Source organism: Coloeus monedula (assembly GCF_965178545.1).
Source record: "Coloeus monedula genome assembly, chromosome: 4".
Taxonomy (NCBI): domain Eukaryota; kingdom Metazoa; phylum Chordata; class Aves; order Passeriformes; family Corvidae; genus Coloeus; species Coloeus monedula.
The window spans coordinates 13,895,246-14,143,340 of record NC_138784.1 but is presented as its reverse complement, the minus strand read 5'-3'; the positions used below and the strand labels follow the sequence as shown (position 1 = coordinate 14,143,340).

At 40.6% G+C, this 248,095-nt stretch overlaps 4 protein-coding genes across 4 annotated transcripts; 1 reads left to right on the top strand and 3 right to left on the bottom strand.

Annotated features, from left to right (window-relative positions):
• Positions 1-10,623: 10,623 nt before the first annotated feature.
• Positions 10,624-13,266, bottom strand: MCAT (malonyl-CoA-acyl carrier protein transacylase). The gene is made up of 4 exons (XM_082280606.1): positions 12,631-13,266; positions 12,443-12,530; positions 11,960-12,177; positions 10,624-11,691 (listed from the first exon to the last, which is right to left on the bottom strand). The coding sequence occupies exons 1-4, from the start codon at positions 13,072-13,074 to the stop codon at positions 11,269-11,271; spliced, it is 1,173 nt and encodes a 390-aa protein (XP_082136732.1). The 5' UTR covers positions 13,075-13,266; the 3' UTR covers positions 10,624-11,268.
• Positions 13,267-13,366: 100 nt separating this feature from the next.
• Positions 13,367-22,426, top strand: TSPO (translocator protein). The gene is made up of 4 exons (XM_082279698.1): positions 13,367-13,407; positions 19,318-19,515; positions 21,212-21,350; positions 22,209-22,426. The coding sequence occupies exons 2-4, from the start codon at positions 19,331-19,333 to the stop codon at positions 22,383-22,385; spliced, it is 501 nt and encodes a 166-aa protein (XP_082135824.1). The 5' UTR covers positions 13,367-13,407; positions 19,318-19,330; the 3' UTR covers positions 22,386-22,426.
• A 1,937-nt stretch (positions 22,427-24,363) lies between these two features.
• On the bottom strand, positions 24,364-48,381 carry TTLL12 (tubulin tyrosine ligase like 12). Its single transcript, XM_082279697.1, has 14 exons — positions 48,249-48,381; positions 41,896-42,071; positions 39,741-39,939; positions 37,865-38,024; positions 37,141-37,274; positions 34,527-34,603; positions 29,994-30,110; positions 29,674-29,868; positions 27,998-28,109; positions 27,067-27,218; positions 26,911-26,992; positions 26,414-26,482; positions 24,755-24,893; positions 24,364-24,532 (listed from the first exon to the last, which is right to left on the bottom strand). Exons 1-14 carry the CDS (start codon positions 48,366-48,368, stop codon positions 24,381-24,383), a joined length of 1,884 nt encoding a protein of 627 aa, XP_082135823.1. The 5' UTR covers positions 48,369-48,381; the 3' UTR covers positions 24,364-24,380.
• An 11,973-nt stretch (positions 48,382-60,354) lies between these two features.
• SCUBE1 (signal peptide, CUB domain and EGF like domain containing 1) lies at positions 60,355-246,681 on the bottom strand (the record flags this gene model as incomplete). The annotated part of the gene is made up of 23 exons (XM_082279696.1): positions 60,355-60,507; positions 61,559-61,638; positions 62,108-62,260; positions 63,676-63,873; positions 65,264-65,425; positions 66,267-66,429; positions 69,726-69,892; positions 71,251-71,454; positions 72,448-72,606; positions 74,186-74,302; positions 74,991-75,083; positions 76,124-76,243; positions 79,630-79,752; positions 81,757-81,873; positions 101,332-101,454; positions 121,623-121,739; positions 137,223-137,312; positions 140,158-140,274; positions 148,344-148,469; positions 195,918-196,052; positions 215,461-215,589; positions 243,709-243,831; positions 246,594-246,681. The coding sequence occupies 23 exons, from the start codon at positions 246,679-246,681 to the stop codon at positions 60,355-60,357; spliced, it is 3,057 nt and encodes a 1,018-aa protein (XP_082135822.1).
• Between the last annotated feature and the right edge of the window lie 1,414 nt (positions 246,682-248,095).

The window sequence follows — 248,095 nt, the reverse complement described above, 5'->3', positions numbered from 1 at the left end:
ATTTGGATCTAGGCCCCTTTTCATCAGAACATTAAGTATGTATTTGACTTGAAATACATTATTTATTCTGCTGAAGGCATTTCACCATTGAAACGAAGCTTTAAGCATGCTCAGTCAAAGCTTTACAGGGAAGCTTGAGCTTTTTTGATCTGATTGCGTGGTTGGAAACGATCTCTATTGCTGACATGGGGTCCTGCCAGTGCCTCCTCAGAGGTGTTGTGAGGTGATTACTTACTCTCTGAATCACAAGCAATTACTCACAAACACGTACAACCTTTTTGGTTTCTGTAAACCAAAATCAACTTGCCTTTTCTTCCTGTATAAATGAGAGAAAGAAGGGGAGAGTGAGATGGGTGGTAGAAGATTAACACATCCTGCTGTGGAGAACCAGAAGGGCCTGTGGAGTGTGATATACGCTCCTCTTGAGCAGCTCTGCACAGATCCAAACCTGAGGAACAGAACAGGTCCATATTAATGTAGCTTTTGTGTGCATTTCTATATGACACCTATACACCCAGATTTTTAAACTGATGACAGAAATCCGTAAATGGCCTCAAGACATTCTCAAAAAGGTAATTGCTAAGCTTTGGTTTGGAACTAAATTAGACTCATCCTGTACACCTTCAAGACAGTGGCCCTCCCAGACTGCCTTTGCCTCAATACTGCCCATCCTGTAAAACACATTTTAACACCCCTCCTTGCTGGATGGGCCTTGCATTGAGACAGCTTGGTGGGCAAAGCCAACACACGAGGCTGCAGCTGAGCTGTGGAGAGCATGACCAAACAACTCTCTTTTAGCCTGTGGGAGGAAGGCATTATCATGGTAACAGGTGTGAGGTAGCATATGTTGCACTTTGGGCTTTTGTTGTGGTGTTGTATAGTTTGTTTACATGTCTGAGTCCTGTACTGCCTTGACTTATTATAGGTCTTTTTCAGGACACAGTTTTCATCTCACACAGATATAGACATTTCCGTTGTATGGCCCTGTGAATGTGAAACCAGCATCGACTCTAGAAATGAAGAAAAAAAGAAGAGAAAAAGAAAATACCTTTTTTTTAGTATTTTTTTCCTTCACTATGTCGTCGTGAAAGCTAAAATTAGTAATACATGTGCAGGAGACAGCTGACCTTTTATGCTTGGTCTTACTGCATTTTATCCACTATAGTACTTGTTTTACTAATAACTTTTAACAACTTTCTAAGCTGTGAAGAAACACAATTAATACATTTCCATTGGTACCCACAGGCTACAGGAGTACACCACTACATCCCTAGAGCTTTACTTTGTACATGTGAGCCAGACAGTTGGGTTGTTAAGCCTCCAAAAATCCAGCACTGCATGCTTTGACTGTTTCTCTATGCAGCCTACTGAGATTAACTGCATCCAGAGAACTGACACCTTAAATGTCCAAGGGAGTACTTCAGCATCCCTGGGATCCTCCAAACCTTGCTCTGCCATTCCCAGTTTCTCATTCATGGATCTACAGCACGCCTTGGAGCTCATGTCCAAGCTCTGGTGCGGTTCTCAAGCCAGGAGCTGCCCTGGGTCACCCAGTCCAGACTGCAGTAGTGTCACACTGGACCTTACACCAAAAAGGGACAGGGGTGCACTTGTTGGAATGTGATCAGCCCTTGGTCACCCACTGGTCTAGATGTTGCCCTGGGAAATGGAAGATCCATTCAAGTATCTGCTCCTGTGAACATGGATTGATTTAATGTGATACAGCTTCACTCCGGTGTGTGTATGAAGCCTTGGCACGTGATTCAGAGCTACAAAGTCCTTGGGGTGACTGGGTGTCTGGAAATCAGGTATGGTGCTGGAATGCACAAAGTTCCTCTATGGACATCATCCTTTTTTTCCCCTGATTTTTTTTTTTTGGATGGAAGAGAGACACACAGAAATACATAAAGGAAGAATTTAAAACAGGACAGGGCATCTTCTGAAGCAAATATAGCACCTAAAACTACTGTCTCTTTTTAAAAAGAAAATTATCTGAATTAAAAGAGCCTTTTAACTCACCTGTAAAATATGTTCAGATAAGTGCTCCTGTGGAAGGAAGGCTGCAGTCTTTCCCCTTGGAAAGAGGGTTGGGTCACACAACTCCCCTCATAGTTGGTGCAATAAAATTCAGAAGACCTGATTTCAGCTTCTTTTTGTCACTGCTAAACTACACAGCTCTTCAGAATTCTGGATGTATTTAAAATACTAGACTCTAAACATCTTTGTAAGTGAATCAGAAATGCTACAAATAGAAGGACAAAAGCCAGAAGATAAAACTACAAACTGTGTAACATGTAATATCTGCCAGCTGACACAAGTCTGTAACGTGCTTTTCCCCAACCACATTAAACACCACTAAGAGGATCCTACACTTCTGTAAACCAAGTATATTTTCATTTATTTAGTGTCACATTTTTGTGAGTTTGCTTATGCAGTAATGTATACACATTAGTTATGAATAATTTTGATTTGCAGAAAATGTAAACTTCATCTAAATATTGAAAGAAGATCACAAAGGCCTGAACCTCATCCCAAGTGTAAAATTTTAAGTTGTTACAAGACCGCAGCAATGTGGCAAACCAAATTTGTACAAAGCAGCATTATGACATTACCTTTTGCTTGGTTTAGTTTAATTTCTGAGAATATTTTATTTTAGTTTTTTTCATTTGACCTGCTCAGAGTGTGTTTAAAATGAGAAAGAAATCCAGCCACCAGAACTCCCCTTTGTTGCTGTCCAGGATCACTCCATCAACAAAATGGATCAGTTTTTAATGATGGAGTCAGGAAGCAAAGAAACCACAAAAAACCTGGCCAAAACCAATGCCAGATAAAACCAGAGCATCTCCAGAAGGTTGTAATGAAGTTCCTCATCAGGCAGAGCCTTCCACCGCAGCAAATGTCCAAGGGCATGTGTAGTTTGGAATAATCCCCGTCCACAGCTCTGATGTTGTTTCCCTTGATAAACCAAATAAAACAATCCTAATGACTACAAAAACATCAGCTCTGCTTTCCAAACACTGCTCTCTGTGTTTTCCAAATGCTTGCAATATTAGACACAAGCCTCGTGTGCTGAAACTGGTTAAATTTTGCCATTGATTTTGTGGTACTGGTTGTGAATAACTTTCCCATTGTACAAGTAGACAGCTCTACTGATGTTACTGGTTCTTACTGTCTGCTCTTCCATATGGAAAGCTACTAATGGGTTTAAATTTTTCTTATATTCTATTTCTATGGTGAGTTGCTTGTAATTTCTATGGTGGTAGCCTCCAGCTGAAGAAGGTGTGTAAACTTGGACCTGAATTAAAGACAGGAAAACCTGTTCAGGTTTGCTTTAGGTATTTGCTACCTGGGGATCTCCATGGGTTAGAGTGATTTAATGCCAGGCAGGTTGTTGCAAACAATGTAGGAAAACATCTTGTAATAAGTGAAACTACTGAGAAACTATACTTGTCTACACTAGTTATATTTATCGAGATTTTCCAATTTCTGGGTTGTTTTGAGCCAATAAAAAGTAGCAGCCATCTGAATGCTGCATGTTTGGATTGCTGGACATCTGCTGGGTCACTGAAACTTTCCTTTGACTACTCTCAAAATAGGTATCTTAGAAACACTTGTGTTCTGACTGGAGAAGTAAAAAGAGTAACTTAAGAGCAGTTCAAACAATTTCCATCTAAACTGAAAAGACATAACATGAAGCCCTGAGGTTGTCTTTGATGCCTTGTTGCAGAGCAAGATGTCTCAAATCAGGAGAACTCCCAGGCACTTTGTCTTCTCCAGCTACCCCAGTGGAGCACCAGAAGAGGAAACCTACAGTAACCTCCAAACAATTCCGGACACCACAGAGCAAATGGAGTTTGATATCAGGTATCACACTACATTAATACTCCTTCTGTCCTCCCCAAGTACAAAGTGCCACACTTCCAGAAAACTGCTAAGCCACATAATCATAGTGCATACTACTGGAAATGGAATAGATGCAAGTGTGGATAACCTGTAGTGCTTAACACTGACTGTGCAAGATTATGCTGCATTAAATGTCTGAGTTTTTATCTTGCACAGGGACACAGATGTGGCTCTTCATTAGAGACCCACCTGTTACAGCAAGCAGCTGAAGAAGCCATTTTTACATAATTCTCCAGGCGCCACTTACAGCAAACTAGTAGTGCTGCCTTGGGTTTTTCTTAATCCCATATATACATATTTTCCAGTACAAGAGTCAGGGGTTGCCTTTCTCCCCCATCTGTGAAAATTCCTTTCTGTGGTTTTTCTGGTGTTTTTTGTTGGTGGACTGACCAAACCAAGCCCAAGGGCTTTTTTCAGCAGACTCTAGAATTAAGCTCTTAAGCCCACTTACTATTCAGCAGACCTCGTAAACAGATCTCAGCAGAAATGCAAATTAAAGTAAAAACATATATTATTTGTCTACCAGAACAAAAACATGTGTCTAAGAGAAACTAAATCTACTTGGAAATTTTCATCAGGAAAGCATAACCAGTTTTTAGCATCAACATGTGCCACAGATGTTATTCAAGTTTCTGTATGTCCCAGGACCTCCCTAAAGAGCCTTAAGGTTTTGGTTAGTTTGTGCCCGGGCACCACCCAGTAGCTGGAGACCCACACTGCATAGTGGAACTCATTGGAGTAAATCTGTTGGATGAAAAAGCCAACGTTTTTGTAAAATGAAATTATTTGAAAGGTTTGAAGTGAAGGCTGTTTTCATATTTTGATTTGGGGGGGGGGGGGGGAGTGAGGGGGACAACCAAAAAACCCAAACCAGAATCCTGTTGTCTTGTATAAAGAAATGAAACACCTAAAAAAAATCAACACGTTTTTTCAAAAGTGCCAAATATACAGCTTTTTATGAAAACATCAAAACACATCATGTATGGGCATTAAATGCTTAATCAATAAACCCATAAATAATAGGAAACAAACCCCCTGTAACATTTCACTTTCACATGCCCAGTTTATCCCAGCTGTTGGGAGAGTAACAGTACCTGACATTTGCAGAGTGCTTTAAAGAATTGCTGTTGCAGGGTTCTCCTCTAACATGCACATCCTGACTGCCTTGCAGCTCAGCTACTCAGGTTGGCCGTCAGCTGGCCCTGATCGGGGATGAATTTAACAGGAGGTACCACAGGACATTAGAAGAAACACTGCTTCACCTGGCACAAGTGTAAGTTACCTTATTGGCACATCCTTTTCAAAATCATGTTAGATAAACAAGAATGTTTCTGTACACAAAATAAAAAAATTTATTGCTACTACTGCTGCCTCATAGAGAACCTAGAAAAGCAAAGCAGCTTGTTTTACAAAGAAAAACTTTGTAATAATGTAAATTGTAAATTGTTTCCAGACTACAGCCATTTAAAGTCAAAAGACTTTAATAGTGTCTTGCTATTTCAAATTCTTCAAAGGCACAGTAGCTTTAGACACACTTTAAGCACAACTGAGTGATGAGAGACCTGCAGCCCAGTGTGGGATTAACATGTTACTGCATGTGCAATAACCTGCCCATGCACATACAAGAAAACATGGCTGGACTAGTTTGAACTGCCGTGATCTGCTGTGAGCTGAAGGGTTGTCCTGCATAGTTATTAACTGACATGCAGCAGTGTCCTAACCTGAGATACTCAGCTGTGTCTGAACCCCCAGGTACTCTACCTTATTTTCTCCTTGCTTCTGGGAGGGGATGGTCGCTCACTGCAGACCTACCAGAGAATGCAGTTCAATTACAGCTGTGTAACATAACATATAAATATATCTGTATATAACATACATACATACACCTCAGCAGAGCCATAATCACACTCTAGAGAGAGCCTTTGGCATTGCTGTGTCAGTCCAGTATTGCTGTGTCGGTCCAGTGTTGCTGTCCTGATTCATCAGAGAGAAACATCTCTCACTGGGTTATCCTCTTCTAAGTTTGAAACAACCACAAAGATAGTCACTTAATCACTTAATTCTGAAACTAAATTATCTTTTGATTTCAAAGGTCTTCTTCCTAAATATTTAGAGAAACATACATGTACACATACACTTTCAGGAAGGAATATACTAGAGGTTTTTGTTTGGGTTTTGGTTTGGTTGGTTTTTGTTTCCTAAACATGGGTATTTTATTTGCCACTTTTTATAATAAATTAAATAAATAAATATCCTCGTGCTTTCTTTGTTTTGTTTTGTTTAAATCATCAGGGTTGCTATCAGTGTTTTCCAGACATGGAATGTTATTAAAAGTGTTATAAGAAGCTGTGGAAATGTTTTGAGCAGTAACTGGACAAAATGGATCACTGGCTATGGAGGCTGGGTATGCTCTCTCCCTTTTCTCTCACCTTTTTGTTGGCAAGTAGGCAACAGGAACACCTGGCTCCTTTGTAATGTCAGTGAGTGAAGCACATAATGTGGCTTCAGGCTGGGGTTTATCCCTTAGTTTGTTGGTGCCCCCTCAGTGCCCTGGCTTTTTCTCTTTAGGCTGAAATTTCTCATTTAAAGACAGAGGATGCTGCCCAAATCCCACACAACTCATGGGGCTCCTTTCAGAGGGGAGGCATCTGCCACTCTCAGATGCTGGAAGGGTCTCCTTGGGGAGATAAGCAGAGCTGCTGCCAGTAGTATTTACCCAGAGAAGAGAGGAGGATTCTTTAGTGGCTGGAGCCACCAGCAAAGCTGACCCCCTCTGCATTTCTGCAGCAGAACTGGACCGTGCCCTCAAGCCCACGCTGACCTCCCCCACAGGCACTCTTTTAGTTTCCTTGCACCATCTTTTTGCTTCTTGTTATTTCTAATTACCATCCCCTTTCTTCCCACAGACTTGCAGGCTTCCTTTCAGGTGCCTCTGCCAGAAGCTGGTGCCTGCAGCCTTGCTTCTTGCTGCCTTTTGGTGGGCCATGAATTACAGACTATCGAATTAACACACAGAATTACAACAGGAGGTCATTGCTGGACACTGACCAACATCATTAACACCCCAGTGGTGGCAGCTGGTTTGTTTTTCAAATTTACACTGATAAAAATCTCTTTAATATTTAAAACCTAGGCTAGTGCTGGGTCACTGCTGTTTCATATCTTTTTTAAAGAAAAAACTTGTAAAGAGGTTGTTGCTGGATAACTGCCTGACTTGCTGGTTTTGAAATGTGACTCCAGGCGATTAGAAAGTCTGTCTTTTTTGTGTTTATTTTATGCAACATAAAGTGTCTATTTCCTGTAAATGAGTTTGTTAAAGAGATTCTGGATATGAGGAAAACTGAAGGCATGCTGGCCATCCTTTAAATTTTAACACTGTAAAAGCAATAGTAAAGATTAAAACCATGATACTTTTTAAAAATTAAATTGTTGCTTCAAACCTTTTGCAGTGTTGTCTGCTTTATTTTCCAAGACTCTGCTATCACACATTAATGGCAGTGTCTTCTGCCCCTTTTCAGAGTAAAACTATGAGCTGCCCAGAACAAAACCCCAAGAATCTGATGGATTCTGAGAAGGAATTTTCTCAGAGGATGCATGTCTTTTTGCAGGGCATGTGCTTGGGGGGAATAGAAGCCTGAGGGGAACATGAGCACAACTTACAGGATGGAGATGGTCGAGGTGTCACCCTCCTGCACTCCATGGGTAGCCATGAGGGTGTTTTCTCTCTCAACAACATCTCCCCTTTGTGCCTGGTTATTCTATTTTCTGGGTGTATCTTCTCTTCTCTTTGCTATTGAAGCTAGTTTTCAGGATCCAACTATAGATGCTCTCAGTGAGAGAAAATGAAAGTGTATCGCTGTGGTTTGGATTTTCCCCTCAGCACAGGAGATGCCGCCTTCTTGCCTAGACAAGCAACTCCTACCCTTAGCATATTTTTGAAACATGAAAATACAATATTCAACACATTTGTGATCTAAGCACTCAGCAGAGAAGTTGGAAGTTCAAGTCCAAGTCCCTGCTTTAAATCAGACAAGGTATTTAAACCCCTCTTGTGTTTAGTGAAGACAAATGCCAAATCAAGCCAGATTTAAGCATGTTGAGGAACATGCTTTCTCTCTTTATTGAATGGTGCCATTATGATCCTAACTGCCCATCTCCAAAAATGTTTCTGGGAAAAAGACAAATGAAGCTCCACTAGACTATTTCATTTGACCATTTCATGCAAAGGACTTTGAAATACCTTTGAATGACTTAAAATGCAGAGCAAAAGGAAAGCATGCAAAGAAGGAATTGTAAAGGGTGATGGCTCCAGCATACCCCAGAAATTCAAGCAGCAGCACATATTCCAGTGTCACATTTTTCCAAAATGCTCTCAAACTGATGTGCCCTTCAGCAGCAGGTAGGGAAGTTTTTTCTAGAAAAGCACAGTTAGCACACCTGGAACTGTAGTCACACACAGGCCAGAAGTTGGCCCACACAGCCAAAAAACCAGACCAAAGTTCTATCAGTGAATTGAGTGCTCCATTTAGCTCCATAATAGCAGTGTGATAGAAAAATATGTTAGTCACTGTTTAGTAAAGGGTAAAATTTAACATCAGGAGGGTCTAATAAACAAACTATGCATGTGTAATGAAAGTACCAGCTATGCAAAAATTGACTCTTTCCAGTTGAATCAGTTTAACACTACCAAGTAGTTATTTCTAGGTAAATAATCTTTATGCACAGGGGAGCAATGATGAACAGGAGATTCTTTACCTATTTCATCCAAGAGCTGTGTGGGGTGACTCTGCTTTTCCCCACTCTTGTAATCCATAGTGTAAGGCTTTCAATCACAAGAGGGGGGAATTTCATCATCCAGCATGTATGGAACAAAACAGTCTCAAGGAATATAAAATTCAATCCCAGCAAAGAAACAAGTGAAACACAAAGCAAACAGCATCCAAAGCCACACCAATCAGCACTAACTGGAGTACCAGGCAGCAGTCAGTGCCAGGCTCCTCTTTCACCTGTGGAGCACAGTTAGTTAATCCTTTAGTCACAGCCCCAAAGTGTGACTCAGGAGACCCAAAGTTAATTCTGGTTTTTTTTCACTGCACACTTCCTCATATGTGACAGCATTTACGACACTTGATTTTCTTCCACATCCTGTTTCTGCTTGTTCGTAGGTGAAGGAGCCACGCTGGCTTCTCACATCTCAAACAGTTTCCAGAAGCAGAGGGGATAGATGAGCAAACACATTAAAGAAACGCTCTGAGATCCAGGATTCCTAATTACCTGGGCACCCTCTGCCCAGCCACAGGCAATGTTACAATGCACGCGAGGTGAGGTTGTGCTGCTGGGCACCACACAAAATCAAGCCCTGAACACTTTCTATGCAGAGGTACAAAGACCTCCATCACACTTCTGCTCCTAGAAATTGCAACATCAGCACAAGAGCGTGATACCCTCTGGCTTCTGGTTTTGGAGACACGAAGTTCACTGGGAGCAGCCTCAGCTCAACCACCGCACAGAAGAAAAGCAAACACCTGACAGTGGTGACGGGTCCTTCTTCCCACTAATTAAACAAGACCCACAAGATTGGAATGCTCTTAGGATACAGATTCCCCTTCAGCATTGTGCAGCTGACAAAAGTGCAAAGGTAATCTAATGGTTTGCAAGTGAGATTTCTAGCACGATTTTCCCAAAAAGCTTTAATTCCGAGCAAAGTGTACAACCAAGTGAAATGAGGGGGGGAGAAAAAAGGAAAAAAAATATAGCAAGAACACTACAAACAGAAAACATGTCTCCAACATTTCCTTAGAAAGGTTAAATAATTAAAAAGGAAGTCCAGAAATTTTAAAGCACTAAAATTTGTGCCACCAACATACCACACTCAGTTTCTACTATCATAACAGCTGGTTTGAAAGTCACCAACGTTGCATTTGGTCTTACAAGATGTAGGCAGAGACTTCTAACACAGCACAGTCCAGTGTTTAATGATATGAATGGGATCTAGTTGCAATATTCTAACCAATAATTCTAACTGAAGACTTTGGTGTGCTTTTCTGAATAATTAACACCTTTCCTGTAACATAGGAACCTTCACTGAAATAATTTTCTTTACAGTTATTCCAACCCTTAATCATCTGCCTGTGGCAGTCCAATGGTGAAGCTGACAAACTCTTCAGTATTTTACTAATTGTTAATGTTTACACACGCTAAAAGTGGAATTTGTACTGTAAGGGGAGGCACAGCTGCCAGCTGCAGTCCACAAAAGAACTGTTTAATAATACAGTCCACTTAGCAATGATAATCAAGGCCAGTGTTTTTAATTCACTCTCCCTTTCATAAATGTGAAATTACAGAATGATTGGTACCGTAACTGGAAGTTCTCCTGCATTTCATAATACATTATTGAAGGTGCTGTCAGTCATTTAACTAATATATCCTACAATTTTTCTATATATCTGTTAAATACAGCATTAAAATACCAAAATAAAAAATATAAACTGAGAAATGGGAAGTTCTTACCCGGAGGGTTTGGGACAACCTGCTGCTCTCCAGCTCATCATTTCCTGCTGCCAGGAAATGCACATAATATTTTTGTTAAGCTTTTTTCTCCAGTGAACATTTCTTGTGTAATTTAGCACAACCAGTGTGGCACTGGACAACTGGAGGGAAGGTTACTTCCATCCACACGTGGACACAGCCAATAATGATGCACCCCCAAAGCATGAAAAATAGCAAGAAAAGCTTCATAGTTTATTGAAAGTTTAACCTTAAGAAAATAATTTTTCTAGTAACATCATCTGCCTCACTCAGCTGCTACCTGGCAACGTGGACACAAAATAAGAGAACTTTACATAGATGAACACCCCACAAGTCAGTTGAGTTAGAAAATGGGAACATCAACAGGCTGAAAGCTGTCCCAACAAAGGGCTCCTCTAAATGCGCCCTCAAGCCCAGAGCAGAGCCCTCCACAACTTGGAGCCAACAACCCCACCATTCCTGCAGAAGATCCCTGCACCGGACAGCCAAGGCTACCAACTGGAACCTGAATCCACACCCAAAAAACTCCCCCAAAAAACAATCAACCAACAAAACCAAACAAACCCCAAGAGGGAAAGTTGCTTGCAGGATTGAGGCCAAACAATGCTACTTGGCCTGTCTGTTGACAGCTTTGCAGTCCCAACACAGATGGAAGAGCCAAACTTTGTTCTCCCCTTTCCACACCTGAGGAACTCAAAGGAAAATGTTCATTGCAATTATGCACATAGTGCTCTTTACATCAGGAGAGGCCATGAATGTTTAAGACTTCCTCTTTCGGGAGCACAAAGCTTTAGATCAGAAAAAAACAAGTTGTGTGGTTTTTCCTCAAAAGGTTATTTAAATCTCCGCTTCTTCCTCGTCTTCAAGAGCATCTACGTTTTTATATTGTTTCCAGGCCTTTAAATTACATTGTTTGAGAATGGCTCCTAGTTGATTCCCAGGCCCCACTTCATACGTGTAAGGAAATTCTGTTCCTTGCTTTCTTTCGTACACTGAGTGCATGGTCTGCTCCCAGAGAACAGGTGACACCACCTGCTTCACTAACAGCTTCTGAATGTGCTTTGAGTGCATGTACTTTTTGCCATCAACATTGGAATACACACAGAGCAGTGGTTTCTGAATCTCAATCGATTTTAGGACTTCAGCCAGTGGCTCTACTGCTGGTTCCATAAGTCTGGTATGAAAAGCCCCACTGACTGGAAGCATTTTTGCACGTTTAAAGTAATATTTTCGGGCATTCTCCTGCAAAAACTCCAAAGCCTATAAAAGAGAGAGAGAAGTGAGTCTTGCACAGCAAAGGTTTTCTCAGTCACCCCACAAGAATCACCTCATCGGACTTACTGTGATAAAGGGATTCCTTTCCCTACCCAGCAACTGAGCACATGCTGGGAAAAAAGCCCCACAGAGCAAATACTTTTGTTTGAACAAACTAAGGCCGTACGTAACACCCACACAGAGTGCAAAGTAAAAGTTCTAAAAAAGTGAAATGCTCAGTTCAACGGAAGGAATAGTTATTCTGAAGCAATACCTGTAAGTGTCCTGCAATGACTCTGCTGTCTGGAAACAAATAGTTTGAAACTGTGCACACGGGGTTCTCTATACCCAGCGATTCACAGTATTTACGGGCTTCCAGGCAGGCAAATTTGTAATTTGCCTCTCGCCGACCGACAACCGAGAGCATTCCACTGGGGACAGCTTCCGACGCCTTTTGCATGGCTTCGGCGCGCACTTTCACCGCGTACAGCGCTACGGAGAGAAACAGAGATGCTGCGTAAATGTGAGCGCGGGCACCTGCGCGCAAGAAAGGGCAGTTGTTCACTCTCGTGAAACGTCAATGCTTTTAATGCCGTATTACACATGTTAAAGCCAAGAGTGGAAGTAAAAAGTAAATTTTGTCTTCTAATTAAAAATTAAAGCGGGAAGGACACAGTGATAACAGGCAATGCTTTGGAAACAGCATGGGCCCGGGCTGGGAGATCCTAGCAGCGAGCTCCGCACGTCCCCCCGGCACCTTCGGCAAAGCCCAGGGCTCCAGCGAAGACCAGCGCCGCGAACTCCCCCACGCTGTAGCCGGCGGCCGCCACGCAGCGCTCCACCACCTGCGGGGACACAGAGCCGAGCGGCGCCTCAGCCGCACCGCGGGGCAGGCCCGAGGCGCCGCCGCCCCGACCCCCACCCGGCCCCGCCGCGGCCCCTCACTTCAGGCTGCAGGTGGTTGAGCTTCTCCACGGCGGCCAGGGAGGCGACGAACACGGCGGGCTGGCAGTGCTGGGTGCGGTCCAGCGCGTCCCGCGGCCCCTCCAGGCAGAGGGAGAGCAGGTCGTAGCCCAGCACCTTCTCGGCCAGGCGGTACATGTCCCGCACGCCGGGGTACCGCTGCAGCCCGCGGCACATCCCCACGAACTGGCTGCCCTGCCCGGGGAAGAGCAGCACCGTGCCCTCCCGGGGGCATCGCCGCTCCCGCCTCGCCCCCGCCGCGTCCGGCTCCTCGGCCTCCACCGAAGTCTGCAGGAGGTCGCTCAGGGTCGCCGCCCGGTCCCCAGCGCCGGGGCGGGAGCTGCCCCACCGCCGCGCAGCGCCGCGGAGGCCGCCGCGCCCGCTGCAGCCACCAAGCCGCCATGGCGCCGCGGCCCAGCCGCCCATGGCCGCCGCCCGGGAACGGGCGTTGCCACGGGAACGGGGCGGCCCCCGCCGGCAGCCGCTGCCGGGCCGGGCGCCGGCAGAGGGGACGGGAAGGGAGGGAGGGAGGGAGGGAGGGAACGAGAGAGGTCGGTCGGGCCGCCCCGGCGCTCGCCGCCCTCAGCCCCGCGCGCCGCCCTGGGCCCGGCCCGCACCAGGCGCCTCCGCCCGCCCAGCGCCGAGAGCCCGCCCCGGGGCGGGGGAGCCCGCGCGGTCCCGGGGGCGGCGCTTCGCTCCCCCGGCAGAGCAGGCGCTACCGGCGGCAGCAGCAGCGCGGGAGAGGAGGAGGAGGAGGAGGTAACGCTGGCGCTGCCCGCGGCACGGCTCGGGATGGGACGGGAAGGGGAGCCCGAGGGGCGGCGCAGCCCCGCAGCGGGGCCCGGCTACCTCGCCGGAGGGGCCGCCTGACCCCGCCCCAGCCCCCGCGCGGGTCCCGGCCCTTCCGCAGCGCTGCCGCCGCCGGGACCCCGCCGCGCCCCGGGCGCCCTCGGCTCCCCCGCGGGTTGGCGGAGCGCGTTGAGGGGGGCGATCCCGCTCCCTGCTGCCGGCGACAGGCCCGTGCTGGCCAGCCGGATCCCCCGGGCGGGACGGGACCTGCGGCGCTGGATGGAGGCGGGCGGGGCGGCTCACGGGCGGAGAGGACTTGGGCAAACACTCACGGCTTTTCCGTACAGGCGTTTAGCATGGAAAGTGCTTTTTTAAAAAAAAAAAAAAAAAAGGAACCAAGCTAGGCAGTTTATTCTTAATTTTCGTCCGGCACACGAGTTTTTCAGTGGTTCACAGCTGTGCGCGCACAGCAGAAAGGCAGACCCCTTCCTCTGCTCTCACGGGGACCGGCGGCTCTGCCGCGCACACGGGGCACATTCGCTCTCCCCACTCGGGAGAAGTTTTCACGCTGCTGTTTTACTAAAGGTATCTTCCTTCAGTGTCGCTGAGGAACATTTTTTCATTCAGGGTGAAAGAAAGGGCTTTGGTTTTAATTCTGAGTTTTCGAGTGATGCTGATAAAGCAGCCCAAAATGCACTGTGATATAATTTGAGCGTTCAACGGTGAGATTATTTTTTACGAAGTGAAAGTTGCCGTGCCGGAGTTGCAATTGTGTAACGAGTTTGCACTAAGTAAGGTTATGAAACAGTATCAAGCATTGAGTCAGAGCAGCTCAGTAAAAGACACCGTGTAAGTACAACTCGGGAGAAGGAAAATGTGTCACAACAGCAAGAAATTACGTTGACTTTTTATTTGGGCCAATTCGAAAGGATCACGGTGAGCAGGTTTTTCCTCAGTTTTCTATTTTCTGTGTTATTTTGTAAGATGATTTCTTCCATTTTTATCAGCCTCCAGGTAAAATACCTGGAAAAGCCAGTGACCTTCTCAAATTAGCTGAAATATATGGGCAGTAACATAGGAGATATATGACAGCCCATGACTGCCTCTACCTGTAACATAAGTGTCAACGAGAAGAGACTGAGCAGTAAATGGCAAATTATCCTAGCCAAGATCTTGCTCCACTATGCATTTCAGTTCCCTTCATGTGAATAAATCAGATTTATTTGCACAACTTGTGCTCTGCCACTTCGAAAGAAGTGTAACCTGGGCAGTGAGATTTTTTGTTTCCATCTGTACACCTTGCATTAAAGTCTTCAATAAATACCATAGTTTTATTTTTAATTCTAAACATATATTATAAACATATGTTATACACTTATTATTTATTTATATTCTATAACATTTATTGTTTGAAGTGTCTCTATTACTTGAGATTAGATAGCAAAGATAAGCCTGCCTTTTTTTTTGTGGTAGCCGAATTCTTTGTCAGAGACTGTGACATAAATTTGATTTTAGTGTTGCAGCTTCCCAGGAATTAAAACCACAACATACATAAATAGTTTACCAATATAAATTATGTTATCTTTAATTTTTCAGACAGCTGTCTTGGGAAGAAGCCTTTTTCCTGGGCAAAATTTGCATGCTGCCCCTCAGACCTGGGCAGAGCCTTATCTGCCCTCAAAAAAATGTATGGTAGAGGATGAGAGGGAGAGTATGTGTCTTGGGGTCCATGGTATGGTCCCAGCTTTGTCAGTCCATCTCCAAACAGTGGGCACTGGGAACACCAGGGCTTTGAGGGTGATTTAGCCCTGCTGGGAGATTTTCCTTTGTGTTTTTAATGCGATTTTTAAGCCCCATGTGATTGGATAGCCAGCCCCAAGCTGCACAAGAATGGAACTAGTCAGAAGTTATCAGCACAGGGGTATAAAAAAATGGGATGAAAGCAATTCTCCTACCTTTCTTCTCCTTCCTGCTGACAGAGTGCCCCAAGGAGGGAAAGGCATCTGTCTTTCAGAGACCTTCTCAAGGCAAAGAAGTGTTTTAGTTCATTTTTCATCAGGCTGAAGCAACCCAGCTGCTCTGTCATGATATATCTAATCCCACCTACAGAGCATCCCATCCCTTTCTTTGGGTGCACAGTGGTTGTTCCAGAAAGAGGACACAGAATGTTTGTTTGTTTTTTCTTCATGTTATGCCACCATAGAAAAACAACAGAGAGAAGCCCATTAGGCAGCAAGTTTAACTACTGGGGTTTTTTCCCCCCTTTATTTCTCCTTTTACTTTATGTAGCTGGAACCAACTTTGGGTACGTTTTGAATACCTAGAAAAATTATTCTAATATATATGTCAAAGCAAAGTGGCCTAGTGCAGCCCTCACTGCACTGCTGAAACTGCCTGAAGTCACACTAGGGCTAAGCAGAAAAGGGGCAGCATGATGAAGAATATGTTGCAGGGCAGAAATAAGAAGTGGAAAAGAAGTAAACAAGTTATGTGTGTGTGAGAAGAAAATATTTCCAGCCTTGGTGGTCCTTAGAGGCAGATATCTGCTGGGTACGCTGCAAATATCATCCACAGACATCCAGCATTCTTCAGTATGAAAATGAGGGTGCAAGAACATTGTGCAACTCGCCCTGGAGCTGGGATGTCATTGGGAAAGTAGTTATTATTTCTAGGTTGAGTAATACTGCTGCAGCCAGTGGGGCTGTGTTAGCAAGTCTGTGGTAAGTTCTCACCGATTCATTTCAGATCATCAGCTACACACTGAAAGGAAGGCAGGGCTGATGAACCTCTGTGGTTACATTACTTTTAGAAAATGTACAAGGTGTTCTGTAAACATTGCACAGCTCTTGTAGTGCACAGGTAAGCAAAGACTGCAGCACTGGCCACTGCATAGACTCTCCAGTGCATCCTTGCCTTTTACTCATTCTCTTGCTAAACACCTACATCAGGTAACCAGAGACAGACACACGTGGCTTCTTCCATAATCAGCTAATGCTGTTTTCTGAGTTACCTATGCTTTTAATGGAAAATTGATACTAGTATTTAATTTCTTGGGAATAGAAACACAGGAACTCCCACTGCTGATGGACAGCTGTGGTCTTGCTGCCAGCACATCTTGCTGCATGGTTTTGTTCCTCTTTCTCCTTGCAAGACAGAGTGTTTTGCCATGCTTGGGAAATCCTGAGAGATGCTATTGGAAAACACAGCACATAATTAATTAGTAGTAACAGTAGTTAGAAGACTGGGACACCAACATTCAATTCCAGCCAGTATGTTCAATCTCGTCATTTCCATTTCCTCCCCTTTGCTGTGCCTGACTGGCTTCACTTCTCTCATTTCTTTGCTTTGTGCCTTCCCTGTTTCTATTTGCCTGCCTGGTTTTCTTTCTCTGAAGAATTATTTCAGTATTCTTCCTCCAACATACATGGGTACATCATTTATTCACTAATGACTGCAGCAGAGCAGTATTGTTTCAATTTTATAGTATTTAGCACTTTCAGCTTACAGAACACTTTCAGACTTTCTTCCCTGGGGGGAAGCTGACAGAACCCCTGACAAAGTCCAGCTGCTGACTGCTGCAATGAAACTACCCTTATATTGTTAACATCCAAATAAAGGATTAAGCCCTTTGGGTTCTTGCTTACCACTTTTGAAAAATACTATTTGGCAGCCACGCTGGAGTTGCACATATAACAGCACATGTGGAGAGCTAATCCTGGCCTCTCTGTAGGCAAAGCAAAAGCGTTAAAAATTAGTGAGATCTTATTAACTTTAAATTTCTAACTTAACCTTTGGGAATTACTCATCTGAAGGCAGCCAAAGAGAATCATTGTACTCGGAGCTCTTGTTCCCATCACACCTTGTTGCTCCTGCACATGGCAATTGCTTCACATCCCGGTAAAAGCAGAGCCTTTCATGCTGTCAGTGGGGATGACAAGTAGTGCACACAGCAGCTGACAGCCTTCTTCCTGGAAATAACAGCACAGATCTAAGTGCAGGTGAACAGGGGAACTCCTCTGCTCCATTTAAGATGCTTCCTTGTGAGTAGAATCCCCTAGGCAGGAAGTATGGCAGCAATGAGCCCAGCAGACGTTTTCCTCCCTCCCTTGTCCATCCTCCACCCAAGACCTAACTGATCCTATCACAGCAGAGTACCACATTGTTCTCTCTTTTCTCCTCCCCAGCCTCAGTTCTGAATTCTTCCCTGATTAATTTTTTTTCACCCATTCAGTCTTGTTCTGGTTTTGACCTTGACTTGTGTCTCTTTGATGGCTGTCTGCTGCCTTTTTTGTGTGTATTTCTGTTCATTGCTGACTTCCCCCCAAGCCCAAAGCCCAGGCCTACCTGCCCTTTCTTGTTTACCCCTATCAACCTTTCTCATCCTGAGTGCCTTACCAGTCCATCCGTGCTCAGTTCGCCTTCAAAACTCTGCTCTGCTTCTATCACCAGGATTTCTCTCAATCCCATGCAAACTGCATTGTGGTCCCAGTCACTGAAATCTCACATTAAACCTGTGTGGCTGAATGGGCAGAGCCCTGAGTGCAGGGACAAAAACCATAATGTAAGAGCTCCCTTGCTGCTCGAGCTCACCCTGATCTCCAAACAGAAATTCACTGGGTCAGATCTGTGACAATGAAATGTCATCTGTGCCATTTCCTATTGGTTTAAGCACATCTGTCACAAGTAGGATTTCCTCTTCCCCACTCCCTGCCTCCTCATCCCAGCAGTCATGATTATAGCAATAGAAGCTTTGAAATCCAGGGAAAGACAACAGGCAAGACAATATCAATATGGCACTTTTCTCTGACAAGCCTCTGAAATGCTCATTGATCTAAAACTTTCTTTTCTCCACTGGGCCTTCTGTAGTTGCTCTTTCCCCACTGCTGCAATCATTCTTAACATAATCTCTCTCCTGCGTAACAGATGAACAGGAATTGGGTGTATTTGCCTACTATATATTTGAAAAAAACATCTTTCAGTTCTGCCCTTTTTTTTATTGTAGCTCTAATGTTTACATTTTAGTAAACTAAGCACAGCTCTTCTGTAGCATTTGGCTTTTGGCCAGAAAATCTGCAATGAAGCTTTTTCCTCCTTCCTTGCTTGCTGGTTTGCCTGCTGCCTGTACCCTAACTAAAGCAGCATGGCCTAGCAGCAAGGCTAGTTACTAAGGGCTAATTACTTAGCCCTACTTGTGTAGGCAAATTTAATGGGCTTGGCAGATACAATTGCTGCAAGTGATTGAATGCTTCATGAAGGAGCCAAAGGTGTCCTCCCCATGCATCCAGATCGCTTTCCCTGTTGAGCAAAACATCGTTTAAGTACTTACTTCCCATTGTCCTCCCTGGTGTTTGTTTTCCATGTCGGCTTCTCAAGTGTCTGCTGCTGATTCTCATCCCTCTGACTCCCACTGAGCATCCTGCAGACAACACATCCCATTATTTTGCCTGAGCACAGGAAAGCACATGCTCTTTTCTTCCTTGGCTCTGCCATTTCATTGAGGGCTTTTTGGTGAATACAGAAATACACACTTCTTACTGCATTTATTTATTTTCCAAGTGCAGTTGATATACTACCAAACTGCTTTATTCCTCTGGCATACTTATGGGTGAGGATATTTCTGTAGGTAAAATTCAGTATTCTTAGTGCTGAGAGGGAAGTTAAAGGCCCCACTTCCCACTGGCTTCCCCATTCCCCAGGGACAGAGTCCTTTACAGGCGTATTGGTACAAGATCCTTTAATTTCAGCTGCAGTGTCTCTCAGTGACAAGATGAGGCTGTGGATCAGATCTGACATGCATATTTTTAAAATCTGTTAAAAATGGCAACTTTTGCAGTTGCTTTTTAAAATGTCTCTGCCAATCAATGTTTGGTTTTGTTTCAGGTTCACTGTCTCAATGGAAGTACCAGCCTGGGCCCCAGCAGTAGGTTTTACACTCCTGCCCCATGCAGGAGGACTTTTAGGAAGCAGTATAACCAAAAGAGAAATCCCAACATGGTATGAAACTCTACAGAAGCCATCCTGGTGTCCACCTAACTGGGTGTTTGCTCCTGTTTGGGGAACTCTGTATACAACTATGGGGTATGTTTTTCACATTGTATTAAGGCACTTATCTGATCTCAAAGTTGCTTTTTGTATAATGCTAGACTAGAGAACTATGACTGTACTCCTGTGGCTGTATGTTTGTAAGAAACTGTGTCAAGCTGCCTGTTTATCAGGTAAAAACATGTTTTGGGAGTTGTGTGTGGGTTTGATAGGACATTTTGTATGCGGTATCCACATCAAAAGCAGGAGCTTGAAAAGCCATTAATTTGCTTTCCTCATTCATTCTGAGGGGAAGACCTGCCAAGCTGGAAATAGTGGAGCAAGGCAGCATTGGGATTTCTTCTAAGTATGTCCTATAGTAGTTTTAGGAAAATTTTAAAAGGGGGGGGGGGGGCGGGGAAATTAGGAAAGAACTGTTGTAACAGAGCTCAATAACGCAATGGATGAAACTGAATGCTAGATTGGCACGCCCACATTCTCTCATTTTGGTTTCATTTTCTTTCCAGAAAAGCTTTGCAATTTTTATAGCCTCATGTCCTGTCCCTCTCCACCAGTATTCTCTTTCCTTTCTCCTCATACAGACTGCACTTTTTAACTTATTTAAGTGAAATACTTGTGTATTTCAAGAGTTAGCATTTGAATGAGATCATTACTGGCCTGTGAATACAAACATGCCTTTTATCAAGGCGAAAAGAGCTGGGTGGCTTTTCCAGCTTCCTTTAAGTTGATTGCACAATCTGTAACCCTGTGTCTGGATTCCTCATCACAAATTTGGGTAGCAGGTTAAATACCTTTAAAAAGTCCAAATTGTGACAGCTTATCAGTTATTTTGGTAACAGCAGAATCAGTTTATCTGAACCTGGATGGTCTTGGTTGTGTATTACACATCCAGCCCAGTGAAAAGATCATACTTAGTACCAGCCTTTTCTTCTCTAATCCGTCATGCACACATTCCTTGAATGACCAAGACATTTCATTCCTCCAGAATCTCTTGAATATATGGAAAGCAACAAATAAATCAAAGCAAGATTTAATAAGCTTACCTTCCTTTCTTGACACTTAGCTTCCTAGACTTGTACATCACAGTCTTGGTCTGAAGTTGAAGTGAGATGTATGAACAAGTGCAAGTCCACACTGTGCTTTAGAAATCACTTAGGAAACTGAAGTTTCTAATGCTTACCCTGCCCCAACTTTCGTTTTCATTATTCTCTGCAATTAAACTGCCAAAATAGCAAAGCTGCATTGTTCAGTCCCTGTGAAAGTAATGAAAGTGACTAAAGGGTTCTTCCTGTTCCCCATACTCAACTGTGCTTTGGGATCCCACTCAATGCCATTCATTTCATCCACTTAAAAACTGGGGTTTATTTTTTTTTTAAATCTTTAAAGCACCATGTCCCAGTACCAAAACAAAGTTTCTTCACTATTTGTATCTCTTAGACTTGTTTCCATTTCAACATGGCATTCTCTTTTAAGACTGAAATGCTGTAGGTTATCTGCTTCTATGCACTTGGAAGTGAGAACTCTGGCATGACTGGGAATTTTTCTCTCTCCATGTTGTTATCCAGAGCAGCTGATCAAGCCTGCGCTGTCAGTTACTCTGCCAAGTTGTGCCTGGATATCTAGATTTTCCAAATTAATCTAGACCCTAGCACTGAAGTTATTTCATTTGATCAAGAATGTGTGGTAGCTTTAAGCAGTGTAGTGAATGACACTTCACCTTTGCTTTCTGCAGATATGGCTCCTACCTGGTGTGGAAGGAACTGGGGGGCTTCAACGAAAAGTCAGTGGTTCCTCTGGGTCTGTATGCAGGAAACCTGGCATTAAACTGGGCATGGACTCCAATATTTTTTGGAGCTCACAAAATGGGATGGGTAAGTGGAAAACTAAGTTTCTGAACCAAAGGCTGCTACATTTACAAGTTATTAGCGTGAAAGGTTTGTGTCATAATCTTTTCTCCCTGAAAATGGGTCTGAATACAGAATATGGCTTGCAGAAATTTTCTAGAATTCTCTTTAATGCATGCCAGCAGCCACCTGAGAGAACTTACAGATCTAGACCATCCTTAAATGGATAGATTTCAAACAGCTCTTTTCTGCCAGCTTTTGGTAAGAGCATTGTGTGACCAGAAAACGTAAAGATTTATGCTTTACTGCAATTCCTAGATCTCTCTGGCAAACAGCAGTGATAAGCAGCTTATTGTAACATTATTCAGGTGATCAACACCCTGTTTAGAAAAGACTAATTTTCTGCAGTTCTCTGAAGAGAAACTGCTTGTCTCAAAATGAAGAATTGGTAATAAAAAAATTAAAATATTTGCCTGGTTCTCTAGCTGCACATGCAATGCTGTAAGAAAGACTGCAGTCCATCACAGATTCATTCACACCTGATCTCTTCAGGCAGCATGAACAAACTGGATAAATCTGCTTGCTCCAAGTCACACTGGGAAGTGTCTCACTGCCCACTAAAGAGGGTATGGGTGAGAGAGACTTCATTCTCCCTCTCTGCTCCCAGCTGTAATGCCCTTTCTTGTACTTGCATTGTTTTATGACTTGAAGTGGTTTGTAACTCAGCTGAAGTCTATAATCTTTTTCTGCTGGCTGGTTTTCTGAGAAGGATTGAACTCCTAGATGGATAGAACAGGTGCCAGAGCTAGGTGGAAAGTGACACACAGAACTGTGGAGTCAAGGACATGCAACAAGTAAAAACACTAACCACCTTCTGTGTTTCAGGGGTTGGTGACTCTCCTGCTTACAACTGGTACAGCAACAGCTACAGCTGCTTCCTGGTATAACATCAACAAAACAGCAGCATATTTGATGGTTCCTTATTTAGCTTGGTTAAGCTTGGCTTCTGCACTCAATTATCGGATCTGGAAGGACAATCGCAACAAGAAAAAACCTGAATAAGCTGTTTTCAGCCAAAACCACTTTTTTCCCACAATAATTTTTTATATAAAGTTATGGCCTTATTTTATTTTTAGCTGAACTACTTCTACCGTTAATTTTCTAATTACAAGGTGCAAAACAAATAGACCTTTATTAGGCAAGCCACAAAGGGGTGTATGCCTAACTGGGTTTTATAGTAAACTAAAAGAAAGTCTTGATTGCAAAGTGATTAAGTGCCATATTACAGCACTGTATGTTACACAACAGCAGCATTTTAACTGTTACCAGAAGAAAGCAGGAACTCAAACTTCCTTATGTTCAGAGGAAGAAATCCAGCCACACACTAACACAGTTTCCAGAAAGGTGTTCCTGACAGTGACAGGTGTGATTGTAGCCTGAATCTTTGATGTTTACCACTAGGCACAGTGCTTTTGTGCTATGATATGTCCCACTACATCCACCAGATATTTGTCTTCTGGTCATTGTACTCTGGAAACGTTTTAAGACAAGCTCTTTTTAACAGTTTGTGCCTTCCCACTTTGAAGGACTGTACACACGTTCAGCTAAATGCATTAAACTACATGTAAACTTTCTAACCTTGTTCCTTGCTGGTATCATTATTAATTTGTTTTGAGCAGAAAAACACTGAAGGCAGCAGGATGCTACAGCCTCAAGGACAGCCCCTTCATCTCTTCTCCTCACCTTTGCAATGGCCAAGACAAACCAGGAAATTCAGAGCACCTGTAAAGAAACTGTGAGAACCCAGTCACAACATCTCTAATCGAATTTACATAAGCAGTCCCAAGCTGTTTGGGTTCCCCTGAGCAGGAGGCCAGCACAGTGTGAGCATCACTTCTGGCTGTGCAATCCTGCTCTCCCTTCTGCCCCACCTGCACAGACTGGATTTTCCTTAGATTATTTCTCCAGCCTATGCTCCAGTCAGTGGATCAAAGCAGGTTTCTGCAGACCAGCCTGATACAGCCTCAAATATTCCTCTATATTCCTGATAATGAGGGATAACGTGCTGCATGTTTGCAAAGTTTGACGCAAGGTTTAGAACACTTACACAATTTTTAAACTGTACTTTCCTCTCAAGCATATCCTAATTTCTGCAAACTAGCTTAAATAATTACTACCTATAGAATATACGACAGCAGAATTTTTTGCAACTTGCACAGAAAATTGTTAAATTTCAGCCAAGTGACCCTGATTTGACGAAAGATTAGGCATGATTTGTTTCAAATGGACACCCCACTGCCAAATACTTCTCTCTTAGGCCCTAAACTTTGAAGTCCAAAGGCTGTTTGGGCTTCTAGAAGAGTTTTCAAAATCCCTTTCATTCCTTCAGGCTTCTGCATTCCTGTGCTGCTCTAAACATTGCCTCCTGCTCACTTCCTCAAAAATCTGGTTTCTTTAAGGGACAGGCTAAGGATGACAGCCAGCAGTACAAGGTTCCTAAATGCTGTGGGGTTTGTTTCTCTCTTTTTAAATAAGAAAAATAGGACGATCCATAAAATATTTAGTCTCATTAACCCCACAGTTCATTGCACTAAAATACCCTATTACTATTATAATATTATTTCCCACCCACCAGAACTTTTAGATCTTTGTATAGGAGAGGTAGGTAAGAAAGGGACATACAAACCCCCAACACAATTTGGTAAATTATAGTTTTAATGTTGACACAAGGAACTTGTGCAATGTTTCCCAGCAAGCAAGCAATCAATCAGGCTACCTGAAAAACAAGTCCTTCTTGGAGGTCTCCAATATTCAATAAACAAGACACTTTGTCAACACACACCATGATTTACAGAAAGAACAAAGCAAGACAAGGACAATGCAGACAAAGGGATTATCAATACAGTATATGGTATATGCATATTCTTCTGATACAATTTTTTCCCCCTGGTGATCAGTATAGGAAAACAGTTGCCTCAGCAGCTCATAGAACTGAAATTTAAATCCTGCTGTTAAGCATATCTGAGAAGGAAATTGATAGAATCATGTCTCCTGTGGTTAGACAATGCGTGTCACATGGCAGTTGTCTGTTTCATCCAGAAACAGGGTGCTGAAGACATCATTGAAAAAGGTGGGGTGGTATTGGCAGGCTCTGTCGCAGTCAGGATTAAAGTTCACCTCCAAGATCTGAGGCTGCATAATTCTTTTTCCTGTCAAGGCAAACACAAACATTGCTGCTTAATACAAGCTCTACAGAGACCCCAAATCACTACTTGTCTTTAATCCAGAATTTATAGAAAATGACTGGGAAAAGCACAGAGCACACAGCTCACAATGCTTGAAAAACAATATGAGTTAAAAGAGAAAGAATAAATTTCTGAAAAGGTCCACAAACATAAACAATTCAACATTCAAATAAAGGAGCTTCTCACCATCTCTGCTGGTGTCCCACTTAAGCATCAAGTCAATGGCATATATTGCTCTTGATGATGGATAATCGCAGATGCCGAGAGGGGCAGGTTTAGATGAAGCAACTTGGAACAATTCAGCAAATGCCTTAAAAATACTTGCCTAATAACAGGAAAAAGGTCTCTGAATGAGAAGTGAGGTTCCATAAAAGCAACAAACACGTTTCTAATCACTTCAATCATACAGTGTTTTAAAGGGGTTTGTATCAATTGCACTACACAACAGATGAAAATCTGCACAGTATTGGCTTCCAAATGTGCGTTTAAACCTAATGCCAACACAGAGAAAGGACTCAGCACCTGGCAATATCCATGGGCTTTCCTGGGGAGCCAATCAATATTATGGAAATCCTGAAAATAGTGCATTTAACATTTGAATTTACCCCCTTCTCAGGCATTATGCAAAATACTCCACTCGTGTAGAGGAGGGGAAAAAGAAAACCCAGGAGAGTTCTGTGAAGACGAGCAGTACAACTGTGAAGTTCTGGCTTTTTTTTCCTGCCTATTCAGTTGTATTTTAGCTTCGTTTAGTTCTGTAATGAAAAATCTTCTACCCATTTATAGCCCTAAGAAAGGTGGGGGGGACATGGAGATTTTAAGAATGTACTATATAGGTATTTTGAAAAACAGACAGATATCCAATCTGAAAGTGAAATAAACCAGGAAGAACACACAGGTGTAAATTTTAGCAAGGAGTTTATACTGCAGTGAACCATTTCCTCTGCAAATGAAAAGATGGTGTAAAACTTCCTATTTTCTGAACACACAAAGTACTACTTTGGGTAACCTACAGGATGTATTTTGACATCTCTCTTTTCAGCCCTTGTAGTCTCTTCCAGACTATTTTAAACCCTGTCATATTCTGAGTATCATTAATTGGATACAAGGCTCTAGTTAAAACCAATGTGAATTAATTCAAGGAAATCAAGTCATAGTTGGATAATTATGCACTTTTGAATAAATATGCACATATAAAGGCTCAACTATCATTCACTCTGTTTCTTTCAGCTCCTAATTAATATGAAAGAATGAAAGAATTCAGTTTTGTGCATGTTTCTGAACCAGCTCTTCACATTCAGCTTTTTCTTTCAAGCACGAATCACAGGGGAAAAATTAACATCAATGAGAAGGCTCTCATCTGCCTTCCTGCACGTTTTATGAAGCTGTAGTATTTGTAGCTTCCTTTTTACAGACAAAAGATGCCCTGGTATCAGAAAACTATCTGTGTGCTTGTGAAAAGTCCCTGTGCAAGGCGCAGGGACAGGCCTCTGGCAAGGCTGCTAACACAGAGAAGCTGGGGCAGCAACAGGAAACTCTGCACTTGAGAGTGGTCAGGACTGGCTGTATTGCTAAGTCCAACATAGAGAATTATCATAGAGTAATCATGAAATAAAATTCTCAAATTATAAAATACAGTTCTCTCACAACCAAGTATTTGAGGGCAAATTACACAAAGTTCTGAAGTAAAGGTTAACATACGATCTCCTTTGTGAAACTGATACACATGAAATATGTCTTCTGAGAAAAAAAATCCTAACAACACAACACTTTTGGAAAAGCTGGGTAAAAAAAAACCAAACAGATCAGGAACATTTACATGACAAAGACAAATTGCTGACTTACTTGTACCGTTGTCCAAGGATATTCAGGATATTGTTTTTCAAACAGAGGAATAAAGTCTTCACAGTGCACCTAAAACAGTTTAGTAACATCAAAGGCTGTCTTGGTTGGGAATGACAAGAGAATGGGACATCAAATGTATTTGCCATTCATACAAATACAAGTAAAGAACGAGGGAATTAAGAGCTCCTGAATACCTTTCTTGTTCCAGGATTTCTTGTTATAAAGCATCACCCTAAGGCTTTGACAATGACAAGCTGTCGTTGTTTGTAATTCTTTTATTGTCTCTATCAATGTGGGTCCTATTCAGAATGTAGGTTTGTATTACCTTAGATAATCACAGATGACTGGGGGAAGGAGTCTAGAAAAATATTTGCTTAGGACTTCAGGTACTTTGAACACCCTGTTTAAGTGGATGTGAAATAGGTTATTTGCTAATAGCCACCAGAAGATTTTCTACCAACAGAAAGGCAAGGGAGTGTTTTGGGCTGTTTGCCTACCTGTTTTAATGTCACACCAGGAGCATAATTCATGACAGTGAAATGCTTCTCGTAGTCATCCAAGTCATCGAGTGAAAACGCCCTAAGGAACAGAGCAGCTCCTCAGTTTCCAAGGTATCCCACGGTACCCCGTGCACGCGGAGGGGAGGGGAGCACCTGTTGGAGAAGCGCAGCCAGAAGACGTCGTAGCTGTAGAGCTGCAGGGGCCTGGCGCGGCGCAGCAGCACCACGTAGCGCACGTCGAACTTCACCAGCCCCACGTCCTCGCGCTCAAACAGCACCGGCTCCTCGATGTATTTGCACACCACCTGCAGCAGAGCACAGGAAACACAGCCCATGTGAAATGCAAGTGTCACTGCACCTCGAGGACTTCGGGGACGCCTGCCTGCACTTCAGCTTTTCCTCACAAACGTGCACAAATACACCATGTGACTTTCTGTCGCACTCTCACAACAGGGTGTGGAATCAAGGAGGTCAGTATGTTCTCATTTGCAAAAATCACAGATTTCTAACTCTGGTGACCTTGTTGTTTTGGAACAATTGTGAAGCAATTCTCTGTGCATTTCTGCACCCCAGAAAACACCTGCAGTCCACACACCACCCAGAAATGGTGCTGAAGCGAGCTCCAGTGCTCACACACTGAGGTTCAGGTAGATGTTGCAGGCTCTCTGTAAAAAGCTCCTGATTCATCTCTTCTTGCCAAAGGTGGTACTTTGTGCTACTGAGCAGAGCAAAAACAATCAATCAGGGCACAAAAGCAGTAATGTTCCCAAATTGATGACCAATGCTAACTATAGCCAATGTGTTTGTCTGCCAGCCTGGGGATTGACTTTACAGCAGCACCAAGCTGGAGTATCCCTTATTGTCAGAGCAAGTTTTATTTTTTAAATAAGACAACATCACGCTGACTTCACTGCAACAACTGGAGTTGACCAATTTGAAACTGAATCTATTCTGAACTGTATGCTTATGGACAATGTGTGAATTTTGAAGAAAATGAATTTCCTTTGTATTTTCAGACCTCCTTCCACGAAGCAGTTTTTTCAGCTCTGCTCTTTAAATCCTGTTCAAAGCCATCCTCTCTCACCTTTGGGCTGCTTTCCCTGTGCCTGATGATACTGTTCAGGTTGTTGGTGATGTGGGTATCCAGGCTTCTGGCCAGGTTCCATGGTTTGCAGATCCAGTGATTGTCTTCTCCTCTGGTAGAGAAAGAGAGACAGCAACACCTATAAGTATCCACCTCGTTCATCTGGCTGAAGATCCACTTGACTGGATTCATGTCTTCTCCTGAAAAAATACTTTATAAAGCTGTGGGCTACACTGCAAGAATTAAGACTTTTGCTGACAGCTGGGAGCATAAGTCTTAGGCATAAGGCAGAGAAAAGGCAATGATACCTTTCACAGATTTTTTTTTTTTTTTTTCCAGTTAGGGCCTAGCATGATTTCACTGTTTATCTCCTTCTGCATCTGACACCACCAAAAGGGGAAAAACAACCCATCAACAGGACAGCATCACCACGAACATGCACAGGTCACGGTGTGGAATCCTTCTGCCAGGAGCCTGAGAACATTCCGGCAGGGCATTGTGCAACTTCTCAAGTCGGTTCCCTACTGACACCTCCAAATCATTCACATTAAATGACACCATAACTCATCTCTTTGGGAAGAAACCACACAGTGTCTCAACACTTCACATTACAGGAAAATGAAAGCACACCACCATTGTCTTGCTTTCTAGCACTCAGACACCTCCAGGGGCAAAATTCTTTGAGATATCCTTGAGAAAAAACAGCAATATGCCGGTCTTTCCATCTGTCTTTCCAAGTCAGGACAGGATGATGCTTGATGTTTGATGTCCTTTCCTCAACCTATTAAAGCATCATAAAGTGAGCTGAAGATAGCAGTTAACGTTTGTTTAGTTAGTTTGAAAATTCCTATCTCCTCCTTCCCCCATTCCCTACACAGACACTGCATTCACTGTCAAACCTAGATATTAAAAAGGAATTAAGCCACCCCACACTAGGGATACACGGCAGGTGTGCTCTCTCCTGGTCAATGCCAGTCCGTAACAGATTATGTACAGCAAATAATGGCCAATGAAACCCCGGGCAGGTATCACCATAATAAGCAAGTGTCACCAAAGCAGCAACCTTTCAACCAGAATACTCCATGCCAGACAGGTTATTCAGCAGTAGCTAATGCTCTCTTTCTCCGTTACAAAAACAAAAATCGTACTTTCCATCCACTTCAAGGCAGCTGCAGCAGCAGAAAGTGTGGATTTAAAACCCTAAAGCTCCTTGACTGCTTCAGTCTAACACTAAAACTAAATCTTACTTTTGTAACCTTACAGAACCCAAGTACTTTAAACATTTTCCACTCTGGCTTAAGTGCAAGAACAACAGCTACTGTGCCCTGGAAAAAAAAAAAAATCCCACACTTGTTGCAAACACATTTTGAGACTTTGTATATTCATTAAACACAAGAGGCAAGATCCTGACTAGGCAACGAGCAAAGGACTTCAACTCTGTATTCAAATCACAGCAAAGTTTCTGGGTTTCAAACCGCATTGCTTAAATAGTCTTACCTAAAAAAAAATACCTAAAAAGCTCCCACTTTTCAGGTAAAATTCACTTGAATATAAATGCAGCAAGAGCTAACTCATGGTGATGCAACAGCTGCCAAGACCAAAACGTGGGCTCCTGGTCTTGGAGGAAAGTGGGATCAAGACAGGACAACACCTAAGGAAGAGGAAACACAAGTCACCTTCTGTCACGTTGCTGGAAGTAGCTGATGAACTGAGGCAATTCTGTCTGGAGGTTAAAAGTCCGAGGCAACCATCTGGGCCCATCTGGTCCTCCAGCTCGTCTAGCAATGGATGCCAGGCAGTCTTTGACAGTCAGGAGGTTCTCACATGGGAACTGATTCACCATTACCTCAGGCCTCTCCTCACTCAGCTTCCTACAAAGCAAACAAGTGCTTGGTGAAGGGGGAAGGTTGTGGAGACCTTTGGGAACACAGTTTTTATAGCAAAAAAATGTTAAAAAGTATTATTAGGGGAACAATGAATCCTATAATTAATTAACCTATAATCTTTGAAGTGTGAGAAGTTGTAGAGGATGTCTGCTTCTCCCTCGTTGTCTGTGAATACAAAACGGGGATGTGTCAGGTTGTTGAGGACTTGCTGAATGTCTGTGAAAACCCTAGAAGAAAGAAGCACATTAAGAGAACTGTCAGTTTAGTTTCTGAAACTGATCAACTCATGCTTGAATAGAAAAAAAAGTTTTAAGTTTGACTCTCTACAAAAATTATGCTTTTCCTATATACACTCTGTGACAATCTCTTCTTGATACACAGAAACAACTTCAATTGAAGTGGGATAGATTAAAAAATTGTATTTTGAGACAGAAATCTTACAGGTAGTTTAGCTTCACAAATATAACAGTTCATGATGACTAAATCCCTGACACAGAAGCACTAACATGAATCCACTGAATAGTCCAGAAATGAGAGCGACCTTGTGAATACCTTCACTCCTGAAAGAGCTCTAAAAATCAACCTGCTGTCACCCACGTGAAAGAAAGTCACAGGAAATCTTGTCAGTTTCATTCACTAGCTTCAGAAGATTATTTTTGTTTGTTCAGAACTTCAAATAACCCAAACATATAAAGTAGCTATATTACGTATATGCTGGAAATACACATGGCTTTGAGGTTTGATACAAATTCCCTCTCACTCCCATTTAAAATCACACAAAACCCCAACCCAAACCTGACAGACATTTCAGAATGTAACCAAGAATAAAGCAAGTTGTTGCATATCTTAAGAAATTTCCCTCTCAAATAAAACCAGTAACTTGGATGCTAAAATAAGCAGATATAAATAATGGTTATTTTGATGACTTTACAGCTTAAAGTGAGGCCACTTAATTCAGAATTCAGCATGTTGATTCAAAAAGTGAGACTGTTTTTTTATATCAGTCTCATGGTAAGGGAACATTTAAACAGAATAAGCAACCACTAATTTTTTCCATGAGAAACTACTGTATTCTTCCTCCTCTCCAGATCTATTCTTACCAGGTGTGGAACTTTCCTCTCCTCCTCCACTATTAACCAACTGGAAGATATATACTCCCCTGAGAGACACTTATCTAAAAAGATGAGCTGCAGAAATAGCCCAGTCACAGGGGGAAATAAATTCTTTAAAAAGCAAAGTATGTAAGGTGCTTTGCATAGCTCCATGTGTGAGATATTACAATAGTTATACTATTTATGCTGAAGCCTGTAACTGAGGGAGAGGACTTCACTGTGGATGAAGGGAATTAGCCTGTTGAAAGAAGCCACCAATCCTTCCTCATTGTTGCAACAGAACAAAGTTAGTATTTCCACAGAGTCCCACTAGCATTTCTTCCTGCAATTTGTGGCTTCTTGACTTCTCCTTGTAAGTCTGCACACTAGGAGAAAGTGTAATACCAAATCTGATGTACTGGATCTATTGCAGGTTCTGCCAAACCCACAAGCTCCCCTAATATACACTGGTTTGGAGCAATTGTCTGTCCTTGCTGAAGCAAAAGGAAATCAAAGGGGTGACCTGAAGATAAAAGGCCAATTATATAATGCTGTAATGAAGTCCTGAAGCATCCAAAATCTCCGCACAAATATGCACAGAAGAACACACGCAGCACAAGAACTACTAAAATTTAAGATGCTCAGAAAAGCTCTAACTGGTTCCTTACAAAAACACCCTGCAAGTCACCATTCTACAAAGACCCAGTGCCAGAGCACTCAGGATTATGTATTTGAAGACTTGTTCAAAGTGCAGCACAAAAGAAATAGGGGAGCTCAATCCATCTTTGTTAAGTGCAGGAACATCACTGTAATAAGATGAGGGAGGTTAAGATTAGAAGGAAAATAAGTCCATTTCATTTGTTCTAAAGTTTTAAGTTTCTCCACCCATTCTGTACACTATTCTCTTACCATAAAGTCTTGGGACAGTCAAAAGCTCTGGAAAGCAGATTATTTCAGTTTGAGAATGCAAATCTCCTAGAAACACTATGCAACATTAATGTATTTCACTGCCAACATCTATCACTGAGTTTAGTGGTCAGAGTCCCTCAGGTACTTCAGCCTATCCAGTATTAAGGCACACATTTGAAACAATCAGATCTCTGCACTGAAGAACACAGACTAAAAGGGCAGGCACCTGACAGCCACTGAGGAATTCCTTTGCTGTTATCTAAGGAGCACATAGGATCTTCTATGGCATTTTCCTTGGGTTTAGTTAAGTATGTTGGTACACATTTCTGTGTCTACTCTGGTAACACACACAAAAAGATACAGACAGGTCAGAAATGCACCAAGTCCCATTCTGGCTTTGGCAGATGGCAGAGCACCTACACTGCAATCCTGTAGTACCAGCCAAGCTATTTTGGACCTTTCATTCAGTATCAGGGACACACTGAACTAATGAAGCCAGCTAACCATACTTTCCAAATGATGGGGTTTTTCCCCTTGTCTCACAGAAGTCCTGGTAGGGATGCTATAAAGTCTGGGATTACAGATGATATTTGGTAAAATTATGCAAGTAAGGTAAATATGTTTAGATGTTACTTCATTTGCTCAAAGTATTTAAAGCTAAGAAGCAGTTATGAGAATCAACTCCCACAGCACAGAGCTGGCAAGACCAACCAAAACAAAGAGTTGTCTCCTAACAACAGCTCTTTGGACATTTTAAAAAAATAACTGATGTAGCTGAAGAGAAACATGAAAGAGAGATCAAAAGAAACAGAGGTGATCAAGCCCAACACAAACTGGAAAGACTTTGCCTAATAAATCTGTCTTTGAAGCATTTAGTTCTTTGATTCACCTTTTTTTTCCATTCAGCAATCAGCACAGCTGGATAGAACAATCTCCCTGGGGCAGCAGTTACTGTGCTACAAGACCTAATTGAACCTATAATTTTGCAGTATCAAACTACTTGTACTCAGTCCCCTGCTTTTCAGAATTCAGGTTAAACATTTATTTCATCTTCCATTCTCAGTCTTAGCTCTGCTTTGATACAAGCTGACTAAGAATTTGTTCCAGGTTCTAAACTTTGCAACCTCATGCCTTGAATTTCTTCTGAATCCCCTAAAACAGCAGCAATTCACAAAGCAGAGCACACACATTATTAACAGGCTTCACACATCTACTCAGCTCCATATGTTCCCATCTGTCCGCCCATGGTGACAGCCCTGAAACCTTCAAAGCTTTAAAAGAGGCCAAGAGCACTGGAAGGCTGCAGCTCCCAGTCAGTCATCTGGACTCTGAGATGCTGCTCTACTCATGGAGGAACTTTAGTAGACAAAATTCAGAGCATGAGAAGGATCCTACAGCCTTCTGCCCAGATATGAAAAGGATAATGGAAAAGAGAGGAAAACTCTTAGGAGTACATCGACTGGGCATGGATTAAATTCCTTAGAAGAAGAGCAGGAAGAATTTGATGTGTTTCCCCCTCCCTCCTTCCTTGCCTAATGTGAATGCCATTCACTTGAAATACAAGATACAAAGTAAAGAGGTAAGCAGTGAAAAATGTATCAACATTTCCCAACATCCTCAATATTTCTTTCTGCCTCTATGAGAATGCATCTGCCTTTGACTCCTGTATCTGAGTACACCAGATGAAAAAAAGCAGTTTTTGCTTTTCCTCACAGTCATGTAACCAGAGATTTCAGCTACAAAAGGAATCTTGGCTATCACTGGGCAAGTTAACAAATGCCTCTACACAAAAATGACTTTGATTTCCAGTAGTCCTTCTCACGTAAAGTTGATCTAGGGAATAACAAATCAACACAAGAAGCTGGTGTGTGAGTACATCTACCAAATACGTTTTAGTGCAACTTTACCCCTTAAGCAAAATGTTTCAGGCAAGAACTGTGATCCCAGTGTCAAACACCCCAGAGTGCAACTCACAGCACATGCTAAGCGATGGTTTGTTTTTCTGGAATAAAATCAGTAACAAGGCAGCCTGGCCATGCAGCACTACTGCTTTTGCTCACAAAAATCCCTTATCTTTGCAATGTTCTTCCAGCTTTCTTCTGAAATGGTTTCACAGCATACGGTCCACTTTTGTAGCAAACACATATCCAATTTAAAACATCCCAGGTTTTTATAAGATTCCTGTTTGGTAATGCCATCTGAAGAAGGGGAATAGTCTGTTATATTCACACAGCACTGAGCAGCACAGGTACCCCTGTGGACATACATGCTATAATGCAGAAGACAAGTCTTTAGTCTATCTTATAAACCTTAGCAATACTTAGTGAAAACAACACGGTGTAACTTAGCGTTAAAATATTACGCAACTTTTCTTTCACCCAGAAGGTGCCACTTATTTAAAAAAAAAAACCAATAAACCAAACTAAATTTATTCTTTAGAAATTCTGTAAGTGACAATTCATTCACTCTGAAGAATAAATCCAACAGGAGCAACTAGTAAGTCAGAATCTTAAGCAAATGGCTTCATATAAACACACCTTTACCTTCCCTCTTGTTCAAAGCTGGAAAAGGCTGTTCAGCCTGACCACACTGCAATACTGCACATAATCCTGGTAAGAAAACATTTGGTTTGTCAATACGTACTTGAAAACTTTTTCTTTGGCATAAACTGGAGGATTTATGACTAGAGGAAGTTTTTCCTTGTTTTCGGCTAAAATTGCCTGGAAAACAGAAAACCACAAGAAGTTAATTCCAGGCAGAATGAAAGAATCCATTGCATGTCTTATTGGTCTGTTCTCTTTGGAACAAGTGAATTTCAGTGAGTACATTTTGACAATTCTATTATGTTGTGTGATATGCTGTTCAGAAAAAAAAAATATCAGTACAAGAGCAAAGGCTGAAGGAAATCCTATCAGTAAAAAGGAATGAGAAATAAGGCTTCAAGACCAGTGCAGATCAACACTGTTGAAGGACCCTGAGAAATTCTTGTCTCCTAAACATAAAAAAAAAATCTCAAATCACAGCCAGCCATATACAATAGAAGACAAAGTTGCTGTATTTCCAACAAAATGGAAGACTGACCATTTAGTTGTGATGCTTCGTTACAGATGACTAAAAAAATTATAGGAGGTTGGAAGCCAATTCTGCTCCTGTGAAAATGGGCAAAATGTTTTTTGCAGTCTTCAGCAGTAACCATGACTGCAAAGTCTCTCTCCATCCTGTACAGCCCCCCTGTGACTGGTAGAAGGAAATACACTTTTGGATCATTGCTGATGCCCTGCCAAAGGAAGCAGCTCACAGATATTCTGGGATAGAAGAAGAGCATCTTGAGAAACAAAAGCAGCTGCTGCTGTGCAACAGCTCTTTGAATTCCAGCTGCTCCAGACTGCCATAAGTTGCAGTGGTGAATTGTCTGTCCAGTCACAGAGGCACCTCTTTAAGGCTGGTAGAGGTAATAAAATCCTACATGAGTGGAAAGAGAAGCAAAACCACAATGGTAATCGAAGATCTTAGACATCACCTTCTAAAACAGATTGGGCAGGACAAATACAAAATAACTCCTGTAGTCACCTAAGAATAGGAGAGCCTGTACTTTTAAGGTGAGAAATTACAATTCTCAGAACAGTATCAAAGGATGCATTATTGTTTTTTGCAGATCAAACCCAGGGAGCTCCATCCCAGACATTTCATCAGAAGCTGCTTCCCCTGACACTTGTTTCTGCAATCATTGCCCCATCATCAGCTACAGTACCATTTAAGTTACAGCCTTTGTGGTCTGTGTTGGAAACCAGAATTAGGTAAAAGAACAAAAAACAGGTATCAGAAAGTTAAGCCACCATGTTGCTGTAACAACTCTCTTGTTATTTTACATATAATGAGAACTGCCAGCAACACGGTATCTCTTTCTAGCTGTGTCACCTGTGGTGTTTAGGGATGTGCCATGCCCCGAGCTATTCTTCACTGGTCTGTCACCAGTTGAGACTTTCATCTACTGATAGATATTCTAGAGTAAAAGAAAGTTCTGTTGGCTGGTTCTAGCATCAGTAGGGCTCTCATCTCTTCTCAACAGCTCAGTGGCAGAGACAGTTTAAAAAAAAGGTTACTTTGAAAAGATGTTTTTAAGGTAGAGTGGTAAAGGAGGATACTGGACCCATTTGCCACACACAGTTCATTAACTTGACCTGATAATACCAAAACAGAATTAAAACATGGGCAAAAAAGTTGCCTTATCTGAGACCAAGGCACTTTTGCCAAGAGAATACATGTAAGAGAAACTGTGGGTGCATTGCTATTCCTCATTTGTTAATGCAAAGTACAGCTCTTCCAAAAATGCAAAATCCCAACCAAGCAATCTGACTTAGGTTACAGGACAGCCTAGCTATTATGAGTGTATACCTTTATTTAGCAGAAGCAGGTTAACTTCATTTCTGACTAGATATTGTTAATAACAAGCTGGATAGAGCATTTTCTGCTTCTCATCCATCATAAAGAAACAGACTGGGATATAGATTCATCTTTAGAAGCTGTACTGTGAATACTATTAGTAGCCAGTACATCTTCCTCATAGGTATCAGTTTCCTCATTCTTCTAAGAAGTGAATCTTGTGCAGACATTGTTCATGAAAAGGAGATTCCAAATATTAATTTCACATCCTTAAAATATTCCAAACCTTTATTAGAAAGGAAACAAACTGAACGAGTACTTTTTAAGTGCCATCAAATTAAAAATGTCTCTGCTCCAATATTTAAAGGTTCTAAACCACAACACAGCCTAGTATCCAGTCTGAAAAATGTAACTTTTCCTAAAATAGTAAACCAAATCTTTCTGTAACTCAAGACTGAACAGCAATGCTACAATAACAAATCCAATCAATAAGCCTATTAGACCATGTATCAAGTATCCAACTGGATGATGGATGCCTCATATGAAGTACCCTGTAGTGTGCTTATAAAAAATGCTGTGCAATACAGCAATAAAATATTAGAACTCATTTATGTTGCTCCAGTATTTAAACACTTAGATATCACATATAAGTGTAGCACATTTCTTGTCTCACTGTGCTTTGATTTGTTTTTTTTAATTTAATGGCTGTCCTCTGAATCAATCTTTAAGTTTAAAAAGAAGCAAAATCAGAATTCTTGCAATGCTTTTTTAGACATGGAGCCCCTCCTTTAACTAAAAACCCAAACTATGCTAAACCATGACATGTCTCTTCTTAATGGAGATAAGATATGGAATTAACTTGTTAAAATCATACCTGGTAATGCTCATCTGGTGGCTCTGGAGTAAAACAGCTGACATCCACCACTTCAGTAGGCACCCACGGTAACAAAACACACTTCCTGATCAGGCGATCCGTTTCCCCGTGAGCATAATCACGAGTGACTTCATCTGCAGCAAAACCAGGAGAACCTTTAGGAACTGCCTTTCATCTCCCACTGCAAATCTTCAAATGACAGCTGTACAGTCAATACCAGCACAACTTTTGTTATTTAAATGAAAAACTAAGAGATAATTAAAGAACTGTGATAAAAAGAGTATTATTTAGGATGCTTATCGTCTCCACATGACATAGGCATAGGGTGGCCCCTGATTAAGATTACAGGAATAAATCATTGGCCTGGTGTTTCCCAACTTTCAGAGCCTGATGATTTGACTCAAAGCTATAAACACCGACTTTAAGGGATTTTTTTTAAACCCTTCAGATGACTGAATTGGCAGTTTCACTAAGGCAGTGATGCAAGATTTAGGTTCTCTATCAATAAAACAACAGCAACATTTTTGGACTGATAAAAGGTCTCTATGTCAAAATATGAAAATACCAGACAGAGAGAACATTATATTTGACAGTGTTACAAGAACACAGCCATTTGGTCTTGAAACATTTGTTCTACTGTGAAATGCTCAGTGATTTCTAAGAATTGGCCTGTTTTCTATTGCAAGCATTTAAGAAAACCCCAGCTCCTCAGACACACACTTACCACCAGTTTCAAGGTCTCTCAAAGGCCAGAGAACCGTGTAAGCAATTTGTTGAGGCATATAGAACAGAGGTGCTGTTGCAAAACTCGGTTGGTCTGAATGCTGAATGCGTGATCCAAATTCGTCCATGATGTACCAGACAGGAACCTTTTCCTCTGCAGTCTGCAGGATTAAACAGAGGGAGACATCTCGCACACGCTGACTGCAGGAAAAGCTCTGTGAGACAGAGGCAGTGGCAGCGCCCCTACCCCACTTCTCAGATTCCTGCTCTAGCCAGGACTGTGGGCAGGTGCTCCACACAGAGTAATGCTCTCAGCCCTGAGGCTAAGCCAGCACTCAGGCACTGCTGGGAAGGAATACCTGCTCCCACCTTGACTGCACACTCCCATCCTCTTTCTCATGCTACTGCTGTTGCCACCAGACCCACTTTCCCTGAACCAAAGTAGCCACTTAAGAGAGCTAAACCACCAGAAGGCTGCTTGGTAGGATTAGTTTTCCTTCAGTTTTTATCAGAATCAATTAGCTAAAAAGTGTTTGAAGTTTAAGAGTGAAGGAGAGCAAAACTGCTGCCTGCAGCTGGCTGCGAGTGCAGAGGCTGCATTATCAAAGTGCCCCTTCCTGCAACACTTGCCATGAAGAAGTCCTGAATGAGATAATAAACTTTGAATTGCTTGGTAGCACTACTGTGGTCTTTCCACAGAGGTAGGAATAGAGCAGAGAGACTAGACTTAAGATATTCAAGCAGCACAATCTCAGAAAAGGGAACAGAAGACAAGTTTAACTACAGCTTGAATTAACTGTCTTCTGGAAAATCACATTTCAAGTGGTACCACAGATAATTCCATTTGACTCACAAGCTATTCATGACAAATTGAGAAACAAAGAGATAGGATAGAAAATACTCAGAGATACTGTTCAGATCTCCCTTTTATTTAAGGAAAAAGTATGAACCTGCTTCTCAGGGATTTTTCTGACCTGATTCTACTGAGTTAAGTCTGAGCTTAATTGATAAAGATGACCAGTCCAGAGAACAACCTCAAGATCCTGAGCTAATAGGTGCAATCTGATCATGCTCTCACTGCTCAGGGTTAGCCCTCCCCATTCTGCATAGGGCTGAGGCCAAAGAATTCACCTTTCTCCTCTTTAATTCAAAAACCTCAAAAAAAGCATTGGAGCTCCACTGCAAACCCTACAATAGGATTTTCAGCTGAACCCTGAGGGTTGTATTCTCTCAGAAATGTCCTGTGCGCACTTGAAGGTGTTTGAAGGCTCAAGACACACTGGGTACAGTGCTGAAGGACTACAGAGGGCAGGGTGACCAAACCTGGTGTGCTCTTACCCATACACCCATAAAGTAGCAGCCCTTGCAGTAAGTTATGCCTAGGAACACTCAGGCTCCATCCTGAAGCCAGCTGGTTCTCACCTGAGGGTAAGGGAACATGTACACAGTCCAAAGAAATTAGTACAGGGAATTACTTGGCAGTGTAGATACACCCCTGGTCTGTAAAGCACTCTGCACACGTGAGGAAAACTGCAAGCACTGCTGAAACACTTTCATGCAAAACATCTGATTCTATGAAAGGTTCTTTCCTTCACTATGAAAAAATTTGAGTAGGAAAAAGCCCAACATAACATACAAACAGACCTCCCACTTATAGCCCCTTTCTTTTGCAGCAGACTCTTCTCTCTCTAAAAAATAACCTCTAAAATTTCTCATCAGAAAGGTGGTAGCAAGCTGCTGTGTGTTTTATCTCTACACTGCATTTGCTCTCCTTCCCAAATAGGAGTTTACTCTGAAATGCCTGTAAGGATCTTTGTTAAGATCCATGTCCTGGAACGTCTTCACCCCAAAATTTCTAGCATCCTGTAGAGACTTACCCCTTGAGAGAGCTGGTAGGTCTGGTTGTATTTCCACATTTCCTGCAGCACCTGCTCGATGCTGCCCTCGTCTGGGACCTCTCCGTGGAAGGCGATGCCCATGAGGTTGGCCATCCTGTGCAGCAGGCCGGGCACACGGCGCAGCTGCTGCCGGGCGTGCTCCACGCGGTACGTCCAGGCGTGGTCGATGAGGAACACGCTGCAGGAGAGTTTGGGCGCTGTTACACCCCGGGATTCTCATGCACACACAGCCACATGCTCGGAATAAAGGCTGCATTTCCCTGTAGATGGTGTGATAGCTAATCTGCTCTTAGTCACAAAGTCACTCCCAGAGCACACACCGTGACATTGCAGGGTAGGAGCAACTTTCCAGCAGCAATTTACACTTTGGTTTTGTTCTAGAAAGCTTATGGTGCATTAGTGAGCATTTCCATGGAAATGAGGAGCAAATGAAGAACACTCAGTTCGTGAGCTTATTCCCTTAAAAAGCCACAAACACAAATGTCTTCCCTTTTAATCACTATTAACTCTAGGCATCAACCTGGTATTTTCACTGAAGCAGGGAAACAACACATTATTTTGAAAAATTATTTGAGGACCTTGTTAGCCACGAGGTCTGTCACATCTACTGTCATCTGTAAAGCCAGGTGGACAAGTCAGATCATCAGAAGCCTGTATATGCTATTAAAAGAAAATGAGCAAAAACTTTTGATTGTTTCAATTTGGTTTGGGTTTTTTTTTTTGGGTGGGGTGTGTCACCAAGTTATTTTTAGAAAAAAATGCATTGTTTAAAAAAATTACAATCTAACCCAAAATAAAACTATACATATGTGGCACCGCTTCCCTTGACAAGTTTAACCCTTGTTTAGGCTGCATGACTTTTAGAAAAACCCACAGTTTTTCAAACAGAAGGGTTCTCCATATTTTGGTTATATCATCTGACTGAAACAATACAGAGAAAAATCTGAATTCTACTTGCTAGCAAAAACCCCAAACCACACAAAAATCCTTCCACAACACCCATATTTCAGAAAGCTAAAAACATGTCAGCTGTCACGTAGGGCAAGTATGGCTGAACAATTATTGTATCCCAGATTCCACACACACACGAAACCTCATTTAGTTTTAAAATTAAAGGCTCCAGAGAATGGTAAGGTCAAGCTCTTTGAAAACGTTAGCAAACAGGTGCGTTGGTGTTCTGCTCCTACATTCACACACCTAAACGCTGCAAGGAAGCCCAGGATTATCACAGGAGCTGGTTTTGAACTTGGTAATTTAAGTCCTCACATTTAGAAAGGTGATGACTTAGGGTAAAGCAGGGATGTAAAGGCAGATACTTGTGACTCTTTGCTGGTTTTACACACCGAGCCTCATCTAAATTTTTAGATTTTGCATGTTTACCTAAGATCTAGAAAGTATGAAAGGTCTCACAGTTTTATAGAACTGAGCAGAATTGCATTTAGATCTCCAGCAGAGATGACTTCATCTCAATGCTTTTTATTAAATACTCTGTTCTATGTTTGAAACCAGTAAGAATGCAAAAAGCACTGCTATAATATAAAGTTGTTTCTTACACAACTTTATTCTAGTTTTATAGATGCATCTTAGCCTTATACTAATGACAGATAACCTGATTTGAAGCAACAGAACAGTAATTTGATACATTCAATTATACATGCAGGCACATGACCACCCTCTTGAACTACACTTTAGCCGACTGAAGGGAATGTACTAGCCCACAGAATATTACTGTGAGTACCTTCTTGGCATGAGATTTGTGGATATCACAAGTATTCCTTCAGTGTTTTTTTCCACAGGCACAGAGTCTTGCAGATACAAAGGTTTGTTTTATTTCTGCAGAAATAATTTCAAGGTTGCCTTTTCCCTATTTTCTCCCTGAGTTTACTAAAAGCAATTTCTAAGTATCTTCCAGCACGATTTAAAAAGGAACGACATTAAGATACTTGCTCTTCCAGTACCCTCTGCAAGGTGTGCTTCACAGCACACATCTCTCCTCAAACATGCAGCTACGTCTTAGAGTTGGAAAAGAGGATTTCTGAATAGGATCAAACAAGTCTCAAAGCAAACTGTCACTATCATTTTAGGGTTTCACACTACTCAAAGACTGAACACTGTTTTCAAAATCACAACTCACCTATCGGGATTAGAAGCTTGAAGCCCATTCTCATTTGTTACGATAACTTTGAAACAAGGTCCATTTCCAGGATTTGGTTTCTTTTTAAATTGTTCTTCCATTTCTTCATCAACTTCTTCCTCCTCATCCACCTCTTCTACTTGCATTATTCCAAAGTAGTCACCAGCATCAAATACCTGAGATGGAAAATGCACCAAATATCATGCAATTGGTTAAGACAGAGCCCTGATATGCATGATGCAACACCTGTAGATATTTTTTTCCCTGCAATCTGATAAAAATTGGCATTTTTAACTTAAGAGATGAATGAACAACACTGTTTATTCTTTCACATTTTAACAGAGCTGTTTGTTTGGGAAATTTCTTTAGTTAATATTGGCAGGAAGCTTTGTTGGTTTCTCTGGCACCAACAGGTCTACTAATGATTGTTTATTAGTTTAATGCCTCATTAAGAATTTTAGAGGGTGAAAACAGAATACCTTTGCTCAATCTTTGCTAAAATCAGTAATTTAAGACCTGCAAAACCAGGTGTTACCCAGGCTCCAGAATCAACTAAAGTACATTAAGGTCCCTGAAGAAAAAGAGCTTTTTCCAGTTGAGTTCTGAATCAGTTAAGAAATCTCAGCCTGTTTCCCTCTCTCTTCTTTCCCTATAAAAGAAACCATCAGTGCTCACTCACTTCCAGATAAATTGGGAGATTCCTTATAGTGTTACATATAAAGTTAAGTTTTATACACTTATCTCTACTAAGGCGCTGAAAGGGGTTTGTTTACATTCTTGCCTACTCTGGATGCAACAACTTCATCTAGAACATACAGAAATTAGGGCAGGCACCACACAAGACTCCCTTGCTAAACAGTGGGCTTGCATATCTTGCAGAACCAAGACCCTGCTGACAACTTTCATCACTCCAAAATGAACATATGCTTTTGGGAAGACAAAAATATGTAAAGCCTCAAAAGACTGTTGAAATTCTTTCAGAGAGAATTATTTTTTTGCTAGAGTCACTTACACACCACCTAACAAACCAGGCACGGGCCAACAAATCCTTTGCTTCAATCTAATATGACTAAAAAGTAGCAGGGAGGGAGAAAGGTCTAAAGTGTGAGCTCTGGAGTTACTGGTTCAACACTCCAAACCCAGTTACACACAGCCTGCAACGCCAGATTACTAAAAATCATTACTTCTATATATTGACAACTTATTAGTTGTAAAATCCCAGCAGCAGCAACAAGCTTTTATTCGTTCAGGTGAGTGTTTCTTCAGGAGAACTATTTTTGCTAAGCCTCAACAGGAGGGTAAGGAAATCAACTCCTCATTTATGAAGAAAGGTCACCTAGAAAAAGCAGACAACTGCTCAAAGAGGGAAGAAGTCAGCAGAGAAACAACCGCTACTTCTCATCTTAAACCACAGTTCATAGAGCAGATCCGAGTGGAGCAGTATCTGAAATTCCCTTCTGAGGAACAGGGGATGGTATTTTCCTCTGGGATGGTGAAAGGCAAGGTGAGATGAAAAAAAAGTCATAGAATGTCTTGGGTTAGAAGGGACCTTAAAAGATCATCCTGGTTCCATCCCTGCCATGGGCAGGGATGCCTTCCCGATGCTAACAATAGCTAACAGCTATTAGCTGTTAGTAGCAAATAGCTTCTTAGCTAACAGCTTGTCAGCTAAATGCTAAGAAGATGCTAACAGTATGTTGGCTAATACACACATAAGCATTTTTTTAGGGTAAAGAAAATTACTTTGCAAACAAACTGACCAGAGATTAAAAAAACATCCATTTAAAAAAACACCCAGAAACTTAGTTTTTTTCACTTCAGCAGGTATCAAAATAGCAGTTCGAATTTATTTCTAGTTTTACAGTTGCTAGTAAGCAGCATCACAGCCTCTTGCTGTTCTAATAGTAGCCTCCAATGCTTCAAGTTTCTGCACAGTTGCCTTGAAAATTTGTAGTCACTGAAATTCATGTAGCTGCAGGCAGGTTCCAGCAAAAAGAAGAGCTCTTCCCTGTGCTCACCAATAATTTTTGTCAGGTTGACTCCCAGCTGGGTGAGCTCCCTGGTCTGGTTCAGGGCACAAGTGCTAATCCCAGCCCACGGCAGCCAGCAAAAGCAGCGTGCCAGGAAACACGTTCCACTCTTCCCTGAAGAGACACTTCACTGCTCCTGCTGCTGGATCAAGGGCCATCCTCAACAACCTCATTAGCCAGCAGAAGAAACGGCAGCCAAGTGACTGGCAGTCATTAGAAAATGAAAAGTGTAACTGTGACTCAGGGGAGCCACTTGACATGTGCTGCAGCGTGGCACTGCGTGTGTTTTCCTACACTATCTTTTGTCTTAAGGAGTTTATCAGAGACGGATACGAGGTGAGCCAGCGGCTGACTCAGATTCAGCCTTCACTCACGACAGGCTCCACCTCTTTACCAAACACCCACAATGAATATCAAGTTCTTCCACAACAGTAAGGGGAAGCTGCTGGGTTTATATTTTATTAAACATCATCCCAAGACTTCAAAAAATGAAGGGATTCCAAATGCCCCAAGTCAAAGTTTTGATCTCTCCCTCCAACAAATCATCAGATGCATGAGACTGTAGCAGCTGCATTTAGCAAAACAACTCTACTTTTAATACCTTTACAGAATTATGCTTAATGAAAAATTTCTCCTAGAGAAATTTATAACCTTGTAAAAGTGAATTATATGCATCCCTCACCCAAAGCAAATCACACTTCTCGCACAGCAGCTCAAGACCACCTTAATCGGTGGCTTTTTGTGAGCAGTTCAGTAGTGCACTGATGGGTTTGGCTGAAGCACCTCGCTGTCAGTGTGGATACACAGATAGTTCTGTGTCTCCTCCTCTCTTCCTCCCTCCCTTTGAGCCAGGCTGTCACACTGAACCTATTAACACAGAAGCTCCATTAAGGGAATCTTAAGTAAGCTCCTTAAGGAAAAACCAGCTGGATAAGATCACACCCCAATTTGAAACGTAATCTTTGGCTTGAAGCAGAACAGGGAGACCTCACATTAAGTATTCCACCAGGGCAGCTAATAACCTCTAGAAGATAACAAAATACCAACACATTCCAGTGGCACAACTGCTTGCAAGTAAAACATGTTTGGACAAAATCCCTCCCTCTTCACGTTCAGTGCAGTTCCAACCTTACCAACCCCAAGGAGAACTTGATACCAAAGCAGGCACATGTCATGACAATTACCACAGGCATCTCCAGCAAATTCTTTCAAGGCACACTGCAAACTGCCTTGAAGGCCACAGGTAACCTCTGAGCAACAGGCTGCCCTCCCCTACTCTGGAAAATAAAGTCTAGGAATATTTTCACGCTGCATTGCTTCTAGTAATAAATTAAGAGCCTCCATTTCTAACTGGGATGAAACTCTAAGCAGTCTTTTGCCAGCAACATCTCAGGGCTACAAAAATCTTCCTGCAATACACAGAAGCCTGCAAAATAACTTAATGTATGGCTGGAATAGAAGAAAAAATACTATTAATAAAATTAGATACAGGCACCATATTTTCCAGGCTTATAAACATACTATACATAGTTTAGCCAACAGCATAAGAAACAACCACTACACTAGAAACAGAATTTTTAGCGCTTGTAGTGAATGATTACACATGCATGTATTTTATTTTTCAAGTTTCTGCCAGAAACACAAAAAAAAAATTCCTCCCAACAGATGCTGAATGCTAAATGCAAAATGAATAAATAAAGGCAGGTTTACCAGTCTAGCAGTTATAGCATGTTTTGAATGAGCAATCCAATTACATAATGCTCTCAGAAGGAAACCTGCTCCAGCAGAACCCAAGGTAAATAAAAAAACAAAAACCCAAACCCTCCACTTCTCACAGGCTTTATTGTACTCAGTGGAGGGAGGGTGCATTCACTCTGTGTGTTGAAACACGTGTGAGAGTGTTGGAAAACAGCTGCTCGGGCTGGGTTCTAGAGGTATTGATGCAAGAGATATTTTTATCTGTACTATGGATGCAAATTTTTCAAGTTCTATGCTAGAAAGTTTTAATCTCTGCAGCAGGTTAGGACAAATGAAAAATTCCTTCCATGTCACTCATGAAACAAGGAAACTCATCCTATGCTCCATGTTGCACTGGTTTTTTGCCCCTTCAGTTATTCTTTATTACGTAGATTCCCAAAACGTTTTCAGCCCTTCCCCTCGCCTCCTTTTCTTTCTTTACTGCTGCTCCTCCAGCCATTCTGCATGGTCCCGTTCTAAGTACTAAGCCTGTAGCTCTGTCTCTACCTCCTCAGGAGGTCATCCCAGTCCACAGCACTCCTCACAGTAACTTCTCCTGGACATCCCAATCTTCTCAACATCCTTTTGCCCTCCTTCTCGACAAAACCCAGAAGCTGCAGCAGTAGACACAAGCACTCTCAGCAGCTTACTTTATCTTCCAAAGCTCACTGAAATAATTAAAGTCTCTTTTTCCACACACACTGGAACACTTAGTACAGAAGAGCCTGCTCAGCAACCACTGCAAGTAAAATGAAGCAGCAGGAGCAGCCTGCTGCCTTAGGGAACGTGCTTTCTTCCTTCTGCCTTTCGTCATCCCAGCCTCTGCAAAAACATCAGCACCACGGGTCTCTTCTCACTCTATTGTTTTACCTTCTAAATGTTACACCCTCCCAGCAAAGCTGGTAACAAGCAAGGATTTCAGCCACAGGTCACAAATCTCAAGCCTGCAATAGGTCACAGCACAGATTCAGTTTGCTACCTCCAGCTTCGTACTGGCACGTGGAAACACACACCTCTCAACTTTGCGTTTCCTTAGCAGTTTTATACAGCCTTCTGCTCCGTCCTCTTCTCCTACCTAAGCAGAGCAGCAGGTCACTTGCACGAATACTTACTGAGGGGAGTGTAATTCCACATGAAGTTTGTGACTGGGCATATGCTGGAAATAATGTAGATTTATCTTCTCTGTAATAAACATGTATTCCTGCTATTAACAGTACCAGACAACAGATTGAAAGCACCAGGAACACATGCAGACCCTTCCTGACTATAAACACTCACATCATGACTTGCAATGCTTTTCTCCTGTCCCTACTTTGAAGCTGAGATGGGGAAAAGTAGCATTCAGGTAATTAGAAATTACTTGACCTGTACATGGGCGTAGAACTGCAGCCCCCCTCTCCTTCCCTACCATCCTATACTACCTGTTCAAACTTCTCATCCCATCTCACCCATTTCTCCACTGCTTATCTTGCCCTCCAGCAAACCACCACTAACTAGTTGCCTTCTCCCCCTATCAGATCTCTTTCTCTCCCTAGGACTAGAAGTTCACCTCATTCATATTTTCTTCTCCAGGCCGACTCCTCCAGACTCCCTCAAGCACTCTCAACTCTCCAGACAAATGGTTTCGGGTTGCGTCTCTTTCCTGCCTCAGTTCCTTGTTCCTTTACTCCCACAAATCAAAGACAGCTTTCCTCATCACTAAGGCTGGGCTGCAGATGTGCAAACTGAAAAGAAAATTTTTAAATACAACCCGTGTCTTTACAATCTGTTTAAAATCATTCCTTTTCTTGACTTTGTTTCTCTTCCCTTTCTCATCACAAAGCTCCAGGAAGCAATGGTTGCTACACAGGTGAAAAGGGATACTCCATCCTGGAGTGTGCCTGTGCCTCCACTCTCCCTTTAGTTCAGGGCCAGGGCTCAGCTTCACCTGAAAAAAACTGCCCAAGCCAGGTAACTCATGAACAAATGAGATGAGCTGACTGAGCTAGGCACAGTTAAAAATGACAGACCTGTGTGGAAGTGAACTGGGAAAAAAACCCTAAAAATCAGGCAAAAGCCAACGCAAACCATAATGGAACATATGGCAACATCCCAAGTCTAATACTACTACTGTTGCTGGTTTTTCTTAATTCTCTTTCGAATAAAAAGCAAAGGGTTGAGGACGTTGTCCTGCATTTGGCTGGGACATAGTTAATTTTTTTCTCAGTAGCTGGTAGAGTGCTGTGGTTTTTTAGGTTCATCACGTCTCTCCAGTACTGCATCTCTCGTTACCGGCATCTCCAAACGCTTTCAAACTTTACGCCGACAACAATAAGACGAAATCAGATATGCACAATACACCTGACGCCTTTTACAGCCCCGAGCTGCAGTTTCGGTAACACAACCCACACCGTGCCTTTCCCACTGTTCCCTGCTAGGCAACAGACTCTCTTCTTCACCCAGGCGTGGAGGGGCTGCCCTCAGCACCACTCTCCACGACCACGTCCCACGGCCTCCGCTCTCCCCCGGCTCGGGGCTGCCCTCCGGGGCTGCTCCCTCAGCGCCGCTCTCCCCGTTCCGGGGCCGCCCCCAGCGCCGCTCACCCACCTCTCCGCGCAGTTTGCGGCTCAGGCTTTCCCAGTAGCGCGACGGGACCCGCGATGCGCGGAGCGCGGCCCCGTGCAGGGCCACGAAGGCCGCCAGAGCCTCCTCACCCTCTCCCGCCATGGCCGGGCCGGAACGCGCCGGGCGGGGCGGCCCCGCCGGGGGCGGGCGGGGAGGCGGGAGCGGCGCTCGGGGCGTGCCAAGCACGGGGTGGGTTCGGCCCTGGAACCGGGGGTCGAGGGCGCCGGGAGGGCAGGGCCGGTTCCAGACGCCGCGGAGGAAAAGGGGCCTGAGGAGGCTTCAGTCTGGTGAGGAGATGCGGGTTCTGCTTCTCCTTTGTTCTTCTCGTGCCCTTGAGCTTTAATAAAATGACAGCGTTCGTTGTGCAGTGCTGGCCACAGTATTTTTTTCTTTTTTATTTATTTTCCCGGCGTTTTAGGGACTTTTCTGGAAGGCCCCAGCCATGGCCCCTGACGCGCGGTGTGAGGCATGGCAGGTGCTGACTGCGGGCCACAGCAGTGGGAATTGCTCTCTGAGTTGTGATGCTCAGGGAAGACATACAGTGTCAGTCATTTATTAAATTAAAGCTTTTTTATTTTGAACATTTACAAGGGAATTTTAACATGTAGGCCTGTCTTAAATATCTGTCAGTACAAGAGGGAGGTGTGTTTTTTGCAAGCACGTGTAGCAGAGTGCTGGCTTCCCAGACCCTTCCTTGGATTAGTTTAGAAGAGATTTCTAAGAAAATCTCTTCATTCTAAGATTCTGTGGGGAACAGCCTAAGCCAGTTTAACCCGAGGCTTTTTAAACATTTCTGGTAGCTTTGGTCTTGCCTCAGGTACGGTTATAAAGCTCCAAGAGCAAAGCCAGGTGTCTGACACTGCTCAGAGCACAGGTCAGGGCTTTGCTGTGCCCACATGGCTCCCTCTGTGGATTACCTGTGCCAGAAACTGTGGAAACTCCTTTTCCTGCCAGCCTATCCTCAAATCAAGGATTCAACTTCAATGCTGCTTGGGCTGGCAGCACAGCACTGTGCTGGGAAGGGTGCTCTACAGCCCTGGAAATAGTCAAGTTCAAGAAATAGGATTTTAGGATCTAGTAGCTGGTCAAGAAAGCCTCACATTCACAGACTACAGTCAGTGGAGAATGTGCCATGTTGAAGAAATACCTCTTTGCTCTCTGCCCTTTCTAGTTGCTGGACTGGTGTCCTCTGTAACTACCCAAGAGTAGCAACAATCCCTTTCTCCACGTAATCACAGAATTATTCAGGAAAAAGGCCTATATATGAAAGGGCTGCAGTAGGTTGGCCGGACAGAGAGGAAGTAGAAAGAGAGAAAAAATGGTGCCTACGTGCTGTAACTATACATCACCAGTTAGCATCTGAGGATCTAACTCAAATCTCCAGGTTGGCTATCTGAATAGTAAATGCAGGCAAATTTTCCTGTGAGACTGTGTCTGCCTCACCATGTGCTGTGTTCCCACATTTCCTCAGCATAAAGGCTCCACTAGGATGTCTCTAAGGAGACCTCTCTGATTAAACAGCAGAAGATCAAAAAATAGTTGGATTTCCAGTGTTCCTTGACTGCGTTCCCACCCTGCTACCCTGAGTTTGAGCACATTTTTTGCTAATACTGTGGTTTAGGGAAAGAGGATGGCTGTGGTGTTGATCTTGCCCTAGTATTGTAAAATGTGGAGATTTGACCACATACTAGTCCTCCTGGGGACCTTACTTACTGAGAAGGCCACCCTTCCCTCATTTCTGTCTTTGTCATATTACGTAGTTAACTCAAATATTTTACTTACCTTAAAAAAAAATCCATCTTTTTTCCTTAAACAGACCAGGGAGGAAAAGTGTGGGGTGTTTTCCTGTCTTTGTTCAGTAGAGCGACAGTGATCATGTGTTGTCCATAGGCAAGGGGAATGTGATCCTGTTGGAACATGAGATTTACATAATTCTTTTTCTCACCAAGTGTAGGCAGGTGCTTTCTCACTGCTTGTTTGCACTTCCACCTCACTTTGGATGGGAGTTCTGGCTGCTGGCCAGCTGGCTGTGGTTCCAGGCTGTTTGTGTGAGTTTCCAGGTCTGGGGGCTGCTGCTGATAAACTCCAGGTAATAGACACAGTGAGAATCACTGAAGTTAAGCCTGTACGTAGGCTCTTCCCTGACTTTGTCCAGCACTTACTTAAATGTGGTCTTACTCAGCTGCTGTGCTTGGCAGCTTGTTTTACTTTTTTTGCTGGTTTTCCACAACAGGAGTAATTCCTGGAGCAGGGAGCAGGGGCCAACACTCACCATTCTACCACTGCTTCGAGCAACACGAGGCTTTTAGGAGCAGTCCTTCCTACTCTGATGTAGATCACCTGTGATGCCAGAGCCATAGCCCAGGGATACTACTGCCAGCCTCTCACGAAAGCAGGTGTTTGTGGATAATCTTTGTAAAGGAAAGTCACCACAGTATTTTATTCTGATTGTTTCCTGAGGAAGAGTGGCTGATTTACGGTGCCTGAACAGTGCAGCCCTTAACTCAATGTGCTTGTTAAATTTAATAGGTTACTTTACATAGGCATACACAGAGTATGCAAAAAGGTCTCAGCAAGGCTGAGCTTACTAGCACCACCCCAGTCTAAAATAAGAGGACTTAGCCTGCTGGCACTGTCCATAGGAAGCCAACCCATGGAGCCCTCGAGCCTCTCAGTCACAGCAGGCCCCATGACTTATCCACCACCACCACCACATTTGGTTCCCACCCTGCAGCAGTCTGTAGCAGAAATTTATCATGAGTTAGCAGATGTGAAGTAGCATTTGCCCCCAACAAACACAACTAGAATTTTTCAAAGTTTTGCAAGTCTGGCAGTTTGTGGTTTTATTCCAAATATTTATGGCTATCTCATCCAAATAGATCTGACGTGCATTCCTCACTTCACATTCCTGTTGTTTTAACATGAGAACTTTCCTCTTTGCCAACATGGCATGGAAACCTCATGTAGAGAGGTAAGGATATAAGGGGCAGAAAACTTAACATCATAGTGAAAAGGAGGTGAAGGCACATATTTTTGGTGCATTTGACAATAAACCCTCTAATATGTTATAAAAGAAACCATTTGCTTTCAAGTCAACAGCTTTCTCAAGGGTAAAACTAGAACTTCACAGCCTGGAAAGCTGTGATAGGGGCTCAGATGAGAGGAACATCCTTTGGTGTAAATATTTTATCATAGCTGTATATGTGAGTTTAAAACCTCAGAGAGGTTTGTAAGAAGGCTGTTTTAAGAAGGCAAAATGTATTCTTCTGCATCAAAATAGCAGTTATTGTGTATAGATATTGCCTGCTTGCTTTGTGGACAGGTACCATTTTGGGGAAGGTTTTGGAACACCCACCTGTCAGCTGGAGTCTGTACAAGGTCTCTCCTATACCCTGGCTACCATGTGACAGTGGGGCTGTACTGTCCTGCTGTGTGCCTGGATGGACACCCGAGTGAGGAGGGAAACCCATGTTTTGATCTTGGAATGGGCACCCATGTGAGCGTGGAGTTTGGAAAGAGCCCTGGAGAACACCCTGCAGGTGGGATGAGTGATCTTAGGAGGCTGGACTCAGCCTCCTCTCTAAAAGTCTGGCAAGAGATCAGTGTGTTAAGGATAATGAACCAAACAAATTGTCTGGCACAAGCAATAATCTGACTGTGTGTTTTCCCCAAGAGACACATTTACTGCACCCACATTATGCGCTGACATAACTCACACTGACAAGCGCAGGTGTTTTACTTTCAAAGATTCTCTCTCACTGCTCATGCAGTACTGGGGTGGAGGGAGGCTGCCCTCATTCTGGGGGTACAACATGAAAAAACATCTTGCCAGGCAGCTCCAAGGATCTTTTGTCCATGTAGGCAATTCAGCATGCTGCCCTCAGTCCTGAGGCATCCTGCTGCACCTCCACAGCCACTGCTGCAGTTTTTCACCAGCTGCTTGGGTGCCTTCAGAAAGGCAGATCCCTGCTCTTCCCCTTCCCTTTCCCATGTCTTTAGAGGCACATAGCATGCTGTCTAGTATATTACTTTTATAACAGTTGGAGCATTACTTAGGAATACTGTTCTACACACACAATACAAGTGAGCTGGAGGTGCTGTTATTCTACATTTGAAGAAGTGGAGTGTAGCATATCTCATGCTGTGCTGACTGCCCATTTAGATGTTATATTTAAGAGGCAAAAATAGCCAGTTGTGGTGGTTGTAGAGGACAGGCCCTTTCTGTGACACCAGGAGTCAGCTGATGTTGATTCCTGGACAAAGAGAAGAATAAATAATCTATGCCCAGCCTGCCTTCACTTACCTGCTGGGTTGTGCCAGAGTGCTGTTCCTCAGGCCATTATGTTTTGTATACTTGTTGGGAAGTTATGGAAAGATTGGAACTGAGAATGGACCCCTCTGCAATTGTCACCAGGCAATGTCTGTTTCAGTAAACGAGAATCTTGTACTCAAATGAAGACTGTCACGACTGCTGGAACTTAAGTGGCTGTTATCAAATAGCCTTTTCTACCCTGTTGTAGAAGGCAATCAGTTTGACAAGCAGGGGTTTACTCTCATGAAGCTGTGCTGGCTATGACTGATGCCTGTGTTGTCCTCCAGGTGTTTTTCAATACCTCCTGGAATAACCTTTTCCATGATTTTACCAGGCACTGAAGTGACACTGACAGGCCTGGAGTCTCTGGAGTCCTCCTTCCTTGCCTGTCTTGAAAATCAAGACAATGTTTGCCAGCTTCCAGTCAGCTGGGACCTCTCCGGATTCTCATTCCAGATTCTGTCCTTGTGCACAGATACTTCCTTACCAGTAGTCAACTTGATTTCCAATGACTCTTAGGAACTTAGAGGTTCAGCTTCTCTGTCTCTGATAGGAGCTGACTTTTCTTGCTACTCATTTAAAGCTCTGAAGCCATAAGGACAGCTGATTGCCCTTTCATACGGCACGTCTGCAGTGCCATCAAAGTGATGTTGTGTCTTCTTGGAATGCAGTGAGGACAGCTGCCCAGATTACCTGAGTGAATTACTGCCAGCTGAAAAAGGCAGTAATTGATATTTTGCAGCCGGTTTCCTGATGGCTTTCAAACCTGCCAGAGACACCGAGAGTCATCAGTCATACTGACAGGATATATACAACTAACAATGTATATAAAATCAGCGAAGCTGATACTGTCACATTGTAAATGCTTTCTCTTAACAAGCTGAGCTGCTCATGTGAGGATGGCAGCAGAATGGCACATGCCATGCTGGCACATGGGAGCTTCCTTCCTCTTTCTTTGAGGCTGCTTCTCAGTAGAGGAGTGTGACAAAGGGAAGCTGCATGAGCTATATGTGGTAGCACCAGTTACCAGTTTAACAAGTAGTTAAAGGTCCTGGAGGGATATTGGTGATGTGGTCCTTCACTGTGGCCAGGATTTCTTCTTTGAAAAACTCTTCTTGAAGCCTGTCTGGAGGGAACTTATGTCAGTGTCCCAAAAACTCAAGTGGTTTGATGAGAAAGAAAAAGCTCTCTGTTGCTTAAGGATGAAAATTAGACCAAAATATGTAAATGCTATCAAAAAAAAGAAGTTCTCTTCTGATTCTTGTCCACACTTGTGCAAGAAGCCTTGTCCATATACACAAATAAATGGCAGGCAGGGGCATCCGTTCCATTTTATGTTTATTATGAAAGTGATTTTAACAAAAGTTTTATTACATGCTTCGTTTTTAACTTTGACATAGCAATCAAAGCTGTTAATATACAGAGGCAAAAGGAAATGTATTTTCTTATAAGGTACATTTACAACAACATTTTCTACTATAAATCTGACAGAATTGTTAAAATATTGGTAAAGCTTAGCACTGTATTTTATTTTCTAAGTATCAAATTTTGTACAGTTATTCACTACCCTTGCTCTAAACTATTATCGTACACTTCATATGGAAATAGCTGTTTGTACACAATTTACATTGGTAATAAAGCTTAGAAGTCCCAGCAGCATCTACAACAGTTCCGTTTAAAATCTCACTCCTGCGCAGTGGTTACGTGGAGCAAATTGATGCAGAAACCAGTATTACACTCCGTGTGCTTCCCCCTGAAATCCAGCCTGCCAGAAACTCCTGCTTAAACTGGTGCTGGTATGATCATCATGAGCTTTTTTGCAGGTGGAAGTACCACTGGGCTCAGTGGTTTTGCCTAAAAAGGCTCTGTAATCTGATCCAATGTGAGGTTTTATCAATTCCACTGCTCCCTATGAGCATAGAGATCCCACAGCTTTCCTTATCTTTCCACTATCCATGGGTGGAATCTGTTAAATTCCCTTTTATTTCTGAGTTTTGTGTTGTTTCTTATCCTAACAATGGAAGAAGTACGAGCACTAACTTTAAAATACATATTCTTTGTATGTTATGAAAATGGGAAGCACTTGAGAATGACACTTGATAGTAAATTCTGTTTAAATTAGCACGTTAAATTGCCCTACAAAATGCTTCCTGTGATGCCAGTGAGACTGAAGAAATAACAGGATCTGTATTTATTGGAATGATAAATCTGGCAACTGCTCACATCCACCCCAGTCTCCTAAAGTATCTTTATAATCAACATGTTGAGTACCTGCTGCTCTCAATGCAAATTAATGGCCTTTCTAAGTTATAAAACATAGAAAACAATATTTACAAAATAATTTTAATTAAAAAAGTAACAAAAACAAACTCTAAAAAAGATATTTTCACAATAATTAAAATAAAGTTTAATTAATCAAAGCCACTTTTTTTCTAGATATTGAGAAAATTGAATTGCAATTGTTTGTATATCTTTAAACTTGTTATCTCCGCTCTCTGAATACAGATGGTTTAAATTATTACATCTAAAGGTACTTCTGTACATTTTACTCTTGTATATTACATATTAATTTTATAGATTAAAAGCTTTATGATGCAAGAATAAATAAATGAAATAACAAACTGGAATTGTATATATTCAGATCCTTAGATAACAGTTGACATTGTTTCTTTCCCAGTCTGCTTCTATTCAGATGAGAGATAAAACACGAGACTTGTCTCTGAATCCAAGTCTCTTGCTGAGGAGTAAGTTCATAGTACCTTACAGAAATTTCCCTTCTTCCATAAAATCTTATGGAAGACAAAAGTATTCCTTTTCCCAAGTGCTTACAACAGTCTCTCATTCTAGAAAACTATTTCATTAAAGTCCCAACGTACTGAGATTCTATAAGAACTCCTTCAGTTACTCCCATTCCTGTCAATCAGTGGTTTTCAACTATGAAAAAATGCAACTCCTTGAACTCATGACAGATATAAGGAACTGTGTGTGTCGCTCATTCCCATCATTAAAAAATCATCCAGGCCCCTCAGGTGACTGAGAAATTTGCCACTGGGTCCAGTTGTTGAAGATTTTACTCCAGCTAAGTTTTAAAGAGCATTCAAAGGTATTTAGAGTCCAGACATGGGAGCTGTCATAGAGCAGGTGGGTTTTGCTGTCAAACACTTGTCAGCAGACCCTGTATAAGAACCACAGCACTACTTTTGCTCCTGAAGTTCCTAACCTGCTATCTGCAATATTAAAACTGGGTTGTTTATAGGTAAGACTGATCTGAGAAATTTGAATCTGTTGGGCAGGCTTATAAAAAGGCACAGGGTGGGGTTTGACTGTCCTTTTGGAATGCTGAACACATGTAAAGGATGTTTCTCACTTGTGTGGCAGCATCCTTGCATTCTGCTCACAGACAGGACTTCAGGTGAGCTGTGCTCTTTAAAACATGCTGACAACTCAGAATAGGGATCCTCTGAAAACTCTCTGACCAATCCTGTATTTATTTAAGCTAGTCTAAAACTAAACTAAAGTAAACCTGGCTTACAAAGTAAGCTAGTTTTAAGTAAGCTTATTTACTTTTAAGTGTGCTTACTCTAGAATGAAGCTGCTGTGTAGGAAGGATTAGTCTAAATCTTAAGTAGCCATAACTTTATTCTATGGGGGAGGCACAAGGAGGAAATAAATGTCTTTTGAAATGTTGGTCTTTAGGTAAAAATCTAGTGTATGATGGAAGAAGGAAGACAGGGCAAGAAAATGGGCTGAAAGAAAGACTTCAGGACTTTTAAATCCATCAGTGGGCTAAATCTCCAGGCAGAATAAATCTTGTCATTGAAGGGAAGATGCAGTGTGGCAGAAGAGGTGGCAATGTACTGAACACAGAAAACCACTGCTCCCTGTACTCAAATGATACACAGAGGCACCTTGTCCTCAGTGCTTTCAAGGCACAACTCAGGGCTTGATGAGCAACTTGTGATTGCTGCAGTGTCCTGGACTGCAGCAGGTGTGCAGGCAGTGATTTGGTGCCCTGTGAGAATGTTTAGGGATGATTCACTACCACCTCACTAAAAATAAGTGCAGTATTTAAAGTAGAAGGAGAGGCTTAAAATGGTAAGTGCTGCAGGTGCAGCTTTTAAGCATACAGGCATTTGCAAATTGAAAATAAAGAGCTTTGTTTGTGCCACGGAATTGGGCAATCACGCATGGGCACTTCTTCAGTCTACCTGTAGTAACACATAAATGTGTTGTTGCAGCTGTCCTGCAGACAATGTGTAATTTCATAAGAACAGATACAAGGCTGTATTTATTGACATGTTCAAATGCAGTATTTCATATTCAGGGTAAAAGCTACAATGTTATATTCTCCCATGTTCCCAAAGCTGGTTTGCCTAACGGCAGTTGTATTTCTTCTTGTGTGGTTTTTGGTTGCCCAATGTGTCTAGGTCTTCTCTGTAGAAGAAGACATTCTTTGTTGTTGTGCTGTTATTGTGTAGTAGCAACAGGTTCTCTGACTAGGCATCCTATACTAACAGATGAAGAGCTGAACTCACCCCCTCTTTGGTGACTGCCAGTTTCTGTAACTATAAATCTAGTATGAAAGTCAAAGCATTTGTAACTTCTAGAGCTGATATAAAAATTCTGTGCTGTTCTACGAATCAACTGAAACCAGTTCAGACTGCCCTATATACCACTTGCCATTACTTATTTCATTAGAAATTTGCACATCCAAGAGCATTTCTGTGCAGAGTGGCAGGCGTTCAAGCCCGACTCATTTTCTAAATGTATCAAATATGAACACCCCGTATGTTCACAAGCATTTAAGTGTCAACTTCTGAGGGTCAAATTATTCTCTTTCTTTCCATGTTTTCAGCAACACAAAGCCTGTGTTCGCCACAGGAGTCCACAAGTGCCTTGTCCTGGCTGTGGAGTCCCTGCCCTGACGTGGCTCTGGGGAATATGAGCCTCATTCTCAGGTCTGTCAGCATGAACTGGACAAATTCTGGTTTTGTGTAGTGTGGTTTTAAGTCAGGGCAAGTGGTACCAGAGCCAAATGCAACTGCTCTCACATGTATTCACCTCTCACAGCTCTGCCAAGGTCCCACTGCCAGTGCCCAGAACTGGGACATGTCCCTCTTACGGTTTCTCTCGGGCACTGGATTTCCCATGGAGCTAAGAACCTGGAAAATGTTACAGTGCTGCCAGTGGTTTCTGGGCTCTGGCATCAGTGTCATACAATGGTATTACATCCAAACATGTTGGTTGTTAAACAAATATTTTAGCAAGGATTGTGCTAAACTCAGTGCACAGTACCAGGTTCCGAAGTTTGCTCACTCAAGTTTGAAGTCTAAAGATTACTGTAAATCATTTGCCAAGTGAGGAAGTTATTTTTCTCCATATTTTTCATCCCTTTTCCTTCATATCTTTCAGTAGAATGGCTGCAATCCTGACTCATTCTAATGGATCTGAATAAAACTCTGAATAACCTATCAGACTTTGAACTACTGTTTGGCTGAAGTAGTTTTGTAGCTATATACTTCTACAGAATTGAGTACCTGAAAGGATTTTTGCTTTTTAAAATTTTGTTTTTTTGGTACAAATGACTACTGTTAAAGAAAAAACTAAAGAATTTTTTTTTTCCATTCCAGGCACACAATGAATCTAGGACTGATGAGATGTTCTTTGTCCACCTTTAGTGACCCTTGGTGAATAATAAATAAAAGTAGTTTGAACATCCTCAAGAAAAAGTTAGGTTTAACAGCCTTTAACAAAGGACTTTTATGGAGAAGTGACATTTTTTAACAAGGGTTAATGTATATATTAAAAAGAAAGCTCACCAAAGATCTGAGGTCCATGAGTGGAAGAAAAAGAATTGTTAGACTATAAGTTCAGGCTGTTCAGGCATAGAAAGAAAAAGTTATATTCTTCAACACTAAAGGAAAAAAGGCAAGCAAAATTACAAGATGGTTAAGTAGAAAAATTCAACAGAATTAATTCAACAGAATACTTAAGGTATATTCTCATAGAAATGGAATATTCAACCACTTGTAGTCAACAGAAAACAACTGTGTAAATTTAGGCAGTACTTGCTCAAGGACAAAAAAAGAAGTGTCAGAAGATAACCACAACCACCCCTAATATATGTGTTTGAGAACATCCAAGGATGTGTTAAACTATAGGGTAGACAGGCAAAAAAAATGCAGCAAAGCAAAACTGTGTGTTAATCTTTTCCTGAAAGGATGCTGCCAGGAGAGTTCATTTCTCCATGTAGTAAACTTGTAGAATCAAAAGGGAAAATGATACACAAGAGGAAAGGACTGAAAAGGAAAGAGGCTGAAATACTAATACAAAGAAAAGGCTCCTCTCTCATTTGAATTAGCTTCTGTGCCAGGAAGCAGCAGGAAACCCAGGATTTATTGTCACGGCGAAGCCACTGTTGCTCTGTGAGCAGGGCCTGAGCACAAGGCTAAAGCTCTCCTACAGTCCCTGTGCTTGACGGGCCCTGTGGCTACAAACCTGGAATAAAACGCAGAGCTGGTTCTCTGGAAAAACAGAACCTGCCCTCCAACTCTTCTGCAAAACTGTGTCCTGTTCACCCCTGAGCCCCTGGCAGTCTGGGGTGTAACTCTGTTGGTCTGCATGGGGGGGGTTCCCAAGGAAGAGGCAATAGCTGACCCTTTATTGGGCAGCAACTGCATCTTCACTGATGCTATTTCTCCTGGAATAATACATATTGAAAGAGATTGTCCCAGAGTAAACCATTATCCGGTATTATAAAACCTCAAAAGGCTTCAGTTGGGTGTTAATAGAGGTGACAAGCACTTGGAGAAGTCATTTAATTGTCTACACAAAGTTACATATAGATATGAGTAAATAGGGTGTGTGGGAGTAAAGATTTAAGCATGAATAATATTTACAGTAACTAGAGATAACATTACTAATGTACCCACAAATAGAAGTATATATTTATATATTTATATATTGTACTTAATTAGATGCTCTCTTAATGGAAAGAAAAACAAGACTACTAGTGTTGTTGTTCATTTCTCACATATCCTACTGTAAATGTCTTTAAAGGGACCAACTGATGTGTGGAAATCCAGAGCTAAATCAGTTTCAATTAAGTAATTGATGGTGACAAACCTCTGAAGAAGTTTAGAAGAGGACAGATAAAAACATTAGGACATTGGGGCATGGGACTCAATCTCATGTAATTAATAAAACAAAATTATACAGTTTTTTTCTTCTTTTTTTTCCTTTTTGATTTCTACTTGGACAGAGGTTCCACCAAGCCACAAATGAGAAATAACAAAATTTAGATTGTTTTGTTTCCTTCTAAAGATTCAAATATAAACTTCAAGTGCAATTCAAAATCCAAGTATTATTTATACTACATACTTCTTTCTATAACAGAACTTATCTGCAGGTAGTTTAATCATATTTGAATAGATTCCTCCTTTCTTTGACAAAAGTTATTGTTGATGAAAAATAAAAAGCTAGAAAGAATATTTTTACATAGTGAAATTTCAGATGGAAAGTGAGGATACGCCAGTGCAGGCCCAAATCTGGATCTACAACTAGATGCACTCAGGGATACACAATATTTTTTTTGTAGTAAGAATCCCATTCAGAACATTGACTTTTAACAATTATAAAACATTATAGGTGTTCTTCAGTAACAATTGAGAACAAAGACTGCAAGAAAGAGCCTTCAAATTAGCAAATGTTTCTACTATGGAGGAAAGCCGATATTTGACAGGAATGCAAAGTAACCAAAAATTGAATACTGCTAGACTATTTGTATGGTCGTAGAAACCTGGAAACTTTTGATCGCAGTAGCTTTATAAATGATCTTGGAAACATTTCTTTTGACTCTTGTGCTGTGTACTTGAAGTAGTTTTGTGGGTGTGCCAGTACATCAAAGAGAGCTTTAATCAGTTTCTTGTCCTACAGAAGACAACACAGATACGTTAGATAAAAGCAGGATTTGGATTTAGTGTCGGCACAGGTGTCAAAATTGAGTAACAATCAGGTCTGTGAGTCTGGGCAAAGCAGTGTAAGGAAACTGCTCCATGGTGCTGTGGAGTCTTAAGAGGGATGAGTCTACCTGCTGTGCTGATGTTTTTGCAGTGCTCCTGGCAGGTCCTGCCCTAGGAGGGCAGCACTGAATTAACCACAGACTGCAGATGTCAGGCATTAGAACTGCAAACTGCCTCTGACTGTCCTTCCAGACTGTTCCATGCTGCTGTCCAGGCCTTCCCTCCATGGGTGGGAGACAAGGCTGGTCCTCAGTGATGCTGAGCTTCCTGAGGACCTTCCCCTGTACCTTGGGAAAGCCTTGATTCAGAGCCTCAGCTGAGCCTGTGCCTGGCACTGTGCACTGCAGCTGGGACCTGAGCAACCCAAAAGCTGGAGTGAGAGAGCAGCGCTGGGCAGGGATGGCCAAGGGAGCCGGCTCTTCCTCAGCTCCTGTCCTTCCAAGCCCTTCATTTATACGGCTCAATTTTCCCCTCTGAACAGCCTTTTTTCACTTTAATTAGTTAGTTGTTACAGGTGTTGCTTGTACCTTTGGAAAGCCATTTCTCATTGAGGCAAGATAGTGATTTAGGTAAACAGATTTTTTAACGCACAGCAAACTTAATGAGTCATTTAAACATTTAAATGTCAGACTGAGGCTGAAGAGGGCTCTTCAAATAAAACATTCTTCATTCTTGGCTGACTAATTTTTCTAACATACAATCTTATTAATCATATTAGCAAACATTTCATTTAGTTCCTGATTCCACAAAGGACATAAGCATGTGCTCAGCCCAACTGAGCTACTTGATTTTGAGCTGCTTCAAATACCAGCATCATCCTCAGAAGACAGAGAATTGAATTTGGGGTCACCCTTGAGCTTTAAATATAATGACTCTATCAAGGTAACAAGAACTATTTTAGGAAAATGTGTAGGAGAAGGAATTCTTGGTTGGCCTCAAAGAAAGCAGAAATATCTTACCTTGAGAATTTCTTGATGGTTTTCTGACGCATATAATCGGCCGTCTCGAACAATGTCTTCTATGAGTTGTTGGTAATCCTCTGAAAAATAAAGGTCAGTTGAGTGACTGTGACATCTGTTGGGAGGGCAGTAGTCAGACATGAGCTAGACCTCCTCTTGAAGACAGAGGTGAGAAATTTTGTATCCAGTTATTCAGTGTCTCTCAGGCTGCTGAATTCTAATTTAATAACCTTAAAATTCTCTATTTCTTTACAACAGTGATTTTGAATTATCCCTATAAATAGTAACATCCTCAAAAAAAACCTACTCCCTCCAGATAATAATGCTGTATTATCTCCACTCTAGAGATGAAGAAACTGGGATACAAAATCATTTTTCAAGCATTATATATATGTATGTTATTTCAAAGTCTTTGCAACTAAAATTAAATGAGTCACATAAAGTTTTTCCTCATTCTTCTGTCCCTGTAAGCAGTGTAAGACATATTCTAAAGGAAAATTTTCTGTAATTCAGATATAACACAAAGATGAAAAACAATTCCATTCTCACCATCGTAGGTCACATAGGGGACCTGAAATCCTTTGCCACTGTTTCCTTCATTTGACTTGAACTGAATCCAGAGTTTCCTCGATCTTGAGGTAAATGCAATAGGTCTCTCATATGTCTGACATGTTTCATATGTAGTAATTGAAGTAGGAGAAGCTGGAAATAAAGTTAAATGATGTTCTTTATAAAATAACTTTCTGCACCCTTCCTCATCTAGAGGTCAGAAATGTCAAATTGACAAGACGCTTCTCAGCTGCCATATTCCCGAGAGCAGAAGTTTTTTGGGATAGAATGGATGTTGTCCTTATTTGCCTATAAAGAGGTTTTTCCATAAAGGTAATGGGAGTCCCCCAGCAAGAAGCTTAAGCAGATGGTGAGGTATCATTTTTGACATTTATAAAATTATTATCAATATTACTTATTGTATCCCAGAGTTCCCATATGCTTGTCCCACATAGGTAAGAACAGGTGAGCTGCATGCCAGGCAGACATGATAACCAGCCCCTGACATGCCCAGTTTGGGGAGTTCATCTGATAGCAATAAACCACTTATAAATAAAAACACAGTAAAACCAGAATGTAATGTCTGGTGTAGTAGTTCTGACCAAAAGACTGACAGAGTCAGTGACCCACGGAACAGTGAACCTGCGTGTGAGGAGGTGACTGGTGACAGCCAACACATCTTCACGAAGGGCAAATCATGCCTGAAGTGTAGCTTTACCCTGATGTGACTGGCTTTGGTCACTGTTGGAACCACAGTTTGGGGTTAGAAGGACAACTGATGTGTTTTGTTATAGTAAGCGCTTTCCTTTTAAAAATCTCATCTGGACAGGTATAATTTCCTTCCGTCTATAGTGACCAGGTGTCTTCCTTCTGATATACAGAAATGTCAACACAGGCCCTCAGGGATAAAAAGTTGTGAAAATTGTTTTAGCAAATAAAAGACACCATTTTTGTGAGTAAATACACTGTTTTGAACAAAACTCCATACAAACAATTGCCTTTCAGGTTTGGTGCTTGTTGGAGATTTAGCAACAAATCACCAGAAGGATGCCCACATCCTCCATGCAAAAGAATGCATCTCATTGGGATCTTAACTTCAGAAGTTGTTGAATTAACTTCACAATCAAAGACACAATGCACCCCCTCCATTCCATAGAAAAGCAGGATAACTTTGGATTTCTTGAGGGTGTCATTTGTACCAACCCACTGCCCAGATTTAGCAATAACTGTAGCATATATATATATTTACAAAGGGTGAGAGCACAATTTGTACAGATTACAGAGATAGTTCTCCAAATATAATTCAGCATTGTTGACTTCGAGAGCGGCAGTGATTTATCCCTTGTGGTAACTGGGCCACTTAATTGCTTTGTGATTCAGACAATAAACTTGAATAATTAATATCACTCTGCTAACTGTTATTGGCAGTGCTCTGTTTTAACTTGCTGTGCCACTTCATTCAAGAAACCTTTCAGAAACACTGGCTGCCCTGAAGACAGTCATCCCTTCAATATGAACTATTCACTCCATCAGTTTGCAGAAAATATAACCCATGTATGGCAACTTACCACTTTTTCTCATTACTAAAACATCACCACATTCATCTTCAATCGGGAGAAATATCTCAGGTACTACGATGAGTATTCTTCTCTTTGGGGGTGGGTTTATATTCCAAATGCATTCCACATTAGCTGGGTAGTCTCCAGGATAGTTGGGCGATTCAATGTAGCCAGTGTAGTCCCCCAGTTCTCCTCCACAGTGCTGGTCTGGGGAGAAACATAAATTAGCATTTGTGTTAGTTGATTAGTTAATCTGAGGTGTTTTCCTAGATCTGTCACCAGCAAGTCTAAACTCGTGCTTGTGGCTTTAGAAATGCACGCATTGTCCTGCTGTAAAGGAGTATTTGATCCACAAGGTTGCTCCAACGGATTGCAAAACCTTAATCTCCAGTGCAGGAACTGATTCAAAGCTTCATCCAGGCTGCTTTAACATTAGATTGAGAAACACAGGTAAATAAACATGATCTGATTGTGGTTACCATGGATACCATGCTGACATGCAGAACATATTCTGCTTTAACTTACTTGGCTTTTAACTGGGTTTGTGCTGGTCCCAATAGCCAGCCTTACTTGATTACAGATCTGCACTGCTTCATCTTAGATTAAACCAGTTAATAAAGAATCTCCACTGAGGGATCAGGTTTTCTTTCTGAGTTTTCAAAACTCCTACTGAATTTGGCACAAGTTACTTAAGCTTGATCTCTCCAGGCCTACTCATCCACATAAAATTAGATACGTGTTTAAATATTTTGCTTAATCCAACCCTCAAATACCATGCAAAGTCAGAAACTGGCTTGAAAACTGAGAGGATCTAAGACAGCAAAGTAACAAGGGTGGTTTTATTTTACAGGAAAATCATCAAACTTCTTCAAATTCCATACAAACATATAATTTACTCAAATGACATTAGAAATTATGAAGGGCTTAAAAGACATGGCACATAATCAGAATAAAAATTTACAGTAGATCTGCACATCAATAGTTAGTTAGATGACATTGCTTAATTATTATAGAAACATTCTCTTAAATTAGCATGGTAGAGGATGAAAAAATTTCTTGCCTAAAATAATCAGTCATTCACAAAAGATCAAATAACACTGCACTGAAATCCTTGGGGATATTTAAAATGGTAATTAAGATAGGAGACTGAGTACTGCAAAAAAGCCTCCAAGAAGATCTCACTGTCATAAGCGATTTCCTGGCAAATGCAGCATGCATGACCGTATCTTCTAATATTTTATAATTATTCTAAAATGGCAGTTACTCTGATAGAAGATATTTTGGTCTACAGAGACACAGAGAAATACTAATCACTGTTACACAAGCTACAGGATCTGGGAAATGAAAGGCTCTGTAGTTTTAAGTTGTAGCTGGCACTCTGTGAAATCATATTAAAGCTAAAACACTCATATGCATCAAGTGGTACTTTCCCAACTCTTTTTCCTCCTTGTTTTCCCAACTTTTACTATTCTCTCTGGCAGCAGATATGTGCTAACTAGGAAATACAAAACTGAAGTCCAGCCTGACAGATGGAGCCTTGGAGCTGCAGTTCAGACCGAAAGACACGCTCTGTGTCACTGATATAAATGTAACTTACTTTTGCAATGTGTGACATTGGTGGAGCCATCGAAATCTGTGCTGGTGTTGCCAGGGCAGGTGATGCAGTAGTTTTGACCAAACTCAGGCTGGTATGTTCCCACAGGGCACCGGATACATCTGTGTGTTGTGGAGTTGTAGTAGTGTCCAGGAGAACAGTGAACTGCAAGGTATGAGGTGTATTATTTTCAAAAAGTAGCAACCTCCAGTGCTGAGAGAACTTTCCTCTGCCATGGACATACCTGGTCTGCAACATCAGGCCATAAAGGGCAGAAAAGACACCAGCTTCCTGTATGTCCCAGTATTTCCAGCTGAAACCCCATGACTAGAGCTGAACCCTTATGACTTAGAAATGTGTGATACACATCTCTCACTGCATTTAATATATTTGTAATAAAAGGAAGTGGATGTAAATCCACCTCAACAAGAAAAATTACTTTCACAGTTGCAGGAGAGAAGTTTCCATTAGTGTATGTTTGCCAGGACCAGCATGTCAGTCCAGTAACTAAACCAAAATGCATTTGGGCAGATTCCTTTTTCAGCATTGGCACTGGAAGTTGATATTATGGAATACAGAATGTGTTGTACGCTTACAGTTTCTGCCTAGCCCATGAGTAATCAATCTGTAACTTCATACAACTTCTGCAGTGTTTAGTATTTTTGACACAGTAAATAAAAATATACAGGACAGGAAAGCTAAAGCATTGTCTAATCCAAGTTTGTGTTATTTACTGCCACACAGTGGGGCTGATTCCCTTACCAGCTGCAGTGCTGACCCCATACCTGCCTGTGGTAAATTCCAGAGAAAACCATAAATCCTTTTCAGTCTGCACAACCTTGGGAGACCATTCCCAGTTTACAGATTTCTTGACCATTTCATTTAATCACATGCCCATACAGTGACAATGTTTGTTTTGGAGCCTTCAAGAGCCCCTTGGCACTAATGATAATAAACCAAAGGCCCAGAAGTAAGAAGATGAATTGTGGAAAGATTTTGAATTCACCTTTGGTTTCACAGTCTTGAAAGGAAACAGCACCTTCGTATTTGGTCACAAGCCCACCGCCACAGGGAAAGCAGAGGGTCCTTCCTGGTTCAGGCTGATATGTACCAAGAGGACAGACTGTACAAGGTTTAAAACCATCTGAAGAGTAGTGCCCAGGAGAACACTGCCCTAGAAATTGAAAATTATAAACTGTATTAGTGTGTTGACTTTTCTGGATGGAGTATAAAACCCAGTAGTAGTTAGCAAGGCTTTCTTTCACTTGAACATGTGACATCAAGACAGCTGCAGACCAATTTCTAGTCTTACCTGCAAATTTTGTATTGTTCCTGTATCTTCTTCCTAAAACTACCACCAGTAAATAGAACCAGTTTCATAATATGCTTTTTGGCAACTATGTTTCTGTCTGGATAATTTTTAAATTTGTTTTGGTTTTTTTTAGAAATGGGTCTATTAAGATTTCATTAGAATACTTTGTACTTACACCAAGGCTTTCATCTCAATATTTCAAAGCACTTTTATAGGAAAAAATGAAACTGCACCATGCCTATGAAGCAAATTTTTGCATCTCCATTTTAGAGATATGGACAGTGGATCATGGGGTTTACAAGATGGGATGGTACCAGTCCAGCACCTTCTCTGTGAGAATACCTAACACTAGCAACTTTCCACGTAGTTGTGAAAAGTAGTGCTTGTCAGATGCCCCTCTGCCAGGAAGTGGTGATTTGTGTAAAGCAAATTGTTTTGTCAATGAATCTACTGACAGAAGTTTCCAAACTCATTCTCCAGGCAGTTTCTGATAGGCATTTGTTTGGCTTGGTTCTCACTAGCTTGAGTACTTTACTCTGTGACAACCTGAGAAGCAGGATGTCAGGTTTTTCAGGATTATGGCATGAATATGTATCTTCACACCACTCCAGACGGGGACACCAGCGCTGTGAGATGCTACATATTCCCTGAGGCTGCCTAATCCCAGGACTTTGTAATTTAGCTTCCCTAAGATCTGCACAGCAGACAGAAACAACTGGCTGGAAAACAAGAAAGTTTTGACGGCTCTAGGTATTGTTGGAGTCTCGTAAGAGCCCTGATACTTGTTGGGAAATGCTTGGGGCATTCAGTATCTTGGATGCTTGGCATGAACAAGGAACTTTGGTACTTAGGATGAACTAGAGCCCCTGAGTGAAGGCAAAGTTCAGGTTTTGTCCCCCCAAAAGCCAAACTCCTGTGGATACCTGTGGGGCCAGGATCTCCAGGATTTACTTGTTCTTCCATCCCAGCTGGCTGGAATATGACTGTACAAACTGGCTGTTGTGACATAGACCTCAGAGAAATATTATGATGTTACTAATTTGAAGACAATTCTACTCTTGTTTTTAGTAGCAAAACTGGTGTACCTGGCCTGGTCCAATCAGTTACTGGAACCCAGACCAGAACAGGTTTGCTGGCGGGACTTGTGGCCCTCTGGGGGACCCATGCTGGAGCAGGCTGTGCCTGAAGGACTGACCCTGTGGAAAAGTGACTAATCTGGAGAACTCTTGCTCATGAGATGGAGTCAAATTGAAGAAGTTAATGAAGTCTCCTGTTGGAGGGACCCCACGCTGAAGCAGCAGCAGGAACATCAGTGTGATGAAATGACCAGAACCTCCATTTCCATCTCCCTGTGCTGCTGGGGGGGAGGAGGTAGAGCTGGGAAGGAGAGAGGAGTGTGGAAGAGGTGTTTTTAAGAGATATTTTATTTCTCTTTATCCTGCTCTGATTTTGATTAGTAATGAATTCACTGAATTTTCCCAATTCGAGTCTGTTTGATGTTTGGTGAGTGGTCTCTCCCTGCCCTTAAGTCATGAACCTTTGTTATCCTGTCTCTCCCCTCTCCAGCTGAGGAGGGCAGTGATAGATCAGCTTTGGTGGGTGCCAGGCATCCAGGCAGGGGCAACTCCCCCAGCACGGAGTTCACTTGCAGCTACAAGTGATTTCTGCACAACAGGCACTTAAAACCTCTGACATACTTGTGGAATGTACATACCTCACCTTTAGCAGTGAGGATTTCAGTAAAAGTTAACTGATTACTGCACAAGCATTTCTGCTCTGGAAGATAGGATGCAAAAATACTATTGATTACTGGCAGTGAGTACATTTCTAACAAAGTCTGGCTATCAAAAATACACTGTTTCATCACATGTGCTGACACAAATTTTGATAAAATCTTTGACAGGGAAATTTATGAAGTCCAAAGCATATTCTCTCTTGCCACTTTCAGAGGAAAAGGGGAGAGCTGAGCAGAAAAACACTGTTGTGATCTGACAGTAAATATTGGGAGATAAATCCATCCAGCAAAAATAATCAGAAGGGTTTCTTTTTGTTGTTGTACAGAACAGTAATTCCAATTTAAACCTTGAAACAAAAGTCTTTTTCCTCTAGTTGCTATGCTGCTTTTGTCAGTATGCTATAGTCAATCTTTATAAACTCAGACTGTATTTTGATAAGCTATTCTTGTGTTTTGGATAAATACAAATCAGCATAGCAAAGATGCACAGGTGTTTCAAATTTTTCCTCTGATAGTTCCTTCATACAGCAAATCAGCAAAATTTATCATATGTTTGGACTGGAGACACTACAGTTATTTTTTATTCAGCAGATGGGAAAAAGTAGCAGTTTCTCAAGTGACATTTGCCACGTGTTCACTTTAGATATCCTTGAAGAAAGCATTAATGTAAATTGCATGGATGAGTTGTCAAGTTAGAACTTGTGTAGCAGTTAGGACAGATTTATTTAAAAGTCAGATAATGTATCTGTTACAAAGTAGATTTTGATAGTCTGTAATGAAATGAGGTAAAGAAAATAATTATCAGGTTTTTTGTCTTAAAACTTATACTGATCAAATTACAGTAGAAGCACCAGGTATTATCATCATTATAATTTAGTTTATAAATCATGAAGTTGAATCAGAGATGCTACATCACTTGCCAAAAGCTACAGTGCATTCAAGCAGCACTGAAAGTTGCAGTCATTAGTTCTGAGTCTGGCTTACAGATCCTTGCAGCATAACTATCTCAAGTTTATAATTGCTGCTAATGAGAGCAGGTAAGCTGCATCTCATGCAAAACATTAAATCAGTGGGTTCATTATTAGACTCACCAATACCAGTCCAAAGTAATTTCTTTGGCTCACAATATACTGATGAATCCTTACAAGTCAAGGTACTTCCATACCTGACTTGAAGCACAAAGTGCTCTGCTTGGCTTGCTCATTTCCATACCACAACTCACATTGCTGTAGCAGATCCCATCTTCTTGTCAGCAGTGTGAGTGCACGGCCCAAGCCCAACCCTCCATTTCTCGTAAGGGCACAGAGGTTTCTTCTGTTACTTTTACAAGACAGAAGTGTGGCAGGCTCTCTCCTCTCGCAGCCTCCCTGCCTCACAGGGTGTGTGGCAACACCTAAAGCTTTTATAACCACGTTCAACTTGCCTCCACATTCCGACACGTTCCGGGCGCCCGCTACTCCCTGGCCATCGTTACTGGGGCACGGCTCACAGGTGAGCTGACCTTCTGTGTCCTGGTACGTTCCTGGCGAGCACGGAACGCACTGATTGTGTTCTCCGCTATAAAAGGTGCCCGTGCTGCAGGTAACTGAGGAAAGAGAAGGGGAGGCTACGTGAGGATGTTCATTTTGATCACATTATTTGTCCTAATAGCAAACATTTAGAGAAGATGGATGTCTTTGGCCCCAGGATTATGATGGCACATGCTTTGCACATGTTAGTCCAGGATCCTCACCTGGTGTAAACCACATCTCCACTGTGGTCTAGGTCAATTTCTGTCAGGGTGAGGTCCTACTTCTATTGTTCAAACTATTAAATGGCTTTGTAATGCATTCAGCTGTTTCTCACACGTGTGTTACTGGGTGCAGTCTTAAAACAGTATCTTGCAGTTCATTAAAGCAGTGCTGCACAAAGTGTGGGAAATGTGAGCTTTTAGTTTATACCAGGTGCAGTTACAAGCTGGGTTTATGGCACATGACTAGAAAAAGTCTGTCTCCTGAGATCAGTTCTAGAGATTTCTCCATGGGCAATGTATTCCCTGTAATAATTTGTGTCTCTTGCAACTCAGATACCCCAACTGTACAGCATCTTAAATACAGATATGAATACACGAGCTTTTCTTGCTACAACAGGGCATGTAACTGCATTACACATTTTTCTCTGCTGGATAGGGGTGGCTAAAATGCCTGAGTTTCTAAAAACTAATAGCAACAGTCTTTCAAATACAGTTTATAAACCACTGTTCCCATATGATGACAACTACCTCTGAACCACTCATTGGAAGCACCTATCACATCTGACTTCTTTTGGCTTGTAAATCACTTGGTGTCTAAAAAGCTGAAGAAATAGATATGATGATTTTTGAATAAGTGATTAGAAAGCTTGCAGTGCTGCGAACTGCCACTAATAAGATTGCACAAGCACACTGTCCCCAGCAAAGCACATAGAGTGCCTATGTGAAAAGGCTTAAAGAAATTAAGTATTTTACATAAAACAGATTGCTATAATTTTTTTTAACTGGACCTCTTGAGCATTAAATAGAACATATCCATGGATCACACATTATTTGGTGGTGAGGTGAGTGAGAGTGGTGGTGTAAAAGTAAATATATAGCAACGAGGTAAACATCATATTATTATTTTACAGAATTGTAATTTTATTTTGATAAGATGGGAACTGACTGCCAACATTGTCTTGTGGCAGGTTTTGATACCTACCACCTGACAGCATGGGAATGTATCCATATTTATGCTTTTGATTTCCTACAACCATCTAATGAATTCCCCTCAGAGTCTTATGAACCATCTATGGTCCATGCATATATACTGAGTATTAAATTCTCAATCATTATCTCAGAGATTTCCTCCCTGGTTCACCACGGAAAAGGTAATTTTGGACTGCTTGTTTTGGGGGATATGACTGAATATTCGAGCTGTTTGGACTTACCACATTTTCCATCCTGCAGTACTTGCCCTGTACTGCACGCTTCATGCCCTTCAGTAGCTTTAGCTGGCTTCTGAGCCACTTCATATTCTGTCCCAGAAAACTGAATGTAAAATTGCTGTTTATTAATAGATTTCCTCAATGTTTTGATTGCAGTTTGCAGCTTCTGCTCCATCCTTTTCCGAACACAGTCAATGTTACAGGTGTCTAGATGGGAAATGATAACAAAACTAGAAGCAATTGAGATTCATGTTTAAAAGAGGTGCTTAACAAAAAGCTTAGCCTGCGTTGCACTGTGACACCTCTGTTTGCTTCACTGTCTTATCCACATAAACTGAAGCAGCAGCTCACTGTATTCAAGATCAGGCCTTTCAAAGGGACAGGACAGTATCCTGAGGTCCACGGAACAGTTCCATGGCCTACAAGTGCATGCTGAGTACTGCAGAAAGCGAAAATCCCAATGTGTTCTCCTTCCAGATGTGTTCAGTCTGCCACCATTGATGTTCCTGAATTTTCACTGCCCATGCTTTTCTCAGTTGATTAGGAGCTCCTGCCACTTCCCTGACCTAAACACCTTCGTGTCAGTGACAAAAAGAAAGGTGCTTTCATGCACAACTACTGTTTGAATCACTTGGCTAATGAGGCGCCCCTCAAGGTTAAGAAATCTGCCTTTGAGGACTGACATCTTTATAGGATTCAGTCCACATTTTCTTTGGCTGGAATTTATAAGATAATATTCCATCTCATTAAGAACTTAAATCAATTAGTTTTATTCCTGAAGTTTGGTAAGAAAACATGAATTTATCAACTGTGTGATTCACAGACTAAATATTCAGCAACTTACATTTTGGAGGATATTTTTACCATCGTTTTTGCAGAACTTCTACCTAATCTTTATGTTCCCTGTACATCAATTAGCACTTCTGCTGTTTAAAGAAATCAGACTGAATTAAAGCACATGACTTAACTCAAGGCCTTGAAGGAATTTTGACGCAGGTTTAATCTTTGTTCCTTTGGCATAATTTCATCCCTGGTTCTTTTCAATTAAATCTCTGAAACTTTGAGTTTGGAAAGGTCATTGAGTGAGGCTTGTGCTAAAAGGTGTTCATGGCAGCTGGATGAAACAGCATCAAAGAGATTTTAACAACACACTGAGGAAGTAAATTCTGATTTCTCTCTGTACAACAATCTTTCACAAACCTGAGACTTCTTCGGACTTCATCTCCACTTCAAACTCTGCTGTGATATGGGACACTTCTTTTGATGGTGACTTGCGGCCTCTGCGTTTTTTCTTGGAGGAATCGCACTTGAGATTCACAAAGGTCACCTGACAGTTGTCTGTACAGGAGAACTGACCTCCTTTGCATGAGAGAAGCAACACAGAAAAGAAATCAAGTAGCAAAGTAGCAAGTCACAGGCTAACAAGTGATATCTCACTGGGTTATCATGAATGCAGTGACAGGCTTCGTAGTGTTTCCTGTGTGTTGTGAGACACCTCCTTCTCTGGGCAGTGCTGGGTTTGCTCCTTTTGCCAGGGAATGCAGAAGGCATAAGCACAGTCTGGTGATGCTCAGCTGCGCAGTGCTACCTCCAATGCCTAAAAACTGCCCAGCCCTTTTCTGCATAAGGATTAGAAAGCTCTTTACAGAAATCATTTTAAATCAGCAAATACTATAAACAGACATTTGATGATGGCTAGAGAGTCAATTTCATAAATCTATGAGAATGTCAGGCCTGGGCCTCTAGAAACTATCAGCAGGTATTCCATCCCTTTCAGAAGTGACAATCATCAGATAGCAAAGGCTTTTAAAGGCTTTGATTGTGAGGTTATGAAAATGTATTGGAAGGTTTTATCTGAGCAGGAATCATAGTTTGCCACAGGTGATTGACCTTCCAGGTCAGGGAGCAATTTGTAGCACTCAAGCCACCAGAAGGATTTAATTCTGAGGGTGTGGTTGTATGGTATAATCTTACTGTTAGAGGTTCAGATGACATAAACACAAAGCAAAGCAAGCAAAGGACAAGGAAATGCATCCAAGGGATTGTATGGACCAAAAAATTAAATTTAGCTTCTATGACTTTAAAAATGAATCTGATAATCACATCTTATTCACAGGGGCAAGCATCTTAATGATAAAGACCTAAGTCAACACTTGCAAAATTAGAGGCATAAATGTGTAGATTGCAGGGTAAAGATGAAATATGAGTCTAAATTTTTAAACCATTCACTCTTTTTAAAAGCAGCTATTTTTACTTTTCTGTGGTCTGGGCTCATATAAGACTTCTCACTCACTAGTGAAAGTGGTGGTAAGACAAATTCACAACAGAGAATGGATCACCAGTAGATGTTTGGTGTTTTAAGCAGCAATATAGCTTTTTTAACACCACATTTTTGTTAATTACATCTACATCTTACAAATATTTTTTCTAACATCATTACTACTCACTCTTTCATAACAAAAGATCTGAGGCTGCGTAACATCAGATTTTTGTAATAACCTTCCCTCTTAAGAGTTTCTTTGGTGCCACAATAGGTTACTAATCCAGCATAAACCAAACAAATAACAGCTTTTGTTTTCTTTTAGAAACCACATTTGGGAAAACCAAACCAAACCAAACCAAACCAGCCCTGTTTCACATAACTTTGCATTAGTCATAGCTTTTTGTCTCAGGGTATTTCTGCCATTATCAAGGCCAGAAAAAGGACCAGCTTAATTCCCAACTCATGTACTTTTGAACAAAGATTTTTCAAAGCAACTGGTGAGATTTTCAGCACCCAAGATCCAACCCAAGGCACTGTTCAGCCAGAGTGGGAACCTTGGCCTGAACTTAAATTCCAACTGATTTTTTTCCGGTCTGCAGTGTGAAAACAAAGCATGCAAATGAACAAGGAAAAAAAAAAAGAAGTGTTGTTTACATGCTGGAAGAAACCACCTACCTGAAACAGCCTGCTTCCCAGAATCTTTTGTTTTTTCTTTGCTGCGAGGCCGTAAATGGCATTTTGCATCTTTGATTTTAAAACGAGCTTTCTGCTTGATTGGAGGGGCCAGGGAATCTGTTGATGTAAAGTAAAAAAATCTACCACTGGGACAGAAATGAAATGAGATTTGAAACTTATTTTTAAAAACAGACTCAAGAGCTTTCTTGTGACATAGAAAAGAGGCAGCCCAAGAATTACACAGCTTGTGCAAGGGGGTTCATTGCCACAAGTACATTTTTTTCATGTGAGTACCTACCCTTGAGCCCACACAGATCAGTGAATGTGCTAGTACCACGCTTGCTCTGCACATCTTGTCGGATTTGGGGTGAATTTGTCTTTTACTATGTTTAGCCTTATTCTTAAGAAGAGAATTCCTGACAAGGACATCGTGTTTTCTACCAGAACTTAAGAGACATATCAAGAGAATAGGGTAGGGAAACTCCAAGGGGGCTGACCCAAGGGTGGGTTACTGGGGTAACTGATTTCCTACTGGATGTCCCAGCCAGATATACTAATTAATTAACCCTAGAGAATTACAGAACTCCTGTACCACACGTGCACGATGCCGTACTTTGCACACCTGAAAGCTTTCATTAAAGAGCTGCTTTTCTATCTTAACACTTTAACTCTGTTGCAAGGTTTTTCCTTTTGTTTTTGGGCAACACCTTAACCCTTGCCTTACCTAACGAACGAGCCTGATGTCCTGCAATCCCTGGAGGTCCATGCCCTCCCTCCCCGGGCCCAGCAGCAGGGCAGCACCCACCTGAGCAGCTGGGCAGGGTGGCGTTGCGCCTGGGCTGCGCCTTGCCGTGCTGCGCGGGGACGCCGCAGCTCAGCGTGTAGCTGTTCTCCGAGTCTGGGGGACAGAACACAGTCAGCACACGGGCAACAGCCTCACAAAGCACCTGCCTGAGGCTTCAACTTCTTAATGCTGCTAAACAAGGAGACATTGTAAGTGCTGAACTTGGGTTTTAAATGGCTGAAATACTTCGCCAGATGCTTGAACACTTCACAGTGTTGGCTGCAAGAGTTGTTTCTTCCGGCACTGAAATGATAATTTTGTAAGTGATTTGGCACAAGGTTAGCTGTGCACATTTTGTGATTGTCCATGGTGAAGTCCTTCTGCTTTGATCACCCCTATAATTTAAAAAATAAACCATGTACTTTCATAATAATTTTAGCTTCAGGTTCTGACAGAATTTCTTGGCGGAAACAAAAATGGCATACTTAGAACCAGAACAGTGTCTACATATTGCAGAGATAAAACTGTGTCCTAGAAATGCACAGTTCCATAATCTCTGCTAAACTGAAAGTAAAGTCTGAATAGCTTGACTGCATATAGGGCCAAGACTAAACATGAAAAGCAGACACTCAAAAATAATCCTGTGCCAGAACATCTATGAAAAAGCAGCAGCAATCCCCCCCTCCTTCCCTGCAAAACTGTGAAGATGAAAACTACCAGTAGCAAATGGTAAAAAAAAAAGGAGAGAAGGGAACAAAATGCCCAAATTTTTATAAATACTACTCAGCTGGACTGAGAGACACATCTACCTTAACCAGGATGGTGCAGAAAAATGTTGTTATATATTGAATTGCTGTGACAAAAGGGAGGGCAAAAATGAACAGCTGATTTCAGTGAATTCCTGTTACTTTTTAATACAAACTTTTTGTTAGAATTTTCCCACCTTCGCAACTGACACCTCAAATTAGGCAATGAAGGACCAAAGTTCTCATGTGTAGTTGACAATCCGCTCTTCTTGATTTAATTTATAGTGATGTTTTGCTCATTTACTGTTGTCCATATCAAAAAATGAATGCAAAAGTCATGAACACATTAACAGAGAAAAATCATCAAGTCACACCCTAGACGTAAGAGGACAAATACTTTGTACAAACCTGGAACAAAAAGAGTATTGGATGGGCACGACAGGAAGCAGCTCTCTATGCCTCCTGTCTTACTGCACACTAGCTGAGCCTTGGGAGCTGGTTTGGCATTTGGGAGACATTTCACCATCTCTGAGGAGAAAAAAAAGAAAGAAATGTAAAACAATCGGATGCTGCCCAACCCAGAACCTTGTGTGCACACTTGGATACAATGGTGAGAAAAGGCAGGAAGGGGCAAAAACCATAATGGCAGATACATGTATTTCTGAAATAATCACGTGTTAAGGGAGAGCGTCTGGATTTGGATGTTGAGCTTGTACTTGAAAATGAAACTCCTTCACATTTTTACACCTAAATTCTAGACCAGTCTTTCCCTCCTATCCTCTACTTCAGGATCTGGATAGGCAGGTGACTCTATGAGCACGATTCTGTGTGCACATCTCGATCTCAGAAGCAACAGGTAACACTAATGCCCTGAGATTTCCTTTCCCCCTTTTGGAGGCAGAGCTCTCTGTTTTAACAGACCAACTACACACTGTGCACAGTGATTTGTTTGTTCAGATGACCACTAAAATGGTATTTTTTAATTCTCTAACTCTCACAGACTTTTAAGCTTCAGCTCTATGCTCTAGCTTCTGGAGCCAGGAACCTTCTGAGCCAGGCAGAAGTGAGGCAGGAGATGCTGGGATGGAGATGGATGGTCCTGCTGGTCCTTTCAGACACTGCTGAAATGCCCCAAACAATGCTAGAAGGAACCCTGTGACACACAAAGAGATCACAGAGCCATTTCACATCAGTGTCCACAGCATGAGGCACAGTGCAGCTCATATGAAGGAGAAATCCAGCTTCTCATCTTCACTTCATGGCAGGATGAAGACAGAGAACCCTGCAGGTCTCACAAGTGACTCTTTGTACTTGGATAAGGGAGTGCTTGTGTTTTAGCAGAAAGCACATGAAGTTGCTGTTAATTGTTGGAGCAGTCTCTGTGCTTCATCCTGAGATGATGGTATGACACTGATAATCATAAACCTGCATTTATTTTAATTTGCCATCCTTTTGGATTGAAATATTACTGAAGTACATCTTTTCCCTCACAAATGACAAGGTTCATTCCTGGCTACTGTTGGCACATGCCATCACTTCCTACAGAGAGGAGGCCTCACTGCTTCCCTCCTTTCCCCAGAGGTTCCCCTCTGCACTGACTTCCTACCAAGTGCAGCTGGGCACCTCTTCAAGCAGCTATTTCTGCAGCAGCTGCTTAAATCTCAGCCAAGTGGCTGAAGGGCAGTTCTTGCTTCAGCCCCACAGAAATGCTGTTTCAGGTACATGATTTTTCTCCAAATGTTTCTTGCCACTGTTTTCTTCCAACTGTTTCTTCCAAACCTGCTCACCTTACAAAACAGGTTTGGCTGACATTTGTTTTTCTCACTGCTGACTGTGGTACTGCAAATGTCATTTTTCCTACCTGTCAGCTCACTAGCAGACCACACCGAGGTAGGGGGTGCTTCTGACACCAGAGCTGTAGCAGCTAGACTGGTTTGGGTCTACCAGGGCTTGGGAAAAGCCTGGTAAAACCAGCATGAAACCAAGCAGTTCCAGTGCAGTAGCTGGAATGAGTGTTGCCTGTCTTGGCTTGAGTGCAGAGGAAGAGTCCCAGCAGCCTCCAGCTGGTTTGTATTCCTGGCCTTGCTGGTCATTAAATATAAATATATACAAGTCCCATAAACATGCCTGATGTTCACATCTCAAATATGGGAATAATCATCCTCACTTATCTCCCTCCTAAGTCTTCTATGTTGCTCTAGTGATGTCTTTAAAGGAACTATTTCCTTGGACTGAGGAGGCAACAAAACACAAAGTTCCACTGCTCAGTAAGAGAGGGTTTTGTTACTGCAAATGTCTCCAAATCACCTGGCATTCAGGATCACTAGATACAATTCCTCTGCTTTTTATTGGGCTTTTGTAACAATTTAGAATATAGTTTCCTCTCAAAAATGTTGGTAATAAAGGCAGGTGATCAGCAGGGAGATGACACTCATTTTAAGCCTCACTGAAGTCATCAAATACTAGAGTGTGCATCAACAGACAAGAGCATTCTACTTCCATCTTCCAGCTGAGCATTTTAAATAATGAGGAGAAATTTACAACCAGGAAAACATTTTCAATACAGCCTCTTACCATGGGAGCAGCATTCTTAGTACGTTGAGAGGAAATATTGCACAAGTAGTCTAACTTTATACCAGACCTCCAAAAATTTTAGTCCCAGCTGTTAACTTACAAAATCCTTTCCAGAGGAATAACTGGTATATGGCAAGGGAGACCCAGTGGATAACTACAAATAACAGTGAGCTATTTCTTACTGTCACGATGCTTAGTTCTCTACATAGCAGGGAAGGTAATGTACAGACAGGTAAGCAGGAAAGTGAAGCACTTAATTGTGGTTAGGAAGAACATAATGGCAAAGGCTGGAATTCAGCTTGAGGCTCTCACCCCCCACCCCGCCTTGGTTATAAAGTACTTTCCATACTGCTGTATCCATGTAAAAAATGCCACAATTGTGTGATCACATGAGGCCAGTGCAGTGCTCTCTACTCCAGATTAAGAAGTGCTTTCTCTCTGTATGTGAAGAGATTCCCTGAAAGCAGATTCCCCTTTTTCTTGCTCCCAGTTAGGTATTAGGCATCATCCCCTAATAACAGGAATACAAATGTGCCTATGAGAAGTTATTTGTGGTTAAAAATTTGGCCATAAAATGCCCAGGTATGCCATTCTCATTAAAAATGAAAAACCAGAATTAAAATCTCACAGAAAATACTTTGGCTGTAGCCATGACCAAGATTTTCTGTGCTTCAAATAAGACTCCAGAAAAGAAGTAATCTATTTAAAGGATACAGAAATTCAGGTCTGCCACAAAGTGGCACTAGCAGCAAGTGCCAGAAGTTTCCTGGTCTCAGGATTTGTGCTCATTTGATTAATACTTTTGACTCAGCTAGTATCAGTACTTTATATGAGGCAGGATACCTTTAGAGATAATTTGAAAAATTGGGGCATGGTTCTGTGAATACCCCAATTATACCATGAATACCATGTCTTACCTGTAAACAGTTAAATATTTTGAATATTCTAAATAGTGTTAGAGGTAAACAAAGTAACAGGTGACATTACAGAGATAGGAAAAGGGCAAATTAAGGAGTAATAGTATAAAATATATAAGTAGAAAAGTATAAAATACATAAGATAATAACAATAGTTAGATTTCTGTGAATGGTCTCATAAGCTTAAAAAAAGCATTCCACACAAATAAAATCCAACATACTGCTCCTTCACTAATTGACCTGCAGTTGTATCCTAGCCCAAGGAGCTCCACAGGATCAGGTGCTACCTGAGTTTATAAAATTAATTTGGGGGTCTAGATTGTGAAAACGAAGCCTCTCTCAAGCAAAACCATGGGCTTTTCCACCCTCCTGGAGAACAGGAACCTCACCACAGTCACTTCTGAGTCTCACTTCCACACTTACCAACACAGTCCTTTTTATTCCAGTGCAGTTTCTTTCCAGGTGGGCAGACACACTCGTAGCTTCCCATGGTATTAAGGCATCCAAAGTCACAGCTACCATTGCTGATGCTGCATTCATCAATATCTGAAAACATTTTTAAAGTTGTGAAGAGTCTTAACCATGTGTACACACATGTACCATGCATTAAGATATGATTTGCATAAGGAAATCTATTTCTACTGTACCTTTTACATCTGAGTCTAAATAAAAATGTATAAAGACAGACAGTGCCAAACAACTTCAGTGCATATTGCATGTATTTGTCCTTAACCTGTCCAGCTCCTACTCTCCCATGGATTTATGCATCTGGTACAGTTTACTTGCCAGGACTAGTTCCACTGAAATTCTTGGAAGTACTCACAAGATACAAAACTTGCTCAAAAGTCTCTGCTGCATCTAGACAATAATGCATTATATAGAAAAATGTCAAAGGCATAAACCTCTGTGAGATTATAGCACTTCTGCAAAACAAGCAGATAAATTTACACAGTGATTCCCAGAGTTTTCTTTTAGAAATTCAGGTGAAGGAGGAAATGATGCATTTGACAGAAACTTAGCAGATGAAGTGTAGTTTAGGCTTCTACTCCTCGAATAAAATTAAAAGGTAAAGCTTGCAAGAAGGCAAAGAAACTATCCTATATGTTATCAGTGATATTGCACAGAAAATCTTTCAACTTTCGGGACATTAGAAAAGTATTTAGCCAGTATGATGTGTATCCTTTTCAGTCCATGCACTCATCATTCATGTACTTATGCCAACAAGGGCAATCTCTCATCTCCTCTCTTCCCACCACTAGGAGGACGTTTGTTTATTTAATGAGCTGAAATGACACCAAATCAACAGGAGATACACAGATTTGCTAATGCTCTGGCTCACTGGTAGACCTCAAGATTAAGCATGCAAGGACTCAAACTAATGACAGGCCTAAGTGGCAAAACTTGAGGCCTGGACAAGTCTGGATTCAGAGTTGTGATGTTGTATCTGCTCATAATGGAAAAAAGGAGGTTTGGATCTAGCTATGTTTTTGGTCAAAGTTCAGCACTGAGTATTTCCAGTTAGAGTTTTGGTCCTTCTTCAGTCTTATTGAAAAGACTGAAGCTGAACTGAGGCTTAAGGTTATTTAAAGACTGAGGCAGAACCCCAAACTTTGAGGCTTTCCCTAAATTAGTACATTAGGTCATTAAGGAATTAACAGTGAAACTAAGGATCAGTCTGTCCACACCTCACATAACACAGATCCCAAAAACTTTCGGACTTTGAATTTGCTTTCACAGCTGCTCTCAAGTGGAGTCTGATCCCAAATTGCTTCCTTAGATGGACTCCTATTTCTCTTCCTGCCTGCGTCTACTCTTACCATGAATTCATGTGATACTTCTCTATAAAAGAGAGACCAGCATACACCTCCTACACCTTTCTCCCAAAAAAGAAGCCATGCAGAGATACCATTAGCAGTGCCTCATGTTGACATTACAAAATCAGGTGAGCTCAGCCCTCAGAAGTGAGGGGCCAGCATCTGTTTCTGCTACATCAGTTCAACCTCTAATTTGGTCATTGGGGTAATATTGCACTTCAAAAATATCCCTCCCCTAGATAATGAAACATTACAGCACCAATTCTTTCCAGTCATACCAAAAAGGTTGAAAGTAACTCCCCAGAAGATGGGAGGAAGATCCACTACAGCCTTCTGTTATGCATTTCACAGGTAGTTTATGTCACAGACTGTTAAGGACAAATGCCAAAAGAGCCTGAATACATAAACTTTTCAAAATGGACATCCTTCCCCTATTCTCTTTGTTGCCCATCGTATGAAGCCTCCTAACAGTTCTGAGTAACCTCACTCCTGTGGAAGTACTGATCAAAAAATGGTGGGACATTGGTTTTCATTGGTGCTTTTCTCTTGGGAATGCTTCAGCAAATTTGAGATGCTGAAATTTTAGTCACATCCAGCTCATGATATTTTAAGTTTATTTTAACGTTACATCTTTATCATCTTGAGTTATAAAACCTTAATCTAAAAGAATGTGTGGCTCTGTACAGAGTTCACAAAGCAAACAAACACACATGTAAGCAAAACTCAGTTTCCAAACCTCCACAGTGCGTCAGTCCGTACAAGGTGTAGCCTTTGTGGCAGAGACACTCAAAGCTTCCAGGGTAGTTGATACAGGTGTGGTCACAGGTCCTTTCAAAGGAACACTCATCTATATCTGAATTCACAGAAAAAGCATTAGGAAATTAGACTTAGGTTACAGTGAATGATTGAATTTTCTCATTGGGTTGCAATGTCTTGTTACTGACAAAGTATCATTTACCATCCCAGGTAAAATCTGAATAAAATGTTGTTCTCATTCCTCTAGTGCCTTGTAAAGAAAATACTTACAGGTACATGCAGAAGGACAAGAAGAGGTAATTTGCTAAAACCCCACGAAGATTGTACTATGTATGTTCCCCATTAGATGGCAACCTTTAACTTCTGATCATACTGACCCATCAGGCCTGGGAGAGTATGGAGCTTTTGGGGACGGTAGTGGCACAAAGGAAAAAAGGTTTGGGTTGAATCAAGCAAGTCCCTCTTTCACTGACCAACATGCTGACATCTGCCCACCAGCACAGGGAGTTGCTCCCAGATTTCTCCTCTGCCTTACAAGACTGTACAGAGTTGGAGAGGCTAAGCAAAACACTGCTGGAGAATAAGCCAGCATCAGGAATGGACAGGCTGCATCTAACACAGAAAATATTAGTCCAAAGTCCACATTCTATCCAACTCAAGAAAATATGACCTCTTTCCCCTAAGAAAAGTCAGGCATCTCTAATTATCACTGCTCAGCAATGTGAAACCCTGGCTTACACAGCCTCTTCAACCCAGCAGGCCATGAAAAAAGCAACCAAGAGCACATTGCTCCCAGGACAGTACAAAGGCTTTGCTGAGCAGGTGCTGTGGAGGTTTATTTGACAGCAGTCCTGACAAAATGGGCTTGCTGAAAACATTAAAGGTACCTTAAACAGCAATCTGTGCAAAATAACACTTTTGAGTTCATTTTATTGTCCTTTTTTTAAAAAACAATCTCTTCTGTGATTAATTTTTCTGCTTATAGGTCAGAAAATTGAATACAATGACATAATTTGAGTGGTCATTTCAAGAAATCTCATTCCTCCAATGTTCCTGACTTATAAATGAATGGAATAGTACCCCTATGACAGTTTCCACACTTTCTAGAGCTACTTTTTAAGAATAAAACCTGAACACCACCATTACAATATGTAACTTAGACTTTCATATTGTACATGCTTGGAAAGCTGCTGGTGTTTTAAAAAACTTGGAAACTCACCATACTTCGGGGTATTCTATCCAATTCCTATATCCAAGCATTATTTACATAGTTTTGACATTTAATGAAACATTCTAGGTCTCATTCCATTATTATAAATGCAAATACTTACCTTCAAGAACTATAAAATTAGGATTTCCTGTATGTGTACACAAACCCAAAATCTGTGTGAGAGTTTATGCACAAATTAAAATGTCATAAGCAGCTATGTTTTATATGACCTCCAACTTTGAATGTTTCAAAACATTCACACAAGAGATAATTCACAATGTGGGAAGCAACTGTTCAGGCAAATGCATAACATAAAATGAAATAAACATGATGAACAAAAATCTGTGCTACCCAGTTTTATGTGTGCATCACAATCACTTGCTATGATCCAGTCACACAAAGATGACAACTGAGATTTTCTCTTTCTTACATCTACTTAATTTTTAATGCATTTTTGTATCCTTTTAAAATATCATCATTTGAATTCCTAAAGTAATTTCTTTTTAAGGTTTCCTTTACAGTCTTGGAAATATGCAGCTTTTGAATACATATAAATGGCAAACTGTTTCAGCTTTCTCTAAATAAATACACAAAGTAAAATCATTTGGGAATGAACACCGCAGCTATAGTTAAAAAGGATTTTTAGTGCTTGAGAAGCCAAATCATACATCATGGTTTCATTCATGTGTAAGCTCGTTCACTATGTGGAATTGCAGGAAATTTACAAAAGCAGTTCATTTTCTGGCTCTGACTTACCTTGGAAGTCTCTTTTTCAAAACCAATTTTGTATTTCTCAACAGTGATCTTATCCTGCACTAGTTTAGTCCATAGTGTTTATGCACTGCTTTCACATGCAGCACTTTGTGTTGCTGCATAAAAGGCTTATTTCTCTTCACATTAAGGAGGATGCACTTCCCTCTTTGCCCGTGGAAAAACAGTCTGCCTGATGACATGACCACTGCTTGCTGAGTAACAGGCACTCAGGATGGCCAAATGCATTTCTATTCCGTAGCTTTTTCGCCCTTTAAAGCCCTCATCCCCCCTCCTGCTGCTGTTCTCAGAAGTTCAATCTGCTGAATTCAGCATCCTGCTCTGGCTGCTGGAACAAGGGAAGCCCCTGTGCAGGTTCCCCTGGCTGAGCCTCAACCCCAGCTGCTCCTGGCTGAGGAAGGCAGGGAGGGACCCAGCTTTCTGCAGAGCCCTGTCCGCACAATCACCAGCCCCCTGAGGAATTCAGCACTTGTCATAGAAAAGGGAAAAATATGCACTGCATACTCTTCATTACAAGAAACTGGTGGTGTGATACAGGACGCCGGGATGCTGAAATCCTCTTTTTTTTTTTTTTTTTTTTTTTTGAAACTCTGAAATCTGTGCTCTGGATGCTGTTATCCCCAGGCTCCCAGGAACTTTGAAGCTGGCCCTCACACCTCTGTGGTGCTTCACAATACCTCTCCATATTTAGCCTGAAAGGATGTGCTTATTTCCCACCACCCTCAGGACACAGGTGTATCTCACGAGAGACCACAGAGTTGGGAATTTGACCTTCACAGCCCCGGGTTTCAAATCCTGCTTTACCACAACAATGGGGAAAAAACGTGGGCATCTAAATCCTGTCTCCTTTGTACACAAAACACTACAAAATCTGGTAGCCTCATCTACTGAAGTCAAAAAATACAAAAACAGAGATGTGACAGGTTACAGTCCCGCCCCCACCCCCACACTCAAACATACAAACATTTTTGTATTGTGTTGCTCTGAATTTCCCCCCTCCCACACCCAAAAAAAATACTGATAAATTAACTTTCTGGATTTGAGGTGCTCTTAAAATGATTTAAAGTTACGTAAATTGAGTTTTTTAACTGCTTTAAGATGAAAAGTCAAAATGTTGTGTTTCTGAGGAACCGCGGTGGAAAACTTCAGCTTAAGGTTGAAGTTTGTTTTCTATTTTTAGTTGCATTTGGCATAAATTCACATGTAGTCCCAGCTGTCTGAGAACATTTCAGATTTGCTAACGCACTTATTTGACATAAACCACATTTTTTTTACTTTCACTTAGTCAAAAATTCATGCCACATTCACCACTGCAATCAGCATAGGTGACTGTGTCATTTCAGTGTATTAAGAGGTGTCTTCACAGCTGAGCTGTTTGAAGCTTGCAGGGACTACGGGGCTAAATTCACTGCTGGTAGCGCATGATTCGTTTCCTGCCAGCTTTTTTTAGGAATACTAATGATACACATAAAATCTAAGCAGGGAGCTCCCTACTTCATAGCAGACCCAGTGGAAGAGCCAAGTTCAGGGGTTGGAGCAGGTGACCTCCAAAGGTGTCTTCCAAGCTCCACCACGGATTCACGGGCACACTGGCAGTGCCAGACTTCTCTTTATGGTGTCCTGTGCTGCTGATGGCTCTCCTTCCAGCCCCTGTTTCCATGGCATCAAGGCATCATCTCAGGCTGAATAAAGTCCAGTATCTCTTCTAGCAAACCACGTTCTCACCTCCAAAGAGAATGTCTGAACAGAGGAAGCACTCCTTAATTTTTTCCCTAAAAGGGATTCAACTGGAAGAGATTGTACAATGGTTTAATAAAGGAACAGGGTTTCCCTGGTGTTTTGAGGGAAGCAATTTTTGGCAATAGTGGCCATGCTTGATAATATTAGTTTGGCTAGGTTCCTATTATTTCAAGTCAGCATTTGGATTTTATTGTTGATTTTTCGATCATATGCAGCTTTTTTTTTTTAGTTCAGGCTTTCCCATGTTAAACGATCCCATAATGTTCTTTATTTTTCTTGAATGTAAAGTTTTTTAGTGGGTGTCAAATTGTCAGTACTGCAAAGTAAATTCTTCTATCTCCAGAAGGGAGCTACCAGAGATCGAATTTCTTCTAAGTTTCCTCAAACAGATGTGTCTCAAAGGTGACCTGAGGGAGCAGGGAATAAAGCAGCTCATTTTCCATGCTCATTCAAGTCCCTGCCCTTTCCACTGGTGCTGCCACTAGACTCCCAATTACAGTAGCACCAATTGTTCAGTGGTTTGTGTGATGTGGACACTGACTCATTTGTGGACATAGAGTGCAGGGCACCCTGAAGCCATCACGCAGCGGTGATTTTTGCTAAGCCCGAACCTGAGCTGGATTCCGACCAGCAGCTCTGAAGAGAAAGGCTCCTTTCTGTACTCTGTTTCCAGCCCTTAGATGCAGTACCCTGTATTCCTGATTGTCATCGCTCTAAAATAAATTTCAGAGTAATTAAAAGGAACCAGTGATCAAGAAATCAAAGTGTACAGCAGGACATTTCCAAAAAGCATTAGCATTACAAACAAGCAGCTCAACATCAGACACGCACACAGGTGAGACTGGTAAATCCTGCTGGATTTAGAGATGTTTTAGAACTGCAAACTGATGCAGGAACTGCTGTAACTCCCTGACAGAATGAAAACGTGCAAAACTCACTTGCACAGAGGTGTAATTTGAGGGTTGTGGTTATAGAACTGAAGAATTCAATGCCCAGCTTCCTAATTTCACATTAAAAATCTACTTCAAAAATGAGGATTGTCCCATCTCTGTTTTCCTTAATGTAATTTTGTTTGTTAATATTAAGAACAAGTGAAGAAATTTTTTAGAGAAAACTAATGGTCATCTCAACAGCTTTTCTCTGAAACATACACTAAGTAGCTAGGTCAATTTATGAAACTGGGAGCCTCCTTCCAGAACACAGGTCATATATCATAACTGCATATGAGTTTAGTCTTGAGCTTGGAGTAATTTTCACATGATCTGAAAATAAAAGCGGAAAGGAGAGATCACTGTTATTTGGTGGTGCTATTTGTGCTACAGAGAACAAGACAGGAGTGGCTCAAAGACAATAAAAACTATAACAGGGATGGGGAACAGCGTGCAGACTGTAAAGATTCTGGACACTATAAGCAAAGAACCCATCTTACATTTGATTTGTCTGTGCTCGGTGACGCAGGACATGAAGCAGGCACTAGATCACTGCATATATGCAAAATGGATAAATTAAATTTAAATATACTATTTCAAATAGAAGTAAAACAGAAAAGAAATATTTTTTACTTAGAAATGGAATGTACAATAAAAACAAAAGGAAATATCTATCTCTACCATCAACTCCTTCATTGGTAGAAGTGACTCATGACACCCTGAATGCTGGTAGATCAGCCAAAAATGGTAAGTTTTGGTATTACAGCAATACTTGAAGGTGCTATTACAGTTGTGAGTCCATACAGTCCAGTCCTCTCAGGAAGTTTAGGTATTCCTTGATTATGGCAGCAAAGATTTTTATCTGTCTCATAACTGCTGCCCAGGCTGCTATGAAGAACATTCATGGCAAGGAATCCGTGGGTTTCAGATTCAGGCGTTGGCGGGGGGTGAGCCCCAGGCTGGGAGCAGCGGCCCAGGTGTCGCGGGGCAGTGAGCACGGCAAAGGCGCTCGCAGGGCGCTGGGGTTATCTCCTACCAAGGCCACATTCTCCTCATGCAAAGGCCCACAAGATATAGTTCTGTTTTGTCCATCTCACACAGCCCTGGTTTATTTTTAACCCCCAAGCCAAATGTGGACTCAGTGTGGAGCACCCCAGGCCATGCACACAAGCCAAACTCAAGGTTAGTCAGAATGTTTTGTGTTCACCTTTCTCAGCTTCCAAGTTATCGGCTCCTCTGAGAAACAGAGCCTTTCCTTGTTCTCATTCATTAAGCACACATACATAGAAACTCTAAAGAAGTGTTACATGATGTTTTTAAAATAAACACTAATGCTTTTTTTGTATGTATTTTGGCTGAAAGTTATATTCTGTCTTCTCCTCCCCCCACCTCCAATTTCTGCAGGGAACTGATACCACCCATGTAATGTTGTTCACCTCACAGCCGAGCCAGCCTGGTTTCCAACAATATTTGACAGACATTAGGGAAACCACATATCTTAATCTGAGTGGTTGCTGCACCACAGGGAGTCATGATTCAAGCTACGTTCTCCAACAAATGGTGGTTTAAATTCAATGCTGGAAGGCATTGTTTTGCTACAGCAGCCATGTGACGGGGTTTCCACCACATCTCACGTTTTTTGATCCACTGTGGCTTAGCCCTGTTCACAGTTAGTAAAAATGCATCCTCCGTGTGAGAATGTAGCTCTGTAATACACAGCCAACCCTGACCAGGAGGAATGGCTCATAGCTAACTTCTCCTTAAGTTTCAAAGCCTACAATAATAAAACCAATGAAAAGGAAGCAGAGAAAGATGTAGTAATGTACAAATCTTCTACTTCATTACCTTCCCACTGAGTGCTTCTGGAGCAGGCTAACACAAAAGGGGGAAAAATAGCCATAACTCCAGGCCTTTAAAAGTAATTGAAAACCCACACCCATTTAGACTTCTCACTGCATTACTGAGTTGCAATCAAGTCATCTTGCTGCTGAGACTTAATTGTTAATAACATACCTAATGGCCTGCAGAAAAAAAACAGATCTGGCATTAATTGCTGTACTTTTAATGGGAATCTAAGTGCCCAGGTAGGATAGTCTCATCTTGTATTTCAGAAATTTGAGTGGGAAACTGTCCATTATAACTAATGTTGACTTGGACCAAAGCATTTATTTATTTAAGAACTTTATTGCTCACAGTTAAGTATGTGATTAGTGAAGACCAAATGTAACCCACTAATCAGGGACTGAAAGACTTCTGAAGGAAATTGATTCTGCTTGCAAGGAAATGTGCTTTTTATTAGAGATGATTTGTTAGAACGCGAAGAGGTAGTAAAACAAATAAATGTATATAAACAGCAAAAGAAAACTGCAATATATGTTTGAGACAGAGTCAATAAATAATTAGAAACCTGTGACTTATTATGTAAGCATCCTACTGAGGTGTTTCAAGGATTCAGCAGTACACAGCAAAGTGACTGTTACTCAGCTTCAGGGATAGGCACACAGTATTGAGCTGTACTAAGGACAAATATTATCATCTACCTAATTCTACCTCACAGCCTCAGGATCCTGTCTGTATGTTTTTATTCAGTATATCGAGATCCTGGAAACAGCTTGTTTTCATCCTCCTCCCAGCTAATCTGTACCCACAGTAAGCTCAATAACCCCCTATCTCTGCTCCTGAGGCTGTCACTCTTAGGACAGGCCACATCCTTCTCTGTCTTCATACAGTACCAAATGCAGCATTGACACTCCATACAGCTCTGGTGCAAATGCAGTTTAGGGAGCTACAGCTGTCTCTGTTGTTTATCATTTTGGTCTGATCATTTTAGATACTCTCGTTTTGCTCTAAGAATGTCTGGGCATCACTGATTTCTCCTTTTACTGTGTGTTCTCACACTTCTGCTACATGTCTGAAATTGAAGAATGTCTTCCAAGACATAACCCAGAAACTGGACGTTTATTTTGATAGAATGAGTATATTCAATGCCAGCATTAAACACTCATACTCATTTAGTCCAACCTCCTGTACTTAAGCAGCCTCTAGCATTTTGCTTGGTAACCTCCAGAAGCATCCCTGTCCCAGAATGGATTGCCTAGTTGTTTTCCTGAACTGATCCCTTAGTCTTTTCCATCAGCTTAACTTTTAGAGCTCAAATTGGTGTGATCCTTTTTAACTGCTAAATTTTGTAAAGGCCAAATAATTCATCTTAAAAAGTGCAGTGCATACCTGATCCTTTCAGGAATAAGCAGGTATCTCTTTTTAGATTTCTCGTATTATCTTCTTGGGCCTGAGGTTACACACAAGAAAGCAGGAAGGATTCACACGAAGCAGTTCCCTTGGGCTGGCTGGCTGCCTCTATTAATTCCTGTGAATTCACCTCAGTTTAAAAGACAGCAATCTTTCACTGGCCCCTTCAGTGTTCGAGGAACTGCAGTAGGCAGATCCTTCTTTGATGCTAAGCACCAAGGGGACCACTCTTCACCCAGCAAACTCATCACCCTCATTAACATCACAGCAACTGGTTTCCCACTATTTACCTCGAACTTAAAGCAAAGGGAACTGCTTTTAGGAAGAACAAGACAGCACATTTGGGAAGGTCTTTAAAGGTAAATGGCAGCTTGTTTCCTTTATCTCTGGTATCAGACCTTATCAAAAGAGACCAGTTGCACTTTCTGTGAACCACTGTGCTATCTCTGGGGTTTGAAAACAAACAGAAAGCAGGTTAAAAAACGAGACTTGGCAATAAAATTGTATGACTAGATTCTTTGCTCCCTCTCCACAGAAAACACAATCTTTTCTTTAGGAACTCTTCCAAGTGAGCTTTATGTGATCTCACGTAACAACAAATTAATTTTCCCTTCTCTTTTCAATTTCTTTTCAAAAATTCCATATTTAGTTTTTCTTCCACACAGAATCCACAAGCTCCTTCTCTTCCACAAGCTTCCCTCAGGACTTACTCTGAGTCTGCAGAAATGGGGCTGTGGAACAACATCTCACTGCAGCAAACGCCTATTCCCTTAACACATGTGTGCTCCCCCTAACATGTGTGCCAAGCCAAGTGACCACCACACATTCCTCTTCCTGTCAGCACTGCAGAGCCAAGTCTGCTCCCAGGCACTATGGTTTTGTTCTGCCTCATGCATCAGCCATGGATTTGCTTGCTTTTGGATCACCAAGAGCTTTGCCCAAGGGGCAGGAAGATTTATGCTTTTGGATGGAAACTGCAGGATCTGGCAATTTCAGCCAGGCAAAAATTGGCAGCCAACTTTGGGGTCTTTGGGGGTTTCTTTGACTGTAGGTGATGGGATGTGGACCAGGCTTTTTTACATTTCTATGGTGAAATACATCTTCATTATCACCACCATTATTATGACATTATTATTTCTCTGCTGTTGGACAAAAAGAAGGATTTCTGATATGTTTCCCTGCAGCAGTATGGAAGACCCTACCATCTGCTATTTTTGGGGGCAGCACCAAACTTAAAAACAGAATAATGGTAGAGGATTACTTGATAAATTCAATTTTGGCAGATAATTTCTTCTAATATTTTAAACACAATTGAGCAAAACTACTTGCTAAATCTCAGTCCTGCAAGCAGAGTTGGGGAACAGCAGTGTCAACTTTCCCCATGTGACTGCTGAGGAGGAAAAGGTGCCTGGTCTCAAGTGTCAAGCCAAGTTTCCCTCTTCTTCTGATTCTTCAGCAAAGCTCAATTCTGAATTTGGTCAGCTGTCCTAGTAGAGAGAAGAATGAGAAAACCAATGCTGGCCACCAGAGACAGCTCTGCAGATACTTTCAAATAGAGAAGTTAAAAAAAGAAAGGTTTTTTTTTTTTTTTTTTGCAGGTAAGAAAGTTTGCCTGGTCTCTCATGGAACATGGGAAAAACCTACTAATAGCTAGACACAATGGTATAAAATTAGTAAATCTGTCCAAGGTCACAGGCACAAAGTGAGCCTAGGGAGGTGTTCCATAAAGGCATTTGTAAGAGAAGATTTCAAATTGGTACCGGTTTTCTCTGTTGAGCACATCACACTTAACCTCACCATATGCTCCTGGCAGTTCTCTCATCCTGCTTTTACTCCTTGCTGCTATCTTTGTGAATAGCAACTTATAAAAGGATTTCCAAACGATTTTTAAAACATATAAAAATGCACTATAGGGATCTGAACCTGAGTAAAGCACCATTATCTTCTAACAACCAAAGCTAATAGTATAAAAAATGCCTAAGTACACTTAACAGTATTACTCATTTTTACAACCTATTACTGTTAAAATCAATAGGAAATGAGTTAAGCTAAGCATTTTGGCAGATCATAGGAACTACAAAATCTACTCATGACTGCACCACCATCCTCAACACATCTCTGACACTGAACTTATATGCTTTATAGCTTCCTCACATTATGTACAGATTGTCTTTGACATAAAATTTTGAAACAGAAGTATTTATGGTATGAAAATAAAGATCCTCTTGAGCCAATTTGTATTTCTCTATGTGACAATTGGACACAACCACTTCCCAGCAACACAAGGTCCTCCAGGCTTTGAGGGCTGAATCTGCTGTGACATGAAGTGAAAGAGATAACTGTGAACAAAAAGGCAAAAGCCTAATTTTCATTCTTGAACATCTTGAAATTGGAGACAGAAGTTGTGTCAATACTTAGACTTCCCAGACATTATCCTTGCTCTTGGGCCTATGCTCACCTGTCCTAGCTCCTCCCCATCCCTCTCCATTACTTGACAGCTTTGTTGTGCTCAGGTTCCTTTGTTAATCTTGGGAACCCAGCAGGAGGCAATTGGCTTTGGCTCCTATTACATTTATCCTCCCACCATTGTTTTGCTAGGACAATCTAAAATGCAATTAAAGTTAATACTTTTTCCAATTTTTTTTAAAGAAAGTAAGTACTTTTATCAAGACATTGCCAAGATTTTATAAGCAAATGTATAATTTTCCAGTATCAATCATTTCCCAAGGCAAAGGCAAGCTGAGTTATCCACTGCTATTATAGGAATAAACTGTGCTACTTCGTCAAGAGCTTGGGGGTAGGAGAAGCCATATATCAAGAGAAGTGCATTAAAAGAAACTTCTGGCAGGTTTATTTGTTTTCCTACAAACATAAATATGTTTACTCGTCTGCACTCTGCTCAAGCCACTATTTATACAGCAACTCTGTAAGAGCAGCCTAACAGCCTGAGGAGAACATAATAAAGGCTTTACCCCTTCTGCATCAAGGAAGAAATATTCCCCCCATCCTGCAATACATTTGATTTTTAGCCGTATTTTTGAAAAGAGGAAACTGTTCGCTTTGCTAAGGTGTTGTCTCCATCACCCTTTAGTAGGAGCTGCTAGTGAGACTTCTGGAAGGAACAAGGGACTAGTCTGGGTGAAAACATGCCTGGTGTTACTTGACAGGGCTGAAGAGCAAGTACAACAACACAGTTTCAGTTTTCAGCTGAGAGCTCAAATGCAGCACTTCCTTTCACCTCCTGTGGACCTGTGCATTCCCAGCTTACTTCAAGTTCTTGCTGAAGTCAAGGGACCACTGAATATACACAAGAATTGCTGTTCTCTGGCTCTGCCTCAAAGGCTTGCTTACAAACCCTGCCCAGAAAGGCTGGCCTCCACAGAGTCCTGGCAGGTATCCCTCTGAAAACACCAACACTATGGTTTGCAAATATGCTTCAAAAATCCTCCACCCAGCAAAACCCCAGAAGACACTCCTCCATTCCACCGACTCAATATTTGAGCTTAGATTTTTGGTTTTATTTCACCTGTTGTAACTGAGGTCTCATCTCCAAGTTAGCAAAACAAGGAGTAGCAGTTCATAACATGGCTAACAGAAGAAAATCACACTCCTTTGTTTCAACAGGTTGGGCTTTTATTCTTATTAGAAGGAAATAAGCAAACCAGAGCACTTTTAGAGGGCCCAGGAATGTAGATGCAAGCACAGAAAAATGAAACTTTTTTTAATATTTGGGATAGAGTTGTCATTTTATTGCAATTCTGTTTAGCACTCAGGGTAAAGGCTGTCTGACCATAATCAGTGTAACTAAATGCTTGAGGGCAGTAATATGGCATTAATGTGCAGTAGTGGAGAATAGATGTACACATATAGTCTTTCTCTGATTCTCTTTAAAAACAATTCCTATTGAATTACAGCTTTCAGCACGATTTATCAACAGATTATTGTTTGTGGAAGAATGCTACCTTCCTGCTCAAACTATTCCAAGGCTGACTCATATCCTGGTAATTCATTAATACATAACATGATTCCAGTCCAGTAAAGTAATTTCTGCACTATACAAGTCATAAATCCTACAACATCAACTGAAAAATATATCTCAAATTCTCTTTCTAAACACTAATGGAACGTTTTGCTTGGCTTCCCACACACATCATCAACAGGAGGGGGCCAGACAGAGCAGTAAAAAGCAATTTGATAGCAGCATACTTTATAGAGTTTAACAGTATAAGAGCTACCATACTGAATGAGACCTGAGGTCAAACTAATCTACTATCTAACTTCCAACAGTAGCCTGTGTCAGAACCTTCATGGGAAAACAGAAGTGGAATAATCTGTCCCATCTGCCCTCTCCACATTAGGCCTCATTGTATTAGAAAGTGATTTAAAGCCTAGATTGTGAGGTTTAATATGCCTTCCAAGAAGCAGCAACCAAAGAACATTCCCCTTTAACTTATGAAAACACTGCTGCAGAGGGGAGAACCGGAGGTGGAGGGATGTGTTTGTTTTCATGTTTCAGCAGACTTAATTGCTACAACCAACACTGCAGATACTATCACTTGGCAAACAAACTTGTACTGGCTAGAGATGTTTTTACTTCATACCTGGGGCATTTATTGTTTCTGGGTATGATCTTGCAACCCTTTTTTCTCACAGAGGCAGACTGTACCAATATTCACAGTCTCACTGACACCCAGTGTAACAGAAAGGATTTGAGAAGTATTCCTTTCATTGACAGTGTAACATGTTGCTTACCCAGTGGAGTATTTTTTAATCTTGATGCGAGAAGCAATATGGTGCTTGTCATAAGCGAGATATTTTTGTAAGGCTCAGTGGTGCAGAATGCCATAGAGAAAATCTGCGTAGGGAATGAAGATCATCAGTGACAGGGAACTCATCCCCAATTTTCTTTCTCTGAGCTAGTCTGATTTCCACAAGTATCTCCTCCAGAGCATCACTGTCTGGTTCCTGAGCTACACTGCCCTGGCAGCTGAACCAGCACTGTTGTCTATATATGAAGACTTCACACAATTAAAACACACTTGGACCAGACTCAGCTGGACTGGATGAAAATCAGCCTGTAACAAGCCAATGTATTTTATATGTTAGGGCACATCTGTCCGATGTGGATGGGTGTATGAGTGCATCTAGGCAGGATCCCTCTCCTTCATGTGTATCACAGAAATGAATGTTGATAGGGGAATGGCCCGAGTCTCTCCATCCCTCCCACTCATTAACCACCTCTGCACGGGCACTGAATCACCCCGTTCCAGTGGTACAAGGTAACAAGGACCAGCAGGTTCCTTCAGTGTGACAGCACTGTAACTCTGCTCAGTACAGTAGCCTTCTCTTTGATGTACGTGAGAGCGAAATGAATATTTTCTCTGACTGCTGAAGACCTCAAATTACAGCAAATGCACATGCAATCTCAGGCAAAAGACAATGAGGGGACATGGAAACCTGCTTGCTCCTCACTCCCGACAGCAAACACTCTCTGTGGGATCCCCATTGCCACCTCCCTCCCCAGGACACAGGCAGCAGAGCCTCATGGCTTCCTAGTGCTCTCCACCCATTACTCTTCAGTTCTGACCATGAGGGTGACAACCTCTGAGTATGAGGGTTCAGCTAAAAGTGTATTTTAAATATTAACACAAACCCCCACTCCAGGCAGTAAAATTTCTGCTGGTGCCCTCTTTATGCCACCTCATCTGGCTGTGAAGCTCTATGTTATTGCCACTTTGGAAAGAAGAGGAAGGCTAAACAATGTTATTTTTATCAAACACTTGCTTTTCTATGTATTTAATGGGGGAGGAAGAGGAAGGAGAGGGGGTAGACCAACAATTCAACTTTCCACCCCTTTTCACTGGAAAGTTGGCCAACCCATGCTGATACATTGAATCTGAGGGGCCAGATGCTCCAGCCCTGACTTCTATGCTCAGATGTGTTTTGTTACCTTAGATGAGTGATTGTGTCCTGTATAAATCAATGCAAGGGCTGTATCCTCATCCTGGATATGTGATTAGGACAAGGCCTGTTGCTTTGTTGGGTTACATGATCAAATGTGAGTGACAGGTCACTGTCATGTAACCCAAGGATGCAAACCTCTTTGGCTATTTTTTAGTTCTAATTTGGTTACTCTCTGTAAAAGATGGCTGGAGATTCAGTGCTGCTGGTGTGGATACACTGATTTATTTGGGATTAAACTGGTCCTGTACATCCACATTTATCATCAATAGTTCCATACAGAAGAGTATAATGAGATCTTTGTAGCTAATCTTTATGGGCTTCTTTAGGCCAAAAAAATTCCCACAAACACTTTCTATTTGTCCTTCCCTGTATGATTAATCCCTCATTTCATACCCATTTTCAAAATGGAGATACCGTGCTGGGAGATCCAAATCTTACCCTGGGAAGGCAAATAGTGCATATTTCGTACAATAAGTTCAATTATGGACATTATGAGATGTGATTACCTACCCAGTTAATAGGGCAATGTTTCAAGACCACGCCTGCAGGATCCTTGGATCACAGACAACTACTGTGTTTTTCAAGGTGTTACTTTTCTTTCTCTCATTCTGGGATGAAAGAAGGCTTCTCCTGACACTAGGCATTGGAAGCCCTACGTAAAGCATCCCTCTAGTAACAGAAACGCAGAGACTTAAAACAAAAACCAAACCAAAAAAACCCCAGGAAACAAAAAATCCAGAGCTGGACAAGGTTTGAGGTGTATTGCAGGACAGCACTGCAAAATGCTGCCAGTTACTAAGGAAACTGCTTCAATATCTGCTCACAGCATCACTGCTCTAGCCACTACTTCCAGCTGCCCCATTCCACGAGCATCAAGTCTTGAGGAATACTTGGTCTGGAAGTGAAGCTGAGTAGCTGAGGTACAGAGGGACACAAGAAGCACATTTGTTTTAAATGAAAGAAAAGTACAAATATCAAATATGATGGTGTAAATGCTCATGTCTTGCAGTGAGAGCAAAAACCACCTCAAATCAGCTGTACTTGGAGCTCTACTGGAGAGTTTTGCAGCTATCCAAATCTAGCAAAAAGTGCCTATAGAAAACTGGAAAAATTCAATTATTCATGAAGCAATTGGGCAAATTCTGTTTGGGATTTCCTATTGCAGAAACATGCATCACTGAATCTCCTTTAGACAGACACCAGCACTATCAACAGCAGACTGTGAGACCCTGTGTTCAGTGCCTGCCTACAAAAGGGTCAACTGCATTTGTTTAAAGTCTGGTAGGAAGGTAGTAAAGAATAACCAACAGTCAAACAGGCAATACTTCAAAGCAAATAAAAAATGTGGTCACCTATGGCCCTAAAGAAGGCCCAAAAAAGCCAGATGGCCCGTGCAGGTATTCCACATGCCCTGGAGGTACTGTTCCCTGGTGGACAGTCATCTCCTTTTATTACAGTGGCTGTATCAACTCAAACGGCTGGAGAGAAGGCAACTAGAGCAGACTTTATCATGTCTGTGATATCATCAAACCCCACTTAAAGCCTACTCTGGAGGCTGTAAGTGGACCAGAATGATGCAAATGCCTTGAGCTTTTGCCCCCTGCAAAAGTTTAAATGCCTCAGAGTAGGAAGATTTGTCTCTTTTTTGAACTGAGGTGGTGAGAGGCAGAGGGTGAGTGTGGATTTAGCATCCCAAAATATTACATGTTGATCACTGGATGTTCCCACTAAAAGCACTTTTTTTTTTTCCTCAAGGTAATGCATCTTTCTATCTCTGCCATTCCCTGGAGAGATTTGTAGCAAAGTGTGTGCTGTCTCTCACAGTTGTGCTTTGCAAAAAGCAATTCCTAGAGCAGGAAGACAAAATTATTTACGACAGAATTTCGCACATTTTTCTGGGTGCTTAATGAAGCTTGAACTTGAGCAGAGCAGAGAGACTGCTTATTGTTGATTTTTTTTCGAGATCACTGCACAACAAACAGAAACTGAATAAGCAATTAAGTTAACTGGCTCTAAAACTCATACTGGCTGAGGATTAAGGTAATTATGTCTGAGCTTACACACATTCACTGCAGCTTTATTTCATTGCAGCAAGTCTTGCCTGCTTGCTTGTTGCTGATGTCATTCTAGAACTGATCTGAGTTGTTGTCCTTCTATTAATTACCAAAAAGGTTACAAACACAAGCTCTCCTTGCTATAATATAGCTATGTTATTTTTATAAATGTTCAAAGGAGAAGCAGACCTCTTTTGCTAGGTTTATACAAACAGATCCAACTGCTTCTTCCTGCACCGAAGAATTTACAATACTTCAGACTTAAGGGATCAATTAAAGTAATACACAATAGATGGGTTTGGTATTGTCATACAGTGATTTCCCTGTCAAAGGGGGCAAAAAAAATTTCTATTTTTAAGTCTGTGTGAAAAAAGAGACTCTGGGAAAACAGTATCAGTCTCCACAATATTACTGGCAGGGCAGTATGGATTCTTCACCTTCTGGGTTACAAGTAAGTTTCCTTTTAAATGGCTGGAATGCAGGGGAGGGGAAAGGAAGGGAACCCCCCCACATTCTCCTTGTCTAACAAGGAGCCACAGCGTGAGAACCACTCCCTAGCAGAAGTAATCTGTGATTGACAATGGTTTTCTTTGCAGCCAGGGCTAAAAATGGTTTAGCTGCGAACAGACAAATGCAGAACATTTTAAGGCTCTTTCCAGTGGCTAGGGGTGCTCATACAAGCACTCAAAATGCAGGGTGGCACCAAGAGAGCACCAAGCTCCAGGGTTCCTGAAAAATCAAGGAATTCTCTTATCAGGATATGAGCACGAGCACAAACACAAGAGAAAAAGAATACCTTGTAATGGGCAAAATAGCAGGGGCAGATTCACAAAAACTGGAGGTTTATTCTCTGGGCAGTTCAAGCATTTATATGTGTCATCTTAGGCATTTAGGCAAGCTGCTGTACTTGGCTTCACCCTTCCTGCCTGAAAACTGAAAGAGAAATACTTTCCTCTTCACAGAGAACATGAATGTGGGGAAGGCACTTGGTACGACCGGGGTGGGAGCTCTGCAAACAACCAGAACAAAGTCTGTGACTGATACAATTTCCCTGTACTCTCAAAGTCAGCTCTGAGGTCTACAATAAAATGAAGGAAATTAGGTGAGGCGTGACAACTTCAGAATTTCACTGGGAATATGAAGGAATTTTATACTGAAATATGCAGAACTGCCTTGTGCTGATATTAATGATGAACATGTTTGGAGATGAATGCTCTATACACTGGGGAGGCCACCTGAACTAAATAGGACCCAGTCCCAAACAATGCAGATTTCTAAGGTCCTAAATGAGTGTTTTGTAAACATGTTGATTAGTAACTGAAAGAAATCTTTATTTTAAAAAATGAAAACCAGAAGAGAAGGGCAGTGTTGACAGAAAGATCATAAATCATGGAAATTCTATTATGAATCAAAACAACAGATGTAACATGAACAACAACATCTTTTATAAACAGAAATTAGACTGTTCTGTTTCACTCACTGGAAAGGCTAATATGCCTAAAATAAATTTCCCTGAATCTCTCATTAATGTTTTACGGTCAGCGTTGACCGGCTGTTACAAAAACCAAAATGTGGATGATTTATATCCCAGAAGAGTCACTAACCCCAAACCACATTTTCCTGACAGACCTGGTATTAATAACTATAACCACCCTGACTATATTCTTCTTGCAGCGGAAGAAGCCAAGTGCAGGTGATTCATACATCGGTGATTTCTTGCTCTATATTCACTTTCCTTCTCTTTTTATTAGCAGGCTTACTGACTGCTTGAGTCACCAATTATCACCTTAAGCACCAGACAGGAACTAAATTATCACAGTGATCCCTCCACAAAGCAGGCATCACACCATGTTTGCTGGGGCCCAAATACCTCAGACTTCAAACAGGAAATGACTTTGTCCCCCCCATTTCATGGTATGAAGAACCAGAGTTTCTGGGATGAAGGAACTTGTCCAGCCCAAAAACTCTCTGGGCTTGCACTAATCTATCTGCTACAGCAACAGATAAACCACAGTTTATCAGTCAATGTATCATGTAGAGGCAAGACTGAGTGCCTGCCCTTCGTCACTGACAGTGGGAAAAGCAGGATGGCCAGATCATGGTTATACTTCCATGTCTGAACACATGAGGGGGAGAAGATCAGCTACTACTTTAGCCCTTGCATGGTGTGTAGTGTTACTGCTAACTCTCTCATTCTGCAGCTCTGGCTCGTGATGAAACAAAACTCACTTAACAGTATTTACAGAGCTGCTTCTAGATTCTCACTATCACCACAGAAAACTGATCATTTACAGGGAGCTTTTAAAGCCTACTATTAACCCTCTGCATAATGAACAAATAAATTCTGCACCAGCTCTTGCCTAACTTTTCCAGAGTTTTTCCCTGCTGTAATAACATTCAGTTCAGTGGTGAAACCTCTGACTGATACCACAGTGAGAGCATGTCATCACACATGAAATTCATGAACAAGGTCTTCCCAACCATCTCTAAATACATCATGAAGAGAACGTTTCTTTTTAATATTCTGTCCCTGTTTTTAGCAGGTAAATCAAAACCTGGCAACTTCCCCGTGTCTGACATGATCCTAACGTGTTATTTCTGCTGAATCATGTTGCACTAGCTGGGCTAATCTCAGCTCTTTCCATCCTGCCCAGCTTGAAACCAACCTTTCACTAACTCCTTTGTGCCTAATCACACAGTCAGGGTGGAGGTGGCTTCTCAAATGATGGATGGAAGTACCAATGAGAAGCAATGGAAAAATTTTGAATGACACATATATCTTAAGATCGTGGTTTCTCTATTGCAGATAAACAAAGAAACTTTAAAATACTAATGCTGTTTTGGACTTCATAACTTTTACTTATTCAAAACCCATGCAAACAATCATGTATTAATAAAACAGCAATTTCTGCATAAAATTTTAATTTAATTGAATACATCATCCTTCCCTTTCTCTCTCTATTGATGCATGCTCATCTTTCTAGCCTTTTCCAGGAGTTTTTTAAAAGGTAAAGCTACAGAGTTTAAATGTCATTTCTCCAAAGGTACAGGGTCAGTACTTGGAAATGGCTATGCTTTTAATTAGCCATAGAATACATAACATCAGATGACTTAGATAACAAATCATGACACGCACAGGAAACGATATAAACCACACTTCATTCCCACAAAATGCCACCATTATCCCTTCATAAACAGTTTCTCTCAGGAAAAGGTGAGCTCACAAATTAAATCCTTTTTTTTTTAGTTTAAATCTTGCAAACGCTGTATTACAGTCGGTTACTTTAAATGACTCTGGTCTACATAAGATAAGTCTCTGTCCCATTCAGATCATAGCAAATGAGAGGATTTGAAGGTAAGACTCTTTGCCTGAGGCTATTCCACTATGCCACTTGGATTTTTACACTTCAACAGGACACTGGCATTCCTACTACAAAAAACATCCAAACAAGACATTTCCAATAATCTTCTAATCCCACCTCAGAAAACAGAAATCTCACAGTCGTTTTCTAACCTTACTTCCTATAACAGTACAATTAAAACCTGCAGTACAAATGACTTAAGTATAAAAACAACAAAAAAAATCCACTGGAAATGACATCCTCATTACATGAAGAGTAAGGTTAATGAGGCATTACCTTGGCAGGTCCTTTCATCTGTGAGCAGTTTATAGCCTTTCTGGCAGCTGCACTCAAAGCTGCCAACCGTGTTTCGGCAGAAATGGTCACAGCCACCATTGTTTACCAAACACTCATCAATATCTGCAAAGAATGAACAGCAAAAATTTAGTTCATGACAGAAATTCAGTCATTTAGGGCAGAAATACAGGAATATACTCAGATCCCCAAGGAGGCTGCTGTCCCTGTTGGGAACCAGGCTGGTCAGATGTGTCCCTTCCCAGACCTATCTCACAAGGTTTACAAGGAGAGCTATGGGCTGAGCTGTTCAGGAGATAGAGGTATTTCTCTCAGAACTGGAACCAACAGATGACCCAAGCTGAGGTACTTTGGTGTTAGGGAACATTCAGGGAAGTTTCTCTGTAGATGGAGTGCTCTGCCTGACAGCAGACTTCAACCTGTGAAGGACGTGAATCTTTTACCTTGTATAGGAACTATCAAAACATAAGAACACATGAAAAATTGAAATAATAACAAACATGAAGTAAAAGATACTTGAATTCTGAAGAAATGCTTCTATTACCCTTACACAAACAAATGCAAGGATACATTTTTTCAGAATGAGCATTATATGCTATTTTGCTGATTATTCAGTGACACGGTGACACAGTGTCACCTCTTTTCATGTGTCAAACTTTTTTCACTTGGTGTAGCAGAAAAGGAACTAACTGTGAGTGCACGTGAAAGGTTGCTTCTTCAGTTATTCTGAAGGCAGAGCACCTATTGCCTTTATTTGAAAGCCATGTATATATATATATATATATATATATATATATAAGTATATATATATGTATGAAGGACAGGATCAATGGCTCTTACTTCAAATAATGATGACAAAGTGGACTGATGAACTTGGTAAAACCTCTGTTCTGAATTTCATACTGATGATTCTACTTCATGCCCCTTTTAACTTCTCCCAAAGGTCTTGAAGAACTGGAATGACCAATCCCTTTTCTAATCCATAAAAGGTTGTGCAGTAAGTATATAACAGGCCAAAACCCCTCATTTGAAATACAGGGCATCTTTCCATCCTTCCTTGATTATAAAACCATGGATCCATGTTTATTCGAAAAAGGAAAAAAAAAGTACTTTTACTTTTTTTTCAGGAGAAGAGCAGTGCCAAAAAATAGCTCTTTTTATGAATACATACAGTGAAGAAGTAATATGACATTGAGCCTTGGCTGCCCACTTCTGGAATTGAAAACGAGATCTTTCAGGAAACTAAATGGAGAGTGATGTTTTCTTTTGAAAAGCTTCTTGCTATAAGAGCTTTGAAACTTTGAGGTAACAGGTGGCCATTTAAAGAGCAAATCTTGAAAAATGCAGATCTAAATGCCAAAAGGTCTAACATATGGAGATGGAAATTTATCAAAACCAGCAAGATGATAGTGAATGAAGGGTGTGTTTTAAAAATTATTTGAATTTAGGAGGATTCTTAGTGAAAGTAATTAATCCATTTTTGGAAACATATGATTCCAACATGGGAAAGTGGCATGGCGCTTACCACATTTCTGCATGTAAAATATAAACAGCAGCAAGAGGAGTGAGGTGGTAAATCTAAAAACTCTAACAGCTGAGAGGCAAATTCAGCCATCATTTCTAAACAGCACTTTGTTACACATACCCTGACAGAAATATGTCCAGGACTCAAATAAGCAAGAACAATGTATATTGTTATAAAGGTTTTCTTATGAATTGCAGTTAAGGCAAGGAGATAGAAAATTTGTTCTCAGACTCTCTGAACTAATACCTCTGCTCATTACTTTTGTGTCTGGTTCTGCAGAGGAGTGGCTTTTGCATTCAATCCAATTAAAAGAATGAGGGTAAATTGTAGGCAGCAGCTGTGGAACGCCCTGAATGCTTTGCACAAAGCCAGCTCAAATCTTTGTGTCTCGGGTAATGAAGTTCCCAAAGTGCTCCAAAATCAGGAGTCTGTTTGTTGTCTGCAGTGCTCCAGTTCTGGCATTTGGCTGGCCAACAGCAGAAAACCCTGGGCTCCCAACCTGATAAATCTGATGAAGAACACACTGAGGGTCACTCTATGTAATACCATGAGGCTGGAGGCAGCAACCCTTTTGGTTTCAGCTGTGATCATCTGCACAGGTCAAGATGGCAGTGAAAACACAAGAATTTTTGGCCCAGTTCCTGCAGCCTGGCATTTCCTTTGGTAGAAGTGATTCCTAACAGCTCTCTAATGTGCAGCTGGGACTGTGGTGTGGGCCTTAGGATGGATCACCACAAAAGGTCCCATCCTTCTGCACAGCACAGGTGGACCTAACTACAGTTTAGCTTGCCCCGACAAAACTGTGGGATAAATGGAATTGTGAATTAAAATTACTAATACATTATGCATTGTAAACACACAGAACAGTCATCCATCATGAAGAAGATCTCTTTTACCAGTGATGAGAACAATATGACCTTTGGGCTACTCTGCTGCCTGAGAGAAGTCAAAATTACTTGCAGCCTGTCAAACACCATTCTGGAGTAACGACTGATGTTTTAAATGATGGCCCCTGGATTTCACATGTTAAATTCCAAATTCCAATCTCTTTTCAGGGCCTCTCACGACCATAAGGGGCAAAAATGAAACCCTGATGACATCAGAGTGTAGATTTTAGGCTGTTAATAACTGTAATTCCACTGACAATGAAGCATATTAGCTTTACACCAGCAATTCTTTGGAATAATTCTGAACCAGGATCTGGGTAAAACCTGGGAGAGTCCACAGGAAAAGAAAGTATTTATTCATTTCTTCTAACTGGAAAACATGACATGACCTTTTGAAACAGGAACCATCAAAACAGAATAGAGGTCAAAACTGTTAGCTGCAAAAACATTCTAAATAACATAAACAGTGCCAGTCTCTGCTTTCACTGTATTTCTTTCCATGGCCATAGCGAGACTGACAAGGCATGTAAAAATTATTTCACTCTGTGGAGAGCAGTACATTGCTGCATTTTACTTGGAAGAGAGCAGTATCCAACTGTATGTATCATGTCTAACTGGTTCAGAGAAATTGCAAAAAGTCTGTATCCCCACTATTTTTATTTCCTTGGCTATAAATAACTTGTGTTATGAAAAATATTCCACTGTGTGAGAAGGTGAGGCCCCATGTATCTTTAAACTCACTGGTACCCAACTTTGTCAAGTGCCTCTTTGAACTTCTCAGAGGGGTAAGCATGTCTGCCTCTCATGCAGGGGAAAAATACACAGTGGAAACCCATTGTGGTGTCTCTACCAGCTTGAACATTATTTAGTCAAATATTCCCCTACTATTATTGGGACTGTCTGTGGAGCAGTCATAAACCTGCTGTCCTCAAACATAGTTCTCAAGTGGCTCCTTATGATGCAGGCTGCAGATGAATAGCTCCAACTTCCCACAGGCTCTGCTGCCCTTTATCCTCAGGAACACAAAAGGATGGAAAGAACTCTATTCCTCCATGGGGGCTGTACATAAAATGCCCTGATGATACTGTGAGAGTCATTTCAGCCTAGGAGGTCTGATGGGCTTGCAGTGCATTGGCAATAAAATCCCAAGGGATTTCTCCTAATACAGTAAGTCAATATTGTTAAATGATACCTTGCTCATACAAGTTGATGATCTGCTACAAAATACCAAAGGATGTGGCAAGTACAATCGGGATATGTGCAGATATGAAAATACAGGCCAATGAGAAGCCACAGAAGCATTAAAAATTATGGTCAAAACTGTAAGGTGAAGGTATGGTGTAACAGCCAACTCAGCACTCAAGCCTCCTGTTAGCTCTGAAAATGGTTCCTTCAATTCCCATGCAATTAATTACAAACAAAAGCAAAGATAAGATTTGCAACAAGGAAGCTAACACCTTCTTTAAAGTTGTAATATTTGAAGGGAAAAAAACCCAATTGCAAATATTTGTCTGGAGATGGAGCTCAGCAACACCATCACAAAAGCTGTGCATCTGTGTGAACCCAGAAACAACCCGTGAGTTTGTAAATATAATATAATACAATACAATATAATATAAATAAAATAATAGTAATAATAATAATATATAATATTATTTTTTCTGAGGATCTCAAAATGTGAGGGAGGCAGTGGAATCAGCTTTAAATAAAGCTCTTCAGCTTTAAATAGAAGTATAGGAACTCAGAGACTTTGTGCTAAGTTGCACAGCTACAATTTGACTTGGCTAAGCAGGCAGACTGTTATTTTTCTTTTCATGATCTTTGAAGGTTAATGGGAATGCCTGCTCCTGTTCCACTTACACTTTTTGAAGCTCTGCTCAGTGTAATGCATGTTTGGAAGGAGCTGGTTCTGATCAGGGTGCATGTATGCACTTGTGTGTGCACATATAAACCCACAGAGATTTGCCTCGCTGCATACAACCCAGGGAACAAATTAAAAAGTAGGGATTTTAGGTAACTTAGAACTTAACATTTCACATAAGCTGCTTAAAGGCAACTGAAAGGGTAATCAACATGCAATCTGCACTTAGCTGTTGAACAATGATGGAGATGGAGATTTCCAGAGCCTCATCAGAGGCGGAAGTGAGGATCCTCCTTTCGATGGCTGGACAAATATTTGAACTGATTGTGTCCGTCTAATCCTTTGCAGATTTAAAATGCTACCTAGCTCCAGGAAAATAATATACTCCCAGATCAACCTAAAATAATTACAGAAACTTCATAACCTTCTTGGTTTTAATAATGAAAGCCAGCATGTTGGAATTAGTAATGCTATTACCAGTGTATAGTGGACATCAATATAAATATATTTTCTTCAAGGTGGGCTGGTTCGCTAGTTCTTTTTATTCCCTGATTTCCTAATTTTTCCTTGCTTTTCTTTCCTTGTTCTTTCTCATGGTTTTACAAATCACCATCGTCCCCTAAAAACTGGAACTAGTGTTGCCTTGTTGACACAGATATTAGTTCCCTGATGCACACAGACCACAAAGTACTTTATAAAGCAGCCACAAAACTTTTTAACCCCATGCCAGAGGTGGGGAAATAGAGGAACAGAAAAACTAACTCATCCACACTTGAATCCAAGCCCAGTGTACAACTCAGCAGGTTACCCTGGGGTGCCAATCCGGACAGGCTTGCACAAAACACCTGGTACTGCATGCTGCTCTACATCACAAATATTACAGAGCCACCAATGCTCAGACTGAAATTATTTTGATATTTGCCTGCCACTTCTCAATAAAACTTGTAAACTCAGGATCAAGGTAAGCATAAGCTACCAGGCTCCACTTGCAATACTCTTAAAGTAATATTCCATAGCATCTTAAATGCATGCCAGGGATATAAGGCAGAAAGATAATTTCAAATCCCCAGATTCACTGAATCAGTGCCACTATGAGAAAATCTAAATAAAAGTAGAACACAGGCTCTGCTGTTCCATCCAGAAGCATCAAGCCAGCTGTTGTGTGTTTAGTTTCCAGGGAGCTGTAAGTCCTAGTTCCAGTTTTGCAATGGATTTATCCAACATTTGGGCAAGGTGTAACACTTCCCTGCTTTACTTCATCTTTAAAATTGGGGATTGGCAATTATCACTCGGTATTTTCAGGACCAATACTTTAAAATGCACGATTATTGAACAAGGTGTTATGAATCCAAGTCATTTGCTGTCAAAATTTTTAAGTCAAATTACAGTTGTTTTTAATTTCTGGTCTGGGCTTCGGAATGGTTTGATCCAGCAGCAGGTTCCATGCTGGTAGCACTTTGCACTGGAAGATTTTGTGAATGTCTGCAGGACTGTTAGGGCCATGTTTACTTTAGGAGGTACAATTGCTGTTCCACCACTCTACCTGAAACTGCACAGTTCCCTGCCTCTCACGTTTCAGGGAGGAATAATTCTGTTTATGCAGTGCCTTCTACTTAAGGATTTCAAAGGCCAGCAGCTTATTATCTTCATTACATTAAACCTACACAACACTTCTGCAGGAGAGATACATTTAATTAATTCTTCTTTAACAAATGTGAAACTGAGGCAGGTAGGATAGTGTGTGACTCGCCTGCATCAGATAGCTACAAAATGAAATAAAGCATATATTATAGCACCTCTAATTTGAGTTCTGTGCTTCAACAACATCCTCACTTTCCCTCCCACAGTGCTAATTAACTGTAAAGTATGATAGTCATTACTGAACTGAAGTTCCACTAAGTAGCAAATGAAGACTCTCTGTTTAATTAGCTTTATAGCTAGGTTGTGGGACAAGGCATATTCCTAATTAACAGGATTAAATCTAGACTGGGCAGACAGGAATGAGTGTAATTAAAATTTAATCTCCCTCATCCTGAAAACAGGCTGCCCACAAAATAGAGAGCTTTGTGTAAATGCTCTTAGAGCATGGAAAGGTTGAGGCAGGTTTCAACACATTTCCCTCATGTCACTTTCTCAATTTTCACCTGTTATCTTCGCAATTTCACGAAGAAACCTGTCTTCCAACACAGATGGTAATCTGTCACATATGGATTTAGGTGTCAGCTATTCTCCTCCAGGACATATCCACTCTGACATTATCCACCAACCAATCAATAAAAGAGTCTGCCAGGCTGCCAAGAGATCAATCACCTTGTAAAACAAACATTATGTCCTATTATTTTCTTATTACAGTTAATTAGATTTATAAAACACAAAAACCTTTGCAGGTGAAAAACTCAGAAATGCTGTCATAATAGGTTAGGCCCAGATTTCTCATTTGTAAAAGGGAAGGGATTTACTAAATCTAATGTGAAAAGAAAGGATTTTCATTTAAAAATTTTGCTGAACACTGAATTCTTTTCTAAACTTAAAAACATGTTAGTGCAATGCTATGAACCCAAACAGTGCAAGCTGTCTGAGGCTGTGACACCAGAATGTGAAGGGCACTGGAGACATAAAGATACAGACTGATAGTCTTTTACTGTCTAGGCTGAGCTAAATGCTAGAACTACCCCTCCTCCCCATGGCCTCCCAGCCAAAAGAACCAATAAACCTCACAGAAATCCCAGGAAATAAAACTACTTTCCTCCTCCTGTATAATTTTATCAGTCAAAATGCTTTTGTCAGTCAAAATGCTTCTTATAAAACACTGGAGAGGAAGAAATGAGTGTGCTGTTAAATCTCCCATGTGTACTTGGGGACACCAAAGAATGTCTCTGTTTTTTACAGAGCATGTGGAAACTACAGGACATCAAATTCTGGGAAACTTGGCTGTACCTGTGGCCATGTGAGTGAGGACAGGCAGAGCTGGAGGCTGTGGGTAAAACAGTGGGAGAAAATTGTGCAAATACATTGGGCTGACTGCTTGCCTGCCTTAATTATTTACACAGCCACTACCACCAGAATAATTCTGTGTGTAATGTAATTATTCACCCAGCCACTGCCACCAGAATAACTCGATGTGTAATGTTTATGCGGGAGGAGCTGAGGCAGAAGAACTAAATGGGCTGCTGCAGGTTAATAACAAGAATAAAAGAGTCAATTCAGTGTTTCTTAAGGAGTAAATCAGACAAAATTGTGGGGCTGACATCCCTGGGCATTTTCTCTCTGCTAGGTGTCACTAAAAACAAGGCCTGCCTCTTACTCTATTTAATTTTTCCATATAGGCTGAATGGAGAGCAAAGGGGCAAGTGAGCTAACTGCACTACTGGACCAAGATACAAGAATCCCTAGATTTAGTGTATTAACTCAATTTACATTTGCTCATGGTTATTTTCATTTACCCCCTTGGAATTATTATCTGCTCAGGAAAGCTCTGTGCTTATTTCCAAGAATCTCAGTTTGCTTCAAGGAAAGTGTTTAATCAAATAAAGTTGGTATTAAGGACAGTTAAAAGGTACTGATGCTCTCCCTAAAATCCCAGTGAAACTGTGTTAGGTTTCCTGGAATAAAGCTACTCCTTCTGAAAGGGGCACTTGAATACAATTAGCCCATGCTAATTTTAATAGCTCTTAATGAATCAAAGAAATTTGGATGCTGACCAAAAATTAACCCTCCAAATTTTTTGAAGACACTGCTTCAACCAACCAGGGATCTGCTCTGTACCAGGGAAGAGAGACCCATCACTGAGAGCAGGATCTAATCATATTAAAAAAAAAAAAAAAAAAGCTGTATTTTATGATGAAAAAGGCAATGATAAAAGAATGAAAAAAATACTGCAAGTTTTGAATGCTGGGAGCTACGATTATGTGAGTAATCAACTCCCAAGTCACAGAAAGCACAGCACACTTTTCCATAATATACCATGCTTGTTGATCCTCAGGGGGCTTTATATTGTTGAATAAATGCAAGGTCTTTTCAACAACTGAAATGCAAAATATGACCCTCTGAAGCATTAATTTAAAGGATTTGGCATTTTCAAAGGGGAGGTTCACGAAGACAAATAACAACTGCAAATTTCTAGGGAACAGGGATATTGCCTAGTCATGAAAAAAACCCTAACTTAGTACACATGAATTTATTTTGTGGGGATAGATGGAACCCTTGGGAGGGAATGAAACAGAATGAGTTACATGGCAGCTGACCCAAGTCTGCAATTTTTTAATGGAAGATAATTTGTTATATTATATTTGTCTGTCATGAACAAGTCTACAGCAGACAAATGAATTGTATCTCTTTGAGCCAAAAAAACCTCAAACCCAAGGCCCAACTGAAAACCTAAATGGCAATTCCCTTAAAAACAGGGAAGGGGCAGTGAAAGTTTCACACATATTCTGGGTTAGATAAATTTGCAGCAGCAATTAGAAGGATTCTGCTCTCCACTCTCTCTCTCTCTCTTTTTTTTTCCATTCCATTTGCTTCTTTCTGACAAATTTCAACAGTGTTGGTATCTAAAACTTGCATTCCCTTTTTTTTTTTTTAATTAAAAAATCATGGGTTTATCATTTGATTTTTCATCACTGTGGAACTTCAAATGTCTCTATGAAAGCCTGAATCAATCATGTCTCTAAATCAAACAGTAACATACATACTCCTCAGTCAGTGTCCAATTGCTCATCTTTTCTGGTCCCCACACTAGGCTTCTGACCACTTCCACCTTCCACCAAGAGCTTTCTCCATCTTTTCCTCCCTCAAGTCCCACTCATTCACTCACTTTCTGCTGGTAACCAGCAGCTTTTTCCCTCTCCCAACATCTCTTCCACTATTTATGGTTTTACCACCAACTCTTCTGAGCCTTCTCCTTGCTCAGATACTCTCTCACCTCTCTTATCACACACCAACAGTCAACTCCCCGCTTGCTTTAAAAAAGTGGGGAAAAAAGGTAGGAATCTAATTTTGAGTCACCTCCCAGTCTTAGCAAGTTTTGAAACAGCTGTTTCCAGGGCAGCAGTGCTGGCCCAGATGGTTGTGGTTCTCTTACTGGACAAGACACAGAGCTTTCTACTGAGCTGCTACAGCTGCCTGCTGGATGCTGTTATGTTTTCCTCACACTGGATTGATCTTGTATGTTCTTTGTCTTGAGACCTGGATAACATCGATGGAATAGCAGAAAATGACTGCAGCCTCAGCAAAAAAGGCCTCAATGTTTGCTTCTTTAACCCACATTTAGGTAGTTTTTTTGAAAATGCTTTTGTAGCTACCTCAGAACTCGTGTTCTCGTCCAAGTCTAATCCACCTCTTCTAAAACAGGCATCTCTTCTGATAAACTGACCTTGATTATTGTTGTCCCATTGGTTACTCAGTTTTCCCTCTCTCAATACTGATCTTTGTGATGGTTTTTTTGGACACAGATGGTCTCACACCTCGCTTAGAGTCCTATCAAACCAAAAATAACCTCAGAACTGTCTCTGTATTTTGATATTCCCTTTTGGCTTTAGTTTTTCATTTGTCATTCCTAGAAAATAAGTTCCCTTTTGTCTTCTTCTTTCACCAACTACAAGTCTACCTGTTATCTCTTCTGCAGGCACGTGGTTGATTCATGTGCCAAAACATTCCCCTGTAGAAGCATTTAGTGGGTCCAACTGTAAGAGTCTTCTTGAGGCTTTCCCAAAGTGTGTGTTCTCAGAAAATCACGCCAGTACTCAAGCCCTGAATAGGGCCACTGTTTTCATGACAAAATTCCTAATTTTCCTCTCATTTAATGTTGGTTTCGTTACTTTTTCTTTGGTTGGGCAGACACATCTATTTTTTCATAGCATCAAGTCACCCACTGGCTGCCTTTGGTTACTTGTTTGTCACAAATGCCTCTATTTTTTAAATCATATGGTGTTGTCAGAAAAAGGAGTATTGGGAAGGGGAAGAGACAGGGTGATCCAGCTGCTGCAACATTTTTCAAAAAAAGTCTGTTGGTTTCTGTAAATCAGTTGAGCAGTTTGGGATTCACACAAATCTGCCTTTACCAATAAGGCTTCTTGCTTGCTTCCTGAAAATGGCATGTGGTCTCAAAACCCTTTAACTGTGCAGAAGTACTTGAAAATGGTCAGAACTTGTTTGTCAGAAGGCAATTTTAAGGAAGTTCAGCTATTTTAATGGAACATTTAATTGCACATTTAATCTGTACATCAAACATATATAGAAAATATTATTTTAAATTAATGTTTTTGTTCCTCCTAAAAGCACTAGGCTAATTGCTGCAGAACCCACATTTTCACTACTATCATTCTTGACATCAGTCTCATGTTCATGAATTAATTTAGGTGCCAACTTCTCATACAAGGCAAAGATGTCCCTCTGTCCATGCAAAAAATAAGAGATTTTTGTATTTTTTTTCCCTTGTTTTTAGGATAAAAGACAGACCTCAGCCTCAAGATTTGCATTTGCCTTATGTTCAGCATAGAAAGGGCAAAGGTATTTTTTGTTTTGATATGTGGCTGTAGTGGCTTGTGATTACACCTGATCTCTTCTGTTTTCTGACAGCTTTTTGCTTGCAGGTACAGGGAAGCAAACTCAAATGGTGCTTATTTTTGAACATGCACTTATTTCTAGCTGCAAACACTGGGAGGGTAAGTTGCTGTAGCTTGAAAGCAGAGTAGTGTAAGGAATCTGATAGAAGCAGAGCTGCTTATAATGAGTTATGAAAACTGGATCTTGATTTGACTATTGGGAAGTTTATTCTTGCCTTAAGTTGATGAGAAGTAGGGAGAAAACCATCTGGGAGGGAAAGAATGGCTCAAAATGAACCACTTCAGTAAACCCTTAAGGGCTGTTAAAAGACAACACATACTTTAATAGCTAACTTCTAAATAAAACTCTACCTCCTGACTTGGGACAGCTTGTGGACTGGCTTTGAAAAAATCATTTGGCTTTGGTCTGCCATTGGAAAAAATCAAGGCACTCTGATTCCTCTGGAGTAGGATGTTTTTCAGAGGGAGGGACACAGAAAAAAAACCAGAGAGGGACTAAGAATTTGTCCCACACTGACTTCCACATTTGAATGGACACCACCGGCCTCCACTGTATACCACTGTATTAACACTTTTTCTAATATTTTGCTTCTGTTGCTGAGCTCAAGGAAAGGCACTGTATTCCTTGTTAGACTCTGAGGGGAAGTGGAAAGCGGAAGCCAGTTTAGGGATATTATCAAGGCAAGTAAAGTGGGTACCCTACAGGTCGGGATTAAACTCTTCCCATGTCCTTAGGAGCATGTTATTGCAATAAGATATGAGTTCAGACAGTGCCAGCTGTCCCATGTTATTTCCCAGTGCACATATCCCTAAGCTTGTACAAATAGGAGGTAGCTGAGCCATATGATGTAAGACCTCTAATCCCATCAGGAATTACCAAAGGCTGACGTGCTTGTTTTCCCTTGGATCACCAATTCCTCTGGCTAAATTCTAGAATGCAGTTCACAGAGGGGTTCCTGAGAGCAGTACAAGGCACAAGGTGCAAAATCGAATTTGATGTCCCCTGAGGGCTGATGCATAGAAGAGAGGACAGAGATTCTACTTGGGTATCCACAGTGGGAACAACAGTGGCCTTGGGGATCAAATGAAGAGTCACTGAAGGTGGAGTCTACACAAAGGCCTGAGGATGACCACCTCTGCTTTAAAAATGAAACAGCAATTTTCAGCGCCTTTTCTACTGAGGTTCTTGACTAGAAATCCCATGAGCATTCAATTTTCTGAAATGTCTGACCATTTCTGAAATGTTTTCCCCTAAAAAGTCAGAAGTGTATCTGACCTATCACCTTAAAACATTTGCACTATTTGCCACTCCCAAGAATCCTGGTTAAAGTGGTTTATGTGCTCAGGTCAGCTTCTTCATAGAGAGTCTAAGCACTCAGTGTATCTCAATCTCTTTCCATTTGCAAAGTTGGGCATTTTTTTCCCAGCAGAGTAAGTTAACGTATGCTGAGAGTAATCCTGTCTTTCTCCTAGTTACTTTTGACAGACTCTAAGCAACATGCACACTATGGCTCTGGGATATCCCAGAGTGATCCAGCCCAGATACCTTCATTTATGTGCAGCAAGCAAAGAGAAGCTATTCATCAGCTTAAAGGAAAAGCTGCCCTCACTCCTTGTCACTCTAACTTTGACTAAGGTAAGGCTAAGGGACCATTTCCCTTATGCTCCTTTCCAAACCAAACTATGAATATAAGGCACTATTTCAGCAGAATGTTACAAAATTTAATGTGCTATACACCACATTTCTCTGGCATGAAGCACTAGCATTATGAAGCAGTGTCAAATGTAAAAGTACAATCACTCTATTAACTACCTAAATTCTCTCAAAGATAAGACAAGTAAGTACATGGCAACAGTGCAATGATCAAGGGAAATGTAATCAGAAGAAAAGGGAATAAGACAAGCAGGTCTCTGCCCTTTCTGGCTTTGCCAGATGTCCTCTTCAAAAACCCACCGCTGCTTGTAATTTTGAAGCTGACATTTATGCTGACATTTGCTAGTACCATAGCATTCTGACTGCAGAGGAGGTGATGACTGCCAGCAACTTCTTTCACTTGAGTTCTTTCACACCATTTGCATGTATGCTTTTTCCCTTTTTTTTGCTTTGTTTTTGAAAAAGCACTGGAAAATAGTAATGGCTTGTTATGGCTAATGGCTCATAACGCGTACATTCTTCAAAAATCCTATGTGTCTAATGTGGAGGGAGCTGAACTGACCTCTTCACATGTGCTAAAAAAAAATTTCACATTGCTAGAGAAAGGTGGGCTGGAAAGAGCTCTTTTTGTAAGGCCCAGGACCTGCTCTGAGGCCACTAATACTCCTTTCACTGCGTGGAGCATCACAGATATTGCACACACTGCTCATGGGAGCTGCACAGAAAGAAGCTGTGGATTCAAAGGAGGAGTCTTGACAGCTATGAACAGATTTGCCTCTAAATGAGAGTTTAAACTCTTCATGAGATAACTGAAATTCCTTTTCATTTAAAATGCTGCTGTATGTGAATGAATTCAACCAAGGAAAACCTTGTATTTGGGTCACTTTGGGTCACTTTGCAGCTAACGAAAAAACTAGAACAGTGCCCAACCAAAAAAAAAAAAAAAAAAAAAAAAAAAAAGTTCATTCACATGAAAACATTTGGGCCTGTCTTGTATTTTTCTCTTAGGTCAGATCCATCTTAGTTCAGGAGGCCTGCTCCAAACCTACAGTCTTGACTCTAAAGGCATTGGGACACTTGTTTCAAGAAGTGTGGTCATATGAGCCATGAAAGTTTTATGTGCCTTAGTGTAAACTTGACTGATGCATACATTTTAGAGGTTTTCTTGCACTGGGGTATATTTTACTGTCAAATTTTTACTAATATGTAGACAAAAGTCAAACTGATCAGGACTATTAACCAAACAAAACCTGAGTTTATCAAAGGTACTCCTACAGCATAAACATTGCATTTAGGCAACAAATGAAAAAAAACCCCACTCTGAAATTCATCTTATCAATCACAGTGAAATAAAGGTATTATCATAATTCAGGCAAACTAATAGTGGATGTACCAGATTAACAACTATATCTTACTAGTAATAAACAGTAAAAGTAACCTGTGTTCTCTCTGGTGTTCTTTTTTAAAAAAGAGGAAACATTTTCAGTTTCATATGAATTGATTGGGACTGACAAGATGCAATTCTAAGTGCTTTAGTCAATTTAATCTGATTTAGAGGAAAAAAAGCTAAAACAAATTTCAAGTAATTTCGATTAATGGAAGTATGGAGGAAATCATAACTGTTCACAGATACTCTGTAGCCAGGAAATGAAGCCAAATTGGCCAGCTAAACTGTTCACTGTGAGCTTTTCACTTAGTGTTAGTGTGTTCTGAATGAAAAGAGAGGAAAGTCTTCAATAACTGAGTCATAATCTTATACCAAACTGATGTCAAGCATTAATTTTAAGCATTTAATTTAATGAAATCTTTCAGTTTGTATTTAACAAAACATGACATACTTTGTTTCATTGAAACTCATTCTCTAAAAAACTCTTTTCTTACAGAAACAATTCCATTTTCAAAATTTAATTCACTTTCAGGGTTTCATTTTTTTGTGTCCTCAAAACTAATTTAAAATGCATTTTCCTGCTGTAATAGGCTGTAATAAAGCAAGATAAAGTAATTGCTATATCAAACTAGTACAGCCAATGCAAAATTTCCCTTTTATTTCAAATAAACTTCAATGCAGTTCTTTGACTGAAATTTTTCATTCGTCTCTATGCTCCTGCTTTTTTTTTTTTTTTTTTTTTTTTTTTCCCCTAGATTGCTTAATGATAAAGGAGGGTACAGAGCTGAGTTACTGGACAGATCATTCACCACTCAGGCATTTCTGATACTCCCACTGCAGCCCAGTCAAGTATTTAAGCGCGTAAGTGCCACATTTCTTTGCTACATCTGAATGCTGAAGGATGGGGGCCTGTTTCAAGGAAGTGGAGAGCCCACCCCATTGCTGGGTCACCATGACAATGAGACAGCAGGAAGGAGAAATGTTTGCCATGCAGTCACATAACCCCAGTGTAACACCGCTCTAGTTAAATATGCCAGAGCGCTGAGAAGGGCTGACTTAGTGTCACACGGTGAAGAAAATGCACCATCTCTAGGTGGGGATGTGAAGGGAACTTTCTCTCTCCAAAATACACGTCTGTGAGATCACCTGGGTTTGGCACAGACCTATTCGTGCACAGGAATTAATCCTGCTGCATTTAGTCACAGCTGGTGGCACTTTATGAACGTGTAATATCACATTGCAACTAAAACTCCCTGAAATTCCAGCCCAGCTGACTATCCCAAAATCCTGCTGTCAAGTTCCTTCCCCTTAAGGGTGGATTGTCACAAGATGCAAATCAAATGAAGAAATGAAGGTGAAATGATGCAAAACAGAAAGCCAACTGAACAAAATAATCTGCATCTTGCTATTACAAAACATCTATGGGACATTGCAAAGTTAGGTGGCACTTTATGGAAAAGTCATAGTTGAGATGTTGCTTTTGCTCTGTGACCCTTAGAAATCCAGTTTCTCCAGCTTAAAAGTTTTATTTGCTGTGCCATTTGACTCTAGGAGCTCAGCAAGGGCTGCAGCCTGCACAGCTCCTCTGTGTCTAGGTGCAGAGTGCTGTGAAGTCACTTTACTCAGGCACAAGAGTGCCTGGGGGTACAGTTGCTTTGTTAAGTCCCAGGGCAGAAAAGGAGCATATATATCATACACATGGTCCTACATTTTACACCATGCTAGAAGCTTGTGGCCCTTCCTCTTGCTCTAATTCACTTCTTAGAGAAGCCACAAAGGAAGGTGCCTGTCTCTCTCAGACATCATCTTTTGCCATCATTCTCAGTCCTTCTCTACTTTAAGTCCTGGGAGAAGAATTTGCCCTGGCTCGGCTTGTCTCCTGTAGCTGCCCTCGGGAAATGAGCTCTTTATTATTGGATCCAGTTTGGCAGATGGATTTAAAAAATCTTCAGAAATCTGTGCTAAGTCTAGTCTAGTCTGACTTCACTCCTTTTGAACCCTGCAAGTTTTTTGCAAATGAGCCTCCTGCACTATCAGTTACCCAAGCTGTATCTAGTATAATTAAAATGCTGAACTGATCAATCTTCTCACTGAGGGCAGAATGGAGCTGGATCCATGAAAAGGTCACTCAGCAGGAAGGATGCACAGAAAATGACAACAAGGGAGCTCAGTACCTCAGAACCCCTGATATGCACAACACAGAGGATATTAAAATGTGGGTAGGAGGCAATGAGCAATAAGCATCTCAGGCCTCTATGTCTTTTAATCTTCAGGCTCCCTTTCTGTCTAAATTAGCTGAATTCTGTGGGATAACTTGGTAGGCATTTAAGGAAGTGACCTACACTGTTTCCTCATGAGTAGCACAATAATCGACAGCATCAAATGAGCTGAGCATCAAGCTGGCATCACCCAGTTACAATGGCAGTAGAAATTAAATAGCATTAATTAGAGGGAGAATATGGAACTCTTTCTGGCTGGAATGTCTCTTCTCTTAGCTGTCAAAAGCCTCCATGGTTTGGCTTATTAAGAGCCAAGTTGACAGGAAAGCTGAAGGGAATAAAGGACCATTCTCCATTGTATGCCAAGCCAACTGAGGGAAGACTTGAGTTCGACTGACTTTTAAAAACCAGCAAAAGGTTAATGAACTTTTATCCAAGCACCATTAACACATCTGAAGATCATTCTAATTAGACCACAGACAACACTTTTGCTCTTATTTCACTGCAAGATCAGATAAGTAATGTGTGTAATGGGGAAAGAATCAGAGATTAAAAGGGTCTTTTCAGTTTCCAGAAAGCAGAGCAATCTTCCACGACAGTGGAGAGTAGTCTTCCTACGTGCTCTGCTGATACTTGTATGTATTCCATGTTAAAACTATCTCCACAATTTTCCTCCCAATTTTATTGACATTTGATATAAGCCAGACTGTACTCTGCATTAAAAAAAGGAGCTTGATTCTTTGAGGTGCAATGGACTCTCCTTTCTCACTATGGATGAGGTCAACCCCTTGCAACACCACTGGAGGCAGGTTCCTTGTATTACTTGCAAGTTGCTTTCCTACACCTTGCATTCACTGATACACTGGGAAGGGCCAGGAGAAATATCAGATCTTTAGTCAGGACTCAGTTCTGTACTCTGTGATTTAAATTCATGCCAGCTTCTATGATAGAACTATAGAATGGGAACTGTGATATTGCAAACAAAGTATAGAACAATTAGTTACATTTAAAAGGGTTTATTTGCCACCTTTTGGTGATCAAGCATGTCTGCATACACTCTTTTTTAAGAATTTGTCTTCCCTTTTGTATGTATACTTGCCTTTTTTCTGTACTAAACAATTAATGTAACTCCCAACTACTAAACAAAAACCTGTGGACATTTTGGACAATAAACTTTTTTTCCCATTACATGTCTTCACAATGCCTAAAACTGACTAGAGTCCTGATTGTTGAACAGAACTATCTAGAAATCTTTGTTAATTAGAAAAATAGTGGTTTTATTTAATTAATTTTTAAAAATATATAACTCATTCCCTTGTTTAAAAAAAAAAAAAGGAAGAAAAGCGTCAGCAGATTTCCATAAATTACCAGTATGGCAAAAGCACATTATTAAGGAAGTCAGCTAGAAGTGAGCTAGAATTACACATTAATAAATTACCCTATGTCCACTTTGCAATACCCAGAAGTTCAGATGTTTCTTTGAGTCTTATTTAAGCCTCTTGAATCTAAGCATCTGCAGAATTTCATGTAGTAGCTGCACTATATAAAATGGCTTAGAGTGGAAGATGCCAAAATGGACTAAAGAAAATCATAGACTTTCCAATAAAAACATTATTTTTGGTCAACATTATTTGGTAAATTAAACCTAAACACATTAATCATTTTGCTCAACCCACAATTGCATTTTTCAGCTAATATATTAATTCTCCTTCCAATTCCTCTCAGCTTTTCTTACATGCCCTACATCTCTACTTCCCCATAACAGAAAATGGCATCTCGTTCTTCTATATTTAGAAACACAACCTCCCTTAAAATGATGTTCTATGAGAAACCTCACTTGGACATGCTGTGACACTCGATGGACTTGAAAACTGTGCCCAAGAAAGACAGGATGTGACAGCACCATGATCCCTGAGGATGCTTTAAAGGGCATCCAAGAGATAATCCCTTGCTCTTACCACACAGATGTAAAATTACAGCAGCAGGAAACAGGGAACTGGATATATGAGAAATTGTGGGCCAGTCAAATCAAGGAGAGTAAAGAGGAAAAAAAATCCAAGGAGAAAACTTGTGCTGATCACTCTTTTCTTTTCTCTTCTAGAGAATGCAGAGGAAGGAATATGTGCACACTGACTTTCTCCTGCCTGGTCTTTTCCAGGCTTTATTATCAGCAAGAGGAGCCAAGAGGACATCAATGTCACTCCACCAAAAAGTTCACTTTTGTGTTCAGGACGTGGAAATCCTACAGAGCATCCCCTTTGATGACCAGTGCAAGAAACTTCACTGGTCAGTTTAAGTGCAGGATCCTTTGTGCACAGATTTAAATGGAAAATCAGCTTCAAGAGAGCAGGATCTATCCCAGAAATCTCACAGTGCAATACATAAGATAAAATTTATTAATTAAATTAAATTAAAAATGTATATTTCACCATTTTATGATGAAGAGTATTTCCTAAAATGTCAATAAAGGTTAAAAAGAAATGGCTAGTTGCTTTATTAAACCATCTGTTTTAATTTCCAGTTGCTGCTTATTTTAAGAAAGTAAGAAAGAATCAGCAGCATCATAAAAATATGGATTCTGTTTCTTATATTTTCTACTCATAAAAAAGGGGAAAAGCAAAATGTGAAAGAGCTTAGAGCTAAGGTATTTGGTTTGAGGATCAGTAGAATATTTCATTTTGTCTGTAGGAATAATTATAGTCGTGATTATTATATAAATATCGTTTCATGTTAGTTCTCTGGCCAAATGTCTAAATTTAGAATTAAGCTTTTTTTTACAACACAGTTTCAATAATAAACATTATGATCAAGCCTAGGTGTATGTTACATTATTAAAAGGCCTCCTTTTCAAGCACTTGGTGGAATCACTGTTACTGTTCTACTATGGCTTAGCTAGTCTGCTGGTAAAAATGAAGATTTATTTTTATGTGGCTTGAACTAAGATGACTGAGTTTTGATGTGTGCTCACCCTTAACTATTAACATTGTGTGCAATGGCAGTTTAAATGTTTTATTTTCAAATAAACAGGCAAATGGACTGTTATTTCTATAAATACTAACAGGATCATGCCCAAGCACTGGGATTTTTCAGCCTGGAGCAAGAGGAAACCACACATTTTCTGTTTATTTTTGTGGGTTTTACTATTTTAAGTAACATCAAGCCCTGGACTGAAGATATTCTGGCATTTCTGGTTAATTTGAAGGAAAAAAAGTCACAATAATTTCTTAGCAAGTTAGGTCAACTTATGCTAAGTCACTGAGTGATGAAAAATACTCTCTGTGACAAGAATATATGCAATGTCCCCATGGATCTCCATTGCCAAGTCTTTTGCAAAGAAGCTCAAAAGGAATACACAGGAAAGTGGGAAAATGGGGAAATGGTTGATGGGTGGCCTGGTCCTACTCACATGTACCCAAAACTACTCATGTGCCATCAAAGTGGGATTGGGTAGGGACATTTGGGAGCTCTCCCTGTCTCCTTAACTGAGAACACATGCTGACAGTGCTATTGGATGCTCTTTTCTGGTCTCTTTCCCCTGACCTCAGTTTTAACACACACATGAAAGACAGAATAGTAAGGTTCTCATGCTGCCTTTGGAGCAGTAAAACCTGGGCATCAGCTGTGTGGTTTAGACTCATGCATCTGTAAATGTTATTTCGGTTTTCCTTTGTGGCTGGCTATTTATCTTTTGAAGGTGCAGAAATGAACAAGTGTCTGGGTTTTTTTCTGAGCAATACCTGGCTTCACTGAGTAATAAGCAGTTGATTATCTGCAGGTAACAAAGTACTGCTTGAGAATTTTAACTCACTTTCTGAATAGACAAATTCAGACACCATTAGATGACTGAGGTTTTACAAAGGTATCAGAATATCCTTTGAAACTAAAGGCTTTTTGCAGCCCAGAGCTGTTCCTCTAAATCTCTGCTCAGTTTGAAACAGTTTGACCTCTGCATCTCATTTCTTTGCAGTAATAAAACCCCCTAATAAATAAAAAGAAAAATGATTGAACTAGGTAAATACAGAAAAATTAGGGAAGGAGAAAGCTAATGAACTTAATTGCAATCACTATACCAGTATTGCCTCGACTTAAAAAGTATTGATTAAATAACTGAATATTTACATCTTGTACTGGACCCGCTGAAAGCAAATGATGCATTGCAAAGCAAACAGAGGCTGACCTTTGCACGTTTTCCCATCAGGCTGCAGGGTAAATCCAACCGGGCAACTGCACCGTACCCCTGTCGCGGTATCCTTGCAAGTCCGATCACAGCCTCCGTTATTGACAGCACATGTTTCTGCAGAATGAAAGAGAGAGAGGGAGAGAGAGAGGGAGAAAGGGAGTGTAATGAAATGCTCTGGGGGAGGGGAAGGCCACTGCCTCTTTAGGGCACTATTACAACATATTAAAAGCAATATAAGTTTTAAGCAAGGTAACTGAAGCAAGCTCAAGGTCATCAGGGTCCGTGTACTGGTTTTGACTGGTAAATCATTTCCACAAGTCATGATGTCTTTTCCCTCCCAAACTGGAGATTTCACTTAATATATTTAGTTACTGTTTTTCAACGGTCTTAGACAATAGGATGGGTTATTACATATGAAACAAATTTAAAAAGAAAAAAAAGAAATTGCCTTTCAAAGCAGAACCAAACATTCTGTTTTGTATCAGTCAATGTGTAGCTGAGATATTTTAAAGTTCACTTTTAAATGATGTTGTAGGCATAATGAACTTTAAAAACAGTAGAAAGCAAAGCAGCGTGCTAGACTTGGAACTGAGAGTTTAAAACCCTTAGTTAAGAAAGAGTTAATGGAAAATGAACTACATATATCACTTTGACAAGAATCTACATGCCCAATCTGTTCTTACTGAACTACAAGCAAAAGGCATCTGGGTTTTGTCCACTTAAAGCTTTTTGCAAATTGAAAGGAGTTTGGAGTGGGTGGGAGGGCATAATTGAGGTCACTGAACCCATTCCAAGCCGTGTCATTGAAATTTCCCAGTGCTTGTAGTATGTAGAAGGGTGGCTGGGCAAACACAGGCAAGAGAAAGTTGCAATACTTCTGAGCTTTTACTACAGTGGGCTGTGACTATCAGGTACCACTAGATTAAAAAAAAAAATCTACAACTTCATAACAGAAAAAGCAAGAACCCCTCCCTCGCTGCCACTGTTTGGTGTTACTCATGTATGCACATGCACACACCATACACATGCATATGCACACATACTCACAAACACATCCATACAAGAGATAAAAGGCAAGGGAAATGATTAACTTTGCTTTGATCCACAGAAAGGAATGGATGTAAGGATGCCAATTTAGCACGTCAGTTTGAACTGTACATTTTTCTGAAAAGTATTTACTTCAGAGAATAAGTCCTTTTAATAGTATCTTTTTCAGTTCCTCTGGATTTGATTAAATTAAAATACCCCACTGCCCCCCAAGATTGCCATTATTCTACTCAGCTCACCTCTTTCCCTAAAGAGGCTTTGTCATTACTTACTCAGATTTACAGACTCCTATTGCTGAATATTCACAGCCTGTGTCACAATTGTACCCTGTGGACAGGGTCTGACAATCAGCTATAGGATATGCTAATTGGGAATTGCCTTAGAACAGTACATTGATCAAAAATTATTTACACAGAACAGAACAGGCTTTATCTTTCAATTGACTAGTACTAAAAGATTTTTATTTTAAAGTACCCTGTGCTTTGCCCTCAAGGTGAACTCAGACTGGCCCTTTGGAGGGACTTCACTGCTTTAAAAAAAAGTGTTACTGGTTTTTTTTTTTTCTTTTGCACTGGCACAGGCCTCTCCATCAGTTGTGAAATAAGCTCCTGGCACTTAAGAATGAACTGAAAGCATGGATTTGGGGCACGCACGCATTAACAGCATGGGACAGATCTCTGAGCCTGTATACATTCACACCTGGTCCTCCAGATAGATTTCAAATTTTTATGTCTGTTTGCTATGTAATAACATTGTGTAGAAAGAGCTACCAGTATACAAATGGATTTGCATATAACTGCCAGGAAGCACATCTAACAAACAGATTGACATGTTTTCTGGAACAGCTTTCTGAAAATGGAGCTGAGTCTGCAGCTCCTGATTTTCAGGCAGTTCTTGCTCACCTTGCAGGACCTGAACCTAACTGTTTAAGCAATATAGTTCTGATTTTCATCTACTTCTCTGGGAAGGACTATTTTATACACTTGGAGGCTGAAACTTCTGCTTGAAGAATTCTTCTCAAATGTGAACGTGCGTGCGTCCTTGTGGACCAACATATCAAATAATAATTTTATGTTTCAGAGACGGAAGAACATTTCAGGTCACTTAAATTTTTTAACTTGGGCACAGCTTAAGGGCAGGAGGATTTGCCAGGAGTAAAGAGTTAAGGTTAAAACTCAGGAAAAAATGCTGAAGGTTACGTTTGGCATGGCACTGCAAAGAGCAGTAAATCTTCTGTTAGCAGATTAACTCTGGCATATGAAGACTCCTTTATTGCAGTGCGTCAACACGAGATGAACATAAGCAGTAATATTTCTGCTTTCTGGATGACATCCAGTGAAAATGAATAGACACAACAATTTTTTTTTCCCATGTCATGGATGACTGGATCTATAGGGTAAGGGTCATTCAATGAACAAGAGTTATTTCTACGTATAAATAGAAGGAATCAAGCCAGCCTTTCTTATTTTCACACAGATTTAGTAAAGCAAACCAAAAAGGATAAATACCCTGCAACCTTCCTAGCAACTCTGACTTTCATACATAACGAACTCTTAACAGAATGAAGATCCAAGTGAGCAAGAGGACATGTGACAGTACCTCTCACACTTTGGATAATTGGAGAGATGTACTGATGAAATTCCTTAAACTCAAGGTCGTGAGAAAACATTGGTAAAAGAAAGCAAACATGAATAGCAGAATGTGGGAAAGAGGCTACATCAAAGAGAGGAGCTGAGGCCTACGCACAGCACAGTCCGAACGCGTGACCACCTGTGCTCCTGAGTGGGGTGACACCGACTCATCCTTCACCTCACCGCTATCAAACCCCAGTATATATTTGAAATGCAAATACAACTTTAAGGCCTCAAGCCAAGAGCAGAAGCAAATTACTTATTTCCTTTCTATCACACTGGAAAAGCTATGGAAGGGAAAGAACAGATGTTAAAAATTGGATCAGGTCTTCATGGTGATATTGATCCTACAGACCATTTTTACTGGCTTTTTTCTCCGTAAAACACAACCTCAACATTTTAGCCTTTTTCTTGTTTGTTTTGTTTGTTTCAAACTTTTTTGCACATTTCTGTTTGGTTTTTGTTGTTGTTGTTCTTCTGACAAGGTAGCAGAAAAAAGAACTGGAAGATAAGTAAAGCAGTGTCATGTTACTGACATTTAGATTCCTTTTGAATTATGAGAAAGATCATAATCTGAAACAATTAGACTCCACTGTTAATTTAAAGTGATGTTTGTAGCCTCATCTACATCCCTATTGAATTCCTACCAGAAAATTCAGGCAGAAACAGGGATCTAAAGAAAAGGACATCTATTTGTATAAGGTGGTCTGGGAGAGATTACATTGTAATTTTCTAGTGTAAGATCCTAATTCTGGAACAAACTCTTGTGTGTCTGCTCAGTGGATCCACAGACAAGAAACAACTAAAATCATTACCTATATGCTATGGTTTAATCCATTAGAACTATTGTTTTAACATCAGTCCACTGTACTACTTCTGGATATTAAAATATCCAATTAAAAAGCACAAGCTTGAGCTGTTGGTCCTTCAGCACCAATGAGGAACACTGACTTAGTTACCAGGTGAAGTTACTCCAGTGCCTGCAATGGTTCAGCAGTGAAAGAGCAGCTCTTCAGGTTCTACTTCTGAAGCTTTTGAACTAAAGCAGAATCTCTACCAGGTGGCAACAGGTCACTTTCTTAAAAAGAGTCACATCAGACAGGGTTTACTTGGCTTTGAATACTATTAAATGCCTGAAAGTCCAAACACATCTCATGGTTTGAAAATATTTCTGAAAGCCTGATTTTCAGCTTCTTCTATGAAACAAGTAAACATAACCATTTCAAATATAAGCTTCTAATAAAATCTGTTTGGTTAGGTTTTTTTAAACTAGCCAATTATTTCATAAAGCGTATTTTTGTGACTTCAGTTTATCTCATGAACGAAAGAACAAGATATGATTTTAAGGGTATTGGTCAAAATCAGGCAAATATTGGAATCTTTATTATTCATTGTTGGCAGCCTGGTTCAACCAGTTTTATAGTAACTGAGATGCAAAGCAGAACATAATTACATACGTCTTTGAGACTAGAAGGGATGCATCTGAGGATCATGTTGTAATCTATGTTTTAACTAGATCATTCTCTATAATCTTTGATAAATCATGAGGACAGGTACAAAGACTGGAAAAGGTGAACACCAATGAAGGCAAGAGGAGGGAGATCTAGCACCAAGGTGCTTTCTTTAGAGATATAGAGAAGTCATTCTCTGATCTTTTCTGCTACCCATCACAGCAGTCTGAAGTCAACAGGATCCAGAAAACTCTATTTTTTTCCAGGCTCCTGATCATGACACAATGACTGGAAAGAGTGGATAACAACTGTAAATGTAAGAGCTCCTCTCAAGAATGTATGTAAAACATGCAAAGAAGTCTTAACAGAAGAGAAAAACCCAGCTGTAGTGAAAATAAGAGAACTATATAACCTAAGTGAAAATGGGAAAGGGAAGCCACTGAAGTCATCACCTACATTCAAGGCAGCCTTGCAGCATCTGACTCTTAGGAAAAGCATGAAAGAGACACTGAATGGCACCTTCTTGCTCAGAAGAAGTTGCTGGACTAAATTAAATGACTGTGCTCTGCAGGGCTTATGATTGCCATTTCCTCTGAAGCAGAGGAAGGCTGGACTGACCTCCTGTCTTAAGGCCTTGTGCAGAGGAAAAGGATTTTTTGCAGCAATAGGTAGGCTGTGGATAAAAGACATAGCAGTCCCCCAAAACAAAGAGTATTCTCTAAGTTTGCCAGATTTCTGTAAACTGTTTAGGTTGACATGGTAAACAGTAAGTACAGCGGAAAGGAAGACTTGGAAGTGGAAAAATGCTTTTTTCCACTACCAAGTTCCTATGTTTGCCCAAATGAGAGCACTGACCAAAGGGCAAGTTAAAGAAAACTAGCAATTCAAACTGCCTTTATTTGGAATTCATTTGCAGTAGGCTAGAGCTCATTGGGGTCAGCAGAAACAGGATGATTGTGCTTTGCTCTCAAAGTGTGTGCCATATTATTTTGAGCTTTTTCTGAGTCAACTTTTATGGTAGGCAAGAACAGTTCTTGATGGAGTAGCCTGGAGCTCAGAATTTAGAGAAGCTATCACATCCTACCCAGTAAATCACAGTCCAAGCAAATTATGAGTAACTGTACTCAGATTGTAATCCTATCTACTTCTATACCTGGTCTGAATTTTGCACAAGATCTGAACACAGTATCTTATGCTCAGAATAACTGTCTTAAATTCAGGGGTCAGACGCATGAACAAGTCGATCTTCATGCAACTAAAGCTAAATGTTGCAAGCAGGACAGCAGCTTTAGTGCACTTACAGTTTTAGCCAGTGCAATGAGGAAGTATATGGATTAACTGGACCATTTTTTCCTAAAGAAGTGCCTCTGAAGTAATAATTCCTGGCAACTGGAGTGGCAAAAAGGTCAAACTACTCTCAATCTCTGTTTCTCAGCAGATGTGCTGTAACTAAAGCTGTTGTAAACTGCTACTGTCTCTGAATCAAGAGATAACCTGTTTACCTATGCTAAGCACATAAAAATGAGGTTTTTTCTCTGTATTTAATTCACAGTGAAACACCAACTTTGAACAACTGAGAAAAGATTAAGGACATCTGTTAAAGAAGCCAAATACATGGCTTTGAGAATTTTGAGCAGGTCTAATCTAAAACTATTAATTGCCATTGTCTATTATGATTCCTTGCATCACTGTAGTGTTTTGGGGCCCTCATAAGGACCAACACCAGGACTCCATTGTGCCAAATATGTCGCAGTTATGAAAAAGTGATGATGGTAAGGTATTAGAGCAGTTCTATGGCAGGGCAAGATCCTGCTCAGCTGAGTGGTACTGGCTTCCTCCCCTTAAAAAATGTTGAATGCATTCAGTTTAATACACATAGTGTCTGAAATCAAATTAGTCCTTAATTTGGACCTCCTCTCCTCTCACACCTGAAAAAGCACTTTGCTCCATCTGGCTCAAAGGCTGCCCGTGCAGACATCTCATCTGTTTTCTTCATGTTGGTGCCACAGCACAATCTCCACCAAAGAGAGCTCTTTCTGAATTCCAGATACACTGGACAGTGTTTTTTTCTCTCCTTTTAACTTTTATCCAGAGAATCCAGAAATAATTTTAACTACTACTGGTAGGTGAAGTGCATGACCATGCCTAAGAACAAGGACTACCTAACCAAATAAATAAAATACACTGAAGATCCCCCGCAAATTCTGACCAAAAATGCATAAATCCTGAAAGCCTGAAACTTGGAAGAGATTGAAACTTAACCCAGGAAAGGCCATTAAAAAAAAAAAATTAAATTCTATGTATTATAAAATGAGCTTGCCTTTACATAAGAGGGATTATGTGGTATGAGTAAGAAAGCCATGAGACAGAGAACAGATGATAAGACTGCTGTTACCATCCATAAAAAGAATTTTACTGCAAGTACATGAGGTACACATGCTATGTGGCAGGAGATCAGGGTACAGGGAGCGACCCAAAGGACAACAGGCACAAGAAGAAACTAAACACACAAAATATTTCAATTTTCAGTTAAGGGAGAACTATGCCATTATCATGCAAATTATGCTCTGTGATGCTGAAAAGAATAGAGAAAGAGCATTCACAAGAGTATAATGAAAGAAACAAATAGCTGTGAACAGATGAAGGAGAAACTGAAAGAGCTTCATACTCAGGCAATGAAAAAGGTGAGACAGAAAGGGTAACTTGCAGGATGTGGAATTCTTCACTTCGTTATGCTTGTCTCCTCATTTCCTTGCAATTTCATGATTGGTAGAATTTTATTTGCATGAAAATAGGATGAGAATTCTGCCCTGCCACATAGGGAATGTGTGAAGAAACAACTAGGTGAATCTTACACTGAATCATGAACCCTGCAGCTCTCAGTTCAGAAAAGCTCAATTCCTCTTCAGGGAACACTACATATTTAGGGAATGTCACTTGATAGATTGGATCAGGTGTTTTATGAGCATCCTATGAGTCCAGTCTGGCTCTTAAAATTAACACTTGTAGCTGTGGTGCTCTCTCTAGGTAGAGAAGCTGCATTTAAGAAAAACTGAAATTCTCTGAACATCGAGAAGGAGCATTATCTCCTGACCTTGGATAAATCCTTTCATTTAAAATGGGAAAGCAAAACAATGGAAGGTATTGCCAGGAATTCTGGATAAGGTCAGAGTCTTTATCGTCAGCAAAGAAATGAAGACAAGGGATTTTTACAGGAAATAGCACACCATTCACAAACTCAATGAGTAAAAGTGACGGTAACTCAAGATGAAAAGATCTGCCCTTGGGAGACAGAGAATGCATGAGTGACCTCAGGGATTCCTTCCCCCTGCTTGCTATGATTTCATACAGCAAAGTAGAACTGACAGAAAGAGTTAAAGTGAGGTCTCGGTTTCACAGTCAGTAACTGAATTATAGAACCTCCTAGCAATATGCCTGCTAATGAAATGTTTGCAATTCTTTATTGATTAAAGCACAAAAGGATTATGATGCATACAGAGCTGCACACTTGGTTTTCTGACAGTGAGCATTTCTAAATCAGTAAAAGCCATTCAGAAAAATAAATCATATTTTAAGTAATTGGGAAGAGTCCTAGGAGGCAGTACAACAAAGCTAGGTACTGAAGTACATACTGGAAGGGTGCTCTTGGCTTAAAGTGAGCCTTGGTAGGATAGAAGTTAACTGCTTCAGAACAGCACTTGAAAACAAACACTAGCTTGTCCACCACCCTGCTCTCTGAGACAAAAACCTGGGAGCAGTATCACCTGGAAACCCTCATTCTATTTTGAAAGAAGACAAAAATAAAGTCTGCAGAATCCATGTTTAATTTATGTAGGAATATAAGACTTTTGGAAATTGTCAAACTAGAGCTCTTACACTCTTTACTCCAGTGTTTGGTAATTAAGGCATTAAATTGCATGTTAGAAACCCAGGTCACATATTCTATGCTTTTATGTTTACTGAAACTGAAAAATCCCTAGCTCTTTTTAGGCTACTGATTACCAATAGTGGCTCCAGGGGTGGAACATATACATGAGGCAATAATGAGTTAGGCTGACTTTACAGACCAACATTTTCCTTGAACACAGGTGGCAATGCACTGTGCAAGGGTCTTTAGTATCATTTCCTCACATTTTAAATGAGTATTCTAACAAGTACATTCTGTCTGTGTACATTCTGTCTCCCTGTTTCTGAAGATCATTCCAGGAAAAAGCACTGTGAAAACCAATTCCCCCACAAAACCTACTTTCAAGAAAAAAGGCTTTTGAGAGAAAACTCTCATCAGATGAAAGGATTTTTTTAGGTTACGAATGCATGGCTTCAGTAAGTTCTACTGTTCTACAGCTCCTTTTCCTGAGCTGCAAAAAAGCTAAATATGGCTCTACCAGAGAGTCCTGAAATCCAGAAAATGGTGGATTTCCATATGACCTACACTATCACTGTGTGGTTTTTACAGCATTTCAAGACAGATGTTTGATTTTGGGTAAGTTATTCACACTGAGTCACCAGAGGAGAGATCTTTGGATGCTGAAAGAACATAGAAGGGAAGTTTCCATATTGATATGATGTCACTTTAAACCTGGTAGGAGAAGATAAATTTAACTATGAGACTCTGGTAATCATAGTTAACTTTGTGGATTCTGTTCTCCTGTAATCAAGAAAAAGTTGTGTGTTTCTACCAAAGAGAAAACAGTGATTCAAAGAGTCCTATGTGTCATACAGAGAGGTGGAAGTAAAAAGAAGCACACTAGCGAAATTAGAAGTTTTTTATCTGCTGTTTATGTGCATGTTCATACAGAGCATAGATCCTTGCAAGTTAAGACCTGAGATTTTTTTAGCCTTCTCAGCTCTTGAATCCCAAGGATTTCCAGGTGGACTAAGAAAAAGATGGGGAGAAGGTTGCTGACCAGGCAAATGTGCATGTGGACATAACATCATTATCAATATGAAGTTCAGGCACTGGGTGTGTGCCCTCTGTAATCCCAATTTTATGCAAGATACCTGACAGAGGATCTTAATTCATTAGAAACAGGGAATGCAGAGTACTGCTCTGCTAAGAGCTGCATGATACCTGGAAGTCTCTGCAAGGGACAACTGCAGAAGCAAGGATGGTGCTTCAGTGGCTGTCCTGCCTTGAACTCCTGGGGAGAATGTTCAGTCACACCTGATGGTTCTTCCTCTGCTCATTACCAATCAGGTAACTAACACAATCTGTTACCTGCAGTGGGAATTCTGTGTGGGAGTAACTATAACTGGGTACCTTCCTGCCACTGAGGCTATCAGGTGAGAGGTGCTCCAGACAAGTCAGTCAAAGCACGCTTGATGTCCAGGATGAACAGGGGCAGCCTAATCCTTAGATAACTGGGGTTTAAGAAAAGATACCATATGGCTGACTATTAAGCTCAGATGACTCAAGGCATATGAAGTTGAGTACCATTTTTGGTTCAAATGGGTAAATCCAAGCTCTAAATTTGTAAATCCCTCTGCCTTTTTTGATGTAACAGATACAAAAATGCTTGCCTTTGCTACAAATGCTGTAAGTCATGGCCATAAGCTCAAGTTGTGGGGTTTTTATTCATTATGATAGGAGCAGCTCACTAAAACCTATTGTAGGTACTGGGCTAAAGATATTAAACCAAAACAGTTTTGGGCAGGACAGGATAAACAGAGTTACCTTGGCTGATGTTTCCAGGTACCTTCAGGAGGCACAAGATTAGAGGAAAGAGCTGACCAGCACACAGAGAAGAGAGTACTGGCATGTCATTAAAGTGGCCAAAGTAGGACTTGCACTTGTGGTCTATTAGTCTGAACTGGCTTTGGCTGTTTACTGCAATGTTTGGGATCCCTGGAGTTGAACTGATGGGGAAGTACAACTTCCACAGCAAACAAAGAGATGATTCTCCCCTATGTAACATGCAGGGAGGATATTCTCTGTCATAACCTAATCTGTGGCAGAAATCCCAAACTGCAGTTTCCACAGCTCACACCTCTAGTTATTGCTGTGTAGAGGGAATGGTCTTAGCTCCCTGCACACTCATTTCTCCAGGCAGGTAGCAGGGTGCTCATTACAAACAGCTGGAAAGCTACTGATAAGGTAATGGAAGAGGAGACATCTGCAGAAGTCAAATGATTCTTGCCACAAAAAGCGAAAATACAGAACTAGTGAAAATACTGCCTTATTTGCTGGTTATATGCCAGACCACAGAACAATTCCTAGGAAACCAGGGATGAAATGTAATACAGGTGCCCATACATCCCAGCCCGGCAAAGCTGGTGCTTATTGGTGTGATTTTCCAAATGGCACCACAGAAGCAATCTAGGCAGAGGTAAACTTGAGCAGTAACAAAGACCAGCACGGTTCCAATGCACTTTGCAGCTTATACCAGCATTTCAGCTGACAGTAAAATACTTTGGAAGGTTCTTAGGAAACAGTTCCAGGGAAGAGAATTGCATCACTCTCTGATGAGGATTGTAAATAACCTTTCTGATGACCCAAGAAGTCGGTGTCCAATGGCAAAATCCTCAGCTGCCCTGACACAAAGTTAGTTGAACATGTCTCATGAAGGAGTGAATTTCTGTGCAGAGTTTGGGTTTCTGAACACACCTGTAGCAATGGTATTACTCGCACCATTTTGCTTCCCTTAAGCATGCAAGGGAAATGACTGCACTTCCTCAGCTTCAGGATGGGCTCACTGTCCTGTTGCTCTTTGCTATTCTCAAAAGTACTTTGTACACCCCTCTTCTTGTGACAAGAAGGGACCAATTTTTTTTCTTCTAGAGCCAAAGCAAGAACATTTTATGGCCAAAGTGAGTTCTTACAACAGTGTTCTCTGGGAAGAATGGAAAAGGGATTGAAAGTGAGGAAGATAGATAGTGTTGGCAGTTGTTCTGAAGTCATCTCATGTCAAGCCCAAATGAACCTGATCCATTGACTGCTAAAGTGTAGAGGAAGGAAAATGAAACTTAGTGACAAATGGGTCAGGTCTGCCTCTCCAAGAAGAGCTGACCAGAGGACAGGATCTAACAAACAGCCTGCACAGAACATCATGGTTGTGTTGCTAAAACACTTACAGATTCATGCAGTCTAATGAGGCCTGTGATGATGGCAATGCAGCAAGTGACTTCATAAGACAATATAAAAAAGAACTTTGTTAAATTACTTGGTTCAAAGAGTTGATGTAAAGAGCAGCCAAAGAGCAAAGCAATATCTCTGACTAGGAGATGAGGACTCCTTGAGTCTAAATTCCAGACAGTTCTACAGTTCTGGTTCCTCAAAGAGGAGGTTTCCAGCTGTCTGTCACCTCTCTGTAAGCTCTTGACTTATTTGTAATGAGGGAGCCCGATGACATAGCTGATGCTATGAATTTTATTTCTGTGTCCAGAATATCAAGTTCTAAAAGAAAGTTTCTTAAAGAAAAGTTTTGAAAAGAAACTTCTAAAGTTTCTAAACAGTTTCTAAAAGAAAGCTTCAGGATATCAACAGACAATTGCTCTATAAAAACCTTGTAGCATTTTCGAGTGAAAGACAGTGGCCAAGGAGAATGTTAGGCCCACGAGACTTGATAATTTACAGTTTATTTAATGATAAAGTTCTAGACTGCTGGATGATTTATTTTTACAGCTGTAGACTGTGACGGGGCTGTTTGACTTATGAATTCTATCCAGGGCTATAGCAGCAAAAAGAGATATGGAAACATGAATAAAAGCAACTTCCATTGCTGAAGATGCAACACTGGACAAAATATTTTGAAGGTAAGTGTATTAGTAGGGTTAAGTGGAAATTTGGTGCTTCTAAATTAGTGTGCCCATACTAGAATGGCTCTCATACAGGTAGGCAGGGCATACAAACCGTGATTCACGCTCATCTCATTCTGGATTTAGACTGAAAAATATGTGAAATTCACTAGTCCACTCCTCTAACCAGGTAGGGCAGTCTCATGCTATGATGCTGTGAGAGAAGAAACAAATGGGTTCCCAAGGAAAAGAAGGTAAAGGAAAATGGAGAAGGTCTCTGTGATGCTCCTAAGAAACACACAAAATATTTTCAGAAAAAATTCTGTTATACCGCACAAACCAGGGATTTGAACATAATTTTAAGAGCTGAAGGCTGTGCTCAACTAACTGCAAGATGAACCATACCAGATGCTTAAGAAGACCTGAAGACATTGATTGTGCCCTTGTGGTTTGTAGCAAATGCAAGGTGTTCTGCAACAAGGGGAATGAAAATGTCCCTTACATATGCTGGTACAGCTCTGGTTCTGGAGCTGTGCACTTCTGCAGGATGAATGTCCTTCCTCATCTACAGGATGCTCGTGGCTCAAGGTCCAGTTTGAAGCAGCCACCATGGAACCAAGGCAGGACCTCTCCAGGAGCCCCCCTGGAGTACAACTAAAGCTGCACTGCTGCCACTCCATGATGGCAATGGCCAAGGGGAAGTGAAGAAGAGAGAAATGAGCTGTATGAACATTCACTGACTAGACAACAGCCATTCAGTGCCATCTCTGTAATGAGAGCACTCTTTACTCTGAATCCAAATGCTTTTCTCTGATCCAGGGAAATAAGTGACAGTTGGAAGCTCTCAGGGTCTGTCCAAACATGAAAAAGTTAGATGAAAATTCCTAGGCATTGTTGGACAGTTCTAAAGGGAAGTTTCTTGTGGGTCATCAGAGAAGACCAGTTTCTCATCTGCCTTACAAGATCTAGATAAAAATACTTCTAACAGGAAAGAATAATGTGTATTTTTCTACTTTTCTCTGTTTAAGATTTAGCCACAAGTCACAGGACCACAGCATGACTCGGACACAGGCCCCTGTAAAAGCCAGTCTGAAACACAGAGGTGGCCAGTCTTGCTGTAGCAAAAATACTGCTATAGGCAAACTTGTCTAACAGCAACACTGTTCTAAAGCAATCTTGTCAAGCTTTTCTGAGCCGTGACTGATCTTAAGGGTTATGCAGATCGTAGTCATTTTGATAGCGTGCAGAAAATGACAGGGGACTACAAATTATCATCTCAGGACTTGCAACTGAAAGCACCTTTCATCAGATTACTAAAATTACATAAAGTTGTCTACTTTTCGTACTCTCCCAAGACTGCCTGCAGGAGGGTCAAAAATCACAGTCCATTTAGAAAAGCTGGGAAAAAAGTTTCCTGGGGAGCCTTCCAGTACTTCCTAAAACAGCTGTTTAGAAAGCATCTGAAGACATATGGAATTTCATGGAAATGCCACTACACTTTGGAAATGAGTAAGACTCCATTAAAAAAATTAATTCTGACTATCAGCAATCAGTAGAAACAAACAAGTCAAAAAGTCCCCAAATATTAAGCCACCCACTCAGATCTCACTCACTAATTAAATTTCTTTTCCCCCTTAGTTAATGTTTTTCTAAGGAATCAGTGGTTTAAACACAGCATGTCCAGAAACTCTCAGCTCTCAGCTGATACCTGCTAATACAGGAGGTACTGAAGAGTTAAACAATGTATTTTGCAAACTGGATTTTAAACTATCTCCCTGAGTCTATTTCTACTGTCTGTGTTCAGCTTGGAACTTGAAGACCTGGTGTAATTAAGAAGACTGCTACTAATCTTTTTATGGCTAAACTTTTTAATGCTATTTGCCTGGACTCTTGGAAGCAGTGTGAGCTTAATTTTCAGGTTGGATATTTATCTTTTTCAGAGGGTAAGGCATCAACACAGTGCACTATGTTGCTCAGTACCTCTAGAGAGAACTGCACATACTATTTGTGGCTGGGCAAACTCAACACTGAGACCCAGAGGGTTGCATGTTTCAGTGGCCTAGAGGTTTTGGGGCACATTTATTTTCCTGACTTCTTGTGAGACTATGGGTCTTACTGAAATTATAGCTAAAAGTGTTAAAAGCACATTGACAAAGCAAGATGAGCTGCCTCATAGCTTTTGTTACGTTAAATGACTTGAAACAGTGTATCATTAAAAAATAAAACTATATGGGTCACTTGCTAGGTCTGCAAACTAATTGGAAATTTACAGTCATGGATAATCTAAAAATAAAGTACCATATGCCCAGCTTTTCACATGAAGGAAGATATTTTACCTCAATCTTGTCATCCAATACCATTACGGAGTTACAACACTGTGTCATTTCCTACACAGTGGTTGTATGCTGGCCTGTGGGCAAGTGGATGGTTTGTCATGGATGACAAGACACAAATGATATGGAAAATTTATAAATATTGCGACCTACTGCAACTGTTAGCCCAGCAATCAACTAAATATTCACAGCGAGGCTTCTGGTCTCCTAGAGGTGGTCACTCCAGATAGCTGTGGATGCTTACAGGCAGAGCTGAGCTTGCCAATGGCTAGCAGGACAGTCTGCAAAGGACTCAGTGGTTTTAAGAAAAGAAGTAGGAACCCTGAGGGAAGAGAGCAGAATCTTGCCCTGCCAGAATGTTTTCTGTGGTGATGAAGCCCTGTCTTGTAAGGGGATCCATTAGGTACATCTCACCAATGGTCACTATGTTTAAAACCTAGTGGAAATAATTTTATGTGGCGAGTAGAGCCTCAGAGTGGAAAATACAGAGGAATAAACCACCTGACAATCTCCAAGCATCATTCAGCAGTCTGTAGCTACTCTGTGGTCTTCGTCCCAGGCAAAGTCTGGCAGAAGCCCAGCCACTCGACCTCTTCTATTCCCAAAAGGCCCTTCTCACTAACAGCCGGAAATGTACCGTGAAGGAGACAAGCACAAGGGTGTGCAATGGGTTAACTGAGAGCACAAGCTGAAGAATTATCTTCACTGTTCAGTGCACTTGCTACTCTCTTCCACTCTCAAGCTCCAATGACATAGAGAAACAAGCCATGCCTCAGTCTTGCAAGAAGAACGTACAGAAGCTCACTAGTCACTAGGAAAAGATCTTTCAGTGGTTACTAAAATAGCTGCACAAAGGAAGTGAATGAATTTCCAGTCATAATATTTATATTTCGGTCAAAAGTACATGAAATTTTAATTAGGCAAATACACTTGTTCATTTAACACCACAGATGTAATAGAGCATTGGTTTATATCATCATCATCATCATCATCATCATCATCATCCACTTTTAAGTCAATAGGCAGGTCTGCAACAGGAGATTTTTCAGGAATTCTACAGCAACACATACACACAAACACACAAATCACATGTAAAAAGTAGCTTGCATAAGCTAAGTAAGGTTAATAGCAAAAGCTTCTTTCTATGCAGAGAAAATTGAACATTAAAGTTGCAGCATTAGGAAAAAAAAAGTTTAAAAACAAGGAATGAAGTCGTACAACAGATGAGAACTTAACAAAATTGGTGACCTTTCCACACAGATGAAGTCAGGTTAAAAAAAAACCAGGCCAAACCAAAACCAAAGGAGACCAAAACCAAATGAGACCAAAAGAGAACCTCCCCCCCACATACATACAGACAAAAGTGAGAGCACAACAAAGGAAGTGGAAGAAAAGTGTTACCCATAAGTAGCCGCCGTTTCACCCGCTTGTCCACATCAGCTACTGACGTGGCATTGTACTCAGAACTCTCAATTGCAGCCTCATCCTTCTCTAAAACACAAGTAAGGGACAAACATGGAGCAGTTGGTTAATCACAAGCCCAATTTTCCGCTGCCTAAGACAGTTTCTTGGCATGGCACAGCCAAAGCCAAGAAGCAAGGCATGAAAGCACTAAATCCCCGTTAGAGAGTTAATTCCCTTTGAGAACCCAGGAAAAAATTAAATGGGTGTTCAGGGAAAGGAGGAAGAAAGAGGGTGAAAAGGAAGAATGGTCAGCTAAGAAGTAATTAACCACACAGAGGAGGCTGGATTTCTACTGGAGAGCAAGACAGCTAACATGGGTGCCCCAGAGAGGTGTTAATGATGAAAATTAAAATTCAGGAAGGCTAGTTAAACAAACTACCAAAGACAAACTGTGATCCAGGCTAATGGGGGCACCAGGATCTGAAGGCGGCAGGCAGAAGACTGAGACAGACGGAGAGAGAGCGAGAAGAGTCCGGTGATGGATGGGCATGGATGAACCATAGCCTTGGACACATCGACACACTGAGAAACCAAACAACAGCATGCAAATTAAACAAAAACAACAACAAAAATAAACAAACAACAAACCAAACAAACACAAAAAAAGATCAATTTGGGCAGTGCTGGTTGCCTGCTTGTCTATGAAACACTACTAGCTAAACATTCAATGCTAGGAAAGATGTTGCAAGAACAGGGTTTAGTAATTTTATTAGCATGCAGTGAGCAGGATGATGTCATCAGAGGTCACTTTACAAGGTAGGCTCTGACATCCTACAAGTAAGAGTTTCATACAGCATAATGAGGACTTTGGTTATGCTTCATTAGAAATACACAGAAACAGTCACAAGTGTGGGAAGAGATGATCAGTAGGTGAAATAAAATTAAAGATTTCTGATACAGGAGAGCAATGGAGAAGCAGCAGCTGGGTAAATAAAATGATCTGTAGAAAAAGGGAAATGCTCATCAGGAAAACAAAAAACAAAAATGCAAGTGGGGACTTTCACATGCAGCAAACGTAAAAAAAAATAAAAGGTTAAGTCAAGCAAACAAAGACAAAATATGTTAGACAAAGGGTCAACAAGTATTTATCTGGCATTGCAGAAGTTTGCATTCTTGCAGTGATGCCTGGAATATATACACCACTGAAGACAGCAAACACTGGAATCACTGAAGTGAGGAGGAGGAGGAGGCTGGCAGGTTTTGTTTGTGGCAACTCTACATGGTTGAGTGGTAACAAGAAGTTGTTTTGTTTTGTTTTTAACAAGTTCTAGATGGGATCAGGCTGCAATAGAGGCTTTTGTTTGAGTTTTTGTTTTTTTTTTTTTTTTCTCTGTAAATAATTAATAAACGTCAGTTATCAGACAAGACAGGCAATCAGGAACCATCACCAGAAAGCAGGAATAAAAATGTAAAAAATAAATAAAAACATTAGAAGTATTCTAAGAGAAAGAACTATTTTAGAGGGAAGAAAATCAGCACAGGCAGTAATATGTGACTTACATCACAAGACCAAGGAATGTAACATGGAGTTGTATGTATTACATTACAAAAATGGAAAAAAAAAAAAAAAAAGATACAATGTACACAGCTTTTAAAATAATTTTTTACATGCTGGACAAAATAAAACATCAATCCAAGGATATTAGTGAACAATAATAAATAGAAGATCAATTATCCATTCAATAAAACCTGCTCTCAAGGCTCTCACTCTTGCAAGTTCTCCACATCTGGAACTGCCACAGGACAGCGATTGTAGGATGGAGCCCTCTGCGTTATCAGAGGCACTCGCTGAGAGATCCCCTGCACTCAGACACACCTTGTGCAGACAAAAAGGCAGAGCCCAGCTCTGAGCTCCATTCAGCTTTACCTCTGCCAGCAAAAACCTCGCCCTACCCCACAATTTGTGCAATTAAACCCCTCAGAAGTGAGCAAGGCTCTGGGCAGCCACGGAGCTTAATGCCATGGATCTGACCAAGACAGACTGGCTAAAGGTAGCTGACAGATTTCCATGGGTTTCAAATGCTCTGTCTTGCAGTATAGGAGAGAAAATATGATAAATATGTGTCTGTGTTTCTTTAACCTCAGGAAATGACTAAGAATTTGTAAGGACTTGAAATTAAACAAACAAAAAAAGTCAACATGTCCGCAATGCCAATGAAAACCATTATGGATTTCAGGTTCTGATCTGTGAGTAAGAATTTTCAAATGTTAGCTTGCACTATGCAAAAATGCACTTTTAATTTTTTTTTTTTTTAAGTGGAGTGGAAAGAAATGGTGTTAAGCAAATAATACATTTTTTAATCATACATGCTTGCAAAGCATCTGCCAAGACGCTCCATGTCTTGACTGGCTTTTTCCTACTGATATTCTGAATGAAAGCTTAGTCACTACAAGCGTTGTAGTTTTCAGAATCATGAAACATACAATAGGGAAGACAGCACGTAATGATGACTCCTTTTCCCTGGTAACAGCTCAGAAAAGAAGATAATTTTCCTAACCTTGCTCACACAAGGAAGTCTTGACTAACGAAAGTGAACTGAAGAGCTGAACTTTCATTCAAAATGATGAATGTTCTACACCTTTATACTTCAAAAACGAATAGTTACGAACAGAAACAAAAGTTACAAGTGAGTAACAAAGGGATACTTCATTAACAAACATTTTGACAGACCACGCACAAACGCTTCTCTGTGTCCTGGCTGAGCCCGGCTGCAGCAGCCAGGAACTGCTGGAACACCCCTCTGCAGCACTGGCAGTGCTGAGCCCCAGCGGGACAGCGACACGCACGCCCCACAGACACACACACACACACACAAATGGCACAGAGATTCTGAGCAGTACGAGATCAAATGTGCTGCAGAGAAGTACTCACCAATGCAGGTTCGGCCATCTGAGTGCAGGGCATACTTCTGATGACAACCGCACACAGGACCGGTATCTGTGTCATCACAGGTGTGTTGGCAGCCTCCATTCCCATAGTTACAGGTTACTAGTTAAGCCCCAAATGAATGTGTATATATGTATATATAAATAAAATGACAATGAAACCAATTAGTCTTGAGAGCCTTTCAGAACACAGAAGAGCAGTAACACACCAAGACATACGGCAACATAACATTTATGCTTGCAATTATTTCTATTTCTTCCTTCTGCCCCCTCCCTTATGCCCATCTCATGCCCTAGCCTCAATCCACACAGCGAAGAAAAAAGAGAAAGAAAAATAAAAGCATTTTCCCCAGTCTATTTGTATTAAAAACTTAAGTGTGACTCTTAGCCAATTCTTTGTCTTCCTAAAAGCTACATGCTTCATATCTGTGAAGAAATTAACAGTCTACCAATACACATGTATACTTTCAGATCTATAGACAGCATCTCTCTTTTGCTTCCCCTTCATTCTCTAAGCAGAGACCAAGCAGCAAGAACAGAGCCATAGAAGTCTTGAAATCTACTATATCAAGTACTGGCCCCCCTAAAGCAACAAGTTTAAAAATAAAAGAGGAAATGGTTGGGGTTTTTTTTCTTCTCTGCAACAAAAAAATACACAGTTTTTATGTCTCTGCCATGTGCTGGCCTCAGCCAGGAAGGAAGCATTGGAGATGCCACTTTCACTTCCAAGCAACAGTGCAGAACAGCTTTTAGCAATTCAAATGTCCTCTGGGGAAAAAGTACTAAACATACATTAAAGCAAACATTTTTCATGAGAGTAGGCAGAGTTTTGAAGGTTACACAAATTAATAGATCAGATTCAATTAATTTTCTTTGTCACATGATGGATTTAATTTCTGCCAGCTAAGACAAACCAGTTTTTAAATATCAACCTGGCTAGCACCATTAATAAAGCCTCTCACTTGGCCCTGTTTCATTTCATCCTATGCAGCTGCACACCTTGATGCTGAATAACACAGTTCTGATATGACTGATTTCTGAATTCAATTTACTGTCTTTATTTGGACTAGGTTCTTTATTGGTAAATATACACTGGCAGATATGGGGGAAATCCAACATGCCATTATTTAGTTATATACTCATAATTTCAGAGGACTTAAATGTTTTGAAATGGTATGGTAATTTAAATGGAGACTACAATCATTTAAATACTGATTCCTAGTAATCAGAAGGAAGTTCCTCACACTGGTCTTAGCAGAATTTTCTTTCTAGATAAGAGTTTATAAAAGAGGCAGGGTAGCAAGTTGCAATATAGAGTAAAACCAAGATACTGGTTAACAGGATTTGAAAATCACGTATCTAACTCAAATCTGAGGTTGTATCTGATGCAAGAGGGCTAAGCTCATGTATTTTCCCTCTGAACTCAGTGACCCTGCTTTAATTCTAGCTTCTGAAAATGGAGTAGACCAGAATTTTCCATCACAGTAGCTAGAAATGAAATACCCCACCTCTGGTGTGAGTGCTGAGCAGCCATGTCACTCCCAGTAATCACTGAAGTATTTAGCTTAAAATGGAACAGTTCTAAAAAAAGCAACTGAGGGAGACCCACCACAGCATACCCAACAGAATTCCCATTAAAACCTCCTGCCAGTGTGGGAACCACAAGTTTACAACTTTAGCCCCTGAATTCTGGCAAAGATCACAACAGGAGTCATCCACCTCTCAAGTGAGTGCAGACCTGTGGCCACTACAGGTGCAAGCATCCTTGATCCTTCCCACTGCACACTTGGAATAAAAGCCCTTGTGCTGTTCAGGGCTGGAGAGGGAACAGCCTTGGTGTCTAGGGGCCAGAACAATCTCTGAGAAGAGAGACTGCTGGGATTCCCACCTCACTTTCCAGGAATATTGCTGTTCTATCCAACTGGAAAGAACGGCAATGAGAAAGATGGGGAGACCTGCCTGATTCATGTCCCCTTTTTGGAGCTTGACATTGCACTAGACTGGAAAATGGAAATTGTCGGTCCAACCAGCCAGAGGAGGGAACATACCCTAAATCATAAGAATCCTAAACTTCCAAGGAATCACATTACAAAGCCCCCTAAGCAACAGCCAAACTCAGGCACTCTTTCTCCTTCTCCACTTTTATAGCTTTACTAATAATTTTTTTTTTGTGAAAAAGTACCTGGAGCAAATAATTCTGCTTTGCATCAAATGGAAACATTTCTTTCCCTTCAATACACACTACCATTTTGGCTTTTATTTTTGATGCAAAACGAACAAAATTTTATGTCAATTCTCTATTCTTAAAGCTCCCACCTTTCCAATGAAGACATGCTTATTACTTGACCCCATATGCCTCCAGGACTATGTGGAGTTTCTATCCTCCTTGGACTGCAGTGCCATCACAAATTAACTTCAAGGTGTTGTTTATGCCAGATGTTTAAACACATTTCTAGCCAACAGTATTTTTATTGAGGATTTTAAAGTGCAATCAGCAACAAAGTGTGTATTTAAAAATTGTGACGGCAGTGGTTATTTTTGGCATTCCTTGCTGAAAGCCTCTGCTGGCAGAGATGAAAATATCTTAACATGCTTGCTCTGACCCACGTAATATGAGGAACTTTTCCTTACTATATTTGTCTATGAAAAAAATCTCACTAGACTGATGGCATTTATAGCAAACCCTGCAGAATCACACACTTTTACAGTTTCCCTGCATATTAAAGTTACTGGTTCCCATTCTACCCAGTCCATGAATGCACATGTAGGTCAGTTCCTTTTCCTGTCTCCTAGAAACATTAGTAAATCATGTTTTTGAAGGATTTGAATTTCTGTCTAGACTACAATTTATCTATTTAAGTAACTTGAGTCAACATTCTGAAGCTTGACAGCTCTACAGGTGAAATTGGTACAAAATCCAGTTGTAAAATATGTCATTTCCATTTTCTTCCAGCCCTCATTCTGTTGCAGTGACACAGTGGGAAGTTTCTCTTGCTTAGAGGAAGAAACCCATAATTATTTAAAAGCAAATGGACATCCAGATCTACTCCATTTTTGTCAGAAAGAATTAAAGCAATATTAATGAGAATTCACAAATTGTTCTTTTGAAACTATTTCTGATAAATTTAGACTCTGCAGCTATGCAAACAACTGTGTGCTCATTCAGAGCCTGTGACATTAAAGAGGCAAACAGGCAAAACAGTAAATTCCAACAGACACAGATCACCTTAAAATATCATAAATCATGTTAAAATGAAAGGGAGGGAAAACAGTAAGTTTGGGTTTTTTTTTTTTTTAACCAAAGGAGAATATTCACATATCTGTTAGAACTCAGACAGACTTTATTCCCACATGTCAGATTTAAAACCAGAGTAACACCATCTTTTGACAGTGCTTCAGAATTTGTGTATGTCTTAAGTGCAGTTAAAATGCTGGGCTCTTTCCCTTGGTGGGAGAAATGTCCTGTACAACAGCAGAGAAGCCCTACAATGACACACACCCTCTGTGGGACACGTCCAGTGCTGGCAACCAAGTCACCAGTCTGTTCTCCCAACACTCCTCCAAGTGGATAAAGAGCTTTAGGGCTGACACTGGGGCTTCAAAGTGCCTTCAAACCAGATGAATTCTTTTCAGTGACTACAATGCTCAGGGTCCTAGGCTGGCCAGACATCTTTCAGGCCCTGGCAGCTGGCATAATGGCATATGCCAGCTGGCATAACCTGTCCACCTGCCCACACTGGAACCAGCAGCATCTATGCAGTTTGACTGGGCTGAGCCAAACAGTCCTGAGACACAGCTTGGCACGTGGGCCAGTGCTTACACCCAGAGAAATATATGGAGTAGTCTAGAAATGACATTTGGATGATTAAAAAATGAGAAACAACTGTCTGAAAGAGAAATGACATCTTAAGGAACAGGAAGGATTTTAATGTACATATTCCACTAAGTATTGATATTGATATTCCATACTATACTCCCCAGAAGACAGAAAATACCAGAATTCAGCCTCACTCTACAGCCTAAATCCTGTTTTGAGTGCTTCTCCGAAGTTCCACAGAACCCTTTTTCTGGTTCTTCCATCCTACATGCCCATGACAAGAAGTACTTGAAAACATATGGCCAACTATTTAATCTAGCATTTATTATGTGGTAACTTAAAAAATTGGTCAAGACAACAGTGTCATGATCTTGTCCACATGTGGACTGAAATATATACTATGGCTCAGATGCCACAGAATTTGCCACAAGACAGATCTTTTGTGTTTTTGTAGGATGGACTTCTCAAATGAGCATACTGTCATTCCAGGTAACTTAAAAATTGCACTGTTTCTTAACTAAACTGGCCATTAAATACATAATTTACATAAATATATGGGCACTTCTCTGTGATAAAGTTGTGCATGCAACATTGCTGACATGATTTATTCTAGTATGGCTTTATGTGTTTAACATTCTGGGGATCTTCGTACTGATAGCAAATAGCATGAGGACACAGTCAGCAGGAGCTGAAGAGCTGCCATTTGGCATAGGTAGGTTGGCATTTCATTGTAAAAGTCCTAGATAGGATTTTTAGAATTACTTTGCACTAGCCTTCCTGCTCACTTAAATCATTATTATCCAAGGAGGCAGATAGAAAGAGCTGTAGGTAGGATTATCCAGCATTTTTCATTAAAAGATCCAGCTTTTACTTGTTTGTAACTCTTTCAGGTAGCAACTTGCAGGTATGTGAATCTGCTTTAGATTTCCTCTTATTTTTAAGCTTCCAGCTAAGAAAGAGATGAACATAAAATCTCCTGGTTTGTTCATATTTGGGGAAAATATCTTCGGTTTATCAAAAACTTCTAATGCAATCGTGCCCAGGAGCAGGATCTTAGTATGTATCATGGACGCAGATGTAGAAAGAAGAGGTAAATTCCCATGTTTATTTCAACATACTCCGGAGCCAAATTCACTGCTCTGAATTCTTCTTTCTGCTGCCAGCAAGTACCTGTGAAAATTACTGACAAAGCATAATCTTCTTCTGGGCTTGTGCACACCAGAGGCTATTAAAGTAGTTTACAGGAGTAGCAGTAAACTCCCAGAAGCTGAAGTTGACTGATGCTTTGGATGTAAAGGATGCAGCTTATCTGAGGGAACACGTATGGATCCTTGTGATTCTGCTTGGTGTACTTCTAGATGGCCTCTTGAGGTCCCTTTCAATCTCCACACTTTAGTGTTTTCTTAGCATGTTGGGCAACTAGAAATTGCATACTTAAAATTTACACTAAGAAACCATTAAGGCTGCAATCTTAAGCACTCAAAAACGACAAAATACCAGACTTGTTGTACATAGTCCTATTGTGTTATGGTAACTCTCCTCAATGACAAACGCAGAAAACACTCCTGTCTCATTTAGTGCACAGTGAAGCTGGGGAAAGTCAGGGCTGTGGAAACCGCTGGGAATCTTTTCTCATCTGCTGCAGAGTGAGTAACAAATCAGAAATGGACTGTCAAGAAAGAATAGTCTTGTTCAGAAAGTGAAAAGAGCCCTAAAGACTCTAACCTATTCCTGCCTTTGCTGTGGAATTCCTACTTAGAGCTTGGCAGGTCACTTGAATCTCTTCTATTACAGGTTACTGATATTATATTCCTTTCTCCATGGCATTTGCAACTACAGCTGGAGCCATCAGGAGTTTGGCTTGGATCATATTAACCTGATGAAAATGCTTAGCTGGGTTCTGTGTAGTTCTTGTTAATCACCTATCACTACTAAATGACTGACATTAATATTTTTATATTGATTTCTCTTTTGTAAGATAGGCAAACCAGTACTTTTTAACTTGACAAGAACGTTTTGAAAATACATTACAAATGCCTACAAAGCACTTTGATAATACAGTAATGAATATCATGGGAAAATCCACGAGGAGATTAAAAATTTTATGTTCACAATAGAGCTTAAATACTGTGCAGCAGAAAAGGCATGACACTAAATTATGGAGAGGAAGCTACTGAACACAAGCCTGTTTAATGAGCACTGACCATCATGGACACTGAATGAAGCAAAAGTGACTGCCTTATCAGCATGTCATGGTAAATGATAAGATGGTATGTGCTTATGTAACTAGCATGCCATGACAATTGTGTGATGCATGCATAAAAAGCATGGAGCCTTCCTCCAAGTGTTTCTGCTTTCTGACTTATTTTAACATCTTCCTTTGAGGAAGATTTGCATCGTTACCAAAGGCCTTGGGCCAATACATTTGAAAATCTCTCTCAGCAGTCTGACTGAATTGCAAACTGGCTGATAAAAATTCACCTAGGTGTACTAAGAGGTGTTATGTTCTCTGTCACTTGTTCACATACAAAAACCAGAGCAGCAAGCTCTGACAAACCCTGAAAGGCATGGACTCCTGGAGGACCATGATAAACCAGCATAATTGAGAGGGATACAGGGTTTTACAAGGGTGTATCAGACCCCACAGTCCCAATTATACAGGGCTACAGACCCCGTCCAGGCTGGCAAGTGGGAAGTGTCTCTTTTCCAGCTCTTCAACATAGCTGCAAAACTGAGTAGTTGCAAGACTGCAGCTCAGGATTTAAGCCAATTCCACTGAAATGGTTAGCTGTGAAAAAGTTTTTTTAAAAGTTGAGATTTGGTTTCAGAATTAGGCTTCCATAAATAGCCTGCTGTAATCTCACAATTATTGTCCCAGGCTATCTGGCTACACCTCTGTACTTCTTTGCATTTGGAAGGACTAGAAGTAATTATTTTAAATAAGACTCTGGATCATACTTGCAGAATGTGCTGTGGGTTTAGAGGTTGGTGTACTCCAAAGTAAGCTCTGCAGCCTTGGAAAACTCAGTGTCCCTACTTAGAGGTCTGACACCAAAAGTTCATTATACTTCCAGCTACAATTTGAACACCAGAGGGCACAGAATAAACTGGAGTTTTTACTCTATTAAAAGGCATTTAGGAATAATGTTCCGGAAAAGGCTCTAATCCTCCTGCCACCATCTATGAAAAAGGATACTGAAACTCCCAAAGAATATAAGAATTTGAGGAAACAAATAATAACAACATAAGTAAACATCCTCCCACACTTCACCAATGTATCTGATGTTGCACTCCAATTAACAGCATGCAACATTCCCTTCTAATAAACACTGAGAATGAAAATTACCATAAAGGCATTTTTTTCTGTGCTTTTGCCTTTGGCCATGTGTAGCCTTTTAATAATGAGCAGAAATCAGGCTGTACATTACTCTGTGGCATTTCTTTATGACATTCAAAAGTGATTCTTTTGACTTTGTACTTGGGAGATAATATCATCCATGCGTGTTTACAGAGTGGAGATCTCAGGAAGAAAAAAACTGAAGTGCAAGAAAGACTGTCTCAAAAATATTGGCCCTATGCAACGCAGCAAACATTTTATGTTGTTTGATTGCACTTTTTTTGTCTCTCTCAAAGCTACCAAGTAGGAATGCAAGCTACTGGACTCAGATCTAAGACTCACTGAAGCCATCAGAAAGACTCAGTTCTGAAGCTTTCAGATGACGATGCTGAGGTCAATTATTTGAACCTGTACAGAACAATTTCTAATTTTGTGGGCTAATGAGTATCTGTATCTTTAGCATCACAGCTTCAAGAATATACCACTCTGGGCTTTTCTCTGAAGAACAGTATATATAATGCAGCTGCACATTTCCCAAGTGATAAATCTAGAGTGTGAGCAGTGTAATCAAGGCTAGAGCAATCATTCCTGTCTTTTAAAAAAATTGGAACTCACACGCTTAATTTGATAGCTCTAGTGGGTTTCTCATTAAATTCACTAGTACACTTAGCAATGCACACACCTTTGTGGACCTTCAAAATATTGCAAGTCAGAATCCACTATGCTTTATTTGTATTGCTTTAAAAGGAAAGTCTGGATTAAACTGTTACTTCACTTTTCTGCATTCACAGGAAAGTAGAAAAGTTGTTATTGTTTTGATAACTGAGCCACTGCCAATGTTCTATTATTCAATCCCTCTTACCCATCCCCAAATGCATCTTCTACAGCAAAAAACCCCTCATTACTAAAATTACAAATCACCTTTGGCCAAAACAAAGTTAACTTCTTCTGGAACATAACAACAATGAAGAAAACAAGACATTTTGGGGCATTTGAAATTTAATCTTCATCTACCTACATTTGCAGTCCTTCTGGTTTTTGGCAAGTTCAAAGCCAGGTCTACATTCACAGGCAACCCCACCTTTGGGTGTCTCCCGGCAGATGTGTGCACACCCATGATCTTTGTTCATACAGTTCATACCCTCTGTGGAAAAGGAAAGAAAAATAGAAAATATTAGTATTGAAATAAAATTACAAAATAATTATGCATATCCAATCCTCCAATAATTTTATCTGTAACTTTTATTTTTCATCTGGACCGTGTCCCACAAGATGAAAAAACAGAGCTGAAAAGAGATACATAGTCAACAAAACAGTGTAATAAAAGACAAACATGCTCTGGGGCAAATACAAGCCTTGTGTGTCTCTGCTTCATGTAGAAACTTGGGATTTCTCTGTTCTGTATCTATATTCTAATCTTTCATGAAAATATCATGGGTTTAAAGGATAGTCCAGGAACTTGTCTGTCCCACAGAGCTGAATAAGTGATCTCACAGTTATTTTTTCCTTGTGTAAATTCAATGGCTGTTACTGTCCGGTGCATTTTTATTTCCCTGTTAATGTGCTTTATATTTTCTAACACGCAAAATCTGCCAAATAGTATAACTAAGCATTTTTGCTTGGATCTGTTCCTCTGCTATTTGTTTTACATCTCAATTCCCTGTCATCCACCATAAACACAGCACATCGCCAACAAACCTACTACCACTTTTCTCTTTGACTCTATTAAACAAAACACACCAGCTGTTCAACAAACATCCAAGTGCCATGGGTGGATTCCTGCTAATGTTTATGCCAAGGAAAAGTATCAACCAGCTCTCTTTTAATCATTGCAGAGACAATTTTAACTTTCTAAACCATGTCAGTGATTTAGATACTGAATGCACCTTATATTCTTAGAGCCTTTCATTACCGCGTTAATTCAAATCCCACATATTCACAGAAATCTTGAACTCACTTCTTATGGGTCAGCATCTAACATTCCTTGTGTGAACGAAGGCTAGCTAGATTTGCATTACAAAGCCTTCCCAGACTTCCCCTTGGATATCTGACCTGTAAAGGACAAATTCTCTCAGAGTACACTGGCAGAGAATGCACATTGTAACTCAGCTTGCTATGCTGAAAACTGCCTGTGTTGCCCAAACCACTGCTGTAAGCAACATCAGGGTGGACTCTGCAACTCATTTGGCACTTGGCAACGTGTCTACTCCCACCTATTCATTCTAGGCTAGTTTCTCAAAACTACTCCAGTGCAAAATGTTCAACTTAAACCTACAGTGCCAGTGTATTGTAAGTAAATGTTTTTTGTGTATAGAATTTTGAGGAGGAAATGCTACAGAAAGTCAGTCAGGGATTGCCTCAGGGTGACAGAAGTTAACAGCTTCAAGAAGTTATTCACACTGCTCAGATTTACCTCTGAGAGGTTTGTATTAGCAGAGTAATGAAAAACATACATCACCAGTCTGTTTGGGTATTTTTATTCACCCCTCCTCCAAAACACACCAGGATCTTAAATCTCACCATGTATAAAAACCAACATTATAGACAACAGATATATTTATTTCTTCTAAATTCCCCTCTGTGTTGTCCTTGAGCCTAAAAACGTGCCAAAACATAGTAAGTTACTATAATCAAGTGAGTTATTCTTTGTAAACTGCAGCCTGGACAACAGATGCTGTTCTGAGATACAATACATACTATATGCTAAAATACACCATCCTACACATCAAAGTGAGGTATGAACGCTTTGTTTGGCTGAACAGATACAAGAAACCTGGGAATGGCCTTATTGAAGGGTTTGAGGCATTTTATAATCTCTTTCTCTCCACTTCTCCCAACAAAGGATTTCAGACACAATGTGTTTGACAAACTGCATTCCTGTGCACTGCGCTATGCTCCGAAAGGGATCTGGGAAAGATAACACATGGCTGATTGAGTCCCACTGCCCAGGCTCTGAGAAGAGAGGAATTATAGAGATGAAAGCAGATATTTAATGGCCCACAAGTGTAATCAAGCAAGTGATTTTTCAGTGCTTACTTGCAGATACTGAATATCTGCCTTTATGGGAGTACAGAAATCTTGCACTGCTAAAAATATTGGGAGAAATCGAAGATCAAAATCATTACATTTAGAAACAAAAGTGATCCTGGTATTTGTGTGTGAGACCATAATATTTTAGTTACTGTATTAATTATTCCAGCTATTGTATTAATCAGAGTTGTAGGAAAAACTATTTCAGTTCCATGTTTAGCAGGAGAACACTCATAGAGATCTCCTGAGCCTGAAAATCATTATTTTAGAAAATATAAGGTTTTTTCTGTTGAAATGAAAGACCACTATTTTTCAGTCAAGAGCAGGAGCTCAAGTACAACAAAAATTCTCATTTTTATTTCAGTATTTTTCAAAATCCCTAAAAATTAGATTACAAAAAAATTCCTAAATAAAACCTTTTTTGCCTGAAAAAATTCTTGAAATAAGAATGCAGCAAATTTATATTTTACCTTGCTAAAAAATGCAATCTAACCCAAAATTATGTTAATTTGCAAATAGTTTTAATCATTCAAAATTCTAAATTTTCAGCAAATACGGCATTTGTCCAGATGTCTTCTGTATCAATCTACGTACACAAATAATTTATGAATCACCATTGACAACATTTACTTTTTTGCAAGTTGACTCTTCAGACAATACTGAAGCTTTAATGGTACATAAGCAGCACTAAAATTACAAAAATATGCGAAATACCTTTCTAGTAGTAATCTTGGTTTCAATACAAATGCATATAAATAGGAGAGAAAAATACTCCTAAAATGACTTTGTTCAGTATTCTCTTCAGCAGGATGCAGTCCAAACTTTAAATTTAACTAGAAATACATAAACCACCTCCAGTATTTTCCTATACTGGAAGAAGGTGCACTGCTGGTAGTAAAGAACTGCTCTGATGAGTTCACACTCTGCTGCCACAGGAGTAGTGAGATGCTGCAGTTATCATTTCTCCTCACTATTGCCCCCTGAGAAGGAAAGCTTTGCAACATTTTAGCAAATGTTTAGCAGCCACCTAATGTGCACATGCTTTTTCCATAAGGGGCACAGAGTGTGAGTTACAGCGTGAGAAAACCTTCCCTAATGTTAAAGGGGGATTTAAGCCTCTCTGTGCCTGCCTTGGTGTTCAGTCCCAGGACAACGAGTGACCCAAGGGGGAGGTGGGCAGTGCGCTCCAGCCCCACTGCCACAATCAAGGCCAAACAGCTTTATTTGTAGAAAGGGGTGGAAAACTACTCATTCAAATAAAAAAAGCCATGATCATGGAAAAAGTTCATGTGATTCTGCTGCTCATTTATGTGTTTGAAGTTTTTATCACCATCAGCCCCAACTCAGCAGACGGCTCCTGGCACTAAGAGGTGCCCTGTGCTTCCCATGGTGCCCCTTCCTTGAGCTGACTAAAGTAGTGCAGAAACAGGACTGCGAGGGAAATCACCCTTGGAACTATGTGAGGCCTCTCCTAAGTCAGTACAGAATTATGCCCACAGCAGTTTTGCCTCAGCATGTTGCACAGCCTGGGCAAAGTATCAGACCATGGATGTTCCATCCAAGCCCTAACCAGAATGTATTTACAGAATTATTTACAGAACTTGCGACCCCCCTCTCTCTCCCATTGTGTGCACATCTGCCTCACTCTGGTTTGGACACAAGGAGCTTGTCTTGATTTTTGCTGTGCTCAGTGTGTCCCAGCTTCTAGAACTGATGGGACTATGGGTCAAGTGGAAAACTATGGCTCCCAAATGAAGGGAAAGACTAAGTGTTGATAAGAGAGAAGTCTGTACACCAAAAAAAAAAATTTTGGCATGACACTAAAATGTCCAGTGTTGAAAGGTTCTAGGTTTTACATATTAACTGTTAATAAAAGCACTGTCTTAATCCCATATGCTGCTACTCATGGTAATCTCTAAAGCCAGCAATAGAATGGGTGCATGTCTCTTCGGCAGTGCTGGCAGAGAGTAAAATAAACTTCTGAAACACAGACACATTCTCAGCAAATTCACCTTACAGACAGCAAAACAAAATCCAATGGAAAATATAAACAGGAAGAGAAATGCCACTTAAGAAAGGAAAACACTAATCTAATTAAACTAAATCCTCTCTCAGCATTTTAGATATGACTTGAGAAACTCTCTTCTATTGCCTTCCTGGATTTTTTCTGACTCTTAAGTTACAAAAGACTCTTCATGGGAGAGTGACAGCCACTGTTATGTATACCCACAATCCACACTCATTTTTGTTCCTGGCCTAGGAGAGATTTGGATGGGAGTCTACTACATTAATCCAGTCTACCATCTAGTTATCACAAATCTCTTAATAGTGCTGTTCTGCAAAATGTTCAGTCTGATATAATGGCCTCTCCATTGTACTATGCTCTAAAAATGTTTTCAGCTCAATGGCCCTGAAAGTGCTTAAATCAGGCTGACTGTGACAACTAAAGCACGGATCAGCCTTTATTTCTCATTAACACTGTCTGTTCTCATCTTAATTAAGACTTTCAGCAATTATTTTACCATGTGGCTCACCATATATGCTTAGATTATCCTCTACATTGCCATGATTTCACCTACACTGTATTTATATTGCTGCTAGTTTTATAACTTTCAAATAAACATGCTGATTTGAAACACGATCTGGAAAAGACTACTTTAAATTGCATCAGTAACTTTCAGAATATTGTCAGACTACATGTGCTTGAATGTGCTAAGAAAACACAAGAAATCTTGAACTTAACCCATACATGCACACTGACATATCCAGTAGCATCTGCATCATTTACACTCAATCCTGAAACTGCATAATCACATTCCCTTTTTTGTTGATAAGTTAATTTTCACACAAGGTACACAGTGAGATCTCTTATTAAGTTGCACCATACATAAGATACAAGATACATCTTCAGCAGCAGAGAGAGGAAATAACACAAGAGGAAACAAGCATTCTCATTTTATTTATTTTGTAAACCATTAACATTGTAGAATTTCTTTTTTGTTGTCATTTTAAAAATTGTGTAAGAAACTACAGTGCTACAATAAAACACACTGGTCAATGACCAGGCAATTTAGAAAACTGACAAAGACAACTCCTCTCACAGAGCTCTTACTCTGTGAGAAATGGAAGCCAACCAAAAGACACCAAGTTTCTGATGGAGACAGGAACATGACGTTAGTGAAAATGTGAGCTGGCTGTTCTAAGCCAAATGGTACATTATGCATGTAAGTTTTTGTCATATAAAAACAGACTGTTAACTTTTTGTCTGGCTTGTGGAAAGCAGCTCCCCATCTACACCTGGGAGTGTCCCTGTCTTTGCCTTCTAACACCAGGATCTCATGTGCATCTCAAGGGTGATGAAAATCACCATTTGGCTAAACGACCCAATTAGAGTCAACAAATATATGTGGCCAGATCTTAGGACCAATAAAGCCAAAGGATTGTTTTCCACCAGACTGGATCTGACCTTTATGCTGCACAGTTGCATCAGATTGTCTGGACACTTCTGGCTCCCTAATAAGAACCTGATTCTTGGATGTGAAGAATGTCTGGGTGAGTTCTGCTCCCCAGTGAGAGATGTTTATATCTCAAAACAGAATGTCCTTTCTTGAGGATCAAAATACCCACCAAGATTTCTCTCTTCAGCAAGAAAATGGAGGGTGAAACTAATGGACTGAGGCAGGTGCCCTTCCTCAGCTGATCACAATGCCACGGGTACAAAGCATCCATCTAGGAACACACCTTCAGAGCTAAGTGAGAAACCTCCAATTGGGCATGCTGGAAATGTAATCAGCTATGTAAAAATCCAATGTTTTTCATAACGTTAACTTAATGAACACAAAATTTTCTTTCAATCCTCATTCCTGAATAAGTTGCTTGGTTCTGCCTAAAGCTTTAGGAAAAAATAGTTGTTTCAGTGACTACCATTCACCCCAACAGAGGTTGAAAAGAAAACAAATAAAGCAGGCAAACTGACCCAAGGAAACAGAATTCTACACTATTAAGTAGGTTGTCTGGAGAAATCCTGGACATAGTACAAGAAAACAGCTGCTGGTATATTATAAAATAAACAAATTCAAGTTTGTTTAGCAATTACATGTCTTTTCAGTTTGGATCTAAAATGTGCTTAGGGCCAGCATCTTCAGCAGGCAGACTTGCAGTCTGATCTCTGACAAGATGTTCCTGCTCTGAGTGGCAGCCAGAAAACCACATGGAGAGGGTTTTTGTCTTGACATTTAGAAATGGGCATGTATCAGAAACATAACTTCATTCTGCCAGCAGTAAGAGCACAGATTTGCAGTTCTGCAAAGGTGCTGTGGTTTCAGGAGAATGACAAGAATGAATGGACCAAGTTTGAGAGAGAAACCATGGAAGTAGGGAAAGGAAACAGGTTCCAAAATTGCCAGAAAATGTCATCAATTCCCATGGGACAAAGAAGAGAATAAAGAAGACTGGCTGAAACCCATCCCATGCTGGTTGTGACCAGCTTGTGACTGTATCATGGCTTTTTGGGGAACACATGTAAGAAGGTTTGCAGTCTCAGTCTGCTTCCCACATTGCACAGCTACCAAGAGAAGCTCAGGATCACTGAAACTCTTTCCAAGAGTCTCTGTTACCTTCTCACACATAGATAGATATGGATTATCTTAAAAAAAAAATTCTGCACAGAACCTGTGTGTCATTGCTGCTCTGGCAGAATTAACTGTGAGGCTCTGCCAGTATAGACTTGGCATCTGACGCTAAAGGGGAATAAACGGCAAGGGAAGAAAAAGGTAAGGACAAGAAAGGAAAGAGAAACAAAACCCAGTCAATAATACAACCTGCTTTTCATTTTGCTTCATCTTGAAATAGCAATTCCTTAAAGAGTAAAGTAAAGCAAAAGAAAAGGGAGGTTTCTGGGGAGTCGCTGCCACACGATGTCCCTTGGCAGATGGAGGTGACCCTGAGGGCAGACAAGGCTGTGCAGCAGGCAGAGGAGACAAATGCACTCTCTCTGCATCTGAGTCTCGACCGCCAGTCTCCTATTTCTTGGTGCCTTGGTGGGAGCTAATAAACCTTGAGTCGTTTGGGTATCCTGAGCACCAGAGCTGTGGTGCTACAGCAGAGCCAGTAAAGGACAACATCACCACGAGCTCCAACACTTTCAGCTGGGCAGGGGTGGTGGTACAACCACCCAGCCACACCTCAGCCCACTCTGGGATCTCAAAACACTCTCACACAACAGCAGGACTTCAGGAAACACAAAGAAATCCTGAGCTGGCACAAGAATAAGAAACTTGCACGGTTCTTTTTTCAATATTCGTATGAGGTCTTTGGGCCTCTTAGCATACTACAGCTAGGAAAACTTGTCTCACTCTTTTCTAAAGTCTCTCTTTGAGTACCTGTTCATAACATGGGAAAACTGTAAAGCCAAAGGTCAGAAAATGCCAAGAAAATATTTTTTCCCTTCCTGGTCACAGGAAAATTCAGTATTTAATTAAATATTCACCACCTCTACCAAGTAAAACTTCTCACAAAGATGTAGCAAAGTTTTTAGGTCTCCAATAAAAAGACTTAAAATAATCTCAGAGAGCACTTCTCACAAACATAAATTTAAAAATTAATGGAAAAGATGGCTTTTCATTTTTGTTTCCTGAGAAGGTTTTGAACAAATTCCAGGCAAAAATTAAATCACTATAGTATCACTTGTGTAAAGGTAAGGCAAGAGATGGGAGGATAAGATTAAAAAAACCCAACTAAAATCTTGCAATTTTTTCCTTCTTCTGCAATCTGCACAACTGACATGAGACAGACTTGGTTTCTAGAAATATTTCTAATAAAATATTTTGAAGGTAACTATTTCTAGGGCACTTTTTCAAACATATAGAGTATATTCAGATAGATGGAATAACAGTAACTATTTCAACAACAGTTTTTGATCTGCAGGAACTCCTTCACATCCCAAACTCTTCCCGGGACAATTTCACAACTTCTTGCAAAATCATGTAATTAGCAAAATGATACAGGACATTATAGTATATGTATCTATATATAACATGTACTGTAATAGATGTATGAGTCATTATATATATGTAGCAATTTTTATATATAATGAATATTCATAATTATATGTGATTCTATATGTACTAATGCATATATAACTGATTTAAACTCCAAAATATGTTGTGCAAGGAATGAAGGCTGTTCACTTTTCTCCAGGTAAATACAGAGTACAGATCAAATAATCTTACATCAGGATTATCATTTTTGTAGTAGGACTAAACATAATCAAGATCTAAAGTTCATTCTGCCACTTTGTTCCTTATAAAATAAAAAAAACACTGACTGGGTGTTAAGGAATTCCTCAACTTGCCCCCCTGCAGAAAGGACCCTGTAGCACTAAGGTGGTTACATTTGTCAGAGATAAAGGATAAAGCAGTAGAGTTTCCAGCTTCCCGTTCAGTTTTTCAGGAGTCACTTCAGCTGGAAAGCTGAATGTGAAGCAACATCCAATTGTAGCCCTGCTATAGTCCCCAGAGTTTCACATTTTCATCAAGATTTTGAGAGCAGAAAAATCCAGTGGTCAAAGTTATTGTCCAACAAACAAACAGCTGATTTCTACCAGCTGTGGCGACTTCCAGAAAAGTCACATGCAACTTAGAACCAACATTTTAACAGTGTATTTGGAGCCAGAGAGTCAACTACAGTTTCTCTCAAAAATAAGATTGTGGGTATATTTAAGTGGTACATTTACACACAACACAGGTCCTTCTTAGGTGCAAAGTGTTCAAGTCCCAGGGTTTGTACAGCCCACTTCCATGCACCATTGGCATGTAGGAGGTAGTTTGTTCCTTGGGGAAGTCAAACAGGAAGGTGTGCACTTGAGTGCCAGAAAAAGCACCACAGAGAGCAGAATGGATTTCAAACATGCTGAATTTCAATACATTCCCTTCTTCTTTCTTACAAAACCACAGATATATGTCATTGATGACTCTGAGAAATAAAGTAATCCATTTCAGAACTGCAGTGGAGTCAAAAAGAATACAATTATACCGTGCCTTATAAAATGCTATCACTCCTAAATGCTAATATAGAAGGATTTTACATACTTGAGGACAAGGGAAGACCAAATATGAAAGCCAAAATATATGTTTGCAAACTGCCTTCTGACAAAGCAATTTGATTTCCTATCAAAATGTGTTAAGATGTGTGTAGTGCCTGGAGTAAAAGCTATGTTATCTGGAGTATTGTCATAACTAAATAACTACTTTAATAAGCTCAGAGTGCTCGGGTCCTCCAGTTTTGTCTGTCTCTTGATTGATTATTTAGTGAGTCTGGTGCTAGACCTCATAAATTTCAAAATTCTTTCAAGTTTTTTTTTGTCTTTCTGATCAAAGAAATGTTTATGTATCCTTCCCATACTGTGTCTCTTTAAACCATTGGCTTTTTCAAAGTGTTTTTTTTTTTTTTAACACCATAATGTGATGTACACAGAGAGGTAAATGATGTCAGAATCCTTTCTGCCCCAAACCAGTCTGTAAATCTTCAGAAAAGCAAAGTTCATGGGTGCATTTAAAAGGGGCATAATCTGTTTGTGCTTAAAAGAAAGTCCCCTTTTTTTTTGTGTGTGCAGAATAACAATGCCAGAATGTGTTATTCCAAAGAACTGTTGCCATGGTGATGCCATCAATAACATCATTTTCTGCATCCTTGTCCTTTAAACACATAAGGAACGCAACAAGCATTGGTAAATGTGAAAAAAGAACAATTACCTTTTCTTTCTCAACAGCAGAGGAAGCCTTTATTCACCTCATCAATAGAAAATTATGTAGAAAGGAATAATAAAGACTGTTACAAGAAGCACCAAGAAGCCTATTAGTGACAAAGGCTTTTTTTTCCCTTTCCATGAATAATTACAGCTCTTCAAGAAGAAATCAGCCCAGGCTAAGGACCCTTTGCAAGCTTTAGATGGTAAAACAAACATTTGACTATACAAGGATTTCCCTTTCATGTACTTTTCCAAGGAAAAACAACTAAAATCCAGAGTGAAATGAGAGAGAGAAAACCCAGAGAAACATCTGCTGCAATTAAATTTACAGAACCCTGCTCATTCACCTAAAAGACTCATAACAAAAGCAACTAGACTAGCGACAGAATCAATATAAATTTCAAGCCAGCAGGTTAAAGTTGTCTGTAGTGGGAAACTTGGGCTTTTTAAGTCACATAATAACAGGAAGCTATTCTGATTCTGTACAAATGGGGGAAACAGGATTTCAACACTAGATGTGTTACCAAACAGTCGGAAAACACTGTTCAGTTTAAAACCTCAATGGCCAAAGCAAAATGGTAGATAGAACTCCTACACAAAGTCAGTTCATAAATAATGGAACCTTTACCACAGCAAGATTTGACTGCAGAGACTTTTAAGAGTCATATAGCAAATAATTAGGAAGCCCTTCTGAAACATTACGCTTTTGTCCTGACTCTCATGGTGATGTGCAAATGGGAGCCCTGAACGTGCTGCTCGGTGTTTTTTACATAAAGTAAAGGTCAATGTACTGTGCACTGGCTTGTTTATATCTTTTGGACCTTTCTTCATATACCTTTACTAGGGTCAGAGGCTGAAGGGGGGGATGGAAAACCTCCTGCTTCCTTCTCCTTGCCTTTAGGTAGTAAAAAGTACATGTGTAAGAGAAAAGTGTGGAGGAAAGGAAGAAAGGAGTGGTGTGAGTTGGAGATGAGGAATGTGTCGCCCCACAAAGTTAGACCAAAGGGCTAGTAGGGTTAATTACAGCAAAGACAGCAGAAAACTAATTGGATTTTAAGCAGTAACATGAATTTACTGAGATGATGCAATTCCAAGCTCTTGAGCTGAATTAGACTGGTCTATGAGTTAAAGACAAGAAGTTAGCCCTATGGCCACATTTACAGTGGAAAGTTTGTGCTGGTTAGGAAAGGAAATTCAAGATGTTTGAATCTTTTCCTGCACACGTGGTTTTACACTGTCCTTTGATTTCTCACTGCTTTTCTCTCTACCTCTAAAGAGAGAGATAATGCTTGCTCATTTAGGATAGCTCCTTCAGCTCTCCACTTGTTACTGTGGAAATCCTATAGGAATTGTGACCCAGCAAAGAGGAACAACATATGGAGATGGCGGGAACCAATTCTTTCCCTTTCTGTTTAGAGCTTCTGCAATGTTTTAAAGTATTCCGCTAATCACTTCAGTTTAAATGCTAACACTGACTGGGTTCTCTTTAATGGAAAAAGAGCTTCCACATTCTTTCTAGATTTCAACACATTTAGAAATTGTTTAGAAAGCTCTGTGGAAAGGCTTTAATACAGCAGCTGATGGCCTAACCCAGCTTATCTGAGGGGCTATTCACCAAATTCCCCAGAAAACAACAATCAGTGAAATCTGTTTCTCAGTATCCAAACACCACTCTTTATCTCTTAAGCCGAAGGAATAAAAGACAAATTCCTGGAAGGAAATGTTATGATTCTCTTCCCTTCTGACCTGCCTGAGATTTGGAAAGAAAGTCTCTGCTTTTGTAATTTCCTAGTTGGCCTCAATAGGCTGAAAGCTGAACGGTAATTCCCAGTTTACCAGTCCCTCAGATCAACACTCCTGCACAGCTGTCAACAAAACAAACCAATTGTTTTGATGAATTGGTAAAAGCCTCTTGAACTCCTCTGAGATCATTTCAAGGCCATTGGAAGTTTATATGCCTAATTTATGAAGTAAGTATTAAAAGTGTACATGTGTCTTATTAAGCAACAGTTTCCTAACTCTGCTGAACTCTGTGACTGAAAGGACATTTAGTATTAATTGCTTTTAGGTTACCTTGGAATGCATGCAACACGTAAGGGTCACTTCAATGTGATAACTGTTCTTATACAAATCTTTGAGAAAATCTTCTGTAATTTTTATTCCAAAGAGAGAAGAAAGCTACTGAGATGACATATTTTAAAAGATATGCCAGTACTTACAATATTATTCTCCTTCACCAGTAATTTGAATAAAAAAATTAAATTCTTTACAATAATCAGGGATTACCTAAATAATTCTTTTTTTCTGTCCCTTGAATCCTCCGATGGAATTTACTCCATTTGATCCTGTACAATTGTACCATTTTTAAGGCAGAAGCAGAATGAAGTAAAAAATTAAACTTCCCTATGTTAACATATTCCAAATACTACTGGTGCTTCTCAAAAGAGAAGGATCTTTCCATCTTAGGAATGTTTGCTGAAAAGAAACCTGAAGATGAGCCCTAAAGTCCATAGTGGCCATTTAGAATACATAAAATTTTTACTGTGGCTGGACTATCACAAAAATAAAGCAAACTACATCATGCTAAAACCTCATTAAAACTTCCGTTTTTTATGGCCTCTGCGAGGATTCGTGCACCTCTACATGAACACAATTTCCACTTGAATGGGTGTATTTGCCCTACACTTAGGTCACAAAATTATTTTTCAAATGTTCTCAAAGATGGCACTGAAAATGTTTAATGACACATTTTTTGACCACAACTGAAAATGTTTAATGACACATTTTTTGACCACAACCTGCAAAACAAAAGCTAGCAAGTATGTCTTACAGCTGTTCTTTCATCACCATGGAGGTGACAGAGAAGACTTTTTGTGACACACCTCTGCTAAGAAACTTGCCAGATCCTTGGCTGAGAGAAAAATGAAAGCTGTTAAGTGTGTGGGCATTGCTCAGATGGAGAAAGCAGATGAGAGCTGGGTCCTAGAGGCAAAATAAGGAGCTGATGGAGGCTGGACAGGCATGAAGGGACAGTCAGTCTCTGTGACTGAGCCAGAGGCCTGTAGGGAGCATGAGCAATAATGCTGGCACTCAGCATATGAGCCATCAGGAGACAGGGTTAACAGTCCATGCTGGAGAAGGAAAGGCAAGTCCCATAAAGGGAAGGAAAGCAAAGCTGTTTTTGATGAAGTGCTGGAAGTGATCTAGAGTGGATATGGAATATGGAAGGCAGTGTGCTGAGTATACCAGTAAGCTACACTCCTTGCACCCAGAAAAACAGGAAAAAAACCCAGAAGATAACACTGAAAAAGTGGGATAATGGAGTAATAAGTGGAAAGGCTAGCAAACAGAACCAGTCATTGTCTAGAGCCTTCAGGCTCACCAGAAAAAGGTGTGCCACTGAGTTTTCCCATATTCCTCAGTGACATGACATGACAATTGCACACATGTCACTAAAGTTCTTGGCTTGAAAACATGTACGCTTTCCAAGATCTCTAATACAGTTTTGTGGGAAGGCTTGATTTCATCTACTACATTCTCACCACAGCTCTGTGTGCCCAGGCTGCTTGTGGGGTGACATCAGACCAAAAAAACCATAAGCATTCCTCTCTGCCACTGGCATAAGGGCCATCATTATCAATATCCAGCAAAGAATAACACTGGAAACTCTGTATGTTTAGAAGCAAAGTACTGGGCAAACAACCTGCAATACAAACAGGAGTTTCAGGCTCCAGGTAAGATACTGGATGAGTTTAGCATTCTTGAGTCCTCATGAAGTGAAGTTCTTTGTGGGTTTAACAGTATGTTTCTATCTGGCTGTGTTATTACCATAACTTGGAATTATTTGTATACCTGGGAAGTTCCCACAGGGTGTGGGCTGTATGTCATTTTAATAGATGTTGTATTGTTGAGTTTGGGCATCACTCATGGGCTTTTTTCTACACTCACTGAAACAATGAAAGAGGCAAAGAACACACACTTGGGCCTGACTTCAAATTTAAAAATCCAGTTTGATGGTAATCCACATCCTTAAAAATTACAGGGTACCATAATCTGAATTAAACACAACATACACACAACAAGCTCCACCCACGTCACTTGGCCAGCCAAGGAAGAGAACACAATTATACTTTAGGATTTGTGTTTACCAGATTGGAAGTGCTCCCTTTTTGTGTAGAACTTGTTCTGCCAAAAGTGATGAAGAAGACCAGCCAAGTGGTAGGTGCCAGAAAGCAAAGCTGGGACAGCACTCCCTAAGCTCCTCAGAGCTGCTCCAGGAAGCCTTTCCTCTTCCCCTGTGACTGCAAATCTTTGAAACTGCTTTTATGACTTCACCTTCACAAGTCACACATGCAGGTTTGTAGGTCTGGCACATCTGCTAACGGGGGTATGTCCTATCCCAGTCTAACAACAGTGAACTTCTCAGCAATAGGAAGCCATTTCACGTGATTTATAACATGCTGCTCCACAGTGATGCCACTGGACTTCCATCTCCAACTTCATGGCGTGAGTGAAAGGACAGGGCTTTTCCTTCTGTTATGAAACCCTACTGGCAGCCACTCTACTTTCTCCCTCCACTATGGTAATTGCCAGATTTCGTAAGTACTGAGAGGCTTGCTGTTACTTTTGACCCTGACTCGTCTTCCAGGTCTTCTCTCTTGCATGCAACTTTTACTGGTGGCAATTTGGAAATAATAAGGAATCTAAGAGTAATTTTAGGTAAACCCACATAATCTTATAAATAAACAGTACTCTCTGAGAGTCTTTGCACTAATGTGTTTTTCTAAGATGACATTTGCACATACATTCCTACCAAAGAGGGGTTTTTGATGAAATGTTGAGCAAGCTTAGATTGATAATTTAGAAGTCATTGCTCTTTGCATGGAATTTATGATGTTGCAAGAGCCTTCAGATCCAAAAGGGACAGCACAACACAATAATCACTGGCAGTCATTTTACTCAGCACAGAACCACCACTTAATTTCCTTAATGAAGGACTAGCGAGGAAGAGGTCTCCATCTGAACAGAAAAAACCCCTGTGATTGACTTGGTTGAACTAAGCCACTAATGTCAGAACAAAAATGAAACTGGGAAATTATTTTACAGTCCTTGATGACAAGTCGTCCTAGAAGAAGTCCCTGAGGAAATTGCATGAAAGGACTTCTGAAAGAAATTGCCTGTTTGGACAGAAAATTAACAGGTTCCTTCTTCTAAGATGATGCAAACTGCTTGTTGAATGATTACTGCAGCTATTGCTTCACTGTGAATGCACAATGGATTCATTTATTGTTACTCTGGATAAATTACTCCTGTTGTCACTGAAAATTATACAACAGGGGTTGTGATAGCCTGGCATGGCTAATTCAGCACAAATTGAGAAGGATTACTTTTCAATGATCACTTCTGCATAGATACCTTTTCGAGACAAAAAAGTAGTGGACAGATTTGTTACCAATGGAAAGTGTTCTATTTAGTTTAATATTGACTTCTTTGGTTCTGTAACAACTTTTCAGAGTTTAAAACTGAGGAAGTGGAGCAATTTCTCATCCTCTCAGACAAGGTCAAAGGCCTCAAGTGATAAACTTCATTTTCTAGGAGCTAGGACAAATGAATGTGCATTCCTATGCCACGCAGAGACACAAGGAATCAGTGTTAAAGGAATAGTGTCAAAGAAAGCCCAAACCAGAAAACAAACCTAATTTAGCCAGAGCTTTCTAGCATTATTGAGGTTGCTCATTGCTAGTTGATACTAATTGGGAAGGCTAATAAAAAGTGATTTTATAAATTTATCAACAACAAAAGGAGAGCCAAGGAAAATCTCCCTCCCTTATCAGACGCAGAGGGAAACCAACGATGAGGAGAAGGCTGAGGATCTTACTGCCTTCTCTGCCTCAGTCTTTAATAGTAACACCAGTCATCCTCAGGGTGACCAGCACCCTGAGCTGGCAGACAGGGATGGGGAACAGAACAGACCTCCTGCAATCCAGGAGGAGGCATAGCACAAGAGAAATGGCCCCAAGCTGTGTCAAGGCAGGTTCAGGTTGGACATCAGGAAGAATTTCTTCACTGAAAGGGCTGTCAGGCAATAGAAGGGGCTGCCCAGGGAGGTGGGGGAATTCCCATCACTGCAGGCATCCAAGGAAAGACTGGATGTGGCACTCAGTGTTCTGGGTTGGTTGATAAGGTGGGGACCAACCACAGGTTGGACTCGATGGTCTTGGAGGTCTTTTCCAAACGAAATGATTCTGCAATTATGTCTGTTTTCAATATCTTCAGAAGTTTTTTAACAGGCAGGAACTGATGCCCAGGAAGTTCCACCTGAACATGAGGCAGAACTTCTTTCCTGTGCAGTGAGCAAGCCCTGAACAGAGACCAGAGAGGGTGTGCAGTCTCCCTCACTGGGGATATTCCAGAACCATCTGGACACAATCCTGTGCCCTGTGCTCTGGGCTGGCCCTGCTTGAGGTGAGGCTTGGACCAGATGAACCTCTGTGGTCCCTTCCAGCCTGAGCCATTCTGCAATTCCTGATTCCAAGGATAATAAAGAAGTTTGAAGAAAATTAAATAGCATTGTTTTAATAGGAAGGCCAGTTAAGTCAGTGATTTTAATTGCTACTTCTCACAGCAAAAACATTGCTTCCCAGAAATCTGTAAACCAGCTGCATTTTACATGAACAAACAATAAACCCAAATTTGAGACTACTTAGATTACAGTAGTAATTGCAAAGAAACTAAGGGATGTGAAAGAGGGAAGTCTGTATTTTTACAATCCATCTCAAATAGTTTCTGTCTGTAGAAGGAATGTAGTCTCTTTTCTCACTGCATGGTTAAGGGAGAGAAATAAACTCCCCTAGAAGTCAGAATTTATCTGACTTCTGGACACGTGACATTAAATGCAGTGACAATGTCCCTATGCCTCAATTCCCTCAGCCTTTCAAAGAGAGTTTGTTGCTGGACTGCAGCTTTGCCACCATGAAGTCAGATGAACATATTTTGAAAGATGATTGAATATGTTCACTATGCTGGAGAACAGTCTTCTACCACGTCAGTTTTGTCTCACACACAAAAATTCTTCCTCATATCTAGTCTGAATCTACTAGTTCATAACCATTACCTCTTGTCCTATTGCAACAGGCCCTGCTAAAAAGTCTGTCTTTCTTATGAACACCCCTTTAAGTACTGAAATGCTACAATAAGGTCTCCCCAGAACCTTCTCTTCTCCAGGCTGAACAACTCCAACTCTCTCATCCTGTCTTCATAGGAGAGGTGTTCCATCCCTCTGATCATTTTTGTGGCCTCCCTCTGGACCTGCTCCAATAGGTCCATGTCATCTAACACACTTTTAAAACCATAAAGAGGCAGAAAAGACTTGCACATCATTTTGAGACAATATGACTGAACGTTCCTTTGACTAAGAGACTAGAGAAAGTGCATGTGGATCTGTGTTCTAAGACAACAGTCTAGTACAGGATGACCAAAGAAAACATTTGTTTCAAAGGAGTAGAGTTGTGGTTTTTTATAAAAACCTCCTAAACAAACAAAACAACTGTCCAGCATCCAGGCTATCTGCTTCACTTCAGTTAAACTATGATGTTCTTGTCCTGTGTAGTGTAAAACACTGAAGAAAAAAAGCTCCTTAGCAAAACACTTTGCACCTAGAGATACAAATCACAAAACACAGCAGAAAAGCTGACATTTATTTCATTCAAAAAGTGCAACAACTACATCTGCAGCATCTACCAGTGTTCCCTCCCAGACTTTAAATACTTTCATCCTACTGTTCTTAATCTTCCCTGCTACCAGGACCACTGGTGACAATTTATGCCATGTTTGTGCTTCACCTTTAGGTGTTCAGACCAGTCTATGCAAGTACCACGAAAGATAGGTATCAATTATCTCTTCCAGCTGTTGCCTTTCTTTTTGGAAGTATGTAGAACTTTTCTTCAGCTTTTAGCATCGCACTTTATTAGAACAAGCAGGTTTTCTTCATGAGCTGCCCTGTACAAAGCTGGAAGTGCAGTACTGAAGGTGTCAGGTTTGCTGGCTCAGCTGGCTGCTCTCCACAGGGACTGCAGGCCAGGAGCATATGATACCCAAGAACACAAATTGATTAAAACTACCTGTGTGCTGAAGGAAGTTGAGGACAGGCAAGATGGATGGCATGGAAGGTTTCTGAGCCTTCCTTCAGGACTCTCCCATGTGAGAAGTGGGCTGAGCCCCTCCTCTGGGCCGCTGCAATATGGGTGCAACGGGAAACATGAGCTGAAAACCCAACAAATAAAGGAATCCTGGGAGAAAAACCATGACAAAAACTAATGGTAATACTTTACACTGACAGAATGAGTACAGAGCTCTGAAGTATATTTGACTTATGTGGTAACTCCACCAGTGAATATCACAGGTAGGGCTTCACAATAATTACATATCTTTGCCTGTCACCTGATAATTACGCTCAATCGGATCCCTGAGTATTTACCATATAACTGCTCTGTGGTTTAGAAGATGAGATAGTTGTGTAATTTGCTGGTATTTTTCAGGGCTAAACCCTGCTATTACATGGTGCAGTTCTTACCACAAAGCATCACCACTATGGTCTACACAGATGTTGGCTCTCAGCTATAAAATTCCATAGGATTGAAGACCTGAGCTACAATGCACCAGATACTTCTCAAACTGCTGTTAATGCCCAGTGCACATCTGTATTTCAAAGTAAATGACCACAAATGTTGCATTCCCTTTTAGGCATGCTTTCAATGAATTTCAATCAGATAATTTGCTGGCAAAAGCATTTTGCTGAAACAGCAAATTTTAAGCTGGAATTACACATTATTTATGAAAAGAAATATTTGGAGAGTATGTGAGTAAGACTTCACACCTGAGTGCTAGCCATGTTGGCAATATAAATCATGAAGATATGGCTTCTAATGGAGAGTGTAGACAGGGACTGAAAAATGAATTAATCGAACAGCCTTTACCTTATGAGTGAAGGCTCTGAGCTGTAACTACTAGAGAAACTCTCATTTTCTGCTACTGCAGGATTCAAGGTGTGATCAAGTACTTCTGATAACACTGGATTACAATTAGGCCACTAAAACCAACCAATAACAACTTCCTTTCAGTACTTATCACCTATAACTAGGGAAGGAATTCCTGCAATGAGTCTACTAAAAATGATAAAAAACATCTGTCTAACCTTTTTTTCAAATAAACCAAGGTATTTTGGTCTAAAAATGATATAATTTTTTCTTGCAACTATTTAAAAATACCTGCCTACCAGAAACGGTAATAAGAACAAAATAAAAGTGTAGAGAAAAACCATGGAAATAGGTCTACTTTACAGGCTTAACTTGAAATACTGGAATATTACAGTTGTTCACAAAATGGTAGTGAGCAGAAAATATGCTGTAATTTTGTAAGCAACCAGTTCTACATCTGAAAGTACAAATGGTCTTTCTGGTAATTATTAGGGAAAATTTTTGGGGGTGTGCAACAACTCCTTCCAAACGCTGGCCTGTCCAAATCCATGTTAATTTGCTTTTGGGATATGGCAGTGTTTCTTTTAGCCTGGAGATACTATCTTGCAGCAAAAATCTTGGAAATTTGAGTTTATTCTTTGTTTACGCACCTAGTGCTCAACACAGACACACCAGAATCCAGTGAAGAGATATTACTGTGATTTAGGGAATGGAGTATTGGGCCTGTGAGGAGAAGCTAACACAGCTGGGATCATTTAGCATCAAGAACAGAAAGCTCAGGGGGATCTCATCAATGTGTATAAACACCTGATAGTAAAGGGGAAGTAAAGAAGATGGAGCCAGACTCTATATCAGTGGCACCCTGTGATGGGACAAGAGGCAATGGACACGAACTAAAATACAGAGAATTCCACTGAAATATAAGAAATTCCATTTTTTCCGTGGGAATGTCATAGTATGACATGCTCGTGACATCCCAAAGGCTAGAAAACGGTTATGACTGATTCACTGTCTCTGGATTTAAGGATGACAGGAATGGCTGGCTGGGATGCAGCATCTAAGGTATAGGCTGTGCAGTCTTGAAAAAGAAAAGCCAGCTGGGGAGAGTTTTAAAATAATTTGTATGCTATTTTGGAATTTGCTTTGTAAATAAAATAAAGTGGAGTGGGAAAGAACTTTACATAGTACCCTTGCCCCAAAATGTAAAGAAGCAGAATGCATGCTCAGCAATTTTCCCTTCTCTCCTTATATCCCCTTCTGAACTATGAACTGATCATTGTGTGAGGTGACACCACTGTAAAAGTTTGTAAAGAAATTAACTCCTGAGCAGAGATTTGAATTTCAAGGTCCTTGGAGAACAGTTTTACTGTCATGCAGCCAGAGACAATTTTTTTCCATGTTCATTCAGGGGCAGCTTTAGAAGCACTTACATAAGCTAGGCATCTCCAAACAATTTTTTAAAAGTTTGGACACCTTTTTCTCCCCCCAGCTCAGTGCTGGACTTTTCTGAAAAGAGAAAAATGTGGACTGAGAAGCACAGCACATTCTTTTGACTTCATCACATACATTAGTTTTGTGGTTCTCCTAGGGTTACAACTACAATCTAGATCCAGAGAGCACTCTTCCAAAACAACCCAACCACTTTACACACCTGTCTACCTGCATATTTATCACGCCATCAGAACACCAATTACAGTAAGTCCTGCTGTCATAAAATAATTGCGTAACACAGATTGGAAGGCTTCTTTAAACATCACTTGTTTCAAGCTTCAAAGTTACATGGGGTCTTGCATTGCTGGATTTTGCTTTCTCAAAGATACCTATTTCTCAGCACAGCAGCCATGAACTATGTCATGTTTGGTGAAACATCTTTTTTAAACATTAGAAAATTAATTCTGAGGATTTTCATGATAAAATTCTCAGCCATTTTTTATGTTACTGATAAGTTCATGTTGGTGACATTTGTCACCTGTATTTTTGTCACTTTAGCAATGTGCTTTTATTGTAAAAAGATTAAGTAATGAAATACACCAAGTTACCTGTGTGGATGAGATACTGAAACAGAATCACTTGAAGAACTATTCTCACCATGCCTCTTTTCTCCCTGCTGGAGATACTGATTTTATCACCTTTATTCCCCTGCTCACTACAACCAGTGTTTCACTCAGTCCATCTAGTCAAACACGGAAAAACTGTGCCCAGTTCATATTTATCTTTCAACATTTTTGTTTTCTATGTCTATCAAGTCAGTCTGAAATTTCCTGTCTTCTGACAATCCCCATGCTTCTCACGCCATTAGGAGATCCCAGCTTTGACTGCCCTACTGCTCTAATAAGATATCTGTATCCTACTGTGAAATACTCCATCACTTGGGTAAACCCTCGGCTTTAACAAAATATCAAAATTCGTTGAAATTTCATTATAACTAAGTTTTCACTATTTTAAACCCTCTCTATATTTTGCTTCAAAAAAGGATGGAGAGAGCTCTGACATCTGACTCCAGTCAGCTCCTGTTCCTGTGAGCAAGGGATGCCCTCACACTGCCAGAGCTCCAGTGCCCCTTGCCTGTCGTTAAACTCTGCTTGTGGGGTGATGGAAGTCAGAGTTAGAAGAGATCTTCAGGTGCAAAAATATATTTGCAATGGATCATCCTAACCTATGTATTAGATCCACACTTCCCTACGCCTGATGATGCACTGGATTCATAACCAGGAAATAGGGAGAGCTGTTGTCCAGAACCAAAATGTTGTTGTGGGGAAGAAGGGTTCTTTTCTATGCCATATCTATTTGTATGATATTCACTTCCAATTTTTTCTTTAATTTATGTGCATCTAGTTAGAAACTTCCAGCAACGGACGTAGTGGTGAGAGCTTTATCTAAAGTCATCTCTATTGTTAACATGGTGGAATAATACCAGAAAAAATGACACTATTTTTCTGTACATATGTGTCTAGGTATTTAGGTATGTATAGAACTGACTCACTGGGAAATTTTTGCTTTATGACCACATAAATCTTTTTCATTAAAATCAGTGTTATTTATGTCTAGGACTACCTGTGCTTGCACCAGAGCCAGTGGGCCAGAAGAAAACCCAGCCAAGACCACAAACTAACCCACCTCTCCAGGGATTCCTAGTTTGCCATAAGGAGTGGCTTAAGAAAGCAGTTTTTTGAAGTCAAGTTATGAGTCCCTGTGGGCCTCCTGCTTATTTTATGAAGGAAAAATTCATGCTACCTCTTTACCATATAACCCAACACCCATAGACAAGAGGAAATGCTTTGAGAAATTTACAGAAACTGCCCTGGGAAAATTGCAGAATCTTGTACACCTTGCTTATGCTGCTGCATGTCCAGTAAAGAAAAAGACAACTCCCTAATATTTTATCCTGAAGAGATCATTCTAGGAACGAAATATAACTGTACACACTGAAAATACAACATTCACAAAACCCTGAGCAAATATTTGTGCTAATGAAGGTTAAGGAGTTGGCAGTTCTGAAAACTGTAGTCCTCTATTTATCGACAGCCTAATTTCAATGCAGGCAGCTGGAGTGGAAGCTTCCCTACACTGGCCTGCCAATGCTTTCAACCCTGACCCAAAGAGACCCTCTCTAGAAGCAAGAAATAATTAATTCTTTATGCTTGTTCGGCCCTGGATTTATTTCAAGCAAAGGCTGCCAATTCCACTGAATCTGTACACAGTGATTTTATAATACAGTCTACAGTCAACCGGGATGTGAACCGAGACCACCTAAGTCATTCCATAAAAACAACACACTGGAGTAGAAATAGAGTGCTGGGAGCAAAAGGCCAGAGCTGTTATCCACTTCAGCTTATTTTTGTAATTGGAAGGTGGTTGTGAAGGAAGGGAAAGCAAGTTGAGTCACACCTAATAGCCTTGAAAATTACATAATAAAAATTAGGAGGGAAAGTCAGAGAGCGCTAGAAAATGGTTTGGACCTCTATATACTTGTGTGACCTATTCTTATAAACACAAATGTTCCCTGTCCTTTCTATGGAATGAAGTGAATTGTTCTTGATGTAGGAATTCACTTGCTGTAGGCACGTTGAGTCTGATGCAGTATTCATTAGTAATGAGATGTATTTCCATTGACTGAGATAGTGACTTATCAGATCCTTTTTTATGTAGGCCAGCTCTCAGAAATGGATGTGTCAGTATTCCAGGATTTAACTTTTGGGTTCTGCTTAAGGAGTAAAATTTTCAGAAATTACTAAGGACTCTCCTTCTGAAAATAAGTCCATTTAATGCCAGACTGTCGCCAACCAGACCTGCAGGCACACCTGCCACTGCTGAAAACCAGAAATCCAAATGGCTCCAATCTGAAGCCCTGCTGTGCTTTTTTTCCTTGAAGCTGCTGAAAAAACTGTTCAGTAATACTAGAGATTGTGTCAAAAGGCCTGCATTAGACAAAGAGCATCTGCATCAGTCTCCAACTTAAATTTTAATTTATTCTTTCTTAGCTATGCATAGAAAACAGACTTTTCCTCTGCTAAGGATGAAGAGTTTCCTCACATCACGGCCATGCTGTCTGCTTCAGAAACACACCTGCTACTGCAGAGTGACAGCTGAGAGTACAGCTCTTGCATGAGACTTGTTCCTCCTGGAGTCAGAAGTTCACTACTGATATTTGTGAAGCACAGCCTTGTTTCATGATCTGACTAACAGGGGAAATAATGCAAGCGGTACAAAACATGAGTTATTTGCAAAAAAAAAAAATATACCATTTGTGAAATCTATGGCTTTTAAAACATAACTCATCATGTAATAGCTCATTTTAACCTATTACACCTAACTAAATCAACACCCTCCAGCAGAATATCATGAGTAGAAAAACTCTTGGAAACTAATCAAAAACCTCAGTGATTATGTGTTTAATCCTGCTAAATTCAACATAAAGATGCACTGATAGCAGTAGTGTTGGATTAATCCCATAACTGTTTTATTTGATCAGAAATGGACAGTTTAGATGTGATTCTCAAAAAAATATAGGAAAATAACAATTTAAATCTTACTTTTCAGTTCACTTCTATAGTTCCTTTCTTCAGAACTGATTAGGGCCATGACAGAGGCCCTAATACTCTGTAACACAAGCTACTGCTACATGCAGAATATGGCTGCATTCATTTTCCATCCTATGATTTTATTTCATAGAAAGACAGCTCTGCTATCTTTGACCAAAGAACCACACAGATGTCACATCAAATTATCTTTATGGAGTAAAAGTAAGTATGCTTCTAAAAGTTTGCAACACAGGACCTAAACTGTAAAAGGATAATTGAAATTTATTTCTGTAATTCAAAAATGTATTGATCAACACCCCAACGTATCAGTTTTAACAACACATTTACATCCCTCTTATTCAGACATCCTGACACAGTTGACAAGCCTGCTACTTGTTTTTCCACCTCATCTCAGCACAGAGCTGAAGCTTTGATACTGAGTCTGCTTCCTCTTGCCTTGCCTCACACCTGTACCAACTTAATGTCTCAGGAAAGCAACGGAACTGTAGAGTACCTTGCAGAAAATGGTGTGCTTATACTGAAAGCAAGGCTGTAACACCAGATATGCAATTGTTAGGCAGTGTAGAATGTTGGGAGAATTACCAGCTGCAAAGATAGAGAGAGGGCCACAGCAGTAGGTCTGCTTGTTCCCTGTCACTGGACAGAAACCATCACTGTATCTTTCAAGTCAGGGAGAAAAACTGAAGATTTTGTCCTACCAAATGCAACAGAAGTAATTCTTAACAGTGGCTTAATAGCAACCCACCTACATGAAACAGAACTTTATGTCAATTAGTCTACTTGGACAGAGGGAGAGACAGTCACAGAATTTTTTTTTCAGATACATTCAATATTTACTTTGAAACATATTTGATGCTTTTACTAAACAAGCCCTGCTTTAAATATTCAGAAATCTCCCTTACACTTCATATTTTGTGTGTTTCCCTCACTACATTTTAAACACATAACTCCATGTAATCTTCAAGCAAGCAAACTCCCACTATTTCTCGTGGCTCTCTGACAGACATCAGCATGAAGGGCTCTGCACCTCCTGCCAGCCCCAGGTTTGTTGACTTGTTCCAGCCAGGGAACTGCCCATGCCAAGGCTGGACCAGATGGAGGCAGCAAGATTGGAATGGGGGTGAGGGGGGGAGCGCTGTGCAGATCTACTGTGCAGGTATCATGAAGGAAGAATGTGTGGGAGTGCACACAAACCAACAGTTCTCTTTCTCTCGCCCCCTGGGAACAAGAGGCCACCAAATAGAGGGAGCAGGAGCCAGGATGAGACAAACAGGATGTGGCAGTTCTTGAGACAAGAGGCTGCAGGCCTGAAGGGCTCCTTTTAAAGTGCCTGCATGCATTCAAGGTAGACAAGAAGAGTGTGTGTAAGAGGGATCCACTAATGGCTACAAAGCAGACAAACCACACCAGGCTTGGGAAATCCCCCTGAGCTGGACACAGTGCAAGGAAGTATCACGTGTGCCTACCCTGCTTCTCCTCCTCCCTAGGTACTTAAGGCTATTACTGGAGACAGCTATTACAGCAAGACAGGCATGTACTCTGATCAAGTACCACTGTTCTTGTTATCTACGAAGAGTCCCTCTCGCATGTTCCCTGTGGCCTACATATTCTGGGCTTTTTCCCATTATTAACAGATTATACCATTCCACACTTTTCCTGGACAATGAAGAAATTATTTTACTCATATGGCACATGAGACATTTCTTAAGTGCTATTCTTCTTAGCTTTTCTGCTGCTAATTTCACAGAAATAAATTGGCATTCACACACTTGCATATTAAATCCTGTTTACTCTCACCCAGCAGTTTTCTGACTGATAACAAACCCCTTTTCTAGATCAAGGGTGGACAAGCCTCATAATACAGAATGCAAAGTTAGATACGTGCATTTGAAAATACCAGCAAATACTTTTTTTTTAAAGGCTAATTTGCAAGGGTTTAAGATACCTTTAAACCATTTTTTACCATTTCAAATAAAAATTGGGATTGCAATGGAGTTTCATTTCATAATTTAAAGGGCAAATTTCTTTTCAATTTACTTAGTGGGGGTTTAATTGCCACTGAGACAAATGTATCCTCCTCCTCGCTGCCTAGTAGACCTGTAATAGGATTTCACAGGTTTCTTTTTCAAGTGGAAGTAAGCTTATGTTCCCGGCTCTTGACATTAAGTTGCAGTATTGAATTCACATCAAATTCAAGGGCAAAAGGATGTATCTGTACTATTTACTTTAGGCATCTAATACCAGCATTCCTGGGGCCTTCTGGAGATGTGCAGAACTCAAGTGCTCTGAATCACAGCTTCATTAGAGTTCATAGTCATTCCTATTAATGACTTGAGCACAAATGTTAAAGCTTCAGAGAAACTCTTTCCTTCATATCCATATGGGAGGGAGGCTTTGTGCATCAAGGCTACAACACTTTTGGGTTTTGTTTCTTTTAGGTTCAGTGGATATTTTTGCAGTTTGCTTGGCAAAATGAAGCATCAACAACTTCATTTAAAGACAATCAAAATAAATGTTTTAGTCTGCAGATATTTTAACCCTTTTCCCTCTAACATCTGAAAAAAAGTACGTGTATTCATCTCAAATTACTGCTTCTCTGAGAAAGTTTTCTGACTACTCTGCGAATTTGCTTATCAGTCCTGATTATATAAACATGATTTTTCAACTAATGAACAGTTTGTCTGTGAGATCTTGCCCAACACAGTTAGTGAAGGCTAGGAATCTAGTGGGCTAGCAATCAGGAGGCGGCATTCTCTCTCTAGGGAGCCCACTGAATACCTCGCTTCCTTGCCTGTAAAGTAGGGATACACATCTTTTGTCTGGCTGAATGGAGAGTCTCAACCTCTCCGTCTCTCTCTCTGTATAGCAGTTGACACAATAGACCCAGACCTAAAAGCTATTGTAATACAAATTAATACTACTTTTCCACAAGCCCTTCACCAGTGCTACCTAAATATACTTTTCGGCCACAGTACCATCCACAAAACAAATGCACTGCATTAGAGATTTTCACCACCCGTACTGCAATTACCACAGTGATGCAAGTTTTTTAAGACCTCAGTGGTATAAAAGGAAAATAGCATCATCTTGTTCAATGCCAGCTCCTCTGCTAAAATATTCATCACCTAAGTGACAGTTATGTGCTTTTTCAGAGTGTAAAATGCACAAGCTTTGCCACTGGCAGACTATGTTCTTACTATGTTTAAACCTGTGTAAAGCAAGAATGAATGGCCAAAAGTGGAAAAAAAAAATCCAAGAGACTATATGTTTTAATTCAAATTACACATAGAATTTGTTATAAAGAAAATTAAGAATATCTCATAACCGAAAAATGCAAGCCTAAGCATCTGAGCTTTTCAAGTAGCTTTACTTTAAAATAAAATGCAGTCATAGTTATAAAAAAAAAAGAAGTGATATTTATTGTTATTACCTGTTACTATTGGTACCATTTGTGGTTATTATTTAAATGCTATTGTCATTGCTCTTTACAGGGAAATTATGCTCGTGCAACTGTGCAAGGATTATTGTGGTAGCATGTGGGCATGAGTATGGAGAAAGCATTCCACTGACCATGAGACAACAAACAGGCCGCAAACCACAGTTATTTTCTGACTCCTAAATAATGCTCCATGACAGAAAGCTATAATGAAGTTTCTTTATGGACATAAACCATGCAATTCTACATAAGAAATCTGCAGATATACAATCAGGAAAGTGCTTCACTAGATGGGCTTGTGGATCAAGCTAAAAGTTAAGGCAACTTCTGGGAAAAAAAAAAAAAAAAAAGGAGTTGATGAGCAGACCTTGGGGGGGTGGTATTAGGTAAAAGAATTTATTCCAAATAAGGCATTCTGTTACATCCTCCTGTCACTTAATAAGGGAGGTAGAATTTGTCTCATCAGAATGGCCCATCTTTTGGTATTTGTGTTTATTGTAGAGCCTGTTAAATGCTCTGCTGCTTCCAGCAGTGCAGCCGTTAATAAAGGTTCACGTGTCATCACAGATGCCCCCACAAACCTCGACACAGCAAAAATGATTAAATTCATGAGCAATTTTGCCCTGAAAGGGCACTGATTTAATATGCCGCCGTTTGTGCCCCTGCCAAGAAGCCCTGTGCATTTAAAGCCAATGCTCCAGAGATTCACAGGGTGAAAACTTTGTGGCTTCAAGATACCATTTCAAGTGTTGCATGAGATCTAATGAGATCCAAATGACTCTGCAAAATTGCCTCGGCTCCCCTGTGCTAAGGCGTTTTGCTCTGAATCCCACCATCTGCACTTGCAGCAGGGATTCTCCGAGGTGTGGTGTAAAACCCGTGGGAGTCGGACACAGCTCACGACTGGGGAAGGAGATGGAAGGTGCAGAACACTGCTTAGACAAGGTGGGGTCTCCAGCTCTTAGAACAGCTGTTCAAAGCACCTGCCAATGTTTGTCTGTTGCTACGCTCTCCTCATATTCCGACCAGGAAATTCAGGAACAAGAGAAATTCTGATTTGAAATCAGTTTGAGAGCTATCTTTCTGAATTTGCTGTCTCTTGTAACTGGACACAGAACTCGAGGGTTATTTGGGAATTTCATTTATGTTCCCTGTGACTTCAAGGATCTAGGGACCTGGCAATGGCCTGGAATTTTTCTTTTTTCTTACTGTGGTAAATTACAGTTGCGGCTTTTGTGGTTCTTCTGTAAGTTTTGAGTTTGTTTTGCTGACAAGTGTTTTGTGGCTCGTGGTATTTAGTTGCATCTGGAATACATGTTCTCTGAACCCTTTTGAACTGTGTATCTCTTGCAACTGGACTTCAACTGATGGCCTTGGGGATCTTTTGTAGCCATACATTGCTATATTTCTGTTATTTGTCGCCCTGACACCAATTCAATGAGGGATTCATGCTACTGAAATCCCTGGAATTAGAAAAGAATCTGAAAGTATTGCAAGAATAAAGCAATCATCATCTGCATTAAAAATCTGTAAATGGCAACTACAACTGTAGCTGAACACAAATAACTAGTTATTAAAAAAACATTATTTCTCTTTGCATGTGTATTTTTCCTTTCAAATTTTCTAATCAGTCAATGTAGAAATTACATAAGACTGCTATTGTGCTAACAAAAACCTGCAGAGCCTTAATTTGAATAAAAATTTAGGTCTATGGGATTTTTGTTTTATTTCAAAGTATCTTGCTCTGAGACCTATTAAGACACTCATTGTTTCAAGGCAAGATATTTGATGTTTGTAAAGTGTATTAGATACTTACATGCTTTATATTAAAAAGGCAATGATTGGCTTCACAAAGAACCATACAAATACCTTTTTAATTGAAATCTTTCCATCTCCCCTGCTTTCAAGTCCCCAAAGGTACCAAGCTATGAATTTCAATGAGGGCTTTGCAAAACAGTATTTAATTAGTGCTTTTCTCTCAGCCTATCTTCCATCACCCATCTAACCATTCTTGTTTCTACAGAGACATGCAGCAGCAATTTAATATTGTACAAAAGGAGCAACATTCTCTCACAGATAAGAGTCTAAAACCTATCAGTTCAACCTAATTTTGGTATGGCTGTTTTCCAAACCCACACGAAATAGTGTCTGTTTTGATTATGGAGGTAGCAGACCTTATCCATTAAAAAAAAATTGGAAGAAAAAATAATAATAAAAAAACTTCTGCACCTGAAGTAACCAAAGGCTTAAACAGGAGCAGTCTGTTATATCTCTGCTGCACTTCAGCTGTGCTGCTAAAAATATCATCATGAGAAAGTGGGACTAATGGTGATCCACAGCAAATGATGCAGATGGACACACGATTCTGACCAGCATGCAGACACTCTGCAGTTTCTTTTGGTCAAATATTAATTGGTCAGATCTATCCCCAGCTGAAGAAGCCTTTGCATTCCTTGTCAAGTAAACCCTAACACAGCAAAGTTCACAGTTAGCAACTTCCATACCTTGTGTCTAAAAAGGAGAATGGCCACTAAGCCTGGCTGAAGTAATTCTTGATGTTATCCTCTTTCAGTGGGACTAGAGCAAGGTGACACACCCAGGCTCCAAACCTCTAGTGCTTCAGAATGCTGGTATCACACTGCCAAAAACTGGAGTGCTTTACCTAGATTAGGCAATCAGACGTCACCCCAATTTTCTGCATTGCATTGCTACTGAAGTGCCATCAAATTTTTGATGCTTATCTTAAAAGACTTCTACACCCAGTTTCTCATCATCTTCAAAGGAACTATAAAGTCCTCAGTGTGAATGACCTAACTAGAAAAAAAATCACTTCTTTATTGAGGTGTAAGTCTGAGCTAAAGTTGGTTTATGGCAGAGACACATCATTCCTGGAGGTGAATGGAAGAAGGGGAATTGAATGATGAGAACCTGTACACACATCACATGGAAAACGTGAGAACACAAACAAGCTTTGTGCAATAGAAATAACTTCTACTGATGATGCAGAGTGATACTGCAGTGTTTACATATGAAGATGATTAGGATACAGCAGCATGTATGGAATGGAGCAGCATCACAGCAGACTAATGCTGCTTGAACTGCACCCTGCAAACATTCATTCTTGGAGTAAATGGAACCATTCAGGTGAGTGCTTCCATATGAGAACTTTAAACTTAATTCAGCATGACTAACAACTTCTTGCTCTGACAAGGGGTCAGAATGGAGGGAAAGGGATGCCACCAGCAAATAAGAATGAGGGATTTTGAAAGATGTGATGAAGGGCACTTACTCATATTATGTTTTCCCAATATTTCTCATTCTTTCAATTACCTTCTTAACATGAGACGAAATACATTCAGAAACCCAAAGATTAAAGTAAGAAATATTTTTAAAATAATGATTTCAAGCAGAATTGGGAAAAGATGTAGTATCCAGAAATAAGAATAAGACCCATGAGGAAAGCTGACAGCGCCACGTGAATTGCTCATTACGGTACACCTTTCTGTCCTCAGTCTTGGCTACAACTAGTGAGTATCAAGACACTAACTTTCGTAAAGAGAGAGCAGAAGAGAAAATGAAAGTAGCAGTAAAAGCCACAAGACACCACAGGAGGGTGCTACACACAGTCACTGTATTCTTCTGGCAGGAACAGCTAAATGCAGCATGACTATGTTTTCCATAGAGTTGGAAAGCAGCAGGAAGTCCTTTTCCCTCATAGAATCCCAGAATAAATCCATTTACTTATAAGCAGAGACTCAAAACCAAAGGGCACCAGTTGTGTCAGCCTGAGACCCGTTGGTCATAATGGTACTGCCAACCAAGGCCCATTGAGAACATGAGGAGCAAAAATTATCTTAGCAAATGAGCCATCCAATGCAGAGTTTAATGATTGTGCAAATGTTGCACTGTGCTTACACTGTGTCAGACAGTAACTCCTCTCTACCACCTATTCCTTACATGCTTAACATCAGCACATCTTCAGAAAGCTCCGGGACTCTCAGAACGAAATTGGTGTGTGAAGGGATTTATACTCTTATGAATCAGCAAATGACAGTACACTTTCTATAAGTACAGATAGATTTCACTCTGCCCAGATATGTTTTCTTTCACACTTCCCACTTACTTTTCAGTAGCTAAACAAACCCAGAGCACTGTACTACATACAAAACAACACATTTACCACTAATTACTTTTTACTGAGGCTGTTTACAGCAATTTAAAAGAAAAATTTTGAACTACTCATCCCTCTCCCAAGAGATTTATGCTAACTTTCCAGGGTAGAGGTTACTCCCTTCTGTATCTCAGTGAAGGTAGGAGAGCTCACCAAAGTAATATGATGCATCTTGTGGGTCCCTGGAAATAGAAAAATTGGATGTGTTTTCTTTAAAGTATCCTCTAGTACAATGGAGGGTCTCTTGCCCAACTGCTCAAGTATGTGCACTGCCCAGAACCTGTCTCTTCATTGCCTCATCTCAGCGCAGCTCCTACTCAGAGCCCTTGGGTACAGAAGAAAAGGACATGCTAACCCACAGAGGTAGTGGAACTACTGGCCTCTTCTTACGTAGGGAAAGGGAAGATAATGCAAGGGAGACTACGGAGACTTCCAAGCAAGGATCTGGAATTTTTCTGTCCCCCTCCCCCTGCCATTTCTTTAACATCACTCATCCCATTCTCTTTGGTCATTCTCTGATCCCAGTCTAGTTATATCTTCCTGAGATGGTGTTCTTTTTGTTAGGTTTTCTTGATAGCTTCCTTAATCCTAGAACCATAACTTATCTCTAGTTGGACAGAAACAATCAGAATCCCTGTGTCCAGCTCCCAAATTAATGTAATATTGGCCAACAGCTACTTCATTGCCAGATTTGTTCTGTCATAATGTCCCTTGGAAGTTACCACTCCAGTTTTCTTCTCTTTACCTAGTTACCACTTGCACCTTTGCTTTCTCTACAAACCCTTCTTTCCTTATTTCTCTCTTACACAAAGCTTCTCCCTCTTCAAGGAATAAGTCCACCTGCTGCTGACTCTTTGACCCTGGTGGCATGTCAGCATTTCCACTCTCTACAACAACAAACCTTGTTTTGGTTTTGGAGGCTTGTGCCTCCACCTGATGAATTCCAGTTGTTCTTCAGGGAGGTGCTGAAGGGGAAAACAAGCCCTAGTTCCTCATTCTCTTCACTTGATTGTAGTGTTTCATCACTACTGGGAGCATCAAAGTTTGTTGTTCCAGTAAAACCCAGCGTGTGATGTATGTACATCCCATGCTACCCATAAATTCAAGCATCTCTGTCCAGAGGTCAGAGATGTCCTAGGATCACACCTCTAAAGCACCCTGGGATATTTCAGGATGAAAGGTGCTCTGTTAAAAAAATAGGTAACCACCTCAGAAGCTGCACCATGAGAAAACAATACATAGGCATGCCTTAAAATAACTTCTGGTTTACTAGTCCACACAGGAATAAAAAGTTAATGCAACCAAGCATGGAGACAGCATCACAATGCAGGACAGAAAAAGGCCTAGAATGCCAGGAAATAGTGTCAACATGCAAGGTAAGATGCAGTCAGCAGCCCCACTTTCTGCAAGGTAGAATCCTGGTGCTTATGGCTCTACTGGGGCATGACCTTGCTCTGAGAAAGCCACCAAATATTAATCAGAAGTGGAAAGCAGGACTTAACACAGCTGTGGAATAAATGGGCTGGTGACTGAGAGCACATGCCACAAAAAGCAGGGCCAGAGAGTGAAGATCCTCAGCTCACCTGGTCAATTTGCTACTAAAGAAATATCAATAGAGGAGCTCACAAATAATTTAGCAAAGTGAGAACACATCTGTTGCCTAATGAGTTGTATAGAAACACGTGTTTTTCCAATTCAAATGCCACTGTCAACATTTCATTCCAAAGGAGATGCACAACTACTCTCCCATACTTCAAGCTGGAAGCACAAAATTAGGCAAATGCTTTCAGAGAAGTTTCTATCAGCCTGCAATGAATACCTGTTGTCACTCTAATTACTTGGCAGCCAAATTTTGTTTCTGTCTGGAACATTCCATGAGGAAAAACCACGCATACAATGCTACTTTCACAGAAGATAAGAAAGTATGGCAACAATGGCCACCATGTAGACTTTTTCTGTAGGGAATGGAATTTAGATGGAAAGAAAAGGGGAAGATCATCTATCAGAAAGCGATGTAGAAATACTAACTACTGAGAAGACATCCAATTTTTTGACATACAACTTCACAAATAAAGCAAAGGGGCTTCTTGTCACTCTATATCCTATACAAATACTGGAAATGCAAACTGTCTGGGAAGAAGGAATAGAATGCTATACCCTGGTATGTGCACTAATTTGCTAACTGCTCTGTGGCTTCAATCCAGCAAAACACTTAAGCGCATGAATAGTCCCAACAACAAAGGTCTGAAAGACTGCCCATACATTAAAGTAAATTGCAATGTAGGCACAAGCCTCTCCCTTGCTTTCATTAAAGCCTGCAAAACTCAGAGAAGAAAATCAATGCTGCCTCCCTTGGGTATAGCAAGCAAGGAATGGGGTCACAGCAGCCACATTCAAGGATAGCTTAGGAAAATGTATTTACAAAATGTACATGTATTTGTATACACAGATTTTAAATATACATATATTGGTGGTATAACATTGTTTTCTAAGCCAAAAATAAAAAAAACCCCCGTGTTGTTTTCTAGTTGCAATACGAAAGAGCTATTTAGCTATGAAAAAACTTCCAGACTTTTTACTGGGTTTGCTTTTATGGTGAGACTGTTTGCCACTCTGTGGAAACAAAATATGTTGCTGTGTTTTCCCTGAGTTTACTTCAGAAGAGGAATCTGAATAAAATGTCAGCCTGAGACATGCAGCAATCATAGCTTACACAAATCAAATGTCAGGGTTCAAGCGGGTGTGATGATAACATTTGGTGGGGGCACAAGGGAGAGAGATGAGTGATTCACAGTCTGGAAGTCGACATTGCAGGGTCTAGGTCAGGAGAGAAGTGAGAGCTGCTCAGGAAGGATGGGTGTAGCAGGGAGATGATGAATATATTGCCATTTGAGAAAAGTTACCTGCTATCAAGATTCACTCAGATGGCGCCATTAAGGCGCTCAAAAAACATATTCCAGTTACCTCAGGGAACAAAATCCTTTATTATCTGAACAAGAATATTACCAAAAGGACCATTTTAAAGCACAGTTATAATTTCTGCTTTTACTGTCCCTAGTATTTACATTCCTCCTCTCGCCTCTCTGTTCAAATGCTGAGACCAGCACCTAACACAGACACACAGCGGGCATACGTAGGCAAATACATCTTCCCCAAAGCAGCAAATTTGATTCCATTCCTGTCACAAATGGTTAATTTTTTCTGGGGCACTCAGCATCAGATTTCATGTGGAGGCACCTGAAATAGCAGTCCTATGTTATTAGCCATTTAAGACCAAATGCTATCAAGAACACAATGAGTGGAAGTCTAATATGCGAGTTGTACTTCAGAGATGAATGAAATGTTTACAGGGCAATAGTGGTGCGAAAGTGGAAGAACCTGCTTCTCTCAGAACTCTATATGCTCTGCTGGCACATTCAGGGTGAGAAACATCCACTGTGTACACAAGCCACACTGTTACTGTCATATCACTGCTCTTTTTCTGTGCATTGAGGCTTATTTAGCACTGCAGTATAGTTTCCTCACCCTAACACTGGCAAGCTCTCTTCTGTGCCAGAGTGAAGAGCATCACCTGTTTATAGGTCTGCTCTTATTACCACAAAAATCATTAGTAGCATTTGGGAATAGTAGGCTGTGTGATTGCTCTGCAAGTATATTCTTAAGGACTGAATTGCCTTTAATCTACTTAGCACCTCTTGGTTTCTTTCTTGCTTTTTACTCTCTCGCAGCTCTGCATAGCACCTAGAGTCACTTCTCTCCTATAGTTTAGTGAAATGATTTGCTAATTTATTCTGCAGGAAGTGAACCGTAGAACAGTTATTCTTGACTTTCTTTACCTGAGCCATGGTGTAACCCAGAGAAATAATGATGATTTGCTTCACCTTCTGATTCAATCTCTGTTGTTGGCAGATGTTCACCGTTTCATGATGCCAGTTCAAGTCCTACTGAAACTGCTGGGAGTCTGTGGACTTCAGAACCGGTTTGATCAGGCTTGCATCTCATCTCCACTTCAGAGACAACACTACAGCAGTGACTGGACCAGTCTTTGGCCTCTACAGATTTCATAGGCCAGAAATGCTGTATTATTTCATCCTAGTCACCATGTATACAGTAACTGGTACTCAATTTTTTAAAAAGAGCAAGGAGGTGAAAAGATAGAACAAGTGAAGACGGTGATACATTAGCAGAGCTGCTCATGGAAATAAGCATGAGATCTGCTAGCAGCATATTGGGTTTGTAGCAATCCCTGGCTTTAATGATCTAAGTAAAGAAAGGTGAAGAAAATCCTCAGGAATGTACAAGCTGTTTGCAAGAGGTCAGCAGAAGACTAAACAGAGTGCAGTCAATATTGCTGTGCTTGTGTGAACACACAAAAAAATAGAATTCTTCTTCATAAGCAGATGTATTTGATTTCTGTACTTTGATGAAAAGCATCAACTAAACACTGAACATGGATTTTAATTTGGGTGATATTTATTGGAGGTCAAGATAAACAGAAAAAAAAGGCAGTGTTTTTCCTGACATCATGCCATATTGGAAAGCAAGGAAATCCTGTTTCTGCCTGTAAATAGGACTTGTGGAAGTCCAAAGAGAGAATAAATATGAAACAGGAAAAATGGGATGTCCTTCAACACAGCCACACTTCTGATCATGATGTTGCTTTTGAGATAGCTCAACATTGTATAGCTCAGCTCAGAAGTAGCTCCATGAAATGAGTCATAAAAAACACTAAGAGAAAATGAGGCCTTTGCAGGTGTTTTTGGAGGAAATGAAGAAAGAAAACAACCCCAAAAATATTTAACCAAATGACATAGAAATAAGATGGAGGCATATTTATCTACATTTTGGGTTTAAGCACTTCACAGCTATTAGGAAGAAGTGAGTTTGATGGACATTCAAAAGTACTACTACATATACACTAGAGCTTGGTTAAAAAACAAATCCACAGTCTGGACAACAGGAAAATTCCTTTAGTCACCAAATATCCCTGCTGCATAAAACCAACAAAAACAACATAAAAACCACAAAGGAGGTCTTCTGCTCCCACCAGAGAAGATCCTTTAGATCCTTTTAAAGGATCTAATTACTGAGTATTATAAGTGGTGTTCTTTGATTTTACTGTTTTCCCGGCATTTTACTTTGCTGTGAGACTGTTTTATGGAGCATTTTGGCAGGCTCCTGATAGTCAATCCTCCAGATTAATTCAGCGTTCATTGGGCCAATAAGTGGTCAGCTTCTCTGAGAGACAGCATAGCAATAGCAGCTTGCTATCTCCTTCTGGGAATTCTAGGAAGATTAAACACCACAAAGTATTTTGAACTAATGTGAAATGCTCAAAAGTCCTGTTCAGATCTACACAGAAAGCATTTTCAAAATAAATCTCCAGGTAAATGTACTACTCAGGATTCAAGTGTGAGACACAGTAGGAAACTACAAATCCTGCTTTAAAACAGCTCATTACAGGTTTGGTTTGTTTGTTTGTTTGGTTTTTTTTTTACAATATGTTTTTCAGACCCAAATTAGAGCAGAATAATTAAATGTCCACTAAGTAAGCACTTAGGCCAAACGATAGCTTTTCCTGGGAAGCTTAGAGGGAGCTCTGAAAGCATTTTGTCTGGAAAGGTGAGGAGCACAATCCCAGTCGTGGAGAAGAGCAGGCAGACAAGCAGCTGCCGCCCAGGCAGGCCAGTCTCACCTCCAGCACTGCTTGGAGGCGCCCTTCGGCAGAGCTGGCAGGACCCTTTGGCTTTGTTTTGCTTGGTTTTTCCCTGCAAAGCTCCCCCAACAGTGAAAGATTTCACCTGTGAAAGGAAACGGGATTCAGAGACACTACCAGGAACACACTCCTGCACCCAGCAAATCGGGCTTCATGTTTGAGCTGCTCCTTGTACCAGCCTCTCTTCCCGATGAGGAGCTTCATGGATATCCAGTGCCATACAACAGCCACCCACGGAGGCAGACGAGGCTGCCTAAACACCACTTCCACACAGTGCCATGGGCATCTAAAGGTTTCAGAGTCTTGAAGCTTGGGTTTTTAATTTTTAAAAAAAATATATATAATAATAATAATTATTATTATTATTATTTCCAGAAAAATCAGCTACTTCAGAGAGCAAAATTTGGCTTAGTGAGAGAATACACTTCTTTCAAAAATAATGCTGACAACATTTTGTTGACATTTTCAGGTGGTTGTATTCCTCCTCACTTCTCAGAACCTATCCATTTCCAATGTCAATTCTGCTGCCTTCTCAGTACCAAGGCACAGTGCAGAATTTCAGTGAGATGTCAAGCTGCCTGGCACCATCAGAAATTGTTCAATTTACAGCACTGAGCCAATAGAGAACAAAGAGAACAAAAATGCGGGAACAAAAGGCGGGAGAGAACAGGATTTGCGAAATGCACTGTTGTCCACCGGGCTCCCCGTGCTACACTTTGACCTCTAAACATGTACACGTAATTCATCAATCATTGATGTTAAAGTGCACCCAGGATGAAAGAAGGGCATTAAATAGCAGACCAACAGAATGGGGCTCAGGGTATCTGCATTCTGTTCATAGTAGGAGCATACATAAAAACAGATACTCAGCTTAACAAAACAGATTTGGTGAAATCAACACAGTATCAATTAAACTGCATGCACTGACAAATGATCACTTCAAAGGTTTTCTGCAGAGTTCTTGTGATTTCTACAGCCTTCCTGTGTAACTCTAGGCAAATTATTTAACTTTTCTGCCCTCTTTATCTTTAAGTTACAGCTCATGGTGTAACAGCTCATCTTTCAGAGGGGGTGTAGGATCCTGAGGTAGTTTTTGTAAACTCCTGCGACATCCTCTAGCAAATTAGGGATTAGAAATGCAAGTAACTAGGAGTTCACTTCTGAAGCAGGCAGAAGGAGAAGAAATACAGAGCATAAGAACATTTACATCCCTCCTTCCCCATCTTGGCATTTGTAGCCTTACAAAGAAATGTCAGTTTAAATAACCAATTCTCATTACACTAAATACTGAAATGCCAACACCGATCATGTGGATTTCTGTTAAAAATTAATGTTTTAGCACGGAGGCTCTTAGTTTTGGCCTTTTTAGTACTTTGCAGTTTGATATGGATTGAAGATAGCAGCTATTTTTCCATCCTCTGCCCATATAAAGTGTAGGCAGAAAATCTGCCAGCTCTGGTAAATCATCAGTGCAACACAACGCTTGCAGCACCGAAGCGGATAATATGGGCTTACATGGCATGTGCAGTGATTTAGCAAGCTATAAACACAGAGAACTTTTAAAGAAGGTACTCCATATCAAAGGGGGCCAAAAGTGCTGTTTCTTTTACCCCAAGGTGAATGCATTATGACCGAAAAAGAGAAGAAAGATTACTTGCAGCTTCTCAGCCCCAATAAATCAGGCACAGCCTTTGGAAAATGATTAGTCATACTATGCATCATGCATAAACCCCAGGTTAATCGATTTACAGCACAAGCTCAATGCTTTTATCAATAATGAACATAGTTCAGAGACTAACTCCAACATGAGGCTCTCCTCCCTGTTCCTGTAGTTCTGGGATCCTGGGAGCAGCAAAGCAAGGGAATCATCCTGATGACTTGCTCATGATTGCAGGTTGGTTTTGCAACCTCAGCACACAATCCATTCCACTGAGAAAAAAATAACATTCCAAAGACACAGCTACCATGACTGTTCTATGACTATACTGTGGCTTATACAAGAGAGAAGTTACCTAAATGAAAACTCTGAGGGAGTGGATTTTGAACAGAAATGTTACTGGCGAGCCAGGGAATTAAGGAGAGAGAAGTATGGATTTTTGCCTAATGTTGTTTCTCACTCTTCTTTTAGTTTTCTATTTTCCTCCTCTTCACCTCTCCCACTTGGCTGGCTGTTTCTCTTCCTCCTTCTCTTATTTTCTGTTTGCCTGACATACCTTTGTCTCACTCCCTTCTTCCTTTTTCACCCCTCTTAAAAATGGAGTGTTCCTACAAAGTTCCTGCTATGGAAGCATTTGCGGTGACTTCTAAGATATGAAATTTAACAAAGCATGCAAGTATTCTTAGGTTTGAAATATACATGACTATTAAATGCATGCATCTCCCCTCTTGTTTCCATTAACTCCTAAATTAATTCAGAATAGCTCAGAGCAACCTCAAACATAATTACATGGAACTGAATAATTAATGGACCTGATGAAATGCATACCACATGCAGGAGGCGAACAGTTTATATGAACAGGTATTTGCTATTCATATATTGAATTTCTACTGGTTTATAACCAGAAACAGCATCAGTCTCTAGAGTTCCTGCTGGATCACATCTCAGATTTGTCACGAATAGCAGAAAAGAGGAACGGTGCCTGCAACATGGTCTGTGACTGATTTCCCTGCACAGTGAAAAATACAAGACACACATGGAAAGACCCACAGTGACTACAGTAGGTATGAAAGATGCTGAGCATCACAGTATTCAGAGCAGGTCCTACATTCAGAGAGAGACACAGGACAAATACAACATATGGTATACTTAAAACAGAGTCCACTTGTTGTGCTCATGTGTGAATGGAAGCTTTTTTCCAGTATGCTGTGGCTTAATATTCTTCCCAGATCTTTCTCACCTGATGTTTCAGACAACTGGATGCTAGAGGCCTTTAAAAAACATGTCAGCTCCTTTATTTAGTACAATCTTGCTATATCCAAAGTAGACAGTATGAACAGAACATTGGTTCACTTCCAATGCTATTGAATGATTGAGTGTGAAAGCCCCTCTTGCCTATTTTCTCTTGTAGGTTTTTTTTTAAGGTCCTACTTTCCAGTGTGTTTTCCCATTCGTGCGTATAGTTTTCCCATCCTGTCAGCACTGCCAGTCACTCAGCTGCTGAGCTACGGCCTGCTCGCTGCACTTTCTGTCACACAGGTGTGGAGACATTTCTGATCTGACTTACAAATTGTGTGCTGCCCCTGGCAAGCTGGCTGGCTGTCATGCTGCTGCAGGGTGTTTCAAACAGCTGCTCTTTCCAAGGCATACTTCTTTGCACCTCCAGCTTAATTCTCCCCCTTTAGTTTTCATCCTTTCCATACCAAAAGGCATTGCCAATGGAGCCATACAGAAACAACGACTGTACCATTAAACTATTTCAGATTCTTGCTCATAGAGAAATTATCTGCATGTCCTAGTTTATCACTTAGTCAGTCATGTTCAACTGTGCATCTACTATTCAAGCACTATATCTAGATTACCTACCAGCTGATGTTTCCTAGCACATCTAGGCTATGATTTTTTTAGCGTTATTTTGTTTTCTGATTTCTTTTAAAAATATGCCTCTTCTGATCAGTATGCTTAAATCTGGTACCTGTTGAAGGACAGCTTCTGCACAACACTCTTGGAATTCAACCCCTGATTTTGGCAAAGTCTGGCCACCTGCTCTTGTTCCTGAGTGTTGGGAGACTTTTCCTTTGAGTTTCAATTTACTCACCACTATTGTATTGTCCTAGCTGTTGGTTTTCTAGGGCATTCAATCTCAGCTGAGGCAAAGCAACAATAGGTATTGACTACTCAACAAAATCTGGTTTTCCTTCTGAATTAAAACTAATTCAAAGTCCCAGAAAACTTTTGAAACACAAGGTTTTTCTTTTGGAAGGCAAGTGAGCTACAAAACCAAGGTAGAATGTGTAGAGACTTGGTCACATTTTGCTGATTGTAAGTATGATACAAGTCTGAATTGGTCCCTAGGAACTCAACAGAGGACTGAAATCAACCTTACTTGGCTGTATTTAACTCTGCAGCTTGGGATATACCGAAACTCTATCTTGATTTCATGTCACATAACATTTTCTCACATCCTGGTTTCCGTCTGGACTGCTCTGAGCAACAGGAGTGCAGCTGCTCTAATGGATGGGATCTGTCCTGCAGTCCAGACACAGTCTTAGACAATACTGTAATATTTACACCTCAGTTTTCTTACATATAAAAGGAAGATTGCAGCCTCAGGTTTCAGATGCATTTAAAATTTTTGTAAGCCAAAAGTGGCATGCCTCTGTCTCCAATTCTATGACATCCTAAGCATTTAAGCTGACATTTATTGAAGGCCTTAAACTGAAAAGCTAAGGGGGAAAAAAAAATCAACAAAATAGCACTGAGAATTTTGATACTTAAACCCCTGCTTTTGCAGTTTTATTTGGACAGACTTAGTTTTATTTGAATAGTGCTTAGAGGGCAGCTACAAAGATGACAGAGGCTCTCTTTGCACAAGGAGCCAGGAGAAAAGATAAAGAGCAATGGTTACAAGTTGCATTGGCCGAGGTTTTATTGGTTTTATGACCTAAGAAAGACAATTTTTACAATGAGAATGATCATTCAGTGAAACAACATCCCCAGGGACAGAGTGGAGTCACCATCACCACTGATGGTGGTTTTCAGGATGTGACCAGACAGGGCACCTGCTATTTTCATCCAGGCTCCCTTTCCCACAGAAGGCTGGAGGTCCTTTCCAACCTGGGCTCTTCTATGATTCTATGAGACTTCTTACTATCACATCTAGCCCTAAACTTTCACCTAAGACTGTTTTTGTAATTCTGTGGTGATTACTGCTCCCCCTTACAGCTGAACCTAAGTCAGATTACACATAAACTGGTTTTACACCAGTGTCATTTTACTAGTCCTAATCACGGTAAGTCATTCATATACAAAAGGAGGGAGATCAGGTCTAACAGAAATTACTTTTTAACCATAGGTAGTTTCACCTGTTGCATCTTCCCTCCAGACAAACTAAAAACTCTTTCTATTCCAGAGGAATAGAGAAAGAAAATGCAAGGTGCCCTTCAGACAGGCTGCTGGAGCAAATAAGAATCCTGGAAATGAAAGTACAGCAATTTTTGTGGGTTACACACAGTTTTAAAAAGTTATACATTTCTAACAGGGCACAGTGAGATTTAAAATAGCTTTTCTGTATCTATATATCCTATATTCTGTGAAAGATAATAAATTGAATCTTTTATTCTAAATGTATCATGGGAATATATGAAGAGACAAGTTTCTATTACCCCTAGGTCATAATGTATGCAGTTTTAGGAAAAGGCTTCCAAGATCGCACTATGTTTGTCCACATAAAACTGCTGCTGCCTGAAAAGTTTTCTTATTATTTTATCTATGAAATGACTTCCTTAAAATTTGCTTTACATATATTTCTTTACAGTCATATTAGGATTCCAATTAAAAAAGATAAATAGGATTGTTCTGTGAATGGGATGCCTGCACTCAGGGTAGCCATGGTGAAGCATGTTCAGATAGTGGAGTAATTTAACTGGTTACATCATCATGGAAGAGCTTTCATAGTTGAGATGAGAAACTCGTACTTCATAAAGTCTGGAACAGTGCTGGCAACACTTAGTTATTTAAAGTCACCCTTCCATGTGACTTTAAATATGAATAGATTACTGTGCTTTCTGTAGGATAAACACCTCTTTCCTCTAAAGTGCTTTGCAGAAATTCTGAGTCGCAATAACTTTCTTGCCCAGAGTCCCACAAGGGATCAGCACCAGAGATAGGAATAAAGAATCCCAGAATCCCAAATGTAACACTTCCTTTGGTGACTGGGGACAGCGCTTCCTCCCGAGGAGTCCTAACACATTATTCTACCACTACAAATTTGCACTGAACTAAGAAAACACATGAAGAATAAAAATAAATCATGGAAAATAGGAAGGAAAAAAATTGAACAAAGGTGGCTTTATAATCCTCAGAAGGAGAAGAAACTCAGTAGTTTGACGTCAGCTGACCAATGGACTCCTGTGCTACTACTGCAAAATTAGCTGGGGTTTAACACATAATCAAGTGTAACAAGTTTCTGTGTATCAGCACAAGCATGGTAAGCCATTCCACAGGTCTGCTCAGCAAGTGCAAGACAATGTGGCTTAGCACATTTCCTCTGGGACTAAAGCTACACACTTTTCATACAGAGAGAGACAAGCTGGTTTTGAGAATCTTGCTAAGTTGTGCTAGCTTGACTTTATGTCAAATTCCCTAGCACTGCTAACAACATAAGGCTAATGGGATAAGGGGAGGTGAAAAAGCATTTCCTTGCTAAGTGTTTTTTTAACAGGCTTGAAAATGACAGTGGCAACTGTGTAAAAAGCTTTTTCACCATTTGATGAGGCCACCATGATTTCAGCCTTCTATAGCCTGGTACTTCTCCACCTCTTCTCATCTCCACATGTAATTACCACTCATAATTCACCTGCCTTTTCAGTTTACTTGGTACTTGCTGTATAAAAACATTGGCAGTGAATAATGATTAGACATAAGAACATTAATATAACTATGCTAGATGTAGACATGTAGGGGATGGAATCTAACGGGGCTGAAGTCTTCCAAGCCACAGAGCTCTTGAAGTATGTTGCTTGTAGGCAAAAAACCTTTGTGCTTTAGGAGGCTTGCCCCTGGAGGTGGGACTCAGCTGGGAATTTGGGTAGGTGAGGCAGTTTGTAGCCAGGGCTCCTGCCCACAATACCTTTTGTAAGGTGCAATGCAAATGGGATGTACCCTACCCTTCACTGTGTTCATTCTGAGCCTCAGTGGAGATACAGGCACTCTGTCTCTCTGTCTGTGTGGTTTTTCTATCTATAGGCACTCTGTCTACTTTGATACATTTTAAGCCCAATTTAGATTTTTAACCAGCTTTCCTAAATTAGGACTTTAAGGATCTTCTGCCCCAAGGCTTTGTTGAATTAGGGCTTTTGGTTTATCATCAAATTCAGTGAAAACGTGCTGTAACCCACTAACCTGACTCAGTCACAGCTGTAGTGTATGACAGTAATCTCCACATTTATTAAACACATGCTCCCTCTGGAGCTGGAGATGATACAGTAACAGCTGTTTTATTCAGGTTTCTGTTTAAGTCATGAGGAAACAAACACAACCTTGTCTCTGGTATAATCCCCAGTGTTCATACCTACTAATGCAATTAAGATGCACAAAGATAAACAACTATTAAATTCTACATAACTTTTACAATCTATTTTCCCTCCCATTCTCTCTCCCTGTTGTTGCCATCATTATTGTGAGTAAGCTAGCACTGAAATCTGACTCACCAAAGTGAAATCAAGTTTTATGCAAAAATAAATGAGGTAAGTTGTACTGGGCATAACATCCTCCCAAAAGACACTAGGACTAAACATAAGAAATCAGTAGGCCTGTAATGAAGACAGTGAAACAAAGCAAATGCTGGGACACCAAGGTTTGCTCTGACTTTAATGTCAGCCTGGCCTCCCACTAGTATAAAATTATTGTTTCTCTGTGGGTAATTAACCCTTCTTGTCTACAAGAAATAATAACACTTCTGGATGGCAAGCAAACATGCCTTTTGGGAAACAAGAACACAAGCCCCTATCATGAACTCCAATATGGCTTTTAACCACAACTTGTGGGTAGGAGCACGGTGACACAAAACACCCCAAAAACTCCGGGACAAGCACAGTGCATCCCTGGAAGCTGAGAAAATTCACACAGCAGCCAACAATTTTAAGGAGGATACCTCTTATCGGAAGACACCATTCCTCTGCCTGGTGAGTGCAAAAAGGGATGTATTCCTTCCTCTGCTCAACTCCCAATACCCAAAGCCCTTTTTCAACTGTGAAACCATCACATTACTTGAATGTGCTGGTGAGCTCCAAGCATGCGATCAGCACCAGCCCTGCTGGTGTCTGAGGCAGGTGAGCTGGGCCTGAAGACATCCTTGGGCTTAGTGCTGCTCCCTCCCATCTGAACTCATCCCAACTCCAGTTATGTTCTAAGCACCTTGAGGTGCTTCTCCCTTTTTTCCCAAGGCATTTGAAAACAGGAGGGAAAAGCTGGCAGCAAACTACATGAAGAGCCTTGTGGGTGATGGTTTTAGACCAGCTGAGTCCTTGGAGAGACTTTAGGTAATGTTGAGGACACCAACATTCTGTGACTGCACATGCATTTTACAGAGATAGAAATGCACCCACATGGCAACGAATGGATCTTATTATGCACAAAGTCAACAAACTTGCTAAAGGGCTTTGGCAAGTCAGTGCCTTTGTGTATGGATGGCAGTGCTGGCTGCGTGGTGTGCCTTTGTCCACTCCAGCCTTGTTTACCAACAGAGGTACAGTCACAATATAGCCCCAGCCACCATTCTGGCTAAATATGTTGATGTGTATTTTTGCGTTCCAACAGTTTCTGTAGCAGAGTTTACAAGTGAGACCTATGAAAGCAAGTAAACAGAGATATTTAAAAAGCCATTTGCTTCCTCACCACGCATGTTTACTGTCTGCAGTTCAGTCACCTCTGACAAGTGAAAGAGATCATTTAGTCTCAGTTCCTTGCTCCAGCATACCCACCTGATGCATTTCTGTGGGGGATCATGACACATGAAACATTACAGTGTAATGTTTGCTGTTATTGTAAATTGACACTTTACTTTTGAAAAGCTGCAAACCATTTGTTCATAAAACACTCTGCAACCCCCACTGGTCTATCTGGTAGTTTGCTTGGGTTTCGTCAGATCTGAAATAATTTTAAGATATTGCTTCAAATTAAACATCCATGTCTTCTATGACATTTTCTTTGTAAACAAGTTAACGCAAATATATTTTCCATGCATATTTATTATATGCACACAGCAATCAGTGTAAAAATCCACTCCCCTAGTCCTTTTGACAAGCTAGGAATCCTCTTTGCCATAAAAACATACTCTTTTCCCCCACTAAAACTATTCCTTAGAATAAACTTTTGCCTTTAGAGTCTCATTTTTCATTTATTTCATTAGTTTCCATCTCAAATAACCAAATTCTTTTTTTATTACAGCTGGGAATTTTTATAATGTGCAAATTGAAATAATGATTGTAGCACAGTACTCTGCAAGTGCTTTTCATTAAGCCTGCAGCTACTATTCCTTGCTCTGTTGGATATCTTTGTGTCAGGGTTAGTTTACGCTGGACAGAAATCTGGACAATTTAAGTTGAAAAGAATGACTAAAAACCTATTAGATAACAACCTCAAAAATGCACTGATTCATGTAGCTTGACTGCATATTCTTGTCATAATCAAAATACTTAATATTATCATGCTAAAAAGTGGACCTGTCAATATATCCCATAGTTTCAGGATTCTGAAAATCAAAATCACCACTGTCTTTACCACTGTGTTTAAGCAGACACACAGTGCCAAAAACACGCTTACATTTTTGAGATGCTGCACTACGCCGTTTTGCTTTCTTGTCAACAGAGTGACTAAATTAATACTCTGTGTTCAAGTATGATTTTCTGGTCAGCATTAGTCACTTAAAATAGTTCAGAAGCATTTGTGTGGCTGGTTTGAAATATACAGCATGCTTACATTGTTGATCACCAGTCTCATCTTGCTACTTTGTCATTCTGTATTGCTTATTGGCAAATGAGTTTGCCAGCATATATTCCCACTGCTGCCAGGGTCACAGAAGCCTGAATGAACACTGAAAGAGTCCACTTAATTGCAAAGATTTATAGCTATGTTGTCTTCTTTTCTCCCTTTCCACTCAAACTTGTCTTCCATGTCTGACATCTATAGAAAAGGGAGAGCTGCTTATTCTAGTCCAGAACAGCAGCAGACAAGGACCCCAGTTCTGCAGGGATTCCTTATTTCTATTGCTAGTGCATAGGCAACAGAGAAACAATTTTTTAATCCACCCTAGGACAGGGTAGTGAACCAAAAAAAAAATCCTGTGTCAATATAATATCAACCATGATCAGTCTGCAATGAAGTAATGAGCTACATGACTGGCAAAAATCCCCATAAGCTGTGTAATTTACAGAAGTAATGAGCTGTTCATTTCAATTAAAGACCCCATGCTTTCTAAGGTGAAACACAGGTGCACTATTATCCAATAAACAGATGAGAAATTTTTAAGTCCTGGAAACTCAGAAGCAGAAAGTAACCATTTGAAAATCTGTCTCTGCCTGCCCAAAGAGTCTGCTGTGCAAACCAAGTTTAACTTGTGTGTCAAACCAAAGCCTGTTTCTTTGTCTTATTTACGACTCTGCTACAAGTTTGGGTAGCAGAGGAATCAATCAACTCCAACCAACCAGTAAAATGACAGAGATTAAAAAAACACAACCCAACAGACCCCAAATTGTTTCAGCTTTTCTGCTTGAACACGGTTATTCTAAAGAGCACATTTTACACGCTGAAAACTTACCAATGGAGCGATGAATGCAGGTGTGCTGGTTATCACTCAGAAAAAAGCCCTCTTTGCACTGGCATTCGTAGCTGCCCATAGTATTTACACAAATCTGCTGGCACCCTCCATTGTTATCCAGACACTCATCAACATCTAGAAGACAGAAGGAAAAAGAAATGCAAGATAATGTACAGATTCAGAATATAAATCTAGAAGAGTGAGGAATCCACACTGTAAGGAAGGCACACTGCAAATTAAGCTAATGAAGACTACCCAAATCAGTTAATCCAAATTAATCCCTCTAATTATTTTCCCTGCATCCTGGGCTTAAAGTTAACATGAAAAAAAACCCAAAACAAACCCCCAAATAGTGGGGAGAGGAATCCACCCATGTCTTCATGTATTCTGAGCTGCAAATTGATTTCCAATGCACAATGAACATGAACAACCTAAAAAGGCTGTGACCCCATCTGCCAAGTGTGCTGTTGCACTCTGTCATTCCCACTCCACTTGGAAAGACAGACTTCAGGTCTACAGTAATTTCTAGCAGGGGTAGCAGGCAAACACAAAGGGCATTACTGGGTGAAAAGAGCCTTTATAGAGTTCTGGTCTTGAACAGAACAGCATGTTTCAATTACTGGAGTCATAACCCCCTACTTTGTCAGTTTGTTTAATGTTGTTTAGTGAAAAGAAGGCTTCTTAAATCTAAAAGTTCCATGTCTGTATTGTCATTTTAATAGGCAAATATATAAAACCACAAAAGCAGCGTTAGCTACTGGCTGTTTTAAGGGCCTATCCCCCATCACTTCTCTTTGGCATAACTGTTTTTGTGCTGTAGTATTTAACACAGATGTATGCATCAGCATCGGGAAACCACTGCCACTATTAGGTATCTGACCCACATTCAACTTTGCAACTCTCTTGTTTAGCTCATGAAAGTGAATCATATATATTTTTTGCTTTTTTCTTGCCACTTGAAAATTCCATGTTTTCCTTTTTAATGAAGACTCTTCAGCCAGTTATTTCACAGTATGCGCCAACACGTCAGCAATGGAGTTGGTGTGTGTTTTGCTTTCATTTTGTTTTTGGAAGTGGCAAAAAACCCACAACAAAGCTAAATTATCCACAACACTCCAAACCTCCAAAGAGCTGGAACACCTCCTGCAGAAATTAATTCCTCCAGGACTGGCCACAACACACTGAGGTAAACCCAAGCTGCTTTTGCTGGTACACTTGCAGGCAAGGCCAGGAAGCTCTGAATGCAGGCTGGCTGTGAGCTTGGCTGAGCCGGCTATCGCTGTTTGTGCTGCCTTCGTGTAACAGCAGTTGTGGCTCTTTCTCACAGAGAAAAAAGCTCTGGAGTAATTACAGCAGCACCAGGGAAACCACGCAGTGTCATTCTGTCTTGAACTACAATGCAAGTGTGTAGACAGTCCTCCTTTTTTTTATTTACCAGGAAATGTTAAGCACTGTTGACTCAGATTTTCTGTATCAAAATCCTCCCTGCCCTCAGTTCTTACTCTTTTCCAGATCTGAACATTTTCACAACCCCATCAGAGATTCTGGGAGTGTATAGGAAAAGGGGAAGAGAAGACTTTTCTTGCCTACTGCTACACAAGAAGAAGGATAAAGAAGACATCTTGGTTAGACCCTTCCTCTGTGAGTCAGCAGGCCTTGCTGCACTAATGATGCCTTAGTGCCAACTCAGACTTGATCCTTCAGAACAGCACCCTGGAATCTAGATTCTCCCCTCTGGAAAATTAGCTGAACACTTACTGAAGGAAAGTCTCAGTTGGTACATACACAAACCCCAAATTATGCTACAAAGTATGCGGTCTTCCCAGAGCTCTGTTTATGGTATCACAAAGTAACTCAAACAGTTGCCTCTCAACTCTGATGAATAATCTGAAATGAATGCAATGATTTATAAACATTTTTTCCTGCTCTTGATAGCAAATGCTAATGATTTACCACTTCCATAAAGAGACAGATCAATTTACCACCAAGTCCCAAATTCATAAGCTAGCATAAAATTATTACAATCAAAACTCTTTAAAAAGCTTTTCTATGAGGAGTTTCTTCCAATTGTGTTCAATTACTTGCCTCAGACTTATTTTAATATGCATTTATGAGAAGGACTTGAAGAAAGGAAACAGACAGGACTACTCTATCTCTATACCTCATGCCTTGCAATGGATCTTGGCCTGATGGTGCAGGATTTACATGTTCTTTCCTCAGGTCTCAGTCCTACCAAGGTCAGGCTTTTTGGAGCACTTTGTATTACTGCAGTCTTAAAAGGCAATATTGCTTACTGTTCACCATACTGAGCAATCTATTGGATGTGGATGCCTGGAAAATATTTACTGAATTATTCACTTGGTAAACTTTCCTTCCAATAAAGTCATTTTATGATCAGCCTATCAGTTTATTAGTAACCCAGTTTAGAGAACAGCATGAAATAGTCTTCTGAAGTTATGCAAGAGAACTCCATTGATTCCAAGAAGCTCAAGCTTTTGTAGATCTGGCAGAGTAATTCCTTAATGTTTCTGAATTTTTTTCAAAGCTCACAAATGAAATACCCGCCCAAGGGCCTATTTCTTTCTTTCTTTCATTGCCCAATTCTCATTCAATGCAGCTCAAGCTATCCACCTGATTGTGAAAACATCGGTAGCACAGCATGGATGAGACTGCATTTTGGACCAGATTTTCTAGAGGTTAAGCTCCACATAAACACCAAAATAAGCAGTAAGGTTTTCGATAAAGCTTTTTAGCTCCGGTTTTGGTGGCTCTCTAAATGTCAAACATGGCTGTTGACTGTTTTGGAAAAACTGAGGGTAGATTCTCAGGAGCTCTGATTGGTGCCAACTCTGTGTGACAGTTTACACCTGTACCCCAGGGCCTAACTCCAGAGATTTGAAAAAAGTCACTTACAGCATAAAATCCCTTCACTCAAACATCTAGTCTAAGCCCCAGCCAAACCCATTTTAAAAAACTTTTAAATTGACTGAGCAAAAATACAAAGCTTGCTTGGTTTATTACTCTATTCTTACTAAAACAGACTTTTCCTCTTCTTTTAGAACAAACAGACAGGTGCTCTTTCATAAACTTTTACACAAAATCAGGTACCACTGATCTTTCAGGACCAGATTGTCTCTCTGAAGATGGCAGCCTCAAGGCAGCAGGGGCAAGACACCATTCCTTTAAACTGGTGTGTGGAAAGTCAAATCCATTTCCTAGCCTCCTCATCTGACAAAGTTTCAGCTTGGCCTCACCACCTGACAGTGTGTGTGCTGATTCCTAAAGTACATTACCCAGTGCTTACAAGAGAGCTGAGTCTCAAAACCCCACTGATGGTGGAAGCTGCAGCAAGACTACAGGAAGTCCTTACAATCCAAAGCCACAAAAGAAAGGAAAAAGATTCTCACCTGAGCTGAGCTCAGATGGATACTCCACATGGCTGCTCCAACCCTCATCCTCAAAAAGAGGATGAAAAACTAGTAGAGTGTGGATACATGTCCATAAGCCATTTTCCATAATGCTTGTCACAAAGAACTGTCCTGTGATTCTGTTTGCCAAAGACAACTGCTGCTGGAGGCACCTAAAAATATCTCAGTTTCCACAGCTCTTACCTGCTCCTTACCAGCACAAATAAACAGCTAAGAAGACAACCAGCACAAATGTCAGAATTGCTGCTACAGAATTTAGACCAGTGACAAGCCTATGTTTGCAGAGAGAGGAGTGCCTGGACTGCAGAGTGGCCACTCCTCCTCAAAGACAACCAGGACCAGGGCAAGAGCCAGCTCAGGGAAAGGCTGGGAAAGAAGGAGGATCTTTCAACAGAGACAGAGAGATAATGGCTGCATAAATGCATATATATATAGCTAAATCTATATCTATATATCAGAAGCATTATGCAAATCAATGCAGATCTCAATTTGCATAAGACCTCTAGCTTTTTGGCCCACTGCCTTCATATAATCAAACTCATGTTCTGTACCTTAGTAAGATGAGATCCTCCAGAGAGTGGTAGTGTGGAACAGTATCAAAGGGTAGGAAATATTACAGTTGATAAAGATGAATGTTTTATATATTAAATAAACAAATGTTTTCAGTTTCTCATTTAATTTATCTGATGAATTTTTCAAATTAACTTCACTGGTGTTTTACCCTGATCTGGCACAGAGCTTCCTGCAGCTTTTGGCCTTCCCTTGGCTGGAAGAAGATCTTCCAGCAAAGTGTCCTGTTTGGATACCGTGGAGGGGAGAAAGGTCTGCTAAGGGTACCTGAAACCAAAACCACGAGCAGGAAGACACAGACGTGGAAACACTACACAGAGTCAATGCCAAGAACAGTATGTCCACTGTTTGCTTCCTCCACTGATCTTCTCTTCCTTCCTTCTGACATTTCTCTTTCATGTCAGCATTTTCATAAACACTTAGGTCCCCCAGAAATCTGAGTCTTCAAAATCTCCAAAGCATTTGGGAACCATAGTAAAATGTACTTACTGTAGCACTGAGACTTCTAAAGACAGGACTTTGACGCATGATCCAAAGAGCTGATCCTGCTATTTTTTTTTCTCTAAGCTACTCTTTGAAACTTTTGGAAGATATCTCTTAAGATACCTATTTTACCAGTGCAGAACATCATGACAGAGATGAAGCACTGATAGCAATACTGCAGACTTTTCTCAAATGCTAGCAACAAAACACCACTTAGGATATTTTCACTTGTAGGGGAAATGATTAACAACCACAAGCTCAGAAAATGTAAGGAATTTTAAAATCACTATATTCTGAATATTTCTACTCAGAAAGCTGGCTGAAAGTCTAATTAAAATAAAAAAAAAATCATATTCCTGGATTTACTACAGTCATAGTTATACCAAAGTAACATTTAGCCCAGCATCTCTGACATTTTCCTGTAGTTGCTACTCAGGAGAAGACTGTAGAGATGGGACAGAACCATTGCAGGCATGTTCTTCCAGGTTTCAGCCATCACTTTCATACCTATCAACTTTCCTAAATCACTTCCTAGACCATTGTCCTGCTGGTTCTGTCCTGTATGGATTTCTCTAACCTCGAATTAGCCCAACACGATGGGGCAATTACTTCTCCAATTGAACTATGAGATTTAATTTTATTGTAAGTTTTATAAAAAAGACATACTTTTGTTTATTTCTAAGATGCTGCTTCATAGTCTGGATGAATGCCCCCAGATTCCACTATTGTGAGAAAGAGTAAATATTCATTCACTACTTGCCCTTTCTGCATTTTTGTTATCTTACAAATCCCCCTTAGCCTCGTACTGTCTCTCTCATCTATTCTGAACCCTGAAGCACAGCAATATACAAATAAGATAATTACAGAAACAATTCAAATGACTTCAGTATATCATGTTTAAAACAAAATGTGTTCATTTCAAGAAGTTAACCTTTAATGACAGCAGCATTTGGAACACACTCTTCTCACTTCTCTAACCCTCCAAGTACCATGATGCTCTGTTGGAGTGGGTGTCTTGGAAGATGCGATCTCAAGATACCCATGTAAGCCCAAAGTGCAAATCTGGCATGTAGGAGTGGTATCAGATCAGAGGTTGCAGGCAGGTGCTCCTGCTGGAACGCTCCTACAAGCAGCGACATGTTGTGAAGGTAGGGAGGGTGAACCCTTGCAGCAGCTGAGGGGCCATGGAAACAAGAATCACTGCTACTTGAAAGAGCTGCCAACCATCTTCCCTAGACTGACTTCATATGAGCATGCAGGGAGAAATATTAGAAGTAAGAGACATCGCAACCTAGGTATACAGCATTTGTATCTCCAGCAGATCTGAAATCAGACTTCACCAAAAATTTAAAAGCTGGGCCTAAGTTTTCTATTATTTGCACATAAAGATAGATTCTACTTTTTGTCCCCTTCTTTCAGAAACTAAAAAATCTGGTGAAGAAAAGGAGAAAGAGCACCACGGCCTTGATTTCAATGCTTCCTTCACTCCCGCAGCTGCAAAAGTATTCACTAGAGCCCTTGCTGAGAAAAGATCAACTTGCAGAAGATGAATCCTACATAGTCTGTGTTTACTGAACTAGACATAAAAGAAAAACCCCAAACCAACAAAATGTGTGAAAAACTGCCTTTCCCTGAAAAATATAGCACATTTTACAGAAGGGAAACATAAAGAAGCAACCACAAGAATGCCTCTGGGTGATGAATACTAAAATCATTCTAAAATGATTAATTAATTGATCCCTAGAACCACTCTTTTCTTATGTACAAGGATACAACACTTAAAGTGATGGCTGTGATCTGTCCTGGAGAATTCACTGTTTTAATGGGCTACAGTCACCTATCCCCTCAGCACCCACTGACTGGGCTTCTTGTTTGCCTGCACAGCTATAGATGTGCACAACTTGAAAAGGATGCTTCAAATCTTTTCTGTAGCTATTTTGTGACACACAGTGGAACACCTTAAATTTCACAGTACTCAAACACAGCATAAATGCAGCTGCAAAAGACTGCTTTGCTCTGTACAGCCTAGGAAACATGCATGTAACTCTACAGTTTGCTGCATGTGATTTCTACCCATTTGCTGAGCTGAAGGTATCAGCCCCATGGATACTGAGTGGATGTTGCATCAAGTTCAAGTCTCTTGATGTCACTTGTTACTGGGCACCACTCTCTGTCCTCTTAAGACACCAAAACTCTTTCCACAGCTTTTAGCATTTCCAAAACAAACATCCAAATCTGTGAATGTGACTTCTTAGTTGTAGCTTCTATCCTTCCACAGGTGGCCTCTTGACAACAGAACCTAAACACAACAAAGCTCCCGCTCAATTATTTATTCATATTATCCACTCTTTTGATTAAGGTTTTAAAACAATTTTGTGTGAATTTGACCACGCCTTTCTTCATCTGTGCCACTGTCTAGCAAATGCCAGCAGCCTCCAGCTTGGAATGAAGCTTTTTCTGTGAGGCACAGACAACCACAGCCTCATTAGTGTAAGCTTGCAGTTCCCACTGACATCTATTTATATGTAGGCACTCCAAGTGGCAAATGCTGGACTAACAATACTCCATAAACTAGTGGAGGGAAGCTAACTACAGATAACAACAAGCAGCAATCCAGATCAACTGAAGGAAAAATCTGACATAAGTGAAGTAAATGGTTTAGTCTATTATCATAATGCCCTTTACTTTGTCTGGTCCCTCAGCATCATTAGCTGCTGCAGGCTGAACTGAACTATCCTTCTTCCAGGATAACTACTGCTTATACCTGCTTGCTTTTACATTTACTTATAGACCCTACCAAGATTAGAAAAATGATGTTTGGGTTAACTCGAAACTGCTTTTTGTTGTTGTTGTTGTTGTATTGTTATTACTGTTTCAATAATGAAAAAAAGATTTTGCTGTGGGTCAAACAAACCATGAAACTTGACATGAAAAATGAGACAGTATCTCTATCCCAAGATGGTAATATTTTCCAGGTCTATACACATGAAACATGGTGTTCCTGAGCTCTGGTAATAAAAGCCCAGAAAATGACTAGATTAATGATTTTCATTGGTATCTATAAGTAACACAGTTAGGGGCCTCTCTAGATTCAGATGAGTGATTTTACCCTAAGCACTGCAGCATCCAGTGGGCTATGAAGTCATTCTCACTCTCTATATGGATAATACCTGAGGTCCATGAAAAGTGGAAGTAATGGGAGAGTCTCAAGCACAACTTTCAATACAGTGAAATGAGAACTATGGCAGGAGTTAAAAAATATTGGCTTATTCAGGCAATTTATCTTAGTCAGACACATATTTACTCATTAAACTTTTAGGGAACAGGAAAGTGCTGAAAATTTTGTGTAAGTGCTGAAATTGTTCCTGTAGGTCATATCAGAACAATTACATTTTCCTGAAAGTATCTCCATTTTTGGTGAAAAGTGTTTTATAAACACGGCCTCAGTTTCTGAATAGTTTCAGAGAATGAATGCTCCATTTGGCACAAAATGTTTGGGCAAATGGGCATTTTTGTCACCTGGGAAATGAGTTCAGCATTTTCACTCTCCTAAACATGAGCAACACAAATCCTAGTATTTAGAACAAATATTTTCTCTGAATTCTCTGACATAAATACCTGAAACATAAAGATCTTACAGAAAAGAGTAATTTTTTTTTTTTTTTAATATGAAATGGCAACACTAGCTTACCACACAAGCCAGTTGTGCTGGATCACACAGTACAAAGCTGGACTGGTTGGTTGGGGTTTTTGGACTACCTGGTTTTAAGAAAACAGTTGGACACCTATGCACCAGCTAAGCAGCAGCCATCCATTAGAATATGTAAGCTGCAGTAAGTTGTGTTAGTGTTAAGCAACTCAACAGATGGAACATCAGCCACATTCACCTCTTATAAAGAGAGACCAGCATTGCCCTGAGCTGGGAATTACCAATGAAAAGCAAGAGCAGTCAAAAAACCTGACTTCAGGAACATCATATTTGTGTAGAGAAGGAATGAAATTAGTAAGTTTGGAGCTGGCTTGGTAGTGTAAAGCCAACACAAACAAAGAAACCAAAATAAATCAAAACAAACAACCACCTTAAAACTCCACCTTCCCTGTAAAATTCACCAGAGCTGTGTATTCTTCTCACCGGGACTTGGGAACACATAAATGGATTTCTCTAACAGCTATATAACAGTGTGCAATTTTTTAAGAAAAAAACCTAAGAATTCTTACTCAAGAGTACACTGAAGATCATCCAACACCTCTGCTCAGGAAGGGTCATCCTAGAGCATATTACTCAGGATTGTGTCCACATGGCTTTTGAGGGTCTCCAGGGAAGCAGACTCCACACCCTCTCTGCGCTTCCAGCGCTCAGCTGCCTGCACAGTAAAAAGCTTCTCCTCATGTTGCTCATGGAACACTTTCTGTGTTTCAGTTTCTGCCCTTTGCCTCTTGTCCTACTTTTTGGCACCACTGAGAAGAACCTGGCTCCAACCTCTTATCAGGACACCCTTTATGCAGAACTGACAGACATTGATAAGATCCTCTCTTGGGTCTTCTCTTCTCCAGGCTGAATAGGCCCAGCTCCCTTAGCCTCTCCTCATACAAGAGATGTTCTAGTCCCGTGTTCACCTCCACAGATCTCTGCCGGACCCAATCCAGTAGATTCTTGTACATAAATTGATCTATAAATTACAGGAATGGTGCAGAGCTTTCTGTGGACAATTTATTTCACTGAAAGCCTTCTTTTACTCTGAGATATCCAGTGTTGGTTGTACAGAACCTTAAATCAGAGGGAAAACTATTTACATGTTAAGACAAGTGGACTGACCATCTACTGACAAATTCTGCAACTTGAAAGCCCTGAGGCTGAGGTCCCACTCAGACACGTAGCCTGTGTGAAATGATGAAGTGGACACTTGCTGGAATCCACTCAAAGCAAAACTCAGTCCATGCCTGGGGTATTCATGTCATTTCAGAGCACAAGAATGAGTATTCACATTCTTTCAATGTGCAGTCATTGACAGCCTGAGCCTGTGGTCCACTCCGGTTCTACAGTTTGGAGGAGTTCTTCAAGTTATTTTAGAAGTGAGTAAAACCAAGTCTTTTAGACTCCCCTAACATGTTCATACAGGGAGTTTCAGAGTTTTTTTTAAGTACTGAACAAAACTTGGTGACATATAGCCACTCTCAGGCCTGTTAAAGAAACCACTGCAGTTGCACAGGCAGCAGATATCATGACTCGTATCTGTTGTGCACATAGACGTTTTGATGAACTGGGACCAGAGCGCTTAGCATCTTATCTAACTAGCCTTACACTACTGGCCACATGCTAAAAATCCCATCCCCCAAAATCCTTAGTCAGGCCCAGAACCCTTTCACTGCTGCCGTACTAGTAATTTTTACAGAGTTTCTGATTAATTTCAGAAGCAGTTTCTTAATTATGCCTTCAAAATAAACAACACAAATAATCAAATAAACCCTAACCCTAACCCAACCCTAACCCTAACCCAACCCTAACCCTCCCAAAAAAATTCGCCGCGCCCATTTTGTTCTGGGTCCTCTGCAGCACCTGCAGATTGTAGAACCATGTAGAACCATAATGAAATAATAATCAAAATGTAAACAGGGGAGAAAGTGTTAAGTGTATTTCCTAGGTTTGCTCAGACTTTAAAAAAGTCCCCAAACATCTCTATCTCTTGAGGCATTTAGCAGGGAAGTCTAGATGTGGATAACATGAAAGACTCCCAGGGCTGAAAGTGAGAACAAGGATGGTGAAATGCTTACAATTCTATTCCAAGATGTCTCAGGGTGAAGAATATATACACCAGCAAAGTTTTCTGATAGTATGGAATATTCTTCAGGACTATTATTTCTAAAGATCACACAACAGATGAGAAACCCTGCATCTGGAGGGTATGCATCAGACCACCACATGCAAATCAACCAGAATCAGTATGAACGAGCATGGAGAAAAGGCAGTTCTGCTTGTCTGACCTTAGCAGTGACGTGAACCAACCCAAGGAAAGCCTGGGATATAGCAGCAAAACCAGACAATGACCCCTACTTTACATAGGGGTGGAGACAGCACAGGAAGGACAGGGAGCTGCTGGAGCCAGTCCAGAGCAGGGACACCAAGGGGAGCAGAGGGATGGAGCAGCTCTGCTGGGAGGAAAGGCTGAGGGAACTGGGATTGTCATGCCTGGAGAACAGAGGGGTCCAGGAAGACCTTATTGTGGGCTTTCAGTAGTCGAAGTGGGGCTACAAGAAAGCCAGAGAGGAGCATTTTACAAGTGCATGGAGTGATAGGAGAAGGGAAAATTGCTTTAAGCTAAAGGAGGGTAGATTTACATTTGTCATTATGAAGAAATTGTTCCCAGTGAGGGTGGTGAGGCCCTGGCACAGGTTGCCCAGAGAAGCTGTGGCTGCTCCATCCCTGGCAGTGTCCAAGGCCAGGTTGGATGGGGCTTAGAGCAACCTGGGATAGTGGAAGGTGTCCCTGCCCCTGGCAGGGGGTGGGACTTGATGATCTTTAAGGTCCCTTCCAACCCAAACCATTTTGTGATTTTATGATTCTTTTCCTCCACATGCTCAGAGGTAACATCCAGGATAAGCAGTTCCATTGCCTTTCCAGGGATGGTGAGGCTGACGGGTCTGTAGTTTCCTGGGTCCTCCTTCTCACCCTTTTTGAAGACTTGAGTGAATTGTTTCTAATAATTTCTTTCCATATCTCATAAGGCCTCTTAATAATAAATTTTGCTTTAATCCCAAGCATTCCAAATTCTCTAAGCTATCATACTTGTAAAGTATGTCCAGTGACTTTTTAATGAGTAATTAATATTATTATTTTGATGCTAGCTACAGTCATCAAAAAATTCATACTAAAATATGCTGCCATGTCCCTTTCTGCTCCTCTTTTATGCAAAATTACATCTTATGCTCTGATCCAACTCTAGTAAGGAACATGTACACAGGGAATATTTTGAGATGCTTGAAAAGGAACTGAAGTTTGCAGAAGGTAATGAAAGCAGTAAAAACAAGCCTCTACCTTGGTCTTGTAGTTTGATTCAAGTTTGTACATTGTACACTGAAGTCAAAAGAATAATGTAAAGATGCAGAAATTCATGGAGAGTATTAGACAGCAAAGGCAAGGCACTATGGAAAGCTGAGACCCTAAAATCTACTTAACAAGGAAATTCACCACCAACTTTCCATCTAGGACTCATTCCTACCAGAAAAGAGTTAGGTTTCATTTTCTAATACAGTCAGCAACTATGTAGCAGATATTCTTCGTGATGGCTGTTTCTTGACTGTATAAATCATATTGTTTATTATAAATCAACACTGCCAAGAATTGACTGCATTCTAAGCATAGCTCGACAGTGACTCTCCTTGAAATCAGAGATCAGATGACTTCTTTGTCTGATGTCTTTTTGTAATCCAAATGAATTCAGTGTTTCAACTGGATCTATGTAATTTCTAGGACTGAAAAAGGCACCATTGCATTAGGGAGCGCTTGAATGCCATACACACCTAACACACCCATTATAGGCTGAAACCCTGCACCCTCAGGTGAACACACATTCTCCCTTGGGTTAAGTAAGTGCTAAACATGATGCAGCTCCCAAAGCTTTGATAAATTCAATGTATTTTATAGTTTGTCCCTTAAGGTATACATTGATATCGGCCACACTGGCTCAGAAATTTGCTATTATGAGAAAGTTAAGATGAATTAAGAAAAGATACAAAACTAACACAAATCAGGTAAAGCAGTAAGGATGCAGGATATCTGAGCTTGTTGAACAAAGACACTATCTACAGCCATATCAGACCAACTAAGAGCATCCATATGGGATTTAACTTATATATATCTTAACTTTACACTCTAAGCTGCTCATTCTTTACTTTCCTGAGTCTTCAATGTAGAGAAATCTTTCCTGTGATTGATTACCTCCTCCAGGGAGTAAGTACTTGGAAAAAAAAGAAAAAAAGAAAAAGGCTCAGACAACAAGAAGACTTGCAGAAACAAGAGACTGAGATTGATGCTGCTGTCACACAGCTCCCAGTTTCCTAATTTATTATGACAGTCTGAGAATCTAACTTCATAGCTGACAGCCACCAAGATTTATTCTACACTTTTGATTATTTCCCCATACCTAACAAAAACCTTTGGTCTATGCTGATTTATACTCTCACTTGTTTTGGTACTTCTCAGATCACATTGGCTTAAGAAAGCAAACTTATGGCAAATTAACATGTAAAGAAAGTTATATCCCATTTGAACTCCAAAGATTAATGTGGGGTGACCAAACATTAGAGTACTTTTAAAGGGGGAAACTTTATAAGAAACAGAAAAAGCAAGATAAGGAAAGCAGTGTGTTCAGGTCCTAGCTTCAGAGAGGGCTGGATACCAAAGACCTTTCCATTAATCACAAAGAGAATTCCAGACTTTTATGGATTTTGGAAGATCATCAGAACTAAGATACCATAATCCCATCTTGAAAGGGAGAGACTTAATTGAGTTCTCTGACTGCCTGCTACCACTTGGCACCATGGAGACTTTCACAAGATGCAGGCAGCCAAGTAACAAAAGCAAACACAAATATATAGAAGTTGCATGTAAACATCTAATACAGAATTGTCTCCAGAACATTTGCACCCTAGCTATCCATATTTTCTCAGCACCTAGTCATCAGTCAGCACAAACTGCAGAATAGCAATATATGTTCTAAAATCTGATTCATGCTACTGTACCACGAAGACTGAATACTTTAAACTGTTGTGATGAATCACAGCTGTTCTTATTAACCTAATGTACAGACCAAACAAGACTGATAAAATATCTAAAACCAAGGAATATGGTAAAAATCAGTTCGCTGAAGAAATATATCAGAAAACAACTTTCTTTGTCACTTAGGCTTGCATCTGAAAACCAAAGAACTTAAAAAAATGTTTTTATTCTGCAAGAACACATTTGTCACTAAAAGGCAGTCTGCTGTGCAATTTGCAGCATGGATTTGTGTGAACACACTCACTGCAGCTTGTCTTGGGAAGGTTCGGTAGCTAAATACCAGAGGCTCCCCACTGCTCAAGGTTCTTACTACTCCCTAAGGACCTGATCACTGCCTGTCATCTTTTGCAGAAATTCAGAGCTCACAAGGGTTTAAAACACACAGATACATCTGTTGTTAAACGTTGCATTTTGACAATTCTCATCTTGCCTATAAATATATATATATTATACATTCCCATTCCCATCTTGTGGCCTGGACCCCTCACAGTCAGAACAGCCCCTTGCTACTCAACCACTGAGATCTGATTTGGGGTCTGGCCTGCTTCTTTTAAGGCATAAACCACCTGCCAAGTCCCAAAATTCTGTTCAAGTACAAGTCTGGAAATAAGTAAGAACTTCAAGATTTAGATTATTAACCTTCTTGACAAAAATACTACAATTTTACATTTGTTTTCATAAAAAATGAAGAGTTATAAAAAGAAGGCTATTGGGTGGATTCAACCTTCCTCCATCTGCCAAGGAGCTTGGAACTACTAAGAAGCAAAATCTGGAAGAGAGTTTATGACTGATAATATTATTAGAGGCCTTGTTAATGTGCTAGAGAAGGACAACACTTAACTGTCAGCTCACCTGATAGTCTTCTGGAACTAGGAAAGAAGGGGAAGGAAAACTGGAAGATGGACAAGGAAATGAACCGTTTTTCAGCTCCTCTTTAAAATATTTGTTTTTATGAAACTAAAAACAACTTTCCAAAAGTTGTTTAGTTTTATATTAAAAATGTTTGCATTAAAAAAAAAAAAAATCTATTTGAACTGTCGGGAAACATAAGGAAAAATAAACATTAGGAATACCAGCATTTTCCTGGAGTTTAAGCAAGCAACAATTGTGCACAGCTGTTGAGATAAGAAGAAAAATACAGCTAAATTAAAAGGAAGACACTGGTCCCTTTAATCATACCAGTGATGATGCAATCCTGAGTTATGTGACATTTCTGGACAAGATACATCTGGTAGCTTTAGGAATGATTTCTCACACATTTGCAACTGTCCTCCCACTTCATGTTGACAGTCAGATTAGGCCACAATCCCAAGTCCCAGTGTGTACATTTGAACAGCAGTCTAGGAACAGGTAGATTTTGATTTCTAATGGGTTTGGGTTTATTTTGAAAAAAAACCCAAAAGCATAGAACACTGGAACATTTACTGAAAGATGACTGAATGCTATGATATGATATGATATGATGTGATATACATACATTTAAAAGTTGGACTCAATAATCTAAAGGTTAAACTCAATGATCTTGGAGGTCTTTCCCAACCTAAATGATTCAGTGATTCTGTGCATATGCCAATGTTCGTTTTGTCATCTGAGTCAGATTGCAGATTACTACCACCCAGGCAGGAATTAAGCCTACATGCCGGGGTTAAACCTCTTCTCTCTTAGAATAAGCCAAGAGATTTTAAAAGAGCACTGCAAAACAGGCACTTGGGTTTAGATCTTAACCTCAGACCTTAGATGAAACAAAATTGTGTGACTTCAAACATGAGCTTTTATACTGACTTGAGATTCCAAGGTCTATTTTATAACAGGCACCTCAAGGCCTGTGCCTCCTCAGCTTCTCGATTGTCTCTGAAGTTTCTCCTTTAGCTGCAGGCTCCCAAATACCCAGCTGGAAGCGCTGCTTTGCTCCACCTACCAGAGCTGGCAAATCAATACCACTCCTGGAGCAGGTTCAGCTGCTCTGGGGAAAGTGCCACCTCTCCTTTCCCACAGGGGTTTCCATGTGATTTTGTCACTCTGTCGAGAGATGCAAAGTACCATCTGAGAACAGACAAATAAGAAGCTAATTTCCATTATTCAGGCTGGAAAATCAGGCCTTCTGCCCCAAGCACACCTTCAAGGTTGTGGGCATAGCCAGGATGTTGCTATTCAATTCACAGCTGACACTGTGCTTGTGTCTGCCACACTTGGGTCTGCTCAGCTCCTGCAGAGAGTTCTATGGAACCTATCATGCACACTAGGAATTGCATTTCTGCCCTGATTTCTAACCAGAATTTCCCTCTGCTTCCCAGGATTCTTCTCAGTTAGACAAAGAATTAGCTGAAGAACCACAAACTATCCAGAATCACCAAAACCTACTTCTATAGTCATCTTCAGGAGGTCTGACATACAAAAGAATCGATTGAGATATCATATTACAGATGTCTAAATTTAGTAATTGCTACTTTTCTGTAAGAGAAACCAAGGCTACACAGACTATTTACAATAAAAGCAGGGATGCAGAAGGGTAAGGATTCTATTCTTGCTTATGGTGCAGACATCGAGATACCTTGTGTGAAGACTGAGAAGTAACTTAATCTGTTTGCCCTAGTTACTAATCTATAAAACAAAGGAAATTAGATCTCTTTTCCTTACAGGAATTTCTGAGGACAAATTTATTAGTATTTACAAGGTATTCATATATGTTCCTAGAGCAATTAATACCACAGAAAAACCTATAAATAAGTATGTCTCTGAATACATTTTTTTGTCCATACTGCTTTGCATTTTTTTTTGATACTTTCTAAGAACAGTTTGCAACCATCTTTAGTATGCTTACAAATGACAGAACACACGAAAAGCAGAGGATTTCATGGAACCTATCCTAATCTTTAGAAAAAGGAAGAGTCAGGATGCGTGCAGCCTGGCAGCAAGAAGTGCTTATGCAAAAAAGCAATGCTTATTCCCTATTAAAAAAGTGACAATCCCAAATCAGACCTAAGGAGAAAGAAAATATGAAAAAAACCCCCAACCAACACACAAAATGCAGAGATGAGAGCAGGTCATAGCTATTTGTATTTATATCAGAAAAGATAACCATTATAAAACTCCCAGACTGGTGTTTCATGCACAAGAAGGGAAACTGTATTTCAAACCTGTTGTATGAGACCAAATACTAGTCTTGCATCCACTGAGCAGAATTTAGAGCAATTTTTGAGAAAAAACTACTGCTATTTCAGGGGAGTGCAAAAAAAATTTATTTCTAGCTAGACAAGGATATCATCATATTTGAATCCTGTGTGGAGTCATTTCATGTTATATTTGAGAAACTCCTCAACAAAAACATGAACTAGGAAGCAAGCTGAGTTACAGGAAGGAAGGAAGGAAGGACGGAAGGAAGGACGGAAGGAAGGAAGGAAGGAAGGACGGAAGGACGGAAGGACGGAAGGAAGGAAGGAAGGAAGGAAGGAAGGAAGGAAGGAAGGAACACTAACTTGTCCACAGCATCTGCTGTAATTGAAAACTCCAAGTTTGCTATTTATAAAGAAGATTTTAATAATCTTGCTGTACTGATGTTACTAGAAAGACATTCAGTGAAGATTTATAAAGGAATGTAAACCCTGTCAAGAAGACATGGCTTAAGATTTTGCAGAGACCTCAGTCAAGCAAGATATGTAGAAATCCTGATGTCGAACAAGATATGCAGAAATTCTGATGCAATCATGTTCATTACAAGACTGCATTGAAGGGTGAAATTCTGAAGCATTCTTTGTCTCCATAAAATCCATGAAAAATAAGTGGTTTCTCAAAAAGCAAGAACAGATGGAAACCAGTGGACTCATCAAAACTTTAATTCCTTTCAATGCCTAATTTCATCATGGTGAAAAAGAAAGTCTTTAGAATAAGCAAACCAGTTTCCAAAATGTTCTAGAAATGCTAATTTAAATCTTGCAAATACAGGTTGTTTTTTTTTTAATTTGAGGCCTCATTGCAGCCTCTTAAATCAGCCCAACTGCATTTACACATTCATTGCAGCACAAGAGAAGGGAAATAAAGCTGGTCAAGAAGGTAAGGGATTAGAATGTCACCCTTTTCAAAAACTGATACTCTACTAATGGAAACAACTAGGCCAGCACAACAGTCAGTACAACTGATAATGCCAGTAACGAGGTGGGGTGCAAATAATGGCAGAAAAATACCATAAAAAAAAAAAAAAAAAAAAAAAAAAAAAAAAAAAAAAGGTTCTCTCTTTTCTAGCAGTGGTGTCCCAAATCTGAGTCAGTACACAACAAGCAGTCATAGCAAGACTGGCATGGTCACTGACACAGTTAAAACCTTCAGTCTAAAACCTTACAACCAGACATGTTGGTCCTCATTAAATTCATTCAAATTTTAAAGAAGGAAGGAAGAGGGAATGTGCCTGTAAGTAAAACCAGATATTTTATTAAGATATGCTAAGGATCATTCATTAGTTGCAGACACAACCACACCAATCCATGGTCTCAAAATTAGAAAGACAATTGTGACCTCTTTTAATGTCCTAAGGTTGTACATTGGGAGAAGGGGAGCTCTTTGCTATTATTTCCACTGTAGTCACCTGTTTATATTATTGTTGGCCTTTTTTTTTTAATTTAAAAAAAAACAAAAAAACCAAAAACCACCCACAAAAAAACAAGTGGCTGAATAGAAATCAATGAAAATACAATTAGAAATGTGACTATCTCTGTAGACTTAGCCTCCACATTTCATGGCCAGAGAGCAAAAACACAGACAGTAGGTCCAAAAAAATCCCACAGTTCTCCTCAATGGCTCATCCTTGATCAGGTCGCTCCTTTTGCTGTTCATTGTTCAAAAGGGTTTTTTCCCTACTATAATGGGAGTTGTCTGGACAAAGTTGAAACTAGTAAGCTGTTTGAAACAACACATATGCACAGTTATTTGATTCCAAATAGCTGAACTATATGATTATGCTTGTGTCCTGTTTCAGTAACAATTTATGAATATTAGAATAAATAGAATTTTATTTTTTAAATTAATGTCTGGATGATCTTTGTATAGGAAATACCTCTTGCACCATTAATCATTAATCATCAGGCTGAGGCAAATAAATCTATTTAGTCTGTTCTATAACAAATGAAATTTGGAAGTTTGAATCAAACCCCTGTCAATGGTCAGGATATATAATCCATCTGAACAAATATTGCTCTGTTTGAAAAGAAATGCAGTACAAAATACATCTACTGAAAGGCTAATCCAATCCTTGCCCCGAAATTCTAGTTCTTTCTTAGCTTCAGTTAGTGCAGACTGGTGATACTGGACTTCAGTATTTCTAGTCCACTGCCTCATTTCTTGACTTTCACTGTAAGTATCTCAGTTTCTACAAAAGTAGAGCTGCTGCTGACACAGAAAAAACATCCCTTTTACACACTTTTTTATAAATGACACCTTGAAATTTACTTAGGACTGTACCAAAACATGGTCATTGCACTTCTATTTGGAACACCAAGAAACATAGTCTAAGTACTAGAATTTAACAAAAAATGACCAGCAAGTAGGCAGCTATGGGAAACTGGACATAGCAATCTAGGTTAATTTCTAGGTAACTGCTGTGAAGAAATTTCATAACAAAAAAACCTACTTCTGTAGCTTCTAGGACAAACCAAAGCTATTTAAACCAGAGCAATGGCCATGAATCAAATATACAGATCCCCAAATCCTCAGACTGCTAAAGCAGTGAAGATCCTGCACTTTGGGCTTTGCACAGTCAGAGGACAGTGTCCCTCCACTTATTACAGGTTACTGTTTCTTCTGCCCTGTTTCAATGTCCAAGTATTCCTTCCTCGCTTACTTGTACTTCTAATATTCTGTAATTTATGTTCATACACCATATCCTAAAACCATATTGCCTGAAAAGGGAAAAAAGGGGAGGGCAAGCTCTAAAGATACTGGGATTTCAAAAGTTGGAAGAAACAGACAAAATATATCTCAGTATATTTAATTTATTTAACAGATTGCTTTTCTTAAAAAAGAAGCCCAAACATCCAGCACAGGCTTTGGGGGTCAGGGTTTTCCTCAGCAATATTAAACATGGACATACTGCTTTGAGCATGTCGAGATTCAGAGTGACAGCTGTAACCATCTGACCTAAACCACAATGGAGTCAACACACAGGCTTGAATTTATTCAGTGTGACCCGGATCAAGTCTTTACTGAAGTCATGGCAGATGATAAAATGCAGAAAACAGACCATGCCTACTTGCCACAGCCATGAAATGAGAGTTTCTTGCCAGCATTCACTACTTACCAAGACAGTTGTGGCCATCATGGGCTAACATGAACCCATCATAGCATGTACACCTGTAGTTGCCTGGAATGTTGATACACTCGTGGACACAACCCCCATTGTAGAAGTCATTTTCACACTCATCGATATCTAAAACACAAGAGGAGGAAAAAGAAGCTTTTGTAAAAAGAGAATTCTAACAAAACAGAAAAATTTCTCCAACTGAGCATGTTTTTTGAATATATGCATATCCCTAATATTTCTTTTAGGCTCATGTTGGCAACTTCATCCAACACATAGCAGTGTCATATGTCTCTGAAAAGCAGCAAGCCAATGTACAGAACACTCCTTCACAAAGTAATTGGAGTATCATCACAGTAAACAATGATATGTTGTCAAAAATAAAAAATGAACACTTGATTTTGGTACACTTTTTATATTTAAAATGTAGTTTTTATTTTCTGGCTTCAAAATAATCAAGCAGAGAATGAGTGAAACCTTTGACCTGTAACAACTATGCGAAGCATGCTATTAATATGGCATAAGACAAAAGTATGCCTTTTATAACAAATAAATTGTAATTTCCTGTATTAATCCATGTACAACAAGAAACACAAGAACTCCAGTATTTTATTCTCAGAAGATATGATAGAGTTGTTTTGGGTTTTCACACTGGTCTTTATCTGAAAGAGGATCATAAAAGATGAGAGATGGATTCGGCTTCAACTACAAACAATCCTGTCATGATCTTCCCTCCCTCATACAAATAAATCACTTCTCCACTCATTCTAGAGAAAGCAAACTTTCTTCTTTTAACAGACTGTATTTTGGCTTATACATGGAACATTAGTATTACAGTCACTCTTGTGAATAATTCAGTGGTGCACATCAACCAACTAAAAATGCATAAATAATTAAAGATAACCTCATGGCTTGGTAAGTATCAGGTCTAAATTTGTGGTGTGCTAGACCAAAAACCACAGCTACTCTCCCTAAGTTAGGCAGCACATGATAAACAGACAAACCTTTTAGAAAACCACCTGTTGGTATATCAGAGCTATCACAGCATTACATTTCAAAAGTGCCTTCCATCGCAGAGGTGATTGACATATTTCTGAATTAGATTCTTGTTCACACAGACTTGCATTTTTTTTTCCCCTCCTGCTTTTAAAAGTACTCCAGGAAAAGCTTTTGCTGCCTGGTATCATACCCAGATGCAATCCCAAGAAAGCAAAGTGGTTTGAGGAAAAACAGGCTCCTCTGAAGAGCCAGCTCAGACTCAGCCACTCAGTGCTTCCAGCACTTCTGACCATTGGATAGAGGATGGCTGGGTTTGTCCCTCCTCATACAACCTGTGAGAGCAGGGACAGGCTTCTCCCAAATTCTGTTGCAAGCCCTCCCCTCATGTTGGCCTCTTCCAAAAATCTACCTTAAACTCAGAATTCTCCAACTCTCCATCCACCTGCCTCCAACAGCTCTTAAATTCCCCTTCTACAATCTCTTCAGCAGCTCAAAAATGGAATTACAGATTTGGCTTTATCTGCAAAACCAATTGGTTATTTCGTAACTCAGCATTTGGCACCACAGCAATACCCGAAATAAGAAGCTGGAGAAAGGATCTTCCAAAGAAAAATACAACCTGCTGCTTAAAGATAAATTTCCTAGTCCTTAAAGCACTGCTCTGTTTCAGAAGTTTCTCATTCTTTACTAACAATTTCCATGCATTAGTTGTGCCAGTGCCCACTCAGCACAGTCTGTGATTGTGCCCTACCTTCTGAGTCCAGTACAACAGCAAAAAGAGACATCTGTGATTCTTCCTGAAAACAAGAACCAGCAAGTCAAGTGCTCATTCCAAACAACCTGCAATGCAGTCTCTGAGAAGCTGCTCTCATTAGGCCAGAGCCCCGTGTGCCTGGGAGCATATTCCCAAAATGTTATAGTCTGGTTTCCACTCAGCAGATATATTTGCAGGTTCCACAACCATTGATGAATATTCCCAGAAACTTCCTATCTAGCCTTCTCTACAGGCTACAGGGACAAAAATAGAGCTCTACAGTAATGCCAAGTTTTAACTGGCCAAGTCAATACTCAAAAAGCATCTAACATGATTTAGGTGTCAGGTGTGCCAGGTGTTCCCCTCAGGACACTCATAAAAAATGGCATCTTCATTTTAAGGTTTGTTCTCAACTTTTTCCAGCAATGAGTCTTTTGAGAAGAGGGAATTCAGAAGAAGCTGTTATCACCTGCTATGTTCCTCAGCATCAGACTGCCAAGGGTTGATCAATTAATTCCCGTTTTCTTCAAGCAATGAATCAAACAGGACTATTTTTAAATAAGCAGTGGGAGAGCCCTCAAAAGGCAAAAAAAAAAAAAAAAAAAAATCAAAGAAATGTGAAGCCTTTCGAATGACTGCCCCTTATATAATACTTATTTCTAAAAAGCTGTACTGTGATTAGCAGCACAAAGTGGTGATGCAATACAAACTCAAGTTACAGAAAGGGCAATGCAACAGATACAGAAACCACAAAAATAGCAAAAGAAACGGATTCTTTCTACCTTGTTCTCTCAGGAGTTCAAGTCACAACTAATATTGCAAAAGGATTAGAAAATTATTTCTCCCTTTTGCACCCCAATAGCTGTACTAAACTAGAAGTGGAACAAAACATTCTAACTCCTTTTCAGAGCCATGTTGTGGGGGTTTTGGTGTTTCTTCCCCTCCAAAACTCACACTACTATCTAAAAACTTCACCTAGCAGGCTGATTGGAATTTCTATCTGCAGTATTGCTAGCAAAAATCAAGGGGCTAAGACTGGTGATTTTAACACTTCCCCAAAAAAAACCCCAAAAAAACCAACAAAAAAACCACCAAAAAAACTCCAGCCCCTTGCTCCCCACCAAAAACCCCAAACCAAAAAAACCAAAGAAAACCTCACAAAAACATGCACAAAGCCTGCAAACTCCAAAGGCTGAACCTTTTTGAAGCTCTCTTTCTGCTGCCAAGAGAAACGCAAACAATGTGACCACCACTCCATCTTCTCTCTCATACCTGGAGGAAGACATTCTTTAAAGAATGCCTAAGTGTGGAACAGCTGTAATTTATGGACAGAATGTCACATCTGACATGCCAGAATTCACAGCTTCCTTAGTAAGTTTCATACAGAGTAAAAGTAATAGGAGTACATTCAATCTCATAAAACCTGCAGACTTGCTCTTCATTTTGTCTGTTGTAAACTCAAAATTTGCAGGGGTCATCTGTGTTCATTTCCTTTTGGTTAGGTCATATCCTAGTATTTTTTTCCTGTAATTGATAGAATTGGGTGTTATTAGAAATCTCCACTCTAGACACCTCTGACTGAGAAATTAAGCTTTCCCTACTGATTTTGTAGCCTCAACTATCCTTAACATTTTTAGCATTTGGGTCACTTAATGTTGTCTTTCATCATGAAGGAGTTACCACAACAAAAAACAGAACCATAAGGAAAAAAAATCAATGTAGGTATTCAACTATGAAATTGTAATGGATGTAGGTGCATCTACTGATGAATTAGCAAGGTTTCTCAAAGGGAAACCTAAAGTTTTATCTATACTGGCAAAATACTTATAATTTTCAATTCCTTGAATTCCAGCTGTTCAGACAGGGAACTCTTGGGGTGTTTAGTGAAGAAATCACCTTAAAAGAGTATTGCAGTATTTCTGCTCCAAGAGAAGTTAATTTCATGTGGCACTACAATGGCAGGGATCATGGGAGTCTCAGAACTAAATGCACCATAATGATTAATAAGGTGTAGGGCCATTTGTAGTAGTGACACAGTCTGCCAAGAACCTGTTTGAGCTTAGTGTATTCAAAAGAGACAGCAACTCCCAATCCCAAGGCTGGATGTAAGCAAACACATCCTCAGATACTGGCAAAATAATTTTGATCCTCTCTTCCTGGAACTGGTTCAGAAAAATCTCATAAATCCACCGCTTGTTTCAAGAGTTTACTTGTTTCAAGTAAAAAATGATCAGGAAAAAAGAGATTAAAACAAACTTGCTTACTTGGGTGTACTAGTAACTGTACTGGTTCACCTATTTATTTACCAAGGTGAAAGAGGCTTGAAAACTCCATCACAATTCTTTCTGGAAAGCAGAGGTGAATCTTTTTGTTACAGTCTAGAAATAACTCCTCGAGCACAGTCCTAGGGAACACAGCCATGCTCTGCTCCTGCCCTCCTCAAGGAGCAGTGATGTTACTTAAAGAACACCCATTCTACGAGACTGCAGTTATTATCCAATGCAAGCATCCAAGAACTTTTTAAAAAAACCTTAGACCAGTATCCGAGAAAATGTGAGGATGAGTTACCATGGGGACGTGCTGCAATTTACAGTCCTTGTATTTCAGTCATAGGAAGGGAATTTGAATTTGTCTTCTTTAAGTGACCTTACTCTTTTTAGTCTGATGGGACTTGTATTTCCCTTAAACATAATGTGGTTGATTCTTCTTTCATTATTAGAGGTGAAACTGACCCTCCCCCAGTATTTGTTTAATTTTTGTATTCTGCCACAAAGAGATGGAACTCTCATAAGCCTCACAAGGCCACCCTGCAGAGAAGCAGCTCTTCCAGAAGCACAACAGTACAACTATGAAATGTTCAAAATAAAACAAGAATAAACTCTTCTGCTTCCCATATCACAGTATTGCAGCTTTCTGTTTCAGCAGAGAATAGAAGACACATCAGCATGCAATAATTAATGTCCACAAGACAAACCAAACTGTAAAACAGTGAGGAAGCTGCAAAATGGCTGGTTCCCAATTTGTCTAAACATTTTCAGCAGTGTCATGAAATTTACTGCATGATAATCATCTTTTCCAAGCAGTAATCAGCTTTCCTAGAAGGTGGCACAGAATTCATGCCAAGAAAGTAAAAAGTCTACCTCCAGAATAATTCATTCCCACTCTTCATTGCACCAGTTGCAATTAACTAAGCTCCTGAATGTCCAAAAATCACTACAACACATGCAACAAACTTTGTCAGCACAGCTACAGATCATTATGGGCACAGCTACTGACATCAAAGCAAATGTCTGCATGGAGTTGATGAATTTTGGATGAGTGTCACAGCTAAACTGTCACAACAAGCCTTATGGCTATTAACATGCAAAAGGAAGAATGACTGAGGCCTGGAAGTCAATGAGCCAAATTCAGTGTTTAGTGTTGAATTCCACAGATTTCTATAGAAATGGGAAAGTGTGCATTGACACAAATTTTATCTTGGCATCTGTCAAGGCCACAGATCCCAACACTCACAATGCAACAGAAGATGTTCAAAATAGGCGTAGGATTGAATAAATTCTGTGTCCATTTTAAAGTATTTCTTGACTAGCAATATAAGGGCAAGATCTGGAGCTAATTTAGTAAACAAAAACTTCAATTGACTTTGAAAGGAGTAATTTATGTGCTTGGACATTTCAAAATAAATAGCCAAAGAAAGCTGTCTGCCCACATCAACTTCTAATTTAGAGAACCACAAACAAAAGTGATCATGAAGGTATATTACACCGATGGAGAATATCTCATAAAGAAGCTGTATCCATTAAATAGCTAGAAAAAGAAGTATTAAAATCTTTGTAAGTACATACTGATGGATAAAGCCACGTATTTCTTCAGTATCTAAAGAAAAAATATTTTGGTATTCATCTTTATCTAATTGCTTTAAACAAAACACTACCAAAAAAGGCACTATGGAGACAGTAAATAACATTGTCCTTACAAACTTGACAGGAAAGTGTGTTTTACCTTCTTGCTTGAAGAGAGGTTGCTGCTAGCCCCTACAGAGGGCAAAGCATACCAGATGAAAAAGTCTCTTTTATCAGTTGTCTTCTGCTAAAAAATGTCATCCTACAGTTCTGCAACAGCAGCATCTTGCCTGCTTATCCACAACTATTATTCAACAAAAACATGGCAATATGCTGGAGCCCATATATCCAGGTGGTAATATTTTTCACTTTTATGGCTTCTCTCTTAAAAGCTTTCAAAATATTTTATTGATTTCTTATTGAGTTTTGGTCACTGTTCTTCCTAGGGTTAATGCACTAACCTAATTTCCACAGAAAAACACAGGAAAAAAGGGCCTACCCCTAAGTTCTGAATCCTACACAACTAAGAACAGATTCACAGTGCAGAACTGTCTTCCTCATTGCATAGCTTTATGCAAGCTTGATCTCAGATGCCTGTGAAAGAAAGCGACCTTTAAAAAGGTGAAATAGCCTGAGATGAAACATCAACCCTACAAAAGTCACAAGGCTTTTTTTGCCACTTGCTTAGTGAAGCCAGGAAGATGTATTTTCTGGGATTCACAGTAGAGAGAGATGTGAGACAGGATCAGCACTGAAATTTTTTGTTCCCATTTCCAACTCAGAGCAAACAGCAGCATAGATAGCACTGTCACTGCTACTTTAAAGGTAACAGGCAGAAGTGAAGCTACATGCACACTGACAAGGATTACAAACAAGTTCTGGTCCTGGATCACAATCAGATCAGCATCTTATTCTTCTTAATGACTGAGTTTGAGACTGTAAAAGCCATTAAGATAAGTAAAAATTACATGGGAATATTTATATATTTATATATACTCTTTGGCAGAGTCTACATTTACTATACCTCCAGCAGATATGCCTCACACACTGGAAAACCTGAACCTAAGGCATTCGTATTTCCCATACCAACTTGCACTTTCCCTAAGAAGGAAACCACTTCCATATCTAAAGGCCAGGATAAAAGCTCAAATGTAGTTAAACACCATTCTGGTAAAGTGCAGGTGAAATTTGCCAGAAGTTCAGCTCTCTGGGAAACACTCACCCTAAGCAACAATACTAAACATGTTAGACTCTTACAAAGAGTTTGGCATCAGCACATTTCCACACATTTGAAGTCTGCTCAGCTCTACTCTCAAAATTTGCAAAACCTGACCCATGTATGAAGAATTGGGTGGGAAAATGTTATCAATTGTCAATTTCACTCAACCTGACCTGATGAAATACCATTTCCATCTGTGATTTGTGGTACCAGAATTCAACATTTACTCCAAGTACAAATTTTATGAAGAAAATATTGACGTACCATGACTCATTCAATATTTCAACTCCACAAAACCCCTTCACCTTCAGAGAAAAGTCCATTTTTGAAAATGTCTTTCCACGAAAAGCTTGTTAAATCACTTTTTCTATAAAACAAATTATTTGTTACATCTGGTCCTTCCTGTGATACTTTAATTTTTTGACTCATAAATGTTAACATCTTTATTCTTTAGATGCTGTGACCTTGTAAATGTTACAATCTAATGAATCAGAGGAACACCGAGCGCAGTTTTTACAGCTTTTAAGTTGCCATGATGTTTTCAAGACGCTTGTGCCAAAGAAAACTGTAAAATTTGATAGCCATTAGGACTTCTCTAAGAGGCAAGGTCAAGGGTGGGCAGGCTGGGAGCAGGGTAAACTCAAAAAGAGCAGCCGGATGTTTCTCAGTGGAGAAGGAAAAAGAACAGGTACAATACGTTGTTTAACATGAGGTTTTTTCAGTGTAAATACCTCAAGAGCCTTTGCACTATGGGTACTGCCTCTCCCATGTTTTTCCCATTAGTGCATCCACAAAGGAAAAAAAAATTCAATTTTACAGCTTCCTTCAAAAATGTCACAAGCCCCTATTTCCCAGTATTAAACCAGCAGTAAAACGAAAAGGCCATGCCAACTTAGTGGACATGTTTTGGATGCAATCTGTGGTATTGTGCTGTTTTTCTGGAAGCCATTTCACCCAGTTTCCAGAAAAGACCAAGTACTCTGTAGCAGTTTTGTTTCCTTTCCTTCTGTGATAGCCAAACACATCATGTTATATCTTCTTAAAGTACTTTCCTGAAAGAAGGGGGAGAAATGGAATACAACCCAAACTGTGTAGAGGTGTGTCCAGCTGGTTAAACAACAAACACATTTTTAAAGTGTGAACAGTTTCATGTTTAGAACTATTTTGCTTAAAAGCATTTAGGATACATCTGAAAGACAGATGAGATGTCATCGCATTTAGCACTGCCTGTAGATATGACTTTTTTATTTTCTATAGTTTTTTAATTTAATATTTTTTACTATTGTTTCATCATTTTTTCCCTAACCACAATTATTAACTTTTAATTTTAAAGAAAATGCAGAGACAGCTATTAATGATCCCTATTTTTCCCTGAATTTTGTCTGATATTTTTTTTCCTATTATTATACTGTGTACAGCAAGCATGAACCAAATTTTCAAGTCACACAGAGTAAGGATGGAGTCACCCTCACTGGTTGGGGAAAAACAGACAAGATTTCAGATACACAAGTCCTTCTCTAAGGAGGTGATGAAGTAACTGAACTGAGTTTATCAGCTGTAGAAAATGTAGGTGTGTTCAACACTTGCTACTTTCCAAGGTTTAGTTAATGATCTTCAACTATTGTGCATCATAGAAAGATAATTAAAGGGTCACACTTAAAGACACCAGTGACTAGACAGTATCAAGCACCCACTGCTGTAAGCTGACTTCAGCTGACTCAGCTCCCACATTGGTAAATGAAACAAGGCAATAGATGATGAAAATCCAAAATTTCTGCAGTAGCTGAATGGCTGTATCTCACATTTTTGGTGAGTAACCATCCCATTCTTCATTCATCAATAAGAAATATGGTGTCTGGAGACTCCTTTCCTTACACTTTTCTTAAATTCACCTTCCCTTCCTCCATTTCCTGTCACTGTTCTTTCCTGTGCATTTTCCTCCTTATTTAAACTCTTAGTTCAAAGAGTGGAAAGAACATTTTTAACAGCTGGACATTGATATGCCAATCAAACTGACAACAGACACAAGAATCCACCTCTTTGATTCCTTCTCTGAGGACGCCTGATGTTCAAGGCAGGTATTCCTCCTTCAGTGCACACGAACTTTGACAATGGAAAGTTATCACTGAAGTACAGTGAAGTAAGAAAAAAACAAAAATATTGAAAAAAAAGGTAACATATAAACTGAAATCTGAGACTCTGTATGCATTTGGTGTCATTTGCCAGCCACCTAAATACTCTATATGGTGGTGTACAGAACACCCCAGCAGCAGGAACGGGGAGGAGATCAAATAAGTGATATGGAACTCTCTTCACTTTAGGACCTTACAGAGTTTCTGACTGCTTAATTGGCAAGTTTTCCTACTGCATTAAGACTGGGCTTGTACAGAGCTATTTACCTACAGTACTTTTTGGGTGCCTGAAACCTTTGGAGAGCTAGAATCATTTATGGAAAAAAGTAATTCATCAGAGTCCTTTCCCTAGGGAACAATATATTTTCTATTCTTGTATCTCAGTATCCCTGTGTGACATTTGCCATCTCGACTAGCACAATGGGAACTTATTTGGGACCATTACAGCTTCATTTATAGTAAATAGAATTTTTTTTCCTAAATAAATCCAAAATTATTGTTATCCTGCATTCAGCATCTTGAACCCTTGATTAGAGTTTGTAGCGGCTTGACATTTGTCTTAATTGATATTTAAACAGATTGGCTGCAAGTTCTTTGAACTCAAATGAGATACTCAAATAAAGATGGATACCTGCAGAGCACGTAACAGCTTTAGAGTCTGTCTTTATTTAGTAGCTGCCATGCCCAACAAGCTCAAGCAGAGAGGTTTCCTGTTCACAAGCTGTTATGAATGTGAAACATGACATTTGACAGCATTTTTCCCACCACTTCTAAATCACAGCCATTTTCCACCATGATTCCCTCTTGTAATATAATGGGAAATGTTTGATTCTACAATGAATCTTCGAACTTCTTGGAGATCTAATGGGAGAGTATTTGTGTGCCTTACTGACGCTGCTGGTGTGCATGCATCCTAATGATAGTTGTTTCAGTAAGTCATGGCAGGAGGTAGTTCCTATATCTTTAAATTCAAATATGCACCTATAAATTTTGAGAAGAATGTTTCAAGTAGTGAAATAAGCGCACTGATACAGATACAATTCACCTACTTTTTTTCCAGACTCTGCAGGCATCTCATTCTCAGATGGTGTATCTCCAACCTTCCTTTGCATTTCATTTTTAAACGTCTGTCCATTGACAAAGAGAAAAAAATCCCAACCTTCAATTCTGAAGTAAATTTCTTAATAACCTACCAGTGAATGAATATTAATTTATCTTATGTGACCCTTTCTGGGGGGGAACAGAAGGTGGCTTCTTGCCCATTTCAGAACAAGTCAGTGGCAAATTATGCACTGTCAAATGGAAGATTTCTTGGTATCATAGAGTACATGCTTCCTTAGTCCCTGGCAGACTGACACTACTTCTGTTTCAGACTGAAAAAGCCAAGACCAAAAACAGTATGAGAGGCTATATAGCAGTGGTTTCCAGCCTTCCTGGATATGAGGAACTAGTATGTTTTCCAGCAGAAGAAGAAACACTTGTACAGCAAATTTACATCTTCTGACAGCAGGCTTACTTTTTCAAACTGTTTTTCTCGCCTGTACTTTAGTAGTAGTCCTTGGCTTATTGCATACTCCTGGCTAAGAACAACTCTTCTGTGCTGGTTAACCACTTGGGGAATATAATGTAATTTATATCATGCAAGATTTGTAAAATACAGGGCTTCCTGTCATCCTGTACCACTTGGTCAAACTTCCTACTCTGTATCAGACATGTATCAGATATTAATTTTGCCAGCCTACAAAAACTGGCAGGACAAGTAATCTGTCTATGAGCAGATCAGCTCTGCATTGCACTGCTGGTGTGTCCTGCTATGAGAGAATCACCTGTTCAGGGTTGCCTTTCATTTCAACATTTACTGAAGTTGTGTGGCTACTTCCCAACATGATGCACAGGAAAACCATGAATTTGTGTTCCCTGCCAGACCCAATACTTATGAAGCCCCAGAAACCAACTCTGCCTCCTATTTTGCCACCTGTTCCCTGAATACAGACAAATTCATACCATCCCCCAACAACATCCTTTATGAACTGAAGGCCTCTCAGCATTTTGGTTTGCAGAGAACAGTAAAGAGCAGCCTACCAGGAGTGCCACTCCTAAGTCCTTCACAAGGATAAAGGCTGTAACTCCGCCCCTAGCTGACTGGGCGGTAACTTGGGTCATCAAAGACAGAACCTCCTTTGGTTCAGAATCATAATGTTTGGTTTTGCTGTAAGTAGTTTTTCTAACTACAGAAGCTTTTACCCAGTCTAGGAGGGTCTGCATGATGGTACAACAGTTGTAACACACATGGAATGCACTGAAAAATTAGAGTATTGGTCATTCATTAAAACTCAACGAAACAGGCGTCCCTCACACTCATGGTAATTAAGACTCCAGGGTACCTCTGGCAAGAGGAATCTCATAATACCAGCATGTTGCCTGATTTCCAACATTAATAATTTCACATTACACTCTTTTAGTCCAGGAGATAGTACTGAGGATTTCTTGCTTTCCTTCTCTTTTCTATGGTGTTAAGAAGACTTTAAGTGCTCCAGCCTAGATACAGATACATTACTTGTATTTAGTTTATGTTTTCAGGAGAGTGGTGTTAATTTTGCTCACGAGTCCCTTGCAGGGCTGTGGGTATTTTTCAGGAAACAAACAGTAAAATTAGTTGACCCTACATTAAGCCATTTACATGGCTCATTTATGAGCTTGACACATTCACTTCACAAAGATCTGAGAAGACTAAACTGAACAGAAATCATCAAATATTTACAATACCTTTTTTTAATCTGAGACAGTCTTGCAAAAAAGCTTAAACTCATTTTTGTCTACCACCCTTCAGCTCTGTGCGCCATCTAGAAGGTACAAAAGTTACCAGGCTACAAATTTCGTTACTATGCAAGAGTTTCAGATGATCAAGTCACATTTTGTTCCTGTAATGAAAATTTAAGCTTGTTACAGATTTGTGTTTCAGCATCTCGTTTTCAGTAAGTTAAACCTTACTAAACCTATAATAATAATGATTATACCCTAAATGTGAGTTCACACAAGCACTGTCTGAAGCAGTTCACAGCTCTAAAAGCTCTCTCCATCAGAACTGTACAATCATGAAACATGGAGCTATTTTCAAGATGCCAAAACAGTTGGCAATTTTGCTACTCAGAATTCTGGCACAGCCTCTCTCAGCTTCTTAACAACAATTCTGTCTCCACAGTGTGTAAAGTACCTGCCATGCAGTTTTGCTTGGATGTACAGACAGAATGTTTTCCACTTTTTGGAAAGCATGGCCCTGGCCAGTATCAACAAGAAGCCCTAGATGTTGTTGCAGTAGATGAATGCAAAAAGGGTTTTATTTTCAAACAAATACCACACCGATGTAACGATTCCAGCTATTTTATTCCTGTAACAGAGAACCCAATCCTGATACATTCTGGCAGTTCTAAAATTTTATTCACAAAGAGAGTTCATCAGTTATGATGCAGGCTCTCCCCAGTGTTTTAAAAGGCCATGCAGAAATTAGTCTTGTGAGCCAGAGCTCTATTTATCACCAGAGACAAATAATCACAGAGAACATCTAATAAACAGTGGTAAGCAGCCTTTGGTTTTTGACCTGTGGATGTGTAGCCATTGTCCAGCAGGGACATAAATGTACAGAAAGTGAACAGCAGCAGGCAACCCACTGGCTTTTCCATCATCATTACCCTTTCCAGACTCTCAAAACATTTCTTGGACTCTTTGACAACTAGAGAAGTAAGCAATAGCAGGAAGAGGAATTAATGAAGTTGCACACATCTTTGCTGAACATGAGGCAAGTGAGGGTTAGATGAGGCCAGGGCAAGCTGTACTAACACCAATTTTGTAGTGAGTAAAGTCCAGGAAAAGTGGTAAGGATGAAATTTAACATTCAAATCTGAAAAACACCATTGCTGACCTGTGAATCATCAAATATTTTTATTTATGCGTTGTGCTGACATCTGATGTTTGGACCAGAAAGGGAGATAGGGCAAAGAGATGCAATTTTAGCTTTGCCATGAAATTAGATATTTTTGTTCCGGTGTTCAAATATCCTGTACTAGAACGCACACACAGCTTCCATTAACACTATTAAATGAAAACAGGATGAAACTGCAGACACAGGAATAACAGGAGCATTTGCTGTAAATTGAAGAGTGCTCATATTCATAGCCTGGAAATTTTCCTTTGGGAATTTTAAGCATTTTTATTTATTCATTATGTTGGGGACAATGTTAGGTAGAGAGAACCAAAGAATACCTTCAGCTTCTGTGCGGTATTCACATAATAATCTGCTTTTGACAGAATGCAGCACAGAAAGCCAAGCTGTACAACTGAACTGACCTCCTTCCCAACAGCAGAGGGATAAAAGTGGTTAAGTTTATATAGTTGTTTAGTCCTGTGGACCTATTGCCAATACTCTCACATGGATGATTTCTTATGAGGTGCCTTGCACAACAATGCTATTTTATTATGCCGAGATAAGCAAAAGGTCTTGCCTAAAGACTTGATTAACAACCCAATAAACAGTTTGGGTTCATTTTTTTTTTGTTTAATTGGACAGTACATCCAACATAAAACTAGAGATTTCGGATGTCACTTCTTGAAATGTTCTTCATGAATTCCACATGCTTCTTCCTCCTTCCCATCTTGCTAGAGAATCCCTGTTTTAGGACTGTCTCTGGTGTATATTCACAGTATTTCTAAGATGCATAAACAGAAGTCCAGGAGAGAACACGTTACAACATCCTTTGTTATCCACTGAAAACAGGGCAGCAAGGCCTGACTAGTTAACTCACCCACAAATAATACAGGACTTCAGCCTCAGTAAAAGAATCAAAAATGAAATAATAGGGTTATGGGTGTTTATCCACAGCACCTGATTTAACAGTGTAGCCACCTGAAGTTAGGTCAAACATCCAGGTCAAACTTTTCAAAGTACCTATTAATTTTTCACAACTGACTTGAGACACTCCTTAATGAAGTCTCATTTTCAGAAAGGTGTGAAGGCTCATCACTCTGAAGATGCTGTTAGATGCCAAGACAAAAACTAGGGTTTGTAGGGTTTGCTCATGTAGAGAAACACAACGTGAGGTTCCTGGTAAACCACAGTAGATGGGAGGCTGCAGAGAGACAGGTGTACACAATTACCTGTTCCTGCACAATGCTTTCCCAGTGTTCTGAGCATGGCTAATCACCTGTACACCACTGTGAGTTATGCAGAACCCCTGGAGAAGCAAATATACTTATCTTCTCTTCCCATTCTGAAGATGTCATTAAACACAGTGAATTGAATGATACCTCTGGCTCAGGAGGTCTTTAAATCTCAAGCTGCATTCTTCCATTTCATGGGTTTTTTGTAAGCTACTGTAAGCATCCGCTGTTGGCCACTGTCAGAGACTGCACATCAGGCTAGACAGACCTTCAGTCAAACTTGGTCTGGCCAGCTTACACACTTTTGATATTAGAACATAAATACACATAGGTAGGAAGCATAGGTAGGGACCAGATTTTTTGCACCCACTGTAAAGAGTCCTGATTTTGCCTTCCTGTACTGGGTACAATTTAAAAATCTTTGTATATTCCATCAGCACAGACATAAAAGTAACTGGACAACAAGGAGAAATTCTAAAAAATGCTTTAGGGGATTTGCAAAGATCTGATAACTAGGCAAACAAAACTGACATTCAAGAAGCTCTGACCACTTTCATTTCTCCCAAGTGCACATAAAGGTCTAGTAGACATGGCATATAAAGGACTTTAAATTTGTGTTTAGTTTGTGCAAGTAGGTAATTCAGCCACTGAATTAAAAGCATTGCAAATTAAATAAAAGTATGATCACACGGTCTAGCAGTGCTTCCTGAGTAGGATGAACTAAAAAAAAATTAAATTAAAGAATTGAAAATATAAAACTGAGACTGGGAGGATAAATTTCATAGTGATCCAGTGATAACATGGCAGCTTAAAAATCCCATGTCCTGGTTAAATTTGAAGGACAAGTACAGAATATTCTTCATTAATTTCAATGGAATTTGAATCTCACAGCAGGCTCTTTGCCCAGATACACCTCATCCAACTTTACATGCCTCCACTGTAGATGCCCACGTCTGTGTCAGAAAGAAGACTCTTATTTTCAGGACATGATTTATCTGACCTCTTTTTGTCTCCAATAATGCAAGGCAAACTGCATGAAGGAAATTTATCTCCCTCAACTATAAAAGGAAAGCAAGCATAATGGTTTAAATGTGCTGATTTGTACTACTGAGATCCACCTTTGGACACACTGAATCCACCCTCTGTCCTCTTTAGACAGCCCTGAAAGGCACAGGAGCTCTCTTAATACATGCAATGCTCAACAGATAGAGCCAGGGTCTGCCTCCCACCCAATATAAGAGACTTGATTTATACTGAAATTTAGGTCTCTGAAGGAGTGCAGAGACCATAATCAAGTGACTGAGCACGATTTCAACGTTAAACTAAATGAATTATAGGGTGTATTATTAATGGCTGTGAGTGACTGACAAGCCTTTGCCTGAGGACAGACAAATGCAGGAAGCGAATGTTTGTATTGATTCACATGTTAATCTTATAACTTGTGACCCCAGAAAACTTTTAAAACAAAGGCAGAAACATGTTTTCAAATTACCACAGGAAAAGTAAAGTAATCCCACCCCCCACCAGTCAAACAATTTTACGGCCAGCAGACTGCACAAAACCACATGGAGGAGATATTTTTAATTAAGTGCAATATAAGGAGAATAATGGTTACCCGTATTCAGTCTAAACAATTATTAGCAAAAGGGCCTTAGAATTTTAAAGCAAGCCATTTAAGAAATGCTTACTGTTTTAAACATAGGCTGTTTCTGATTATAAAGTAGAGCTTCTAATTAAGATTGGTAAGGCCTAATTCAAGCTATAATTTGGTTCCTTTAGTTAGCAAATGTCTATTAAGACCAAGCAATTAAGGTTAAATGGGTTGAAGCATTTAAAGCACTCCCTCCTGCTTCAAATACTAAAATAGAAAAGACTATGTCAGTAACTAATTCAGACCAGAAGACATGTATTTATTTCCCTTAAGTTTTTTTACTTCCTTGTTCACCATAAAGTTTATTGAAGAAGAAACTCTTGGTAAACTAGATTTTCAGTAGAACAGTACGTTTAACAAAAAAACCCCAAAATATAAATACAAATTCTGCTGTTTTATATAGTATAAAGTTTGTTCCTATTATGTTTCCTTTCCTTAATTTTATAAATATCAATAATAAGAATATGCACTAGACTTCCTAGTGGCATATTTCTGTCTCTTGATGGTTGTGCTTATACTTGGCATGATAGTCTTAAGCATAGATGTTGTGTGTGTGCTTGACAGGTAAAGGTAGAAGTAAACTACGATTTGTACTACTTACATAAATGGCCTTTTAAAGCATTCCCACCTCACCTTCCATCTCCCATTTTCCCCATTTTCACAGCTTCTTCAAAGACTGAAATTCCTTATGCCTGGTCTCATCTTTAAGATCAAGTATTTCAGCAAGTTCAAGCCAAACGGGGTGAGCAAATCAAGGCTGCATTCCTGAGGGCAAGACAGCCTCCCCCACATCCCCCTGCCCGCCTGTGCCAGAGCCCAGCTCCAGAAGGACCCTCTGGTAACACTCACACTCAGACCTCTCACCTGCCTTTTGGACTCTTCAGAACTCCCCCCAAAAGAACCCAAACAAATCACAGTTATCAAGACAACAAGCTGTCCTTCCCATTAAACAGGAGACCCACAGAAAATGCTGTGTGCAAACAGGACCACTCAGGTGCTCTCAGCTACAAACTCCGGGGCTTTCCTCACTGGATGGCAGCACTAAGGAAAACACGCTGCTCCTTCCAGAAAGTGTCCCCTTGAGTCCAGACTCTTGCTATCACAGGCAATTGTATCGTGTAATCCTACTCAGGATAAAGACTGATGTTGTCTGCCCACTGTGGAGCAGGCTACAGCAACTGCCTGTTGCCTTCCCTACAGACCACCAGAATACTTGTCTTAAAACAGCTCAAAATTATGACTAGTACCTAATAATAACATCAATATTAATGGTCATCACTAAGAGCCTGTCAGCACAAGCAGTACAGGTAGGTATTCTTCTAACAACTCTTTTTTTTTTTAGTGAAACAAAGTTCAGTGAAAGAACTCAGAAATATGCACCGGAAACTTCTGTATTAACTCAAAGTAAATTGTGCCAGTAAGCTATTCTAGAAAATTAATGCAACTGCTGTTGCTATCCTGAATAGATTTCTGTGTATTCCCTGTTCAGAATGAAAGCTAAAGCTTTTGGGTTTTCCTCCGTAAGACCACATGTGATACAGTCAACAATTTTTTTTTATACTGCACTTCTTGCACTTCCCTCAAGATTAAAAAAAAAAAATTCAAAACAGACAGTGAAAGGATACAAAGTGCCAGAAGCATAAAGAAGAGAAATACATTTAATATACACCTAGAAATGATTGTTAATACACAACTTAAGTGACAACACCTTAGATTTTACCCATATCACAAAAAAGTATTTTCCTAGTAAACAATCATACTGTAAACAATTTGATGGGATTGTTTCCATTGTTAAAGCTTTTGAGAGAACTGTATTATAAAAGTTCTTCCATTCTGAAGCCATAATCTCCTTAAATGTAAAACTGTGTGTATACAGAATAAGCTGCTGCCATTTTCACAAAGTGAAACATTCTATACCTAATGAAACAGACCGTGTCCAACCAAAGCATTTTAGTATGAAGGTTTTTATTTCCAGACAACAGGCTGAAGTTACCTATTGCTCTCTTACACCCATTCCCTGTCTCACTCTTACAGCCAAAACAGTCACAAGTCAGAGAAATCCTGGCAGTCCTCCTTCCCTCATTTGTTCCTTGCACTCTGAATACGTCTCCACACTCCCGTCTGAATGGAGGTAAAATCGCTTCCCTAGGAATTCAAGCCAAGCAAAAGCCATAGGGTTCCACTTGTGTCTGCCCTCTAGAAGCCAAATAATGCAGTTAGGCTCCCTCATGGCTTTGGGTTCCGCCTGCAGCACAGCCAAAGGACAGACACTGCCTTTACCCAGTGTGCCCATGCACACAAAGCCACCATGAGAGCCCTTGGGAAAATCCCAAGTCAGGAGCAGGAGCAGCCCGTTCAGAGCACCTGCCTTTGCAGTGGGTGCGGTACCAAGACCTGCACTAAAGATCAGATGAACTCTTACCACTGTGCCAGCAAGAATTGGACTGCTTTAACAGAAAAGTGGTGGGGGGGGGGGGGAAGGACATGCAAAGAGGAGCTTTGATCACATTCACCTTTAGACAGGTTGGAATGCATCAGGAAAAAATGGAAATTTCTAAATAAAGTTGGACTTTGGTGCCTTGTAGTTAGCGAAAGACATTGGTGTGTCTCCAAGTCACAGTTTTTATGGAATCCTTTTGCAAACAGAAATGTGCAAAAAGAATAAAGGCACAACTCTACTTGGTAGAGACACTGGCATCTCTAGAGGTATGAAGTCAGATATCAAATTCTTTCTATGCATGTGCTGCCAAACCATTTAGATATGCATTACCTAAGCTACTTATTCAGCAAAGCAAACACCCCACTTATTTCAACCCCTTTTTCCACTATAACAGAGAGACTGAAAGTTCTGAATGTGACCTCTGCTTCCAGATAATGAAATCAGAACAAAGGCACTTCAGTGCAGTTCCCCTCTTACAACAGCAAGAGCTAGAAGTCACAGCAGTAACGTCCTGTAGGATTTTCAGCAATGATAGGTCCAACAAATACCTATTCTTCAGAGGTTCCCCTTCTCTGAAGTACATTCTGCAGCAGCACCATTCCCTCCAACAACATTAATAATCACCAAATTGGTACTATGCATTGCTCTTATTCTTTTCCCCCCTCAGTTAAACTTTTGATGTTCTGTGAGCACGATGTTAAATGTAAGGACTGACAGTGGCTCATGCAAATGAAGGCATGGGAACGATGGTATGAAGCTTAGTAACGTCACTCTGAGAGAGTAATTGAAAATTGGCTTTTACATTCTCTGAGATAACAGCTCATCTGCTTAACAAATTGATTGGAAGAATTGGAACAATCTGAAAGTTGTTTATTTAATATTTCTGATTCTTTGACAGCTGTAAAGCATTATCAGTAGTTGTGAAAGCATGGTCTTGAATTTGGTATGTTGTCTGTGGGTCCTACAGCACCAAACAAACTGCACTAAGTTTAGGTCTAAAGTATGTGCAAGATCAAGGACTCAAATCACCTTTTTAAATGATCCAGATTTTGTTTTTAATTCCTTGGTCACTGAAAGAAAAACTGTGAGCTTCTACAGGCTCCAGAGAAGCAGCACTGTAACTTAAATAAGGCAATAGCTTCAATTTAATAAAGCACTTAAACAGAATTACTTTAAAATGTAACAGTTTCTTAAGATTAAGTACATGCTTGAGTACTCTGGTGATTCATGGCATTCGAAGAGAAAAATTCTGCCAACTGTAATGTAAGGGTATTCCTTTTGCTCAGCATCTTAAATGTGCAGAAAAGTCTTGAAAGTTCAAGGGGGTCTGTCAGACCTTATCTTCAGTTTCTTATAACTCTGCCAAACATTTATATATGAAATATACTTTTTTCTTGCAAGATATCTGCTTTAAAACAGGTCTTTTTTTTCAGTTGACATTTAAAACAAATATATATACTAAAACAAAAAAAGGAAAAAACCCAGGAAGTTAGCTTTTTTCTAAAGAGATTATATGGAAGAGTTACTGCTTTGTTACGTTTAAAAATTCTCCCCCAATTGCTTGAACATTTATTTTATGCTCTCAGATTTTGTTTCCAATAAGGTGTCAGGGAGTTACCTTTCAGGAGATTTGTCAGGACAGAAAAAGATGGTCAAATTACAGCTGAAAATATACCAAAAAACAAAAAAAGCACCATCTAAAATTCATTAGCCCCCTTCCTTCCCCAAGAATATAATAAATTCAAAGCTAAACAGGCATCTGCAGAAATTTAGGCAGCTAAAGTTTCCAAAACAACCTTCTTGGTAGGTGTCTTTTTTTGACCTTATGCTGTAGTTTCACACCACAATGGCTTTAGGAACTAAACCAGGTTAGGAAATCTATTCACCTTATTCACCACCACCTTTTCCCTGCCATGTGTCTCAGCCTCTATATTCCAGTTCATTGCCTTTTCAGTGTAGAGCTGCTTGCAGGGCCAGACTGTACTCCTTTGTGTTTTCTTCCACTTCTGGGGGTATTATTTCAGTGATATTCTTCCCAGAATAGCCCCACATCAACTGCTCCTGTGCAAAACAGAAGGCACGATCAAGGAAAAGGAACTTCCTAAATCAGTGCAGAGGGAGTACTACTCCTTTTGCAACCAGAATCCACACACATTTTCCCTACAAATTCCTACCACACATCCACCATCCCAGGACTGCCTGAGCTTTGGCCAAACCTGCCCTGCTTGTAAGGTTCACAGCTATCCTGGGCTAGAACAGCCTTGGACTGGTACCACGGGTACAGGGACTGTATCCACCATCCTCTTCCACGGGCACAGACACCATCCGGGATTCCCATTCTCTCCACAGTGTCCTAACAGCATGGATGCTAACAGAGTGGATGCTACCTGGCTTAAATGCAGAGGAGACAAAAGGAGCATTAGTGGAGCTTATTTGGGCAAGGGAGCAGCAGGAGGTCACATTCCCTAACTCCTCCTCTGCCATCATCCCAGCAGAGGCTCCCTGACCACATCGTGCATCAGCCTCAGATCAAAGAACGTGTATTTCAGCAGTGCAATGGACACACATGAAGACAGTGCCCATAATCAAAGAGGAGCTAACAAATGATGGCAAGCAGCCAGACAAAGATGTTTTTCCAGCCAGCCACTGAGGAACAAGCCATGGGTCTGCAGGGGGTGGAAACAGCAGGGAATGTGCCGAGGGACAGGTGAGCTCTGAGCTGCTGATGGGGGCCAGGAAAGAGGTGGAGAAAAGGGAGAAAAAGCAAGAAAAAGGGGAAATCTGAGAGCTGGTAGGAGCTGTTTTAACTAAAAGATGAAACTCAAGGGAAAGGACCAGTAAGGGGCACGTAGAGCTTACAGCTGCCAGCTCTCCAGGCCCAGAGGTCTTGCTGTGGGACACTGGCACTCAGAACAACACTGCTGTAACTGCAGCAAGCCACTGAGACAACAGGGGAAGGAAAGGTAAATGAAATAATTGAAAATACATGAGAAAAGAACAAAAGAGAAGCAGGATTTGCAGTAGGGAAATGACAAGGTTAAAAGACAGCTGAGTAACAGAGTATACAAGACAACATAATGAAGACTGTAAGGAAAGGGGACTGCACCAAAGTCAAGGTGACAGGTGAGAAAACAAGGACAACTGGGTAGTATCTGGCAGATGTAAAAAGAATGAAGACAAAAGAAGGACAGAGCTATTGAACTTAGTACATTTTATGTTCCTTCATTTCACTATCATTTTCCTGGCAGTTAATTTACATTGTATATCTGGGGGGAAAGAAGTTCCTTCTAAATACCAAGTTTACATCACCCCAGGAGGCCACCCTGGGTTCTGCAGCTTAGCAACTGTTGAGGCTGATGAAATTTTATATATAAGTCCCCAGAGTACCCATAGACCATCCAGCAGACAGGGAGCTTATCAACTATTTAGAGAAGTGTCCTTGGAAAAAAACCCTCTCTTTTCCAAATTGAGAACTACATGTAATGCTGTTGAAGAATAAGGCCCATATTTCATATGGCATGGGATTTATTTATGCGAAATATAGTGATATTTGTATCCAAGAAGCATTTCTGGAGGAAAAAAAAAAAAAAAAAAAAAAGAAGTTGGAGTGAATGTTCGTTTTCTAAGTCAGAATGGAAGATTTCCAAAGTGGACCGCCGGGGGAGCTGTTCACTGAAGCAGCATCATGGGCTGTCAGAAAGCAGCTCTGAGAGGTAGGACAGGGTAGGGAAGAAAAGGGAGAGGAGAAAACAATAGGGTTCGTGACACATGGGGACTGATGGCCCTGGGAGCAGTTAAACAGGGCATCTCAGCCTAGCTAAGAGATACTCTGGTTTTAGTAGATGAACTTCTGAACAAAGTTGGGAAACTACAGTAATTTGAATAAATAAATAAATAAAATCAAGGCTCAACTCTGACCAAAACAAAAGCCCTATTCACTGAACAGAAGCAGCATGAAGGAGGAAAAAAAAAAAGTTATCATAAGACGTTAATTCACTTAGGCTGTAATAAAATTCTGATTTAATACAGAATGTTCTCAGGAGTATTTTCTTACTTGCTGCTACTGCTCCACTTCTCTATCCCCCAAGAAAATTCATCCCCTGGTGCAAGTTGGAAAATTCGCAAGTCAGAATTGAGTCTTAAATAGTACCAGACAATTGAAACAAAAAAGGAAAAAGAAAAAAGCAGAGATATAGAAGGCCTCAGAATTCAATTCTGGGAACACTTTTATCAGCCTAACCCAAATAAAATGCATCAAACTACCCAATAAGAGAAAGGGAAAATAAAAAAGCAGTTACCAGCTCAAATCAAAGAAGCTAGTTTATATTCTCTCTCCCTCATTTTTTGACATGTACTGCTTCATTGTGAAAGCTGCTTTCAGTGAAATCTGCTCAGAGGCTCACCCAGAGTAAACCCATAATCTGTGTGAATCAAACTGGGAAGGAAGATTTGACCCTGGAATAGAAATCTCCCTAAAATCTGGAGGTGTCAGGGTATCTTGCTCTGTGCTCAGATGGGCTGCTGCAAGCCCGTGGTACAAACCCAGCAGCACAGACTTGGAGCACCGGGTCTCATCTGGAACACGGCCCTTAGGTGAGGGTGACGTGAACTTCAACACATGACACGAACACCATCTGTCAAGGTATTGTAGCCCCAGAAAGCACAGCAGCTTCAGCACCTAACACCTACCACAGACCTCATTCAGTGAGATCAAGGGAGTCCTTGAAAGTATTAATTCACCTCTACTGCAATTGGGAGAATCATCAATCAGGAAGAAGTCACTTAAACTGCTTTGTTCAGTGGTATCACTGCTATTCTGCAGAGACAGACAGAACAAGCCTAAGCTCACTAGGGTTGTGCAAGCATCAAGATGTCCGAGTTTCAGAAACCAAAGGACACCAACAGTGTTCCAGCTCTCACAGGACATCACTGATGAAGACGGTTTCTTCATCAAGAGAGAACTGCTGAGAGTGGATTGATGGGACACCATGGAGCTCTTAAAAGAAATGGGATCATTGTTCCACTTAAAAGACATCCAGAAGTGCCTTACTTACTTTTCCCTGCAGACAAAAGGAGGCTTTAGTATGAGATACTGGACTGGGAGCTGGGAAATGAAAAGTCTGGAAAGTCCTGTGTTTCCACGTTGATTGATTCTGAGCAGCCCTGTCACAATATTTGGATTCATTTTTGAAGAGTGTGAGAAGAACACAGCAGGTATTACAAAGACCATAATAAAATGAAAATCCAACAAGTGAGACCATTAATGAGCTTCTTAAGAAAATGAAAGATAAAACAGGTCTACGAGATTAAAATTATAACAGGAATATTAAGTCAACCCTGGAGAGTCAATCATTATTATTTAAATGACAGTGATGAGAAGTCTTTCCAATTGCTAAGAGTTGTTTAAAATCCATTAAAAATAGATGTAATGAACAGGTACAAGCAGAAACTTGGCTTCACATCCACAAAACTACTGAAGATGATAATGACTGGTCAGAAGGGACAACTGGTCTGTGTTTCCAAACAGACATATGCAGAATATAACCTGCTGTGAGGCTGAATATACCTGTGATTGAGGCAGGAATGATTTCTCTTTATTTTGAGACTGTACCACGCTTAAACCCAGTGAGGTGCCACCACTGGAGCAATCAAGAACAAAGGCCCTTGTTGCAGATTATCACCATCACCTGCCTATTTATCTAGAATGATTATTTACTTTAAGAGAAAGACTACAAATACATGAACACATGACAAACTTAAATCACTAGAACTGCACAATCTCACTCACCTCGCAGTCAAGCAGAACTGCTACTGATACAGCACAAATTTCCAGCGTGAGCAGACATCTGAAAACCACCCTCTCAAGGCAGACTCTACAAAGACACTTTGCCATGGAATGTGCATGTTGCCCTCAGCAAGAAATCCATCAACAACATTATGAAGCTTCACAGGAGAATTAAAAAGAAGAAAAAAGTCCAGCTGAAAGTTGTGAACATTTCTCTTCTGCACAAAGACTTCAAGAAACATGCTAACAACTGTATGAGATCAATTATTAAAAGAACTGAAGCAGAGTTATGAAAATACAATGAAAGACAGCAGAAAAATGCTCCAAGAGGAAAACCTCAGGCAATATGGGAAAGCTCAGAGTAGAGTTTTACAATCCAGAAGAATTAGGTCCCAATAAACGTGTTTTAGGGGTCCTACATGTAAGGTATAATCCAAAAGAAAAAAACCCAATAGCTAGAGAAACTCACTGAAATTACAGTCACACTAAGGGGAAAATCAACTTATAAAACAAACTTAACTCTAACTGGATATAAAATGGTCACAGACAAACATCAACCAACAACTATACAGAGTATTTTAACCATTAATGGCATGAGAGTTTGGAGTAGTCAGAGAAGTAGCATGGAGTAAAAACCGCAAACAACTGGGTTTGGGAGCTAAACCCCTTCATACACTGTTCAATGACAGAATATCCTAAAACTACAAACACACAACATTGGATCTGAGACAAAAAAGGCTCTGCCAAGGCATAAGGAACCCCAGGACCTGGAATCCTTTTGACCCTTCTGGAATTTCCATTGCTTTGACACAATTTTGTTGAGATACCACCCCATGGGGAAGCCAAAATTCAATGTTGAGAAGGTATGGATAAAGTCCTATGGACCATGAAAGATCATGCCTTCAGCTGAATCCAGCCCACTGCATTTAAGATCCTGACTAAAATCACAATGGGGAAGACTTCTTAGGTAATAGCAGGTGTGACAGGACAAGTAAATTAATTAATTATCAATTAATGGATTTTGTATATTGACTAGAAATGGAGAATTGAAAGCAATTATTTTTTAAAGATTACCTGGGTTGGACACATTATTCTGTCCTATGAAAATGCCAGCTAGAGAATTTGTGTTCAGAGGATACTGATACATTATGTGATATGGGAAAATATCATGGCAATGCTGACCAGGAGTCTTTACCAAGCATAACAGATACCTAATTAAAGAAAGGAAAAGGTCAACTGAAATCTACAGAGAGAAGCAGAAGACAGGGCACAGGAAGAATGAGGAACTCTTCTGTCTGGAGAAAGAACTATGCTCTGTGGAAAGAAACAGGTCAAGTGGTTCAGGCAAGAAAGACAGCCAGAAAAAAAAGGGAATAAAAAGATCCATGAACTGAGAAGTCATCCTCAATCCTCATAAACTCTGGAGAAACCCAGGCCAAAAAACATTTTGAGAGAAAATCAAAGTTCAGAAAGAAATTCCCTACAGAATAAACTTAACAGACTCGCAGGAAAATGTTTCATTTCCATATAATTGCTGCTAGAGCTCTCCACATGTCCTTAAAGAAATATTTGTGTCAAATGTATTTCTCCCCACCCTTCAGCTCACAGCAGCAAACCCTGAGCAAAATCCTGCACAAGTGGCTGGGCTCCATATTTACTGCATTGGCCTCCAGATCCCACTGTTCAGAAAAACTATAAATAAATACACAAGAGTACCCAAATACATATTGATATACAGGACGTGTTTGTACAAATATGTGCTCCTAAGAATCATCTAAAAGATGTTATTTCCCATACTCTACCCCTTGCTCTAAAATGGATTTTAAGAGAACAAAAGCAATACTTAAGATTACTGTTTAAAATAAACAAACATGCATATTTCTAAATTAATTGCAATGCCTCAAAACAACCAAAACTGGCAGCTCACTAAAATTTATCAGAAGGTATTTGATAGTATAATGTCTTTAAGCTCACTGTACTGTATGAATGACAATTCTACTTGTTTAGTAAAATCTGGTTGTATGAGAGCCTGGACTATAAGCGAGTCAGTTAGGATATAACGAATGTTCTTCAGACATGAAGCAACACAGGTAGATTGCTACAAACTTACCCAAAGAGGCTCATTATCCAACAAAATCATTTCCTCATAGGTAACTAGTTTCACTGATCAAAAGGCTTGTTTTGAAAAGCCCAGTTATAAAGACCAAGAACCATTTAATGACCTAGTTTTGGTTTTGGAACGACAAAAACTATCCAGTGGGTTTCATCTTTGTTAACAGTTGCTTTCATCTTAGAAGGTAACTTCTAACAGCTGATCACTGAGGTGGTCTTGTGACAGAATACTCAAAACCAATCAATTAAGCTAGTCTGTTTATTTCTGTAGGTTTCACATACTTAACCTCAAGATGCAGAATAAATCCACTCTCCATGTACAGCAGGCTTGAGGCAGATCTTAGACCTCCACTGTCCCTTTCTGCTTTCTGCTTCTTCCAAAATTTGACATTCTAAGACTTAAGACACAGAGCTGATGCAAAATCTTTAGAACTGTTACCATAATATTGGATAAAAAAGTTATATATCATGCACAGTAATACCTGGCTTAGACAGCTTACATTACCTGACTAGTGCTGAACATCCATGCAGAATGAGTTGCAGTCTGCCCCACTTTGCTTTACTTACCAGGCTTGCCAGACACTACTTCCTATTAGATACGAGTTTGAAATCAGACACAGATGTTCCATTATTCTGTACATCAGTACAAAGATCAATATTGGGTTTTACTACTTACTGAGTTTGGGTTTTTTGTTTCGTTTTTTCCTGAGCCAAGGCTAGTCAGGCAAAGAGATATACATATATTAGATAAGCATAACCCATGTCTACCACTAAACAGAGCTCAACAACTAAAATACGAAGAGTTAAAGCATAAGGAAACTTTTAATGTAGAAAACCAATACAACAAGTACCAATGTGGAGAATGCTGTAACCCCCACAGCTGCGGCCCTGAGTACATTTTCTCAGAGTTCTGTAGCTCTTTCCCTGGAAGGGATGAATAGAGAAAGAACTGGTGCTGAATGATTATCCCGTTTGCAAGGAAGAAAATCTGGCTTCCAGAAGAGCAGCAGCTCAGAGATGCTAGAGCACCAAAAGGTGGACAGTCAGAATTTGTCTCTGTCAATTTAAGCCCAAGACAGAAAAATAGGACAACCACAAAAATACTTTATGAAGGCACTTGAACCAACATTTTAGAGGTCCATGGAGAATAATATGGGGTTTCAGATTTCTGTAGACCAAAGTAATTTCTATGTCTTCAATCTTTTCAGTGGACTGACTTTCTAAAAAACTGATGTTTTTTAAAAAGTTCCATTCTGTCATAGAAAGAGAGAGACTTGGAAGGAAAATGTTATACCTACTAAGCACCTACAAGTAGGAAAAAATAATAATCTTGCATCTTTTATTTGTAAGGCATTTTGCTATGATTACAATATTGGTTCTTTTCACCAGAGAATCTCTCCACTGAGATTCAATAGACAAGATGGAGTACATAAAATCCAAAATATTAGTGTACACAGAGCCTAATAAAACCTGCTGGGTCTTTTTCAATTACAAAACTGATGTGAGGACATAGAGAAGTAAAGTAAGTTTTTTTAAGTCTGTGTAAGCACAGTCATCTGAAAAGCTTCCTTTGAAAATAGTGTTCCATGGACTAGAAAGATATCATGACACATGTAGAGTGTCAAAGAGAAGCAAACTCCAGCATCCTGTTCGATTTCTGTAACTTGTACGGAATGGCGAGTCCTTTCCATCCGCTCTCTGCCGGGGAGCTGGCCAGGAGCCGGGCCCGGCCCGGCCCATCCCATCCCATCCCATCCCATCCCATCCCATCCCATCCCATCCCATCCCATCCCATCCCATCGCCGTGCCACACACACGTGTTTGGCGTGGTGCTTCGAGACCCGAGGGCAGCGGGCCCAACACTGCTCAGGAGGAGCTGGTGCTGTCAGAGAATCGCCTCAGTGGGGAACGCCACCCCCTCTCACCCCCTTTTTTATTTTATTCTTAAGAGCAGGCTGGCGGGCACAAGGTTTCAGTGCTGGACAATTAGCAAAAGCAGCAGGGGGATGCTTGCCAATAAACACCCAGATTTGAGGTTAAGCAGCTGTAAATCTGCATTAATCGTTTCAGGAATTCAGCTGTTTACAAAAGCTTTTAAAGAGCAAACAAATAACAGAAGGGAGGGGAGAAGAGACAGGAGAGGAGCCGATCTGTCCTTACCTTCACACTGCTTCCCTTCCCCTTTGTAGCCCGGCTTGCAGATGCATTTGTAGGATTTTGGTGTGTTTTGACAAATTGCATCGATGTGACAGTCATCCGTAGCTTCTGCGCACTCGTCAACATCTGGAAGCACAGAAGGAACCCCAAGGGGACAGATAAGAAGGGAGACCCGAAACACAAAACACCAAGGATACATATTCCCCTTGAAGCTGTTTGCCTGCCTGCCTTCCCAGTGTCATGCTGGAAACGAGAACATCTAAGGATAAATAACTAAACCAGCCAACGTGATATTCTCCTCAAGTCACTTATAAGCACTGCTCCACAGAGCTAGAGGGACTCGGTCTCACATTTCTGCACTATGAATTAAATACTTAGACACCAGAAATTAGCTTCCACTGTATAACTATGGTACTGGAGACCCACATCTTAGTAAAACAAGAGAATGCTTAAATTACCAATAAGGGGAGGAAAAAAGACCACTTACATGTTCTAGCACGGAGATTTTCTTAATTTATAAAGATAGACCCTAGTTTAAATAAACTATGCTGGTGGGGGAATGGGAGAAAGAAATATTTGAACAGCAAAACCACATTAATACTTTTAACTAAGAAGCAAAAAAAAAAAAAAAAAAAGAAATGGAAGACCATATGAAACTCGGCAAGGTAGTGTGGAGGAAAGCAACCTGCAATAACATCATCTACTTGGACCAACACTCATTTAGGAGGAAAAAAGTCCCAGCAGTCGTCCCGGCCCCTGCTCGGGTGGGTTCCTTACTGGGTAAGTTTGACTCTGAAAGGGGGGACCCAGACCGCTTTTCTTGTTTTCAGAGTAGGCAGCCTTTACAAACATTGCAGTGACGGGCATTCGTTCTCTCCCCCGAATTTAAAGAGGATGGGGAGGGAGGAGGATGAGACAGAGTGGAGATTTGGTAGTCGTGGGAATGTTAATGAAGTGAGCATAGGAAAAAAAAACAAAACCAACTCCGACCTATTCAGGGATAGGGTGTGCTGGGAACATGGGAACACTTAAAGCCCTGCCTAAGCTGCCCCGCCCCCCGCACTGCCCCCAGCCGCTCCCCGGCCACCCCGGCACCCGCAGCGCCCGACGCCAGGGGCTGCGATGCCACCGCACCCCGGGGACACGGGCCGGGCCGGCAGTGCGGCCGTGGTGTCAATCCCGCACCTCCCAGGGATTTCCTCCCCGCCTCACGCCACAGCCGGGGCTCGCGGCAGGACACGGGCAGGCAGGCAGGGGAGCGGGTGAGCAGCCGGAGAGGGACCCGCAGAGCTCCACAGAGCACAGCCCCCCCTTTATGATTAGGGAGTACCGAGGAGACAGGGGTGCTGCGGAGGGAGGCAGGGAGGGAGGGAGACGGGCATCCAGCGAGAGGCATGTGCAGTTGGTTTCATGCCAATTAGATTAACAGATCCTCAAAAAGGTGCACTAAAGTGAAAACAGTTTTATTGTTAGCTTGAAATCCTAACGCTAATTGTTTCAGAAGTGCTCACTCAGCCATCTCCAGTGATAACACACGGATCCTTCAAAGTCACCGGGAGCAGGAGGGGGCTATTTAGAGAGGGGAGAATAAGCAGACATTGCAGCATGGCACACAGCAGAGAACTTCTCTTAGCGCTGCAGACCAGGGCGGCCCCACGGGGCACCTCTGGAATCCCAGCGAGAGAATTGCCCGGACTCTGTATTATTGTTTTTGTAGGGGTTTTGGTTTTTGTTTTTTGAAGAAAGAGGATAACAGAACACCGAGCGTCGTAATTTTCCGGAGTAAGGCAGAGCTGCTGTAATCTGTTGCCTTCTTTCTTGTCCAATCCTTTATTTTTACCGCTAAACCAGTTCAGATCTAGCTGTGATTTATGTGAATGAGCTTAGGTGTTGCCCAGATCAGGCACAGATTCAGTCAAGCACAAAGAGAAAAGAAGTTTTTTGGGGGGCTTGGTCTCGGGTTTTTTTAATGCTTTGGTTCATACTTTTGAGTCATTAAACCGGCACCCATCTCCCATCAAGATCAGCAAAAGTGACAGCTGGACTCTTTATAAAGCCGTCAAAAACTCAAACTGCATTGAGCCAAGGGGGACATTTCACAGCAACCAGAGGATGCCTGGGAGTCAGGCGTGAATGCCAATGAGTCAAATGAAAGGGCAAAACCAAGTATGAGCCCCTGCTCTGCTCCACATCTCACATTGCAGTACTCGACTTCAAGAACTTCTAGGCTGACTTTGTTCATTTTGTTACATTTAAATTCCTCTATCCGAGGAACAGGGATTTTTTCCACACCCTCACCCTCCCCCCCGCCGCCTGCCCCCGCTCGTACTTCACCTTAAAAGATTTCTCCTAACACAACTTCAGAGCCCACATACATTTCTTTCAGAAATCACTTTGGGCTTGCAACATTCCAAAGCAGATAGGATTGGGGGGTGTTCGATTTTTGGTTCGTTTTTTTTAAACACCGAAGCAAAGACTAAGTATCATTACAGCTATTGAACTGATATGAGCGCCGGTGTTAACACCAGGTCTTCGGGTTAATGCGCAGATAGGGAAAACCTGTGAAGATATCCCAGCCAACGCTTGCTCTGCGGAGTCTCCAGGGCTCAGCACAGAGTTATCTCGTAGGCACTCAAGGAAAGTAACTTTTTCTTCCCCATTTCTCCCTGCAAAAATCCCTCGGCTCCGGCTGTGTCAAACACGCGAGAAAACGCCTCCCCACCGCAACTTCCAACACCCTCGGCGCTATGAGCAGCGAGAAGTGACCTCCCCCTCAACACCTTACAGCGGGGAGAGGAGAGCGGACAGACACAGTCCCCCCGGGGCCGCGGCTCCGCGCCGCCCGCGCCTGGGCAAGGCGGCACGGCGGCGGAGCCCCCTCTTCTTACCTGCGCCCCCGCTGCCTCCCGCCAACCTGCCGGCCCAGGCGAGAGCGAAAAGCAAACAGCAGCGCCGCGAAAAGCAAACAGTGCCCATGATAATGATGCGATCCCCGGTCCCTGTCTGCGATAAGGGACGCGCTCGGGGCCGGCCGCGCGGAGCCGCCGGCGCTGACGCCCTGACAGCGCCCCGCTGATTCGCCGGGGCTCCCGCGGCGGGGGCGGTGCCGGGGCGGGCCGGGGGCAGAGCCGCCCCCGCGGCTGCCCCCGCGCCCCGCCGAGGGGGTGCTCGGCGCGCCTGGGAGCCGGTCCCTGCCCCGGGCGGTGCCTGCTGGCGGGGCGTGCGGCGCTGCCCGGCGTGGCAGAGCGCCCGGCTCGCTGCCGCTGCTGCCCCGACAGGTAGGGCCGGCAGGGACCCGCAGGGACCCGCAAGGACCGCGCCCGCAGCATCGCCCCCCTCAGCATCGCCCCCCTCAGCATCGCCCCCCTCAGCGCTGCGCCCCCCCGCGGCTGGGGCCGGCTCTGAGGGCGCCGCCAGGGGATGGACGGACGGACAGACGGACACCCCCACGCCGCGGCTGTGAGGGCAGACAGGCCGGCGGACACTGCCCATCTCCTTGGCAACCGTGGCCAGGGATCCTTCCCCCTTCCCGGGCTCAGGCTAAAAGACAACTTTTTTTTTTTTTTTTTTTTTTCCGCTCCCCTGCCTACCTCCTAGCTTCGGCTAACTCCGTTCCCGCTTGCCACGGATCATCACCAGCCGCTGGCTTCCTCCAGCGTTTTAAGGGCTTTGCTGCGGAGGCCAGTGCCCCTTTCCAGCCCTGGTTTTGCTCCTCCAAGCCCCGCACTCGGGCCAACCACGGCTCCGCAGGTGACCCCCTGGCCCGGCCCAGGGGAGATGCTCTCCCCAAAATCATCTCTGCTGCAGACGGTCATATAAGTGTCATTGTCACCAGCACCTTGGAGGCGAAAATCCTTCATCTTTAAACCCAAACATGAGACATTTCCCCCCTCCGAGGCAAGCTCCATGACCCTAGTTTTCCAGACTGTCTTTAAAGGACTGAAATAGCTGGCAGACATCCCTTGGTACGGCCGTGCCGCCTCTCTTTGCTTTACACCTTTCTTTCACAGATACCCCCCTGCTGAAATGCTTTGCTACTTTAGATTTTTTCAACTCCTAATTCCCCTGCGAGGCTGGCTGTTTGTCGTGAGCGAGCTTCACTCGGCATCTGGAAGATAAATACACCCTGTCATAGCCTTAGATGCCTGTTTTTGACAAGTTCCTCCCAAATGTACGTATATTTCGATACAATACCCTTGCCCAGAAAGTAGCACAATTAAGTACTTTCAAGCTCGAAGAGATGGGAAGGAAATGTACGAAAAGTTGCTCAGCCCAGCCGCATGTTTAGCAGAACTCCACACCACGGTCTTTACCCTCCAATAAAACTAAACCGCTACTGCACGGTGCCAAAGCTGTTTGCTCTCTGCGTGTTTACACCTCTACTTTCGGC

Excerpts from the sequence above, each read along its gene's own strand:
- MCAT (XM_082280606.1), bottom strand. The coding sequence starts at position 13,074 with ATGGGCGGCTGGGCCGCGGCGCCATGGCGGCTTGGTGGCTGCAGCGGG. Across the intron at positions 12,531-12,630 it reads TCAACCACCTGCAGCCTGAA|GTGGTGGAGCGCTGCGTGGC; the intron begins GTGAGGGGCCGC and ends GTGTCCCCGCAG. Across the intron at positions 12,178-12,442 it reads AGCCCTGGGCTTTGCCGAAG|CGCTGTACGCGGTGAAAGTG; the intron begins GTGCCGGGGGGA and ends TTCTCTCCGTAG.
- TSPO (XM_082279698.1), top strand. The coding sequence starts at position 19,331 with ATGGAAGTACCAGCCTGGGCCCCAGCAGTAGGTTTTACACTCCTGCCC. Across the intron at positions 19,516-21,211 it reads ACTCTGTATACAACTATGGG|ATATGGCTCCTACCTGGTGT; the intron begins GTATGTTTTTCA and ends TGCTTTCTGCAG. Across the intron at positions 21,351-22,208 it reads GAGCTCACAAAATGGGATGG|GGGTTGGTGACTCTCCTGCT; the intron begins GTAAGTGGAAAA and ends TCTGTGTTTCAG.
- TTLL12 (XM_082279697.1), bottom strand. The coding sequence starts at position 48,368 with ATGGCGGGAGAGGGTGAGGAGGCTCTGGCGGCCTTCGTGGCCCTGCAC. Across the intron at positions 26,993-27,066 it reads TGGCTGCGCTTCTCCAACAG|GGCGTTTTCACTCGATGACT; the intron begins GTGCTCCCCTCC and ends TCTGTTCCTTAG. Across the intron at positions 24,894-26,413 it reads ATCCTTGGACAACGGTACAA|GCAAGTATTTTTAAGGCATT; the intron begins GTAAGTCAGCAA and ends TCCTGTTATTAG.